General features: G+C 34.9%; 4 protein-coding genes and 3 non-coding genes across 8 annotated transcripts; 5 read left to right on the top strand and 2 right to left on the bottom strand.

Moving 5' to 3' along the window:
- The first annotated feature begins 26,959 nt into the window (after positions 1-26,959).
- LOC149083067 (retinaldehyde-binding protein 1-like) lies at positions 26,960-54,398 on the top strand. Of its 2 annotated transcripts, none has more exons than XM_089236197.1 (6): positions 26,960-27,470; positions 45,432-45,623; positions 47,005-47,247; positions 50,723-50,916; positions 52,557-52,670; positions 53,958-54,398. In XM_089236197.1, exons 2-6 carry the CDS (start codon positions 45,449-45,451, stop codon positions 54,126-54,128), a joined length of 897 nt encoding a protein of 298 aa, XP_089092323.1. In that variant the 5' UTR covers positions 26,960-27,470; positions 45,432-45,448; the 3' UTR covers positions 54,129-54,398. The 2 variants fall into 2 exon arrangements, with proteins under 2 accessions (XP_089092323.1, XP_089092324.1); XM_089236198.1 differs by lacking the exon at positions 26,960-27,470 and adding an exon at positions 42,973-43,059 and having other exon boundaries at positions 53,958-54,377.
- On the top strand, positions 35,495-35,566 carry TRNAA-UGC (transfer RNA alanine (anticodon UGC)). The gene has a single exon. It is a non-coding gene; the product is annotated as a tRNA-Ala (tRNA).
- Positions 38,366-38,437, top strand: TRNAA-UGC (transfer RNA alanine (anticodon UGC)). The gene has a single exon. It is a non-coding gene; the product is annotated as a tRNA-Ala (tRNA).
- Positions 46,585-46,656, top strand: TRNAA-UGC (transfer RNA alanine (anticodon UGC)). The gene has a single exon. It is a non-coding gene; the product is annotated as a tRNA-Ala (tRNA).
- Positions 54,399-61,254: 6,856 nt separating the features above from the next.
- LOC149083066 (uncharacterized) lies at positions 61,255-90,731 on the top strand. Its single transcript, XM_089236785.1, has 11 exons — positions 61,255-61,577; positions 68,164-68,455; positions 69,546-69,788; positions 70,879-71,072; positions 73,019-73,129; positions 74,104-74,270; positions 85,884-86,182; positions 86,357-86,599; positions 86,908-87,101; positions 88,039-88,149; positions 90,442-90,731. Exons 2-11 carry the CDS (start codon positions 68,191-68,193, stop codon positions 90,610-90,612), a joined length of 1,998 nt encoding a protein of 665 aa, XP_089092911.1. The 5' UTR covers positions 61,255-61,577; positions 68,164-68,190; the 3' UTR covers positions 90,613-90,731.
- Positions 90,732-93,789: 3,058 nt separating this feature from the next.
- LOC149083065 (alpha-tocopherol transfer protein-like) lies at positions 93,790-141,308 on the bottom strand. Its single transcript, XM_089236196.1, has 6 exons — positions 140,897-141,308; positions 133,848-134,054; positions 99,608-99,865; positions 97,711-97,901; positions 96,152-96,262; positions 93,790-95,570 (listed from the first exon to the last, which is right to left on the bottom strand). Exons 2-6 carry the CDS (start codon positions 134,026-134,028, stop codon positions 95,292-95,294), a joined length of 1,020 nt encoding a protein of 339 aa, XP_089092322.1. The 5' UTR covers positions 134,029-134,054; positions 140,897-141,308; the 3' UTR covers positions 93,790-95,291.
- Positions 141,309-163,122: 21,814 nt separating this feature from the next.
- On the bottom strand, positions 163,123-175,333 carry LOC149083064 (alpha-tocopherol transfer protein-like). The gene is made up of 6 exons (XM_089236916.1): positions 175,234-175,333; positions 174,564-174,730; positions 170,436-170,672; positions 167,949-168,133; positions 166,320-166,430; positions 163,123-163,350 (listed from the first exon to the last, which is right to left on the bottom strand). Coding segments are annotated over exons 1-6 (873 nt in total). The 5' UTR covers positions 175,236-175,333; the 3' UTR covers positions 163,123-163,179.
- Positions 175,334-202,046: the final 26,713 nt, after the last annotated feature.

Here is a 202,046-nt window from a genome sequence, read left to right as displayed (position 1 = left end):
CATCCTAAAAAATTCAATTACGAAGTTGTCCCATCTCTTCTGAGCCCACCCCCCCCCCCCCCGTGTTTCTAAGGGCAGTATTCGATTAGATATTTGAATTCGAAAATGATGGAAAAACCGCATAAACGAAAAGACAAATCATTCTGCTGTTCTTTCACACCTTTTCAGGGATTTTTTGAATTCGCATATCTCGGCGAATGTTTCAGAAAGACTTGAAATTTTTTTTGTTTGGCTAAGGAGGGATAGAGGAGACAACTTTCTAATTGGGTTTCTTAGGACAGGGTGACCAAATAAATTATTTTTTATTTTAATAACTATATATACACAACCTCATGCAATATGAATGAAATATCTGAGGTTTCACACACGCCTTGGCTACTTTCTTCTAATTGCAAGTATCTATCTAGGATCAACGGGCCTTTAATACGCTGTACAATTGAATTTATTTTCAAAAGGGAACATTTCCATTTTTTTAAAATTCATTTTTCAACGGTTTCTGAATCTGGAATAAGCTCTACCGGATTATGCAACAGAGTTTATTTAGTTACAATGGATGCAATGTATATAAGGGGCAAGTCGTTTTATCCAAAAAAAAGAACATATTCACTTTCATTCAATTCGGTATTTTTTCGTGGAATCTCTCGATAACGATCACCTATGGGACCTAAAATTTTGTTTGCTAACGAGGAGTGTCCAGTTAATGGACAGTAAAATACATTGAGTTCTATCAACGTGTAATTCAAAAAAGTGTCCGTTAATGGAGGTGTCCGGTAACGGGAGTGCCCGTTTGGAAATTCCACTGTAGAATGTGTGTGTGTGTTTTTTTTTTATAGTTTTTACGACAGAAGTACAGGTACCTTACTTGGCTAGTTAAAACCTTCTGGAATCAACAGGTGGCAATTTTTCAGACTTGACCAGCTCCAATTTTAATCAAAATTTTACATTTCCATTAACTTTCTTTCAAAGCGAATCATTCCCAAAATTCAAATTGAATGGTGTGATTAAAGAAAAAAAAAACGTAGTATTTATATAAATATTCTACCATTCTCCTATATATACATATATATATATATATACTACCTGTTGGGCTATTTTCTACTTTTGTAAAGTAAAAAAAAAAAGTATTCCTCCGGAATACGTTTTTTCACACCTACTGTTAATTTAACAAGAGGAGAAATGTCCCCTTTAAAAAATAAGCTCCTCAATTGACTTCTTTTTCTAAGTTTCTCAAATGAGAGCGTTTAATAACGATCAATACAGAAAAATTACTGTTTGCGCACGTGTGCAACGGATGACGGATGTAAGTGCGAATCACTGATTGCCCTTCACTATTAGTAATGGATCGGATTACGGAAGTGCGATGATGTTATGACGCGGAATATTATCAAAGTTCATCATTATCGTGATTCAGTCGCGTTTAAAGGTTAAAATAAAATCCATCCTATATATAAGTTTAGTCTGTGAGTAATGACCGATAAGAAGAGGCAAACATTTATCGATAACACACAGACGTCTACGTAAAAAATAATCCTTTTCTCGCTTTAAATATAAATCAACTTTTTTCTCTGCATTTTTATACCTGAAGAAAATAATAAAAAGCAAAAGTGATGATTTTTTTGTCCTCACAGAGAATGTGATTAGAGTAAAGGTTATTCACACGACATCCATCGCGGCTCGTCTCCGTCTCGTGTGTGTCGCAAAAATATTATTTTCCCCTCTACTGCTAATAAGTGGAAGGGAAAAAGAATATTTTTTGGAACTAACACGAGACGGAGACGAACCGTGATGGATGTGTATGTATGAATAGACCCCCTAAGGCACCTATGAAGAAGAGCAGACTCATTGTCATCCATCTTTTAACAAAAACAAAAAAAAAAACGTTTGGCTCGATGTGATATCTCTGAGCTCTAGAAGGTGTTGATTATGGTGGTTGGCTGAAGGGGGGGGGGGGGAGAGTGATTGATTGATTGATTCATGGAATGAAATTTCAATTCATCCGCAATGAAATGACCGTTATATGATAATTGAAAGAAGTACAGACTAATTGGCAGGATTTTTTTAAATTGTTTCGTTGGTTAAATTGAAAAAAATCTATTAATTTAAGAAAAAACTATAATGAAGAGCTTGTGTGATCCTGATTATTGGTTGATATTTCTTGTCCTTCACTATAGGCCAGCGTTTCCCAACCATTGTCTATGAAGATGGGACAGCTGGACTCAGGCAGACTTGAAAAATTAATTCAATTTCACCTTAAATATTGATGATATTCACAGAGATCCAATGAGTATTCAGACCCACATGCAACTGCAATTTGGTGGTCTACATAGGTGTTTCAGACATTTTAGTAGTGGGTTTCGGAAAGGTTGAGAAACGCTGCTTAAAAAAAAATCTATAACGCGCATTTTTAACCATTTATCTACCACATTATGAAAAGTAAAATAAGAAAGAAAATGATACTAAATAAAAATAAAAATACATATTGCATAACAAATAATTTTTATTTAATAATTAAATTTTATTGGGTAGGTCAATTTAATTATGACTGAAGACAATTTTTTTTGTTTTTCAAACAATAAATTTGTTCATAACAGATTATTTGACTTGGTACTTATAAAACTGCTCCCACGCTCCTCGTATCTCCGCCCATGGGTAAAATTCGAAAGAAAAAAAAAAAGACCTGATTTAGTGTTGCCATCTGTTGCAAACATTAAGTACCATTTTCAAAAAATTTCGAACGACTTTGCTGCCATCTAGGAACGATATTTTTGTACATCATTCCCATCAAATAGAAAGTTTTCGCTAACAGTTTTCGAGGAATATTTCCAGCAGGGTATTTTCAATGAAAATATAAATAAACAATTAAATCAATAAATTAATAATAATTATTTTTTTAACATAGCTTTTCATAGTACAGCATTATATTTTATTTGACTAACAAATATTTGTAAACGGACACCCCTCTTTTACGGTCATGTAATAATTTCTCCTTGTATAATAAAAGAACGCATTTTCCAAACATACTATTTTATGCATTTTGTCAAATTAATACCACATAGTCAAATGCAATAACTGTAGTATGATCAAACCTGAATACATTTCGGTGTTATATAAATGATGAAAAACATTGAAATTCCTTATTTGAAGACTGTCTTCGTAATAATCACTATTACGAGGGAAAAATGTGGAATTCCTCTAGATTTCACTCCATACATATTAATATGAGTTTCGTTTCAATTGGGTTTGAAAAATAAAATGAAACAAATAAATAAAATGATTAAAAAATAAATAAATTAAAAAATTATAAAAAAATTAAAAAAAAAATAAAAAAAAATTATAAAAAAATAAAAAAATAAATAAAAAAAAATTATAAAAAATAAATTAATTAAAAAATTATAAAAAAATAAATAAAAGATTAATAAAATATATATATACATTTGCGGATTTCTTTTTCCACTGACAAGCATATGGTAGCATAAATGTCTCTTTTAAAGAGAGCACCGCTGTTTTTTGTGTGGAATCGTTCATTCGACATCTGAAGCGTTTATTAGCAATAGTGATTTCATTTATGTCAGGAATGTTATTTCCTGTTATAATGAAAAAAAACCTAACAAAAACTTTTAAATAATTCCAATAATGAGTAGAAATTTCACACAGATTAAATCAATGAGTAAATAATTAGTTTAGTAGTATTAGTAGTATAGTTTAGTAAATAATTAGTGAATAAGTAGTTTTAGACAGATTCCAATAACGAGTAGTAATTTTAAAGTGATTCCAATAACGAGTAAAAATTTAAAACAGGCATATTTCCCTCCATTTTACACGAATAATTCCCAGAAATATCTATACACGATTCGTACTTCCTTGAAATGCAAACAATACAAGCTTGGAAATGACATCAGGCAAGACATCAGTACAAAGCATTGAATATATATAGAGAATGAACAATTTTTTTTTGGACAAAAGAGCTATTATCATATTCTTGGATGAACCAGAAACACACACGAAAGTGAACTGCAAGAAATTTAAAATTCTTTCCCATGGGTCAAAGGGTATTAAGTGTCGATTTTTTTTGGGAAATTAAAATTAAAAAAAATTAAGGTTTAAAAAAAAGACTTGATTTGTTTTAGAAAATACTTCATACTGAAACTTATTAGATGAGACATCAATAAAAATTTAGCTGAAAAACTTAGATTTAAAGTGAATAAAAAATATCTAAAAAAATGTACTAATATTGCTGATCTACAACGACGTTCTACGACATCTACGACGACATTCAATAATACCGTGATTAATTTCCCCCGTATAATTCACGAAAAAACCCGCTAAAATGCATTTAATTTTCTTATTTGTGATTTGTATTAAGACATTTTTTTCCCCGAAAGATTCGAATAAAAAAGAAAGGAGGGCATGTAAAAGATGCAAGTGAAGGAACTGCATTTTTTCTAAAAAATGCGATCAACTACCTGTTCTATAAGATTTCATAATAGTAAATGGAATTGACAAATGCGGATTAAATGCCACTGCGGATAATAGGACCACTTTTTTTCTCCCAAAGTAGTGAAATTGCTATACGCGTAATATACGCAGGAAATATTACGATACTTAGAACCGGGGGCTGCGTGCGTTCGGTAATGTACAGGTTTTTAGAATTTAGAACAGTTGATCTGATGTTGACATAATATCACAATGGATGTAAGGTAATAATCAAGTGGCAGGCTGCACGAATGATTAAAATATTTCTTTTGTATTTGGGTTTTCATGTACATATTCACGAACTGTATCTCGAACTAGATCTCTTCTCCGTTATCAGGTAATTAATAATATTTCACGAAACGGTCGTAGAAACAGCAACCGGAGCCGATTAATGAAACTCATAATCAATAATTACTCATTCGAAGTCCTTGAAGCGATATATGAAGTTCCGACCCAGAAGCAAAATGGCAAAAAAAAAAAAAGTCACAGAAGTGAGTGAATCATATATAATAAAACTTTCTCCATATCCACATTAGATGATCTTTCCTTGAAGGAGTCTTTCACCAGCTATGTCTAGCGGGCATCATTTTATGAACTTTAGGAAGAATCATGTGCCTGTGCACGTGATGGAAGTCCATTAACGAATGACATGACGTCATTTCAATGGGCTGAGTCAGCTATAACTGGCTATCTAAGTGTTACCAGATGTGAAAACGCAGGGGCCCCGTGGAAAAAAAATGGGTATATCATATATCATATATATATATATATGCTTTCATTAACTAAAGTGGTTAACCATGACCTCGGTTTTGAAGTTCGAATACAGGTAGTATACTGACCCGACAAAAGGATGATACCCCCGTGCAATTTGTCTCGTGCGAAGAACAACAAATTTCAAAAACAGGGTGAGTGTTGAATCTAAGGTTTCTTGTCCAAGGCCGTGTGAATGCACCCTATTCCGCATTGGTGATAGGTGAGAGGTACTATCCCCTTACTTCAAGAGGCCCCTGAGAAAGATACCTACTCTTAGTAGATAATGAATCTGAACTAGATTTTTCCAGACGCTTCGAAACTATACTTTCTCTTGGAGTAAAAATTACTATACATCATTGAGACAAATCCTCCTAAAGGTGCATAACATTAATTTATCTATTATTATTACTTTTTGGGGTTGAAAAACCGATGGTTCCGATTTAAATTTTCATGAATTTTAAAACCGACAAATGTTTCACTTTCAATAGTTGAAAACCGGAACTTGGACAAATTAACTACTTGATACTTTCACCTTTCGCCATCAATTCTGCCCGTTCAATTAGACATCTTTGAATTAAATTTCATTCATATCGTAACAGGTGGTATTACTAGTCTAGTCTGACCGGTTTCGTGTTATTCATTTCCGGAAACGGCTTCTTTTGAGTAGACGTAGGAAAAAAGAAAAATAAATAAGTAAATAAACGTATAAAATTGCATAATTTCTCTCACACTACAGACTAAGTGCTTGCGGCCTTCAGTAATAACACGTGCTTTGCTTATGAGATGATGGTTTACTGAGGCTACTCCCTTTAATTCATGATCTCTTTGAGAAAAGTTTGAATACAATGGAGGTTATTCAATACATGTAAGAGGTGTGTGACCAGAACCTTTCTTTTAGAGGCTACAGCATTCTTTGAATCTTTTGAAGACGTAACATTGAGATTTAAAGTTGAAAGTCATCTGTGACGTAAAGCGAGGTCCACTAAACGTGCGCAATTCGCTACGTATGATACGCAGATGCAAATTTGACTACTTTGAGAAAGAATATCATCGTATAGCCCGAAGTGGAATGTGAATGGTCCGCATGTGAAAATTTCAGTTGTCTTTAATCCTTTCAGATCCTGGTGCCATGAATGTGTTGGTTGCTTTTAGAATTTGCTTGGTAGAATTTTTTGTTTTGCCCTCAGGGAGTTAAGTTCTGACTTTTAAAGGATTGTGTAAGTTTTGAGTTAGCAATATGGTGAATATCAACTCTGGGGCTTTCTTTCATCAGAGGGCAACACTTAAAGTTGAACTTTCAGGGTTTTTTTAGATGGTTTCTAGGAGAAAGTGCCTCCTGGAGAAGTGTGATTTATTACATAAAATTTATCAATAAAATTCTGAAAAAAATGTATGTGAAGATGAATATGGCGTCTGCATCATCTTGGCTGCAAGAATTTTAACAAAGTGAATTATTTATTCACAAAAAATAAAAATGAAAATTTGAAAAACAATTGAAAATTAAAGATTTGCGTACATTTATGTTTTTAATGCATTTTTTGTTTCCTTAAAGGAAGGGGATTTCTCCATAGGAAAGCATGGGAAGCCAAGATGGGAAGCAACCACCCCCTTAAGAAAATATTTTTTCACAAATAAATTTAAAAAATTTGTCAACCTCGCAACTCAGTGAAAAAGTAAGAGGTAGGACGCAGCGGTGTGAAATCCCCTCTAAATAATCCCGAGGTTTTTTAATGTATAATCCGCGGATTATATGCAAGTAAATGTCATAATTAACAATTTATTATGTGCCATTTTTCATTCGATCGGAATCATATGGAATTAAATTGTTAAATACAAGTATATATATTTTTGATAATTATATTATATGCTCAATTAGTTAACTTATTTGCGCCCTAGTGAGATGAATATTGAAGAGAAAAACAAAATAATTATTTCACCGTAGTGGCATTAACGGGAAACTTGTGCAATGCACGAGAATTCATGTCAAGCGAGGAATAACGTAGAGAGACCGAACTCGAAGAATTTCATCGAAGTTTGTACTGCTCCGCAGACAAAAAACTAACATTTTCAGTAATAACGAGTTTCCGTGTTAAACTGAGCGTGGCATATAAAGTCATTTGCGTAAGCTTTTATCCTCTATTCAAGTAGTCACACAAAATACTTCGTAAAATTGCAATTTAATAACAGTTTTCTGTTCTGTTACTGTTTCATTTTCTCGCGTGTTGCGTTCATATTTTTGAGTTGTATAGAGTGAAATTTTTTTGAGTGAGTAGTTATTTGTTGGATTTTTATCATTTTCCATTTAGTCATGGTATAACAAGTTTAAAAAAGTCACAATAACACCAAACCATCCAATCACCACAAACAACTTTGAATATTTTGAAAGAACTTATGGTTTTATCAACACACTCGAGTTCATAACTGTCATGTCAGTGTTATTACAGTTTCATTATTATTATCTCATCAGCATTTTAACTGTCCTCTTTTGTAAAACCGTATTGGCTCCTGGTGGAGCTGGGAGTTGGGACATTAGTTAATACAGTCGACGCTCGTTATAACAACTATGCGTAATTACGACGGTTCAATTGTAACGACTACTTTACCGCACACCAACTCCGGTCATATATCGCCATATGGCAATTTCCAACCAGTGGAGTTGGGTGGGCAATGAAGGCTCCATCCATCGGTGGTAAAAAACTTTTTCTGACGTTCTATGACCGGATTCGAACCCATGGACCTTGATGGTAACCTTCATAGTGGAAGACGAGCATCTAGACACTCGGGAACAATTCAAACAACTGGTACGATAAATCCCAAATTTTTTCTTCATTCAATACTATGACCTACGACAACGATTCAGTCCAATACAACGTTCAAACTCAGCTCTGCCCCACCTCTTTTTGGAAAGAAATGTATGAACTCTATGTTTTCAATTAATAAAATTTTGTTTGACCTTGATCCCTTAATATTGGAGAATTTTGTTTATAGGTAAAGGTAATTAATTACATTGTGGTAATTTTATCATTTCCTAACTTGATGCATTTTCACTCCCACTGCTTACACATTAAAAAAAAAAAGAATAATATATTTTTTATTCTTGCCGAATATAAATTATCTTAAGAAGTTATTTTTTTTTCAAACGTTCGAATATATAACGACCTCTTAAAACATCATCCGTTTCCCTCGAAACGGGGAAGGGGTCATTATAACGAACTCTAGTAGTAACATACATGCCTATATAGTGAATAAAACTACAAAAAATAAAATTGTAAATTTTTGGACGATAATTATAGGATATATGGAGGAATATAATGAAAATTTTGAAAATGTGACATAAATTAAATTTGCCTCTATTTTCATATTATTTGAAAGAAATTTTTTCTTAAACACATCTATGCTCAAAAAATTAAATTTCATAACATAATTTTTTAGATGGCTTTTCCCATGAAATTATGGATATCAGATTATCGAATTATTGATTCAACAATTTTCACAGAATCTATAATTTTTTCTTTTCACAAATATATTTGAATGCATATCAATTGATCATATAAATGGAGGTCGCAATTTAGTAGTGTTGCATGTGTATAAAAATCACATGATGATTAGCCGTTTCACAAAGAACCGCATGTTTATTGCTGAGTTTTTACCCCTCAATGTTTTTTAAATTAATTTATTTCTGAGTAAAGCTCAAGGTTATATATGCATCGCATATGGTCGACTTTTTACTCATAGAGAATTACTAACCTTGAGACTTTGAGGTTGTTTTTTTGTGGTTAGTGGGATATCCTTACATCTACTCTTAGACATCGACGCTATTAACATAGATAAGGAAAAATCTTCACTAAAAACAAGAGAGTATATCATGTAACTGAAAAGATGAATGTCTGTTTTCTTACGAAACAGACTATTTATTTATTTTTTTGGAAACCGTAATCTAATATTACGTTTCGACTTCTTGCTATGGCGTCAAAAATACATGAATAAAAAACACGTCTCGTCATGATGGTTTCGTGGTGTAGCTTCTTTTTATATACGAATTTCTTTTATTATATGGACGCAATTACCATTTCGCAGGACATGTTAAGTTTTGGAGAGTAGTCCAATTATTTTTCTACTTTCTACCGACTGCGTTACACGCAAGAGTATGCGTAATAACGTGTAATCTTGCGTTTTCAGCGAATGAATACGACATCAATGCGTTTTCCAATCCTCTTTCTCTTGTATAACACGCATCTTCACGTATAAGAAGACTGAAAAGAACCAGCTTTCTTGCTCTTACGATATTCGGAGTCACAAACACTAAATAACTACTTATTATATTTATTATTATTATTTTTAAATACCCTTCATTCAGTGAATAATCACCATAACGAAGAATACATACAAAACATTTCAATTTGCTCGTTTCTTTGCCGTCATAAAAATGATTGTTCGAATGTGTGTTATTCTTTTTGAAGGGGGAAAAAAAGAATTCCCGGAAATCATGCATAATACCATTTTAAAAACTCGTGGAAAACTAACAAGAATCTTTGGGATGTAATTTCAGCAAAATAACAGCAATAGAATAAAAAAAATGAAGAATAGAGGATAAATTTTCTTATATGCTAAGTAATGAAAGGGAGAAAAATATTCTTTCTTCAACCAGTGACAAGATTACAAATCAATAGTTATGAAGAAAACGGGCTAATTTTCTTTTTTTTTTATAATGCTCAAAACTGACATGAAGTGAAACCTTCAATTGAGTTGTTACTGCATATTGTGTACTATTATCTCAAAAACAGAGCGCACAAAAAGAAAATGTTACTGATATCTTCATTTCCTGAATCTCTTCGTCTGATGTCAATGCTAACTTCCGTGTCCAATAAGAATCGAATTTTTTAAATCTTTTTTTTTTTACAAGTATTATCATGGAGAATAACAACAAATTATAAACATCTTAAAAGTTGAATTTTTTTTAGAAACCATCAAAAAATTTAAGACACGCTCTTAGCACTCGGACGTCTAAGATGAGGGTCAACATGAAACTTTTTAAATTTTTTTCTCATTTCTTGGAGAAATAAGCTACTGGGTATTATTATCTTTCTTTTATCTAATGCTTTTACATTAACTTTAAAATATTAATTTTTTATTTTGTTTGATTGATGAAAATTGTGGATTTGGTCGATGTGAATATCATGAAAATTATATTTTTGCGCCATTTTCATCGTTCGTGCTTTATATTTTGATACATGTATAGAGGCTTTTACTTTTAAAAATGAATAAAAAAACAGCTGTAGATTGATTCAATATTTTTGAAAGCTGAGCACAATTTACTTTTTTGTGCGTTTAGTAAACTTAGATAGTTGTTTCAATCCGAGAGAGAATGGCATAGTGGTAGGAAAAGGGGGGGGGGCTCGTTTTCCCCCGTCAAGGTCCATGAGCTCAAATACAGAAAAGGACATCAGTAACAAGTTCTTTACTACCGAACCCTGGGGCGACAAACCGATAGATGGCACACACATTTTCATTTCCCACCCACTCCACAGGTTAGAAATTGCCGTATGGCGATATATGATCGGAGTTGGTGCTCCGTAAAGAAGTATTCAATTATACATATAGGTTGGTGCCTGACTTTGACACGAGAAAGCGAAGTAGGAATTGGAGGTGGGTGCTCTGTGATTGAGGTAAAATATTTTGGTTATGGAAAAATTTTTAAATTTTGGGAGATTTAATATTATGGGAACCCTAAGCGAATGCACTTTTTTTTTTTGACCATATGGAAATTGAGATTTGTACATATCAGTCCAAAAACTGAGGATGAAGTAATGTTTTTCCCCATGTTTAGAAAACTACATGGAAATATCGACAACTATGTCAATCCTTGCTGTTCATATGCAGCTTTCTCATCTTGTGTGAAAAAGAGCTCCGTCTCCACCTTTTGACACATATTATTCATAGCTCTTCAGTCTAAAAACCATAAAAAATGTGCTCAAGTCAAAATTGCAACTTTTGCTCTTCCATGTAATTTACTACCTCGAGCTGAGGAGGAATAAAATTAAATTACACATATTTTCAATACTGTATTAAAGTTCCGTTTGCACTGGTATACATGCACAATGATGCCAGTAGTAAATAATCCTGACTCATACAAAGAAAATGCAAATTCGTACGTAATACAACATGGGTACGAGTATAACCATGAAGGCAAGTTATGAAACATTGCAAAAACAGGAGGAAAAGTTAGTGTATCTGAAAAAAAATAAAATAAAAAGTTTTTTTGCACGTGTGCGGAAAATTCATCGCCAACAATTCTCTGAAAGAAAAACTCCGTCACGCAATTCATCGGCAAAGTTACATAATGAGTGAGTGGATGAGCCGGTGAGTAAATAACTGAGTAAGTAAGCAAGTGAGTGATTGATCATATGAGTCAAGGTGAGTGAGCAAATGATTGAGTAAGTGAGTGAATGACCGAGTGAGTGAGTGACCGAGTGAGTGAGCGAATGACCGAGTAAGTGAGTGAATGAGGGAGTTCGTGTCTAGCAGGTGCGGGAGTAGGTGAGCAAGTAAGTGAGCAGGTGAGTGGATGAGCAAGTAAGTGAGCAGGTGAGTGAATGACCAAGTAAGTGAGCAGGTGAAGTAGCAAGCGAGTGAACAGATGAAAGCATCCACAACTTACACATCCGGTCACTCACTTGCTCACACATTCACTCACTTGTTACACCACTCGGCCACTCACTCACTGGGGGACGAACTAGTGACGGTGAGTTTTCCGCGGTATTGAATTTTCCATAAATCATTTTTGCACCGCAACCTCCGCAGAGTTGCGTGTGCTGAACGATGAGCAATTAATTACTCGAGAAAATTTACTTACATTTTATGTTGATTTTGTTAACTCAATTTATTTTTTACAGCACCGAACCCTATTCCGATTTTAAATTTTTCGCGTTTTGTATGCACTACAATCGATAAAATCAACATTTCAATGTCTAAACAAATTAATTTTTATTCTAGAATTGAAAAAAATACATGCATGCTAAAAGAATAGATGCAGAGCAAAAGAAAAGTTTAAGCACCTTTTATACTGAAAATGAAAGCGCTATCGAATAAAAGCCCAAAATCGAAAGTTATTCTGAATATTTTCTGGTTGGAGAAAACTTTCTATCGTCTCTTGGTAACCTACATTTGTGGTTATATAGCAGTTAGTTTACCTAAATGCAATAGTTAATGACATTTAATCAATAATTCGGAACTAAATAATTACAGGAAATAAGATAACGTGATTTAGATATACCCCCATAGGCATCCATATAATGCAATCTGAATCAATAATGTGCTGGAGAGCACAAAGGAAAAAAACCATTTATATGATAGTCCGGATATGCAATATTCCGCAGACATCATCTTTGATCGATGTTAATTTATGTAAAGTAGTTTCAACCAATATATAGTCGTGATTCAGTGTTGGCCTACTGATTTTTGGCTATTACCCTAAATGACTAGCACTCGGCGGTTATATCTTGATGAAAAGAAAAAAAAAATCACTCGCAGTGAATAGATCAGTCGTAATTTGGTTGTCAAGAATGTCCAGCTTCGGGGATGTAACAGGGTGGGTATCCCGGCGCGAAAGAAACAACAACAGCTTACATCCTTTCAAACAACCAGAAGTAGTTCAAGAAGGTCATTTGCGAATTGTCTCCGATGTGAGATGAATACATAACTATTTGAAGCTATAGGTGCATATTACGTCGATATATTTCGTTTCGGAATATTGACAAGCATGTAATCAACTTCTAGATGAAAGAAATCGATCCGGACAGACTTTTTTTTCAGTATTTTCTGTTTTCATTGCCGGATCACACGTAGAGAAAAATTATTTTCCAATAATAGATGCCAGATTCTCATATTTTCTAATTTCTGATGAAAAAAAAGAATGCAGGCTGTTATTGACGCGGCCGCAAGTTTAACAGCCTTGTTAAATGCATTATTCATATGTGCAAAGGGTTCTTTAAACATTCATTACTGCCTCCCGTTTCAGGGTATTTCATAATGGCCTTTGCACATAAGGTGTGTGTGTGTGAGGTCATATTCTTTCTATTTTATACCTTAAATTTGCTGGTAGATTTCTCAATTAACGACAACTCTTTGTTTATTGCAGAGCATGTGTGGCTTGGATTTTGTTAATTTTCTCAAAATGTTTTGTTTTTGTTTCCTTGAAGTTTGTAATCTGAATTTTTTTTCTCACTGTAATTTGAATTACAAAAAAGGTAGTTATGCAGGGGGCATGAAATTTTACTGGTGAACCTAGATGCATATTTCAAATTAGAAAAGCATCCAAATAACTTGCAGTACTCAGTTATGCCATTCATATTGCAAGAGTTTTCATAGTTATTAAAACAAAAAAGTTAACTTTTTATATGGACACCCCGTGGGGGAAAAACCCAATTAGAAAGTTGTTGCCATGTCTCTCCTGATGCCAACAGAAAGAACTTCCACGTTTCTGAGCGCAATATTCAATAAAATATTCGAATTCGAAAAACGGAGTAAAGTTGGGACAAAACAGCATTAAATGCGGGTAAAACGTTTGCCTGCAATTAAAAAGTTGATTTTTTTTATTTTAATAACTAAACAACCCCTTCGATCGTGAATGACATATCTTAGTACAACACGCTATTTGGATACTTTTTCTAATTCAAAGCATGCCTTTCTAGGATCAACGGTTCGCCAGTGAAATGTCATGCGCCCTGTTACGGAAGTAATATTACTTCAATATATTTATTTCATGTGCGATTTTTGAGGCTTTGCGCATATTTAATAAGTCCCTTTATACGCGGTACACTTCGAAATAGAATTTTTGTAAAAGTTTTTTTTTCTGGCTTTTGGAATGTGTTCATTAACTATGAAAAAAACTATCAGCTGGAAAAAACATTGAGCATTGAAGGTGTTATATGCTTTAACACGAGAGGATATCTCATTAAAATATCTTTAAAAAAAAATCATGGTATAAAATATAGGGAAAATTTTAATGACTTTTGAAGAAGTCGTATTGTGGAAATTAAAATGTGAAAAAAACCACATAAATTAAAATTATAATAGTTCTCATTAAACTGTATAAATATATTCACAGAATTTTAAGAAAAAAAATTCCGTGGCTAGGGTAAATAAATTTATTTTATATGTTCCCTTAAAGGCAGGGGATTTTCACTATAGGAAAGCATAGGAAGCCAACATCGTTAACCTACCTCTGCTTCCCCCTAAATAAAATATGACTACATCGTGAAAAGGTCAGGACATCTTGTAAGACGGAATAAACCATAGTGGATGAAAAAAAGGCATATTCATTATTAATAATAAAATAATTCCAGCATATCACGCTAAGTTTGTGATATTGCAAGATATGTATTGTGTAAAACATTCGAATACACACAGATAGTTCTTCCTTTCAAAATATGTTTACATCCAGAAATATGAAATTTATGCGGGACAAGGGTAAACGTCATGAAATACATTTAGTTCAGGGTTATCACTCGAAAGGGGAAAAAATAAAATAAATCAGTGAAAAATGGAAAGGTGTTAAGAAGGAGGGTCTTATAAAATCTGATTTTCCTGATGTTTTCGCATTTTTTTTCGTAAAAATAAGAAGAAAAAAAAGATTTCGTAAGATGATCATTTCGAAACATTATCCGTAAGTTGTTGTTTTCCGCTATTAAATTAGAGGTTGAACACGATAATGTATCATTTTTAAAGTATTCTCTAGTTCCACCTCAACGACTTCCAGAAAATATACGTCCGTTTTCCTCTCATTATGCTGTCACTGCCGTCCCGTTTCGAAAGTAAATTACAATTAATTACCTTTTTTTTTTCAATAAACAATTCCTTTTGTTTAGAGGAATTTATTGTACAAAATAACAAAACAGTAGCAAACAACAGTTTTCATGGTTCCGTGAGATTCTAGGAATTATCAGTATAATACATTCGAAAAAAGAAATTTTCATAATTCAAACTTTTCGATTAAAAAAAAATACAATGTCAAACTTATTTATAGTGACATCCAAGATTACTTGAAATTTTGTCATTAGAAACCAAGGTTGTTGTTTTCCAAGACATTTCAAATATGAAATATGCAGTCACATGGATGATGAACGCGGGACATTTTTTGAGAAAAATGTTGCTAGCTGTAAGTTAAATCGGAAATTAATTTGTATATAATGATGTAATGATATAGCTGCAGCAAGTACTACAGCAACAACTTTTTGCAAGGAATTGGAAATTATTTCACGGGGGAAAAAGATCTGCATGAAAAATATGTGTGAGGTGACAATTGATATTTATAATTATACTAGCTCTTACCCGCGGCCTCGCTCACGTGGATTTGGTAATCTGAAAATTACTCGGCAATGATTCCCCGATATAACATTTGAACCCCCACCCCTCTATGACCATATTGAGGGTTAGATTTTCAGAAATCCCATCTTAGATTGGGTCTTTACATTATAAAATATAATACTGACCCAATTTCGTATTTATATCTTCAGCTGTTTTGGCTCGGCGTGATTTCTCTCTCTATAACCTTTGAATCCCATTATGACCCCCCACAGAGAAAAAATTTCGAAGAACTCCTTCTTAGTGAGTTTTTACATCATGAAATGAAACCAAATTTCATATTTATAGCTTCAGTGGTTTCGGCTCAGCGATGATGAATCAGCCGGTCAGTGAATTAAACAGGATGTGTTATTTTATATGTAGAGAGTGATGTACAACAATTTATAAATAATCAAAATTATCTTCATCGCTGATTCTTGGATTTAAAATTAAAGCAAACTTTGTATGAAGAGATGGTATTTTTTCGGTCTGAAATATATACCGAGAAATTGAACTTTCTGGATGTTATGCCGAAGAGGACCCGGGTTCGATTCCCGGAGGAGACAAATCACTTTTCCTTCCAAATATCAGTTTCGACAATAGCATCCAGAAAATTCAATTTCTCAGTAAAGTAAACTTTGTTGAAAAAAACAATAACAAGCATATTTTTAGTGATTCTCTTGGAATTTCTTGTGAAACGGAAGATACATGCGACGGAAAATGGGTAGTTATATCCGAGGTCATAGTGTTTTCATCGATGTTATACAGGAGGTTCATTAACAATAATCTTTGTAGGAATCAGCCGCGTCCACCTAGTTACTGACGCTATAGCCGACATGTCTTTACAGCCGAAGTCATGGAAACGGAGTTTGACTGTACATAAAAATTTCACTTCACAAAAACTGCCAGTAAAATTTAAATTTGTGAAGGGCTGAAGATGAATATTTCGGATGCATAATAAGAAATTCTAATGCACTATAATTTTCAACTTATGCATGATATTTAAGATAAGATTGTAAAAAGAACGAAATAAATATCTAGAAACGGAGAAGACAGAGAATGACCCTTCAATTATTTTGTCAAGGACAGTCTGTGGTTTTATCGATATAGTGTGGTTTGGTAATAACCTTCCAAGAGCGAATGACTTCCAAGAAATCTATATGTGGTTATCATGTTGGGAAAAATCCACATTCAGAGAAGTCGCATAACTTCATTCCTTTTTATTTTATTCCTATCGGTTGAAAGCGATGCATGTTTCAGGGTCCTGTCTTTGTCTATACATTTATTAAACCTCGACCATATAAGCCTCATTGAATAGAAATTTATCAACATTAACTCTTTATTTATACTTTGTACTTTGAAGTACAATGTAATACCAGTTTGGATAATTTTTTATGCACTAACTAATTGTTTGAAAAATATATTTTTATCACTTTTTTTGTCTTTAACCAGAACTGAAATTACCTACCGAATAATTCATATAATAATTATTTGTTATTATTATCATTATAGGGTTACCTTTTGGGGTTAACCACTAGTACGAAAATCCACGAATAACACAAACATTGGACATCTCGTTTATATATGCTTTTTGTGGAAGAAATAGAAGGGAGCGTCCAAATTTTTTCTCAACTATGTTTTCTGAATGAATATTATAATATCTGTCAGCCGTTTTTTCATTTCAGTTAATTTTTTGGAGTATGGTACTATCACATGGTCCTGCCATAGACAGAAGCAATGCCTAAGATTGGCTTAGTAGAGCCTGCAGTTTGATTATTCCTTCCCCTGTCGATTTCTGAATTGCTGTTGCTTAATTCTCCAATTTCTTCAATGTCCATATTCATTGAATTCTTCTTCATCCACCTGCTTCGGTAATGTGACAATGTCTTTCGTAACCTTTTCGGTTGGCTCAGTTCTCGGACACATATTGTGGTCCAAAGTTCTTAAAACACCAGATGACTATTCCCATCTTTATAGAGGGAGTGAGCTTATATGAGTATAAAAAAGGCTGCTGTGTGTTCGGAATTGGCAATAGGTCTAATTAGCCTTCGTTTGCAAAAAATGCTCGTGGTGGTGCTGGAAAAATGATCAATGACCCATCTTTTTAGCTTCCACAGTTCTAGCAATGACACAAATGGTATCGGCGAAATTTATCCATGACTTTAAGACGTTTCCTATATTTGCATCTTCATCGACTCACCTACACAATCATCATTGAGTAATGTGTATAGCGAGCAGCATCTTTATGCTGCTAGCTGTGGAATTAGAAGACAGAGAGAACTTAGGCACTAGAAAAAACTTCGAGAGAGGTTTTTAAAACCTTATATTAACACATACAATTTATATTTTGTTCCGATACGAGAATTAGCAATGCAACGGGGTTTTACAGAAAACTAGGAAGAGGTTGCGAATACGAAAACCGCAAATTTGAAATCCGTGAGTACCGACAGAGAGCCGACTGTTTATTTATATTTTTATTTATTATTATTTTATTTTTCATTCTGCGATAGATATAATGCTTAAATCTTTAAAAACTTTACTCGTGCGGTGAAAAAAATGTCAAAATTTTCAAGCTGTTAGAAATACGTGATGGGTAATGAGAAAAATAATGAAGAATATGTGAAATGAGAATAAGAAAATGAATTTGGAAATAACTACACAGAAATTGAAATTAAAAAACAAACGAACGTTATAAGCTTTAAATTACACAATTGAACCTTCGGAAAGAAATTTTTTCATTCGTATAATCGATTTTTACAGAAAAACTGACTAAATTTTTCCTTTTAATTTTTTATTGCAAAATTCTGTTCTGTGATGAAACCTATGGTTTTCTGACATTTTTTTCAGTAATGTTTCTTTAAGCATACCGTCTTGTATACTGTTTTCTAGCCACCTTGTTGGGAAATTTGCCTATTGTGGCTTTAGAATTTGTATTTGGAAAATATGGGATTATATGAGTATTTTGATATATATTTAGGTACGAGAGACTGTAGCTACTCTTATTTATTACTTGAAGCCAAATACTATGAAACGTTTATTAAACCAAAAATTAAAACTTAAAACTTTTAAATACTGAATCAATCTGAATTTTTGTACATCTTACACAAACTTTATACACTTTGCACAAACTTTATACACTTTGCACAAACTTTATACACTTTGCACAAACTTTATACACTTTGCACAAACTTTATACACTTTGCACAAACTTTATACACATCTGAACGAACCTTTAAAAATTTTGAAACACGATATTCCTTGAAAATACCGGTCAACCGAAACATCGGTTAACCGAAAGCGTTTTAGTCGGGAAATCCTAATTTTCGCGCTATGGAGAAGTTCCGTAGCGGCCAATGCAATTGCTTTCGCCCAATGAAATGTTCTCGAAAGTGATGCAAAATATATAGGTTTGTGTTTAATAGCACTGTTTCTTTATTTAATATTGCGCCTATGTAATATTTTTCGTAATATTTTATATATATAAATATAACTCGTAATATTTTTCCCCATAAATGATCGGTGATCCGAAAAATCAGTTACTCGAACACCCCTGGTTCCTAATGGTTTCGTATAATCGATGCTCTACTGTAGCTGTAATTATCTCAAACTTCTGTTCAGAAAAGTATAAATGTAAAAAAAAAAAAAAAAGTTAAGAGTGTTGAGTAAGTAAGGTATTATCAGAGAAAATATTATATTATTATATATATTATAACTTGAAGTTGATTATTATTGAACGAGAACGAGAGAGAATGTGCACGTGCCGATTTTGATTTTTTCACGACACATGAACAGCTGAAGGCGGAAAAATGTCAAATGTTTTGAAATTTTGAGTCATCCTGCTCAATTTTCTTTCCCGTGCTTTTTTTCTCGACCCAAATAATTCTAAAGTCTCGTCATGTAATGAGAAAGATTCATTCCAAGCGCTCATTTGTTGAATTTTTGTTTTCTATTTAACCTCTTCGCCCTAAAGAAAATGCTGAAAATACGGAAATTTCCTTCTCGACGAGTCATGGAGATCTGAGAGATAAATAATGCGAAATAATTTGTGCTCATATGACATGAACCAGACAAGCGTCTGGAAATTACACTACAGGCATGACTACACCAAGTCTCGATTCTAGACTCAGATTTTACTTCAATGCTTTGTTAAATTTCGCAAATTTTATTACGCGACTCCACATCAGATATACTGTACACGTGTATTAGAAATGCAAGTGTACTACCTAAAAACTTAATGAAAAACGATAATTTTTAAACCGAATAGATAAATTATTTAGATAACCAAAAATCCATACAGTAGGAAGAGAATCTTTGTATTCGTAAAAACAATACATGCTTAGTAATACGTAATACGTTTACTTGTTATACTATTTTCTATAGATAACATTTTTACATAATGCTTACAATGCTTCAATCTTTAAAATTTTTTATTGAATTCAAGAAAAGACACAGTTTAACTGGTTATTCATACCACTACTACTTAGGGGTCATTCAACTATTAAGTCAGCATCGATGGGGGGGGGGGAGCTTCCGATTTACTGACTTTCGAGGACAGGGGGGGGAGGGGGTTTTGATGATGCTTGCGTCATCAACTCCCCTTTTCGAAGATATGAAATATTCTTCATGGTATCTTATTCGGTGCGCCAAAACGAAAAAAAACACCTTTGGATAGTTATTGGGCACCTGAACTAACATTCTCCCTATTGATATGTCCCCTACAGAGCCACTTTAGTGATCTCTAAATGCTTCCACGGTCAAGTGATCTGAAAATGTGTCTGGGCCGCTCAAGTGCTCTAGAACTGTGCCACGTATCACTCAAGTGATCCGTACTTATGCCACGGATCACTTAAGTAATCTGGGAATGTTCCGCGAGTAACTTGAGTGATGTATAATCACACTGGGGGCAGCTTAAGTGCTCTAAAACTGTGCCACATGTCACTCAAGGGATCTCTAAATGTGCTACGGATCGTTTAAGTGTTCTGGAACTGTGTCGCGCGTTACTTAAGTGATCTTTGAATGTGAAAGTGATCGTTGAGGCCTTCAGTGATCTCTGAAAATGTGTGTCAGGCTACTTAAATGCTCTGGAATCGTGCCACGGGTCATTTAAGCGATTTGTAAAAATGTGCCGCTTAGTTCTTTTTTACAAAATTAGATTTGATGGGGGCAAGCCACATCAGATAACCCAGGGCCACATTTGGTCTGCGGGTTTACCATATATGGCTGAAAGGGTGGGTCACAATGAATTTCTTGAAGAGAAATTTTGAGTTCTTACCCTTGAAATAGCATTGAAATTAACAGAAATTGATTATAATAACATATAAGGTATTCTCTTTCGGAATTTTAATTAAAAAAATTTTTTTTTCGTAGGGGGGGGCGCACGAGCCCCCTATACCCCCTCCCGCGTACGTTTCTGACCCCACCAATATGCGTTAGGAGGTAAGGGACAGTGCTGACGAAATTTTGCTGACAAGGGGGGGGGGGGGGTCAGAGTTTTGCTGAAAAGGGGGTGGGGTCAAAAATAGCAAAAAAATTGCTGATGTAATACTTGGACAGCCCCTTAACCGTACCTGCACCTCGTACACATTCCTCTGCGGAATTTCTAACGAGTCGGTATATGCCGGAATGTGTGTTCTAAGTTGCGTTTAGCCGTACAGTATTTATTTTGTCGGAGTTGCGCTTGTTTCGTGTCCTTACTGGTGCTTACATGTCTTCTATATTTTGAAAAATAGTAAGCGCCTGAATTTTCATGCTGCGTAAGTATCGTGTTGTAGGTCTGCCTGCTCTCTGCGGAGAGATTTTTTCAAATGAAAGATCAGTTGGCATTCCCATCTCAAAGTTTAAAAATCGCAGAATACCAACTTCAGCCGACCACGACTGTCAACGAGGTTCGAACCTTCATCTTCACGATGAGATTCTAGCACGATGCCAACAGCGGCAGAAGAGGCGGGGATATTTACCACTGTACTACCGGGGAGATTCATATCGAAATCTAATAGATCTTCAATCTTATTTACATTCTAACGAATAAAGCGTGTAAAATAAATAAAATCATTTATAAAAAATAAATCAGCACTATATTTCTCAAATAATAAAAAGACAATGCCAAGTGGAATCTTTTTCCAACAGTCAATAACAAGCAATAGCTTTTACAATTTTTTTTTTAAATATACAGTATATACTTTAACTCATTTCCGGCATCTATTGAATAGGCAGACACATTAATCAAGTCGATATTCGTTCAACGGTACAAGAAAAATATCCAGACACCGTGAGCGAAATTTGATTAGCTCTGACTCAATGTGGTTTTTTAAGAAAACAAAAAGTATTACGTAACTTCTTAGCATTTCTTTTTTTGCTGGTTAAAAGAAAGTATTATTATTATTATTATTTTTTGTAGTGTATGAGATATTTTTCATTTGAATTCAAAGATATACATCTCTCATTCTTATTTCTTACTTCTTCCATCAGGAAAACCCGCAGTTGTCGAATAGTTGTTTATTTTTTAAAATACCTCCTCCAATCCTCTAAGAATTGGCCCTGTTTTCTTCTTGATTTCAATCGTTTGTCTAGGAAATTTGATATTACTTTACTATCAATTAAAAACACAACGTCCGAGTTAGTATCTAGTCGAAAATGATTACATTCCTTCGTAAAGTTAAGAAGAGAAAAAAATCCTATGTCGCTAGAAATAAAAATATTGATTTGTCATTTTTCCACTAGGAAATAATCAGCGGCATTATAAGAACAACAGCAAAAAAAAAAAATAAATAAAAATAATAATCAACTGTAATTTACGAAGTTTTAATTCATAATTTCTAATTATAGTTCTTTCATAATCTAAATAATAAAGAAAAATAAGTAAGTGCATTTTGTCAGAATGGGTGAATTAGAAAAAAAAATGAGTGCGTGTATATATATATATATATATATTTGCTTTCGTATAAAATTAATATTTCTTCTTTTTCTTGGTCAGCATGTTTATCAAATGTTTATTTTTTTAATGTGTTCATTGTTTGTATGACATATTCCTTGTTTATTCTTGTTTGCAGGTAATGTATCTATTCATTTCTTCATTCCTTCATCATACGTTTTTTATTAATTTGTGCTATTTAGTTGTACTTGAAAAATATTTTAACCCGCTATGTGAATGAACGCCGAAACTGTGCCACTGGACTTATACCGTTGCCGAAATCTTTTCCTGTCCAGCTTCGTGGCAGAGTCCGGCACACTTTATTTTGAGTCAAAAGAAAAAAATAGAAGACAAACACACTACTTTAACCTCTACGGTCCACCCCTATAAAAATGTATTGAATTTTTTTTTTACTTAATTGGTTAGCAGATTTTCAATCGAAACAACACATAAACACAGCAGTTTAGTTCTAAAATGCATGATTTTTTTTATTTTGATCTGATAATTTTTTCCATAATTAATGAAGCCTATATAAAGCCGCGAAAAATATTAAAAAAATATATTCCGAATTGTACTCCTTATGCAGGGTCTTAAAAAGGACGTAAAATAGCATATAAAATAGATGTATTGAAGTATTATTACTTTCCAGATACACAACTACCGCCTTTGTGATTCAAACTATAGAAACAAAGTAAAATTGGGTTGTGCACTTCAAAGTAGGAAAAAAGAAATCCAAATAAAATGCATTTCTCTCGACCGCACAGTGCACGATTTTCTTTTTTCAGACAGGTTACATAATATTTACATTCTTTGTTGATTGAAAAGTTTTACTGCCATATATGAATGGCTTCCGAAAGAAAATGAAAAATGGGAACAATGAATGTTTCAAACATGAAGTTGCCGATTGGCAACGGGAAAAGAAATATGTTCAAAGTAGATGTTGCCGATCGGAAACTATCACTAGGGATAATTAATTAGAGTGGTTTTTCAATCAGATAATATGGTTAAAAGGGGGTGAAATATACACTATGTCTTTATTTTAATGTTACTTTCAAACAGATAAAATATTGCTCAGTAAAGTTGAATAGTTTTTCACTTGAATTCTATTTCTAATCTCCTCAGTTTGGGGCGATTTTATAAATCTTTGAACGTGTAAAATTTCAACGGCTCAAAAAATGATACCAGCAAGGAATCGACTCTGGATAAAAAATGCATATACAATACTTTTTTTTTTGTTACAGCTATATTCTTACTGAAATAGCACTAGAAGATGTACTTTCTAAAGCACCACAAAATTGAGGAAAGAAATTGGTATAATGGGTTTTTTGCCATGTACATACGGGACCACCTAGAGGGTTAGGAAAAACGGTTCAACCACAGCAAAAATTTATTTGTTATATATTTACAATGACACTCTTTTTTGTTTTTCAATTGCATGAGGCCATCGAAATTTTCATGACTTATTTTTCAATTAAATGATTTTTGAAACCCACAAATGAAGGAAAATTTTAGGGACATAGACATGAACAGGATATTTTCTGATCGGAAGAACCTTCAATTTTACGTCAAGTTCGAAACAGTGTATGTATGATCTTGGGAAAAAAGAGAAACACCTTCTTTTATTCACTTGCCGAAGTAACTTGGAATGAAAGGTTCAAAAGCCCTTCTTTGCAAACGTCATACACGTGACTAGCTCATTAGCCTCAAACCCTACTCTGACCGCCTGAAGGACAAATTTCTGTCTGATTTCTTTATCTTTCTTCTTTGAACACCACCTCTATAACCAAATGTCAACTACTATTACCATTATTGAAACAAATAGGGCGTTGAAATGACATGATATTATTTTTTGAATGGCATTTGCAAATTTCGATCAATCCCAGCGATTAAATTTGAGAGTTCGAACGTGATTATCGGATCAGTTGACATAATATCTTGAATCGTTTTATTAAGGTGTCAGAATTGCGTAATGCACGGAAACACCTGACAAACGATACATTAATAGCAGTATAGTATTGAGTACGTGTTTTCGACACTACGTAGATGTTTGATTGTGAGCCATATTTTAATTTGGATTTGGTGAAAGAAACACGTCAATACGCGGAAGTTGCGCGTATTGAAAATCGTCGTAACTGCATGACGAGTATGTAAAATTAAATTTTTTTATTTATAAAAGGCTAATTTGATTTTCTGACGTATTAAAAATTTAAATCTATCAATTAAATAGAGACTTAACGTTAATTAATGATTTGGAAGTGAAAAAAATTAACAGGAAATCAAGAAAGAGGCTTCTTATTATGATATTGTTGATTGATGAATAGATGCAGAATTCGTACATGGTTCTTCTTGAGATTCAGTTTTAGTCCGCATGTAGCGTTAAATCGATTTCCAGATTTGGTTTCTGTAGAGGTTTCACTTTTTCATGTGAAATACGAATACTATTTTTTTTAAATTTTTTCAATAACATATATTATTTATTATTATTATTTGATAAATCTAAAAAATAATTTATAAATTAAATTATTTCCATGTACAGTTTTATTCGTACCCATTTATTAATGAATTGAAAAAAAAAGAATAAGAAAACAATATTTTTATTTTTTATCGCTCGTTGCCATTAAACTTGCAACCATGTTTCATTGCAACCACAAAAAGACATATTTTCTGTAGTAATATCAACTAATACACAGATAAAAGACTTCCGAATAATCGATTAATCGGATCGGTTAATCGATCAATTATTTTATCGCAGTTAAAAAATTTGAGTTAATCGACTCGACGAACTCTATAAAAATGTGATTAAAATTTGTATAAAAAGTTTGTAATTTAACTTGATTTGTTTAATGAAACCGACCGAATGTTTTGAACTATTTACCAATCTATAACCTTTTGGATAAGTGACATATTTAAAAATATTTGAATCGATGTTTTGATTTTTGAAAGTTTTCGGCATGGGAATTTAAGTCGATTTAATGAAAACTGTTGATTTTAGTTTAAAATTGAGTTTGCTGGGAGTTTTAGAAAAAAGACAACACCAAAATTTATTGTCTCCACTATGAACAGTAGTTTTTCGTATTGGAAGCATCAGCTCCTCTTTCCCACAAGTACCATTTGGAGGAGTTTCTAAGGAAGCAAGCAACAGTATTATCGAAAGTAGTTTCGAAAGAAATGACTAACCTAAAAAAAAAAGCACATTAAGCCTCAAGTTCCGAGTGAAGAAATTCCAGGTTGTGACAAAATATGTTCAGCATATTAAATTGCTTCAAGCAAGCATCTCCAATTTCTTAATTATTCCTGTATTTGTTTACGTCTAGCGAATGGGTGCATGAAATGAATAAAACATATTTTTACAGCATCAATTAATACTATATGTTTACGAAAAACATTCCATTAATCGATTAAACATTTTTTGATTAACCAGTTGAAAATTTTAATCGATTCCCATTCCTATTAACTACTCCAACAGGGATGGACAAATTTCACGAAATTTACATGCCTAACATGAAATAATAGCATTCATGAATGAATATTTGATATGCTAGCGTCGGGCATGTGTTTGAAAAAAATACATGCCTAGTGCCAAATTTTTGCATGCCTCGAGCATCTCGGATAATAGATTTTTTCAACCCTGTACCATAATTAATAATGCAATACACACACATATGGAAAAAAAGAAAACTTCACAAGTATTCTAATATGTCCGTTGGAGGTGGAAGTTCATAAAATGGCCACGGTGGAACGGAACCGGTGAAGTAATAAAAATGGGCAATATTCGAACGTATGTAGATAATGTTTGAAAATTCGTTTCTCTGAAGTGGGGGAGATCCTTTGGAAAACACACACAATTAGTATATTAACACTCATCATTTGCATAAGTAATACTTGTTACGACATCGATGTAATAATGTATGCAGCAAATATCTATGCTGATAAGATTGTAAAGTCAAAATAGCTTTCCCCCATGATGAATTTATTGGAAATGTTTATAGAAGCTGTCTCCAACCTTTGACACCACACGGGTCAAATTTGACATTTTAATGAAGCCCGCAGGACACTAAGCTTGTACACCACACATGTTATGAAAGGGCCATGCTTATAAGATCTCTGTTTTATAGGGTATCCGAATCGATTGACAGTTCACCGATTTTCCGATGATAAAACCTTGATATTTATGATACCGACCCGGGTGTAGTAAATGCTTCCGCATCGCAACGTCATTCTCACAGATAATCCGATTCCGTCGTTGAGTTTAGGACTCACTCGAACCATCTAGAAATATCATAAAAAAAAGAAGAATGTTTTATTTCTTTTTTGGCAATAGGTTTCAAACAGGCTATGGGAAGATATGGGCCAACAAGTTTTAAGATAAATATAAAGGTGATGAACTCAAATGCGTGAGTTTATAAAAAAGAACATTCTGTGTAATTACGCATGTGGTCTCAACAAAAGGGTATTAGACACACAGAAAGAGATGTTGGAGGTAGACTTGGGAAGAACATAGGAAAAGTGATGCTGTAGAAAAAAGAACACACCAACGGGTGTATTCAAGGCTGATTGCGATATAGCTGCAATGATTGGTGATTTTCGTGGAAGCAAAATTCTGTATGGAAGTCATGGGCAGGTTGCCCCTGATGAGGGAGTTGAGACATGCTTACGTCACTAGGCAGGTTTTCTTCTCTTATTACCTGGATCTCTGTCCCAGCAGCTGTAGAAAAAAAAAAGTGAAAGTTTTTGGGGGCTCCCTCTCTTTTCCTTTCTAATATTTATTATACAGTATTTTTTTGTTTGTGTAGTTTCTACCTTTTTTTAACGATGCCCTGCTCACGAATGACCACAATACGTGTTTTGCTCCGTCAGGGACAGGAATCGAATTTTTATTGTCAGTGAAGGGACAACGACTTTGAGGAACTTCGTACAAAGAAGGGATCTTCTTTCGATTGAAGATTTATACGACGAGGAGAAAGAAAGAATCTTCGAATTTTGCACGTATAAAGTGAGTAAATTGTTTGTTATAATTAATTTTTACTACGGTTGTTAGTTTTTTCTCAATTGATAGATTGATTTTGATTATTTAATTAAGAATTAAAAATGTACTCATTGGAAATGTTTTTTCGTTTCCTATTGTTCGGTTAATCAAATGTGATATTTGTTGTTCGGAAATTTTAATTTTAGAAGATCAGATACAGTTGAACATGATCAATTCGAAGTTCAAAGTCACTGGAAAAAAAGATCGAATTACAAAAAATTGAAATTATCCAATTAATCTATCCTGGAATCGTAAAATGACTACAAATTGCAATTTAATCATCAACATTCACATACGATGATAATTATCAGTTTTTAAAATTTTATCATCAGTTACGAAATTTTTTTACAAATTTTAATAATTCATAATTATGATAATTGATCTTAGCTACAAAATTATTCCACTGTTCTGGAATCAACATCACTGCAGAATATCTTGACCACGCTTAAAGCTTGATTTATGGTAAATGATTTAACAGTTACTGATGATCATCAGTTGAAAATAGAAACTTCCCCATATTTTGCTTATCATTGTTATGTGCTATCGGGGAAATATACTGTACCCTCATTACGTAATATAATTTATACTTTCCGCGACTTTTCATACTTTTAATAACGACAAGATTCAGATTTTGAATTGTACGTTTTGATTCATAGGTTGAACAACATAATCGATTTCAAGTGGTGCATGTTTTGAATGTACGCTAGCAGAACAATGTTAAAATGAGCGTTAAATTACCAAAAAATGAGAAGGGAAATACAGAATATTCAAAATTTTATGTCTTTAAGGCTTTGTTGTGTTTTACAACTTGGTCGAGAAAAGCAAGGTTTGACTTCTTTCAAAATATTTCCATACTGAATTTGTTCATACAGAAATCATGATTTTTCCCCTCTAGCTTCAAATTATCCAAAACATTTGAAAAAAAATTCGAATTTAATAAGAAGTTCTGACATTAAATTTGATGCAAAACTTGGGTGAGTTCATAAAAGTTCGAATTAACCAAGTTCTACTGTATAATAGTTCCGTTCCATTTCAATGATTTAAATTTCAAAGATATTGACTTATGTTGATTTAGATCAGAGTTTGTAAATTGAATTTCAACAGCTCTGGATGGGCAAAGAACTAAAAACTAAAGTAATACATTAAAGTATACGAATAAAGTAATATGTAAAGTATTTTTAACGAAACGTATATTTTTTAACGTATATACAATTGTACCTAAAAAAGTTTTCATAGTTATCTAAACTTTTAGTTCGTTGCACAGAAAAATGTCACAACAATAATCTTTGTGAAGAACATGTAAATCAGTGTTTTGCTCAGTGGGCAATATCAGCCCCTGGTGGGCGATGGAATAGTCGAGGGGGTGATAGAAGCTATGGGTGCAACATAGGGTCCTATGGGTTCATTTGAGTTAGGGGGCGATGAGGGCAAAAACATTTCTGAACAAGGGGAAGATGGAACACTGAGTTTGGGAAACTATGATGTAGATACAAGAAGTAGTTTTTAGTATATAATGTCTAGCAGAAGTACTGAAAATATGCTAATTTCACACGTATTATTGGCGATATAAACTTTTTCTTGCCAACATATTATGAAACTACATGTATTTTCTCTTAATTTTACACCATATCCAAACCAAAACCACATGCGTTTTATCCAAAATAATTTTATTTTGTACTTTAGTACTTTTTAAAAGTACTTCTGAAGTTAGTCACACCTTACGAATCGGGTAAAGAAATATATATGCATCGTATATTTTTATCGTTTTTCAAACTACTGCTGTGAAAAACGTTGTAGACGGGAAATATCGATGAGTATGGGAAGTACTAAGCAGGGAAACGTTGTAAGTGGGAACGTGATAGGTGGTGTTTGAAATTTTTATAATTTGACGTCTTTCTTTACACAGTTTTGGTGTATTTCAACGATTTAAAAAAATACCGACAGGTTGGTTAAGATCAGAGTTTGTAAACTAAATCTGAGAGAAGTGAGTAAATTGTTTATTTTCATTAATTAAATATGGCTGTGAATTTTTTTTATTAACTGATAAATTAATTACGATTATTTAATTAAAAATTGCAAAACTCCGTCGGGAAATATTTTTCCCACTCTGAAGGTTAATTTAACGAAATTTGATATTCGTTGTTTGCAATTTTTTATTTCAAGATTGAATAGTTTCGGTCTATTTAAATCAACCGATATATAGCATTTCCATGATTAAAATTTGAAAAATATTGACATACATTGATTTAGATCAGAGTTTGTAAATTGAATCTGAGAATGAAAAATTTAATTCTTACTAAAAAGTGAGTATATTGCTTATTCTCATTAATCAACTATCGTTGTTATAGTTCTTAATTGATTGATTGATTGATTTTGGTTATTTAATTAAAAGTTGAATATAATTCTGCCTGAAAAAATAATTTTTTCTCGCTCCAAACGCTCGGTATCCGACGACGTTAAAAAACGTCATTTTGGAAGAAAATATAGACTTTCATTTTTTTATTTTTTATGAAAGTTAAATTTTTTGAAATTCCAAAACAGGTCTTCTTTTGTCTATATGATGCTTAGAATCAATGTTACATCCACTTCAGTGTTGCGTTTTTACATACAAGTAATAGGTGAATAAAAACTTTATGCGTGTTTTACTAAGAATCCTATTTTTACATTTTACTCGAGTTTGAAACATGATATCTAGAAATCTATTAATTATTTCATAACGAAATTTTAATATGATATATTTCGCTGTGCATTGTTGAGGTTACAAACCAAAATCTAAAGTCTATCACATATATTTGTTTAATTACAGTGTTTTATAGATGATATGTGGGATGAAATTTCAAAAAATGCTCACGCACATTAACAGATTTGAGTGTAAATTATACGAATACCATACAGTCCTTTAACTTTTGGTTCATAACTTGCACCATTAATAGCTGGATGTACTGTGAAAATAACAAAAAATTCCATTCATAGAAATTTTTGCAATCGTATTTCGAATACTACGTGAATTTTGCTTAAACTGACATAAAAATGACTTTTTTCACAGAAAATGACATAGGTAGTCCAAAATTTATTATTGTTTTCACCATTTCGAGACACTTTCTATCAAAAACTTTTTTTATAAAGTTCACTCCAGTATCATTTTATAGAAAAGTGTCTTCGAACATAGTCGGATACATTAATTGATTGATTGATTTATTTCGGTTATTTAATTAAAAGATGAATATTTCTGTCTTGAAAATATTTTTCTCTCTCTCCAAACGTTCGGGGTAAGGAAATGGGATATTTGTGTTTGGGATTTTTTTGGTCTCAATAACATGTATTTGAAAAAAAAAACATTTCGAATTAAAAAAAAAATATATTTAGCGATTAACTCAACTACCGATTACTATTCTCTTCGTACAACTAATTTACAACCACCTACTTAAAAAAATTGTCAAAATTCCAGGAAATATATGAAGAAAAAATGTATATTAAAGTACAGAAAATAACGTAGTAACTGACCCTGTATAGTTTTATTGTAAACATGGACTAAATTTTCCTTTCAATTTTTATCGTAAATGTTTTGGGAAATGTTTAAATACGGAAAAAAATATAATTTTTTAGCCCTGATTATGAATATTAAAATAACTCGAAATTTTTTGTAATTTGAAATTGAATTATTTAATTATTGCTGGGGTAATTTTTTCAAAACATCACAATTTAAATGAAATTATGAAAATACCCTAAAGTAGAAATGCACTTTCGAACTAGGAAGTCATTATGACAACAACCATATATAAATAGATCAACTTATTATTTTAAAACTTCGGTGATGCTTATTATTTTTATTTCAAAAAAGCAATCATGAACGTTTCCTGCGATTATTATTTAACTTTAACCTAATGACTTGATGTTTGTATTAAAAACTGAAGCAAATGAAGAAGAATTCTTATCAAAAATAGAAAATCAATTTTGCATTTTCTCTCTGATATAAAATTATTGGATTGATCTAAAGCATAGTCTCCCAAACTTTTTGTTCCATCGCCCCCTTCATCAGAAATTTTTTCCTCTCATCGCCCCCCAACTCAAGTAAACCCATAGGATCCTATGTTAAATCAGTAGGGTCTATCACCCCCTTGGACCATTCCATCGCCCATCAGGGGCGATATTGCCCACTTTGGGAAACACTGATTTAAAGCATAGTTTCCCCCAACCTTTTTTGTCCTATCGCCCCCCTTTTTCAGAAATTTTTTTCTTCCATCGCCCTCCAACGCAATCTAACCCATAGGATTTTATGTTATATTCGTAGCTTCTACCGCTCCCCTGGAACATTCCATCACCCACGATGGGAATCATTGATCTAAAGTTTAACCCATTTTCGACTGATTTTGCCTTGGCGCAAGACTTTGTTTAAAAAAAAGTAATTTTCGTATAAATTTTCGTATGAAACGAACTTTTTTGGAAATAGAAAGAAATAGTTTTTTCCCCCCATTACATGGTAATGAGGTTTCTCGAAATTCCAATAACAAATTATTTTTATTAAATTAAATTAATTAATTGAATTTTTTCGGATCTGGATTTTGGTTTTTTTTATCACGAAGACCAATTAGGTCAAATTGAGCCAAGTACTTTCCAATTGATTGGAAATTTACATTAACTACAAAGAAAAACTTGTTAATGTCCAATTAAAAAAAAATTGCCATTACTTGTTATGGCAATTTTGTGGTATTTTCCATTACTTGTTATGGCATTTTTATGGTATTTTCCATTACTTGTCATGGCATTTTTATGGTATTTGACATTAGAAGTTATTTAAATGTGTTTTAAATAACCAGTCATCCTATACTTAAAATATTGTGCTACTTGGTCACAAATTCATACTGTTCAAAAATGGGTTTAATAACTCAATGAATGATGTAGTTCATGCCAACAATAATTAGTCAAATACGGTGACACCTCTCGATAACGGACACCATGGGAGAAAAATATGAAAGAAGGCTTTAAGTTGCATCATCCTCGGACAAAAATAATTATGTGTCAGTCATCGGGATGAGTTAATGCATAGCAAAATAAATTGAGGCCCTGTTCTACAGACTTCGAATGTGTCGAGAGGTGTTCGCTATAACGGACCGTTATGGGGATTCCATTGTATACAAGTGGTAAACTGATACCAATTTTAAAATTCTTAATTTTCTGTAATAAGTACCAAGCTTAACCTAGATGAGAGGAAGCCGCAGAAATTTGATAAAATGAAGCTGCTGTTAATTGATTTAATGAAATGTAGCAGTTGTAAATTTATTTAAGAAAACATAGTCGTTGTGAATATACATTTAATAAAACGCAAATCGGGGTTTACAGTTACATCTTAAGAATTACTTATCAGTATTTACATACAAATGTAACTTGAAAAAAAAAAAAATCGAAAGTGAAGATCATTATCATCTTCGTTGATGAATGCTCAGAAGTTGGCGTTAGATTTTTTTAAGGTTTGCGATGGAGGCCGCACCGTCAATTCGCCTTGCTCTAGTGTCTTGTCCCATAATACGACACGTGTGCCTCCAGGCTGCATAACCCTCAAGGAAAAAAGTAATAAAAAATTAAATCAATGTGTGTTAAGTGATTAGCAGCAACTTGGTCAATCCCACTCACGTTTCAATTTTTTTTTATTTTTCGCGCTGATGAATTCTTCCAATTCCACAAAAACGCTATTTCTCGCGTAATAGAATGTGTGTGTGTGTGCGTGACTGGCAGACAGCAACATAAATTTAAGCTTGTTTTTTTGAACCATTTTACACAGAAAAAGGAAAAAAAGCGAATTATTTTTTCTATACCTCCTTAGAATAATTAATAACTTATCCTTGACAATGAAACAATTCCATTTCCTATCGAGAAGTAGTCGGAATGACGCTGTACAAGCAAGAGACCTTGGCTTTCCTCATCGATATCGGTTCTTTTTATAGCTGGAATCAAGCCGTAGTGTTTACTGTCTCGTTTAATTCATGCCTGCGGGCTCGATATGATTATCAGATGTATGATATCATGCATGATTATCAGCGATAGTAAATTGCTTTTTTTGGAAGTGCACATATAACTGACGAGACATTACAAGAGTTCGTCAGTTCTTGTAAATGAATTATTTATTTACCATTTCTTATAGAGGTTATTGACACTGATATTATAATACTGGGTCCATACATTTGTAAATAGTTTAAAAATTCATAAAAATTGAAGGAATTATTATATTTGAATGCGGTTTGCGAAAACCTTATTCTTACAAAGGGGCTTTTTTTTGTACAGAAAAAGTCTAAATTTTCTTCGATAGAAAGCGCATCACGAAAAAAAAGATTACAGGTGTCTGGACATGAATTTTTCTTCAATCTATTCTGTGCACAAAACGTTCGTAAAGCTTTCGCCGGCGATTCCTGGCTGAAGTAAAACAGTTTTATCGATAGCACTTTATCCACTAATGTCAACATCACAATGAAAACGTTATGTAAGCACCAGAAACGGGAAAGTTCAGAAACGAGCTGTTAATCGTACACCGTATGTTTTATGGGACTCTGATTTAAATATTTTTAGTGAATTGCTTTCGTGCAGCACCCTATATCGACAAAAATTTGAACTAATTTTTTTTCCCTCACCAAAGAAACCCCCCCCCCTTTTGTGAGAATAACTTTTTTGCGAACTGCATTCAAATATACCAATTCCTTCAATTTTTATGAATTTTTGAACTATTTGCTGTGGTGGTCGAGTGGTTATAGTGACGGACTCGCGATGCGAGGATCCGGGTTCGAACCCCACAGTGGTGGTCAGCTGAAGTTGGTTTTCTGTGGTTCCCAACTTCAAGGCGCAAATGCGAGCCGATCTCCCCATTAAAAAGTCTCGCCACAGAGAGCAACAGTCCTACAACGATAAATCATTCAAACATAACACTTCACTCATAGTTTGAAAAACTAGTGGCAGATGGCAGCACTACACATAACAAGCATTACAGAGAAACAACAAAACTTCACGTCAGGTTTCACTACACGTACACGCACATTCCCGCATGTACCGATTTGTTGGGGGGTTCCGGGGGGGGGGGGTGTGGTGTAGTATAGTAGTAGTAGTAGGTAGGGCTTCCAAAAAATGGCTCGGGGATCCATGATGTTCTTAAGTCAGCCACCTCGTTGGGCAATTTGCCTGTTGTGGCGTTGTATTTGTGTATTTGTTCGAATTTACGGGACACCATGTATATGACACGTGAAGTTCAAATAATTCATGTTTGGATTCAGTAGAAACTTATTCTATAAGATACACATATATCATTTAAGTATTTATTACGTACCGGAAAATTTATTTAAAAGGGAAAACTTATTTATATGTTATTCTATTAATCCTGCATTCTATACTAAAAACATGTATTTAGAGAAACTGATATATGAAATATTGCTTTATAGAGCATTTTCATAAATAAATAGTTTTGAGAATTTGTTGAAATTATAATGATTTTTTTATTCCTGTTGCACATGAGTTAAAGCCTGCTACTATGCTCGAATTTAAAACTAGAGAAAATATTATCGAGTTTTTGCTCATAAAGAGTAGGATTTTGCAACAAACAATTTTCATATTTATAAACATCGTGAGTTGCTTGGCTCGTTTTTTACCTGTCTGAACAAATATGGATTTTCTGGGACCTACTCAGTGTTCTTTGAAGAATTTTCATGAAGTATTGTTACGTGACATTTATGTACAAAACTTTCACAAAATAGATTCTAATATAAGCTATAGTATTTTGCAATCCCGTCACAGTCTTAAATTTTGCAAACATTTCTTAAGGGGAATTCAGCAAAATGAGAAGACATCTGCCCCGTTTACCCATGCGAGAAAAGGGCAATGATTGGATGTTGCTAGTATTCTGAAGTGATCACGTATAACTTTATTGTGTTTGAGACGAGTGCAGCTGTTCAAAGAAACTTTTATTATAGATTTCCATCACGCATTTCCAATTTCATCGGCGCTGTTACGTGGGGGGTGTAGCTCAGTGGTAGAGCGTTCGCTTTGCATGTGAAAGGCCCGGGGTTCGATCCCCCGCACCTCCAAGGCGTCCACTTTTGTTTGCCAATAAAATTGGTTTTTTTTCTCGTTTAGGACTCTCTTGAATTCTTTCCCAGTTTTGATTAGTTACTTCGATTAACCACAGGTTCCTACATGATCAAATTTACTCTGCCTTTCTCGTCTCGTTGAATGATGGAATAATATTTAGCAATTGGAGTCTTATGAATTACTTAAATACAACACCCTGACGGCGTAAAACCACCCGTTAATAAAATCTGCCGCTTTATAAAAATCAAATTCCAAAAAATGAAATCAAATCAACACCTCACACGATAAAATTTTCGTTTTATAAAAATCAACGCCACCACTTTAAAAACAATGAAATGAATTTCATATACAAAGAAACTGTTAAAACTTGCAAGGAAATTTATCTTTGTGAATTATTTGGTCTTATTTTTACATCTCGACTTACTTCGTTTGCAATTTTTTTTCTCAGACTGAAATTTGAAAAAAAGAAGAAGAAAAGCTACATGCACATGGAATTATGTAAAAAAAAGACAAACTTTGAAGTTTATTTACCATATTCCCTTTGTTCCATAAGCCGCGGCTTTCAAAATTTTATAAACGGACGTAATTTTGAAAGCTTATGGGCTTTTAGTGATGCAGCATCTACGCTAATTTTTATATTTGAAGATGCAAACTCCAATATTGCTTATTAGAATGCATGATATTTTTAATTGATAGAACTTTTCTTTGGAAGAATATATTTTTTGATTTTCAGTTTCCGAAATTCGCCGGCTAATAAAACTCAGCCGCTTCATAAAATGAAAATCGTCGTGACAAAAGTGATTTTAATAAGCTGCGAGTAGTGTATTGACACTTTAAGAGGCCCTGATAAAATATCTCGTCTCCTTAAAAGCCTCTTATTTCAGCATTGACAAGCCCGGATATTTTTTAAGGGGATTGGTGCACGATCTTGGATTCCCATGCTTTCCTATGGGAAAAATCTTCTTTCTTTAAGGAACATTTAAAAATTTTCTATTCACTTTAGGCACTCAATTTTTTTTCACGAGCATTTAGGATTTTAATTGCTGGCAATTTTTTGCTTGGATTTTAACTTCAACAACATGCAATTTTTTTAAAAATCCCCGAAATTTACCCATATTTTGTGGCATAAAATTTGTTTAAAATAACTTTAATAAAAAATCCTCGTGTTAAAGTATGTAACACCAGAGTGTTGAGGCACGCAAAGTTTCAAGACATTTGAATGAGTGGTGTTCGAGAAAAATGTTTCTTTAAATGTTCCTTTAATCTAAAGAAAACTTAGTTTTTTGAGAAAAGAGCATTTTATAGTGGAAAAAACATTAGCATATATAATGCCAGCCAGCAGTTTATATCAAAATATTATTAAAATATTTCTAGTACAGATCGAACAAAAAAATTGAACACAGATGCAGACAATTTCATAGTATTTGTAAATTGAAAAATTCGGAAATGTGTTGTTTTGGAAATCAGGGGAAAGCCTACTTCATAAAAAAGATTATGGCATCTTGAAGGGGGATTTAGAGTGATTTCTGTTATGGAGCATAAACGGTTAAAGAAAAATTTTCATGGGAAAAACTAAATTTAACGAAAAAAAGTGCTTGTAAATTTTTGCTAAAAATGAATCGCATTTGTTTTGTCACAAGATTAGCGTGAGAAGCTCGTCATTTTTTTCCCGAAGTTTTCGGGAACGAGAATCTCACGGTTCATGCCCAAAGAAAGCTATACCTAATCACACAATGTCGTTTTTTTTTTTCTGATATATTATGAGCAGGAAATGAGTTTTTACAGTAAAACGCATGTGAAAAGTCACCTTTGTCCACGGTCTGAGTACAGTGGAAAACATATCGTGCAGAATCTTTGTCTTTGAAATGACATTGAGATTTCACAGAGTACGAATTTGAATTAAATATCGTTATCCAGCTATTATGGTAATGTTGAACACTCTGACAAAACCTAAATGATCCTTACCATTTCTTCTTTCATCATCTTACTTACAACGCCTAAAAAGTCAGGAAATGGAAGAAAAAAAAAAGATCAAGGTCTAAAGGCGCAATTTTCTTCTACATAGGAAACTCCCATTCACAAGGAGTATTAAGGTTACAAAAAGACAAAAAAATTCATGGATTTTCCTTCATATGAATAAAAAACAAGGATGGTCATTATTACCAACGTGGTCATAAAATTCAGGTGTTCACGCTCGTATACGGTTTCATTTCTTTTTGAGAAAGTGTTTGTAAGTACTGGACATAGTATAAACCAGAGAGATTTCTCTTTCACCCCTCAGTTCAACTATTAAATTTCAACCCCTCCCCAATCAATTCTTTATTTTATTGGCCTGAATTTGCATATCGGTAAATCCATAAACCTATGGAGTGGCATACTTACACGCGCATACGTTATTGGTAAAATTTGGGTCATCCGAATGCCTTGTAATCAGCAATACAGAGACTCTATGAATTGTATCCACACGTGTGTAATATTTATCGAAATTCTGGAATGACATTCATATTCATGATTTACTGTTTGCATCAGCTGAAGAAGAAGAAGAAGAAGAAGAAGAGAGAGAGAGAGACAAATTCCGAAGATCATATCTAGTGTCATGATCTGAAAAAGGAATAGTGTAGACCGCAGTAGAAAATTTTCTATTTGACTCTGCTGCCCTGAGTTGTCTCAGCAATCGTCACAACATTTTACGACGCAGGTGTGCGTTTATCTCCGATAATGCAATGAAAAAGTATTCATATTTATAAGTTAGAACTATTATGGAGACTTCCCTGTTATTATGGGTATTTCCATGTGGGGGTGTAGCTCAGTGGTAGAGCGTTCGCTTTGCATGTGAAAGGCCCGGGGTTCGATCCCCCGCACCTCCATTCGCACTTATTTTTCATTATTTCACCGATCTCCAGATTTATGTTTGATAGTGGCTTATAAATCAGGGGAGAGTTATATACAAAATCAGTGTGGTATATAAGAAAAGTCAAAATTTTTCAACAATTCTGACAAAGTCTCTGCAAATGCAGTATAGAAGTGCAAACCATTGAAAGAGGAAAAAAGGAACTAATTCTCAAGCTCGATAAATTGCCCCTAGACGCGGAAATCACAAAATTTTTAACACGGGATTCTATAAAAAAGATTTCTAGTAAAACCTTTTTCTCAAAATGAAGACTAATCGACTGATCCCTGAAATTTGGGCAGAGAATGAATGGAAAGATTCTTATTTGAAAGTTAATAAAAAAAAACAATTGAATAAACATGCAAGAATCTTTCTCCAGAAAACCTTATTTGGGAAAATTTACGTATCCAGGTCAGTAAATCTATAATTTATTTTTTTCTTTTATTTCTCATTAAGTCCAATGACTGAATTTTTTTCCTGTATTAATTCCTATTTTTTTTATTGGTCTGAATCTGAATACCGGTAATTGTGTAAAGTTATGATCCAGGTTACTCAAGTTATCAGTCAATTTCGGTCACCAGAATGCCTTATAATCAAACATATACAACGATTCATAAAAGGCAAAGCAATGTATGGGGGGGGGGGGGGGGGTCAAAGTGCCAAAGTCTGATTGTTGTAATTGGATTAATCTTCATTTTGAGGGAAAAAAGGTTTTACTAGAATTACTGTAATAGAGTCCCATGTTAAAATTTATTTGATTTCACAATCTAGCAATTAGCTATTGAAGCTGAGACTTGGTTCATTTTCCCCTTCAACACTTTAGCACTTCTAGATTGCATTTCTGGACTTGAGTCAGAATTCTTGAAAAAGACACACTATACTGCCTTTAACCCCCCGCCCCATTTATAAAATATTTACTGAAACTCTTTTTTTAATGAAAAAATTGCATTTCTTCATAATATTGCTGTTTACATCAATTTGGGAAAGAGAAAAATAAAATTCTTTAGTTTATAAACCCTGTTGGTCATGTAATGGGAAAAAAGCATAGAATGTAAACCACGGTAAAAACTTTCTGATTTGATTCCAGCTTGAAGTTATTTCTGCAACCGGTAGGTCGATGTTACAATAGGGTTTTGCGATGCAGGTGCACGTTAATCTCCAATAATTCAATAAAAACGCCATGTGTTTATTAGCACAACGCCAGCAGCGGCAAGGGGGGGGGGGTAGAGCGTTCGCTTTGCATGTGAAAGGCCCGGGGTTCGATCCCCCCCACCTCCAATTGCGATTATTTTTGGGCATTCCTCTCATCTCCGGATTATTTTGTTAGAGGGCGATTAATGAAGGAGGGGGCGGGGTTCAATCTCCCACACCTTCAAACATTACTTTTTTTTTGTATAATTTGAATTTTTTTTTCTTAAAGATCAAGATCAGTAAAAAGAAACTCCTATCCTGTGTCATCTGAACTCATTTCGGAAAACTCACAAGTGTAGTATGTGTGATTAGACGTTTATTTTCGGGACGAGAAAAATTAGTGTGTCTCAGCCATGAAGGGTAAATTTACAGTTTTTATTGAGTAAATGCTCGAAATTGAACAAGGAAAAATGTTTCCATTGTTTGATTTTTTCATCCGATGGATATTTTTCTGAAGTAAATATATTTTATAGTTGAGGGAATTAGAGAAGCTGAAGCAGAACTTTTCTTCAAGGAAAATAAAGTTACACTTACTCTGAGTCATCACTACCACAGCTATTGCTGTTGAAACGATACGAATAATATAAATGTAAGACTACCATGTGCCAATGCTGCATAAATCTTCATTTTCTGCCCGGCATTTCCGGGCCATGTAAAAATTTTGACCGGGCATGCATTTTCTTCAACCACATTCCCGACACTGACATATGAAATATTGATTCGGTATATATTATTTGAGGTCGGGAATGAATTTTTTTCGGGATTTGTCCAGCACTTCATGTATCTCAAACACTATGTACGTCATGTTGTTATGTTGAGATTTTATCTAAACTTAGTATAGAAACTATCAGTCTGTCTGAAGACACATTGCATACAAATTTTGAAGTGGTGGAAAAGACTCTAACTCACATGGGATTTCATAGAATTCGCACAATTCTTTTTCAACCTCTTTTCTGATTGGCTTACCCATAAACATTTCCGGCAACAGAATACGTATGCAACTTGAATATTGATTAATAAAAATTGAAAATCGATTCTGAACTACGAAACTATTCACTGAATATATATTACACCGTGTCATGTCATTACATGAAAAATGTGTACGATAAATAACAAGCAACGAAAACTGCTATCAAACAAAAATAAGAATGATATTTTTCCTCTGAAGAAACTGAAAAGAACATTCGCGCGTATCGTTAATCATTTTTTTCTCTCAGGTGATCTAATTAGTGTTCGATTGCATAAAAGTGACGAATTTCACGTAATAGAATAACATTAATGATTGCCCCTGGTCATTGTGCAGAGAGTCATTAGGAAGACAGAGATTGATATTGCACATGAACACGTTATAATAAAATTTTTAAACAGCTAAATATTAATTATCACTATTGTTAACGTAGAAACGGAAGATTATGAATTACCATTACAATATTTTTACACAACTGACTTCGTTGAATTCACAACAGGAATTTACAAGTTTCACAATAAAGATAAATAATTCGTAAGTTTTCAAGTTGGTTTTCATATTTTACTGCTTCTTATTATTTCCTCTAAAAAGTAGGTTTGAAGCAGTTAGATTAATAAATTAGTTCTATATCGTGGATTTCTGAAAAACTTGAGTGTTCTAATTTTTTATCTAAGTTTAAAGAGAAATAATCTATGCCAAGGTTTGCTCCACAACTTCAAGGTGAAAGTAAAAAAGAAATCGTTACGGGTGGGATATTTCGATTCGTATTTAAGTGGTTCGTGTCGCACGGATAATATTATTGTGAAGAGACTGTTTCGTAACTTTGAACTTTATTGGAAGTGAGTCAGACATTATACAGTTACGTGTTCATTTCACAAGTTTCTTTTAATGCGATAATATCACGCAAAAGACGCAAACGAAAGTATTTTCAAGCACGCAAAACTAACGTAATTATATCAATGAACTGAAAAATGGATCTACGAATAAAAGAAATAGAAAAGTCTAAAAGATTTTTTTTTAATACATTTGTATATGATTTTAAGTCTTTATTGTGCATCAGGCCGGAGCCCACGATGCAAAAAATATTACAGAGAACGCTTAGTCATTTGAGCAACGCAGACAAAAACGAGCACATCGATGCGTGATCTACATGTAGACGGAAAGATACAAAGCAGCGAAAAAAAAGTCTATACAATAAATTATAAACTAACAAGAAAAATCAGAATGTGAATACATGACAAACCACTGATGAAAAAAAAATGAATGTTTCTTTTTCATGTGTAGGCCTGTTGCTCTCTGTGGCCTTTTCAATGGGGAGATCGGCTCGCATTTGCGCCTCGAAATTGGGAACCAGCGAAACGACTGCCGTTCGCAACGACGACGTGGGCAAAATCAATTCCCCCACGATAACCAAAGACAAAGTAATTGACATCTATTAGAAAAACGGTTTAGGCTCCTAAAAAATTACAACGAGCTTGTATTAAAATATACGAGTTTGTATTAAAATATACGAGTTTATAAAAGAAAGAGAAAAGGAGAGAGAATTTTCTAATATTTCTGTTATTGAGAGATAGAAGACTTTTTCCCAGCCCGCAATATCAAGGAAACAGATATTTTCTGGATATTATACCGAGGTGAACTCGCAAAGAAAAGTCCCTGCGGAGACCAAATGGCTTTTCTTTACGAGTTCACCTCGGCATAATATCCAGAAAAATATCTGTTCCCTTGATTTCTGTTATTGAAATAAACAAGAAAAGTTAAACAAATAACTACCGCCGTAAATCATAAGCACATATGAATTTTCAAAAAAAGTCATTCATATGTAAATTTCGTTACAAAGGATTAGATTTTTCAGAGAAGATTTCTTGGCAATTTGCCTGATGCACGGAAAAAATGAAAATAAAAAAAAATAAAACAACGAATACGTTAATTTGCCACGCATAATGACTTACGATAATAAAACAAAACAAAATACTTTCACTGTTTTAGAGAAAAGATAAAAAGAAGGGAAAAATAGATAAAAAAGTCTCAAGAATCAGGTTCACGTTTTCTAATTATGATAGAATATGGATGAGAATGAGGAAGATAAGAGATAATAACCATATGTTGTTGTTGTTGTTTCATAACTGTTAGATGGATCGTTTAGATTCAAGATTGAAAACGTTATGAACTACTTTTCTTATTTCGCACACGTGCATGTAAAGGAGAGGTTGTGGAAAAAAAGAAAGAAAACAAAAAAGAAGAGAAAGCCGGTAGGTCAGTCCCAAGAGTGAGGTCAAATGCAGAAACAGGATTGTTGATATTGGCATAATTTATCGATACTACGGATCGAGTTCAGTTACTTATGAGGTAGGCCGTGATTGTCCGTCAGCGGAAGTGTTAGCTGCATTTTCTGGATAGCCTTAGATGCCTATGTGTTATCGAAGTTTCATATTTGCAAGGTATAAATTACTATTTCCTAAAAATATCCCCTCATTATTTCCTCTTAAATATCCAACTTTAATTTTTTAAGCAATTCTACTGTTTAGATTCCTTATTTATGTACATGTGTATACATTAATAACATTAAATTAAATTATTTTCAAAAGACTACTAATTGATGTCGATCAATTTTTGAGGTTTGATTATAATTTTGGAAGCCATTATCATTTTGTAGTTTCGTTGTTATTGCGCGTGATTGGGCGAGTATGAAGTTGAAGTTGGTATTAAACAACATCCGTGAATAATTTTTCGTGTTAAGACTCTGGTACATGAAATTTTTTTTCACTTCATTAAAAGGTAATGAAGTATGATATATTGTATTCCTTGGTTAAACTCCTTTGGTCTGAATTAGTTTCTGGAACCAATTAGGCGTCCTAAAATGAGGGTTAACATACATGTGAAAGTTACATGCAAACATAACGCATACTGCATTTTCCTGCGGATTATCTGCGGATTATACCTTAAAAAAGATCTAAACTTTGCTGATTATATGCCGCTGACTATTACCTGCAGTTTTTTTTTTCCAAGAGTGATTAGAATAAACATAAATAGTTAGGGAAATAAATTTGTAAAAATATTTTTTTTTGAAAATGTACAGATGGCGTATAGATGCGAGTAGACTAACCCTTTACGTTCTTTAATACGGTATTTTATTATTTATGAATAACATTTGCAAATGCAGATTATACGATGTTACTTCATCTAATTATCGAATACGACAAAAATGACTGTAACTACGCCTGAATAATTGTTTCTGTAAAAGATTCATCTAACCCGGAATTAGTCCCGAATACTATTTGATTAATTAACTAAAACGCGAAACAAGTTGCTGATATAAATGTATCATTTTTCGATTCAGAAAAAATCTATGAATGAACTGGACAGATTCGAGTGTCCATGAAATAATCAGTGAAAATATCAGTGGGTAGAAAAATGTAATGGCTCTGGCAATTTGATATTTTTTATATGAGTAAAGACCAATCAGATGAAGCTCAATGAAGTATTCTTACGTTATGTTTTATGTCATTCAAGCGTGGAAGAAATTTTACTAGAGAAAACATCCTTCTTATCTTTGAAATTTTACATTAAAATTCTCCGGAGCAATATGCGCTGCAGTGGTTCTATTGTTTGGCTATTCGATGATGATACAAGAAACAACCTCTCATAGTACACACATGCATGAATATCGTACAATAGAAGTCAAAGTTTCCAAAATTATGGGGAATATTCCGCGAGTTCACATCACCGGATAGATCTCCGATTCCTTATCTATGAAATGTATCTTTGAAGAAAACAGTGAATCAATAGAAATGGGTCGTTATTTTTACTGTAAATTACTGTGGTCGAAATAGTGATGAGTAAATGGAGATTGAAGTTGCCATTGTGTTTTGTTTTCATTTATTTCAAATAATTTCAGTTACAAATAGCGGAAGGATTTTTTTTTCCTCTCGAATTTCTGTTATGATACTCTCTCAGATTTTGAAGTTCAAGGCATTATTCGACTTCAATGGATATTTCTTTTGTTTTCATTGAACTGTGTCGGAAAAACAGCTGTGTACGGTATAATGTACTGGGTAATTCCATGATTTTCCTTGCCGCATTTCCTGGTGAACCGTTGATCCTGGTGGAATACTTCCAATTAGAGAACGTATCCAAATATAACGTGTAGAAATCAGATGCGCTATTTGTGTTGCATGGGTTGTACAGTTATCAAAATATAAAAAAATAACTTTTTATGCAGACACTCTGTCCCCAAAACCCAATTAGAAGTTGCCCTGTATCTCTTGAGTCCAACGTCTATAAGCGCAATATTCGCTGACACATTTGAACTAAAAACTGTGAGAAAAGTTGGGAAACAACAGCATAAAATATAACGGACAAAGCCTTTTTTTCCCTCGTCTATGCTGTTCTTTCCAAACTTTTCCCCGATTTTTCAATTCGAATATCTCAGCAAAGATTGCACTTAGAAAAGTGAAATTTTTTTGTGGCCTCAGAAGAAACAGAGCAACAACTCTCTAATTTGGCTTTTTAGGACAGGGGTCCAGATAGAAAGGTATTTATTCTAATAACTACATAACCCCTGGCAACATGAATGACGCATCTGAGTTTCAAACATTATTTGGGTATTTTCTCTAATTAGAAGTGTGCCTCTAGGATTCTTGCGAGGGGGAATTATGTAATCACCCTTCATATAATAAATATTCAGCAAAAACTTGAAATGCTTTTTCTGTTCTTGCTTTGCCCGAGTGAAATTTATAGCACTTTTCGATTCAATTCACTTCAAATATCACTTCTGTATGATAACACTAGTATTCGATGAAAAATATTTTAGGATTCTACCCGCACAAAATGCCGGAAGAACACTCGAGTAGTGGTCATGCTGGCGGCGACAAAAAAGAGAATTACCTACCTTATGAACTCGGGTATCTAACAGAGCCCATGAAGGTGATCGCCGAAACAGAATTGGGCGAAACTGACGAAAAAAGGAAAGCTGCTTTGAAAAAATTCAAAGATCTCATCGCAAGTAAGTTACACTCAAAGTTACTGTTACAGTGTATGATAATTCCGTTTCTTAGAGCACGTTCCGCAGAGAGCACGCAGACCTTCAACAGGGTACTTAACGTAACATGAAAATTCAAGCATTTAACATATTCACTGCAAAATACGGAATAAGGATGGCATTACCAACACGCAAACAAGCATAACTCCGACCAAAGCCGAAACAAGGATTTTTGTGAAAAGAAACATCGCCCCACCATTGTAAAATGCAATGACTTTACAATAGTGCTTTGATTCCCTCCTAAAATTTGCCACCCACTAAATTTTTTCGACAGGGGAAGTCAGGGCCGCAAATAGGGGGGGGGGCAGGCGGGTCTCTTGCCCTGGGCGCTGGACCCGAGGGGGCGCAAATTCCATTCTGAAACCTCTCCTTCAACATTACAAGGGGGCATCAAAATGCGCGCTTGCCCCGGGTGACTAAGTATCTAGTTGCGGCCCTGGGGGCAGTTGCCCTTTTTGCCTTCCTCTTATCCCGGCCCTGACTCCGGCAGCATAAATGTGTTATGGCCATACAATCATACACAAAACCTTCTTGCGTATACCTATTTATTAGAAATTCCGTAGAGGAATGTGTACGACGTGAGTGTACGGGGTTAAATAGTTGTTGTAGTAATGTATAATTACACAAGACACATTTGGAAATATTGATGTCAATGTTTCTTGAAGTGGTTTATATATTATTTTTAACCGTAGAAACTGAAGGAGATAAATAAAATTTTTATGTAGTTTTTACCGTTGTTACGTAAAGAAAAACGAGCAGAATGTAGATCACAGAAAACTCTGTGACTTGATCCTTCTTTTCTAGGACAGTTGCAAGAGCTAGTGCACAGTAGTAGACTTTTACGACGTCAGGTGCGTCATTAAATCTCTTGAACATTATGTATATGTGCTTGTATTAGCTTTAACTACTGTAGCTATCACCATGTGGGGGTGTAGCTCAGTGGTAGAGCGTTCGCTTTGCATGTGAAAGGCCCGGGGTTCGATCCCCCGCACCTCCAATGCATGTTCTTTTTATTTGAGAATAAAATTATTATTCTTAGATCTCTTGAATGTGTTTCTTACCTGTTTCACATGAACTGAGTTCGGCAACTGAAAAGTGCAATATTCGTGATTAGATTACTATTTTTTTTTTTGACGAGATTTCACAGTAGAAACTGAAGCCGTGATTAGTGTTTAACGTAGTTCTGCGTTAAACACTAGTACGTAAAACCGAAGAATAGTAAAAAACACTTTCATATCCTATTAGTAGATATTTTTATAAGTATGAACGCGCGGTACCTAAAATGTTCTCAATAGGTACCGAATTTTTCTTAGAAATTTCTGACGAAAATTGCATTTTTGACTAGGTGAGAAGAACTTATATACGAGTACAGAAGATATTTTTTTATTACGTTTCCTGAGAACTCGAAAATATGACGTGAATAAAGCGTTCAAGACCTTGCAGAATTATTACAAAATGAGACAGAAATACACTCATATATACGACAACGAATCCAACGAGAAAGTTCACGACGTCTTCAGAAAGAACTTCCTGGGTTTTCTTCCATACAGGGATAAGGATGGATCTGTTCTATGCGTCGCAAAGATGGGTGAGTGAGTTTTCTCATTCATTTTCTTCTTCATCAATGACAAATTTTACTTTGTGAACGTTCTAACGAATCAACAACATAGAAGTAGTCAAATATAGTCATGAAAATAATTTTAATGGTTAATAATAAATTTTATAGTTTTTTTTGTTTTGCTCTTGACAATATATTTTTGGTTAATACTTCTAAGAAACTCCTTGACTGAATTGATCAAAACTATTTTATTCTTTCATAGTGAAGAAAATTTAGGTTGATTGCTGATTAAAATTACTGAAATCAGAAAAACCTTGAAAATGAAAATTTAGACATGAAAACTGAATCGATGTCGATTCTTTGGGATACTGACTTTTTCATGCAATGTCCCCCAAAAAGTTGTAAATTTATCATAACTGATTTACTTACAAGTTTCATTAGAATAAAGAAATTTAAATATTTCGATGGTGATTAGTAAATTGAGTGGTTCAACGACCAGTACCATGAGAAAAATTATAGACAACATATTTTGACATACTTTTATCTTGAAATACATTCATAAATACGTGATTTATAAAATTTTTCATTTTTAAGAATTTGAATTACAAATAAGATTGAGTCAATGAAATCTCACATTCTTTTGCCTATTTTATGAACCAAAACAGTATCCCTTATTTGGAATGAAATTTTATTCAATTGCATTGATGTCATGGTATTTTATAATGCGCGCAAAATGCTAATAATTCATTTTCCCCCTTAATGTTTGAAAATTTGCTAAAGAATAAACATCAAAGGTATGCGAAACAATCAATTGACAAAGCATAACATATAAAACGGAAATTTTTCTAAAAGTTCTGAAATAAATCAACGGCTGAATAATATTTTTGATGAACATTTCTACTAGTACATAATTTTTTAGGCATTTTGACCATGTTAATAGCTATGAGACATCTCCCCCCTTAAGCGTGTGTTTTTCCTTTGGAAAATATAGGATAGAAATTCTAGGAAATGTGGTAATCACATACTTAGATCCCAGACTCCATAGTCGTATAGTTTGGTACTGATGAGCACGGTAAACGTAATTCCTGTGCAGAGGCAGTTTGAGACCAGCGGAATAAAACTAAAAATGTTTTGATTGGGACCGAAAGTCTGAAAATTTCTGACTAGATTATACGAGCAATACCCCTATCCTTCAAGGTACTAATCCATCAATATTGCCCTATGATAGCCAGAATTATAATATATCAAAGAAAAATATGGATCTGCATCTGTAGTAGCCACAAATAGAGTTCAAGGACATGATATCGATAAGACTTTGAATTTTTGCTTAGCATCAAGACTGGCAAAATAATTCTTATGAATACTTTCAAACGTGCTTGATTTTGTGCCTAGTGGATCACTATTACCGCTATAATATAATTTAATATTCATATAGGATTATACTTGGCTATATCTATCAAAGAAAACAGCATGAGTTAATTGTAATGATATTCACAGATTCGCTACAAATGAATTCATTCAATTTTCGGAAGGCAATGCATTTCCTCGATGCGGGTGATTTGTATCATGAAATTAATCTTTTCTAATTTTTATTGGTGATCTTAAGAGGGTCACACGTTTTAGGAAATGGAATTAAACTAGTACACCTGAACATAAATGGCCGTCTGTTACTGGATTATGCGTCTGAAAGAGATTTAACGGCTAATTTGAATGACATTTTCACCATGTAAACTTCTAAAAAACCGGTTGAACATCAGAAAGACCTGTGTAATTTTTCTTTTTAGACATCACATTTCAAAATTTATTTTGAAAATATTTATTTGTCTACCGATTTGACCTGTTGACATTTTTTCTTGCATACAGGTCCAGGTCATCAATCTCATTTTACATTACCTCTGATGCAGTACTAGGGGCTGTCATTTCTTTTAAAAATTCGCATACATTTCCTACTTTTCATCATGTCGTGCATGATCCTATATCTTCTCCTATCATTTATGTTTCGCTCATGGGGGTTTCCGATATATGTCAGCCATTTGAGACAGATTGGTAGGTGTATCCAAGCCTTAATCATGCATTTGATATCTCGATCATGTTGCTTGACCCTGTCTGACCTATTTTGATTCTTTTTCTTTCTGAAAAAAAAAATGCAAACGGAATACAGGAAATGCATTTTTATGTTCGAGAAGGTGATGAGAGCAAAAATTGATGTATTTGTTTATTCCCAGCTGTGAAATCCAGTAGTGCTCGATCACTTTTATGCAGTTGCAGTCTGCTCACTTACACTTCTTAAAATTTGTTTCAATAATTTTTTTATAGAGTATTTATGTATTATATGATAGTATTATTTGGACGATATTGCGTTTTTTTACTCAAATATTTTATGTCCTCAGAAGGAAAAAACCAGTTTTTTCTTCCAAATCGTCGAAATACTTGAGTTCAATTATATAAAGAACAGTGTGACATAGCATTGAAGACAGAGTAAATATAGTAAATAGATACACAGGAGAGACAGAGCAACAACCTCATAATTGGGTTTTTGGGCACACGGGGCCTGTATATAAAGTTGATTCCTTTATTTTAATAACTATATAACCGCTTTCAAGATGAATGACATGTTTGAGTAGGCCTACTACAAGTTATTTGGATACTTTTTCTAACTGGAAGTATGCATCTAGGATCAACGGTATGGATAACACCATACACTCTGCGACTTATGCACCCTGTATAGAATTGAATGAATATAAAGTAAATATAATTTAATTGAATGAATATAAAGTAAATATAATTTAATTGAATGAATATAAAGTAAATATAATTTATTGAATAAATATAAAGTAATAGAGTATTTATACATATACAAATACAAGGCCACAACAGGAAAAATGCCAAAGGAGGTGACCTAGAAAAAGATGCCCATAACAAATATGGTTGTCATATACAGGGCGATTTAAAAAACGTGAGAAAAACCTTAACAGTTATATTAAATATATTTTAATATAAGGATGGTGGGGAAAGAATTTTTTCCTAAGCTAAATGTTTTCACTAAAATGTTTTTTTTTTTCGAAACTGTTCTATTGTCAGATAAAGAACATTTTCTCAAACTCTACATTTTCAAATCTTTTGAAACTACTTGGCACTGTGGTGTTACGTACTTTAACGAAAGGATTTCTTACTAAAATAAAAAGTCAACAATTGAAACCGTAAACGATCTCGTTTAAGTGTATAAAATTGTACGTATAAAAAAAATTAAGTGTCAAAAGTTAATGCACAAGTTTTTAATGTTCTTAAACGGCACGTAATTTTCCTCGCAGGTAAGCATGGAAGTCAACCTTCCATGCCCCCACCCCCATAATTAATATCGAATAACACTCGATTCCATTGCAGGATTTAAAATTTCAATTGCATAAAGATAATTAAGACATTTTAATTTATGATTTAAAAATTCCGAAACGTCATTTTTTCCAAAATCTTTAACGATTGTTTCTCGATTTTTTTTTTCCTTCAGGTAAATGGGATCCAGAGGAAGTAAATCGAGACATTTTTCTATGGACTATAACTCATTGTATGTTGTTTTCCCTGGAAGACACAGCGACCCAGGTCACAGGATACGTCGTTATAATCGACCTACGAGGAATAGGAATGAAGCATTTTCAACAACTCACAATGGAAAACATACATTTGGCATACAATTCCGTACAGGTACACACCGAAAAATTTCTCAACGTTATTATTATTTGCTTATCACATCATGCCTTCTGATCAGTTTTTTATAATAAAGAAATAACTAAATGAGTTTCTTTCTCATTTTTGAATATCTTGTTAAAAATCACCAAATATAATTTACTACACGTGATAAAAGATGATTATGACATGTTAATAATTAAGTTAATTTTATAATGCTTCGAAATTCTTCATTAGAATGGTTTTCTAAAATTTGCTCAGAATGAGCTTAAAAATGAGCTTGTTAATTTGAATATCATTGTTTAAGAAAACCAAATTTCAGTCCATCTAGTATAGGGTATCCTGTAAGTCCTAAATCAGCCTTTATATCATCAACCGTTCGTCATAGAGTTATTGTTCCAGTTTAAAAAAATTCTCAAAATGTGTTCAAGAATCACTCTGTACCAGTTTTGAGAGTAAAAATATGGTGCGCCATAAATTAAAAAAATTTAAACTTTTATACGGTTCCCCGCGTCCTCTAAGTTCTAGCTTGAAAGTTGTTGTCGCGTTTTAGTTGTTGTCCTGAGGCCAACAAAAAAATGTCATGTTTCCATCTGCAACATTAGTTGGATATTTGAACTCAAAAATTGAAGAAAAGTTCGGAAAAATAGTATAGACGGGGCAAAGAAGAGTTGTTTTTGTCCGTTAGTTTACGCTGTTCTGTCCCAACTTTTCTCTGTTTTCGAGTTCAAATATATCAGCGAATATTGCATTTAAAGGGGGTGGTACACGTAAATTTTTCAATACACACATTTTCAAATTTCTCAATTTTCAAATACCATGAAATTTTTTATGTCTAAATGTGATCAAGTTTTTTCTACCTGAACTAGAAATATTTTTGAAACATTTTAATATGAACTGCTGGTAGGTACTGTATTCTATATGCTAATGTTTCCTTTTAAAAAATGACTTTTTCTCAAAACAGTTTTTTTTGGTTGGATAAAGAACATTTGTTCGAATATCTTAAAACTTAAGTGTATCGCTCAACACTATGAGTTGTTACATACTTCAAAACAAGGATTTTTTTAATTAAAATTATTTTTAAAAAAAGCTATGACACAAAATATGGGTATATTTTGGTGGTTTTTGAAAAGGGATTGCGTGTTCTTGAAGTTAAATTTCAAGGAAAAAAATAACCAACAATTAAAATCCTCAAAGATCAAGTTAAATTGTTTAAAAATATCAATAGTGTTAGAGAAAAAAAAGAGAGCCTAAATTGAATAGAAAAATGTTTAAACGTTCCTTAAAGGATGGAGATTTTTCCCCACAGGAAACCATGGGAAACCAAGATCGCGCCCCCAACCTCCTAAAAAACATGCACTTTTTTTGTTCGGGAGAGACAGGGCCAAAACTTTCTAATTGGAAGAAAGAGGACAGTGTGGCCATACAGAAATTTAGATTTTTATTTTATTTTATGAGACACTGTATTTCCACTCTCAAAACGTACAGAGTGATTCCTGCATATACCTTGAGCATTTTTCAAATTAAAAATCATACCTCAACGACGAACAGTTAATGGAATGAAGGCCACATTAAGAGTTACAGGGCACCTTGTATAGCAAATTTGTTCCTAGCGTATGGGAAATTATTTGAATTATATCAATTTTTTTACTTTTCAGTATTGTTTGCCAGCACGCATTAAAGCAATACACGTCGTTGGAATCTCCAAATTTTTCAGCACTATTTGGAACATAATTTACCCCTTTGTGCTCAGCAGTAAACTGAAGAAAAGGGTGAGGTGATACATTAATATTAAGTTATTGACAAAACATATCCGTTTTCATGATTGAAGTTTTAGAATTTACTTTAAATTTATTATTTTTGTTGCGTTTGTATTTATAAATTTGTCTGATTTTAATATACGAAAGTAAATTTGTTTTCGAAAGATTTTCCAAATAAAATTTGGGTGGTTTCAGATCGATAGCAACGAACAATTGCGTTAATCTCTATATTAGGATCTCAATAAATTTCATCATGTTCAGTACCGTACTCTTATCGCAAGAAACCAGGTCTAAACCCCGTTGGCTGGTGCTCTTCTAAAGATGGTTTTCCCACTTCAAGGAGCGAATGCGAGCCGATCTCCCATTTTAAAAATTCGCCCCCCAAGGAGGACAGACAGACTATCAAGACGATACTTAAATGAAATAAAAAATTAAGGCATTTGCCATTTTCACTTCCAAATATGGGAGGCAGATAGCAGCATCAGTATAACATGCAACAAGCATAACTCTAACACAATAAATTCTTTAGGGCAGGGCTAATTTACCGCACACCAAATCCAGTCATATATCGCCATATGGCAATTTCCGACTAGTGGTGTTAGGTGGGAAATAAAGGCACCATCTATCGGTTGTTAGTAGGTGAAGAACTTTTTCTGATGTTCTTTTGGCTGGATTCGAACTCATGGAACTTGGCGGAAGCCGTCATAGTGGATGACGAGCATCTTACCACTTAGGGCAAGGCTGGACAAATCATAAAAAAATCTAGGCGCCAAAAAAATTACTTCTCGAAGAAAAGGTTTCATCCAAATAATTCTTCTTTTGATTTTTTCTAAGAGGGCCACTTTTACATAGTGCCCCTCTTTCATGTTAGCAGATGTGCTGCTCTCAGATTGCAATTAAGTAACTATACGAAGAACATTTTAGGGCCCAAATATCAATTCTTTAGTCGCCATGGTGACCTGGCACCTGACATTTGTCCACCACTTCGTTTGGGCTACGTATATACACTCAAATCCTTCCCCGTATATACCAATTCTTTAGAAACGAGGGTTTACGAGATGTATATGGAATTACATAGTAATTCATTTTAGATTAAATGCAATATTAGTCATTATCTTAGCATACATTTGATACGTACAGTTTTTAAACTAAGCCTGTTCATGACGTAGCATAAATATATGATTTAAAAATAATTAATAAAATTATTTAAAAATGAATAATATAAAGTTATTTAAAAATTATTAATAGAATGCTTAAAAAGAATGATTAGTAAAATGAAGCATTCAAATTTTCTTTTAGATCCACATACACGGAGAGAACCTGAAATCCCTTCACAAGCATATCTCGCCTTGTATATTACCCAGCGAATACGGAGGAGAGCTTGGACCTTTCGATATCAGTGAATGGCATTCTAAAATCTTGACCAAGAACGATTGGTGCTTATCTTTGAGGCATTATGGTTACAAGTGACTCCGCATGTCATAATGATTCTCATTATTTATTGCATGTCATTCGCCAAAGCAACTTCTCACGTATAAAAATATATACATATTATAGAACTCTGACTATTACATAATACGATATCCATTCATGTTTCCAGCACATATCTTTTTATTATTTTCGTTTGTTTGCGTGAATTTTTTATTTTCATGGAGAATAATTGTACATAATGTAAGGGTGATTAGAATACATTTAACAATACCTATGTAAGGTAAAAAAAAATTGATGTTTTAAGATATGTAATATTTGTGCTTCCTTTTGGTATTCTGAGTTTCTGATTGAACAATACATACTATAATTTTTTCATGCTTTTTAATATTCATATACAGCCACTTAATGACCCATGACGTTCAAGTGAAAATTTCTTATTACTCTATATTTCTTGCTAAAAATGCTTTAATGACATTTCAGTATCGATATAATAACAATTTGAAGTCTGTTAGTTTACAAAATATGTGTTTCAACAAGGGTAGCGCCTTATTTATACACGAAAGGTGCCAAATTGGTACGGTCATGTTTTACCCATTTTTTGTCTCCCGCGTCTCAAATTTCATTGAAAAGCATGATTTCTTTTTTATTTTGCTCTGCAGACATATATCAATGAAGAGCATGCATTTTGTATTATGAACAACTATTAATGAATTATAAAAAATATAGAACTGTTTTTGACAGAAATTTGCAGATTTTTCCTCATTTTCAAAATTTTTGGCCAAAATTATCATGAAAATAAAATAACACAGTAAAATGCGTGCCACAATTCATGGATATATTCCTATAGAGCAAAATAAAAAAAATGATGCTTTTCAGTGAAATTTGAGACGCAACGGAACAAAAAATGACCATTCCAATGGTCACCTTTTCGTGTATATATAATTCGATAAGCTTGTTGAAACATATATTTTTTAAACTAAGAGACCTGAAATTGTGTTATTATATTGATTCTGAAATGTCATTAAAGCATTTGTAGCAAGAAATATAGAGTAATAAGAAATTTTCATTTGAATGTCATGTCATGTGTCACCTTGAGAATCTGCCCTTAGGGGTGTGCAACAGCTGCGGTCGCACCAAGCCACGCATTTACGGAAACAACAAAACATAGAAATTCATAAATTCTGCATTTTCTTCTAGAAAGAAATAGCTCTGGAAAAATTGTGTTTTTCTTTGTTACTTTTGTCCATAACCAATAAACGGGTAAAAATAAAGTTTTATCAGCAAAAAATATGTCATCTAGAAAATAGGAAAAATAGGAATACTAGGAAATACAGTTCGGTATACAGTTTACATGTATTACATTTATACTAAAACCTGTACTGCCACCTATCAAATAAAAAACACCAATGTTATAATTCTTCTACTGATATTGTTGACCGGTTCTTGAATAATGTGCTCATTAAAAAACAATTTGGTGTGATATTATTAAATGATTTATAAAAAAAGTAAAATTTTTTAAATTATATTATGTTCGCCTAAAAATTTAACAGTTGTTGTTTGAGTTTTGTAAAATCGTATCGATAAAAATTTGCGAAGTCCAAGTCCTCCTCGGCTTCTAGCAAGTGTAATTAAAAATTTCATCCAAGACAAACAGAACGTGGACATCAAAAATTTTTATTGATAATATTTTACAATATTCAAACAGCAACTGTTAAAATTTCCAGGCAAACTTTGTTTTAACTGTTATATGCTTATACTGCTTATAAACTATTTAGTAATATCATACTGTATTGCTTTTTTTATTAATACGGCACACTCCTCAAGAACCACTCACTAATTTAAATCCAAGACTTATAGCAGCTGTGTTTTTTATTTGATAGGTGGCAGCAGAGGTTCTAGTTTAAATTTTTCTTATACAGTCGAATCCCGTTTTAACGAATACCGTTATAGAGAAAATCTCGTTTTAGCGAACACTTTTCTAATCCCTCAAATAAGTATACACAGGAACAACGCAAACAACCTGAAATTCCTTTATAACGAAATTTCGTTATAACGAAGTGATTTCTAAGGTCTCATGGAGTTCGTTATAACGGGATTCGACTGTACATAGGATGATTACTTAATTCTTTTTGCATCATTTCAATGGCAAAACCGTTGATCCTAGAGGCATACTTTCAATTAGAAAAATTATTTAAATAACGTGTAGACCTCACATACGTCATTCATGTTGCGAGGGGTTGTATAGTTAGTAAAATAAAAAAGTTAATTTCATACGGACACCCAGTCACAAAAAAACCCTGTTAGAAATTGGCTAAATTAAACGACTAGTGTCTTTCCAGCCTGTTTTCACTGAGCTCAATGTATCTTGGCATTGTCATCCTGGAATACATCATCACCTTCCATAAAAGAAAACGTCCACTGATGAATAATTATGATAATCAACTATGCTGAAAGATTCAGCTGACTTCATTTATTTTACTCATAGTTTTGCTGACGCCCCATCCAGCTCAACAAGAACAACTAACAATGATCAACATTATTGTTAAGACTAAAAGGGTCTGGAAAATCCATCGTACTAACCGATAAAACAACGATTCAGTTCCAATTAGCTGTTAGCGTCCCAAATAGTGGGAGGAAATACTACCACAATTTCTACGTTTTGTATACGAGGTTGTTCTTCGGAAAGTAACGATACATTAATAGGCAAAAAAGTAATATTTAATTGCTTACACGTTGACTGTGCTACCTTTGACCATGATATTTTAGCTTTTTTCCTTATAGTCTTTCTTTCATTGCTAAGCCAATTCCAGTCTGAGTTGCAAGAGTTTATAATCGCAACTTCGATTCAACATCCAGTGAATTGTGAAATACTGTTTTCTCAAATGTGAGCACAAAAAGCGGATATTCACAAAGAAATTATCTCCGTTTACGGGAACCGAATCGACAAAGCGTAACGAAGTGTTGCTGTTAATTCTCCGGACCGAGTCAGGACACGACCTCCTATATAACCTAGGTTATCTAGGTGGTCATGGTCAGGACCGATGTTCATGAATCGAAGCAGTGAGTGAACACCAGGATCAAAATTTTTATTCTTAAAATCGAGGATATTCATCGAATAAGATTCGTCAATTAGCGGTTCCAATGAATATTTCCAGTTTTGCAATAATCGAGAAGAAGAGGGGAAAATCCAGCAGTAAAATATTGAAACCTTAACTCATTATCGGAAGAGGTTAATGCAAGACATCGGAAAAATGATTATCAAGTGACATTGCGCCATGTTTTTTAGAGCACCTTTCCTTTGAAAAGAAAGTGAAGAGCGCGGAAATCCTTTATAACACTTGACCGACATTTAAGAATACACATGATAGGAGGAAAAAAAAAAAATGATTACAAACTCGTTTATTATTTGTTCGACGGACAGTTTATTCAGCGGACAAGTTTAGAAAATACCCTTATGCTACCGTTCATTTAAAAAATAGGATATGCAATTAATTGCGCAACATCCGTGCAAAACTTCTTTTCGTTAGGGGTCACTCAATTATTATGTCAGCATCGATGTGGGGGGGGGGATGTGTTTTGCTGACTTTTGATGACAAGAGGGAGGGGAATTTAAATGATGCCTACGTCAACCAGACCAGACCAAAATTGAACTTTGAGCCGATTCCCAGCCCGCGAGGGCCAACTGTTTACGTCAATAACCACCGTTTATAAAGATATGAAATATTCTTAATGACATCTTAATCGGTGTACCACAAAAGGAGAAAATCTTTCGCTAGGTTTGTGGGCACGCGAACTAACATTCTCCTTATATATATAAATACATACTTCAGTTTTTCCGCGTTTTTTTTTAACAAACATCGACCAATCGGCGTTGAAATTCCGAGTTTTTAGTGTTTTTGCTTTCTTTTAGAGATTAGGTTAGAAAAATTATTGTCGTGGCCAATTTTATTAATCTGAAATATTGACGCCATCTGTTGTGGAAATTGGAAAAAGAAAAGTTACCGAAAGCGCGCGCAGGCGTGCTTCTTTCTGTTTTCGAATCATAATCCGATTAATGCATCATAATGAGACGGTGCCGCCATCTATTCTGTATATTTGAAACTAAATGTAATTTACCTAGATGAAAACTTTTTATAAATAATGTATCATATATATATATCTCGTCCCCCCCTTTCATGTTCTACTGTAAAAATTTTCTTTTTTTAAGTTTGAAACTCCATTCCCACGTTCTTCTTTTTTCTTTTTTGAACCCACGGTAAACAATTGGAGGCTTTCATCAATTTCTTGAATTGTTCCTCGCATTAACTCTGGAATTACTTCTGTTAACTCTGAATTTTCACAACAATGCTAGAATGTTTTCTTCCTTTAATTTTGAAAAAAATCAATTCTGGAATCATGTCTTTAATTTATTCTTAATTTTCATTGTTGCTGGAACTAATTCTTTTGATTCTCAACTCACCAATTCTCATCTTTCGGGCATTGCTTCCTTAGAGGAGAAATAGAGTATAGAAATAGCTTATATTTCTGCTCCATGATTGCTTCCTGTCATAAGTTTAAAACTACTGTTCCGGATATTGTCTCACAAGTCCTTGAAATGAGCAGAGGATAAACAGTTTGCAGGACGTCACAGATTTATTCACAGAATACAACTATTTACAATTATTCACAAGCAGCGGTCTTGATAAAACACGCTAACAGAGAGCGAACTATGAATAAAGTTCTCGGATTGAGGATAAAGCCTAGTAACTCTGACGACTGTCTTGTGATCACATCACTTTTTATAGGTACGGTCGAAAAGCTTCGAGCTTCGAGAAAAAGAAAATTCCAGAAAACTCCATTTCACGGTTTCCGAATTGGCGGATCCAACAGACGGGCAGAAAACAAACGTTCCAGAAGAGCTGGATATTTCGAGCCGTACCTTCGCATTTCTCGTTTGGCAATAGGACATCGCTAAGTTTGTAAATTTTAGGGGGTTCTTAACAAAATGCGTTATCGATAATTTTCGTAACACTACCTTCAGTGAGGAATTTTCATCCACTTTTGTGTTAATTTGCATTTAACTGTGTGTTTAAAATTTTTTGTAAGGATGTTTCTCAATATTCCTGCATTTTCTGAAATAATGGATGCTGATCCTTCTCCCCCACAAAATATATAAAACTGGGGCAGAGGGGGGGGGAAATCCTAAACATTTTTGGTGCCTTGAAGTTTGGGGTCATTCAAGTAATACATCAGCATCGATGGGGGGGGGGGGAGGGGGGTTTCAGATTTGCTGAGATTGCGGGGCTTGAAGGTTGCTCATGTCATCAACCACCCTTTTTGAAGATATGAAATATTCTAAGCTGCTGAAGAAATTTTGCTGACAAGGAGGAGGTCAAAAATGGCTAAAAATCTGCTTACGCAATACTTGAATGGTCCCTTTAGAGATGCATCTGGCCCCGCTATTATTTTCGCGCCGTACATAATAAGAGAAAAAGGCGTGGTCTCACACAGCATAGCGATGGCCCTGGCCACATAGACCATAGGTTCTCAGGCCGGCTTCCAAAGGTCTGGAAGCCGGCGACCCGGTTTTAATTATATTGTAAATACAAGGTCCGGTCAACCGGTCAAACACAAAAATAACAGAAAATGAATGGGGGGGGGGGAAGCAAACGGCCAACCATTCGTGGCTGAACGATGTGAGGACCCGATACCGGGCCGTGTCCCGGCTTTTGAGAAACACTGGCATAGAGCTCGTAACCATATGAAAGATCCTAACATCCATAGTGCAAAATGCTGTCTATTAGTATTTTTAATAAATTAAAACATGCAGATCTGTAATGCGTAGATTATGGTACTAGATCCTTAACTTGAGAACACGCGAATTCATGTTCTTTCTAGGCGTCAATTATAGTTTGGTAGCAAATAAGCAAACGGAAGAATAAGTGTCTTCTATACAAATAGACGTTTTCCAGGAAACATGACTGCTCAGGTTTGGAATTAATAGGTTTCGATAGGATTCTCAAATACCCTTCCTCCTGCCCGTCCTTCCTCCCAATCGGATGTTTCATCGGCCATAAAAACTAATGGCTTATTTTTCAGCTATCGTATATTGCCTGTCTCCCCGAAATTCCACAAAGTGGTACATAATTACATCTGAGATTATCTGCAGGAGGAAAGTTGCCTGAACCGGGCACATATTTACGTAAGGATGATCTAGTTCAGCGGTTCTCAACTTTTTTTTTGACTCGAGGAGCCCTTTTTGTACATAATTTTTAGGGCAAAACCCCGTAGGCCTCTTTTTTCATTCATCTGTCAAATTTACTTATTTATTTTATTTTCCTTGAGTCTCCGCGGAGTCCCTGGGAAGTGCACACGGAGCCCCAAAGGCTCTGCGGAGCACCGGTTGAGAACCACTGATCTAGTTTATGGAAGGGAATATTGACTTTTAATCACATAATAGGACGGCGCAAGTACTGAGCAAAATTACGACAAATTTTCACTTTCAAAAAAATGTAGATTACCGAGATTTTTCGCAGTAAAGTAGTAAAAATCAAAATTTCGCATGTATTCATCAAAATTAGTTAATTTCCTCTTCAATCCTGAGACAAAACTAACCATAAAAAAATTCGATTGATTTATGTTTATTACATGTTAAAATGCTCTTTAAAATGAAAAACAAATTTTTTGAAAAAAATTAATTAATCAATTAATTAATCTGTCTCGATATCTTTACTAAGAAAGTTTGAGTTAGGTACCCTTACTTATACCTCAAGAGTCTTAAAAAAGAATCATTGAAATCAGTTTTTAAAGCCATCAAAAATGGTTAAAAATGAAGGTACACACATGTGTACCTCTGGAGCGGAGAGGTTAATTGATAATGTTATCATGAAAATTCTGGAAAAAACGTGAAAAAATATCAACACAGTTTTATGTTTCTAAAAACTGTTAGGTAAGAAGAATGCTTTACGATTGCTCGGTATTATATTGAAATATTATTAATTTTTTTTCCTTGTCGGATATAAGCTCAATACAATACGCTCTTCATTAGTTTTCAAAACTTAATTTCACCTTTTCTCTTCAGGGAAATAATAAACGTCATCTATTTATAGATTGTGAGAAAGAATTCTTTTTTAAATTTTATTTCTCCTATGACGTTAGCAATATCGTTATCGTATACAGCGACGTCAAGGTCATTGTTGGAATTGTTTCGAGTCCGACGCAGATTTTCTCGTTGTTGAAATGGTGTTTATCTTGAATCGGCAAAATTTTCAGGGAATAAGAAGATATTAATCTTCAAATTAGTTTACAATTTCGGGTATGCTAAGCATAGATCTATTTCAAAACGAAATTTACTTAGAATTCAAATCAATCAAAATGCCATCGAACAGCCTTCCTTAACGCATGCGAAATACGTAATCATCATTGAGAGTTATCATTGGAACTCGGAAGGTTTCTATGGGGAAAGATTCTCATTTGAACTGCGCTTGTTGATCAAAGAAACACTGAGGGGTATGTTTTCATTTATATTTAGAGCAATCTCAAAGAAATAGATCCTCTCAATAAAATAGAAAAGTAAATAAACCGAATAAGAATTATTTAAAAACAAAGGAATTATCCGTCTATGTCTATTCATGTTATTATGCTTTTCCGTATGTGTTTCTATTGTTCCACTCGTTTTTTTCGTTTTTTTTGTAGTTTGTGGTATTTGTGTTTTTGTATTTTTCTTCTCTTGTCCATCTATGTAATTGGGCAATCCTTGCCTGTTGAGACGTGAATAAATAAATAAATGAGTTTACGAGTATAAGAGTGTTTGCCCGAAACTATTTGATTCGAGTGCGTAAACTTCTACACGAGGTCTAATCTTTTTTTCTTTTTTTGATCACTAAGAACACTGACTACTAACAGCGTATTTATTTAATCAGATGTAACGCGGGGAAAATGTAACTAATAATTTACTGTAACGCTCGTACGTGCCCATAGATGCTCGCCTCAGCAATCCAGTGAGCAAGACTCAGAGTCAATTCTCCTAGGGCAGTGTTTCTCAAAAACTTTTTTGTACCCAGAGACCACAGTAACATGTCTGAAATATTTCAACCGACAGCTATGAGTAGTGTGACTCCATGAGCTGTATTTAAAGCGTTACATTCCTGTATTTTTTATGAGGATGAGTGGCTGGTTTTTTTTACAACTGCCCCGTTTTTTTTTGTTGTTTTTTTACGAAGCTTATTTTAAGCTGTTATCGTTACTGAGATTGTGAATGTACATGACTTTTTCCATAACTTCTAAACTACGTTTAAGAAGGAAAGATTTTTCTTCTTTCTAACTCGAAAAGAAAAGCCTACTGGTTTCGGCCGGGAGACGAACCCAGTAACTTTTTACAGATCGGACAAGCGTAGTGTAGTGCCATAGATCGTTGTGCCTCCACCTATGGCGGTTGTAATCAGTGGGAGAAGAAAATGGGAGACTCAGGGATTTACGCATGACCTATATTTGGGGAGGGGCACACTGGTGAATTGACAGTTTTAGAAAGGGTGCAAAAAGGATAAATATTCCAGGGATTGAGACTTACTAGCTTCCAAAAACATTTTAAATTTATTAAGAGCATATACAAGTACAAAGGCATTTAGGCATTTTTTCCCTCATTATTTTCATTTTATACAAAAAAAAAGTGTAATTTCTCGGAAGGGGGGGGGGAACGGGGCCCCCCCATGCACCCACCTCTTCCTTACTGCTCTGTGAAGGCATCTGAAGGCTTCTGGAAACGGACCAGCACCAGTCAAGGAGGTTTTGGCCCAGCTCACCTAATTTTGCTCGGACGTGGGTGTCCGAAAATTTCAAAATTCTGCTAACGCGATGGCCATTTGCTACCATGGACCTTGGCGAAATGAGGTTTCATTAATTTGCTCATGAAAGCAAAAAAAAAAAAAAAAGAAAAGAAAAGCAAACCAGAGATCGTTTGAATGTAAGTGATAGGGTGGCCCTTTCACACAGCGAAAAGGACCTCAATTTCAAAATTTTCTTATGAAAAATCAAGTTGGTCGCCAAAAATCGACACTTAAATTTAATTTTTTTGTTTGATATTATATACCTGTGACATATTTTCATCAACAAATTTATTTTGTAATTAAATTTAAGTTTATAATTTCATAACAATTAATGAGGGTAATTAATGTATATATAACACAAAAATACGTTTTCTAAAAAACAGACAGCAATTATCCAAAGGGGGTGCGGGAAGTTAGATCGAATTGTACTGAGTGGGGGTTCTGGTTGGAAAAAAAGTTTTGAACAACGGTTCTCTCTAAAGTGGCATAAATCGGGGATACGATTTAGGCGTCATACTTACTATATAGGTTCCCAAACCAAATAAAACTCTTTTAAACTCTTTTTCAAACATTTTTCCTGTATTTAGGTCCTAAAATATTTAATTCCACAATTTACAAGTAAACAATCTCTTCATGCGCATCTTTTTTTTTTCTAAATTTGAAGTCATGGTTGTTAACTCAAGAAAATTTAAATTATCTGTCTGATATTGCAATGTAACACTGTTACTGAACATAAAATTGTATATGTTTATTTCATTTTCCAAACGTTGAAAAATACCCTTTTTTTTAAATTCCGGAACTCCATTCCTGTTGCCAATCATTTCTTTATATTATATACATGGATTTTTTTAAAACTTATTATTGTACCGGCAAGACAATTTAACGATTATTATTTTTCGGGGCTTACAAGCCAGCTTAGTCCCAAAATATTTTATATCTGTATTTTGATCAAATGAATGAAATTATCTTATCTATCTATTATCTATCTGTTTTCGGGGAGAGACGGCAGAGCACTATTACAAATACAAATACAACGCCACAACAGGCAAAATGCCCAACGAGGTGGCTGAGAAAAAGATGCCCGTAAAAAATATGGATGTCATATATTTCAAAAATATAGCAACCCATTTAAAAATGCAATTAACAAAAATTGTAAACAATATATACACGTGATAAAATATTATACAATGCCCATAAAGAATATTATGGTTGTCTTATTCTAAGTATGGATAGCTTCTCGATTTACCCCAACATGTTTATCGTATTTCTTTTTAAACGTGTCAATTGTGTTACAATTTATTACCCCCGGGGGGTAAGCTATTCCATTTATTAACAACCCTATTAGGGAAAAATTCCCTGCGACACCATAACCTTGCATTGTCTTTCACCAATCGATACTGGTGTCCCCTTGTAAAAGCAGTCGAATCGCGGTGTACTAAAAGTTCATGGTCCATCTACACCTGCGTTCATCCAATGTAAACATATTCAAAAAATGAAGTCACTCTTCATAACTTAAGCCCCGTGTTCCAATAAGGACACGTGTAGCTCTTCTCTGCACCCCTTCAACCAAGTCTATGTCCCTCTGTAGGTATGGTCTCCAAAACCTTATTATTATAACTGCACATTGAGCCCGCCCTAAGGACTACGCGTATCACAGGTTGAGAACCACCGTTGTATATAATCGACTTAGAAAACCGAGTCATTATTATGGAAGGGGTAAACGTAAACTATGTTTTCCAATTAGGAGGATTATTATTATTATTTTTGTTAAAAAGTTCTTATTCTTTTGCAGTTTCCACGATTATATTACAGGGCCTATAATATAGTCGAAAACCAGTAAAAAAATATAGATAACTGAACAGAATTTGGTAAGAATAATCTATTTGTCGTCGTCGTATCAAGATTCTTGATAAATTGTTCATGGTTCTGTTTAGTTTTTTTTATGTATTTTTTTTTTTCAAGTGGGTTTTTGGGAAAAAAAAAAGGAATAATATTTTTTGATAAACAATCGCGCGCTCTTGCGGAGGAAATAGCAAAACTTGTGATATTTTCGAACATAATTTACGAATGATCGAATATTTGATAGGAATTCTAAACATAACTAGTAATTACTAGTTTTGTGAAGCTTTTTTTAAAAAAACCCGGTTACGCCTGGTAATTTCATATTATAGTCTTTACCGACCTTATCTTTTATGACGCTTGATTATTTTCATTTCTAGCAGGCAAGTATTACATTTTATAACTCTAGGCTTGAAATATCAAATCATCAACATTCGAAAGAAAGCCAATAAACACGATTAAAAAACAGTATAGCATATCTAATTAATGTAAAAGCGCTGACGCTAAACTATATTTTAGAACATAATTATTTTAGGCCTGCTGGAAGGACTTTCTAGACCTTTAAGCTTACATAGTGTTTTTGGGGTCATTCAAGTATTACGTTAGCATCGGGGGAGGGGAGGTTGGGGTTTTCGGATTTGCTGACTTTTGATGACGGGGGGGGGGGTTTGAAGGTTGCTTACGATACGAAGAAGATACGAAATCTTGAACTTGAAGATACGAAATATTCTAAGCCGCTGACGGGGAAGGGGGGGGGGGAGGGTCAGTATTTTTCTGACTTAGGGGGTGGGGGAAAGGGGGTCAAAAATGGCTGAAAAATCTGATTACGTATTACTTGAATGGCCCCTTTGTATAATATATTAGTATTTGTAATTTGTATGTATTTGTTTTATCCATGCTCAGCATGTGAATTTGGTGGTATTGTGTGATTTGCTTTAATTATAAAAAACATTTTAAATGTTGCTTTTTGATTGAGACTTGGTATTTAAAGGAAAAGTGTTTAAGGTATCCGACAACCTTTCTTGTCACTTTTCTTTGAAATGGTTCTGGAGTGAACTTTAAATACATTTTTTGATAGAAAGTGTCTCGAAATGGTGAAAACAGTGACAAATTTTGGACTATCTATTATATTTTCTATGGAAAAAGTCGTTTTTATGTGAAATTTTAGGCAAAATTCATGTGATATTCGAAACACGATTGTAAAACATTTTATTACTGAAATGCTTTGTGATTTTCACAGTGTATTTAGCTAGTAACGTTGCAGGTTATGAACCAAAATTAAAAGGATTGCATGATATATTCAAAAGTTACACCTAAATATGTTTAAGTACGTGTGAAGGTTTTGAAATTTCATCCTACATTTTGTCTATAAACACTGTAATTCAAAAAATATATGTGATAGACCTTAGATTTCGGTTCATAACCTCAACAATATATAGCGAAATATCACATTAAAATTTCGTAAGGATGCAATGCATCAATTTTTACAAATCATGTCACAAAGTCAAGTAAAATGTCAAAAATAGCATTCCTCGTAAAACACGTTTGAAGTCTTTATTCGCGTATTACTTGTATGTAAAAACGCAACACTAAAGTGAACGTAACTTTGATTCTAAGCATCATATAAACAAAACAAGACCCGTTTTGGAATCACAACAAATAGGGCTTTAATAAAAAATAAAAAAATGAAAATCCATATTTTTTCTTCCAAAATGACGTTTTCAACGTAGTCGGATACCTTAAGGGAAATATTGCACACATAGCCTAAGCACTGTAGTGATTTTCAAATACTTTTTTTTAGTTGGGAACAACGGAAATCTATAGGTATCTACCATAGGACTCCCCCCTGTCCCCTTCCATTCTCCAACCAAGCAACATCTTTGAGTTTTGACAACTAAATATATAGGAAGGCATTACTTTCATACATTGAGAATATACTATACATACCCATGATACAATTTGATCATTTTTGTCGCACCACGGTCATTTCCTGCACACGAGGGCTAATTATAGACCAGACCTACAATTTATTGCCGATTCCAAACAGCAGGCTTGTTTTTTATACTCATCGAGAGGTTGGTGCGCTAACCCCTCGATGGGGGGTTCCCTGCGGTAGCAATTTTTTGCTGCGGTCAAATCGCCGTTTTTTGTTGTACCCCTGTGTCAGGAAAGTTTTCTGACAAGGACGAACCGGATATCGAACTCGCGACACCTCTAAACATCCTTTGGTACTTTAGTCGAGCATCTTATCGACCTGGGCTACCGCGCCCTCCATGATATAAAATAGGAAATCAGTGTGTACGGTGAACTTGATTTTCTGTTATACGTTTTTCAAAATTTTGTTCTATACTTTTTGACAATTTTACACGTAACTTGCCGGGTAAATTGAGCAGACTGTTGCCTCAATTTAGTATGCCTCAGTTGCCCTAACCTCTGGCATGCAACACTTCATTCAGCAGAAACAACAGACATATTATCAGCGAGAATATTCTCGCACATTAAGGTTAAACATTCTATCCAGCGCTAGTAAATGTGATGCGATAGTAACGCCATATACTGGACTGAAAAAAAACTGAAACAACTTTTCGCATTCCCATCAAGAGATGTCACCACAAGGAAAATTTTTGTCAAATCGTAACAATATTAATATACGTCATAAAAAAAAAAATCAAAAACTAATTTTCGTGGATAAGAGAGTACGAATCCATGCCAGTGGCATGTTAACGCAGGTAAGTCGCTAAAAGAAATAGTTTAGTTTCTGCAGCTCTCCAAAGATGGCTTTAGTAACAGGTGTTTATGAGTTTGCCATAGAGACTGAATTGTCCTTAAAATTTGATTTTTGTGACACGGTTTTCCATCTGCACGCTATGTATATATATTTCATAATTCTACTGTTGGGTCGTGGACCCCTGGGGCACCCCCGATGGGGGAAACGCTGCTGTAAACAAACAGTCGACCATTATTACTCTGTATATAGAAATTTCCTCTCCAATTGTTAATACAAGATTCATTGATTTCATTGCATTATTATTATATCACGATTATTTAATGACAACGGATAATATCGATGGACGATAACAATTTATGGCACACATAACTTATGAAACTATGCATGTTCTTATACGGTATAATATCTATCATAATGTGTACGCCCACTTCGAAATTCAAATGTTCCCGGGCCTTCAATGCTGAAAGTGTGTGTGTTATTTCTGCACCTCGAATAATACACATACCTTTTTTTTATTACAAATATCTTGAAGCATTGGAATTTTACTTATTCTCTGTCGATTTATTTAATGGATTTAAATTTTCTTATTGAGTATCTTAAGATATTTTCGCATATTAAATTGGTAAAAAATTAAAATAACATAAAAAAAACCAATTTTTTAATGGTGAAAAATTTTCTAACTTGTTATTTATTGTGCACATAGCTTTGGAGAATCTGTCCCAGTTCAGAGATGGCCGCAAAATGTCGTACTTTTCTTACCAAAGACGAAATAATGCAGTTCGTGAATGAAGGGCTCAAACCATTGAAAGATCCTGAAAATAGTGGTCATGACGGTGAACAGTATGCTAATGGAGAAGAGGAGGAGAACGAAGAAATGTTGCCCGTAACGATGCATTACCTTACGCCTACGATGAAAGAAGAAGCTAAAAATGCACTTCATGAAACGGAAGAAACAAAACAGCAATCTTTGGATGCTCTCAAGAAACTTATATTGGGTGATTCTCCGAATTTATTAGCATATTACAAATTTGTATGGGAAAGAGAATACAGGTGAGTATAAAATATTTGGTAATATGTATAACCATTACAAGACGGAAAGAGTGGAACAGTCAAAATTTCGGCGGCCAAAGAAAAAAATTTCGTATTACTCTAACGTGGCTTTGTCATCCTATAATCATTTGAAATGGGAAGGGAGCATTAGTGTGGTTTAGCACTGAAGTCCAAAACACATCCGGGTTCCCATGTGCATGAGAGAGATATCGAACCCTTTCCGACGGATGGATACATTTGGAATAAAGATCTACACAAATACAAATAGAAATACGAACACAAAGGACACAACCCTTTATGGGCATTTTTTTCTCAGCCACCTCGTTGGGCATTTTGCCTGTTGTGGCGTTGTATTTGTATTTGTAACAGACAAATTGCCCAATGAAGTGGCTGAAAAAGATGCCTATAAAAAATATGGATGTCAAATACAACGAAAATACAGCAACCCGATATAAAAGCAGAGAGAATATGAGAACATGTTTTAAACGTTCTGAAATGAATGTGCATTAAATATAAAAGGAAGAATCAAAAATATGTGGCTTAGCAGAGAAAAATCAGAGAAAAGGAAGTCTTTTTCGGTGAACTTTCTGTGAATCTATCTTTTACTGAATTCATGTTGCAATTTTATTTTCAATTCAGCATTCAAGATAAATTCATTAGACCTGCTAATAACGTCTCACAATCGCAATAAGTATTGTGATAGGTCGTCATACGTTTAGTGCACAAACTTTCGATTCGATAGTAATCAATCAATCTCTAGTTTAGCAGTTTTGAATCAGCATAAACCTATATGCCCAGGGTTAACGAGCTGATTGAAGCGTATTAAGTGATTGTGGTATGATGTAGGGGATTAACAAGACAGTACAACGTTATACTGTGTTAGGCCCACACAATAGTGGAAAAATTATTTGTGTATTTTGTATGTTGACTGGGGATTTTTTCTAAGACAGTCTTGCTCACAAGTCTTGAAATTCTAAAAACAATAATCTTTTTTTTTAATGTCAAATTGTATAAAATATCAATTTTTTTCCATAGAGGAACCGAGATTGACTTGTCGAATGAATGACAATTTTCTACTGCAGTTTTTAAGAGCAAGAAAATTCGATTTGAAGAAAGCGTTCAAGTTGCTCCAAGGATACTACAAATATCAAGCAGAGTTCGCTGATATTTTAAACAATACCGACAGCGAAAATATATTTGATATTTTATTGAAGGGCTATATTGGACTGATGAAAAGACGAGACAGGAATGGATGTTCCGTTTTCATTATAAAAGCCAGTTAGTATTGCAGCAGTAATTCGCTCAAACAGTCTTAACATTTTGAAACACTCGCGGAACGTTCAAAAACCGTTTTTGTTGGCATACCTTAATTTTCCGTAATAAACCCACGGCTTATATAGTTGAAGCTCAGACTTAGAGCTTACTTGCATCCCTAAACCTAAGAGCTCAACTTGGCTAATTCTAACTAAATTTCTAAATTCTTTCTTCTAAATTCTTAACTTTAAGGGATTTTAATTAATTCTTATGAAATTTTTTCTATGTATTTTTTAGTTATCCAGTTGAAAAACGATTTTTTCCCCCTAATAATAATGTTTAATGCCATGAAATATGTTTAATAAAATTTTCAAAATAAACTTGATCGGTGAGATAAAAAAACATGCTTATTTTAAGCTTCTTCCAGCAAAATGACGTGGGCTTATACGAAGCTTTCAGCTTTGAAAGGCCTCTGCATTTGTACGAAAACTTTTCCCTTTCCGTCATTTTCCCCAGCGCTGCATATTGACTCAAAATTAAGGAAATTGTAATTTAGGGTATATTTTGACATACATAATTAAATTACAAAGAAGCGTAACTAGTGAATATTCATAAGTAATGTGAACTCTTACTTGCATTTATGGAATGCATTTCTACTTTTATTGAGAAGATACAGCAGTTAATAAGAGGATAAATGTATACTATACGTAGGATATATATATAAGATAACCCCTAAGTCTCTACATTTTTTCAAAAAATTATATTAGAAAAAGATAGACACGAATAATTTAAAGCATTTGAAATTTTTTTTTTTCTAAGTCTTTTTTTCCCCTTCCATCCTTACTTCCATAGTAAGAAATGCTATATAAACTTGACATCCTCTACGTTACTAAAGGTGCGGATGTAGAAATTTTGTAATAAGTAACATATTTTCTTTCAAACCATCTATCTTTAATAGTTTTTTCTAAATGATTTTCTTTTCCAAGCAGGTCCACACAGACTTCTGGACCACCCAGTATATTAATTCACGTGCATAAGTTATTTTTATTTATTTATTGTTTCAGTTACCAGAATAAGTTCAGATATTTTCTTATCTTTTACACGTTTGTAACAGATCAATGGGATCCAGACATCGATGAATTCAACGACGTTTTTGCATCCGTAATTGCTGGTATGCTGTGGGCTATAGAAGATTGCGCTACACAGGTTTGTGGCTGGAGAGCTATCGTAGATATGAGAGACATCGCATGGAAGCAAATAAAGCATTGCACTCCTATGAACATGGCTTTTTTGGCCAGATCCATCCAGGTACCATCAATATTAGACACACGGTATTTCTTAAAAATACAGTGCATAAATAATTCGGAAAATTGATACTTTTTGCGCATAGTTCAAAAATTTGATTTGATGCATTCCCGCTTTCAATATTACGGTGAACAAAATGCACTTTTGACGAGCTTCCCAAGATCCTTCATTATTACCATCTTCAGAGTAAAGAATTTGGAATGTTTCCAAAACTACGATATATAAATTGTATTAATATTTATTGACAAACAACCGATATTAGACAAGTTTAACAGGTGTTTGAGTGCAATATATAAAAAAAACTGAAATTAAATATAACAACAAGATAACAGAAAAAAAAAGGAATTGCACTGCTGTTGCTTCTCACTCTTCTAATATGAAAATTGTAGGAAGGGGGAGGGTGGAATAAAACTGTATATCACAGTTAATTTTTCATATATGAAATATGCAGGGTGTGTAGGTATGTATATATATATATGAAAACAGCGTTAAATACGGATAAATTGTTTTACCTGTATTTTACGCTGCTCTTTCCCAACTTTCCTTCATTTTTTTGAATTCGAATATCTCAGCGAATATTGCACTTCGAAATGTGGAATTTTTTGGTTGGAATCTGGGGAGACAGTGCGATAACTTCGTAATTGGGTTCTTGAGTGCAGTGTATAAAAAGTTATACTATAACTATACAGCTTCTTGCTACGTGAATGGCATATCTGAGTACAAGACGTTATTTGGGTACTTTTTCTAATTGGAAGTACACCTCTAGAATCAACGGTTCGCCAGTAAAATATCATATACCTATGGGCACCCTGTATATTTACTACAAATCAGGGCGGGACAAATCCCAGGCGCCAGATCGTTATGGCGACAAAAAAAAAGTGGTATTGCCGCCAAAGATTTTCTGTGCATAGTTACTAAATTGAAGGCTGAGAGCACCGTGAATTGTTTGGAATTTATAGCAGCAAATCTACCAACGCGAAAGAGGGCTCCTATGTCCTGAAAAAGTCAAAAGAAGCATCATTTTGGACGGATCTTTTTCTTCGGGTAAAAATATTTTTGGCGCCTAGATTTCTTTTGTGATTTGTTGTTACAAATAAACGTTTCCTAAAATAAAAACTCGTATAGTCATAGACGCATTTCAAAAAATTAATAGAAAACTCAACCATTTTACATCAAAAAGTGCATTTCACATCATCAAGACGTATAGATTTTTTTTAATGATTATTAAAAAACTCAAAATTTCATTCACAGATGACGCTGGTTCAGGAAAAACATGGACATATTAAACAGACATAAACAGTGGATAATTAATGTGAATTACAATATTTGCGTTTCGTAAAACTTCCACATTTCAATATGAGTGCCCGATTTAGCTCAATCTACATCTGAATGAGTGTGAAAGGATGTTCATATTTAAATATGGTAGTTTTATGTAATGCAAATACGGGAAAAACTCCCAGAACGGGCACTTATCTGTTAAGGAATTTTATTTTGCACCATCTGTGAGTGGAATTTTGAACCATTTTTTAACCCTTTACCCTTGTTGTTTGAAATGGATTCGGGAAACTAAAAACATAATGTTTGTGTGATCAGACGATTTTTTTTTCGTGACGAGAAATTTTTTTTTTCTTTTCACCTTTGTGGTCACATTGAATTTACCTGTTTTGTTGATATAATGCACGAAATCAAACAAGGAGGAAAACATTTCCAATGTTTGATGCCTTTTCCCGAAACATATTTCACAGTTAAGGGGTTTATTTATGATCAAAATTAAATGTTTGTATACAACGTAATGTTCGCTGCAAGTTTTGCACTGTGTTGTTCATTATTATTTTTGATTTATATGTTCGTGACACGGCCCACGACAACCATGTTAATTGTGTGATGGATCCAAATAATATAATATGATGACACAATCCGAATGAGTAATGCCCTATTTTTCGTTGCAGTTCGTATTCCCTGGGCGAATGAAAGGTATTCATGTGATTAGTAGTCATAGAATTTTCAAAATCGGATTCGCAGTGATTTATCCATTTCTCACAAGAAAAATGAGAAAAAGAGTAAGTGTGACAGCCTACCGTACATGTTAATGGTATAGTCAGTAATTAAATGAAGATATAGTGACCAGTCAGGTAATAAGAATTTTCATATTTTCTTGATGTATTTTCGAATCCAAATCTTTTGAATAGTACATGAAAACACGAGTCCCTTTCACTTTAAATAACTCAGTTGGTTATACAAACATACTTTCAATTACAAAAAGTATTCATATAATTCTCTTATCATTTATGTATATCATTGATTTTACTAGGGCCGAATAAATACTGAAGTGCAAAATTGAATTTTGTACAACCACCGTTCCCCCCTTAACTTTTCTCTAAGTTTGAACTGTAACGTTGTCGCGCTGATTATTTTAAGCCCAACAAAGAAAATTCAATGTTTAAAAATGCATTATTAGTCGAGATAGTTCAAGATAACTGAGAATGAGATGAAGAACAGCAATATACTAAGGAATAAACTTATTTTATGTTATTCACAGTATTCATATGTTGCTCTTTCCCTCATTTTGCTACCCAAAGCCGGTTCTTTTTGGGGTTAGCTACGCAATATTAAAATATTCCGCACTGTGCTAGCCACACTTCAAAAGTTGTTTTTGCGTTGGTTAAAGCTGCGTAGCGCTGCGGACCCTGTTTAGGTTTTGCTTCACGAATCAAAACAAATTAATTTAAATGCCTCATTTATCCCGTGGGTTGAGCATAAGTAATGGATTGCATTTTACGTTTCTTAAGACTACTCAGCTCATTGCGAGATATGCAAGTACTAATACTTATCCAACATCGCAATTCGAATGTATCGAAAAATGGTACTGAAGATTATTTTGAAAAAAAAAGAAAGAAAAAGAAAACAAGTGTTAAAATTAACTATCTCTCTTTTTTGGCCCATATCTATCAATATTTTATTGAGCGAAACTAGTTCCGTAAAATATGTTTGAAATGTCATTTATTTACTTTATTTTCATTATTATTTTGTAAAGGTTCATGTTCATGGAGAAGACGTCTCCGGTCTTCGAGAGTACATAAGTCCATTGGTACTTGCGGATGAATTCGGTGGAGAAGCCGGTCCTTTCACGATGGACGGGTGGAAAGAATACATGGTACGCCATGAAAAATTAGTCCGATGGATGCTGACGTTCGGCTATAAGTGATGACGTAGATTCCACATTTTTCTCCGAATTATTTTTCCGCTGTTTTTTACTCGTGTATATTATATGCATCTGTATAAAAAGTGATTTAATAATTTTATAACTACGCGTTTATAGACTTTTATTTCAATTGCATTCCTATTAACGCAACTTTCTATAATAAAAAAATTTAAAAAAAATCAAGTGGGAACACGTTGAAATCAGAAAATTTTTCAGAATGTGTGAAAATCACAGAATTCAAAAACGGTACTTTCTGAAAAGTTACTGAAGGTGACGAAATGAAAAAGACAAAGTATGACCATGCTCAATAGAATGGCTGATCGTTTTCGGGTCACTGAGCACGTGATTGTCTTGTTGCTTGTTCTCTATAAAAAAATTGTGAGTAACGTGTATAAAAAATTTTTTCCGGGGAAGGGGAATTCAAGTTTTCTTAATGTTTAGAAAAATAAACAAAAATTGCGTGACAAAACTCGCGTGATCTGAGGGACACCAAAATTATTTCGCAACGTGTAGTTCAACGAACAGAAAATAAGTAGATAAATAAAATTATGAGTAATTTTGGACGACATTTTGCGCGTATCCTCAAAATAATATCATTTGGAACGAACGCATTGATCTCTCCGAATCATTTCGGTGAAATTCAAAATCGGAACCAATCGGAATACCTCAAGAAAATGTGTCAGAAGGAAGCCCATGATGGTGCAAGTTGAGCAAAATGATGTGTCACCACTCCTCTTTTTTGGTTCTCTCTATAGGTTTCTCTCCTTAAGGAAATTGTTTCTTCATAGGAACTAATTAGAGTTTTGCACGAGTTGTTTGGATAAACGAAACATTAAAATCTCCTTAAACCAAATGTGGTTTATGTAGAGGTATTAGGCCTTGGAACAGGATGTCACTGAACGCTCCAATTCATTATTGCATCTGCTGTCGAGTTATATCGTTACAGAATTACCGTTCATTTAATATCGTGCTTGCCAGTGAATAACAAGAAACACAAAAGTTATTGTTCTCTCTTCTCGAAAATTCAACCAGTGAAACATTGAAAAATGGCATGGACTAGTAACGGTAATTAGTCAAAAAAATATCAACTTGAAGCACCGAAGAGGAGACAAAAACCATTTTATTTACAGAGGTGAGCAATTTTAATTAATTTAATGTTAAAAGATGACTCTCTTGAGAACATTTGGATGCACGAACTTCATGCAGAGTGCTTAGCTAACAGTACGCACCGCAATTCATTACAGAACCGTTAATCCAACAGGCATACTTCCAATTAGAAAAAGTGTCCAAATAACGTGTAGACCTCAGATAAGTCATATATTGCAAGAGGTTGTATAGTTGTTAAAATAAAATGCACTTGCCAGCATTTATAATGTTTTCTCCACCAACTCTTCTCCGTTTTTTGAATTCAAAGCGAATATTTCAGTTAAAAACGTGGTATTTTTCTTATTGGCCTCAGTAGAGACAGGACAACAACTTTCTAATTGGCTTTTGAACCCAGAGTGTCAGTATTAAAAGTTAATTTTTTTTTATTTCTATAACAAAAAAAAAAAAACCTGCTAGAAATATGAATGACGTATCTGAGGTCCATACGTTATTTTGCTTCTTTTTCTAATTGCATGTATATATCTAGGATCAACGATTCGTCAATAATTTGCAGCGAGAGGAGTTAGCTATAAACCCTGTAAATGTTCAATCGACTTAGTGGATAAAATCGGTTTCAAAAATACTGTTCGATCGTATACAAAAACACTAGCAATGCTACGTTTAAAACTCAAAGAAAAAGAAAAACAATTCAATAAATAAATAAAATAACAAAAAAATAAATAAATAAAATGAGTATTTTATTTCATTATGAGTTTTTAACAGAAAAATTTTGTGAAAACATTCATTCTAAATACGAAATAAAAAAAATATCATAAATTTTTATTCCAATTTGACCTTGAAATTAAGTTCACAAACTGGCAACACTCGGGGAAAAAAGTATTTGATCAGAATAAAATTATTATTAATTACAATAAAATAATGTAATATAATAATTAATGTACGAAATAATGTTTACGCAGTCTCTCTTATGTAGATGTATAAAAAATTAACGCAACGGGGTTTCCATCATTATGACTTTTTCTCAAACACTATGGGATTGTTTCCAAAAGATATCTTTGTAATGATTTGAAAAGTTGATAATTTCCATGTTAGAAGACGGAGTTTCTCAATAGGAAATTGGGGGATTGTTCAACTGTGCTCTGGGTATCTTTGAAAAAAAAATATCGAGGACTGGTGGTGCTGCCTCGAGCTCGTCGCACCCCTGTAAACACAAAGAAAGAATATAGAAAACTTATTGCACTTACCAAGAAGGATCATCGTGTCACCCCGAAATATCTGAATTGAGAGTGGACAAGTGCAAGGTTAGTGTTTGCAACCATACTTTGCGCGATCTTTCACGAGGAAAAAAAATAAGGTCCTCCGAATCGATACTTAAATCTCATTCAAATTGGCAGCAGAAGTGGTCTCAGCCACAATGGTATAAAAAATCACTTCAGCTGGAAAGTGGATAACAGGAAGAAGATGCCTCATTTAACTTTACAATGAAGAGTCAAGAATCAGCTTGTAAACTGGAGATGGTAAATTCGTATGGAGAAGAAGAACAGAAGAAAAATCCTCAATAATTACTGCATTGATAAGAAAAAGAACGACACAATTTGTTTTGACGTTCATTTAACTTTGGACATGGATTACAGCCAAAGGATTTAGAAAACTTTACATCGTGAAGCGTACTGGGATCTCAGAAGTTCTACATGGACATTATAGAAATGTTTTGAATTCCGAGTGTCCACAAATGTTTTTTTGATTCAACTAACTTCACATTACAAGACGATGAAGCATCTTGCTTTCACGGCAAAAACATCTGCAGTTCTCTGATGCCCTTTTTCCAAGCTCAAACAATCCTAAACTTCACTTTGAGGAACTCCGTCTTTCAACATGGAAATAATCAGCTTTTGAAATCACTAGAAAGATATCCTTTGGTAGCCATCTCATAGCTCTTCGGAGAAAGTTATAATGATGAAACCCCATTGTGTGTGTGTGTGTGTATTAATTTTTATACACATTATCAGGTTATCCTGCAACTGCACAAACATTATTTCATTTGCATATTTCGAGCCAATATATTTCTTGGAACAATGATCTAACACTTATTTCTCACAAATGATCTGATCAAATACTTTTTCCTCGGGTGTTGCCCGTTCATGAACTGATCTTCAAGGTCAAACTGGAATAAATTTATGATTTCGTTTCATTTATTTTTCGTTTTTAGAATAGCTTTTTTTTTTTTTACCAGAAATTTTCACTCAGAGAAAAAATAATTTTATTTCTGTTTTTGCGTTTTAAACGTAGCATTGGTAGTGTTTTTGTGGATGATCAAACACTTCTACCAGCGCTAATAGTATCTCTTACGTAGACCCCCTCGGTTACCTTTCTCTTCTATGGTGCTCTAGAAAACATATCGGGACCTATTATTCAAAGCCGATTCTGAGTGGCTGGATAGAAAATTCGTGTGCCAGGCCAAGATTCAAGCCCCTAGCTCTGTAAAACCGAACTGGTGTACTTAGATAAATTTTTCTTTTATAGATTTTAGACAGTAATATTTTTTTGTTCAAGTCATACTCAAAGCTCAGCTCAAATACAACTTTATAACTTAATTAACAGTTCATAAGCAAAATACGGTCCTTTATAAATATCGATTCGAAAAATAAATCATAACGTCTTAATCTATAAAAATTCATAACGAAGTAGGAAATAATCAGAGTGATTGAAAAGGATCGTGGAAAATAGAGCTTGGAAATCACACAAATCACACAACGGAAGGAAAACTTTGGAGTGCACAAAAGTGCGTACATACATATTAATTTAAAGATACAGAGGATGTACATTTAGGTTATACAGTAAAACCTGCCTTTAATGGAAGAAAATCATGGTCCCGTGATTTTAATGCCAAAATAGACATTTAGAAAACCAGGATTGAACGGAACCTATCTAACGCAGAAAAGAAAATTTCACACAAACAGTACGAATGTTTCCTAAACCAATAGATCAAAAGTATCCTACAAAATGCTGAAGGGCTTTACCGAAATTTTTTATGCAATCTCTGCTTGCCAATGTGAGTTCTGCATCATCCACACCATAGATTAATAATAATACATATATTTAGTCTATGATTCACCCCTACATTAATGAAAACCGTTTCCGTACTTGATGCTGTGATTTAAATTAATAAGCCATATGTAATAAGACAGTTTCCTTCCTGAGAAATTTTTACAAATTTTTTCGGAAAAGCAGGCTTTTCTACGGGAGAAATCAGTGTAAAGGTTGAATTTCCAAATTATATGCAAGACGTACAATAATTGCATGCAAGCTACTTTCCGTGATCACAGTGCTGAGGATTACGTAAACATAGACGGCAATGTACAAACTATACATGCCACACGACAAATATAGTATCATATTGAAAATTTTAGAGAAGGTGAAAAAGAAGAGGATGGGGAAGAGAGATAAATGCCATTTCTCAGAAGAAAAACAGTGTAAGGTGAATTTTTATACACAGATGCTGTCAAAACTTTGAAAGAACTGCAGTAATTTTGCTTTATGGCATAATGACTCGAGCATTTTTTGTATGATTTCTGAAGCAAAACTGTTTACTGAAAATCAGGTTGCAAGGGGTGCAAACTGCATACAGAAAACTCTGTTATTAGCCGCTGGAAAAAAAACAAAAATTTATTTATTTAAAATATTGTTTTTAATTTTTTGCGCACTATTCGGCGATGCAAATGGCTAATGTATGTAATGGACTGCAGGCCTATACAGCGCAATGTTGAAGTAAATACAGGATGTATGCATTATTAAAAATAATGTATCATATCAAGTGATAAATGTTTAATAATTATAGAGCAAAGTGTTATATACATTACTTTATCTATTTAAAAAAAAATTATTTACTTCAATTTCAATGAATTTACTTTTATTTTATTTCTATTTTATACGAGATGGTTTTATCACAAATTCTACATATTAGGTGCATTGAACCTGCATTAAGAGGGAACCTGTGTTCAATGGGAAAAAATCTCGTTCCCTTGGGATTCCGCAGAAGACAAGTTTTACTGTGTTAACGACTTATCAGTCAACGCTCGTTATAACAACTTGAACTTGAAAAACCAGATAGATATGCACGTCCATATTCCTTGCGGATAACAACTGTGCGTTATAGCGTCCATTGAATTATAATGACCGATGTGCGATGAATCACAAATGTTTTCTCCTATTCATGTCATGTTATTTTCAATCCTATATTACGACTGGCAAACAATATTCAAAGGATGTTTAGAGGTGTCGCGAGTGCGATACCCGGTTTCTTCCAAGTCAGAAAACTTTCCTGACACAGGGGTAGAACAAAAACAGCGACTCGACCACAGCAAAAAATTGCTACCGCAGCGAGTCCCCCATCGAGGTGTTAGTGCACCAACCTCTCAATGAGTATAAAAAAGCCTGCCGTTCGGAATCGGCAATAAATTGTAGGTCCCCGTCTAATTAGCCCTCGTGTGCAGGAAATGACCGTGGTGTGATAAAAATGATCAATGATCAGATATAATGCTTAGTTTCATTTTCACAAACGTCTTTTGTCATTCTTCTAAAGTCATCCTTCCGCTTTGCCGAGGCTAAGTTCATCCTGGACTGGAGTATGCCGCAAGGTTTTGGAGACCATACCCACAGAGGGACAAAGACTTGGTGGAGTGGGGGCAGAGAAGAGCTATGCATGTCTATGTTGGCACACGGGGCTTGAGTTACGAAGAGAGAATTTTATTAGAAGTATTATTTTTTGAATATGTTTACATTGGATTAACGCAGGTGTCTGGGAGATATGATCGAAGTGTTCAAAATTTTCAATGGGATAGACCATGAATTATCAATATGCTATCAATCCACCGCTTTTACAAGGGAACACCAGTATCGATTGGTAAGGGACACTTCTAGGTTATGGTGTCGCAGATTTTTTTCTCAAATAGAGTTGTTAATAAATAGAATAGCTTACCCCCGGGGTGGTAAATTCTAACATAATTGACAAGTTTAAAAAGAAATATGATTAACATGTTGGGGTAAATCGAGAAACTATCCATACTTAGAATAAGACAACCATAAATATCTTCATGGGCATTGCATAATATTTTATCCCTTAAATATAGTTTTTAGTTCTTATAATTGCATTTTTAACTGGGAGTTGGTTGCTGTATTTTAGAAATATTATCACATCCATATTTGGTATGGGCATCTTTTTCTCAGCCACCTTATTGGGCATTTTGCCTGTTGTGGCATTGTTTTTGTATTTGTATTCAATCCAATACAACGTCCGAACTCAGATCTGTCCCTCTCATTCTTTGGAAAAAAATTAACAAAATCAGTCCTTAAGTGTGTTTGACCAAAAAGAAATTGCTCTTTAAATGATTTTACATTTTATTACTGTTATCATTTTCTAACCTGATACATTTTCATTGCCACTACTTAAAGTCTAACAACATCAAAAATGTGTGATGTTTTTATTTTTATTTTCTCTGATTATGGAATTTTCTTTATGAAGATAGATTTTATTTATATATTTTTAAAAATTTTCGAGACAACAACCAATCAATATAACGACCCTTTTTTCCGTTTAACTATGAGTGCGTTACAACGAACGTAGACTCGTCTAAATGCTTATTTTCCAAGAGAATTTTTTTTACATTAAAAATATCATATTATATAGAGATGTATCATTACAAAAAATGATAATACTAATAACTAATCGAATCACCATGGGATCACGTGGTGATTACAAAAGATTCATGAATATATCTGATTGTAAGCATGTCAATATACGAAACAAAACACACAAACACATACAGTGATTCCATAACTCCTCTAGCCGCATTTTACTAGCAAACCCTTGATTCTAGCGGCATACTTCCAATAAGAAAATGTATCTCCAAATGACGTGTAGTATTCAGATATGTCATTCATGTTGCAAGGGATGGTATATTTATTAAAGTAAAATAAAAAACTAACTTTTTGAATGGACATTCTGTCCTCAAAAATCCAACAAGGAAGCTGTTGCCCTGTCTCTCCTGAGGCCAACAAAGAAAACACCGCGTTTCCAAGTGCAATATTAGCAGAGATATTATAATTCAAAACCAGGGAGAGAATTGGGGAGAAGATCAGCATAAATAATGGAAAAAAACATTGTCCGTTAGTTCATGCCGATCTTTCCGAACTTTTTTCCCATTTTTGAAATCAAATATCTCGATGGATATTGCAATTAGAAACGTAGTTATCTCTTTCTTGGTCTCAGGAGCAACAACTTCCTAACTGGGTTTTCGGGCACACGGCAACAGCATAAACGTTAATTTTTTTTATTTCAAAAATAGTTACTTCACTACACTTCACTCATAGTTAGTAAAACTGGGGGCAGATGACAGCACTACACATAACAAGCATTACACAGAAAACAAAACTTTACGTCAGGTTGCACTACACGTACACGCACATTCCCGCATGTAACGATTCGTTGGGGGGTTCCGCGGGGGGGGGGGGGGTGTGGTGTAGCAGTAGTAGGTAGGGGCTCGGGGATCCATGATGCAGCCACCTCGTTGGGCAATTTGCCTGTTGTGGCGTCGTATTTGTATTTGTATTTATTTGTATTTGTATTAGTTATACAAAACCCCTTACAACATGTATGACACGTCCGAGTAGGATACTACACGTTATTTGGATATTTTTTTAAATTGCAAGTATGCTTCTAGGATCGACGGTTCGCTAGTAAAATGCGGCAAGGGATATTATGGAATCACCCTCTATAATTCACGAGTATAAATCGGATTGATTCGTGATTAGAGTGGACTTAAAATAAAATCAAAATCATAAATGAATGATGGTGGCAAACAGATCACAGAACGTGATGTAAGAAAATAAAGTCATCAAGTCATCAAGGAATTTTTCTTGAATGTGGAGGGGGGGATATATATATATATATTATTATAAAATTAGATGTGTCCATGTGTTTTCATAACACGTGAACATTTCATAACCACGTTTATTTTATTCTTCAATTTTTATATTATCGATTTTGAAACACACTTTTGTGTACATATATAATTAACATTGTGCTACTCATGCGATTTCTCATGTGTCTTTTGGTTAACTTCGTATTTTCTCATATTGGTTTTTGACTTCCAAAGCTTGTTTATCGCAAAAATGTTGGGGGAACTGATGGTAAATTTACGCCTATTAGGCCTACCATCATTAGAAACATTTTTGCAGTTCGGAGCAATGGGGGGGGGGGGGTTCCCCCTTGAGAACGACCTCCTCATTGATCCATATTTTTCCAATTTCTGATAATTTTTTACGTCTTTTTTCCTATTTTCTCTAATTTTATAATTTCAAGTTATGTGTGTAAAGCTGCGTTTTTGGCGCTATACTCTGACTTTTGAAGTTTTTCACATAAATATATTATATATTTATGTGAAACAATACAGCTTGCGCATATATATATATATATATATATATTGTTTACTATAACGCTTGCTATATATATATATGCGCAAGCTATATTGTTTACTATAACGCTTGCTATATATATATATGCGCAAGCTATATTGTTTACTATAACGCTTGCTATATATATATATATATATATATAGCAAGCGTTATAAAAGAGCAACTGACGGAAACAAGATTTATGTGAAAATTTCATTGATTTGATTGAACATTTCAAAAATAAATTAATGGAAGAAATGAAAAATGAAAAATTCAAAAAAGTCATAGTCAATGTCTAGCGCTCTCATCGGGGGTGGGGAGGGGACACTCTGACATTGGCTTAACACAGAACGTTTCTGAGAGAATTTCTTGGCCTTCATAGCCTAAATAGATGCTCGATTCCCCGACGTTCCGCTGTAGTACCATTGAATTCATATATTTATGTACATACATGCATACACATACACATAAATGATGATCCTGATTTGAGACGTAACTTAACACCAGGAACATACAACCTTAAAAGAAATTTTCTATTTTAGTTATTAAGAGAACAAATTTTTTCAAAGTTTCTCAAAGTTTCATTTTTAATTTTTTGACAATTTGTTTATTTTCCGGAGAACATTTGATTGACCATTTACAAAAAAAAATAAAGATAATATTGTCTTAGTTCCCTGCTTTTAATACATAGTTAATCAATATCGTCAGCGAACAAAACACAATAAATTGCAAATAAAAACGCTTAATTTACTCTATGCATTATATATAAATTACATTCATTTATTCCCCTCAAAAAAACCCGTAAACACGACCGCAGGAGGTGAAAAACCGTTGTTTCGGTTTTAGAATTAAATGAACCATATAAATTTGACATTGTTAATAGGTATAGGGTGATTAATATTGGCTTCTATATTTTGTATCAAATAATAGTAATAGGCCATTAAATGAGTAATCGATAAATAATTACAATTACTTTGATTGATCGAGTGAATGAATGACTGAAGCGTGCGTATGAGTAAATCAGCATTCTGAACTGGATCGAATGCATTATTTCTCATGCGAGTAAAATTCCCTTTTTTCTATTAGATGGGATAGATTGACTGTAATATAATCAAACTAATCACATTACCCCTGAGCTAAAAAAAATCGTGCATCGAGGTGCCCTGGTCATTTGATTTTGAATCGCTAAATACCATCAAGTCGTAACAGATTGTCGTCAAGGTGAGTGTTGATTACAAAAAAGCTAGGTGATAAATAAATAAATTTTTATACTTATTATACTTACTATTTTTATACTTACCTAATCTTTAGGTTTATCAGAAAAAGAAATTAGCATATTTGAAAGGTTGAATTTTCATAAATTCTTCGTCAAATCTTTCTCTTTCTAATGAAACTTTCCCATATGAACGTTGGTTATAACGGTGGAAAGCAATTAGACGTTTTTGATGATTTATTAGCGACGATTTGTATGTCATTATATTTCAATGAAATATGGTCGCTAACACGGGTATTAAAATTAATACGATCAAAATAATTGACAGCTCTGGGGGAAAACCGCCATTTATCGCATAACATTTTGGAAACACTTCCTTACACCAGTTTATCCTGTTTTTCAGGTATTTATCCTCCAAAATACCAAAATTTCTACTTCCCGAGTTCAAAGGCAAAATTTTAGAAATATAAAATTGTTATTTTCCACCCTTTTTATTAGTAAGTTATTGGGAAATAAGGCAAGATTAATCAGAAACAAAAATCACGTTACATGGTGCAATGCACTGAAATCTGTATGAACTTGGCATCAAGAGGAACAAAAATTGCCATAGAACATGATATCGCACACCACGTTTAGTCGGTGAAAACCCGATCTGGCATTGAGCTGTGCTGCACAGACTGTATTGTAATCATGCTGCCAAGAGTAAATAGTTTTTGTACTTATTTATTTTACTTTTTTGTACTTATTTATTTTACTTTTTTGTACTTATTTATTTTACTTTTTTGTACTTATTTATTTTACTTTTTTGTACTTATTTATTTTACTTTTTTGTACTTATTTATTTTACTTTTTTGTACTTATTGTTGTACTTTATTTTGTGCACCACATGCTGTGTTGTAATCATTGCTGTCAAATAAATGTTTCTTTCTACTTATTATTGGCGTATTTTTCCCCCTCTACACTCTTCATAAGTATTTTTGCGATGTTCACCGACTAAACATGGTTTGTGATACCATGTTCTATGGCAATTTTTGTTCCTCCTGATGCCTAATATCACCCCTCTGAGTTTGTCGCCACTTCAAGGCAACACCTTGTATATATAGTCTGAATTTATTTGTAACAAGCTGTTTGTTACCCGCGGCTTCACTTGCGTGTATTTGTCAATCTTAAAATTTCCCCCTTAAGACCATTTTGGGGTCGAATTTTGAAAAATCTCTCCTGAGTGAGTCCTCACATTCTAAATTAAAACTACCTATCAAATTTCATATTTATAGCTTCAGCGGTTTCGGCTCGGCGATGATGAATCAGCCAGTCAATCAGTCGGGACATTTCATTTTGTATGTATGGATTGATGATCCTCATTAGATCTAACCAATTTAAACCAGTTAAGAAAAATGAGTTGAACTGCTATACGTATAAAAAATAAATAAAAAAAATCACAATGGAACTGCGTTTCCAGCAGCTAATAACGAAAGAGAGGTAGAGGTAAAAAATATGATATAGCAATTTTTTATTACATCCAACAAAGTTACCTATTTTGGTCCGAAGATCAGAAGCTGCTTTTGACACAAGAAATTTTGTATACTTTGTACACACGTTTTTTGTGTTCAGTATTCAAATATTGGATAAATTGATTCAGATTAGTAACAGAAAGAACTGATCTTTTGGGTGAAGCAAATGAAAATATGCTATTGGTTAAAAATATGTAAAATCAGATGAATACAAAATTTGTTTGTCTATTGTTTTATTATAGCAATAAAAAACGTTACATGTGTGTAATATGTGCGTTAAAAAATATATTCATTATTACTGTGTTTGTTCTCATACTTTTGTCATACAGAAGAGCCGTTTTCAATTGGGAAATGTCTGTCGATGCTTGTTCACCAGCAACTAAAAAGAGAATCATAGAGTTCATAAAAAAAGGACTCAGACCCGTGAGAGAAATTTACGATGTGGATACTGAGCATCAGTCTAATGGGAACGATAATTATTTGACAGACGAATTGGAAAATGAAGAAACATTGCCGATCATAATGGGTTATCTAACTCCGAAATTGAAGGAAGAAGCTCGCAACAAACTGAAAGAAACTGAAGAAACCAAAGAAACAACTTTGAAACAATTCAGAGAGCTTATTTCAAGTAAGTTTATTCAAACAATCGCCAGGTTTCATCATTACAATTTATTCCGAAGGTTCCAAATATACTACTAATGCTACGTTTATCGCAATATTTATTATCACGATAGTTTTATTATCGATTGTTTCTGCTGCTTGTAGATTTTTATTTTTATTTTGTGTGTGTGTGGAAAATTAGATGAACCTGGCCTCACGAGTCGAACGGATTCTAAATTTTTGGTGCAGTTCCTGAGAGCAAGAAAGTACAACTTGAAGAGGTCGTTCAAACTCCTCCAGAACTATTACAAATTCCGCAAAGAATACGCTCAAACTTTTGATTCGACAGACCCGAATGTTGTCTTCGATCTGATCATGAAGAGCTATCTAGGTCTAGTCAAGCGAAGAGACAGAAATGGAAGTGCGATTTATGTCTTGAAGTTCGGTAAGTGCATAACGATTTCAAGTTCGAATGAAGTTGACCAGACCATAGAATGAAAATAATTATGATTTTAAGTCTCTGTTCGATGTTATAAAAACATTTTAAGTGTAAGAAAACATACTTTTAAGAGAAAAAAAAGGAAGATATAAATACGTATAATACTTTCATTAGTTATAATCGCAAACGCGCACATTCTACCCATTGCACCGATCTATAGAATATAAATGATATGAATATTTGAATCAGATTTTAAATTTTACATAATTAAGTAATTAATTACAATGTTTTAAAATATAATATGTATATTTCAGGAATGTGGGATCCAAACGAAGACGTTTTCGACGACCTCTTTCGGGCTATAACTGCCATATTGGTTTTCGCTATTGAAGATCCAGCAACGCAAGTCGCTGGTTTCAGGGTTATCATAGATGCCGGCAAAATAAATTGGAAACAGTATAAATATTGTACACCTCAAAACGCACTGCTCTGCATAAGATCAACACAGGTAAATAGTAACAAAGTTCTCAAAGATTTAATCTTCAGACATTTTTTGTTCCGGTGTGTGTGTGCAAAGTAACAGGCTGTGCCAAACTATTTGCTCAGCTGACATCTCTGCAACCGTTGACTTTAGAAATATACTTTCGATTACAAAGTCTACGAAGTTTAAAAATTTAAAAATTTTCAAATTTGAAAATTCCAAAATATTAAAATCCCAAAATATTTGTTTGAAAGGGGTCGTAGGCATACACATAAAAAAAAAAATTAATTATCTAAAGAAATTGACTTCTCATACAGTCTTCGAGTGTTAAAACTTCCAATTATTGAGATGTCTCCTTCCATATTTTTAAATGCAATATTTATCGAGATATCTACTATATAGATATCACCATGTTTTAGCAACTCATCACTGTGCTGGCAAGTTTTAATGAGCGTAAAATTGCCATTTTTAGGGACTGTACACAAATAGGGTGAACATAACATTTCTTTATTCGCAATAAATAGCAATTTTGATAATTACAGAATTTTCAAACCTTTGAATTTAATTCATGTTTCGCTATTCGTGAACCACACCCTCAATCATTGGTGATAAAGGCTGAGAAAACCTCAAAGTCAAATATCTTCGTTAGTATTGCATTAAAAAGTGTAAAGTTTTTGTAAATGACTTCTCGGAACCAATTGTAAGTGTTAGCACAGATAATATACACAAACGATTAATTTTTTCCATTTCATATGTGTGCAACCTCTGGGATAGTCTTACATTTTGAGTCACGCCATTTGAAAACTTTTTGTAATGTTGAAGGTGTGTTTCTCTAAAGTCAAGGGTTGCAGAGATATTCACTGTGCAAACAATTTGGGACAGTCTGTAAATGTATGTGTACACTAATCTATGTAAATATGAATAAGTAATATATAATTTCTATTAATATGATTTTATTTTCCAGTTTTGTTTCCCAGCGAGGTACAAAGGAATTCATATAGTCAATGCGAATAAGTTCTTCAACCTGGCATGGACCATCGTTCATCCGTTTCTTACCTCAAAACTGAAAAAACGAGTAAGTGTTTTCACACCATCTTTTTTTACTTATTTTATTGGGATAGATGATTAAACGTAAATCCTGATTTAACATAGGTTTAAATTCGAGCTTCTCCACCAAATTTCCTGTAAGAAATTTTTGAGAGTCCATAAGCCTTTATGAGGAAAAGAATTAACTCAGTGGTTTGTATACGTATTGGCATAGGCGTTCCATGGATTTCATTCATTTTATTAGCACAAAGGGTTCATAGAACAAAAAAATTCAAGAACCTCTGGTTCAAATCTTTTTAATCACATAAAGATTTGAGTTCCTTACAAGATTGATGCTTGGCAATTCAAGTAAAAAAATTCATAGGAGGACAAAAGTTTTGTTGGTATACGAATTATATAAAACTTTGAACAACTGTCTATAAAAATTAATGAATATATCACAAATAATTAAGCGTAATAGTAGAAACTTGTCATCATTATATTATAATTATCATCATTTATATTGTGATCATTATAATTATTTTATACGATTAGGCAATAATAGACATAACTATACTGGGAGATTTCTTTTCGTCAAAAACATCGTAATATCATTATAAAGGGTGAGATTTGTTTTTTCGGAAATAATGTGAATAAAAGAAATATTTTACCCGATTATTTTTCAAGTGTAGAGTATATACAGGCTGTTCCAAATTGTTTGCACAGCAGATATTTCTGCAACCGTTGACTTTGGAAACACATTTAGAATTATAAAAAGTTTTCAAATGACCTGCGATTACTTAAAATCTCGAAATTTCTTTAGGGGTCGTATTCATAAAAAAGTAAAGAAATTAACTTTTAATAGTCTCCTTGTGCTGAAACTTCCAATTATTGAAATGTAGATCCCACTCCGAAAATTCATTAAAAAAAACCACAATCGAGATGTTAAACATATGAAATCACTGTTTTGAAAACTTATTTCGATATGTTGGAAATTTTTCATTGGCTCAGAACTTTCTATTTTTAGGGCCTAACAATAACAATTACATTTCTGACCGTTATTTAGGCAACTACAGATCTTTTACAATTTTGAATTCAATTTGCGTTTCGAAATTTGTAAACCACACACTCAGTCATTGGCGACTAATGTGAAAACTTCAACGTTAAAAATCCCAATTAATATTGCCTTTGAAAATATTGAAATTTTTGTGAATCACTTCTAAGAACCGCATTTACATTTCACCAACTGGAACGACTTTTAGTACAAAAGTCTACATAAAAAGTTAGTTTTTCTGAAAAATTTAAGATATTTTGAGTGAATTTGCGTCATTTTTGAAAACTTTCTGTAATTGAACGTGTTTCCTAAATCAACGGTTGCAGAGATATTCGCTGTGCAAACAAATTCAGATAGCCTGATAGCCTGTATTTGAACGAATTATTTTATATTAATAAGAAAATCCTCAAGATACAGGTAACATGCTAGGGTGTCATTACATAGCTAGATTTAAATCCATTCGCTATAGCTTCTATATTTTCTATAACAATATTGCCGCTAAGAGGCAATGAAATTTATGCGTATAAGTATTTTTTTTCATTATCCAGGGTGTATATTCCATAATTCCCCTTGCCGCATTTTACTGGCGAACTATTGATCCTACTTTCCATACTTTCAATTGGCAGAAGCATCCGAATAACGTGTAAAACTGAGATGCATCATTCATGATGCAAGGGGGGTCATACAATTATTAAAATATAAAAATTAACTTTTTAAACGCACGCCCTGTGCCCAAGAACCCAGCTACAAAGCGGTTGCGCTGTTTTTAATGATGTCTACAAAAAAGGTTCCACGTTTCTATAGGTGGAATATTCTTAAACATATTATATAGAATTCAAAAGTCGGAGTAAAGTTGGGAAAGAACAGCATAAACTAACAGAAACGATGATTCCCCCCCCCCCATTTACACTGTTCTTTCCCAACTTTCCTCCGATTTCTAAATTCAAAAATATCTCAGAGAATATTACACTTAAAATAATAGATTTCTTTTGTTGACCTCAGGAGGAACACGGTGACAACTTTCCAATTGTTTTTTTTTTTTTTTTTTTGCGGCACAGGGTGTCGGTATAAAAAGTTAATTTTTATATTTTAATAACTATGCAACCCCTTGTAACATGAATGACATGTCTCAGTACTGCACGCTATCTGGAAAGTTTTTCAAATTGAAAGTATGCCTCTAGGATCAACAGTTTGCCAATAAAATGCGGCAAGAGGAATTACGGAATCACCCCGTGTGTATAAATATGGCAGAAAATAATCACATGATATTATATTTGTTTGAAATAGATCCATTTCCACGGAGAAGATCTGAGTAGTTTACAGGAATACATCAGCCCGATTGTGCTTCCGGAAGAGTACGGCGGACTGGGTGGTCCTTTCGACAATTCCGAGTGGAGTGACACAATCAGATGGGCGGAGAAGTTACTGTTAGGAATGATGCAGTACGGATATGAATAACCACGTGGAGATATGAAATGTGCGCTGAGCTAGTCCAGCATATTTTTCTCTTTTTTTCCCAACAACATATTCAATATTCCTCTTCCATCTCCAACCATAGAATATTCTTTTAATTTCGATTTCGCCTATGATAAAATGTAAAGTGCCTCTTTTGATAAAAAAAGAAAATGTTTTGTATTGATGAGATTATTGTATTTATTTCAAACAAATTTCCAGTATTCACCATTGGTGAATAATTGGAAGAAAAATCCAAAATTATATCGTGGTTTTTCTCTCATTCAAAGAATTCTCTGATGATATTTCAGAGTTTAAAAAAATCCCTAATGCGAACTGACGATTTTATAGTGCAGGGGGGTGCACACACCGCCATGGGGTCCCATTCGGCCTGCGAAAGATGTTCTGGTAGTAAAGTATTAAAACACACAAAACGATGCAGAACATATCTGAACATACCAAATTTTCATACTTAAAAATTTGGGAAATATGGATTCATACAGGATATCGCCAATTATTTAAAAATAAAAAAGAAACTTGTCAAATACAAATAAAGTTGCCAATTATAGCCAAAATAATCGTCAAGGGCAAGTGAAAACCGCAAAAACAATTTGACAATTATCTGTGATAAACACAAGTAAAGCCACAGCCAAAAGAATTGTCAAAATCAAGTCAAGTTGTCAATCACAGTGAATAAAATCTAAGAAAGGCGTTTAAAGTTGCCAATTACAATCAAGAAAATTTGTCTAAGGCAACTAAAGTTGCAAATTACCACAAAAAAAAAAAAAAGAATGTCAAAGGCTAGTATAGTTGCCATTCATAACCAACAAAATCTATGAAAGGTGATTAAAGTTGCCAATTACGACCAACAAAATTTTTCTAAGGCAATTACCACGAAAACAAATGTCAAAGGCAAGCAAAAATGCCAAATATAGCCAAAAAAATTGTACAAGGGCAAGTAATTTTGTCATCTGTCGCTAAAATTTCCGAAAAATTGTCAAAGGCGAATGAAGTTATATACAGCCAAAAAATTCTCAATTATAGCAAAAACAATTGTCAAAGGCAAGTAAATTGCCATCTATCGCTAAAATCGCTGAAAAATCGCAAATCGGCGGGAAATAATGGACTACTGAAAGTGGATGAAAGTGTACGCTAAAAAGGTACATATATGTTTGACAAATATATGTGAGATAAATATTTTTATATAACTGATTATAATCAGCATAATATAATTTATAAGGTCATGAAAATAAACTTGATTCTAAAAATTAAATTTAGTCTTGATGGAATTAAAGGAAAAAACGGGACATTTAAAAAATTTGGGATGGTCAAAAATTTTGGCTTTAAAATTACGGGAATGTGCTCCGTGAAACAATGCTAGCATATCAGGCTGGCAGACCGAAAGGTGCACCCTGGTGTATATCGTGTGTGTGTTCTGGGACAAAATATTTTTATCCGAAACGGGGAAAAATATTCCGTGGAAGAAACGGAACAGGAAATAAAATATTTGCTGCCATCTATCACAAATTAAAATAAAATGAAATTGTATGGTTCTTCAATAAAACAACAGATGGCAGCACATCACACTTCTCAACAAATTTTCTTACATTATCGTAATGAGCGTCCTTCACGTGAAAGTCTGGGGGGGTGGGGATAATGATGATGTCAATTCATGCCCCCGTATCTCCGCCCATGGTCGTCTTAAGAGCATCATGGGCCCCGGGCCAAGTGGTTTTTCTGAGGCAAACTACCCGGTAAATTCTGGAAAATTTCGACCGGATCTTATTTTTGCCAGGACCCTTCTTGTCTTAAGGCCCCGGGCCGTGCCCATGAGTTAACACGGCACTGGTCGCAGGAAGCTGGCGATATTGATGCTGAGATCGATGGTGGCACAGTTGTCTCCCCCGAATTTTTTCTTAACTCTGTGACCAGTTTTTGAAATGATTTGCTTTGATAATCCGGGTCATCAAAGCAAATGCACTCGTTCTCATGCTAATAGGTTTTTGTATGTGTGTCAGAAAGGATAGGTTATGTTGCCTTGAACATCCATTAATGAGTTCGAATTCAATTCGCTTTCCCGTGCCGATAGTTTTGTATTGAATGGAAATGCGCACAAATATTGCTTGGAAGAGGGGTTACGCGCTGGAACCTCTGCTTCCATCATGTTAACAATTCTTAAAACAAAATGTTTGAGGGGTTTTAAACCGATGCGCAGTGTATAAAAATGAAATGAACTGCAATTATTCAATCATTATACTTCACTCGTAGTTAGAAAAGTTGATGGCAGCACTACACATATCAAGCATTACACAGAAACAAACTTCATATAGGTTCACAACACATAAGTAATAGTGACTCACGCACATTCCAACATGTACGGATTCATTCGAAGTTACGCAGAGGAATGTGGATGAGTTGCATGCGTGGTTCAGTAGTAGTAGTAGTAGTATGAAAATGAGCAACGAGTAGCATGAAACTATAATTCATTCCATTTTTGTGCTAAATACCAGCGTTCGTTTCATGCGCAATTAATACCGGCTACTATATTTTTATGTTGGTCACAAAATCACTGGTATTCTTCTTAATTTCACGCGGGTATGCAGCAAAAAAATAAAAATTAACTTTTAGTGTCAACCCGTATGTTATGTTGTGTATTTTAATGTTGCACAACGGTTTAAATCTAACAACGATTTTATTTCAATAATTATAAGATAGTTTTCTTTTTATTCAATAGGTGGCAGCAGCGGTTCTAGCTTAGCGGTGTTTGTCGAATTTATAACAGCCAAGTATATTTGCGTCCCAAGTCCACTCCCCTTTTGTTAATTGGTTATGAATCGATAAGCGAGGTGAATTGTAACACGATCACTTTTTTTCCGATGCCAACAGCACGGAAAATTATAATTGGTGGTTCGTCTAATTTTAGATTATCAATTGGTGACCACATTCCTTTCGGATTTTAGTATTTCTTTAAAAAAATATTTCCCAAAGTGGACAATATCGACCCCGGTGGGCGATGGAAATGTCCGGGGGGGGGGTGGGGTTGTGATAGAAGCTACCAGTATAACAGAGGACATTATGGGTTCCCTTGAGGTGGGGCTGACGAGAGAGGAAAAAAACCTCTGGAGAAGGAGGCGATGGAACAAAAAGATATTACGATAGTAATATAGCGCAAAATAAACGTGCTTCTTGTGAAATCGATTTTATTCATTAAACGCCTCAAGTTCTCTTACAGTTTTTCAAGAATCATTGAAAATATCTGTCCCTTTACTAACAAATTCAGTTATAGATGTTTCACAAAACATTTTTATAGCCTGTATGACAAGACTAAAGATGATATTACACATTGATATTTATACATACAATACGTGAATTGCAGGTGTAATTATATATAAAACAAAACGGAGCGTTAATGATTATTACATTTTTAACGGAAATAAGTCTGAAGAAATTTATGCTTCGGAAATTATTATAACTAGAACATTCAATAATATTTTTGGCATTTCACTTCAGAGAGTGAGAGAGCTTTTATTCTCATGATATGTGTTATATATATATCGAACTCATTATTCATATTATCATCCATATTAGTCCAACTTGACGTTTTATTCTAGGTTATACCAGTGTTCTTCAACCGTGATGATTGTTTGCCGATAAACAAAAAATTTCGCCCGATCCCTCTCTAGCCGCTACATAATTTCAGACTTAAAAATCAAATACCGTCTCTAAATTTGCTCTTTTTTTCTGTTGTTGCCGTCAACAGGTCTGTCATTATCCGTTTGTTTGTTTATTTATTTATTTTTGGTGGTCCGCAAATAATTCCTCCCAATTATATTTCACTGGTCCTCAAATTATCTTTTATTGATTTATCGTTCGTCGGTGCATAAACTGTTTTTCCCATTTATTAATTTTTTACCGGTTCACAAAAATTATTCCTTCTATTTATTTATCTTTCGCAGTTTTTAACGGTATGTAAATTATTCCCGCTATTCGCTGGTTTTCGCCAGTCCACAATTTACGTCTCCTACTTAATTTTTTTTTTTACCTGACCGCAAATTATCTTCCGTATTCATTTTTTTTTTTTGAATGCCTGCAAATTATTTCTCTCATTTCACCGGTTGGCGGGTGTAAAAAAATTGAAGAACACTGGGTAATACGATTTCATAACTATACTTTATCATATCAAAATAAATAACAATCCGTAAAAGCAAGAGGATAAAAAGTTATGAAGAAGCAAGAAGATAAGGAGTTATGAAAAGCAAGAAAAAAGATAGAAAGTTACAAAAAGAAGATAAAAGTTGTAAAAAAATGTAAAGTTATGAAAAAAGAGATAAAAGTTATAAAAAACATGAAAAGTTATGAAAATCAAGGAGATAGGAAGTTATGAAAGATAAATAGTTATGAATAACACAAGAATATTACAGCATAAGACACAAAAAAGTGTATAAAATAAGTAATAACGTAATAAACATGGCAAAAATATTTACATCAAATATCCATGGCATCAACAATTATATACCCAGAACAAGCCATTGGTAAAAACTCCTTCTTCTTATGGTATACTTAATAAAAAAAAAAGGAACTGTTATTTTTGAGAAGTTCCAGGAATCATTCATAACCGGCGACCGATCATCGAAACTAGAAGCACAGCCGACCAAATGCGATGCAGTTCATGGTTTTTTGGCGTACTAACTGTCACCGCTGACTTTACGAAGTCCTTCCAGCAAAGTGAATCCAACGGTAGATAGCGTTGAAAAGCGTTTGTCTTTTTCCGATTTCTTTTTGAAATCTCTGTAACCGTAGGTGGTCTCTAGATAGTAGTCTTCCTGAAGCTTTTGGACATCGCAACGAGTTGTCCAATGGGTGTTATCCTTTGGTCCAAGATCGCCACCGAACATATCTGGCAGCAGGGCTTTCGGGATGTGCTTATGAAGGCTTTCGAGCCCTTCTTTCTTATGGAAAACAATCTGCATTTGAAAGAATCGAAATGCGTATTAGCAGAGATATTGAAAAGAAATAATTAAACATAATTTTTAATCGTTTTTAAAAATAATTTCATGAGAAATATTGAGATCCAAGAAATTCTACTCGTTATTCTGTTTGGTTATTTTATTAAACAGCATCTTTTCTTTGCATCCAGTGAGAAGAATTTATCTATCATCTAAATAATTTATCTAATCTATCTTTTATCTAATTTAAGTTTATCTAATCCATCTATTATCTAATTAAATAATTATTATCAAAAGGGCAATCGACAGGGCCGTCTTAAGAGCATCATGATGGTCACCCTGGCGAAGTGATTTTTCCGAGTCTTCTACCTGGCCTAAAAATGCGTTTGAAGCCCTCAGTCTGTACCTGGGTGGGCCCCATGTCTTAAGATGGCACTGGTTGAAGATAATTATCGTTATCTTTCTGTTTCAGATAATTATCATTAGAATGTTTCCAAAGAATGAAACATTGAGTTATATCGTCAGATGATGTAAAGTTTGTTATTTGTTTTAACAATTATGAAGATATAATCATAGAAACCGCCCTCTTATATACTTACTCTTTTCCTTATTTTTTCAGACATGAGGTATTTTAAGGCATTCCAAACAATTCGGAAAGTTTCCGGAAAATTCAGCACGTGAATTTCTTGAACTTTTCCTGGGCAGCAGAACTATATTGTAAATAAATGAACAAATGAAACCTGATTACGTAACATACAGGGGATTCTAAATTCATGGGACAGACTTTAAGGGGTTATATAAGACTCCTAAACAAGCATTTTTGGACATAGAATGTGCGGTCGAATCGCAATAGCGAAGCGTTAGAGGGTGTTTTTAGAGTGCACAACTGCAATTCACTAAAATAAATTGTATTTTTACAACGAATTTGTTGCAATAAGTGCAGGCTATTGTAATGTGGTAGGCCTTTTCATGGTGCAACCTGGGTAACGCAACTTTTCTCCACAAGTGATTATACCGCTTGATCATTGTTTTACGCATCATAACCTTGATAGTCCTAGCACCAATAAAAAACAAACTCCAATCAAATCCGAAGGTACGTATGCACTCTCGAATGGTTGATAGCATATAGCAGCGAATCCGTTGGAAAAATATGGCATTTGTTTTTGATTAAGTGCTGTTGAGCACTCCCTAAAAATCACTCTCTACCGCCTGTGGTATTGTGATTCGGCCGAACATTCTATGATTAAAAATGCTTGTGTGCGACTTAGGTGTCTTATATCGACTCCCAAAGTTAGCCAAATGAATTTAGCATCACCCTGTAGTAAAGTCATAAAACATATCAGACATCAGAAAGTCATTTTGCGTTCAGAAAACGTGATAATGAAGAGGTGAAATGTTAGTTACATATGACCATTTCTTTTTGCTCAAAGAAGACATGAGTAATAGTCTTTTCTTCCTCTAATATTAATGCTGATAGAATGGCCGAATATCGAAAGGAAGATAAAAAGGGTTCAAACTCGGATTTATTCAGAATCCATTGATATTTCGTCCTTGAAGTATTACGGGATGCCAAAAGCTCACGCTCTTTCCTGAACTAGTGTTAGCCAATCAATCATATTTAAATAATCCTTGTGTAAAAGATACGTAAATTTCACCTATATGGTCACGAGGGAACTCGAGAAATGCCATTACTGACACCCATTAAAAATGCATTGCATTTAAAGAAGAGAGAGAAAACTTTTTCTTGTTGGCCTTGACTGTTTTTTTCTTCCCCTTCGGTAATGTTCCTGAAAAGTACGTTTCCCTTTCTGTTTAGCTCATTACGAAAATGACGGTATATAATATCATTCACTGCATTGGGACTTAAATTTTATTTCCCCGTTTTCGCCGCGTATTTAGAAATGAAATGTGCAAAAAAAACCGGTTTTGGTCATTTCTTCAATAAAAAAAAAGAAGTCAGTTATATTTAATTGATCGTGGAGGATGTTTTGTTCTTATCGATCACGTACGTTGTGGTTAGGGTTTTTCCATCATTACTAGGAATCCATATCAGTTTCAACGCTGATAGCACTGTTGTGGACGTATTGACTCCACTGTTTAACTCGTTATAGTAGGTAAATAATTTGAAATGGATGAAGTTGACGATTATATTAATTACCTGCAAACCTTGATAGGCAAAGACTGTATAAGGGAAGAGGGAAAATGCTTGTTTGAAACTGAAGCCCTTGAGATCTAAGATCCCAACGTATCCCATGATTTGGTTAGCTGGCATATCGATTGTTGTCTTCAGAGCTACGATTCCACCGAATATAGCATCTTCTGCTGGTAGCTCATCTGGATTCCAGTCACCTGGTGATCATCAGACACAACAAAAAGAAAAACGAAGCGAAAATTATATTAATGAAATGTTTCAAAAAATAGTGTTTTTTTTAGATTAAATCTTTGTGAGCTGAAGGAAATATACAAGGGTATACAGAAAAGACCATCTATCCTGAAATAACTCGCGAACCGTTTATCTTAGAAGCATACCCCTAATTGGAAAAGTATCCAAGTAAGTTACGTCATTCATATTGCAAGGGGTTGTGTAATTATTAAAATAAGTAAAACCCGGCTAACGACCACCACAGCGGCTTGCGGCCAAGACTGGAGTTGGCCGCAAGCCGCCGCAGGGTTACATACCCGCCCTCGCGAGAGTGCAGCAGTCAGGCGAGGATGTACAACTTGCGGCCTAGACGACGGCGGATCTATGACGACTGAAGATCCCATGCCGACAATCGAACTGATATGTAAAAGCTGGACACCATAAAAACATGGATGACTATGATTAGCTGATTCACTGCGATTCGAAATTTTATATTCCAAAATTTTTGACAATCATTCGATTAATTGAAGATTGCTAGATTATTTATGGGATAGTCTATACGCCATCTTATAATCTTGTTTATAATTTTGATTGTCCATTGGCGTTTGTTGTTTATATTTTAATTATCTGTTATATGATTTCAGATTGACGATTGTTGTTATTTGTTGCCGACAATGTTAGGCGACAATGTTTTGTTGTTTATTATAAACTTTCTGGATACACCCATCTTTCGGGAACGCGTCGATATCTCTCTGACGGGAAGCGGTGTGTGTCCTGTCTTTAAAGGTCAAATCCGTGACCCAAAATCATTAACATGTTCAACTTCGCGACCCATCTATCTACTTTAAATTTGGAAGCTCTAATTAAATAATTTCTGATGACCAAAATGTTTGTTTTTCAAATTTAGCGAAATCAGTCCATGGCGTCTCTTTGAGAATGAAGCCTCTTATTATTGAAAGCTTTCACTCATTCTGAAATTATTATTATTTTCCTAAATTCTTAATTTACACTAATCAATTCTGAAATTATTTCTCACTTGAATTCTGAACTTCCACTAAATCTGAAATTATTTTACTCCAAAATTCTAAATTTTCACCAACTCTTAAATTATTTCTTTTTTAAATTCTGAATTTTCACTAATTCTGAAATTATTTTCTGAATCACCATTCATTCTGGAATTATTTTTCTAAATTTCCGATTTCCATTCACATTCAGTGCTTCCCGTAATACCATGCAATTTCGGATGCCGAATTTTCCCATAAAAATACTGTATACCCAATTGTGGCTCAAGGAAGGGCGGGCGGGAGGTTGGGGGGGGGGGAGCGAAAAATGTCTGGGTTCAAGCCCAGGCAGCTAAAATCGTTGAGATGCCTTTAAAACTAGTGGTGCAATAAATGGATTCAGAACCGGGTTGTAAGTGGGTTCATACGACCCATATCAGGAGCCCTTGCCACAACCCACAAGTTAAGAATCCTTGATTTTAGTGATTGGTCAAGTATGGCTAAAAATAAATGTTTTCAAGTAAGCTCAGAGTTCTGATTCCCCAGAAATAAACTTTTTGTTTTTCTAGTAAATATTATTGGTATTCCTTTTTTCACCGCTATCAAACGGTTCGATAATTTTATGTTCTAATGTTTATTAATGAGCTTAATGTTCGGAACTTCATTAGAAAACACACACACGGCTCACTCACTCGTTTTGCCACATACGATGGCTCTGTTCTTGGCGTCTCGATAAGGAAGTATGTTGATCAAATCGGCCTTGAGGAAATTCTCTACAAGTTTGGCGTTCGAAGGGCGAAGCGCTTTCTCAAAGAAATCCCTGTGCTGTTCAAGGAATGTGTAATATTTCTTGATCATGTGTGCGGCTCTGCGGACATTGAAATTTCTGGCTCGAAGGAACTTTAGAAGAAATTCGTCACCTTCCCTGTAGTGCAGATTCGGTTCTTCCTCTGAAAGATAAATGGACAAACTCATTATGAATGAATATCACCAAATACTGAGCTGATTTCAGTAAAAGCAAAGAATAAAATCACTGTGAGATATATCTTCCAAATTTTTAGATGAAAAACCTTTTAAAACTTTTTAGAAGAAACATCTTACAAATGTTTAGAAGAAACGTCTTAAAAATAAAAAGAATAAACTTTTCAAAATAATTAAGAAGAAATCTTTAAATTTTTTATAAGAAACATTTTTTAGTTTTTTAGAAGAAACATCTTTAAATTTTTTATAAGAAACATTTTTTAGTTTTTTAGAAGAAACATCTTTGACATTTTTAGAAGAAACATCTTTGACATTTTTAGAAGAAACATCTTTGACATTTTTAGAAGAAACATCTTTGACATTTTTAGAAGAAACATCTTTGACATTTTTAGAAGAAACATCTTTGACATTTTTAGAAGAAACATCTTTGACATTTTTAGAAGAAACATCTTTGACATTTTTAGAAGAAATATGTTTGAAATTTTTTTCACTGCAATACAGAATGTCTCAAAAAATACAAATACAAATACAAGCCACAACAGGCAAAATGCCCAACGAGGTGACAGAAAAATTGGGATAAACGTCTACGAAATTTAAATATCATCTAAAGCATAGTTAAAAATGCCCCCCAAATCAATCAAACCCATAGAATCCTAAACTAAACCCAAAGCTTCTACCTCCCCCTTGGAAACGTCTACTTTAGGAAACTAATCTAAAGCATGGAGGGCTTCCACTCATGGCCGGGCGGGGAGCACGTGACTCTCGAAGCTTTTTGGAGTGGCCCGTCGAAAAGGCTTACATGGTATAGAATTTATAGGAATGGTGAAAAAACCCTCAATGAAAAAATGTATCGAAAAATTTATGAAAGAATTGGTGGAAAAAAAATATTTCGCAGTCCATGATAATTGATGGAAAACGCTTAGAAAATTATTAAAATAAATAGTTACATAGTTATTGAAAGATATATTTTCAGAATTAATGAGGATTCACATTGAATAGTTTCAGAATTAATGAGGATTCATATTCAATAAAAAATAATTTTTAAGCCCTGAGCGTCGTTGGGCCCACCAATTAAGACGCCACTGTATTAATCTTGATTCCGTAGTATAATTCCTGGTATGTCTCAAAGGTTGAAGATCTCTAATCTAAGGGAATGAGAAATTTTTGCTCAAGAACCCATATCCGAAAACGTCACTGTAAACCGGTATGTGGCGTTGTTTGCGTCTGTGCATCAAAACTTGTGCGATTATAGGACATTTAGAGGTATGTAGTACTCAATTTGTAATAATTCATTCCGTCCATTCCGTTGAAAATTTTGAAAATTCAATCGTAAACCCCCGACACCTGCGTTCTTCCAATGTAAAAATATTCAAATAGTCCAGTCTCTCTTCATAGCTCAAGTACCAACAAGAAAGGAATTCTCATTCCTTTAGATCAGTGTTTCCCAAAGTAGGCAATATTGCCCCCGGAGGGCGATTGAACATACCGGGGGAGTGGGTGATAATGGTTAACTAATACAATATATGATCCAATATGGGATTATTCAAGGGGTAATGAGAAAGAAAATTATCTGAGCACAGGCGGAGGATGAATAAAAGAGTTTTGGATACTCGCTTTAGAGATGATATCTCACTCCCCCTAAACGTTCTTCCCAATATTTTTGAGACACCCTGTAGGTGCAACATCACAGATACGAGGACAATATAGTTCACTTGCATTATTTTACCTTAAGCAATATCGTGGTACAATAACAATATTTTCCCTCCAAAATTCAAGAACGCATCGCTAAATCGTGTGTTGTATATTTTCAGAAAAGAAAATGATTTTCTAATAAATGCTTCCTATGAAAGAGTGCAGCTAATAAAACGTGTGAATGAATTTATTATAATTATCCCACAACCTTGATCCTCATTTTAGATTTAATTTACTGCTTAAGCTTTAGCATTTAATAGGCCATAAGGGGTTTAGGGTGCGCACCGATACTTATTATTCAGGTTGAATCCCCGGTAAAAAAGATTAGTGCCAATATTCATTGACTGCATAACGTTCGTTTATATACGACATATTCTTTTTCAGCAGATATCAAGTGAAATTTTTTTCGTGACGCAGTAACATGGTAATCATCCCCCCCCCCCTCCCCGGATACGAATAGTGTTCACTTTTTTCAACGTTCGATCACGTCATTGATCAAAGAATTAGGGAGTGAAACCCAAGGTTACTCGCGAGTCAGTTTCAAACTTGGATTCAATTACACGCAAAAGGGAAAAAAAAGATTTGAAGGCAACCAATCCCGTGATGTTATTTACTTATTTTTTAATATGTGTTCAATCTATCAGTGTTATAGCATCTGCAATAATATTGCAATAATAAGACGGAAGAAAAGGGGAGAAGAATATGTATTCTCAAGGTTTTCACTCAAAATATTTATTGAAAAAAAAACGAGTTTCTTTCCTCGATGAATCATACAGCGGTTGTTACACTATACGGTTTCATTCATGATTGGATCAACTATTCATTATATGCACATTAAAAGGAAATCTGCCAGAGTACGTATTTGGTAGATTAACAATTCAACAACCCATGTTGAATCCCTCTTTGGATGATTAACTTCTTGAGGAATTTTTCATGAAATGTTTGCAAAGATGGATAGTTATAGGTGTAAAATAGGCATAGGAAAAAAAATTAAGGTTTTTTTTCCAATTAAAAAATGATAAAATGATAAGTAATAAGTCTGAAATTCGAGTATCATTACAGGTTTATCGATTAAGTGACATTCAAGAAAGAATTGTGTTCGATCAGAAAACCATATGTAATGCATCTACGGTGATTTTGAGAGACCTACGGTATTATAAGGAGGAAATCTTTGCCGTGGTTTAATGATGGAATCTCAAGGCTTGCAACGCACAGAGAAGGTCACAATTGCTATGGCGTCAATAGCCATCGCTATCAGATGAAGCGGGAGAGGTCCAATTTCCAGCCCAATATAATATAATAATAAGAGAAAAGGGAAAAGGGGACTTGAGCCATTTAAATTGTAAAAAAACATGCTCTTTCGCCTCCATCAACACTCCTTAATTTTATGGCCACTTACTTAAAGGGCCCCTTCAAAGTTTGCGTAATAGCCGCTTCGCATTCTTCTTTTCTCTCTCTCTTCCCTATATACTGAAGCCTATTGACCATTGTATTGCCACCTGCAGGCAATTGACTTTATTTCTGACTTTCTTGCTTCCTCTCTACTTTTCTTTTCCTTCTTTTTTGTACAACTTCTCCCCCCTCCCCCACAGTAAACATCTTCCTCCCATATGCTTCGAAAGATCGTAGGGGGTGAACCTTGACCAATGATGTCAATTTTAATACTATTTGTACCTACGTAATCCTCATCACCCAATGGAAGGATCTTTCTTTGAAGCCGGACTACCAATTAGAAATAGGGGGTTGGTACCCCTCAAAACTTTACTTTTTGGAATCTTTGAAAAATTAGAGCAGATTGATTAGTGCAAGCTAAAAATCAAGTTGGGAAAAAAATGTAGAAAGAGGAGAATTTTTTTGTAAACACATTTTTCAACTGTAGCATCAGGAGCGGCGATCATCCGTGATGAAAGGGATGGAGGAAAAGGTAGGAAAGAAATTCTTACCACAATTCTAGTAAATTATAGACGTTTAGTTAAAAAATAAATTGGGAGGAATTAACAGGGGGCAGATGGCGAAATTAGGCATAAAGAGTGATTAAAAGAGAGTTATTCCAACATCAAGTTAAAATTATTATAATTGAACATACAGTATTTTGTTTATGTATTATGCAGAATTTGATATCGTGGAAATGGATTTTTCTAATTGACTTTTATTTTGTGTAAATATAACTCGTTCTTTTCATACGATCATTTGATTAAATATTAATGCTAATGAAATTTAACTGATTCTTTCTTTCATGAGTCATCGTTTTATTCTAAATGTATATTGGACCACTAGGAGCCTGGGTTAATCTAGATAATTATATATATATTCTTCCAGTGGTTCGATATAACAATGGTGCCGTGACCATTCCCTTACAGTATTATTCCAAATTTTATTTTTGTAATACTGTTCTTAATTCATAAATTTACCCTTTTTCACCTTCAGATAAAAATGTCAAAACATGAACAAATGATGACTCTTGAGAGAATGTTCGAATTGATATGGTCATAATGTTAATTTAAAAGGAAAAAAAGAAACATTAAGTTGGTGTTGAAATTTATTATTGTATAGAAACTTTTGTGTTTTGGGAATTTCTACATTTACTTTCATTGAATTTTGATTTTATAATTTTGTGAAATATTTTGAATATATTGCACTATGGCTGAAGATCCTAGCAATTTTAATAAGTTAGCAGGGTGCCAGGCATTAATTCCCCATTTTGACAACGTGTCCGCTGTCACTCCCCGATATTTTGTTGATACGTTAGAGGCAGTCGCAAAAACCGCAAATTGTACTGAATCAGAGAAATTATTGTTGCTAAAATCCAGAGTTAGGGGAGATGCGTTGACACAGATCATTAACAATGTTGATTTGGAAAATGAGCAGAATTATGAAAACTTTAAACAGAAATTTTTGGATTTTTTCTCCACCAAAACAAGCCTTGCTACACGGCAGCAACTTTTCTCGAATTGTCGCATGTCCTCCGACGAAGGGGTCAAAATCTATGCTGCTCGTGTTTCCACAAATACACAACAATTTTTCGGCAATGCCGATATCAGTAAACCCGAAGTGAAATCACTCTACGAACAAACACGACTAGCCAAATTCTTGGAAGGCCTCCTACCAAAATACAAAAGTTCTATTTTAGTGAAAGACCCTCAATCGTTTCAAGATGCTGTGAATTTCATTGAAACTTTACAAGTTAATGAATCAACAACCCAACACGAAACCATTTGCAATGTAGAAAACAGCAAAGATAAAGAAATCAGGAGCTTACTAGAAACGCACACAAAACTGACTCACAACACACTTGCTGCACTACAAAAGCAGGTGGAAAATCTTCAACTGCACTCCGTGCCAAGGCACGAAAACAGGGCGCAATTTCGCTTTGAAAATAACCCCTCCACAATTCAAGCATTCTCTGAACCCCCACAGCAACATACTCTCACACAGGCGTGGACCGCAGGTTGCGGTGGAGACACTTGCTGCAACGAAACAATTTCACACAGATTTCCACTCAATGATTTTGAAGGTCATAGATACCCTCATTATGCTCAGAATTTTTGTGAAAACTGTGGTCGAAACAATCATACAACTTCAGAATGCTATGCTTATAATCCTGAGCATCGTTTCAATCAACGTTCACACGCACCACGCACTCAAAATTTTCATCAGACATTTCATTCTAATCGAGGACGTTTTAATACACGCAATCATTCACCACATCCTCGAAGAAGCAATAGAGGCAGATCAGTAAGATTTGAGAACAACAACACATCTCATTCCGGTACTTCCGCGGCTAGAGTCCGTTCCCCCAACATGAATACCACTTCAACTTCTACAGAGCCGCAACAAGATACATGTATTACACAAGTTAAAACGATAAACACACAGATTCTGGATTCACAAGAAAATGACTTCTACCTTCCTGTTGCTGATGTCAAATTTGCTGGTTGCCAAACAACCAGTTTGATTGATTCTGGCGCCTCAGTCTCATTACTTCAGTATTCTGTTTTTCAGAAAATCAGAAATGACGCACGGATAAAAAAAGCTAACACTGATGTCAGAGTTAAATCTATTTCAGGAGAGCCACTAGATATTTTGGGGTCATTCAAAATCCCTCTCACTTTGGGAAATAAATGCATTATTCATTCATTTTTTATAGTCAGAAATGATTTGGCTACACAATACCAAGCAATAATTGGCTATGACCTTTTGAAGGCCCACAAATTCACACTCAACCTCGATAATGACATATTAGAAGCTGGTAATACAAAAATTAAAATACGAGACGCCAATTCTCCAACTTGTAACACATTATCCACAGAGTACGCCCGACTAGCAACGAAAATCATACTTTTTCCACACGAATCCAGGGTAGTGTATTTGAAAACTGACATTTTGGCTAGTGAAGGGGATGATATAATGTTGACACCTACACTACAAAACGATGCTATAGAAGTACATAGAGCTGTGTGCTCCATCTCTAAAGATAAAACGATCCCCATTATGCTTTCGAACTTGACCGCTCGAAAAGTGGCTCTAAACAAAAACACTCGTGTAGGTACAATCACGAATGACGTAGAAATCAGAGACATGGAGGAAATCAAACAGTTACGCAGGCAGGAATTGTCGGAAAATGATTTTGAGCTGAGCCACTTAGACCTTCCAACTCGTTCGAAGCTATTGAAATTACTTTTTGAATTTGGTGATATATTTAGTAAACGCTTATACACCATAGGTTGTACAGATAAAATCACTCCTATTTTACAAGTAAATTCATCAAAACTACCATCTACTCGCCCCTACAATGTTCCCTACGCTTTGAGAGACGAATTAAAATGTCAGTTAAATGAATTAGAGCAAGCAAATTTGATTGAAAAATCAGACAGTCACATAAGCTTCCCTTTGATCATGATAAAGAAGAAAAATCCTTCAGGAGACCCGAAGCAACAGAAATGGCGATTGGTAGTAGACTATAGAAAATTGAACGCTCATTTAAAATATCCAAGATATCCTCTACCAATCATTCATCACTTACTGGAAATGCTAAGGGGATCTAATCTTTTTTGCTCCCTTGATCTATCATCATCTTTTTGGCAGATTCCTTTGAAACCCGAGGATCGTGACATGACAACATTTAGCTCTCCATTTGGCTCGTTCCGTTACAAAACTATGCCTCAAGGCTTGAATGCTAGTCCGGAAACATTTTCCAATCTTTCAGATCAACTTTTAGCTCCTCTTTCGGATTTGAAAATTGCCAACTATATTGATGATTTTTGCTTGGGTGCCGACAATGTCTCACAAATGCTCTACAAACTGAGAAAACTATTCGAGAGGTTCCGCTATTTTGGTTTGACACTTAATCCAGCTAAATGTTCATTTCTTGTTCCTCAGATCGAATTCCTAGGTCATACTTTGAACAGTTCAGGCATTCGCCCCATTGAGACAAACATTAGAAAGATACAAGACTTTCCAGTTCCCAACACCGTACGGAAAATTCGCCGTTTTATTGGGCTGGTTGGGTATTACAGGCGTTTCATACAAAATTTTTCAGATATTACGGCACCTATTACTAACCTCACTAGAAAGAGTAGAAAATTTCATTGGACTCAAGAGGCCCAGAATGCTTTTGACATTCTAAAACAAAAACTTTCGCAACCTCCAATTTTGATTCATCCGGATTTCAACAAGGAATTTATCCTTTCTACTGACAGCAGTGACGTTGCATTAGGTGCAATGATTGGGCAGAGAATAGACAATTCTAATGTCATACATCCAATTGCATATTTTTCCAAGAAGTTAAATCCCACACAAATTCGATACACTATTATGGAAAAAGAATTAATGGCCATTGTGGAATCTGTAAAAGCATTCAAGTACTATTTGTATGGTAGACATTTCACTATTAGGTGTGATAATGCTGCTTTGACCAAATTATCGAAATGGGATTCACCAGGAAGCAGAGTCACTCGATGGTTTGCATTTCTCTCAGAATTTAATTATGATTTTGAATTAATCAAATCTTCGGAAAACCAAGTCGCCGATATTTTTTCACGCGACTTTCATGTGAATACAGTACAGATCACTTTACCTACCATAGAGGAGATAAAGTTGGCTCAGCGCGAAGATCCTAAATTGTCAACCATAATCTCTACATTAGAAGACGATAACACTCAACACTCAAAGCTCAGGATTAAGTATGTCCTATCGAATGGTCTTCTTATGCACAAAGGGATTATCACTCGCTCAGGGGGTCAGAAGATCATACTACAAATAGTTATACCTAACAAGTTCAAGCCACACATTCTTGCAGCCAACCACTTGACACACTTTGGACACTTAAAAACATACCACGCCATTAAAGAGAAGTATTTCTGGGATAATTTATACACAGATACAAAACATTACGTAGAATCTTGCACGCATTGCATATCTTTCCGATCTCCTCGTAGAGTACCACCTGTTCCATTGCAACGTCATTTTATTCCATCTCGACCAATGGAATATGTCTCTTGCGATTTTGTCGGAAGATTGCCTAATACCTCACGTGGAAACTGCTACATACTTACGTTCATTGATCATTTCACAAAATTTGTGAAACTGTACGCAGTTCCCGACCAAACATCAAAAACAACAGCAGAGAAATTCCTTGACTTTGCTTGCACTTTTGGATTTCCTGAGAAATTATTATCAGACAAAGGTTCAAATTTTGTGAGTGACCTTTTTAAAACACTTTGTAGTCGCCTAGGGGTAACGAAATTGCAAACAACGGCGATGTGCCCACAATCCAATGGTCAAAGTGAAAGGATAAATTCTAACTTGAAGAAGTCCCTCTCTATATTTGCACTAGAGTAGGGGCAAAAAGGGGCTTCTGCCCCACCGCAGCCGCCGCAGCCGCAGCCATTCCCCATTCCGCAGCCACCGCATCCTTCTATTCCGCAGCCATCCCCCCCTTTTCCGCAGCCAGCACCTGAGTCATTTTCTTCTGTGATAAGGGGGCTTTCTTAAATAAAACTTTAGTGGCTGATCACTCCCAACCCATGACGTCAACGCTGCCCCCTTTCCGCAGCCACCGCAACCTTCCATTCCGCAGCCATCCCCCACTTTTCCGCAGCCAGCACCTGAGTCATTTTCTTCTGTGATAAGGGGGCTTTCTTAAATAAAACTTTAGTGGCTGATCACTCCCAACCCATGACGTCAACGCTGCCCCCTTTCCGCAGCCACCGCAACCTTCCATTCCGCAGCCATCCCCCACTTTTCCGCAGCCAGCACCTGAGTCATTTTCTTCTGTGATCTTGAGGGGTCTTTCTTAAATCAAACTTTAGTGTCTGATCACTCCCATGACGTCAAAGATTTTTCAACGCTGCCCCCATTCCGCAGCCACCGCAACCTTCTATTCCGCAGCCATACCCCACTTTTCAACAGCCAGCACCTGAGTCATTTTGTTTAGTGTGATAAGAGAATCACTTCTTTCTTGATTCAGAGGGATCTTTCCTAAATTAAACTTTAGTGTCTGATGTCAGGGGTTGCGTTAGCAAGCTAGATATTTAAATTTCTACCAGGGATCTTTCTCAAATTATCGTTTTTTAACTTAATTTTTTTCTGTCGTTATTCTAAGAGGGCTCAATTATTTTGAAATAAAAATTTCCCAAAATTATCTTTTTTATTTTTAGCCACTGCAAGTCGTGTGGGGTCGTTCTTGAATTAAACTTTTTCATATCACCCTAAAAAGTTTTCCCCAAGTCTCAACGATGATGTCACAACACTCCGTGATAGGATTTAGAAGGATCTTTCTTAAATTAACGTTTTTTAACTAACTTTTTTTCAAAGAGGTTTGATGAGGGCTTAAATTATTTTAAAATAAAAAATTATCGGGTTTTTTTTAGCCACTACGATGCAAGTCGTTCCTAAATTAAATTTTTTATGTCACATTTTCTAAGGTTCCAAGTTGTTATTCTAAAAGGGCTCGTCATATATGAAATTATCTTTTGGAATTTCTTATTTCTATCTCAAGTGATGAGATTTTTTTTTTTTCAAAGAGGGTGTCATTCCTAAATTATCGTTTGGAATTTTTTTTTTATCCCCATGTTCAAATCTGACTTTCAACCAAATAATGCGATTTTTCACAAGAGGGGACTCGTTCATAAATCAGCTAGTAAAAATGCATGTAAAAAGACTTTAAATCTTACGCAACAAAATATTTGAATAGTAATATATATATATATAATCACCACTTTATATTTTTGTATACGTCCTTCCAAATTAACGTTTTCACTAATACCATGATGTCACAACACTCCGTGATGGGGTATTTTTCAAAGAGGGGTTGTATCGTTTGGAATTTTTTTTTTTTTTTTTTTTTGTGAAATTCGTCACAACTCTGACCTCACATCCGTCCCTAATGTTCTATACCTTTTTTCTTTTTTTTTTAATTTCATGCCCATGACGTCGTCAGGTCATTATTCTGAAATATTTTTTTTTCACAGGGGTCGTTCTTGAATTATCGTTTACGCGTCGTTAAATTATCGTTTGGAAAACTTTTCATTCTGACATGTTTTTTACCATCGTGTAACTTCTCTTGAAATACGAATTCGTTTACTTATCTGAGAAAATTTTCCGAGCTGTAAAATAAAAGAGTTACTACAAATGAATTGCAAAGTCTTTTTTACAAATCAAGTTTTCAATTATTCAATATTTTAAATAATTTTCTTCAATCATACATTTCAAATTTTCATAATTAATCAAATAATTCTCCGTGGCGTTATGATTTTCCACTAGAATTTCAGCGATGTCATGAAAGTCAAAGCATGATCGTAATATTTGTAATAATGTTAAGTTATCAAGCAACTGCGTGCCCAGCTGATAGCCCATGGCGCATCCACGACAACTAGATATTTTTTCCCCTACGAAATCATAACTTCTTTTAAACTTCCGACTATAGCAACGGTAATGTAGAACTTGTGTTCATCACTTTAGCTTGATTTTTTCTTTTACGCTAACTCTTCTACTATTTTTTCCAATGACATCCTCTCTAATGTTCTGGGTACAGTAACATAAAGTTAATTTTTGTTGGAAAAACTATAAATTGCGAAAGAAGGAGGGAAAGCTCCAATACAATTCTTCCATCTACCGAGATATCACACTTAGTACGAGAAGAGGTCAAAGAGAAATCGAACTAGCGCAAAAACACTCTTGATCGCTATAGTTCATTCTTTCTTAACAGTCAACCAACAGGTAGACACTTTTTGCTTTCATAAAAAATAATATATATTTTTCACATGCATTTGTTAATCTTGAAGAAACCCCCGCGACGTTTTAGTGATCTCACAGTCAAATAGTGTGATAAGACAAAATATTTTATCCGAATGTATATGATTTCCTGAAGTAACAAAAAAAAAATTAAAGGTCATCTTTCAACGAAGAGTCAAGAATCACTTACCATGGTGGATACTCATTCATCGTTTATTGAGAGCATGCAAAAGAGTTAGCTTACAGTGTTTAGTACTAGCTTCAATCTTTTACCTGCAAACTTACGCATTTGTCAACATCGGGAAAAAATAACAGCGAAGAAGAAGATGCTATAGAAACAATAAAATCAAAAATATAGTAATACCAAGAGGCTTTGAAATACTTTTAACATATATTTATTTTTATTGATTATTCTAGATAATTTCTTTGAATCGTATCATCTTCCACCCAACTCAGCATTATCATCACCGCGATTCATTACTGGATCTCCATTTGGATTTACCCACATGTTTCCTCATTCGTAAAACGTTCTGGGTGCAGCTGTGAATCTGATAATATCGGGGTGGTCGCCTTTGATGGCGAACTTGAGATGTCGATTAAAAGAAAGTCATTGGCTGATTCACGATTATTCGCCCAATCTCGAACCCGTTGTTGAGTCTAAAAATGAAACATTTGGGGAAAAAACCCCTTTTATTTTAAAAATAGATAAATTTAAAGAATAATTTTGCTATTTTTTGAGTTTTCCTACAAAAAAAATTTCAATTTTAGTGATGAGGATTATATAGACAACCGAAGAAAAAACTTTTATTTTGTTTTATTTTTTTTATGTCCTCCTAGTATCACAAAACAGTTTGTGAAACTATGACGTTGAAATTGGATAAATCGTGTCGATCAAAAGACGTCTCGCACTTCGATAGTATGTTTAAAATGTTGATACTAATAGGAAAACAATATTTTGTAGCATCGATTTTATTTTTCTATTGAGCATAAAAAATAGTTTAAACAAAATAATTGAAGAATTGTGTGAGGAATATTATGTTTATTACAACTGACTACATTCGAGACACTTTTAAAAATAGAGCAGTCTGTACAAAACGTATGTTTTTAACTATAATTCAGAGATATTTTTTAGCTGTTACACATTATTTCATCGAAATTAGCTTATTTTTATACTTACGCTGAACATTTTACACTGAAAAACTAATGTATATAGTCATTTTTATACACTACGGGGCTATAGCAGTTGTCAATTCAATGAATTAGAAGTTCTAAGATATGCTAAATATTTTCGGAAATATGTTAATTTTTATGAAACAATACATGAAGTTTGAAAGAAAAGAAATTCAATATTTTATATTTAAACACTTGTAAAATACAACTGAGTATATAGCCAGTTCATTGCAGTTAGTATCACCTGAAAACCACGACTAAAAAATTTCATTAAAATATCGAACATACTTTTGAGAAGATGAGTTTTGCACGCAGTGAAGTAACGAAAAACACGAATCTTCATGAACACGTTTAAAAATTAATTGAGACCTATACTCTGGTTGAATTGACTCAGCTAGAATTTTTTTCATCACTTCATATGTATAAGAATAAAATAGTTGTGTATTTCTATGAAAAAAAAAAAGAAAAAAGAATCGCTAATTTCCATGATATTCGTCATTTGAAGATAGTCACAACCTTAAGTTCACATCGAGAAACGTTCATAACGTTATATAGATCGCTAATAAATGAGAGATGCACATCACACACTCCTTATTTTTACCTTTAAAATCGAAAACGATGTTAACTCTGTTGGATAATTTTAACCGCTTGATGGGCGTACATCATTCTTCATGCATATTTAAAATGCAGGTTAAACACAACCCGATAAAACCGACACCACCGATAATTCTTTTCATACTCTTTTAAATTTTCAAGACAAGAGAGGACGGAACTTTTTATAATTAAAGACTAATACAATGTTGTTAGAAAGAAAGTCAAAATTAACAGGAGAACCATATAAAACAATTGTTTTATTTCACAGTAAGAATCGATAAAACGGAATAAATTGAAAACTATATCAATTTTCCTTTTTTTTCTTCGTTAATGAATTTCCCTCCTCAGGAGACCTTTTCATAGATGACTGGGCATTCCCATCCAAGGTATCACATATCTCATGTTATGTTCTCATTCTATGCTCATTTCAAACTGAGCGAAGTCATTAAGTAAATCACACTCATGCTGCATATTGTAGAAAAGCCTAGAAAAATTCAGCTGAAATGTGAAGAAGAAAATCGCTGTCAAATTGAGGTGAGTATCCCGACACGCTCTCGCTGTTTAAACTCCCAATGACAAGTAACGCGAATAAAAAATGAATACGTACGGAAAATCGTGACGTGGAATACAACAATTTCAATTAGAGTGAAATTGATTCGAAGTATATTTTTGATAAGAAAGTTGCTGTCTTTTGAAAATGTCACTATCTTCATAAATCCGTAATTGTAATAGTTCAACCTCTCATAAGAAAGTCGCAAGCAGACGTGAAAAAAATTCTTCACCTCCATTCTTCAATTGGCATATATGAAGTAGTTGCATATCACACGACACCTGCGAGAACACTATGTATCGATCACATATTCAGAGACCCTCGCGAAGAATGGTAATGAAAATTTTCACAACGTTGAACCTCAGCGTGAAGAAAATTCCTCTTCCGTGCGTCATTCAGATCACTGTATAGACTTTTTCCCCCTTCACATCTCTGCTTCTACACTCCACAAACCAATATAGCACACATTTTTTTTAATTAATTTTTTTTTCTGTTTTAAACATTTTTGTTTTTTCAATTTTTTAATATTTTAAACTCTTCCCCAGATCTAGTTCTTACATTTTAACCACTCCCGGAACGCTAAAACTTTAGCTAAAGCACAATGGCCCTGCTGCTTTGGGTGATATGAACATGAAACCAGACTTTTCGAAACATTCATCGGGGAATCCAATAGTATATAGGATGGAAGACCGAATTGTCGTTGCAAAATTTTCGCTTTTTCTTCGAATTTCACGAAAATCGTATGATAATTTTCATTTATTCGGACCAAGTCTGCTACAACCATCTCGTACGGGTTAAAACCCAAGTACCGCCCAAGGTTGCGTATGTTTCCATACACCCATGAAACCTGGGAGAATTCTCCATCACTTAAATCGTGAACACTAAATGATGCCTTATAAATGTTATGATATGTCTCATCTGTTTCCAAGTTAGAAAAACTTTATTCCTTAACAATAAATTCTCGCGATCTTAACCTATAACACTCAACATCCGACACGCATGCCACAGCAAACAGGAAGAAATTTACTTACTCATAGAGTGTAGAAACAGAGATGGAAAATCTAAATACACTAGCTGGAATCGAACGAAAGAAACAAGGTGATTACAGTTTATTAGACACTCGATCAAATATACTTAGATTAGGCCAAGCTGACGAGTTCCGCTTGTATAGAATTATGCTAAAATATCAAACTTCAACTAATTTGGGGGGGGGGGTGTTATGCCGCCATTGTAGCCGTAGTTAACATTTCAACCCTAAGTGGCTAAGAATAGAGGCATTAGTTAGTCAGTCACACGAGTGTTTGTCCATCCTTACGTCTCTCTTTTGATTCATATACCAATGTGTGTGATAATCAAGTGAAACCAACAGATCCGTAATATGCAACCCCTGATACGAGTTCATGAAGTGAGGGGTGCTAAACTGAGATAGTTGTAAATAGTCAAAAAAGTGGGTGATAAGAGGATCGAATGATAAGAGTGAGTTGTTATCTCGAACGTACTCATGCAACCTCAACCTTCCTCAGATTCCATCACACATGATGTGTAGTATGTGTAGAGACAGATACATAAGCTCATTGCGAACAACCGAGAGTGCGTGATGAATTAAGTTACAAGTGTTTTTACAGAGGGGAAGGCTGGTGCGTCAATACCAAATCATTACCCCATGATGATGATAATCAGAAGAAAAAAAAAAATAGTAAGAATTGTAATCGAAATCACATCAGACACTAATCAACAGTGGACACTTTTAATCGCAATATGATAGAGCACAACTTTTTTTTTATTGCAATAAAAAAAGTTAAGTAAATGAAACCAAGGAAGCAAAAAAAAAAATAAATAAATCTCTCTTCACACCAATTCCTTATACACTGTATTGCCTTCGCCTCATATACACGCAAGCTAGCAAAAAAAAAAAAAAAAAAAAAAGGAATTCATTAAAATGCATACAATGCATTACGTCTCCATCAATCAATCAAATGATTGATCTACGTACACCTTTCAACGTTGTTTCACACAAAGAAAAGTAAAAAAAAAAAAAAAAAATCAGTTTCCTACGAACAAACTCTAGCTGTGGGGGAAAAAAAAAGAATCAGCATGCATCCCTCTCTCAATTTTACTCTGCTGAATTTTGCTGAAATCACCGTTCTTTCAAAAACTTACAAATTTTACGCTAAATTCCCGAATTTTACGTAGCAGTATTTTCAAATTTTTGTTAAATGTTTTGTTTGTCAAATTTTTGTTCAGCGACGTTGTACCATTAGTGCTTCTCAACGCGGAAACCAATGGCGGAGGGGGGGGGGGCGACACCAACTAACAATCAAAGAACGGTTCTTTGATTGTTAGTTGGTGTCGCCCCCCCCCCCTCCGCCATTGGTTTCCGCGTTGAGAAGCACTAATGGTACAACGTCGCTGAACAAAAATTTGACAAACAAAACATTTAACAAAAATTTGAAAATACTGCTACGTAAAATTCGGGAATTTAGCGTAAAATTTGTAAGTTTTTGAAAGAACGGTGATTTCAGCAAAATTCAGCAGAGTAAAATTGAGAGAGGGATGCATGCTGATTCTTTTTTTTTCCCCCACAGCTAGAGTTTGTTCGTAGGAAACTGATTTTTTTTTTTTTTTTTTACTTTTCTTTGTGTGAAACAACGTTGAAAGGTGTACGTAGATCAATCATTTGATTGATTGATGGAGACGTAATGCATTGTATGCATTTTAATGAATTCCTTTTTTTTTTTTTTTTTTTTTTGCTAGCTTGCGTGTATATGAGGCGAAGGCAATACAGTGTATAAGGAATTGGTGTGAAGAGAGATTTATTTATTTTTTTTTTTGCTTCCTTGGTTTCATTTACTTAACTTTTTTTATTGCAATAAAAAAAAAGTTGTGCTCTATCATATTGCGATTAAAAGTGTCCACTGTTGATTAGTGTCTGATGTGATTTCGATTACAATTCTTACTATTTTTTTTTTTCTTCTGATTATCATCATCATGGGGTAATGATTTGGTATTGACGCACCAGCCTTCCCCTCTGTAAAAACACTTGTAACTTAATTCATCACGCACTCTCGGTTGTTCGCAATGAGCTTATGTATCTGTCTCTACACATACTACACATCATGTGTGATGGAATCTGAGGAAGGTTGAGGTTGCATGAGTACGTTCGAGATAACAACTCACTCTTATCATTCGATCCTCTTATCACCCACTTTTTTGACTATTTACAACTATCTCAGTTTAGCACCCCTCACTTCATGAACTCGTATCAGGGGTTGCATATTACGGATCTGTTGGTTTCACTTGATTATCACACACATTGGTATATGAATCAAAAGAGAGACGTAAGGATGGACAAACACTCGTGTGACTGACTAACTAATGCCTCTATTCTTAGCCACTTAGGGTTGAAATGTTAACTACGGCTACAATGGCGGCATAACACCCCCCCCCCCCAAATTAGTTGAAGTTTGATATTTTAGCATAATTCTATACAAGCGGAACTCGTCAGCTTGGCCTAATCTAAGTATATTTGATCGAGTGTCTAATAAACTGTAATCACCTTGTTTCTTTCGTTCGATTCCAGCTAGTGTATTTAGATTTTCCATCTCTGTTTCTACACTCTATGAGTAAGTAAATTTCTTCCTGTTTGCTGTGGCATGCGTGTCGGATGTTGAGTGTTATAGGTTAAGATCGCGAGAATTTATTGTTAAGGAATAAAGTTTTTCTAACTTGGAAACAGATGAGACATATCATAACATTTATAAGGCATCATTTAGTGTTCACGATTTAAGTGATGGAGAATTCTCCCAGGTTTCATGGGTGTATGGAAACATACGCAACCTTGGGCGGTACTTGGGTTTTAACCCGTACGAGATGGTTGTAGCAGACTTGGTCCGAATAAATGAAAATTATCATACGATTTTCGTGAAATTCGAAGAAAAAGCGAAAATTTTGCAACGACAATTCGGTCTTCCATCCTATATACTATTGGATTCCCCGATGAATGTTTCGAAAAGTCTGGTTTCATGTTCATATCACCCAAAGCAGCAGGGCCATTGTGCTTTAGCTAAAGTTTTAGCGTTCCGGGAGTGGTTAAAATGTAAGAACTAGATCTGGGGAAGAGTTTAAAATATTAAAAAATTGAAAAAACAAAAATGTTTAAAACAGAAAAAAAAATTAATTAAAAAAAATGTGTGCTATATTGGTTTGTGGAGTGTAGAAGCAGAGATGTGAAGGGGGAAAAAGTCTATACAGTGATCTGAATGACGCACGGAAGAGGAATTTTCTTCACGCTGAGGTTCAACGTTGTGAAAATTTTCATTACCATTCTTCGCGAGGGTCTCTGAATATGTGATCGATACATAGTGTTCTCGCAGGTGTCGTGTGATATGCAACTACTTCATATATGCCAATTGAAGAATGGAGGTGAAGAATTTTTTTCACGTCTGCTTGCGACTTTCTTATGAGAGGTTGAACTATTACAATTACGGATTTATGAAGATAGTGACATTTTCAAAAGACAGCAACTTTCTTATCAAAAATATACTTCGAATCAATTTCACTCTAATTGAAATTGTTGTATTCCACGTCACGATTTTCCGTACGTATTCATTTTTTATTCGCGTTACTTGTCATTGGGAGTTTAAACAGCGAGAGCGTGTCGGGATACTCACCTCAATTTGACAGCGATTTTCTTCTTCACATTTCAGCTGAATTTTTCTAGGCTTTTCTACAATATGCAGCATGAGTGTGATTTACTTAATGACTTCGCTCAGTTTGAAATGAGCATAGAATGAGAACATAACATGAGATATGTGATACCTTGGATGGGAATGCCCAGTCATCTATGAAAAGGTCTCCTGAGGAGGGAAATTCATTAACGAAGAAAAAAAAGGAAAATTGATATAGTTTTCAATTTATTCCGTTTTATCGATTCTTACTGTGAAATAAAACAATTGTTTTATATGGTTCTCCTGTTAATTTTGACTTTCTTTCTAACAACATTGTATTAGTCTTTAATTATAAAAAGTTCCGTCCTCTCTTGTCTTGAAAATTTAAAAGAGTATGAAAAGAATTATCGGTGGTGTCGGTTTTATCGGGTTGTGTTTAACCTGCATTTTAAATATGCATGAAGAATGATGTACGCCCATCAAGCGGTTAAAATTATCCAACAGAGTTAACATCGTTTTCGATTTTAAAGGTAAAAATAAGGAGTGTGTGATGTGCATCTCTCATTTATTAGCGATCTATATAACGTTATGAACGTTTCTCGATGTGAACTTAAGGTTGTGACTATCTTCAAATGACGAATATCATGGAAATTAGCGATTCTTTTTTCTTTTTTTTTTTCATAGAAATACACAACTATTTTATTCTTATACATATGAAGTGATGAAAAAAATTCTAGCTGAGTCAATTCAACCAGAGTATAGGTCTCAATTAATTTTTAAACGTGTTCATGAAGATTCGTGTTTTTCGTTACTTCACTGCGTGCAAAACTCATCTTCTCAAAAGTATGTTCGATATTTTAATGAAATTTTTTAGTCGTGGTTTTCAGGTGATACTAACTGCAATGAACTGGCTATATACTCAGTTGTATTTTACAAGTGTTTAAATATAAAATATTGAATTTCTTTTCTTTCAAACTTCATGTATTGTTTCATAAAAATTAACATATTTCCGAAAATATTTAGCATATCTTAGAACTTCTAATTCATTGAATTGACAACTGCTATAGCCCCGTAGTGTATAAAAATGACTATATACATTAGTTTTTCAGTGTAAAATGTTCAGCGTAAGTATAAAAATAAGCTAATTTCGATGAAATAATGTGTAACAGCTAAAAAATATCTCTGAATTATAGTTAAAAACATACGTTTTGTACAGACTGCTCTATTTTTAAAAGTGTCTCGAATGTAGTCAGTTGTAATAAACATAATATTCCTCACACAATTCTTCAATTATTTTGTTTAAACTATTTTTTATGCTCAATAGAAAAATAAAATCGATGCTACAAAATATTGTTTTCCTATTAGTATCAACATTTTAAACATACTATCGAAGTGCGAGACGTCTTTTGATCGACACGATTTATCCAATTTCAACGTCATAGTTTCACAAACTGTTTTGTGATACTAGGAGGACATAAAAAAAATAAAACAAAATAAAAGTTTTTTCTTCGGTTGTCTATATAATCCTCATCACTAAAATTGAAATTTTTTTTGTAGGAAAACTCAAAAAATAGCAAAATTATTCTTTAAATTTATCTATTTTTAAAATAAAAGGGGTTTTTTCCCCAAATGTTTCATTTTTAGACTCAACAACGGGTTCGAGATTGGGCGAATAATCGTGAATCAGCCAATGACTTTCTTTTAATCGACATCTCAAGTTCGCCATCAAAGGCGACCACCCCGATATTATCAGATTCACAGCTGCACCCAGAACGTTTTACGAATGAGGAAACATGTGGGTAAATCCAAATGGAGATCCAGTAATGAATCGCGGTGATGATAATGCTGAGTTGGGTGGAAGATGATACGATTCAAAGAAATTATCTAGAATAATCAATAAAAATAAATATATGTTAAAAGTATTTCAAAGCCTCTTGGTATTACTATATTTTTGATTTTATTGTTTCTATAGCATCTTCTTCTTCGCTGTTATTTTTTCCCGATGTTGACAAATGCGTAAGTTTGCAGGTAAAAGATTGAAGCTAGTACTAAACACTGTAAGCTAACTCTTTTGCATGCTCTCAATAAACGATGAATGAGTATCCACCATGGTAAGTGATTCTTGACTCTTCGTTGAAAGATGACCTTTAATTTTTTTTTTGTTACTTCAGGAAATCATATACATTCGGATAAAATATTTTGTCTTATCACACTATTTGACTGTGAGATCACTAAAACGTCGCGGGGGTTTCTTCAAGATTAACAAATGCATGTGAAAAATATATATTATTTTTTATGAAAGCAAAAAGTGTCTACCTGTTGGTTGACTGTTAAGAAAGAATGAACTATAGCGATCAAGAGTGTTTTTGCGCTAGTTCGATTTCTCTTTGACCTCTTCTCGTACTAAGTGTGATATCTCGGTAGATGGAAGAATTGTATTGGAGCTTTCCCTCCTTCTTTCGCAATTTATAGTTTTTCCAACAAAAATTAACTTTATGTTACTGTACCCAGAACATTAGAGAGGATGTCATTGGAAAAAATAGTAGAAGAGTTAGCGTAAAAGAAAAAATCAAGCTAAAGTGATGAACACAAGTTCTACATTACCGTTGCTATAGTCGGAAGTTTAAAAGAAGTTATGATTTCGTAGGGGAAAAAATATCTAGTTGTCGTGGATGCGCCATGGGCTATCAGCTGGGCACGCAGTTGCTTGATAACTTAACATTATTACAAATATTACGATCATGCTTTGACTTTCATGACATCGCTGAAATTCTAGTGGAAAATCATAACGCCACGGAGAATTATTTGATTAATTATGAAAATTTGAAATGTATGATTGAAGAAAATTATTTAAAATATTGAATAATTGAAAACTTGATTTGTAAAAAAGACTTTGCAATTCATTTGTAGTAACTCTTTTATTTTACAGCTCGGAAAATTTTCTCAGATAAGTAAACGAATTCGTATTTCAAGAGAAGTTACACGATGGTAAAAAACATGTCAGAATGAAAAGTTTTCCAAACGATAATTTAACGACGCGTAAACGATAATTCAAGAACGACCCCTGTGAAAAAAAAATATTTCAGAATAATGACCTGACGACGTCATGGGCATGAAATTAAAAAAAAAAGAAAAAAGGTATAGAACATTAGGGACGGATGTGAGGTCAGAGTTGTGACGAATTTCACAAAAAAAAAAAAAAAAAAAAATTCCAAACGATACAACCCCTCTTTGAAAAATACCCCATCACGGAGTGTTGTGACATCATGGTATTAGTGAAAACGTTAATTTGGAAGGACGTATACAAAAATATAAAGTGGTGATTATATATATATATATTACTATTCAAATATTTTGTTGCGTAAGATTTAAAGTCTTTTTACATGCATTTTTACTAGCTGATTTATGAACGAGTCCCCTCTTGTGAAAAATCGCATTATTTGGTTGAAAGTCAGATTTGAACATGGGGATAAAAAAAAAATTCCAAACGATAATTTAGGAATGACACCCTCTTTGAAAAAAAAAAAATCTCATCACTTGAGATAGAAATAAGAAATTCCAAAAGATAATTTCATATATGACGAGCCCTTTTAGAATAACAACTTGGAACCTTAGAAAATGTGACATAAAAAATTTAATTTAGGAACGACTTGCATCGTAGTGGCTAAAAAAAACCCGATAATTTTTTATTTTAAAATAATTTAAGCCCTCATCAAACCTCTTTGAAAAAAAGTTAGTTAAAAAACGTTAATTTAAGAAAGATCCTTCTAAATCCTATCACGGAGTGTTGTGACATCATCGTTGAGACTTGGGGAAAACTTTTTAGGGTGATATGAAAAAGTTTAATTCAAGAACGACCCCACACGACTTGCAGTGGCTAAAAATAAAAAAGATAATTTTGGGAAATTTTTATTTCAAAATAATTGAGCCCTCTTAGAATAACGACAGAAAAAAATTAAGTTAAAAAACGATAATTTGAGAAAGATCCCTGGTAGAAATTTAAATATCTAGCTTGCTAACGCAACCCCTGACATCAGACACTAAAGTTTAATTTAGGAAAGATCCCTCTGAATCAAGAAAGAAGTGATTCTCTTATCACACTAAACAAAATGACTCAGGTGCTGGCTGTTGAAAAGTGGGGTATGGCTGCGGAATAGAAGGTTGCGGTGGCTGCGGAATGGGGGCAGCGTTGAAAAATCTTTGACGTCATGGGAGTGATCAGACACTAAAGTTTGATTTAAGAAAGACCCCTCAAGATCACAGAAGAAAATGACTCAGGTGCTGGCTGCGGAAAAGTGGGGGATGGCTGCGGAATGGAAGGTTGCGGTGGCTGCGGAAAGGGGGCAGCGTTGACGTCATGGGTTGGGAGTGATCAGCCACTAAAGTTTTATTTAAGAAAGCCCCCTTATCACAGAAGAAAATGACTCAGGTGCTGGCTGCGGAAAAGTGGGGTATGGCTGCGGAATAGAAGGATGCGGTGGCTGCGGAATGGGGGCAGTGTTGAAAAATCTTTGACGTCATGGGAGTGATCAGACACTAAAGTTTGATTTAAGAAAGACCCCTCAAGATCACAGAAGAAAATGACTCAGGTGCTGGCTGCGGAAAAGTGGGGGATGGCTGCGGAATGGAAGGTTGCGGTGGCTGCGGAAAGGGGGCAGCGTTGACGTCATGGGTTGGGAGTGATCAGCCACTAAAGTTTTATTTAAGAAAGCCCCCTTATCACAGAAGAAAATGACTCAGGTGCTGGCTGCGGAAAAGGGGGGGATGGCTGCGGAATAGAAGGATGCGGTGGCTGCGGAATGGGGAATGGCTGCGGCTGCGGCGGCTGCGGTGGGGCAGAAGCCCCTTTTTGCCCCTACTCACTAGGAACAACGGATTGGGATGCATACATTAATTACTATGAATTAATTTTTAATTCAACTATTCATCAAGCAACACAGGAAAAGCCAGCATATTTACATCTTTCCTACGACCCTACACTTCCAACAGACATTCTTAATCAGACAACTCCACATACACGTGTCTCATATTCTGATTTTGTCACACAAAAAACAACACAACTGCAGTACACATTCAACAAAGTGCGTGAAAGTCTAATTACATCAGCAGAGAGGCAGGAAAATTACCAACGAAAATTCGCGAAAGATAGGAATTTTCACCCAGGTCAATTAGTATTCTTGCATCAACCCGACGCTGATAGACACGCTTCGCTTCCTAAGCGAAGAAATTTCGTCGGTCCCTACAGAATTCTCACAGTTCACAATCCTGTAAATTTTACAATAATTGATACAAGAAATCCAAAAGCAAAACCTATTAAAGTACATGCAAACAGGTTGATCCCATTCAAAGAAAGACGTCAAGAATTGGATTATATGCACAGTACTATTAGGGAAAACAGGAATAGTAGAAATCCGGCAGACTCCATTGTACAACAAAGGCCACACGCTAGTTTCGATGAATTGTCTGACCTTCAATGGCTTCAATGTATTTCTCCTAGTGCCGTTGTAATACCACAATCTTCTATTCAAGGATGTCAAGCCCAAAGGCCTTCCACAAGTACAGCAAGTGATGCACCCCCTGCTCTGGATAATATGTCCTGTAATTTATTGCCTCAGCGTTCCGTTGGTCATCGATATAATTTGCGCTCTAACCGGCCGGCACAAATTAACACTTTCACTTTTGGAACATATTAATCAAGTGTTGTGTATGTAAATACATAAATAATATGGGACTTGAAAATATAAATTTTTCTTTAAAATTTCTATAACGATTATTCGAAAATTAATTCATCGAATTTTATAATCGTATTCAGTGATAAGTTTTTTTTTATTACTGGAATTCCGTCGTGGATACAAATATGCTGTTGATTGTTCAGTGAGAAGGGCCCCTCATTGGACGGTGAACGCTTATTTGTTTCCAATTTTCTTTTCTTTTTTTTTCATGCAAAATTTTTCTTCAAACTCACTATCTCTCCTTCACAAATTAAATTTGAGGTAGACATTGAAGTACACTGCAAGTTTGATCAAGTCCCACCTTATTTAAAAAATGTCAAATTATGTTTATATTGAAAACTATATGTTTAATGGATGCATTTACATTGTTCATTTCTATGCGTAATCAATTTCGCACTATTATATTTGAGAAAAAATTGTTAAAACCTTGAAAACAAAGTAGAGTTATAATGGAATTATGAAAAAAAAGTAATTATGAAAGTGTGAGAAAAAAAATGAGACTATGAGAAAAAAAAAAAAAGATGAAAGAAAAAAAAATGAAATTATAAAAGGAAAATTGAACGTATAGAAAAAAGATGAAAGTAGAGAAAAAAAAAAGGGAAATGAAAGTATACAAAAAAGACAAAAACAAAATAAGGATGAAAAAAATGAAATTAAGGAAAAAATGAAATTATGAAAGAAGAAAAAATGGAAGTGAAGAGAAAAAAAAAAATTTTGTCAAAATGTTAAAAATGTGCATGAGGAACAAAAGTATTAATGTTGTACACTTATGAATGCAAGTACTTTCATGTTAATATACACATATAGCATATATGCAATTTTGTGTTAAGAATACAACATACTGCGTATTAGTGTAGTATAATTTGATGTTGGAATCTATAATCCCTCAGAGTTATAATATTTATATTGAGCATTTAAACAAGTTTAATTTGGGAATGATTATAAATGATCACTGTGGTAAGATTTTTTCTTTCTCTGCCAAATGTTTTATATTCTATGTTTCTATATTCCTTCAAAGTTCATAATTCATAAGTGAAATGTGCCCGTACTCTCAGGACACCGCTCACAAATTTCAATTAACTCTGCTTAGAGGAGACAGTTATCAACTGTTTCAAACTCGCCGTTCGAACGATGCAAATTCCTTTTCAGCAGACAACGACATCGATCACTCAGACTCGTTGATGCGATGGTTCACCGAGTAATGTGGCAGTGATATCTTCAAGCAAACAAATTTGCTAACTTCACTAATGTGTTCAAAACTTCACATTGAACTGCCGTTTCCAGACACCATACACTGAAATTGTTTACGTGCAATTTCTCTTGGATACGCCTACGGAACGAGATGCATCGCCGGTGTCGCACTTTGGTTGTCCTCAGTCGTCTGTGTAACAAATAGTGTTCGGGACTGACTACACGTCTGAACACGAACGAACGGTCGAATAATTCGTTTCGTAATATTTTAGTTAAATAATTTTCGCTTCGACAGTACTCCAGCGTCGTCCTCTATTCAGTGACTGACATGTGAAAAGAACAAACACATTCGACGCTCTCTACGATACACATTCGCTGCAAAGTGCAACCCACGCTGAACATCATGAGGACTGATTCCTGACATTGGGTCTAGTGCGGATTGAGCCACGACAAGCCAATTTGTTTCCTGTACAGCTGGATTTTGAAAATTTACACTTTCGAACTAATAACTCTCGAGGCACTGAACAAGTACGTTGAAGTTCAGAGTAATGAATGTGCTGTAACTTATCTGGAATCAATGCGCAGCATTTTCAGGGAAACATGTTCTGCGACACTTAATGTTACATTTATTTCAGTGATAAATGCAACAGTGATTTTCTTGTTGCTATGTCTAAACGTATTATTGATATATTTTTGTGACATTATCCGAAGAAATTATATGTATCTTCGCTATTCCGAAAAAAAAAAAAAAAAAAAAAAAAAAGTACTTCCGATAAATCATAGAAAGGGATGATACGTAATCTACGTTATGAATTCATGAGATTTTTAAAAGCTTCTGTGTATTTCATGCTCAGTGATTTTTGCAAAGATCTTTGGTATATTATTTTATTTCTGCTTATATTATCTATCTGCAATTCACTTACGACAATATCGAAGCACATGTATATATCTACAACACATAATGTATATTCACTTCTAAGTATTATATTACATATATATATATTTTTCTTTTCGCATATGTATATCTAGGTACGAGTATTCTTTTCAATGCATTCCTACATTGCTTACCTTTGTGTCAAGTGATGTACATTTGTACATACCAGATTTTCATTCATGTTTTGAAGAGCAAACATAATTTTATTGCCAGTATTGTAATCTCCCGACTTATATTTTCTTTTTCTTTTTTTTTCGTTTTTTTTTTCTTTTTCCGCAAGATGGATGTGCATTGCTATGGCGTCAATAGCCATCGCTATCAGATGAAGCGGGAGAGGTCCAATTTCCAGCCCAATATAATATAATAATAAGAGAAAAGGGAAAAGGGGACTTGAGCCATTTAAATTGTAAAAAAACATGCTCTTTCGCCTCCATCAACACTCCTTAATTTTATGGCCACTTACTTAAAGGGCCCCTTCAAAGTTTGCGTAATAGCCGCTTCGCATTCTTCTTTTCTCTCTCTCTTCCCTATATACTGAAGCCTATTGACCATTGTATTGCCACCTGCAGGCAATTGACTTTATTTCTGACTTTCTTGCTTCCTCTCTACTTTTCTTTTCCTTCTTTTTTGTACAACTTCTCCCCCCTCCCCCACAGTAAACATCTTCCTCCCATATGCTTCGAAAGATCGTAGGGGGTGAACCTTGACCAATGATGTCAATTTTAATACTATTTGTACCTACGTAATCCTCATCACCCAATGGAAGGATCTTTCTTTGAAGCCGGACTACCAATTAGAAATAGGGGGTTGGTACCCCTCAAAACTTTACTTTTTGGAATCTTTGAAAAATTAGAGCAGATTGATTAGTGCAAGCTAAAAATCAAGTTGGGAAAAAAATGTAGAAAGAGGAGAATTTTTTTGTAAACACATTTTTCAACTGTAGCATCAGGAGCGGCGATCATCCGTGATGAAAGGGATGGAGGAAAAGGTAGGAAAGAAATTCTTACCACAATTCTAGTAAATTATAGACGTTTAGTTAAAAAATAAATTGGGAGGAATTAACAGGGGGCAGATGGCGAAATTAGGCATAAAGAGTGATTAAAAGAGAGTTATTCCAACATCAAGTTAAAATTATTATAATTGAACATACAGTATTTTGTTTATGTATTATGCAGAATTTGATATCGTGGAAATGGATTTTTCTAATTGACTTTTATTTTGTGTAAATATAACTCGTTCTTTTCATACGATCATTTGATTAAATATTAATGCTAATGAAATTTAACTGATTCTTTCTTTCATGAGTCATCGTTTTATTCTAAATGTATATTGGACCACTAGGAGCCTGGGTTAATCTAGATAATTATATATATATTCTTCCAGTGGTTCGATATAACACAATGTCATACCCAAAGTCCAACGTTATTGCCAGTCTAAAAGAAATAGTTTAACATGATGTTCATTATTGACAATGTGCATACAGTATCTACTTTACTGGACAACAACTCCGGTCATACATCGCCATACGATAATTTCAAACCAGTGGAATTGGGTTAGAAATGAAGGTGGCAGCGATAGTCGCATTTTTGACCGTTCCTCAAATTCATGACGAAAATTGGACAATTTTTTTACGCACGATAACTGGTTACTTAGATAACATATTTAAGAAGTTTCAAAAAATTGGATATTAGTTTAGTATGTTTTTCTTTGTAATTAATGTAAATTTACAATTAATAAACTTTTCAATTAATATAAATTAATTAACTAAGTATAATTAAAATAATTATCGATTATGATATTGAGAAACCTCAAGTTATCATGTGATGAAAAAAAATATTTTTTTTTATTTTTAAAGAAAAATTACTTCTATTCATGGTTATGGGAAAAAAATTCCAGATCGAAAATCGGGATAAAATTGTTAACTAGCTTGTGCTAGTTAAAATAGAAATAGAGAATAGAGGAAATATTTAAATTTGATTATTTTCAGATATATTTAAAATTTGATAGTTTGGAGTATTTTAATTTGTTTTGGATTTAACTATTTAGAACTGTAGGTCAGGCACCGATAGCAGGCGACAGTAACCGATATACTATAGTACAGCAAACAAATAATTGAACAATAGGAACGTAAATAAGAATGGATGTTTCTCTATGGATGGTAGACATGTTTCTTGAGGGTTTAAAGTAAAGGTCCCTACACACGCTCAGTTATACCTGCGCAGTTATGCCTGTACAGTCCAACTGTGCAGGCATAACTGAGCGTGTGTAGGGGCCGTCAGTTGACCTGCGCAGGCGACCTGAAGGGAATGGTTTTTCGATTCGGTATAACTGTACAGTTATGCCTGCGCAGGTATAACTGAGCGTGTGTATGGGCCATCAGGTATAACTGTGCAGTTATTTTTTCCCGCTTTCTTATATTCGCCCTACTTTCTTCCCTCTTCTTTTTTCACTGATAATGTAATAGAACAATAATAACTAAATAACATGTTTTGGAGAGGGATTCCATTTAATTAGAAGAAAATCTTCTAATGGCCTAATTTTCACGATATTTTCTTACAATTTCATATCGAATAAAAAAATCGAAATAAAATTTTAGAAATATTTCGACCATTGTTAATATTTGCAATTTTGTTTCTGAAGTCACTCTTTTCATTAAATTTACCTGAAATTATGCACCGAAACACACAAACTCTATATTCAAATAATGTGCTATGACTATTAATTGTTTATTGATTATTTAGAGAAGAGGTTTTTAACCAGGGTTCTTGGAGATTTTAGGGGCCCCGCGACATCGGATTATTTTAGTATTCTTTCACATGTACTTCCTTTAGAAATCAAGCAGGTGTTTATACGATTTAGTTAATGTTTGCAATTGTTTGCAATTTCAAACGCAGGATTCCTACTCCTTTTTTTGACCGAAAACCAGCAAGCATCAACAGGACAAAAATCACTGCAATTTATTATTTTCTTTTACATGTAATTCTTAATGAATCTCATTGAATTTGTTTTTTGGACACATCTCATCAGATTGCAACGAATTTCAATTTTCAGCTCAAACATTGAAAGAAAAAAATTCCGATGAAATTACGCTAGTTAAACGTAAGAAAACAATCGAAAAATTCTTTGAGAGAGATATACGATTGATAATATAATTATATCATTGAGTAATACTATTAATATACATACTATGCTTCATAATAAGTCAATTTCTAATTGAGTTGAATAAATCGTAAGAGGTCGCGTGAAAATGCAGTTTTCTTTCAAGTCAAAAAAAGTATTTTTTTTAAATCGACGCTATCGTGAAAAGAAAATACTATCATACGATGCTGAAGGAGCATGTATCCGCTATCTGTATATTCAGAGGAGAAACGATGCTTGTTTTCGAAGATACAGTCGACGCTCGTTATGACAACTTCACGTTATAGCGACAAAGACTGGTAGGGTAAGTCCCAAATGTTTTACGTTTTACTTATATAACGACCGTCCCAATCAGGCCCGACTACACCCCCAAGTCTCCCCCTCGCTACGACCTTGCTCCAAATATAACGTTGATTCTCGACGGGACGAAGGTGTCTTTATATGGAGCGTCGATTGTAATACCAAAATTTATCTTTTATTGCCTATGTTGTCATAATCACTGTAGATATGGATAGCATTCTTGATAAGCATGAGTAGGCAGTAGTGCCTTTTACTTAAGTCATGAAAATCGGTCATTATGAGAGGTATATATTTACAAAGGCTTCCTTGGTAAAATGGTCTGAGTTTTCGAAAACTGATGTTTTCCTCTCGTCCCCCCATCACCCCCTTGTGTCCATTCATAGCCTGAATAGTCCTACTTTGGGAAACACCAATTTCAACACTCCACCAGAGCTTAGTTCAGAGTTCAGTTTAGTTTTCACGACTCGAGGTTTATAATGACGAGTGATCTTCTAAACGGGCAGCGCGAATGCTTGGAAGAATTCATTGAAATGTATAGGAATAAGAAATGCTTGTGGCAGGTGAAAACTAAAGATTACCATAACAAAATTAAGAAAGATGATAGTTATAAGAGATTGGTGTGGAAAATGAGATAAATAGATCCTCTAGCGAACAGAGACAGTGTTGTTAAAAAAATAAACAGTTTGAGAAGCAATTCCCGAAAGGAATTGAAAAAAAAAAGCTTTGAGTAGGTATCTTGATCCATTCTGAGAAAATTATGCCAATCTTTTGGTGCAAATCTCAATTCCTGTAATAATTTAACGTGCGAATATTGTTGCCTTTTTTTTAACCAATCTTTGCACCACGTTACCCGTTTTTTTCAAGTTAATAAGTTTCAGTGACATAACCAATCCAACTACACCCAAAGCATCATCTGTGGAAATCATACTAGAAAATTCCGAACTTTATAGACTATGAAAAAATCTGAATTGATCAAAAGACCATGAAGACAGAGATCGAAGAATGAAAATATCCCCACAGATTGCCTAGAACCGGTTCCAGAAGCTTCGCCTGCACAGGTATAACTGAATGGTGTGGATGCATCAAACCGTTCAGTTATGCCTGCGCAGTTATGCCTGTACAGGTATAACTGTGCAGGCATAACTGAACGTGTGTAGGCCCCTTAAGCGGCGTCATGTCGATGGAAGAAGCTTTGTCCAAGCGGTGGGAACATAGTCCCAATTAAAAGAAATACAATCACAGGCCGATGTAAGTAGATGGGGCAATCGCCATTAATTAGGGAATCTTTTAGTTACCGTCACAACGCATCTGGTCGGTTGTACTTCAGGGGTGCCCTAGGCAAAAGGGATCGTCCGAGGAGTGTTTTCTTGGAGAGAAAGCGGGGAATCGAAGAAAATAAAGGGGACCAACGAATGAATAGACAAATTTCAAGATTGAGAATAGATGACGGCCATTTAAGTAGAAGTAGAATCCCTTTATTTAGGGGGTGCAATTAAAGTATAACAGAGGATCTAAAATGCCGAGTGTTAGTCATGGGAAGCTTCGATGTAGGTTAAAGGTTAGGCCATGGCCGTTGGGGTTCTCGGGGTCCTGAAGGGAGAGTCGCTTGGACAAAGAAATTAGGGATGGATCGGCAGTGGCCAATCTTATGAATAAACCTTCAAGAAACGAATAGAAACTTAGAGATGATGGGTAAAATATCAAATCAAATTAAATGGGTGGAGTTTTCCAAGGGACGGGGGACGTCCGAAATAAAATCTTAAAGGGATGAGAAAATCTGGATACGGGGGAATTGAGAATTGGAGAGTTAGAAATGCAGTAACGAAACTAGACTGAAAAAGAGATGACTTGGGAAGACGAGAGTTGTAATCAGAGGAATCGTTTCTTGGCTGCGATGAGTGTCTAAGGGGCTAAAGCTAAAGACTGGAGAAGGGTCTCACCTGGTGAGTGATGCATGGATTATATTCTCTCTCCCATATGTGAAATATAGTATAGGTACTTGTAATTAATTGTTTTGGGGGCGAACTGAGATGCAATGGAAAATCACGGGTCATATAATGTTCAGGGCCAAGAGCTTAATTGTTTTGGGGGCCAACCGAAGATTTTGTTAAGTATTTTTGAATGAAGTTGTATTAATAATTTTAATAATGATGGTAATATGACAATACAATTTGCATTAATTCAATTAACTAGAGTGTAAATAAACTAATTAACTTCCAGCATCTCGTGTATGACTACTTTGTGTAAACTTTGCCTGGGTTATTATACTTTAAATATACACAACGCAATTTGAAATCATTGAACGGCATTCGCTTACGTACTTACGAGAACGGCCTTAAACCCTCAAGAAACATGTCTACCATCCATAGAGAAACATCCATTCTTATTTACGTTCCTATTGTTCAATTATTTGTTTGCTGTACTATAGTATATCGGTTACTGTCGCCTGCTATCGGTGCCTGACCTACAGTTCTAAATAGTTAAATCCAAAACAAATTAAAATACTCCAAACTATCAAATTTTAAATATATCTGAAAATAATCAAATTTAAATATTCCCTCTATTCTCTATTTCTATTTTAACTAGCACAAGCTAGTTAACAAAATTTCCAAAAATTTACTTTTTGAAAAGTCATTAAAAATTAAATTTCTTTATAAACAAAGTTCAAAGAAATACTTTGACATTCATTGAACCTTCTAATTTCTAAAAATGTTAATTTCATACAAAAATTTGAATAGAAATTAATTAAAAAACTTTTAAGCAAAGCGCTGCATCTTGTTTTGCAAAAAAAGAGAATTATTGAAACTTTTGACGCATGATAAAATAGCATGATATCAATGTAATTGAGTAAATAGCGATTGAAAATAAACGAAACTATTCGGTTCATAAAATGATGGAAAAAACCAGATTTGATTGGCTATCTCATTCTGAAAGCACATTTCAGGAAGTCAAAAAAATCGTACCACAAGGATCTGCTCTAGGTCTATTATTGTTTTCAATTTACACCACAGATTTTTGTAAGTTTAAACTAAATGGCAAATTGATATCTTTTGCTGATGATGATGCTGTTCTATACGTTGAGGACACTGGAATAGAAAATCTTGTAAAAAATGTAGAGGACTTGATTAAAATTTATTTATGGCTAGTCGAACATAAACTAAAATTAAACAAACAAAAAACTAAATACCTGTGTTTAAAAACCAGAAATATAAACGCTAACACAGACATATGCATTAAAATACACAACCACTGCCACTGTCAAATAACAACCCAGTGTAACTGTCGAGAAATAAATAGAGTATCTGAATATGATTTATTTGGGCACGTATATATAATTATACCAAGATGATTTGAAATGGACATCGCATTGCGAGAAAGTAATTGAAAAAAAAAAGAATTTTTTTATATAGCTGTTTTATATAAACTTAGATATGTTGTCGATAAAAATCTACTCAAAGATGTATTTTATGCATGGATATATTCAATTGTGAATTATGGGGGAAATGATTGGGGGAAATATGATAGCAACATATATCAAGTAAACAACACATACAATAGAATAAGATCCCAAATAACAATACTTTTAACCTAAATAAAATAGAATGTTATACATTAACACTAAGACAAAATTATATGTATAGGATTGTAAAATTTACATTACTAAATAAATATTGATAAAAGACCAAAATAGAAATTCAGCTAGACATGAAAATATATCACGTCCCCAAAACAAATAAAGCACTTCTCAAAAAAGCTACTCTTATACAGCTCCAAAAATACTGAACTATTTCCATAGCATTAAAAACGCAATTAATGTTACGAATTCCACAAAAGACATTCTGCCAATTTGAAAAAAAACATAAATTATGCGGATAAAATAGTGATATTCATTTATACTGCTTAAAAATTATTTTATCAAAAAAAAAAAATGTACTGTGACCTCTCACTATTTCCGCCTGAATATCACTTACATAAGATTAAAGAGTGCAATTCTATAATAACTTACTAAAATACTAGCAACCAATGCTGTTGCATTGTAAAAACTTCGTTATGTATCTCGTCTAGACCTGATGGAACTATTGCAAAATTCAAAGGCCACAAAGTCTGTGTTTATTTTTTCTTGTCTATATTGAACTGTTTTGTGTTTTGACGTTCACTGTGTTTTTTGTATTCTCGTCTGATTGCGTGTGTATTTAAAATTCAAAAAATAATCCAATTTCAAATGTAAAAAAAAATAATTAGAATATATTTTTTGTAACCCAAGTATTTATGAATGGATCTCAATTTTTTTTTTTTTGTCATTTTATGTGCTGAACAGTTTCCTTTATTTTGAATCAATTTTTATTTAATGATATTAATACCATACTGTTTTATCATGCGCGCAAGGTTTTAATAATGTATATTTTTGAAAATTTACAAAAATTTAATAGTATTGAAGGTATGTAGAACTTTGTACTAGCGTAGGACAGCATACGTAACCAAATATATGTGCACAAATTTGAAATGCATCAATGGTTAAATAATATTTTGAATGATATTTATACTACAGCATAGTTTCCACCATGTTAAAAGGTAGGAAACCCCTTTTAATAAATTTGTATATGAAATTACCCTCAACATATAAAGGATCAGTATACCTCCTAAATATGAAATAGTGAGTGTAGTTATCGGTAAAATTAAAACTGCATGTTCTAATTTAAAAAAAATTATGAAAAAGAGTTTGTGAATTAAGCAAAGAAACACACAGACCTTTCAAAATATCTCTCAGCTCTTTCAAACTTTTTGTTCTTTTTTCCGGCGTTTCTTTGATGTGCTTTTCGGCGTATTCTTCCATTTCCTTTGTAACATCCGTTATGTACGGTAGGTAGCCGTCTGGACGGCAACCTAGGACATCATGGTTACCATTCAACGAGTTTTTCTCGGCTTTCATTTCGCTTCCTTTGGAAGAAATGGCGTCTGTAGGTGTATAAAAAAAACCAAAGAAGAACTTATTTTAATAAAAATTGTTTTGAAGAACGAATCTTTGTCACGTTTCTCTCATCTCTTGTCTTATATATATAATGCCGCTATTAATGTTTAAGCGTTGGCAGTGTGCCTGAAGAAGACCGTAAGAGTTCCCCGTAGGAGATCTCTTGTTTGTTAGAGTTGGTCTCGTGTATTCCAGATGTTTTGAAAGGTAGTTGAAAGATAAGGGAAAATACAGTAGACGCTACTTTTATAAGAATCACAAATAATGCTACCATTCGAACATTTTTATCACTCTCTCTAAGTACGGAATGGATCACTATCATATAACATGAGAAAAAATTAGTTAATAGTTATCTGAACTTTGGTTTAAGTTATCAATTTTTTGTTCGTAAATTTTTTGCATATTTTGAAGATGAGTTTGTTCCACAGTCATTTTTCCGTATAAGTTGTCGTCATCAATCTGCAAGACTACGTAGGAGGTCAGACGGTTCTCTTATTGACGAAAACTTCTGTACTCAGTTCACAATTTCCTAATCATGCTGTAACAACCATTGTGATCTATATACGCGTAGCATTACTTCAGCAATGTTAGCAATGGCTTTTTTATAGTTAAGGAATGTGTAAGGTAAAAGAAGAGTATTTTTCTTTTGTTCTTGGTCAGTTTTTTTTTAAACTGATCAAATATTCCCAGTTCCTTGGACGGAAAACTTTCACAAGAGAATCTATATAACGTACCGTACTTCATGAAAATTATCGTAATTCAGTAGAAATAAAAGACTTTTGCTTAAGTGGGGGGTTAGCTTTAAGTGGGGGCGGTATCCTGCTGTAAAACAACTGAAAAAAAGGATGATTTAACATTTGAAGCACATAATGTGGGAAAGAAAAACGGAGTTCTCCCGTTTCTATGCATCCCATTCGACATAATGGGACAATGGTCATCGTTTTTACAATCGCAATTTTTTCGGGTATAGTTATCAGTTGGTTATTGTTATCAGAAACTAAGAGTATCGATGTGATCACATTAAACGGAGTGCACTGTATTTATTTCATCTGGGAGCAAAAATCGACAAAAATAATAAAATGCTTTATAAAAAGTTTCTCTATATAAATTCGATCATATACAGGGTGTCCTGTAAGTGCTAATGCGTCCTTCCAACCGTCATCTCATCATAGACATATTATTCCAATATAAAAAATACACAAAACGCGTTCAAAATTACCCTGTAGAAGTTTTGTGAGTGAAAATACAGTGTGTCACAGAATAAAAAACATTAAAAAAAAATTATACGATCCCCTTGTCCTCTAACTTCCAATTAGAAAGTTGTTGGCATGCATCTAATATTCACTAAGACATTTGAATTAAAAATGACGCTTCTCTCTCACATTTATACTGTCCTTGCCCAGCTTAACTCTTAAAACTAGTACTCGGTAGTTTGTGAACGAATTTGAGCATTTTTTTAAACTGAAACTATACCTCTACGACGGACGGGTGATGAGATAAAGGCAGCATTAGCACTAACAGGACACCCTGGTATACCATACACACATTTGCTATTTTTTTCTCTATTTAGCATCTCCCACGATGGAAAATTTTATTACAAGTCTTCCCTGAACTCGAGAGGAAATCGGTTGTAAACGAATGTGGTCACGGTCATTGTAAAATATATTGCGAAACGCATTATATTCAATACATAGAAAACTAGAAATATTCATGAATCAAAACATATTGGGGGCACTAGAACGCGATCCATAACCTGTGCGTTTACATTATACATTTCTCTTTGTGAACTTTCACTTTTGTGGTTTTTCCTCTTTTATTTTTTAAACACGTTTCGGTCCGCTTACTACTGCTTCACTTGTGCTGTCATTATGAGAATTTGAAAAATGATAAAAAGGCATTTTGCAATACATATTTAAATTTAGCGATGATAATCAAATGGATTTACCGTGTTAATAAAAAAATACGTAATTAAAATGTAATTATATACATTATATATATAATTACAATAATTCAATAATTTTTAAAGTTAATGATTTGAAAATATATTTAAAACTAAATAGTTTGAAAATACAATTCAATTACGATGTCTTGGATAGATTGTTTTCTATTTCTGTTCTTGCAAATGCAGTCAAATTCGATTATAACGACATCAATGCTTCCACGAAATTTTGTTGTTGTAACCGAGGTAGACGTTTTTACGATCTTTGTGGACAAAAAAATGTAATCAAATGATGTCAAATACTGTGCATGAAGTATTTATTCAATTATGATTATATATGGTGACTACATTGATCGAGAAAAATACGGGAAAAAGGGGAAAATTGGGAAATGTTGGAAAATTGATACGTTTCGTCACCGGTTCTCACCGAGCATGTTGCCAATTGTCGGCGAAATCATCAAATATTGTTCATGCCTTGGAGCGGAATACAGGGCTTCAGCAAGTCTGCTAAAGTGTCAACGAATGTTATTACAAAAACATTATGTTTTTCACGGTAAAAAATTGAACATGACAAATATGTGAAATGAATATCTATAGTCATATTCATTAAAGCACGATTTATAAATTTTGCCAGATTCTACTAGTAAAGAGAATTTAGAATTAAAGTAAGCTTCCCTGAGGAAACGGGAAATTTTTGTGTGGGAAATAGTCCAGAGAGAGAAAAGTCAAAATACGGGAATGTTTTATTTCCTGGCTCTGTCAATAAATGAGTTGGTGCGTCAAACATGTTACAAGTTCATTTTTCGACGTTAGGGTATAAACAGCACGACAGACGAACTTCCCCTTGAATGTGATCAGCTCTAAGTTTGAGAATTTCTTGGGCAAGCGTCATTGAAACGAATGTGTGGTGGAAAAAAAGTGGCGAAAATTTTGTTGTTATATCCGAGGTGAGAGAGAGATCCCCTTTCATCATTACAAGCAAGGCCCATTAACATTAATCTCTATTGGGATCAGCCCGGATGGACAATTACTGATGGTATAGCCGAGTTGTCGTTACTACCGAGTTTGACCTGAATATTTTTCAATGAGATTGAAAATGGGAAATCAATCTTATTTATATTAGGTGGAATTTTTTTTAGCAGTTTTTATTAATAAAAATTATGGCAATTTATAAAAAAAATTAATAAACGTTTATTAAGTGTTTAATTCAGGGATCCTTAACCTTTTTTGCCGCGACACAAAATCAACAACATGATCATCTTCATGACCCATCGGCTACTTTTAGTTTAAAACTTTTTGTTAAATATATCTCTGATTAACAAACTATTTATTTTTCGAACCTGGTTAAACCAAATAAATGATTTCTAAACGGGTAGGCCAACAGGGCCTGAGCTCAAAGACCTGAATCAAACGGGGGCCCAGGTTATTGAAAGACTTCAATAATCCTCAAAATTATTTCCATCATAAATTCTGAATTCCCATTATTTCTGGAGTTATATTTTTCTCTCTTTAATTTTGGAATTATTTTTCATTAATTTTGGAATTATTTTTCATTAATTTTGGAATTATTTTTCATTAATTTTGGAATTACTTTTTAATTAATTTTGGAATTATTTTTCATTAATTTTGGAATTATTTTTCATTAATTTTGGAATTATTTTTCATTAATTTTGTTATATTTCATCAACTCTGGAGTTGTTTTTCGCCAATTATGGAGTCATTTCTCTCTTTAATTTTCAATTATATTTTATTACATTTAGGAATGTTCCATTAATTTAGAAGTATTTTTCATCAATTCCGAAATCCTTTTACATTAATTTGGAAATGTTTACTTTTCCCGGATTCTTACAACCCATCTCAAGTTCCCCCAAGACCCAAGTTTGGGTCACACTTCATAGGTTAAGAACCCCTGGTTTAATTAGTCTTTTGATTCGTGTCCCTCTCACTGAAATTGATCATCAGTTTTAATGTTGGAGAGTTACTTCCGCTCTGTGATTTCCGTTCTCACTGTCGTACTTGACCCTAATCGAAAGACGAATGAGGAAAAATTCAAGAAGATCGAAAGTTTTCAAGGCACTCGCTCCATTAGTTTAGAACAAGGAAAACCTCAGAAGCAATTACAGTCCAACGTATTACGAGTAGCCTACTAAAAACTGACAGTTCTTTTCTTATAGCATTGCGCAAAGATTCGAATAGACCTGCTAAGAAACAAAGAACACGATATAGGTAGTTTTGATAGACATGATGGGTATATTTAAATAGTTTTGACATGTACAAGCATGATGCAAAACAAGAGAAATTTAAGGAAATCAGGGTTAAGACGGATCACAGTATAGAACTGCATTCAGTTATAAATGCTACACATTAAACATGATTTTTCTTCTTATTTAGGAATTTGTTTTGTCGATATCTTTTTGCGGAATCGATAGAACTTTCATTACATGTGCTTTATGCGGTCAAGACATGTTATTAAGCCTGTGAAAGCTCTGCAATCAGACTGTGTACACCTGCAAGATGATAGCGCCAACGAAATTTTGACAAACTTACTAATATTTTCTTGCATTACTAGAAGGTAAATAGTAAGTAAATGTAAGAAAACTGAGTTAAAACTTTGCAATCAAATTCAACTTCAAAAGAATTTTTGGATATCTTCCGTAATGAGGAATCTGGATATGTATCAAGCTAACGTATATGTTGAAGGAAAAAAACCGATTGTTTTCATAATGAGATAGGGAAAGAGATCATCAAAAGTATAAAATGTCCTAGCACAGTGGCCTTTTCGAAAAATATTCATCATTGAAGTAGCCTATAACAGGGGTTCTCAAACTGTGCGTCATGAAACGGTGACCCTGACAAAGGTTTTTCAAAAAGATTCAAAGATTCTTTGTTAAACAGCTCTGGGGAGCCAGCGGAGCTCGCGGACAAGCATTGAATGGGCGGGAGGGGGGGAGAGCGCACGGGTGGAAAAAGTTTGAGAACCTCCTGGCCTAAAATATACAATAAGATCATCAAGTTATATGCGTACAGAAGTTACAATTTGTACTTTTCTTACAAAAATAATTTGAAGAACGCACTCTGCGTTCAAGACAACGTGGATGCTAATTCGTAGATGCTCAGTTTCCATCGATGGCAAAATAAAATTTATGTTGCACTGTAGCGAATTGTGAGAAATTGATAAAATTTTTATGGGCATAAAAACGAAGTGCGATACATAGTGAAATGTGGAGTTTCCATTTTACTGCCGAGTTCAAAATGTTCACCGTCAGCCATATCTTACCTTCAAAAGAGGTGGGCCTACACTTTTGCATATTCTCACTGCTTCATATGCTATCTGTATTTGAAAATGACTAGGTTTATACACAGGGTGATTACTTAATTTACCGCATTTTAATGGCAAACCGTTGATCATAGAGGATACTTTCAATTAGAAAAATTATTAAAATAACATGTATAGAACTGAGATACGTCATTTACGTGGCAAGAAGTTGTATAGTTTTGAAAGAAAAATAAAAAAAAACTTACTATGTGAACAAGGACCTTTCTTGTCGTCAAAACCTTAATGAGAAAGTTGTTGCCCTGTCTTTCCTGAGACCAATAAAAAAAATTTCCATATTTTCAAGTGCAATATTCGCTGAAATATATGAATTCCAATATCAGAGAAAAAAGGAAAAGAACAGCAAAAACTAACGGACAACGCTCCTTTCCGCTAATTTACACTGTTCTTTCCCCTTTTATCTCTGATTTTTGAATGAAAAAATTTCGCAGCGAATATTGCACTTGGAAACATGAAATCTTTTATTGTGTGTCCCCAGGAGAGACAGGGCAGCAACTTCTTAATTGGAAGTTAGAGGACGGGGGACGTATAACTTTTTTTTTCTTCATTTGAACGGCATTTAAGATGATGTGTGACATCATTTGAGACATTTTTTTCTAATTGAAAGTTATCTTCAAATCTCCAAAACCAGTGGCTCAGGAAATAGTCATTGGACAACGATATTAGTGGACACCCTGTATATAAGGAATATACTATACCCATGTCGTACATAAACGGCAATTTGAAAAATGGCATTAAATCAGTGGTTCCAAATCTTTTGTCGCCCATGGCCCCCTTACCCTAGTCATCGTTCATCTGCTGCTCTCAGGAAAAGTTAAGTAGATATTGTGTATTCATAAAATAAGCACTTCAAAGCACGAAGATGCATAAACATCAACATCACCAGCTCCATCGTGACGCTTCAGAAAAAAGGCGATGACGCCCCTAGGAGCCGCGACGCACAATGAAACTGCAAAGCGAACAGAAAAACGCACACGAGATAGAACGTGTTTGAGAAGAACGAGAAAATCGTGATGGGGGTAAGATTCGACGTTCCATAGAAACAGGTAAATGCAGCGATAAATAAGTTTATATCGTACTTTTGAACATGTTGTGCATCAGGAATAGTTTAAAACAATGCACTGATTACATGATTTGGGACTATCGGAATATTACCAAATATGTGTATGATGTTGAAATGACATTGCTCTCGGACTCTTCAAAAGATTTACATCTATGCGGTTTTTGCAATAATTACTAAATCAATAATATCAATTGTTTTACAAAAAGAAAAGATTGATCATTTTCTCGGTAGGGAATTTTAGTCTTGGCTATATATACAAATAAATATTTTAGTAAAAAATGTTCTATTTGCAAATTTTGGTGTGGACACTTGTCACACTAATTACTTCATGTATTTGAATATATAGCCTAATATTCCATAAAGTAAAAGGAGTATCAGCTTTTATAAAAATACCAGCTTGTAGCTTTTGCCTTATCATTTGCCAATGATGCCGAATACAATCGGCAGAATCATTTGGGGCATAAATGAAACACAAAGGGAGAATGGTACTTACGTGATATTATGAAACTCCTATCTTCTAGAAAATAGTAGAAACTGGTCCAATGGTCACTTCACTGCTGCTCGACGATTATTTGCAGTTTAATCACTGACCGGTGCTACAAGCAACTATAAATATTGAAATGAGGTGTTTGTTTCTCTCTGGTATTCCAATAAGAGGGGGAAAGTCCAGATGTGACGTCCGAGCTCTCGCGGCTGACAGTAATTAGAAATCGTGGTAAGTGAAATCACTGGGGGGAAGAAGGGGATAAATTACATAGGACGAGAAATAAGTTGGCGACCTTAGAAATACACCTTTGTTCGAGAATAAAAACTCGTTTCGACCTCGAGGTTGTTATTATTTTATTCTTCGGTGTGGAAGAGGGTGAACTTCCAGAAGTTTGGCCACTACGTCACTTGTTTCCTCCCTATGACGAAGACAGAACAGAACAGAGAAAGTGAAGAAAAAAAATGAAATCATTTTTTTTTACCATTATATAAAAAAAATCACATGATCAACAATTTTTTTTCCTCCTTAAATTCTTTTTTTTTAAACAAACAGCACGTGTGGGTCCTGCTGAGAAACCAGAATGTATCATAATGTTTTGTAGTACTCGGAAGAAAAAGATCATCTTCACCATGTATTTTTATTTACATTCATTACATAAAGACAGGCAATTTCTAGAACGCTTTCTATACCATAGCAGTTGCGGATTGAGCGTCATTCATATTAAATGCAAAATATTTAGGTGTTAATGAGTTTTGATTCTCAGTTTTTAATGTACCAGGTGCGTTTCATAATAACTTGGAGTAAAATCATAAAAAATCAAGAAAGACAGGTACAGCAAAAAATAAATTTATTCTTTTCTTCAACTATCTTCTCTTAGATGATACGCAATGGTCCCATCGTTCGATGCACTTTTCAAAGCAAGTAGAGAAGGCATTTTCTTTCTCGAAGCTGTCTCGGTGAACCCTACCTAGCTGAAATAAGCTAAGTAGAGTTCACAGTAGTTTAACTAATAAGGGATTGTTTTGCAGGGGATTTTAATATCTCATTAGTATATTATTATTACCTTTATGTTTCATTTCTGAAAAGTTTGTTAGAACACATATGTGAAGTGGTAGAAATTTTAGCTGTGCAGGGTTCACTGCGGCAGTTTCTAGAGAAAGCCTTCTCTTAGGAAAATAAATTGAACGATGGGAACATTGCATATCATCTGAAGGAAGCTACCTTGAAACAGAATGAATTGATTTTCGCTGTGTCTATATTTATTGATTTTTTTATGATTTTACTATAAGTTCTTATGCAACGCACAGTGCACATATATTGTGCCATACCCTCCAACTTGCAAAAGCGGGAACTGTGACTGGGTACGTGAATTTCATGGAGTAAACTAGAATGATATAAATAGAAGGAGACATGCAATATATCAAATAACATTTCCAAGCTGAAGGTTTGTTACATAAAATCATGTGAATCCTGTTCTGGGTGTGGAAGTATGGCTATCTAATGAACAATTCTAAAGAAAAAAAATTATTGCTACAAATTTAAATGAAGTTAGAGTGAAGTTTTTTTTGTTATTAAAAGATAATGAATAAGACAAAAGTACAAAAACACAGTTTAAGACAATATAAAAAATAAAATAAAAACTACAAACACAAAATAAAAATATAATACAATGTTAGACTATACAATTTTGTTACACCTTAATGTTAATGAGATAATATTTGAAAGTGTTTCAATGCAAGAGGTTAGTATGTTTTAGTTAGTGATTATAATGTTGTTTTCATCAAACCAAATGTCTCGTCAAACATTGAGACACACTAGTGAGAAAAATCAAAGTATAAATTTCTGTTTTTTTATATCAATTGTGAGAATAATTTCTTTTTTCGACAGTAAATTTATCTCACTGCATTATAGCTTCATAATTTAAGTCTTTCATAATTGAGAGAACGCCTGTAATGTGCTCTTATGTAGAAAAACACGCATTCGAAAGATATTAGTGCTGCTATCCGTGCTGTTTAGTGCTTGAGGAAAGAAAATTCACTGAAGCACTCAATTTCTCTCTTTCTCTGCCTCATACTTTTTTATAAACATAACTACACACTTTTCTCAAATGAGAGGGATAATTTTCACGCATGATCGACTCCTTTCAACAAGTTGATCGATCAGCCTTAAATAATAGCTCATAAAGTATTATTATACTTATTATTTATCCATGCATCCATGAATAACTTTAATGACATCTCTCTCTCTCTCTCATAAAACAGTATGCATGCATGAATTATGCAGGGCAGACGAGAAGTTCCGGGCACATTTTAAAAATTAATAACAAATCAACCAACTCTGACATAAAAGGGACAAATTCTAAATCATGATCTAGAGATTTTTTTTTTTGTCGATTTTATTAAAAGAAAGTTCAAATTTCACTCACAAGTGAAGCTGTGAAACAAAAAAAGCTCGACATAACGCATGAAGGGCAATACAAATACAGCATTTTTTTTAATTGAAAGTTTGCGTTACATAAAATTATTATATTTTAATATGATCGCCCTTTTTTTAGCTCGGGTGACAACTAAACGGATGAAAGGTTGCTCATGTTTGAATGTCATAATTTTATGTGACACAAATTGTCTTAACAACTTGTCTTATCCTGGGAAAATTCTCAGTTGTGGTGTCGCAGGAAATTTATGTCTAATATGGTTGTGGGGTTAAACCGAGATGCTATCCATACTTAGAATAAGACAACCATAACTATATTTTTATGGTTGTATATATGTATATTTTACCATGCATATATAATCTTTAGTTTTTATGATTGCACTTTCAATGGGTTACTGTATCTTAGAAATACATGACATTATGAAACATGGGGGGAAAGGTTGTTGAGCACAAATTAACTTCATGGATTAACATTTTTCATGTAGAGAAAAGTGTTTTTATTGATGAGGCTCCAATACCACTATTAAAGTCAATGCCTGGTGGCAACTCAGTATCACACATATGGTGTGAATCTCTCAATTCACCCGATGTACAATGAAAGGGCCATTCAGCATCAACTAAATAAAAATAATATTCTATTTACAAGATTGTTTCTTGCGCAGTTGATGAATGCATTTATTATATGTTTCTGACTTGCATGATGTTGCTTAATAATTTATATATTTTAATTTTTTCAAAGATTTAATGAGTTTTGGTAAAAATACGAGCAAACTCGAAATTTTAATACGAAAAGCAAAGAAGTCTAAAGTTTAATAATATTTATGTTGATATAATATCTATTATTATTTTGAATCAGCAATTAAGGCACAGAATTAAAGACTATATATAAAAAATAACTTCTCTGTTTTTCACTCAGCGGAGCCCTAGTGTCACATTGTAATGCATTGAAAATACTTAGTGCAGCTATATCTAAGTTTAGCTTCCGATATTTTTCTGCAATTTTTTCTATGCGCAAAATCCAGAAATAGATCAGCTGTCTTTCTGTACTGCATCTAGGGACTAAGTTTAAAAGTTTAAGTCTATAACCATACCCCCAAAGATCTATATTTCTTTTAATCATGAACCTTACGACATATCAATAGCATGCCTACCATACCAGGCTACTTTTACTTCAATATCATTAAAGTTATGTAAAGGAAAAACGAAATTCACCTTTTTTTGTGATTTAAATCAATGATTTTTTAAAAAGAAATCAAGCTGATTTAAATCTGCTGGGATAATAAAATAATTCGAAATTTAAGATATTATCAATTAACAAAATATACTTTAATATAACATACTTATGCGTTAATTGAGTAAAACAAATATAAGGACAATTTCAAAACATTATTTATTCGAAAGCATATTTAAAATTACCTGCACACATGAATATTTCTTGAGTCAATTGATGCTGCAGTTTAGGTATGTACGCAACTGCAGTGAAGTAATTACGGCATTAAAATGCATGATCATTTTATGGCGGGCAAAAGTGACGAGAATTGTTGCGTATCATAATCTCGTTCATTCAAAATGAGAACATTTTCTCTTGGCATAAAATTTTAGAAGGCTAAAAAACATCGTATGATTGCAGCAGCGAACGAACACCAGTGTACTGGATATAGGGCATTGTTCGTCGTTCGATTTCGGATGTTCTGACGAAATAATAGATGTAATTGTTTCCCTAATTAGTTTTATTGCTATTTATTTTTCTTGTAGAAATGGGCTAATTGCATTGTAATATTTAAGGATGTGATTTATACTCTTATTGCATCATAATTGTACACATGCGTGATTTGCTGTACACCAGGGGTCTACAACGCACGGCTCGCGTGCCACATGTGGCCCTCGAAGTTTTTTGCAGTGGTCTACTGACAAAAAGGCTTACATAGTTACAGAATTTATAGAAATGCTGAAAAAAAACCTCAATGAAGAAATATATTCCAGGATTTGTGAAAAAGTTATTTCAATATTATACTGTACTTCTCTAGAAAACATTTCAGAACTAATGAGAGAAATGATTTTATAAAAAAATGAGAAATGACTTCAGAATGGATGACAAATAATTTCAGGATAAATGAATAATCAGAATTATTACAAATAATATTTCTTGAATTATTGAAAAAAATATTTACATTCACAGAAATTTTAGATTAATGAAGAAATAGTTTCAGATTCAATGAAATAATTTCAAATTCAATGAAATAATTTCAGATTCAATGAAATAATTTCAAATTCAATGAAATAATTTCAGATTCAATGAAATAATTTCAGAATGCATAGAAATTTCTATTTGATAGAAAAATTCAGAATTTCAGGATTTTTCAGAAATGATGAAGAAATAATTTCAGAAAAAATGAAAATTGAAATTTGATAAAAAAAAATCTCAGAATAAATAAAATTTTCCCATAAGGGCTCTTCCAGTAGGTTTCAGAACCCCGTTTAGCGTACCATTAACGCCACTGTGTGAATCTATATACCGCAGTATGGCTTCTTGGCTCATGGAATTTTTTTCTACCCGCAATGTCTGAAAGGTTGAAGACACCCCCCGCCCTAAATAATAATAAAGGCATCACCTTCATTATTATTGTTATTGTTATTTTGAATGATCCACGTAAAAATAAGTTTTTGTTTCATGACTTGTTCATCTTAAATAAACACAGGAGAAAACGTTTCTTTATTAACTAACTTGGTAATGTTGTTGTTTACTTTCAGATCTCTCGGAAAATATTAACGAATTATAGATCTTGATCTTTAGCCTCATTTTGGAGCAGCTTGAGAAGTTTTCTTTGTATTACTATTTGCAGTCGATATTCAATATTTCCAATGAAAATCCTCGGTGACCTTAATAATATTCTGCGATCAATATCATTTGCTAGTTGTATAAAAAAGAAACCTAATGAGAAAACTATTAATTCATTTCGATGAATTCGTTTAAACTTTGTTGTATGGAACTTCAACGAACCAAAAAGTTGGTTCAAAACGTGGATTTTTTGGTTGGCTTCAGTCAGGACAAGGCAACAATTTTGGAATTGGGAGTTTGATGACAGGGTGTTCGTATAAAAAGTAATTTTTTTTATGTTAATAACTATACGACCGACTCCTTGAAAACATGAATGACGTATATGAGGTCTATGCGTTATTTGGATACTTTTTCTATTATAAGTATACCTCTAGAATTAACGGATCTCTAGTAAAATGCGACCAAGGGAATTAAGTAATCGCCCTGTATATCCATTCCACCCAAAAGAATAGCACTCGTGTATACTTGAGGTTATTAATTGAAAAATTGAAAGAGAAAGAGAGAGAGAGTTATGTTTCGTGTGTTTTCTCAAATTCTAATTACCTCCAAAATTTCCAGATAAAAATTTCTTTTTTTCCTTTGCTTACGAAATTGAATGATGTTTTTACATTAAACAACTAGTAACGTAATATTAACCCGTTTTGCTGCAACTTTTCTTGGAAATTCTACCTAACCTCCGAGAAGGAAGTTATTTTTCTATCATACATGTGGAATAATAAAAAGCAAATCGAATAACTTAAAACTTTAATCCATAGATCTTATTTGACAGTGAAAAAACATTGACGAGGATATTCTGATTTATATTTAAACATTATTTTTGAGAGAGAGGTATACCACAGATGATGATACATCTGAATAAGGAAGTATGTGCATCAACGTCTATTCTAAGATTACGTAATTGATTTGGGGGGGAGGAAAGAAAAAATTGCATTCTGGATTCGCAAATATTTCACGAAAATTTCCTTTCAGATATTAGAGCTCCTTCACACGGGGTTACTTATGTTGCTTAGATATCAGAAGACTCAGTGTCCAGGCAAGCCAACACGTAACACGCGTACTTCTATTGCAGTGGTTCTTAACATTTTGCACCTCTAGGGATGTGGGAGAATATTTTTTGGGGTGCGATATGGAAAAAATATTGCATGCTGACTGATTACTCTTAGGAAAATTGAAATGATGATAAAATTGAATTTTTCAATTCTTAAAATGAGAAGGAAGAAAAGGTCAAGAACCACGCCCACCGTTCTATTGCGTCCCTGAGACGGAGATATTATAATATGGGAAACTAGAAAAAACTAAAAATAAGAAAACCTACAAGATTTGTTGCCATTATTGAAAAGTTTCATAACCCTCAATGATCTATATTTCTGATGAAAATTGCATTTCGGAGCTTAATATTTACATTTTTAATTTGAACTTTTGAGCAACCAATTTACGCAATGGATGTAAATGATCAAATACTAGAAAGTCAACATGAATTGACCGGGGGGGGGGGGGGGGAAGGGCGTCTCCAAATTATTCAAGGTTTTCACCAATTCTGGAATTCACTAATCATTACTTCTGAAATTTATTAATTATTAATTCTGTGATTCAGAATAAAATTATTTCTTTTATTAATTCTGGATTTTCTTCTATTTTGGAATTATTTCTTTCATTAAATAATGAATTGTCTCTTTCATTAAATAAGAAATTAGTTATTTCACTAAATTAGGATTTATTTATTTCATTAAATTAGGATTTATTCATTTATTAAAACAATGATTTGAAGTTCACTCCAGTACCATTTTATAGAATAGTGATAAGAAATGTACTCGGATACCTTAAAACTAAATGTTGACACTGAATTAAAACTAATATGGTGTCATTTGCTTCGGATCGCATCCACCCAAAAGAAGTAAAAACTTGAATTATTTCATAATGGCATAATTATTCACACAACATTGAAGGACATGGAAACCAGATAACCGTTTAAACTCTCCTGAAAACCAACGCTTGACCCAGAAACACACTGACACCTTCAATAACAACGCCATTTTACACACATTCATTTCTCTATCTCTTATTTTCATCTTTAAATCGGTCACTTAATTTCGAAAGTGCCAAAAAAGATTTCATTAAACACTTTTGTACAGTCACTTACAGACTTTTCGAGTTACGAACTGATGTATTTATCGCTCTTGGCGAATCCTAGATTGATCTGTAAGATAAATCTATTTTTGATCTTATTTATCTTTATCTTCATTTTTTGGTCAGTGTTTCTGAACCTGTGGCGTATGGCCCTCTTACAGTCCTGAGCTATCCTGAGGAGTGGGGGGGGGGATCAAACAGGATGGAGCCATGTCAGATGACTGGGATGGAGGACAACAGAGGGGGATTCTTTATTTCTACACCATCAGATTTGTAGAAATAAAGCATTTTAAGAGAAATATGGCGAGGAAATTGTGACTACTTTCACATTAGAGTAGTAACGCCCAAAAAAACCAGGGCCATGTTAATGCATTGGTCCATCTAGTCATGAACTTGGGCAGGGGTGGCTTGAGCAAAAATCTCTACCTAGTGGGACCTAATTTTGATCCCCCTCGAGAAAAGTATCTGTCGGTGCGAGACCAGCTTTTGGAGCCGCCTGACCAAGTTGATTTTTTGGTCGACAATGCGTTTTTTCAACTGGTATTTTGGCTTCCCTGGAGCGACGTTCCTTGCGGCAGCACGGGACAGACGGCCCAAGTGCCATCCCTGCACCTGAGGGTGCCTCATGTCTGTACAGGGTCTACATGACCAGATCTGGTACCATCCTTTTCGGGAAACGGGAAAATGTGACTACTTTCACATTACAAAAGTAATGCCCAAGAAACCAGGGTCACCCCATTGCATAGGTTCACTTAGCTATGAATCTGGAGGTCCCATGTCCATAGATGGCATGTATGACGAGATCTGGTACCATGCTTTTCGAGTGTAAGTATGTTGATGTTTGAGGTTATTTCCAGCTATTTTGGGAACATCGTTTTGCCTGGGGGAAGGGGCATAATGTTGAGACGAACCTACATAGGACCCTCCTAGAGGAAAGTTCGTTTAACCCTGGGCTAGGGGATCAAAAATCGATCAAAGGAAAAAATAAATAAATAAAAAGATAGGCCTCGTCTATCCCAGGCCACATACTCACATACCTGGCGGGGAATCTCACTCCTACAGGAAAGCCGCTGCTAAACCAGACATGCACCTCGTTCATATTCTTCTGCGGAACCTCTAACGAATTGGTACATGTTGGAATGTGCGTGTACGTGTAGTGAAACCTAGCGTGAAGTTTGTCTCTGTGTAATGCTTGTTACGTGTAGTGCTGCCATCTGCCACCAGTTTTTCTAACAATGAAACAGGAAAACCAAGAAAAAAACCTAAATTGAATTATAGGAGGGAATACATGTTTAGAAGTGCCAACAAACAAATTGTTGGAATTCTTCCTTTTTGCGGCCCGCTTCAGCTCTCCCTTCATATCCTAGCGTTTTTCCTTGGAATTTATGTATTTGTTTGCTGACGTTGGGAGCCTTATTCGTATATTCTGAAGCCATAATAACAAAGATTTTCCAGGAACGTGATAAATGGTTTGTTCTGTTTTAAGGGTTTCACTCCTGGGTAAGCGTTGAGGGGCCCTGAATAGGACGGGGAGGGGCACAAGAAGTAAATATGGTCCGTAGTGGGAGTCATTTACAAAAAAGTTAAGAAACATTGATCTCGGCGATATTCAACAAATCCGTTTTAACCCGAATTCATCAGCGTTTCATTGCGGCTCTGATGATGGATATAATTCGAAGAATAAATATCAAGTTTATTTATGTGCAGTGTGTACCAATGTGCATCATGTTATTTACTAAACATATTACTGTATCTTCTCGAAACACCTTCAGAATGGTTATAGTGCCGTATTTTATGGCGTATCCGTCGCGATGCTTACGTATTCAAAACCTGGTTTTGGAGGCTTGCGGTGCCTTCGGCAATTTTTGTTCCGTAAGTATACACGGGAATCTTCCAGAAATCGACAATGGACACTATTGTACAACATTCGAACAATCAACCAATTAAATTGTATTCAAGCTATTCAGATACTGTTATCTCAGCATTTTTGCTACCATTTTCTACAAATACTGTATCTGTTCGAAGAATATGAAAAAATAGCGATTATGTGGAAGTTTTTCTCCGAGAGAGAGTGTGGCGGGGCTCTTACGCCACGCTAAACATGCGTTGAAGTTAAACAAACTGTTTTTTGTCGAAGTTAGTTCTTCCCCCTCCTGAACTTCGGTGTCCATGGTTTTACAAAAAAATTTCATTTTGGTGCTATCTTCGAAAACGGTCGACTGTGTTTCAAAAGGAGAGTTTTGAAGAGCCGTATGAGTCTTGCTCGGGTGCGGTGGATTATATTGTTCCTTGATGTAACAACTTACACCGCATACATACTAAGAAGACTGGCAGTGCGCGTCTGAGCGGTGGGAGCGATGACGAATTCAAACTGGTTAGAGCCCCAGGGATTGATCTTAGGAGGAAATATGATCTTCGACCACGTCGGCGTCAACACAAGTAACCAGTAAATGGAAAAGCTAAGCAAGTTCACCTGTAAGAAGGAGATAAATCAAGAGTCATTGACGGCAAGGACGAATCAAGTGTGATTTACTCGGCTATAATGAATTGTGCTGATTCACCCCTGTAACGACTTGAGGCTTAGACGATGACGATCTGCGACTAATTCACCGTGATTCGAAAATTTTATATTCCAAGATTATATCGGCAATCATTCCATCAGTTGACGATTCTTAGATTCTTATGTGATGGACGGCTATACATCACCATCTTATAATCCCGTTTATGATTTTGATTGCCCATTGGCGTTGATTGTCTAGATTGTATTTATTTGCTATATAACTTTTCAGGTAGACGATCAATATTTTAATTTAATTTATTTTACTTTCTGCTGCCTTCGTCTGAGGAGGTCATGTTCAATAAAACTTTCTGGATACACACATCCTTCGGGAACGCTTCGATATCTCTACGGGATGGGAAGCGGGTGTGCCCGGTCTTCAAAGATCAAAGGTGTCCATGGATTGTGTATGGCAATTTACTTTGGAAACGTAAGACGATTTAAAAATTATGAAAAATGTGTAACCCTGCCATCATGTCATTCGCAACATCAGTGCCGTCTTAACGCATGGGCCCACCTGGGCACGGCCCGGGGGCCTCAAAAGAAGAGGGAGCTTCACAAAAATGAGATCCGGTTGAAATTTTCTAGAACTTACAAGGTAGGGCCGTAGAAAAACCACTTGGCTCGGGAGACCATGATGCTTTTGAAACGGCCCTGCGTAACATAGCACCTGGCTATACGACGTGACATGACAGTCCATGAAATGTTTTTGGAAAAACGTTTTCTGATCGATTGTCCAATTATTTTCCATTTCTTCTACTTCTTATTTCACTCCCCATTCTGGTCGTCTGCTTGACACGATTTCGACTTATGTGCCATGTTCTTAAAAGGTCTTGCACGTAAGTCGAAGAATGACTGAATATATATACACACACTGAAGGGTGCTCAACCTTTACGAGAGTGCGTGTCACTTCACTAATTAGAAAACGTGTCGTGGGCCACTTAAATTATGTGATCTGGAACAGCGCCGCAGGTTACTCAAGTTATCTATAAATACTCTCTGGGTCATTAAAGTGATCAGATAATGTGCTGTGGTGATCTGTAAATATGTCACGATCCACGTTAAGTGATCTGAAAACGCACCGAGGGCACTTAAACGCTTTGAAACTGTCCCCACGGGTCACTCAAGTGATCTCAGAATGTGTCGTGGGTCACTTGATAGATCTATAATTGTGCCGCGGGCAGCTTAAGTGATGTGGTGATGGGGAGGGGGAACTGCAGCGCGGGTCACTTAAATGATCTGAAAATATGTGCCACTTTTTTTTTATAAATAGTTCCTTATTACAAAATTATGTTTGAGGTCGTGGGCCACATATTCGACAGCGGGCCATGGGTCTAGCATGCATGATACATGCAGGCTGTAGTGTTTTTATTTTATTACAGAGACGACACCAACCGTAGAGTATTGGGGAAATTATCGAGTTGCATCAGACATTGAGATAAAATCCGATAAACATTCCGTGTTTTTTCGTTTTTAAAAATTAGTTTTGCGTGTAAGGCCCGTGTTAAAGGCCACCACAGGTGTCAACTCCATGAATCTCTCGCTGACATGAAAGGGATAAGAGACAATTAATTATTATGGAAGATATCCATTACGCAAATGTTCCTCCCCCCTGTTTACAGAGGAGTATTACGTGAATTATACGCAATCGATGTGTGTGCGTGTGACTCAAAAGTTTATAATTATCCTCCTATAAATTTTTTGCGTCAATAACTTTTGTTTTAACGCAGAAAACGCAGCATTTTCTTTTGATGAAGATGGAGTGTGGTTGTGAGAGACAAATAAACAACTATGATTGAAAGCTAATCAATTACAAGAAACTTCTAGAAGAGTAATTTCATTTCCTGCGCGTAATTTCGAGTGGAAAAAAACAACCTATATTTGCACATATGCCTAAACACTTATTTATCAGTGGCAAGACATTATTAAGATTTGCATTTTCGCGAATGATCTGTTATTTTATTTTTATTTATTTATTCTCGATGGAAAACCTGTTTCTTTCGCGTTCTGTTTAATCCGACTGCGCAAATTATTTTACTTATGATTTCGTATTCATATCACAGAAGCGCCAGAATTGAACGGCCATTTCGGAAAGAAGAGTCTTGTTATTGTGGTCTAATAAATTCATCAGGTGGGAGATAATGTCACACTGCCCCGTGTCGACCTGGAACCGTTAATGATCTTACCCGGTGAGACTTTTGAACTTTATGGTCCGTTTGAAGCTATTTCATCACGGCAGACCTTCGTGTCTGTATATCTTGCTCACGTTTCAAGATCATAGTCTGGTTATTATTTTCAAGGGCGAATCTAAAAAATAAACCTATTTTATTTATTTATAATAGATATGATTTATTTCACGATAGTTATGCAAAGGAATAAAATGACACAAACAATTATTGTATATACTATTTTTTTAACATAATATCCAGATTTTGAAATTTTTCCCGTTGAACCGGCAGTTCCTTTAATCCAAGAGTGCTCAACTTTTAGGAGAGTGTGAGCCAACTTAGTGGGTTGAAAACTTGTTATCTTTAAGTGGTCGAAACAAATGGTAGTCACAGGGGAATAAATCCGAACTGTAGGAGGGTTGTTCCAGAGGTGATCAGTGAACCACCTTCAGTTTTTTCAAGTTGTTGTTGTACATAATTCATAGTTTGAAAAATAGATCGCAGCACTAAAAAATGTACGCACATCCATCCCTAGATACGTGCTCAAACCGTTACGTACACAAGCACACACTTCTGGCACAACCCATTCGGTAGTAAATTGCCCTAGGACCAGAACTCTGCTCGGCTTGAAAGAAAGTTCTTGATGTAGCATTGCCGTGAATAGTAATGTCTGGAGGAAATCATCTAACAGACACTCTTTTTTCCGATACTCCAGAGCTCACGCCATCTTCCATCTTCTACGATGGATATTGAACTCTCTCATAACTGATTACTGCACTAACTGTACTGATACTGTACTATTCCAAGCTTACATACATAACCAGTAAAGACGTGCAAAACTTATTCATTCCAGTTGATGAGCCCATTTGCATGAAAATATAATTCAAATATTTGGCACAAGCTACAGGATGTTCAAAGTTTTTGAAGAAAAGCCATTTTGTCATTTTAGAAGGCATTCAATCTACTATAAGCAAATTTTTTTTTCGCCGATATGCTCAAGTAGAACCTCCTAAAGTATGCAAAAGAAAATTACATTCATACCAAATATAACAGACATGTATATTTCTGTTTATACTGTATTATTTTTTATAAATCAATATTCTCCCTGTTTCAAAGTCAGAGACTACCGTTTGTGTTTAATTGAGTGGCCGTTTTTGCTAGTTTATCAACGTTTTTTAAAAGAGGTATCAGTTAAAATAGGCGTTAAAAACAGGTATGTATAGTTACTATACTTGCCTATTTTTTACGCCTATTTATTCACTTTGTAACCTATTTTGGCTGTACTTGCGTGTACTATAATGTAGTAAAAATATGCATCCAGGCTCTCGAGTAGTTTATATCTTTATCAATTGGAATGATGTGTGACATTAAACTTGCACACAGTATTTGGATTATAACTTCTCTCAGATTTATGGCTTTTGCATATTGAAATGGTGTTTTTTAATGGCTACTTCAGCTGTTTAAATTGAGATAACTTAAAAAACATATTTTCCTGTATTTTCGTGTTACTAATGAATGTGGAAGCCCTGGCAACTTTTTCATCAATACTTGATCTATATGCACTTCTGTCCCCTACTGCAGTGTTTTTCAACCGCTGGTCAGCAGACTGGTACCAGTCAACGCAACATTCTCTCTCTCTCCCAAATTCATGTAGCCGCTACATAATCTTAGATTTAATAAATAAAATATACAGTCTATATACTTAAGTATTTTGTACTGGTTCGCAAATTATTTCTCATATTTATAAATAAGTTGCCGGTTCACAAAATATTTCTGCTGTTTATGTGTAGTCAATTCGTGATAAGTCGAACTTCTATAACTCGAATATCTGTTTAGGTAGAAGTTTTCACTCAGCCCCAGAACTTTTTCTGTATTTCAGTGTAAACGTTTTCTCTCAACTCAAAGTTTTTTGGGAATGAAAGAAATTAAGAAAAAAAATGCATTTAGCAACATAATTTAGCATTCACAAATAGAATATAGTATTTAATATATTAATAGAATTTAATAGCAAAATTTAGCACTAAGCAATAGGATTTAGCAGATTCGTTTAGCAGATCCATTCGCCTGCATGCAGAAAGTGAGACTTTCTCAAGAAAGTACAAAAAGAAAAAAAAATGAGAAAGATAGTAAAAAGTTGCACTGCATTTTTTGACAGGAAAATAATCTTTTATGCACTTTATTTATAATTCGTTCCATTTATACGAGTATCATGTATACGTCTGTTCCCATAATGCAGCACGTGGACTAATTTATTTCTATAAATATTCTCATTCAATAATTAAATTCAATGATTAAATTAGAATGACTTATCTTTTCGAATTTCTTCATCAACATATGAAGAAATTGGTAAACCTTTATGACATGGTTTACCAATACGACACATTCGAAAACAACATTTCAATAAAATAAATCTTTGCTCTCTGAAATCGAAATTTCTGATAAGTTGAACTAATGATAACTCTAAGTTTTTTTGGCCGACCACTGCACATATTCGACTTATCGAGATTTGACTGTATTTTCACCTATCTGCGAATTATTTCTCCCATTTATTTCCTTTTTCCCGGTCCGCGAATTTTTTTCAACTATTTCTACCTGTCCGCAGCTTCAAAAAGATTGAAGAACACTGCTCTACTGCACACGCGCCTGACGTCTTTCAAAACGAGGTCTAATTTATAAGATGAGTTGCTGCGTCTCACTGGCTAACAGATGGCAGCCAGAGCAAGAACATGAGACAAGCACAACTCTCACAGTGAAACCTCGATACAACGATACTCTGCCGACTAAGAAAAAAATATCGTTGTTAGAGGGATTATCGTTATAACGAGGGGCAACATTATCATTACGTATCATCAAAAATGCAAAGGCCACAACAGGCAAAAATTCCAGTGTATTATACTACGTTGTTGGCATCTTTTCTGAATCGTCATTGTGAGTGTCTCCAGAAAATGTTTTGAAGAATTTATTTGATGCGAAAAATTGTAATTGATTACTTGATCAATAAAATTCAGTTACTTTTTTCTTACCGGATTGCAGTTCTGTGCCTCACACAAAAAGTAACAACGCCAACAGCTTCCTTAGCGCTTTCGGTGATCATGTGTTGCAAAATACTGATGCTGTTAGATGCTTTTGGAAGAATGAAAACAAATGACGAAGTTAAACTTAAATTCAAAACGATTTTGAGCAAAATATTAAAAAAATATCGTAGTTGTTTTCAAAAATCTGAAAAAATATCGTTATAGAGGGATTTATCGTTATATTGAGTATCCTCCATTGAGGTTTCACTTTGAGCAAACCATATAAACCTCACACATACACTTTCCGACATATATCGATTCGTAAGAAATTTCGCAGAGGAATGTGTACGAGGTTCATGTGCAGTTAAGTAGTAGTAGCGTCAAAGGCTGCGCAAGGGCCGTGTCCAGAAATTTCTTTGGGAGGGGCGCAGCAGGTATTCCATAGGGGAAAGGGATGGTAAACTGAGAGTAAACTTGGCCATGAGATTACATATATATCAATCTTCGGAAGCTCTACCCGGTCCCCGTAGGACTACGGCCTTGGGATTCACAATTTCAGATAAAACGTAAATAATAAAAATTAAAAAAAAATACGGCGAGAAAAACAAATTATGAAGGCCATTACCGAAGGGAAAAAGATTCACTATTATTAGAACGTTCTTCAATATTTTGGATATTTTCCAAGTTATAACGGACGGTTGCCTTTATTATGATTCCCAAAAACATGAAATCAGCTAGTTACAATTCAACTGATGATTTAAGTAATTGTTCTATTTTCATAAGGTTAACAAATTTGTTAATGTATCATGAAGGTAACATGACAGTTTTACCACGTGTTTTCAAGTAAACTTGAACCAATTCCCAGAAAAATCTTGGGAAGGTCAATTAAAAATTCATCAAGGTCACCATGATGCTCTTGTTTACAAACTTCGGAGGTAGTAAATCAAGGGTACTCAACCAATTTTGAGAGTGCTGGCCACTTCATTGGTTTGGAAACGTGCCGCGGGCCACTTCTTTGGTTTTATCAGGGTGTCGCAGGTAACTTGAATGAACTGTAAATGCGCCACGAGCTGCTTGAGCGATCTGGAACTGCGCCACAGATCGCTAAAGTGATCTTAAATCGTGCCACGAGCCAATTAAACAATATGTAGGCTATAGAAAACATATCTTGTAAACTATTTTGTAAATTTTTTTTATAAATATGCCATGGGATTTGAGTGATTTGGGACAGTGCCCCAAATCACTTAAATGATCTATAATCGTGCCGTGGGTAACTCAAGTGAACTAATACTATGCCGTGAGTCACTTAAGTGATCATTTTTGCGAAATGATGTTTGAGGTCACGGGCCACATTTGGCCCGCGGGTCATGGGTTGAGCATGTATGTAGCAAATCGAATGTTAACAATCAAGAAGAAAGCAAAAGTACAGCACTTTAATTTTCCTTCGCATAATCCGCAGATGCCAATTTTACCACATTGAGGGAAAAAATATCTTCTTATAGTCAGCAGCGGCGCATATTCCGGATGTAAAAATATCATTCACTAACAATAAAATGTTATTGGATCGGAAAGGGTTTTTGGGGGGCCCCATGTGAGATAAAAAATGCTGATATTTCTACTCATATCCAAACGCCATCTTTAAAAAATTATGTGTTACCAAAATCAATTTTCAAAATACTCATTTCTATTTCACAACCCCTATCTAAAATTCTTGAACTGGAATTTTTTTTGTATTTTTAAAATGTTTTCTACCACTTTTTAGAAAGCCTAAAGGTAACAAAACATGAACGACTGAATCTGTACACTAGTTTCAGACGATAAAATAAATCGTTTTATTTTTTGAAATATACATACATAATAAATTCCGAAACTAAAAAAATCCTGGTTATATACAGGGTCTTTATAACTAAAGTCCCACTTTGAAATGGCCATAAAAGGAAAACTAGAGGAGAAAATGTTATCAAACACTTGGTAATAGTTTACAGGAGGTCATGGGATTCAATTTTCCAGGCGGGGTGGCCAACTGGCTATGGGGTTACCTCAAAGCCACTATTTAGGGTGATAACATAAACAATTTGGCGGAATTGAAAAATGCGATACACCGACATATCCGTAACATTCTTCCTGATATACTGAGGTACTGTTGAGAACGCAGAAATGCGAGTTAACTTGCTTTCCAAAAATTGTGGACGTCACACATTGAACTTGCTTAGTAACACGTTTTAGAAACGATTAAGAACATTTTAAACCGATGTCTGTATGTGTTATTTTGTTTAACAATATTGCATACAGCGCCATTCCCCGTGAGTAAGTTTTTGATATTTGTTTTTGTGGAAAATTGAATCCCATGACCTCCTGTAAAATATTACCAAGTTTGATAACATTTTGTGTCTAGTAGTTTTGTTTTTATGCCCATTTCAAAGTGTAACTTTAATTGTAAAGACCCTGTAAGTATAAGGACACCAAAATTCGTAACCTCTAAAATGAGGGAGCATGCTTGTGCCACCTTAACAACGACTTATTCGCCTTGTAAAGTATAGATGACGCCACTATACTTAAAACAATAATACTGTAGTATTAACCAGAGAGAACTACTATTTTACTATTTTTTTTTCGGAATTTGAACAAAATTTAACAGATTCCAAATAAGCGCATATTTTCACAACAGATGTGCCTCTGTGCTAACAGGTTAGAGGCCGTTCAAGTATTACGTCATCATCGATGGGGGGGGGGGGGTTTGGATAATGCTTATGTTAGCAACCACCCTTTATGAAATTATGAGTTAGGATTCAGAGGGGCAGAGCCGATGACGAAGTTTTGCTGACAAGGAGGTGGAGGGAGACAAAAATGGCTAAAAATTTGCTTACGTAATACTTGATTGGCCCCTAACAATAATTGTTTTTGCAAAAAAAAAAAACCGACTCATTTGATGTGTGTATATTGTACTTTTTTTTTGGGAATAAAGCTGGCAACCCGGGTTTCCTCTAAGAAAGTAAATATTGTTACGCGCAAGTCTTTATCGCAATCTTCTGTTGGTAACGAGAGTTGATACCGGTTTTGGTTTATCGGAAAAAGGTGCGATTGGTGGAAACATTCTAGAAGGTCTCGCCCCTCCAGAAAGTGGTTCCGCACCTCCGTACGGTAGTGCAGCCAACATGGAAACTGTAAAGTAGAATTTTGATTCCTTTTCTCGAAATTTTGACAGACCTATAAATAGTAGATGCCAGATTCGAATAGGGAGAAACTGGATGAAAAATCAGTTGTGATTGAACTTTTCGAGAAAGTTGTTAGCTCTCTGATTATCTTGTAAATTGCTGTTCTGTAAAAAAATCTGTTTGTATGTCGAACCACTTCTTGTTTTGCAATCGCGAAGCGAAGTCTTGTAGAAAGTTATCCGGAACAATATATGTGAAAACGAAACCACATAAATGCAAACTGATGAAGAGATTTTTGTTCTGCTAAGCAATTTTTTTTCCTGCAGAGAAAAAAAAAATTCCGGAACCCTGAAAATGAGGACAAAAGAAAAAACTTCTGAAAAAAAATTAAATAAAAACGAATGAGGACACATAAAACCACTTAAAAATGACGTCTCTCGTAAATGAGGACGTCTAGGAACCCTAGTTAAGTATCCAAAGTTTCAACTGCTGTCAAAATGAGCGCTCGGTAATTTGAGTTAAACATGGTTTTAAAAAAAGTTAACGGAATGTTTTAAAATTCTTCTGTTTGCTTTAAGAGTTTCCTGCCGACGAAATTAGGAACAATCACGGAGGAAAATTTTCAAATTTTTAAAGAAAAACAATGTGGCGAATGGCGATCTAAGTTCGAAATGCGATCAAAATATCGTTACCAACCGTCCTCCTTTTTGATGTCATTTCAAACATCCTCCTACGTTTCGGAAAATTCTTTCCTTTTCAAGAGAGTTTCCGGAATTTTAATTTTTTCCTGGAAAAGTTTTTTCTCCACTTTGAAACATATGTTTCTTCATTGATATGAGCGTTTTTGTGTTTTTTTCCCATACGCATTCACCAACAGTCGTCGAAATTTCCAAAATCTTTTTCTGCTCAGTGATGGTAACCTCGTAAAGCAAAATTTCCCTCTTGACTAAATTTTCCCCACACATTCCGAAATTTGTGCTGCCATCTATCGGTGGAAATATATAGTCAATAATTTTACACTAGAAAAGCATTGTTTTGCATTTATATATTTTTTTCAACAAAAATTCTTTTGTTTGATGACCTCTCAAAATTTCCCACAAACACCGAGAAATTGCCCATATGGACCAATTTTGGCCAATTTTTCCCACGAATATGGGAAATTTCCCACGAGTTACCATCACTGTTTCTGCTTTCTTTTAACGGTTCTATTTTAGAGTTGGGAAAAATTATTGTTTTGGGCGGTTTTATTCGGCGGAATACTAGCGCTACCTATTGTGAAAATTTGGACAAGTGACGTCTCTACTGGTGTGCGCGCAGGTGTAGAAAGTTAAGGAAAAATGAGAATAATCACCTCCGGAAGTTACCAAATCCACTTTCTCGGAAACTAAATTAAAAACATGGGATAATGAGAATACAGGTATTGATGGTATGTGAATTAAATGTCCTCCTTTCCCAGCTTTCCAATCTCATAACCTTATGCTGCAGTTCAAATAATGATAGTGCTGCCATCTATGATTTATTTCAAAGAAGTTTCAGGATTCTTTGTTACGATGAGCTGAAAAATTATTAGCAGCAAATTAACGCTTTGCTTAGTTTCTATGAGCAATGCCATCTAGTGGCAAGTTGACAACATAATTGTAAAGCATTTATTTATTTATTTTATGGTCCATCATTTCTTTCCCCTCACACATTCCGCGAATTTTTTTTACTATTTTTTTCGGTGTGAAAATGTTTAAGGACAATGATATACAGAGCCGAATTCCATTATAACGAACTCCAAGAGACCGGGTAAATCACTTCGTTATAACGAAATTTCGTTATAAAAGGTATTCCAGGTTTTTGCATCGTTCCTGTGTAAACTTATCTGAGGAAATAAAAAAAGTGTTCGTTAAAACGAGATTTTCGCTATAACGGTATTTGTTAAAACGAGATTTTCACTATAACGGTATTTATTAAAACGAGATTTTCGCTATAACGGTATTTGTTAAAACGAGATTTTCGCTATAACGGTATTTGTTAAAACGAGATTCGACTGTACTACTACTATCCTCCGGGAAATTTCTAACGAATCGGTACATGCCGGATGTGTTTGTATATGTTGCTATAACTAATTTATGGTTGTCAGAGATCTATTTGTTTCATGTTCTTGCTGTTGCTGTCATCTGTCTTCCGTAATATGAAGTGAAGATGGTGAATGCTTGTATTTTCGTGTCACAAAATAAACACAGATATAGCATTCTTACTGTATTCAAAGGTTATTGCATCATATAAAAATGAATAATGTCAATCAACGACTGATTTTTAAAAGCTTCTGATTTTCGGTAAGCGTATTGGAAAACAATAAACATACAAGTGGGTATTTTTCAGTGGGATGGATGAAATAGAATATTGGTGTGATCAATCTGCCATCCAACTGAATAGTGAAAAATGCAAATTTTTATGGTTCACTAGACGCCGTAAAATAGCGGACAGACGACTTCAAATTGGCACACAATCTTTAAGCCCTGTTAGACAAATAAAATACTTGGGCTGTATCCTCAACAAAAATCTATCTTTCTCTTCACACATTGATCATGTAATAAACAAATCTAATAGAATTATGGGTATGCTCAATCGCATCACATTTCCACAGGCAAAACTTTCATTAAAGAACAAAATTATTCTTTTTAAATCCATAATAAGGCCTACTCTACTCTATGCTTCGCCAGCTTGGGCGCATGCTTGTAAAACGAATATCAAAAAACTACAGACTATGCAGAACAAAATACTCGGAAGATTTGTTGGAGCCCCTTGGTTTGTTCGCGGAATAAACATCAGACAAGACTTGGACATACCTCACATATTCACATACATTAAGAAATTAAACAATGATCAATTCGAGCGAATGTTTAGTTCCCAATTCGAACATCTGAGGGAAATTGTTGACTATGATGCTGACTGCTTAAGGAAATATAGGAGGCCCAAACAAATTGGGCGCCTTACATGGGAAAGTTTGTAAAGATGCTTTCTTCTACAAATCTCATTGTATACATACTATTTTAATACGTAAATTCTCTCATTCAATTGTATATACTCACATTACTTGCATACTATGTATCTATCCACTTTTGACATTTATTCGCATCTATTCGATTTGTATCTTCTCATTATTGAATTTTGTATATATACATATATTTCCCAATTGAACTTGCATATTGAACTTGGCCTGCATATGATGTACATTTGAAAAAGGTGTAAAAAAAAAAGAGCGAGAAGACTCTTTTGAACTTTGGATTGTTTTGCTTACATAAAATTTGTCAATAGTAAATCCCCATTAATTTCTGATGCACTGAGTTGAAACAGAACTTTATTACCTGTATTGCATTTTTGATGTTACAGCTGGGGTTTTTGCGTCACGACTCCCATGTGATGTTTTTTCCCCCATTCCACTTCGAATATATGTTGCTAGCTGCAGATTGTGTGACCTGCTTCTGTGAACTGTGATGACATTTGCCTGCTTCTGTGAACTGTGATGACATTTGCCTGCTTATAGCCAGATCATGACTTTTCACCAATTTGACCAGTTCTTTTTACATACACTACACATTCATGCAAACACATATCTATCTACAAACATGTACACATTTTCTTCTTCACAGGCCTTCTTGGCCAGTTTTTATGCCGGCAGTTGGCCCTCGCGGGCTGGGAATCGGCTTAAAGTTCAATTCTGGTCTGGTCTGGTGACCTCATTATAGCGCACCTCACGAGACCAAACACATATGAATGAATTCATTCGCGGAGTGACTTGATAACAAATAACAACCGCAGAAGCATTCATTTATAGACACGAAATTATGTGGTTGACGTTATAACGAGGTCTTACTGTACAACGTTCAGTTCTAAAAAAATCCGGTTGTCATTTCTGATTGCTGTTAGTAATTAAACACATAAGTAACATACTGTGGTATATATTTTAATTCGTGACATCAACGAAAGAGAGTAACTTCATGAATATTTCAAGACATAGCTCGCTTCTGCATATTGACGTACCGCTTGACGATATCTTCTAGGTTACCAATCCAATGATCATTGCTCAATGGTTCAGCGGTACCCCCGAACTCTGGAGGAAGAGTTCCTTCGTGGTAGATGCGTTTCAATGATTCCTTGTCTTTTCCGTGGAAAACTAACTATTATTTGAATGAATATAAGTAATACATAATTATAATGTCAGCTGTAATTCGCAAATGTTTCACGAGCAAAAAATTGTGCATGTGTCAACACTTCTATTATTCTTCCATGACTTGATTCATTCTACTTTTAATTTCGCTGATTTTTTTTTCGTAATTTTCTATTTTTTAAACCTCAGTTATTTCCGTTTTGACAGCGGAAGTCTAACCACAAAAAGAACGGAACCGTGAACCTGAATTCGTATATCGCGATATTGCAGATGAGTTTGTAATAGCTCTCTCTTCATCATCACTCTGCAAATTAATTGCAATAGCTCATTGATACCATGTTTGGTATAAAATATATAGGAAGTATGACAATCTAAGAGCCATCTCATTCCATCAAATGATGACGAAAGTTAAGGAAAAATGAGAATTCTGATCCCCGGCAGTTAAAAAATCCACTTTCTCGGGAACTAAATTAAAAACATGGGTTAATGAGAATATAGGTATTGATGGTATGTGAATGAAATGTCAGAATGATAAATTATGTTGCCTAGAACAGTGTTTCTCAACCCTTTTCAGCCCATGGCCCCCTTTGTACCACATTTTCTTCTTGTGGTCCCGCTGTCTTATTCACGACTATCTACCCTTACCCAAGAACGAGACACTTTCCATGTACTAAATTGAACTTAATCAAAAATAAAGTTTTAATGAGCAAATGAGCACAAATTGTTTGAATAAAACCGATCTCAGGAACCCTAGGCCGAATCCATAAGATGTGGATGATCACCCCTCCCGAGAGCCGGATTATATGGTCTGTATGAAATATGGAACGGACCTACACAATAGATCGACCCTTCTAACACATCACCCTGGATCAGCCCCTGCGCCTGCCCTGGACTACAGTTCAGTTAGCTTCCTTCTTGGGGAGAGGGATTAAGCATGACCGTATCAACACCATGGGTCTTCAGGAAAAGTGATGTTCTGGGGTCCTGATACTTGGACTTGAAGTAACAGCTTACATATTTACACCCCAGAAATCGTAGTACCAGATCTCATTGTGTTGCCCCCCCCCCCATGGATAAGATGCCCCTGGTCATGCCCAAATGGGCCTATGAGTTAAGATGGCCCTAGTTTTAAGGACAACTTTGCTGGATTGTGAAAGTAGTCACATTTTTTTCCACCGTATTTCACTTGGAAGCTTTACTTCTTTACAGCTCTCTGTGAGCCCCTTCACCACTTGTGACTCCCCTTTCATTTGATTTTCATCTGTGGCCCCCCTTTAGAATATCCCAGGACCACAAGGGGGCCATATGGCTCCAGGTTAAGTACCACTGGCCTAGAACATTGATGAATGTGAATTTCAGTTCTATTCACTTTCTCCATTCCAAAATTTTTGTATAGAAGAGAAATGCACATAAATATTGATTGAAAGAAAGACTGCAGTGGAACTCCTGCTGCTACCTATCAAATTAGAACAAAACTGTTTGAAGCAAAATTGACTGTAGATTTTATACCGGTGTCCAGCTTCAAAATAAATAGTACATGCTATAATACCATATTGTTTATTTACATGCTACGTAAAGATGCAAATCTTATGCGCTATAATGCCAGTTACTATATTTTTATGTTTGCTGAAAAATTCTTCCGTGGAAAACATAGTAATTGGTATTATGGCGCATGTGTGAACATTTGCATCAATGTATAACATGAAAATAAAAAATACGTATATATACATGATATCATACCATATACTATTTATTTACATGTTGCAGACAGATTTGAAAACGAACAACAAATTTTACTTGAAGAACTGCAACAATTAATTTTTTTTTGATTTGATAGGTGGCAGCAGGGATCGCAGTTCAACGATATTTCTCGCTTGATAAAATATAAGTTAGAAAAAGGAAATTTTCCTTTTTTTTTCTCTCTGCCGGGGTTCGCAAAATATTTGTTCCCCCCCCCCCTTGCGACGGTCCGCGAAATTGTTGATTTAATCTCACTGGCCGCAAGTTGAAAAACGTTTCAGAACACTGATGTAGAATCCCCCCCCCCCTTCATGATGTACGCCCTTCAATCACGTACAGGACGTCTGACAACAATCTCCCCACCCTGCTGATGTTTTGCTCGTTTTGGTATTTCTATGCAGGATCGAAAGCTGACCAAGCGTGTAATTGCGGACATGATTCTGGGTACAAGAAGGTACTTCATCTGCTTCCCGTAGTTCTCAACTTCGAGGTGCGAATACGAGCCGATCGCCTCGTTAAAAAGTCTCAACACAAAGAGAAATAGGCCTACAACGGTACAGTTATTCAATCATTACTCTTCATTCACAGTTGGAAAATCAACGGCAGATGGCAGCACTACACACATAACGCTTCGATATCGCACTCAGATAAGAAGCGGGGTGTGTTTGGTCCTCAAAGTACTATATATAACAAGCATTACGCAGAAACAAACTTCACTTTAGGTTCACAACACATACACGCGCACCTAACAGCATGACACAGGTCTTCGACCACCTGCTGAAATCTCTTCATTCAGACAGAGTGGCGGCCTATGATCTGGTTAGAAGGAGGAGTTTGGCCCTGTATGAATTAAAGAAATACAATACGAGCTCTCTCTCGCCCTTCTTCACTGGTAACCCCGTAAAAGAAAAAATATTGTGTTTTTTTTTAATTTTCCTTCACCCAACATTATATTTTTATCGCTACGATTAGAAGGAAAAAAAATAGTGTAACACACATAGGAAAAGGGTAGCTGGGAGAAGGAGGTAGAACGGAAAAACCTGCTCTCCTCTCTAATGCCTTTCTGTTTCACTTCTGAATAAACAATGATACCAGTTTATGAGATTTATCTCTTCTAGTTCATGTACACGTCCTCTGTATCTCTTGAAAAAAAGCCTGTACGCAAAGGAGGTTACAAGAAAATTCCGTGAAATAAACGTACACGAATTTTTAAAGAAATATCAGTTTGGTAATCCTTACCCGGCTTAATAGTTTTCTTGACATGAAAGGTCTAAGTGCTGAAAAGATCACTCGAAATAAGTAAGATTCATTTGTAATATCCATTCTGTGTATTCTAAGTGGTAATTTCGCCTAGAATATAAAACAGATGGCAATTATTTATGAAACAACTTCTTAACGAAAAAAAACAGAACCGAATTAATAAATTATACAGAATTTTCACGGTTTTACAGACATTTCCGAAATGATGAAACGGGATGCCATTATATCTCATGTCTCTTTAGCTGATCAAAATCCACTCTCGACATTTTTAGATGGAAATAGGTACTGTATAAATGAATATGAGCGTGACTTATATCTAGATATAAGAGATGGATAATGAATTGAATAATTGAAAGTAAATACATACATATATCTTCAATTTATAAATTTAAATTTTCTTGGAATCAAAATATTGAATAATATATAGGATGTCCTGTAAGTGCTAGCACGGTCTTTATCGCATCAACCGTTCGTCGTAGAGGTATGATTCCAATTTGAAAAATGCTCGACAGCCGTGCAATAATTACGCTTTTGTTACTACCAGTTTTGAGAGTGAAAATACAGTGTGCAACACAAAATAAAAAGAAAACTCCGTCCTCTAACTTCCAATTAGAAATTTATTCCCTGCGTCTCTCTCCTGATGCCAACAAAAAAATTTCAATCTTTCAAAGTGCAATATTCACAGAGATATTTGAATTCGATGAACGGAGGAAATTTGGTACGATGGTAAAACGGTTTTTCATTTCTGAATGCACATTGAAAATTTTTTGAAGTAGAATCATACATCTACGACGGACGGTTAATGAGCTGAAGGCCGTGATAAGCATTTACAGCACACCCTGTGCAATTAAAATATATATATTTTTTTCATAGGTGTTTATTGAAAATCTACAAGGCTCGTGTGTCACACAGAAACATTCATTATATTAAACTTAGGGATATACAATGTGCATAGGTAAACCGTTTTACCTGCATTTAACGCTGTTTTTCCCTCAACTTTCGTCCCTCCGTTCGAATTCAAATATCTTAGTGAATATTGCATTTAGACACTTTTGACTTTTTTTTTGGCATCAGGAGAGAGACATGGCAAAAACTTTGTGATTGGGTTCTTAAGCACAGGGTGTCCGAAATTTAACATTTTTATTTTAATAACTATACAACCCCTGCAACATGAATCACATATCTGAGTACCACATGTTATTTGGATACTTTTTCTAAATTATCTCTCTAGGATCAATGATTAGCTAGGAAAACACCACAGGGGCCGTTCAAGTATTACGTAAGCAAATTTTTAGCCATTTTTGACCCCCCTCCGCCTTGTCAGCAAAACGCTGACCCGCTCCCCCCCCCCCCCGTCAGCAAAATTTCGTCATCAGCTCTGCCCCTCTGAATCCTAACTCATATTTTCATAAAGGGTGGTTGATGACGTAAGCATTATAAAAAACTCCCCCTCCCCCCTTGTCATCAAAAGTCAGCAAATCGGAACACCCCCCCCCCCCCATCGATGATGACGTAATACTTGAACGGCCCCATACGTGTTAAATATGAACCTTGTATCTTCCGATAATATGCACATACAAAGATGTGCTGTACATTTAAATCACTTACCAGAAATTGAAGAAATGAATAACCCGCTTCGATACAACCGGCGACGTCTTGAGTGGAAATTCTTTCACAATCTACAATGTAGTCAATGCCTAGTACTTGGCTTTCTGGATGTTCCATTAAACTGAACAAACACAACATACCCGCTTTCGTAGCTTCTTTCACTGAAATTCCTTCGGCGGTATGTCCTAGAAAAATTTCAGATGTTGAAGAAAAAAAAAATTGAAATTTTTCTATAGAGATACAATTTATCATTTGCCTTCTCGACGGCATTGTCGAGGTATCTCCGCTCCTTATCCCTACAATGCATGATTTTTTTATTTTAAACTGATAATTTTTCCCATAATTAATGAAGCTTATAGAAAGCCGGAAAAAATATTTAAAAATCTATTCCGAATTGTACTCTTTATACAGGGTCTTAAAGAGGACGTAAAATAGCATATAAAATAGATGTATTGAAGAATAATTACTTTCCAAATACATAACTACCTTCTTTGTGATTCAAACTATAGAAATTAAAGAAAAATTGTGTTGCAAACTTCAAAGTGGAAAAAAAAAAAAAGAGATGCAAATAAATCATTTCGACCCCACAGTGCACGATTTTCTTTCCTGACAGGTTACAAAATATTTACATGATTTTTTCTAATTGAGGAGCTTTGCTGCCATCTATGAATGACTTTCAAAAGAAAATGAAAAATGGGAATAATGAATGCTTCAAGCAATGTAAAACACTTTCACCCGCATGTATAATGCTGTTTTTTCCCCCAACTTTCCTCAGGTTTTGGGATTCGAATATCTCAGTGAATATTGCGCTTAGAAACATGGATTTTTTTTATTGGCATCAGGAGAGACAGGACAACAAATTTTTATTGGGTTCTTGAGCACAGGGGTACGTATAAAATTTTTTAACATGTTTATTTCAATAACTACTCAATGCCTTGCAATATGAATAACGCATCTGAGTACTACAGATTAATTGGGAACTTTTTCTAATTGGAAGTATGTCTCTAGGATCAACAGTTCTCCAGTAAAATGTCACACCGCACCTGAGGGCTATGCACCCTATATTACTGTCAAATCCCGAAGTTGGCCTCTTCGTGAAGTGGCCAACCCAGTTGACCCGGCCAATGTCCGAAATTCGGTCTTCCGCCGGACTCTATACGTTGATCCCTATACATGTATCACTAGCCTAAAAGAGAAGACGTGGCCCAGGACCTAGCTTGGCCACGGTAGAGGGCTCAGCCGAGTCACCAGGCCTGGAAGAGAAGACGTGGCCCATTACCTGGCCACAGAAAACAACAAAGGGCTCACTAAAGCTACAGAGCCATAGACATAAATTTTGCGTAATAGGAATTTTTTTTAATTGTAATTTTTTAAAAATCTGTATCTATTTTTTTTAAATGTGTTTTATTTTTATGTATTATATATGCATAATATAGCACCCGACATTATCCAGCCCCCTCATCCAGGGCAATGGCTAAAATCGGCAATGGTCGAGAGACCTTGGGTAGTGCACGATATGAAATGAAAATATATATGTATCACTAAGATATCGATATTCAGATTCCTTTGATTGTTAGGGTTGGCATAGCTAACGACAATAATTAATGTTAGCTAAAATTAATTATAAATGACCATAATTATCACACAAAAAATACGCTAAAAAACAAACAATAAAACTATCTAAAATGGGAAGAAAGCCTATTTCATAGAAAAGATACGACACTTCGCATAAGGTGCGGTGGGGGGGGGGGGGTTCCAGGCACGCCCCCGAAATAACTAATCAGCTTATGTAATACTTTTTCATACTCATTAAATTATCACAATTGAAGACAAATTTCAATTAATTTAACTCATTAAAGCGAATACAAAGACAGAAATTTATCAGTTCGATTCCATTTTGTGGTCCCAGTTTTACTAATACTCATCGAAATTTAAAAAGTTGAATCGTTTAAAGCGTTTTCCCACGTACAATGTTTTTGATGACGGTTTCTTCTTTTTGAAAACTTTATAAGAACACCCAGAGATTCTTTCTGAGTTTAAATTCTTCAACGCGGAAAGAAACTCTGTGTTCCAGGATTATATAATTCTTTCAAAATGTATATAGTGGATGTCGCTTATACGTTTGCAAAAAAACAACAAAAAACCTTCATCGAAAACGTTGTACGTGGGAAAACGCTTCAAAAGGGGAAATTTTGATGAGTATTAGTAAAAGTTGGGACCACGAACAGGAGTCGTACTACGCCGGGAAACGTTCTAAGCGGGATCCACTGCATACACTTAAAATATTGAATTTAAAAGACTATAATATCCAGATATCAGTATCCAGTCAAATGACTTTGTTGTTATTTATATTCACTGAAATACTATATCCACTGAAAATTCGAAATATCTATTTGAATGGAGGATATCCGGGGAAGAAATGGATAAGAAGAAAAATACGCGTTTGGACAAATAAAGTCTATCGAAATACTGAATATCTATACTTACCGAAACGGTAAAATATGATAGGTCTTCCATCTACATCCCTATACTGCAAAATTCCGCTAAACCTCCCTCTGTACATCCTTTCTAAAAATGTAATGTCGACTGGTCCAAGTTTTTCGTAGGTGATCCTAAGGCTTTTGGAGAAACCGTTTAGCATCTTAAGGCTGTCAGAATGCCTGAACTTTTTCACTCTCAGAAACTTCAGATAGTATTCATCGTCTTCGGTACGGTATTTGAATTCTAAAGAGGAAATAATGTAGTATAAATAGTTAAGAAGGAAAGCGTTATGAGAGTACTCCTGTAATGCAATAAAATAATTTTCAATACAGGACGGTAACCTCAAAATGTAAATCAATCACAAATTGTTTGCACGCAACCATTGATCTTGCAATATAATATGTTGCTATAAGAGATACCAACCCCCGGCCCGGCAAACATAGTTCGCCATACGGGGTTCCCCGAAGGGAGCATTGAAGTTATTTTTTGAAGTGAAGTTATTTTTTCCACAAAAAAAACCTTCACATCTTACACCAGGCAGCAACCATTACCAACTCGCGAGCAGTAATTTAGTGTCCCTGGGGTTTATAATAATTACTTGACTTAGGCATTACATTTTATATTGTAATTATCAGACTAGATATACATTCACATATCATTATATGAGTCCGATAGTCATTTGATCTTTCAAAAAAATCAGCAAAAGAAAAAAACCCTATAAAAATCGGATCAGCTGAAATATACAAAAGCAAATCAGTCCGTCAATCACCAAACATTCGACGTGACCGAAGAAAACTGTGATACAAGTTATATTTGAGTCAATTTATGCATTAGAATTTACAGTATTAGATATTAACACATATTTTATATGCACTGCAATACACGCGTTATCACGAGCTAGAAGATTATATATTTTAGTAAAAAAATCAGTATATGACATAAATTCAAAAAAAAAAAAATTGTAGTACATATTATTAATATTCACTGTATAATTCAGCAACACAAAAGATTCAAGCGGGAACTTTACATTGAAAAATGGTATAAACTAATCCAGTCTAAATCAGCAAACCCTTTTCGTATTCATCGAATGCACTTATATTAACACCTTACAATTATTCAAATAACTTTTCAATAATATCTATATATATTTAAACAAATATATCATAATATGTATTCATTTAAATCTCGTCATAAAATTGGACATAAATATTCCACGCTTTTTTTGCATGATTTGGATTTTAAGAAATTAGCTATTTTCTTATTTTCCACTAATGTTAAGATTTTTTTATGTTGTGATCGCTAAAATTGCATTCTTTTCTGTCTTTGTCCCATGCTTCACATACTATATGTTGAGCGACGCTAACGTCCTTCTTACAGAAGATACATAATGTGTCTCGTCTGTGGAACCTTGCCTGATAGACACGAAGTGCCCCATGTTCAGTTAACAATTGGTTGATGTAAAAGTCTCCATAGATGTTGTTTTTACCTTCGGCATTATTGAGTGTGTAAATCTTCCTTTTTTAGTTGAGTTCCACAGTCTCTTGCCATTCATGCTGTATATTTTTTATGGCATTTTTAAGTTGTATTTTAGTGATTTTAGTTTTTAATGTCAATTTGTTCCTTTTTGTTGCCTCTTTAGCTTCTTCATTTCTTTTACTATTGTCATGCGCTTTGATCCAATGAAATTTGATATTATTTATCATAGCCAGATTTTGTATTGTACGATGAATTTCATTATAATTGTTAGGGTATGCTAGCGCTTGTATATAATGCCGATTTCGAATCACTAAAAATGTGCACATTTTGAAGGTGATTTTCATGAGTATATTGTACTGCCTGTAGATATCGCTGTAATTTCGAATCTAAATACAAACGGTGTCGTGATTTTCATTGTCACTGATGTTTTACATCATGTCCCTGACAATGTAAATCATTCCAAAATTGTTGCACAGCAGATATCTCTGCAACCGTTGCCTATGAAAACAAACTACCAATTGCTAAAACTTTTCAAATGATGTGCAGTCACCTGAAATCTCAATTTTTTTCAGGGGTCATACACATAAAAATCAAAGAAATTAACTTTCTATACAATCCCCCGTGTGCCATAGCTTCCAAATATTGAAATGGAATATACATCCCATCCTGAGTATATCCCTAAAAGTTTCACATTTTAAATGCAATATTTATCGTGGTATTAAATATATAAAATAACTATATTTTGGCAACGTATCACTATGTTTGTTGGCAAATTTTCATTGGTTTAGAAGTTGCCATTTTTAGAGACTGTACACAAATAGAATGGACTCCACTAATTTTTTTTATTTACAATAAATCTTTGGTATTTGGTCAGAACATGATATCCCCCAAAAATGGCTTTTTGATATAAGTCTCGCTAATTATAACTAATGGGAAGTAAGAGATATAAATGCACGAATACTTTCGTACGGCTAAAAACATGCTGATGTATGATATTTTCATTTTTATTTGAGTGTACGCTTTACTTTTTATTTTTAAATGGCAATGAGAGAAAATGATTATATCTCAAAACTGTGATTTTGGAGTTCTCTTGTTCTGACCAAACACCACGGAGATAGAAATTAAATTTGTGGCAAAAATATTTTGACAATTACAAAAGTTTTACATTTTTGAATTTTGTTTACGTTTCGCAATTTACGAACCAGAACCTCAGTCATTGGCGATAAGGGCTGAGAACTTCTAAGTCAAATATCTCCGTTAATAATGCATTTCGAAACATACAATTTTTTTGTAAATGTCTTCTCAGTCACATTTTTATTTCACATACTCATTTCACTAACTGAAAGTTTCAGCACACAGGATCTACATACAAGGTGATCAGCGAATAAGCCCTTATTTCAAAATTAAATATCTCTACAAGAAAGATCAATAGAATTATGCGGTAAACGGTACGTTTATTAGCAAAACTGTAAGAATGTTGTACAGAAATTTCGAAAATTTAGTTTTTTATAATTTTTTAAAATTTAAAAAAAACAACAAAAAAACTGGAGGTTTTGGGGTTCCGAAAATCCTCATTTGTGTGAAGAGAAACCACTGCATTCGCCTAAAGTTGCTGCATGGGCTGCGGTATGCGCCAGAGGCATTATCGGCCCCTTCTTCGTGCGAGAAACAATTACTACTGAACGTTACGTTACAATTTTGGAACAATTTGTCAGCACACATGGCGCATACCGCAGCCCATGCAGTAACTTTAGGCGAATGCAGTGGTTTCTCTTCACAAAAATGAGGATTTTCGGAACCCGAAAATCTCCAGTTTTTTTGTTTTTTTTTTAAATTTTAAAAAAATTCTAAAAAAAAAAACTAAATTTTCGAAATTTCTGTACAACATTCTGCTAATACACGTACCGTTTACCGCACAATTCTATTGATCTTTGTTGTAGAGATATTTAATTTTGAAATAAGGGCTTATTCGCTGATCACCCTGTAAAAGGTTTTTTTTTAATGTACTCAATCCTTTGGGAAATTTAAGACATATTGAGTAACCGCACGTCATTTGAAAACTTATTGTAATTGAACGTATGCTTATAAAGTCAACGGTTGCAGGGATATCCGCTGGGCTAACAATTTGGAACAGCCTATATAAAAATAGTCATAAACAGTAGTAACGGTGGGGGAAAAAAACAGACGAATTTAATTTGCTAAAAAAATACTTCAATATAAAATATGCTGCATGATTTCAAAAAAAATAAATAAATAAAATAAAAGTTTGTTGAAGAAAAAGATAAGAAAATTAAAGAAAAGTAAAAAAAAAAACATGATAAAGCCTCTTTAAAGGGTCTCCTCATTCGAGAAAAAAATTTCACAGTCTGGAATTCTGTGTCATATCCGTTCACCAGTATTAAGGTGGTCACCTTTTGTCACTTCTGTGAGAAATTGACGACGTGACCCTTGCATAAAGGTTTTATCGTATTTATTTTTAGCAATCTCGATCGGAATCGAAATGATTACGGTGAATTGGAATCAGCATTTTGTAGAATTCACTAATAAAAATGAAAAATTACAAGTTCTCTGGAATCACAAAGAAACAAAGTCACGCCAAATTTGATCGATTTACTATTAGAAGCATCTCTGAATTTCTTTATAAATTGATTCTCTTACCTTTGACGTTTTTTTTCAACGCAGCGATACCAAGGGCCACTTTCTCTGGAGTTTCATTCAATTCCGTCTTGGCTTTCTCGGTCAATTCCCGGTTCGAAAACTTCCATCCGAACGGCTTTGAAGACATCGTTTCATTCTTCTCTCCATCTCCGTCGTTTGTTCGGATCCTGTCAGAGATGCTTATTTCATTCGAAAAATCAAACTAATATGCTACTATTACTTTATCGTACATGCACCGCGTTCACATTCCTCTGCGGACTTTCTTACGAATTGGCACATGCCGGAATTTATATTCTGCGTAAACACGCAGAATATAAAGGGGGTCTAAAATGTATCTAAAATGGGGCTCTAAAATGTATTTATGTTGCCAGAATCGTGTTTGTTTCGTGTTCTGCTGGTGCTGCCATCTGCCTTCCACATTTTCAAGTAAAGATGGTAAATGCTTGAATTTTCAAGTTACTTAAGTATTATCGTGTTATAGGTCTGCATACTCTCTGTGAAAATATTTTTTTTTTTAAATGGGGGACCGGTTCGCACTCACGCTGCGAATGAAAGCGACACTGGAAAAAAATAATGTCACCTATACTATGGATTAATAATAAATGTCACGGATAGGCTGTAAAAAATTGTAAACAATTGATATCAAATTCATCATTACTACAATACTCACATTGCTGCAGCTTTATTAATAAATTTGAAATGAAATAGAACACACTTATAACGGTAGCAGAAAATGCCTCGTATGTCAGCAACAAAAATTTTCCTGCCCTTGGGAGACGACGATGAGGAAAGTGATATTCATATTTCACTGTAGTATGTTTTCTTCAAGCATTATAATTGATAACATGGCAGAAACATTAGTAAACTTTCCTCATATTGTTTTCGCCTCTGCTATTAATTTTAAAGTGGAGTAAGTTCTCTATATCCTTGTTCGACGAGTTTCAGTTTATTTGAACGCTAAAGAGTAAAATAAGTATAACTGAATTAGTTGGAGTGAGACATGGAAAAAAATTCTACCATGGTATGAAATCACACGTACATAGGGGGCCAACCAAGGTAAGTTTGGCACGTAAAAATTAAAGTTTGATCTCTAGGCAATGCTGTGGGTAAATTAATAGAGATTCGAAACAATTTTTTACGAATTACTACGTCCTGTAGTAATTCAGTTGCTTGCAATATAGAGGAAAAATCAGACAAAGTATTGCATCGATGAACTCCAACGAAAAACCGTAACATCTAATGGCTGAAGCATATGAGAAATATGGAAAGCTTGCTTCATAATCGGTACATTTGAGGCGATAGCAATTTCAACTAATTTAATGGATCATAATAGGCTATATACCATAATAGGCTGTTGCTAAGAAAAATAATCTACGGAGAAACCCTGTAAACCCTACTGGAAGGACAGACATGTCCCTTGAGGTCAAAAGTGTATGTGTTTAATGTGTTTCTGTACATGCTTGTATATATGTTTGTATGTTATTAAAAAAAATATATATATATATGCATCGTTTGCATCATAGATAAGAAGATTTGGATGAGCTACAGGTACAAGTTCTTGAATCATTAAAGAATGAATGTTGCAATGATCCACCAATTTTCTTTTGCATAACTTTTATGTGGATATTTGCGTTTGTAGAACATGGAATGTCTCATAGATGCTCTTCTTTATGCACGTTAAAAGGTAGTGGATTGAAAATCAATTGCATGTGAAGGTTTACACAAAAAGTTGACAAAAACCAATAATTACTCGGAAAAATATTAAATTTTCGCGAGAGCTACACTTTCTCCGGTTAAGATGTCATACTGACTTACCCCTTGTATATTTTTGTACGGGATAAGTGTGGCGCCCCAGTTTATTTTATTACTGCTAATTAAAAAATTAATCTGATTATATACATATGTATAGAAAAAGGAAATTATTTAAAGAAAAAATGAACACAAGATGGAATTTTATGAGAGTGAACTAGAACCTATGCAGTGGGTCGTCATCAGGGGGAACCCCATGCATGGTTCGTAAAGAGTAGGTGTTTCTGAAGGGTGGCTATGCCTGATTGCATTAAAAATGCAACCCTTGTTCCCGACGCCTGCCTTCTCAAAAAACATGTTGGACGAAAAAATATCAATGAAAAAATATGTTGAAGAAAAACAATACTATAAAAAAGTATATATACACAGAGCTTCAGATTATAAACAAGATGAAGCATGAGAAAAATATGTACAAAGTTATAAGAATACAGAAATTGCAGGGGAAATAAATTTTTTTGGGGGGGGGAGAAATCACACCAGGTGTTACACAAACTTTACTGGTCAGAGTGAGTTCCAACCGAAAGCATATTAAAAAACTTTACATTCATACGAGCATGGAGGAAATTTTTTGACTCTTGTGATTGGTCGCAATGAGTGACGAAAGTGAAATGGCTGTTTTTTTTTTTTTTGCTTATTTCTTTTTGCTTTTCTCGCATGATTGAAAGTTCACTTATTTTTTGATGAGTTTCAGCTTTTTGACTAATTCAAATGGAATTGAAGATAACATTGATTATTAGGTGTCGGTGAAACAACCGATGCATGTCTTCTTGGCCTTAAACTTTTTAATAGGTAACCATGCTACCTCTCTTGTTGGCTTATAAGACGGGTCCTCCGAGCTCGCATGTCGTCCACTCGATCCCACAGCTTGCGTCATATTGTAGAGTAGATGTAGGTTACGGTGCAACAATTGAGTCAACTTCTGCAACCGTTGAAAGTTCAGAGGGCTGTCTAGAATTCTTATCTTCCAAGCCAGCATTCTGGACTCTGGTAGTTGGCCAAAGTGGAAGTCTCTCGTCTGGGGACACGTGGTAATGCAGTGCCACAGGGAACCATTTGAACCGCGGACGCATACGTTGTTACTAGAGCGTTTAAAACACAGAAGATACATCGGAAAAAGGCCATGCTCTGTGATAGGGATTATTTTCTCTCTCTAGGCCATACGTTCAAACGCTAGTGAACTCGCGTTGTATCTTGTAGGCATCTTTTGCTACACATGTATTCCAATTGGTCTGCCACTTCTGCAACGCGTCCTCTCTAAGCACCCGATGAACCAACCATACGACAAAAAATCAACAGCAAGATCAGCTTCGCGACCTGTGGGACTGTTTGTCTTTCGAATAAGTGAAAACAGTGGCGCAATAATTACATTTATAACAGGACTAGTAAGTGGATTCGTACGACCCATCTCGAAAGCCCCTGAAAATCAAATTTGGTTCCTGACTCATAGCTAAAGAACCCCTAGCTGTAAGAAGTGTTTGTTCCCCGACAAATATTGGAAGTCCCCGTGACCCATAGGTTAAGAACCCCTGACCTAAGACATGTATTTCTCAATCCTTGGTTCTAGGGCCAAATGTGGCCCCTTGACCTCAAACCTAATAAAAATAACGAAGCGGCACTTTCACAGATCATTCAAGGGAATCGTGATATATTTAGGGACCCCTTGAGTCAATCGCGGCACATTTCTGGATCATTGAGTAACTCTTGACATAGTTCTAGAGAACTTAAGTGACTCGTAGAACAGATCCACATCACTCAAGTTTCGCGCAGCACATTTTACAGGTCACTCAAGTGACCCACGACACGTTTTCAAACCAATGAAGCCACACCATCAACCCACACTCTCTTAAAGGTTGAGCACCCTAGCCTAAGACTTGACCATTATAGAAAGCAAGCATACACGCGGAACTTGCAATGAAAAGTTCCTTCGAGAATATAGCCACGTCATTCATCAGATTATCATGCAAAGTTTACCTATTATAGTTACATCATTACCAAATATTATCGCTGATGTTCACGATTGTTCAATGATTACGAATGAAAACTGACATACATACACGTTAAAGTTATTAGAAATGAAGTTTCATTGCAGCTCTTTGCAAGTTCCCAACATGAAGGAAACTTCCCGGGACTCCACCACGGGGAGGTGGCTGCAACATTCGAGTCCCATTAATTTTTCTTTTAATTTTTCCTTACAGTCTAATCGAAATATAATTGGAATTTAAATTTATTTTTGTTTTACAATCGAAAGTTGATAATTGAGTTGCATTATTTTAATTTCTCTTTTTTTACCTAATGTTGAATTGGGTCATAAATAATTACAGATTGTTAAATTTACTTCTATATTTTGGGACACTAAAAACTACAATCTATTTAATCATATAAAGTATTAAATTCATAAATTACAAAATAAAAACTTATTAAAGTTAGTTCATGTTTGAATTATGATTAGCGTTCATTTTACTATTATGTTATGGATAAGATTTCAGGTTGTTTTTCTGTTCGGGTTGAATCTTACTACGTGAAATCGACTTCTCTACAGGTTAATTAATTAAATTTTTAATTTAAAGATTTTAATACCAAAATTAATTTTTAATGTTAATTTTATTTTATTTAAATTTAATTTATGCGAATGATATACGAAAAGTTTAATTTGAGTTAAAAAAATTTTTTTCCTATATATTTTTTTCCTAAATTTCCTTCTAGTTGCTTTATATAAGATATATTTAAGAAAAAAAAAATACTTACTTGTACTTACCTTCGAGATGTACTTACCTTATTCAGCACAGCACAAGCACCGCAGGAACCGGCGGAAATGGCGTCTCCAGCCCTTGCTTCGGGGACTCCTGGGATTCGGATCTGAAACGAGAAGAATGAGAAAGAAAGAGAAAGATTAATATAAAAGTATTAGATGCAGTGGCGTACACTGACGAGGATTCTTCAGATTCTCGTCTGTATCATCAGCATATGAATCCAGGATAGGCACAATCCACACCTGGAAAGAAAATGTAGAGCAAGCAGTATTTTCTGCGCAGACAACGAAAACCCAGGGTTGCATCGGTGTTATATATGTGAATACCAAATAACAAGATATATGAGTCCAAATATAATAGCAACTTCCCGATTAACAGACTTGCGTGATAATGGACTGAAATATTTAGCTCTTTTGGTGATTCCCAGATTAACTTTGGTGACATTTATGTACCATGTATACCAATAGTCCTCCACTTCTGGTCGTATATTTCATTTCTTCGGACCCTTAGATATTCTATGGGATCCTGATCAAAAAACATAATTTTCAAAAAAGGAGATGGCTACTTTAATGTTGAGGCCACAGGCATGAAGCGTGGTCAAAGGGGTGACCAAGGGCCAGCGCCATATTGAAAGTACCCGGGAAAGATTGTAGCCTACTCTAGCTCTTGGGCATACTATGGGGTTGGAACTGTACTAGTACACCATTTAACATTCTCACGCTAGAAAAACAGTGTTAGCCGATCTCCTGATCACGGGGCCCTCTGTACACTTGTCTCTCAGAAATGCAATTTAGAAGTGCCAAACTATTGGAAGAAAAACGAACTTCGTCTCAGTTTCAAGATTTGCCTCTACGCTGTGGAATCACAAAATTTTTAACATGGGAACCTATGACAACCATTCTAGTGAAACCTACTTTTTCTCAAAATGAGGATTAATCGACTTACACCACCTTGACTTTAAGACCCTCATATGTAGGCTGATGCTAGGATGTCCTTTTATGTAATGTGTTTGAATTTCTACGGACTATTTGAAACATAGCATCTGAATGGGACAAAGTGATGGTCCTGACAGAGATGTTTGTCGGGTTCCTAGTGCTTGAAAAGCATTTGCAAAGACATTACTCGAAAAAAAACAACCATGAACACGATTGAGAAAGACCTTGCGGAATGCAACGAATTTGAAGATATCAGTAAAAACATTTAGTGAAATTGGTGAATTCTCGACTAATTTCTATTCGATTCTATTCGATTCTATATTTCTATTCTCGACTAATTTCGATTTTTATTCATGAACGCTTCGAGTTACTGGTTGTGCTGTGGAATGAGCCTGTTCATAAGTCGGGTAGTGAATGTATTTGAGAGTACTATCGCAACTAATAGACACTTCAAAGTAACGGATATACCTCGTATAATCAAAATTAAGGAGCCTAAAAAAATAAAAAAATCGTGTGCATCTAACGACCTGACCACATAAAAATACTATCATGAATGAATAATGAATAAGTTAAAGCACTTTTCTTATGATTAAATCATCGGAATCAATATTGGAAATAGTGCATAGCGAGGGTACTCACCGTAACTCCCCAGGTAGACGCTGACGAAGGAATCCACTGCCGGCTTCTTCGTGTCCTGTAAATGAATGTCATAATTCATAAAATGGATGTTCCATTAAATATTAAGCCTCGTATTAACAAGTTCAATGTAGCACATTATAATGTTTAACTCTTTGCTGAAGATATATTTTCCTATTAGGACCATCAGCTAAGGTTTTTTGATAAGAGGATGAAATCGATACTATATTTTACTACACGTGGAAGCTGAAGCAACGTAAATAGAATCAACCTATAAAGTAAAAATGAATTACATATCAGTATAAGAATAGTTGCATTTTTCTAACAGGTTAGACGGGGTCTAAAGATGCTAACCATTGCGATGCTAACCATTTCAGAAAAAAATATAAGACAACAAGAAACAAACTAAACCCTGTTTCGCCTCTACAGTTTCACCTAAAACCCCTAAAAGTTACACCTATTCAATCACCTGAAACACCTTAACAGATCACGGCTGCATAGATATCAATATACTTCATACAAGAAACAAATAAAAATAAGATTTAATGCAGTTGACTTCAATTAAGTGAACTTACGAAGTTGTAGACCACTGGTCTTTCGTCGAAAGTCACGGACGTCTGTTTCTGTTCCTGGGACGGAGCCTCCTAAATTGAAATCGTAAAGCTATGTTAAATTCGATGGATAACATTTGAAAAGAGATGTTTAATAAACAACAAAATATTAGTTAGATAATAACTTTTATTGCTCTACCAATGCTCTCAATCTCATTTAGCTAACTGAATGTCATGTCATATTTCATCACTATATCACAAGGGATGTAGTAATGAAATATGGGGGAAAAAGGTGTAAATATTTCTAAAATCTACTTGAAATATCCTTGGAATAAGATGCGGACTGACGGATATCTTATCCGGGAGTACAGAGATCAACCGTATTTGATAAAATTTTTGTCCGCAGTTTAAATTTACTGAGAAATGTGCTTATTAATTAGAGAGAGGAAAAAAAGGTTCTCAATCCCAGAAATTAGGGAGTTGGTAAAAACAGAGAACAAAAATCCTTGAAAGGTGACCATGGGCAGAAAAAATTTGAGAAACAATGATATAGATATTGAGCATCGTTTGCACCTTACTAAGAAATGGGTAATTATCCTGAGATATACTCCCATAACAGACTGCCGCCTGGCAGTCGAGTGGTTAGGGAACTGGCTTCTCACTGTGCAGGTCTGGGTTCGAATCCCGGTTCGGGCATGGATGTTTTCTAACACTAACAAATTCCCTGGACGGATCATACTGATCCCTTGGGAATACGTGTGGATCACGTTAAATTAATTAAAATAAAGTTAGATATCATCGAATTATAACATCCCAATTCCCTAATGATCATTCGTAATTCTATGCTATTTATAAAACCGGCACGAAAGCGTTGATAAACACCAATATATCAATTAAATAAATAAGTACGAAAGTATTCAGTATTTTTTGGATAAAAAAGAACCGAAAAATTCCCCGCGATCGAAGCTCGTCTGTTTGTACACACAACGCTGGAAAACTACAAAAAAACATGCATTAATAGAAGTCAGTATACAAAAGAAGAGGAATAATGACAACATTAAATGTACTTCCCGTCATTCATAAATAAATAAGAGAGAATCTGAATGGTTTGAAATCAGATAAAATGAGCAATAAATTCTCTTACCTGGATACACTCACGAAGATACTGGTCATCTTCGTGATCGAAGGAATTGATCACCTGGTCCAAGTTGGAGAGGACGATGGCCACCTCCTATAGGATAAAACAAGGTCTCAGTCTCAACCGAGTCGAGGTAAAAACAATTGTAATCGAATCCACGAATCGAAAAACAAATTAAATAACTATGAATAAAATCAGTAAATCTTCCTGTACAAATCGATTGAATCCCTACGAGTGAAACCTAGATTATGGAAAACGACTTCAAGATTTGGGGGACGCAAATTGTTATGCATTCTAAACGAGTACGTCATAATAAGCAAGAACGGATTACAAGTATGCATTCGCTAAAATACGAAGTAACTTGCCTCCTCGAAGATGATGTCCTCCATGATGGCTTCGTATGACGAGCACTTGTCCTCGGCCATCCGCACGACTTGATTCTGTAAAATCAGAACTGAATTTGAACTTACAAACGCAAATTTTATTGAAAGCGTACATGAAATGTTGTTAAGTTAAGCAAATGGATAGAAGAGCGTTTATTACTTACGATCTCCTGGTCCATGATGTTCAATATCGATGATACCACCTCCATGGTCATCGTGACCACCTCCTACGGGAAGAATAATACATAAAAATCGCGATTCTCTCACTATCAAAATGATTACATTAATTCACATAAACATGAGAATTTTTAAACTCCAGCATATCTATCTATTAACTCGTGATATTAAATGGCGAATGAAAATGATCAGGAATTACTTTTGATTGGCTGCCAATCAATTCGCGCCACGATTTTCTTATTGAATAGTATTACACATTCGCGTGATCTCCTATTAAACTCTTTTGATATGCATTAAAATTTGGTACTGTGTGTTGATTATAATTAAAGATTGGCCTAGGTTAAAAGCTACCTATGATAGACTTCATATATTTTTCAATAACATTTATATTTTCAAGTAAATTATCGTGACTGTGCATTCAAAACATGCAAACCTTAGAGATGAAGGTTAATTGAGTAAATTTTACCTCCGTGGCGGCGGGGAACTTCTCCAAAAACGACTCCAACTCCCGCAACGCTTCCATTTTCTCTTGAAATCAAAGATCAAGATCTGCTCAATCAACTAAAGATCCTTATAGATCCAATTCAATCAAAGCCTACGCTTTAACTTATCGCTCAGGCAAACCTGAAAAATATAAAGAACAAGAAAATCACAACGTATTGACAGCGGTAATTCTCAGTTCTTTGTGAGTGTGTGTGTGTTGAGAATCGAACTTTTAATATTCTAAATTCTACATTGTTGAATGCTATTGTTCGGTCAACAAACGCCAAACGAATGAAAAAACACCATTCGAAAACAACAGTATATTCAAATATTTTCTCCAGCTGGAGAGAATTTCCGAATCTGGAATTTCCGAATATTTCCCCCATCTGTGGAGACGAATTTTATATTGGCCACATATTTGCATGGTCAAAACTTGAATATGGCAAGTGAGTCGTTCACCCTGAACAAAAACTTTACCAATTCGTCGACCCAATCCCTAATCCGAGTAGGAGAATAGAGGGGGTTATAATAGAGGAGTTTCTAACTGACGGCCAGGAGTTCTCTTTCTGCCCAGACACCAAGAAGCAACACATTCACGGAAGCCCACGGACTACCCGCCTTTCGCTGCCACCCTACAAGGAATCGCTCTTTTAAACCTATGCATGTTACTTCCAAAGCCCGAAGTGCGGACAATTCACGAAGTTGCCGAGAGTTTTGGACAAAGTTCGATGTGCTGATGAACCGGTGAGCACCAAATTATTATTACTTTTTTTCATCTTAAACGTGTGATACATGTCAGTGCATTGGATTAGCTCCATGTGGTGAGAGGAAAAAAAAGATAAATTTGAGGGGGAAACACTTTTAAAATAATAATACATGCAGGCATACTTATTTTTCTGACAAATTTTGAACAAAAAAACATTACCGCATCGTGACTGCGGTTTGATGGGTTGCCAGGGCTAACGTGAACACATTGTAATCATTACAAAATAATAACAATAATAATAAGTCGTAGCATTCCGCCCTTCGGGGCATACGCTGGAGTTCTGACGATCAACGTTACACTTAAACGAACCAATCACGATCAGGCTCTGTCGCACCAGTGATGTAAGCTCTGTATCCCCTGAGGGCACGGTCACGGGAAAAAAACTCCAGCAGGCAGTCCGGCCGGGTAAGTGAGGGAACAGGAGGAGGAGAAAGAAAAAAAAAGATAAAATAAAATAACAGAAAAATAACATAAAGAAATAATAAATAAGAAAATAATATTGGGCTAGCTGTGGGCTCTTGGCCTCTTTTTTGGTGCAGCTAGTAGGCTTTTAGCCTCTGTTCCTCTTTCGCCGTATGGTAGAGGCGGTTCACGGGCTCTCGGCCTCGTTTGATGTTATGCCATGTGGGCTTGTGTGTGTGTGTGTGTCAACTGTTTTATTGGGCTAACACGTTACACCTCGATTCCCGCTCGTTTAAGCAGTGTTTTCGTAAGTGTAGAATTTCTACGCCACGAGCAGCGTGAAAACGCTGACTGGTTAAAAACCTGATATTCAGGTTTTTTTGACCAATCAGCGTTTTTACGTTGCACGTGCCGTAGAAAACCTGCTCCGAGGAAAACCCGGCTTTAGGTTAACTGGGAGGGAGACGTGACTCTGGATAATCTCTTTTGTTATCGGACTTTGGCCATTTCGAGAGCTGGCTGGCCAAAGCCCAAAATTTGGATGTTGTCCGTAACAATTTACAACGAAATTGTCTAATTCGCGAACTGGCAAATTTTGGGCTTTGGCACACACACACACACACAGTAACATATAGCAACATTGCACATTGTGACGGAAATAAAATTGTTACAGATGATGTATCAAAAAATATGAAACAGGACAGGAGTGAGAGCAGCGGCTAGATGATGCGCGACAGGACCAAGATATTGATGAGTACATCCGGAAATCTTCAAGTCTTTCTAAAGAAGATTTGCAGAAAAATATGTGCTTTGCTTACAATACAGAATATACACGAAAGTACACGACACCACTGTCGACGAAGAGCAAAAGTGCATTACTAAACATACTGAATATTAAGAATTGCGTAGAAGGATTGGGAAGATATGAAATTGTGTACTGGTGGAAAGCTGAATGATGGACCAGCGGAGCACTGGATTCATCCTTTGCTTTTTTTTTTTTTAGCGTTCGTTGGCAATAATAGGAGAAATTTCCAAATTTTAGCTTGACAAAACGCATTCTTATTTCCAGTCACAGTCCTGCGAATTTAAATCTGCGCATGCTATACGCGCTGGGAAAGTAGAGCTTAGTCCCCAAATTTTGTGAGTGTTAGGTTGAGACTTTTTCAATAATGTTTATGGATGTACCGCACAATTGTTTTGGGAGTAAATCTCATTCCTGTGTACGCTCTTTCACCCTCGTGTATAGCAACACTTTGAAACCTATTTGATTCTTCCATTGTACTCCTAGGATTGATGCCAGACCTGCAGAAATCTTAATAAAACCATCAACCAGGCTACGATAACTTAATCTTCATTTCTGAAATATTTGAAAAACAATTTGATACTCCATCGATGAAATACGTAAATAAAATTCCTAAGAAGACATCCCAGAAAATACGCCCCGTTCCCTTCAAATCTCTGTTAAAAAGATTCTTAAAAAGAAACGTTTCCAGTTGAAAAAAGTTCGCGCTAGTGAAAGCAGTTGACAGAGCTATTTTGTTACAGCATTAAATTCATCATCGATGAACATGAAAAATAGGTAAAAACACCGGAAAATTCCTGAATAATATAAAATAAAGCGAAGGCCTTTCACCGTTCTTCGTTGTGATTATTGGCTTGCATCTACTTTTTTTGCTTACATTGGCAATAAATATATTGTTAATGTATGGTGTTAGTAACATTTCCAGATCGTTATTATGAATTTATTACGAATATTATATATTGAAAGCTCGTTGTTGGAATTATTTCTCCAGTCTAGAGCAAAATTATTATTACTGATTTTTAGCGAATGCACCAAAGAGACTAGCTTGATTAATCGAATAAGAGTTCTTCAAACTCAGTTCCAAATGATTCTTAAAAGAAGAAACGTTTTCAGTTTAAAAAAAAAAAAATCGCGTTAGTGAAAGCATTTGATGGAAATGTTTTATTACAACATCACTTTCAATCAACATGAAAAATGAGTGAAAATCTGTGAAATTCCTGAATCATACAAAAGAAACAACGGCTTTTCCAGGGGCGTAGCCAGAAATTTAGTTCGGAGGGGGGGGGGCCCAAAGTGATAGAACAATAGATTTGCCATCTTTTTCCCCTTTTTCGGCCATTTTCTCACACATTTGAGGGGGACCAGACCTCCAAGTCCTCCCCCCCCCCCCCCGCTACGCCCTTGGGCTTTACGCCGTTCTTCATTGTAATTATTGGCTCATGTCCATCCCTTTTTTTCTGTTTCGCTAAAAACTTTGTTGGATGCAAATGCTGAATTGAAAAATTTCATGAAAAATCCCCATGAGGCATTATCCACTTACTTAACAAACGAGAAAACTGACTGGAGGTTCATTCCCCCAGATCACCCAATTTCGGGGGCCTTTAGAAGGCAGGTGTAAGGTCGTTCAGATTTCACCTGAAGAGAATTGTTGGCAATGCAAACCTTATCCTCGAAGAATTTCTTACTAACATCTCAGAAATTGAAGGGGTTCTCAACTCAAGGCCACTAACACCTTTGTCCGCAGAATTTGACAACTTTGAGACTTCAACTCAAGGCCATTTTCTGATTGGTCAACCCATAACTTCAATTCCTGAGCCTCAACTCATCAATATCAATGAGAATAGACATAAGAATAAAGGTATTTTCTTCCGAAAATACCTTTATCACTGTATGTTATCTTTATTCCTTTCTGCTAATTCGAAATGCTTTTTGAAGGTCGGTAGCTCAAAATTTCTCTGGGAGAGATTCCTTGTGCTTCCCGAACCCAATCTCTCTATAAGGATCCGGACACAAATGCCCATGACCAGGGTGTAGGGTATTGCAATATGGTAGGTATGGTGCATCTTGGGTAACGCAAATTCTTTCACCAGTGATTGCACCGCTTGATCATTGTTTGACGTAGCATAATCTGATGGTCCTTTGCACTAATAAAAACAAACTCCAATCTAATCCGAAGGTGCATATTCACCCTCGAATGGTTGGCACATATCGTAGCAAATGTATCGGAAAAAATATAAAATTTATTATTTTTTTTCTGGTGAAGTGCTGTTGTGAACTCCAAAACCACCCTCGACCGCACATTCTATGATAAAATATGCGTGTTTAGGTGTCTTATATCACCTCTTAAAGTTTATCCCATGAATTTAGAATCACCGTGTAATATATGTGAGAAAGATAACAGATATCAATGAACTGGAACCCACCTTCTGCCACCTATCGAATAAAACTGTTACAATTCTTCGATTAAAATTTAGTAAATGGATTTTGATTAATGTACCACAGGAAAGAAAAACCAATATGACATGATACTGGTTTATATTTTATGAGCAATTATATTAGTGAGATTATCAAGTTTGTCACGAAATTTTAATTGTAGCTGTTTGTGCGTGTGGTAAAATCATTAGTTAAACTCGCAACGCAAAACTTACCAAGTCGTCTGTGATTAAAAACAATGGACAGTTCAGACCAGACAAGACTTGAACGTTTCCGTCGCTGCCCAGCCTTTGCAGGCTGTCTGGTGACTTACAGATCACCAGGGTTGGTGTGACAGGGGAAAGCTCCAAATGGAAGGTAATCGTAACGCGGTAAGAGCTTTTTTAAAATTTATACTATACGAACTAAAACATCTTGAAATCGTGCATGTAATACATTTCCTTTTGTGAAAATTGCCATCATCTGCTATAATCCTGTTTTTTTTTTCTGTTTTTTAGAGGAACTTGCAGCCTAAATTCATCGATCGCAAAGCTAAGATAGATCAGAGGAAAAGTCCAGGCCTGAAGGCGAAGAATCTGTAGCCGCAAGCCCACATGCCGTGGTCAACAACATTATCGACATTTGGAGCGCTCCATTGATCATGGATCCTCGGATTCGGACAAGAGCGACTACCATGCAGATAATGAACGACCAAAGGAGAATGCGTGAGTTTGTCAACCATATAGAGGAAGTCCAGAATGAAGTCGTACATTCACCGACTGCGACTCACGGGCAAACCTCAGATGTGACGGAACTCGGCTGTGGATGTGCGGAGGTCGAAGCACCGACGACGACCACACCAACTGCTGAAAACCGCTTCCTGAAGGAAGTGGTTGGATCTTTCTACAAACGACTGCTGAACATTTTCTTTCGCCTCATAGGATGGTTGACTTTGCCTTTCCGGATCCTGATGTAATGATTGAAGGAACGAAACCAGGGACATTTGTCATAGTTACCGTGAAAAGTTGAGGGCTTATCTGCCCACATCTCCTCCATCATTGGTGGAAATTTGTAAAACGCTAGATTATAAAATAGAAGAGAAGAATTTCTAAAAATTTGTCATTTCTTTGAAGGTTCATTGCTTAAAAGAAATTTAGAATTTTATGTGCAACGGTTAAAAATTTCCATTCATTAATTAATTTAACTCAATAACAGTAAAAACAAAATGCTAGTATTTTTCTTTTTTTTTGGGGATTTTTTCATTTTTTAAAGGGAAAGAGCGTGAAGAACACAAGCTATAGTAGCTTGGGTTTTAGGCTGGGACCTGACTACGGCGCGGTTGGACGCGGTTGAGGTTGGGGGGGAAGGCATCATCTATAGTTTTATTCTGTCAACGCACAGATACAACTGCAACCGCTGAGCGCGGTTTTTTCAACCGAGAAAATCCACATTTTTTGGGACGGTTGGGGTAACCGGAAAGCTGCCATCATGTATTGCAAAGGCTTGCGCTCCCTGATGACGGTTCGGCTGGACCTGCGGTTGCTCTCTTCCATTGTCTATTAAGTGGTTTGACAAGGAGGGTGACGGGATTTCGGATGCACTGGACAAAGGAATTGCTCTCCTCAGGTTGCCATAAAAATGAGGGGAAAAGCAAATTCGAAGAACTGTATGGTGAAGTTCTATTCGACAGAAGCTAATTCTTTGTTTGGCGCTTTTGCACTGATAACAATAAAAAAAACCAATGAAGAAAAAAAAATTTTCTAACTAGTGAATTTTTTTTGCTCTACATGAGCACACATTAAAACTCGGTTATAATGACATTCATAAACTAACGTGATTATGCTAAAACCGAGATGTATATTTTAGAACACTTGAATGAAATGCATTGGATCCGATTATAACGTGTTAGCAAAAGACCAATTAGTTACCTCATCCAAAAGAGTACAAATTACCACGGGGCCCAACCATTTATAATAAATTCATAAAAAATTAGAAGTAAAAATAATCAGACATCTGAAGGAATATATTTTTATATTTGCAAATTCTCCATATCAAACTTTTGAAAGATTTATTAAAAGCCTAAGTATGAACCGGGGAGGAAATACGTCCCTAAGAGCTGCATTGTGTGTGTGTGTTTTGCTTTCATTATTCTGTCTTTTTGGTATTTATTTTTGTATCGTATATGAATGTGGCTGTCTATCTGTGTTTTTGCAATGAAAAAAAAACCATCTAGTCCAGCGGTTCTCAACCGGTGCTCCGTGTGAACTCCCAAGGGCTCCGCGGCCCTCGAGGAAATTAAAAAAAGAACCAGTAAATTTGAAAAAAATAATTATTAATATTTTTGAATAAAAATAAATCAGTAACTTTGATGAATAAATAAAAAATAGGCCTACGGGGCTCCGCCATAGAAATTATATACTGGAAAGGGCTCCGTGTGTCAAAAACGATTGAGAACCGCTGATCTAGGCAAAACGTTGTATACGGGTAATATCGAAGAGTGCACTAAGACAATTTTCACACCTACCGTTCTTTTCAAGCAGTTTTTGATTTACAAAGCCGCAACTAGGGAGAGCGGGTCCACTGTATCGAGTGCTGAACTAGAGGGGGCGCCGAATTGCCCCTTTAACACCACTCCTAACCTTTCCTTACACGGGGACGCCAAAAACTTGCTAGCTCCAGTTAAAAAAGTATCCAGCTGCGGCCCTGTATGTACCTTAAACCTTGCAACATACATACTGATGTACAGGGCCACAACGACATGCGTGGTCAGCCGGGGCAAGCACGCATTTTGGCGCCCCCTTTTAATATTGAAAGAGAGATGAAAGGTTAACATTTGCGCTCCTGTCTGGCTCGGAGTTCGGAGCATCAGTCAGTGCCGTCTTAACGCATGGGCCCACCCGAGCACGGCCCGGGTGCCTCAAGAGAAGAGGGGCCTTCCAAAAATGAGATACGATTGAAATTTTCAAGGATATACCATGTAGGGCCTCCTAAAAACCACTTGGCCCGGGGGCCCACATAATACTCTTAAGACGACCCTGGCGCCAGTCCCACCTGCTCCTCTCTAGTTGCGGCCCTGATGTTGTATGTACAGGGTGTAAAGCGGGCCGGGGTAGCAAGTTCAGAGGGGCGGCAAATTTGAGTAATTCGTGGTCAAGAACTTTAAATTATAACGTGAATAGGGGGCAGAGCAATTCGAATAGCCAGCACGTGTCGAAGCCATAAATCTGTGTCTGGAAAGAGATTTAGTGTGAAGCATGTAAATAATTTCGTATAAGGGGGTGGTTGATGATGTAAGTGACCTTCAAACCCCCCTCGCCCCTTTGTCATCAAATGTCCGCAAATCCGAAACCCCGCCCCCGCCCCCCCTCGATGCTGACGTAATACTTGAATCACACCAAATGAACATTTTTGGGAACTAAAAGGTCTAATGAGTATCAGAATGTTTTTTAAAAAAAATTTGATTTTTTACAGTTTTTAAAACATGAAATTCAGAAATTTCATTCCGATTTCCTATCTGAATTTTTTTTTCCTGACCATCAAAAGAAATATATATTTTTTTTAAACAGGTAAAAATCATTTTTTCCTTGACTTTCTTTTGGTCATATGGGGTTTCCCAAAATCACAATTGTTGTGCTTAATTTCCATTAATTAGAAATTTAATTAATTGGAAATTTACTTTAATTACAAAGAAAAACGTGCTAAATTCATGGCCAATAATTTTCTTCAAGCCAAAACTTCAAAAATATGTTACTTAAATAGTTTTTTAATATATATGTTATTTAAATTATGATGATTCCAGTCATCATATATAAAAAAATTTGTGCGATTTGGTCACGAATCGTAAAAGCATCAAAAATGGGTCAACTTGTAGGCTGTCTTTCTTCAACTCTGAATTAATTTCAAATGGCAAATATTGTTACAGAAAATTAAATTTCATTACATGAATATTTTTATTAGTATATACAGTAAAAACCCCTCCTTTTTGTGAACACGGACAGGACAAAAAAAATTAAATACATGTAAAATGGGTGACCGTTAAAAAGAGGTTTGAAATTCATACGTTTTTATATTATACATCTGTAAATTATTATTTGTCCGTAAAAGAGGGAGTATCCGTTAAGACGGGGTTTTACTGCAATGCAGCTTATGAGCACGAATTTGCATGCTAACTGGAGCCAACTTCAGCTTGGCGAAAATAATTTAGCCAATCCCGAGATGTCACGTGACATAAAAAAATAAAAAAACCCGGTTGCTAACAGCAGTGTGTTTTTCATGCAAAATTTCACGGTTGCTGATAAGATCAACCGCGCCAGCCGAACCGTAGTGTGCCGGCAGCCTTAGAGGGAAGAATCAAATACAGTTCCAAGGACCATATTTCGTTTATTCTCTTCATTCTCTGTTCTGACTTCATGCGGTAAAGATATATATTTTACGAATATCATCGTAACGGTTGATCTCAACGGTTAAGATGTGTCTATATTCGAAAGTCATCGTAACGGTTGTACTTGAAGTGAATTTTTGAAGGTCAAATATATCACTTTTGACCGTCGTATCAACGGTCAAAAGTGAAAGTGAGACTACGGATTGGAGCGGTATAACGGATATCTCTAGAGAGCGGTGCTGTGTACGACTCCATATTGAACATACGAACTCGAAAGGGTTAACTATTTATTAAACTATTAATAATTAAACATTCAACGATTAAACAATTAAATATTAGGACATAACAACATAAAAATTTAAGAATTTAGATCATCAGCACGACCCGTGTGGATGTGGTGGCTAGTGACAGTGAGGTAAAGAGCAGCTGTTTCCAGTTTATATGTGGGTGTATTGCAGCGCCAGATGTGTACGTCACAGCACGGCAATTTGCATACGCCACAGGATACCCCCGCCGGTAGCCGAGGAACTGTAGTCAGACTTTGAATGTCACCTTTTTGCCAGAACGTAGAGTCATTCCGGACGGTTAGTGCTGAACACTTGATTTGGATAGTTCTGGATCGTCGGACGAGTGCTCCAAATATGCAGGCTTTAGCCGGCCCTGCGATACTGTAGACCAGGTGTTTCCAACGTGAAATCTCGCGCGGAACCCTTAACAAATTTTGAATATTTCTTCAGTACAGGGTGTTCCAAACGTCCGCATTCTGTTGACGGAACAAGAATCAAAATTTATAGTAGGTAAAAGTGTCTAAAAATATGTATACTGTTTATCTGTGAATTACACATAGAGTGGCCATGTGTCCCATATTTTACGGGACTGAATTATTTTTTTATTTTGTGTTTTTTCTCCAACACTTTCATTTTCTGCACAATACGACGACCGTTACTTATACAGGTCGCACCCGATTCCGAACGGTTTTTTATGTTTCTCACCTAGAGGTCCGTACGCCAAACGTTTAGTTTGCAGACTCTCCTCAATAGCAATGTGGTGTTTGATCATCATATTGCTGTTTTTGTAATATAGTTCTTGTATCAGAAAAAACAGTGGCAAGGACAAAAGAGAATATCGAACACACATCTCTAAGCATCTCGAGGCACAGTGCGCGAGTATCTTATCGACCTGGGCTATCACATTCCACTGCTACGTAAGTAGTTTATTCCACCCCACACACCAACGCTCGCCATATCGCAATTTACTTCGATTAATGAGATGGGCTGGAAATAAAGGCGCTATCTACTAGTGGCCGCTTCAAGTTCGTTAAGGAAAATAACTTTCATCGGGTTCGAACCCGGGACCTTCACGGGGGTACACGAGCATCTTACCATCATGCCAATCGGGCGCTCTCCCCTCCCCGGTCTAGTGTGGAACACTTAGCCTCAAAATGACCGTTGAAAAACTGGAACATATATATATATATATATATATCACGGATCCCGACATACTTGAGAAAGGTATCTGAGACGGCGTGTCTTCGAATCACCCAAAGATACAGCCGAGCCAACAATCATTTTGTTTCTGGATTTAACCCCGATGAAAGAAAGAAATGGACCATTTTTTAAGTGCAATGATTCCCAACGTGGGCGTTAACTACCCCTGGGGGGGGCAGTGGAATGTTCCAGGGGGGCGGTAGAAGCTACGGGTATAACATAGGATCCTATGGGCTATATTGCGTTGGGGGGGGGGGGAGCGATGGGAGAAGAAAATGTCTGAAGAAGGGGGCGATGGTTCAAAAACGGTTGGGAAACTATGATTTAGTGGGACATAATCTGTACGGAAAGTGATGTGTGATCATCTCCCGGTTTCAGACTTCAGATGGATAACTCCCGGTGGAATAGAAGCAACCGACTTTTATTTCCAATATTCCGATGACAGAGCCAAGGGTTAAATTTCGGAGTTGGATCTCGAATACTCGATGAACATTCATGACCTCCATAATGAATTCCCTTTGGTGGGTGAGGATATCAAGATCAACAGAGAAATGTACTCTGAGTCATGTTGAAAACCGGCGGAAAAACGAATCCATTTACCAAACTCGCGCCGAATTTGAATGATAAGGTTGCATACGTTGTCCATTACAGAACATTATAGCTGTACACTGAGGATGCGAGTTACAGCCATACATCGTGCTCTTGAGTTCTCTCAGCGACGTTGCTGCAGGAGGTGTTACATTTCTATTCCACTTAGAAAAGTACAAGTTAATAACTGGAAGCCTGAAAGCATCAGAGAAAGAAAGATGAGTATGAGTCAACTGAAAATTTACTTTATACAGTCTGCTTGTTATTTCTAGTCTGGTGAGGTGATGAGGGAACTATTAACAAGTAAGTGGACAGACAAATCTGAATACGAAATATATGAAGAATTGTGTCAAAAAGTCTGCTGCTGGATGTCTATCATTATCTGCTTCGGAACACCATCACGCATCTTTATGAATGCTTATGCTGCATTTTTTTCTGCTTCGGAGCATCTTTCTTCCGTGCTCGTAGTTTTTCACCTCGTTTCTGCGCTTTCTCGATTTTTGACATCGGAGTGGATGCACCACGGGCATTCTTATGCTGCCTCTTGTTCTGCTTCTGAGCACCTTTCTTCCGAGCTCCTACTTTTTCATCTCCTTTCTGTGCTTTCTTGATATCTGACGTCGGAGTGGGTGGATCGCGCGAGTGCTAGAAAAGCGAGATGAGAATTTCGATTGTCCTGAGATTCGAAGAATTTCAATAAAAATCGTGAAATCATATTTATAATAATTTAAATGAAAAGGAATAAAGATAAGAAAAAATATATATAAGTAATAGTTAAATTGACATTGTACCGATGCGGTCAGGTCTTCGCTTTTTTTGTCACCAAAGTATTGGTCTGTCAGCTCACATCTGACGACTCGTGCCAGGGCCTCTGTGAGCTCCACAAAAGGGACTTCTTTGTAGACGGATAGTTCGTACAAGAAGTTTTCGAAATCAGTTTTCAACACGATCCTGTATAATGACAGACATGGGATATTTTTATTCTATGAGTTGAAGAATTAATTTTATATAAGGTGGCAAACAAGAAAAGACAGGGTAGTTGGCATTATCAGAAAGAACCCCCTCCCACTCCCATTCCAGTCCCATTTGAACACGAATATTTGTGAACACTCTAGAGATAGAAATCTTGATATTGCTATGGATTTCAACTTTGTTTCAGCCTTATAGTGTTAGACATAAATATTTTGTTTCGGACGAACGCAGCCCATGTATGAGAAAAGTGAGTTTTTTCTCCCACGTTCACATAACATGTCTTTTTCACGTATTGGACTGCATTGTGTATGTGTAACTGACCAATGACTGTCCCAAAAGGCAATCAGTTGGTGTCATGACTGTCGAAAATCAGTGTATGAGTGTGTGCGATGGAGAGAAAATGTTTTTATCATATATTTTGTGGTGTCAAATTTGCCCATTCGATTGTGATGTCATTAAAAAAAACCCTGTCCCTCTGCGTTTCTTTGTTTTGTCCGTACAAGGACCGTACAAGTCTGTACAAGTTGAAGCCATGCTTTCGGCTTGGATGGAAGCAGTCTTTCTTTGGAATAAGCTAGAGCGAAATTTTATAGTATGTATCGTGTGGATTAAATAATATTTTATTCAAGTCCATCCTTCGTGTCAATAGACAACTGCGTTTGCTTCTCGGGTAGAGATGCACAGTTGACACAGAATTTCGAATGAACCCTTCATAACAATGACTCTTACATCGTGGGGTTAGGAGCTGACAAAGCTCTGTCCCTCGTCTATTATTGTCTATTATTGTCTCAATATTGGTTTTTTTCTTTCACTGTAAATCCATTGCTAATAACCATGGCTATTTCATTTTATATAGATACATATTTAGCATTCGATTAAATTGATCACGGCCAACCTTAAGAGGTGTGTGACAGGAACAGCTGCAAGGGGCGCGGTAGCCCGGTCGATAAGATACTCGCCTAAAGTTCCAAAGGATGTTTAGAGGTGTCGCGAGTTCGATACCCGGTTCGTCTATATATGCCTATGTATATACATACATTGTGAGTACATGTGCTTTGCCCCCCCCCCCCTAGAAAATGTTTGCCCCTCCTTGGAAAATATTTGCCCTTCCCCCCTGGAAAAAGTTGAAATGACGGCCCTGGGTGGACAGATTTTTTTTGTTTTTCGTTTTGTTTTGCGTGTATATGTTTGACAAGGAATGTAATTCCTTGCTACTTTGTTTTGATTAAAAGGCAGGCAAAGATTTGCCTATTATTCATTGACATTCTTTTGGGTGATGGCCATGCGGATGATAGTAAATGTACTCGTAGAACTAGAGAGGGGTGAAATGTGAAAGTAGGTCAAAAAATGAAAGAGTTATGAAACATTGTATTCAAGCAATTAAAGCAGATAGTAGTAGTAATAGTCATAGACGTAAGATTAATGTGACATAAGATTAGATGATTATATCTATGGTAATAGCAGGCAGAAACCATCTAGTGTAGAACACTACTTTCCTCAGCCGAACACTGGGGGAGCGGAAGTCTCTTAGGGTCATTCACTTATATCAAGACTCCACCCCTTTCCTATCCGATCTACTTCTTCAAAAAAGTATCGTATCCTGAGATGTGTAAGAAAAATTCATCCCCATCGTTTACCCAAGATTCTGTAATGGCTATAAGATCAAGGCCCTCCACACAGTTATTCATAGTTTCTAAAAAATCTTTCTTATTACCCAAGCTCTTGGCATTTATTAGCACATATTTTAATTTGCCCTGTGATTTAGTGTCAATCGAGAAGACATCCAAGTCAGAGGTTGGTAATTCCCCGTCAGTACTGTTATTATCTATACATATATAATGTTATATTGTAAAGGAATTAGCGAAAGTTAAGAAATAGAAACGTACAAGGGATAGTGGTATGAAAGGATAGGACTTTCAAATTTTGTATTTCAAAGCCATACCAGCCAGGTGTTATCCAGATGTTAGAAGTTAGGTCCCAAAGAATGTAGATCATGAAAGAAACCTATAAATTTGGCGCGTAGCACGTAAGGAATAGAGATCAAAAGAAGTAATATAAATGTAGCTATAAACAGATCTATAAATATGGGGACCGGACATAAAATGTCTATGTATATCCCTATAATCCTATTTTATGTAGGTGATGGGAAGATATATATTTTTCTCTCTTTGAACTTGTCATTCACAAGGCCTGTGGTTATTGACTTTCGTTTAAAACGCAATGTACGTATGGAGCATAAATTTGTAATATTATAAATTAAACAGATCACACGTCATTGGGCAGATTACTTCAGAGGGAAGACAGGTTTAAAGTCGCAGTTATTTAACCAAGAATTGTTGGTGAAAAAAAGCATAACAATGGTGCCTCATACCAGTACCGTGTCAATGTGAGTTCAAGGCTGCATTAACATAACGTATAATTTTATATTAATATTCAAGAACTTTTCGGGTGCGGTATATTACAATGCCAAATCACGGTGGTAGTAGTGCAATACATTCATCGGGTGAAGCACCACAAGTAAAGGTTAACATAGTCACTGTCTATTTGGGTCTCATAGCAAATTTGCCCGGTCCAGAACCGTCGTTTTCGGCCGAGTATTTCATTGAATCCTTAGAGCAGCGGTTCTCAACCGGTGTTCCGCGTGCACTTCCCAGGGGCTCCACGGTGACTCAAGGAAAATAAAATAAATTAGTAAATTTGATTGATAAAAATAGAGGTCTGCAGGGGGTTCGCCATAAAAATTGTATACAAAAAGGGCTTCTCGAGTCAAACAGGGCTCCGCCGTAGAAATTATACACTGAAAAGGCGAGTCAAAAAAGGGTGAGAACCGCTGCCTTAGAGGATACCGCAAAACTAGCAGACTGGCAGGATAATTAAAAATTAATAGTCCTCAAATCAAAATTGAAAGGGCGCGCAGCCGAATTTGTTGCCACCCTGGCTTCTGAGCACCGGAATTGAGATCCGAAACAAATTTACAATCGTTTCAAAACTGAATTTTTATAAAGTTCTTCCAAAATGAATTTCCCTTAACTTATCATTTGCAAAATTTCACGGGTTGCAAACAGAAGGCAAATGAGAATGTCAAAGAATTCGCTTCACGAATCAAGAATGCGGCTTTCGGTTTCCTTGGGGGGGGGGGCAAATTTTTCTAGATTGGAAGTAGAGTGTCTCGCCGACTGCACAAAATTATCCCAATTTTTAGCGGGGCCCCGTATTCAAAAAAGTGTGTTAAACCAGGATCTCCAAGATTTGGCAACAGGATTAAAATTGCCACGTTAAATAATGAGAGTCTTTGCCGTTTGTTCGGGACAGTTAATGTAGCCTCGAGTCAACAGCCGCAGTCACATTTCGATTTCGCTTCCTTGCAATCAATGATGGTCGAAATTATGAACGAGTCGGTACAACAACGTGCCAAAATTGAGAAACTCTCCAAGGAGATGAGAGAAGTGAAAGTGTTTCACAATAGGAGTAGCTTCGCTCCCATTCATAACCAACAATTTCATAATCGTAAATTTCCTCAACGATACAATGACCCACCACGGCCTTTAGCTAGAGCGCCCCAACAAGGCAATCGCGCCTGTTTTCAATGTGAGTCAAGCCAGCACTTCCTAGAGATAGAAGGCCTCTGCAATGTTTGCCATAAACGTCATTCAGACTACCTACAAGTATGCCACATTTTGAAACAAGCATCCTATTTCGTTTCTTCTTATTTTGGCGTAGAGTCTTCCTGATTGGCTGACAAATACCGCATCGTGATTGGATGTAGGGCATAGAAATCGCCAATTCTGAGCCCGATCGTTTCTTTTCCTCACAACGATGATACTGGCACGAGCAGGGAATTTTTTCCCCTGAATATTCCGAGGGAAAATGGACTACTTACTGACGTCACAAGCAGACTGCGGAGGCGTGGTCAAGCGCACACTTCATTCGACATTGTCCGAATATCAGCGTTTTTCCGCGGAGGTCTACTCCAATGAATAGAGCGGCGGGGTTTTCCTCCCGAAGAGGGAATTATAGAAGTCAGAACAGGAATTGTCAGCAAACGGATAGGCAGTGACAATTTTTGGGTAGGGAAGGCCAACTACACAAAAACTCCGTATCCTTCCTTAACCAATCGGGAATTTTAGGCCATAACCTACCTATTATGATAGTACGAGTGTGGGTTCACTCGAATTCCCTGTTCTCGTGGATTCCGGGGCTTGTATAAGTGTCATTGACCCCGCTCTCATGTAAAGAATTGTAAATAAAGCCACAATGTCAAAAAATACAATCCGATAACATTGAAATTCGTGGTGTCACGGGACAAACACTGTCCCATAATTCCTGTTTTAATGTACCTATAGAAGGTGGATCTTTTACAATTACTCAGAAAGTATGTTTCCGATTATGAGCTCAGTAAGGCGTATAAGGGCATTTTATTTTGGATGTAGGAAGTGGATGTTTGCGTAATCAGTCTATATCCCTATCCCCTTAATATTAGGTACAACAGGTACGACTCCTAATAACAATATCATTGTAAATATCACATTGAGCGAAAAACTGTGGTTACCGCGTGATCGTCTAAAATTATACCAGCGAAGGTTCCATCAATGTGGAAGTGAGGTAGAAGTTTCGCCAAGAAATAGAAATGTGACAAATTCGGTATGGGTGGCCCATTCAGTAGGAAAGGTCGATGAACATGGGAAAATTAATGTGTTAATTGCCAATGTATCGCAACAACATAAAAATATAAGTAAAGGTACGAAGCTGGGAATAGTTTCAGTGATTGCTTGCGATGAAATAGGTGAACCTCCAATACCATGGGAGAATAAAAAATTAAATAAATTATCAGAGCAGGATTTTGATTTAAGTGACACTTGTGACACTAGGGATCAAGAGGAAACTAACCCCTTTACTTTTGAGCTACGCCCATGTTTTCGCCCGCGATATTAGTGAAATTGGGCGCACGTCTCTTAGCAAATATAAAATATCCTGGTCGGAGTCAGGAAATAAAAAAGTCATCGATATATGAGACACCTTATCACTTACGAGGAGAGATGCGCAAACAAATTAACGACATGTTGCAAAGTAAAAATGATTGAACCTTGCGTCAGTTCTCACCCCGCACCAACAATCGTCTAAAGTTTAGACGAATCAAATGAATATGAGATGATTACCCCATATTCTCATATCCCACCGGGGCGCTGTGCATGCGGTATTGAAAGAAAGTCCATCTTTTGTTATTTTCGGGAAAGACACGAATACATCGGAGGAATTACTAAAAGATCCTCAAACTTTTAATTACTATATGCATGAAGATTATGTTCTTCAACTGTTGCCGAAGTTGCAAAGAGCGCAGGAATTTGTGCGGACAAATATGCTTGCAGCGGCTGAGCAACAAGAGCAGTATCAGGAAAAAACTGTATTCAATAAAAAGTTAAAAGTAGGTGATGTGGATTATTTATATAATCCAGGGGTTTATTTAAGAAAGGAGTTAATCGTAAATTATGTAGATTATCTTCAGGTCCTTACAGTATCGTTGAACAAAAACCACCAGTACCATTTTTATAAAACATATTCATAAACCAGAGAAACCTAATAAATGCGTACTTATAGTGACAGATTAACGAAAATTCAATTAGAAAGACCCTACGAACCTTACCTGGAAATAATAGATGATGAGAATTCCGCAGACGAAGGACAAGAAACGACTGAAGACGAAAATACGGAAATACCGCACGCTACAGAACGCAACAATGACGACAATGCCTTTTTTGGATCTCCGAGTTTCTCTATTCATATCAATATCCAAAAAATAACAATACCAGCTACAAATGACCTGAGGGACAACAAAGACACCGAACCGCAAGTTTCCCCACAGAATTTTTCTATTTCTTGGGATGACCTGCTTTTTATAGACGAAAATGAAATAGGGATGAGCAAGAATCCATTGAAAGGAAAAATTCCGAAACTATAAGAGAAGAGTCCCATTATAATCTTCCAACCGCGGGATGAATATGGTCGAGTATAGAAGTTAAATATTATTGATCAAAGGACGGACAATAATTCTATAGAAAATTCCAATACGTCCAATAGCGGTAACAGTCATACAGAAAATGATATAATCATGGCTTATTATGCTTTAATGATATTTTGAAGTAAACATAATAAATGATTGAATTTCCATGTAACGTAGGTATCATGTTAAAGGTCTGTTTTACCCTCTGCGTAGAGATTATTTTCAAACGGGAATTCAATGACTACGGCTGCTACTTGACCACACATGTGCCTCGTAAACATTCCGCCTGGGATTTTCCAACAAATTGGCACATGCAGGAAAGTGTTGTGTGTATATGCGTTGTTCTAACGTATTTATGTTGTCAGACTCATACTTCAGGTGATGTCACCTGTCCTTCATATTTTTGAAGTAAATATGACAAATGCTTTAATTTCCATGTTATGTTTGCATCACGAAGCAGGTCCGCCATTTCTCTGTGCGGAGTGACTTTTTCAAATGGGGGACCGGCTCGCATTTGCCAGTCGAAGTTGGAAAACCGCAGGAAACCAACTTTGACCAACCACCACTATTACGTATAAATGGGATCTCTGTTCAATAACTTACCTACTTAACCGTACATACACTTCGTACGCATTCCGCCGTGGAATTTCTAAGGAAACGGTTACATGCAGGAAATTGTTGTAAGTGGCACTAACGGATTTATGTTGTCAGAATTATGCTTGTTTTCGTGTTCTTACTAGTGCTGTCATCTGCCATGTATTGAAGTGAAGATGGCATACGCTCGAATTTTCACGTTTTGTAACTATTATGTTG

The sequence above is a fragment of the Pholcus phalangioides genome, unplaced genomic scaffold (assembly GCF_987345545.1).
Source record: "Pholcus phalangioides strain wild (caught in Gottingen) unplaced genomic scaffold, Ppha-v1.0 ptg000009l_1, whole genome shotgun sequence".
Classification (NCBI taxonomy): Eukaryota; Metazoa; Arthropoda; class Arachnida; order Araneae; family Pholcidae; genus Pholcus; species Pholcus phalangioides.
Note: the sequence above shows the minus strand (reverse complement) of the source record. Positions and strands in the feature narration are given on the sequence as shown.

Bases quoted from the DNA above. Each gene is read 5' to 3' on its own strand.
- LOC149083067 (XM_089236197.1), top strand. From the start codon at position 45,449: ATGCCGGAAGAACACTCGAGTAGTGGTCATGCTGGCGGCGACAAAAAA. The intron at 47,248-50,722 runs GTGAGTGAGTTT...TTTTTCCTTCAG, and splicing joins TCTATGCGTCGCAAAGATGG to GTAAATGGGATCCAGAGGAA. The intron at 52,671-53,957 runs GTGAGGTGATAC...ATTTTCTTTTAG, and splicing joins GCAGTAAACTGAAGAAAAGG to ATCCACATACACGGAGAGAA.
- LOC149083064 (XM_089236916.1), bottom strand. The intron at 166,431-167,948 runs GTAAGTGATTTA...TTTATATTCTAG, and splicing joins ATTCATTTCTTCAATTTCTG to GCGAAATTACCACTTAGAAT. The intron at 163,351-166,319 runs GTAAGGATTACC...TTCAAATAATAG, and splicing joins CAAGAAAACTATTAAGCCGG to TTAGTTTTCCACGGAAAAGA.
- LOC149083066 (XM_089236785.1), top strand. From the start codon at position 68,191: ATGGCCGCAAAATGTCGTACTTTTCTTACCAAAGACGAAATAATGCAG. The intron at 86,183-86,356 runs GTAAGTTTATTC...GTGGAAAATTAG, and splicing joins ATTCAGAGAGCTTATTTCAA to ATGAACCTGGCCTCACGAGT. The intron at 86,600-86,907 runs GTAAGTGCATAA...TGTATATTTCAG, and splicing joins GATTTATGTCTTGAAGTTCG to GAATGTGGGATCCAAACGAA.
- LOC149083065 (XM_089236196.1), bottom strand. From the start codon at position 134,028: ATGAAAGCCGAGAAAAACTCGTTGAATGGTAACCATGATGTCCTAGGT. The intron at 99,866-133,847 runs GTCTGTGTGTTT...TTTATCTTTCAG, and splicing joins GCTGAGAGATATTTTGAAAG to AGGAAGAACCGAATCTGCAC. The intron at 96,263-97,710 runs GTAATTAATATA...TTTACAATATAG, and splicing joins TTGCCTATCAAGGTTTGCAG to TTCTGCTGCCCAGGAAAAGT.